Source organism: Panthera leo, chromosome F3, assembly GCF_018350215.1.
Source record: "Panthera leo isolate Ple1 chromosome F3, P.leo_Ple1_pat1.1, whole genome shotgun sequence".
In the NCBI taxonomy this organism is placed as follows: Eukaryota; Metazoa; Chordata; class Mammalia; order Carnivora; family Felidae; genus Panthera; species Panthera leo.
Window position 1 is genome coordinate 13548967 of NC_056696.1, and position 281618 is coordinate 13830584.

Sequence of the window (281618 nt, forward strand, 5' to 3'; positions counted from 1 at the left end):
AAAAACCCTAATTTAAAAAATATCATTATTATATTGAAAGGTGTTGGACTGGGTTTAATTCTTTCCATTCCCAAATATTGGCCTCAGTTCAGTTTCCATTTCACTCAAAGCAATTAAAAATGTGGCAAATCCTTGATCAATTTTCTTACCCTTAAACAGGGTCAGTTCTGAAGTTGTTGTCACATTTTAATGGGTTCAGAGTCAGTTTATGCAAGAGACAATCAAATGTTTGCTTTTAAAAGCCCTATAAAAAGTAAGAGCTTTTAACCTTTTGAATGCATTAATAAAATGCTAATGACATCATGGCCAAGACCACATTTGGAGGTTCCCCAAAACTCCAAATGACCGTTGTGAAAACAGAATTTTAATCAAATGATCTGTTATTTTAATGGCCACTTACAAAACAGAAGATTTATTGAGAAGCATAAAGTTTGTTTGAAGGCAAAGCTTTTAAGAATTACCTTCTTCTGGGTTTTTCCCCCCCAGTTCCTTGCAACATAATACTACCAAATATTTGTGAATTGTGACTCAAGTCTGCAGAATTATTTCTAGCAGAAAATAAAAAAGAGGCTGGAAAGCAAAAACATGGTGCCAATTTGTCTGCCCAGGCTCTGATTATCGGATGCAGAATTTTTTTTTTTTTCTTTCAGGGGAGAAGGATTTGGTGGGAATGTTTCTCCCTTCAGGGTGAGATATCTGATATCCATCCTGAGACCAATCATAAGGCTAAACTTTCATGCAAAACTGCACAAGGGGAAAAAATTAAGTCTTTGGGTAAAATTCTCATCTAAATTTGCAGCAGATCTCTCATTTCCGCTGGGCAATTATGGCGCTTTTTGCCATTTCTGATTGCAAGACACGTTGATTTTTTTTTTTTTAAGTTATTTCTGATAACTGGAGAACCTTAGGTCCCTAACCCCCTCCCCCAACTCTTCTTCCTCTCTTTTGAATCTCTGTTCCTCATTTCTGTCTCTCCTGTCTAGAAGTGCTATCCAGTGACCCCTGGTGCTGATTAAAGTTTCTCGGGTGACCCCTGAATGCATTTTATTACACTGGCTGGTCATAAAACCTGCCTAAACTGCTGGCTTATCCAAACTCCTGCCTCTTCTGTGGAAAGCCCCACAGTCAGCCCAACCTCAGGCAGGGAAAATCCAAACAAGCACACCAAGGAAGGGCAGAGAGAGCTTGACACAGACTTTGTCAATACCAGGGAGCCGCCCAGCAGAGGGGAAGGAACAGCTTAGAAAGAAGACAGACACTCGCAAGGCCTCTGGAGGAAATCCACTCGATACCAGTGTAGGTGGGCCACAGGGAATGGCAAAGCAAAGAGGGAAACATTAAAACCCTTTGGTGTTTTGTTCTTTTTCTAAAATGATACACAGCACTGAAAGGGCTTACAAGGTGAAAGCAAGACACAAATAGCATAGGTTAGCATAAGGCATCTCTGAAAACATCATCCTCCTAAAATGAATCCCAGGAAGACATTTATTCAACTTTTGGAAAGGAACATGAATTGGCTAGAAAGTTGTTTTTTTTTTTTTTTATTTAAAAAAATTTTTTTCAATGTTTTATTTTATTTTTGAGACAGAGAGAGACAGAGTATGAACAGGGGAGGGGCAGAGAGAGAGGGAGACACAGAATCCGAAATGGGCTCCAGGCTCTGAGCTGTCAGCACAGAGCCCGACGCGGGGCTCGAACCCACGGACCGTGAGATCATGGCCCGAGCCGAAGTCGGACGCTCAACCGACTGAGCTACCCAGGCACCCCAGCTAGAAAGCTTTTAATATGTATATACCTACTCTAGGTAAAAATAGGTATTATTATATTTACATGGTTTAGGAAGAACTAACTTACACTTAGGCTCAGTTTAGCTGGTGTGTGTGTGTGTGTGTGTGTGTGTGTGTGTGTGTGTGTGTGTTTTCTGGGCTGCCTGGAGGTGAAGGAAGACAATCTGTAATATCCACAGTCCTGCATGGTTGGCATTTCTGTGGCAGAGACAAGGCATGGCAATTACTGGTAGGAGAGGCCAGAGTTCTCTCATGCTAAACCTGAATGTGCACGTGTGTGTGTGTGTGTGAAATCCAATTTAGCATTTGGAAATAAAAAATGTTTTCAATTCCGTTCCCATTTGCAAAGTCTGAAAATAAATCGGCAAGGTTTGTTCTGATCCTCGAGCCAGAGAAGACAGTCTGGAAATGAGCTGAGAGACGTCCATCTTCAGTTTGTCGAGGAGGAAAGTGAGGTGCCTCACGGGCAACAGGATGAAGACCTGGCCCCTGGCAGTTGTCCAGCTAGCCACAGAGGAGAGCCACAGGGGAGGGCCACAGAGGAGAGCTGCAGAGGCAGGAGAAGCACACAGTTTTCCCACTGGTCAGGCCCCCATTTCAGCAACACTCAAGCTGGATTAGGGTCAGAGTCTGTTCGGAGCCCTTGGTGCTCCTAACATCCAAATGACAGACTCCCAAATTGCTGAGCAGTTTTTCCAGTACTGCAGTGGTCCACAGCTTTGGTCATTGTCATACCGGCCAAATCCTTAAGAAGGCAAAATCAGGGGCCTGAAGTGAATCATTGGTGACTATTTAATGGTATCTGGTGGTTAAAAAGCAATTGGTGACAGTTACTCCTGAAATTACTTCTTTTGCGCCTGTGTTTTTTTTTTTTTAACCCTTAGAAAACTTGCTGCATTCTTCTCCCTCTTGCTAAAATAAAATAATACAAAACAACCATGAGTTCAACTCCACTATGGATCACACGTGGCCCCTTTTACCTGTGTATTCTTTTAACGTAAGCCACTAAGCAAGTCAAGCATTCCCTCCAAAACTGTCAGTGGAAGCTGGTGACTTTGTTGATTATCTTTAACAAACTGGTGAGTTATGCTCCGTTTATTTCAGCCTTGACCTGATTTAATACATTCAGAGATTCTTCATAACGGACGATAAATCTGGTAACCAATGACAGCATTTTTTTTCATACGCAGCCTGCATTGCACAGGGAGCAGGACTTTGATGTGCTGCTGTCCCTGCTGTTGACCGTGCATCCACGGCACATGGTGATTTACAGATGTCAACACTTTACTTCTTACTATAACCATATGAAGTACATTTAGCTATTTCTGGTTTGTAGATGAGGAAACTAGGGCTTAGAGAAGTTAGGTAATGGCCCAAGTTCCCAAGCTAGTAAGTGACAGAGTCAGGAATGCCTCTCGGTTCCAATTCAGTCCTTAACCAGCATCTCTTAACTTTGCCAAGTCCCAAACATAATACCTAGAAAGAAGAGATCTCAAGTACAGCTGGCTGCTTATCCTATCGGTTGAGCATCCGACTTCGGCTCAGGTCATGATCTCGCGGTTCGTGAGTTCAAAGCCCCACATCGGGCTCTCTGCTGTCAGTGCAGAGCCCGCTTCAGAGATGGGGACAGAGGTGTCCCTCTCTCTCTGCTCCTTCCCTGCTTGTGCTCTCTTAAAATAAATAAAACATTAAAAAAAAAAAAAGACTTCCTGGGTAAACTAGCTTATTCTCCAGTTGATAAATCTATTTCTTACCCTCCTTTTCTTGGTGGAATATAAATTTCTTTTAAATTCTATATATTTTAGTTGATTACATGCAGTATGTCTTCTTAAAGCAAATGATGTGTTTTTCTTTAAACAGTGGAGAGGTTAGTAGTTTAAAAAAAGAAAGAGTTTGTTCCATGCCTTTAGACAGAGGCTTTAAGATAGGAAAGTAGGTTCTAGAAGTGCCAAGTACTAGATAGGTTTTGGGGTTGAAGCTGAAGCAGGGAAACAAAGGGTAGGTAAGTCAAAAGCAGTTGTCAGCCTTCTAATTTTTGTTATTTCTGATTAAAACTTTGCTATCATTCTTATCTTTTTTCTCTTTTTGTAACGTGTTTTCTTTGACTACTTGCAAGAATTTTCTCTTTATTGATTTTAAGAAATTTTATTCTGATGTCCTTTGGTGTCATGATCCTCATACTTTTGTTCTTGTTTCGGATTCTTTCCATTCCTGGATCTATGGATTTATAGTTTTTATCATATTTGAAATTGTTTTGACCATTATTTCAGCATTATTCAAAATATTTTTTCCATCTCTCCTCTCCTCTCCTTTGGGTACTGGGATCATGTGTATATTAGGTTGCTTAAAGTTACACCACAACTTACTAAAGGTTTGTTCTTTCCTCAGTATGCTTTTTTCCTCTCTGTTATTAATTGTGGATAGTTTCTATTTCTATGTCTTCAAATTCACTAATCTTTTCCTAGGCAATGTCTAATCTGCACTTAATCCTGCCCAATGTCTTTTTCATTTTTGACATTGTAGTTTTTATTTTCATAAGTTCAGTTTGGTTCTCTTTTATATCTCCCATGTCTCTACTTAAAATATTCAAACTTACCCTTAACTACTTGAACATACATAATGCAGTTATAATTGTTTCAGTGCCCTTGCCTCTTAATTCTATCACGTCTCATTTATGATTTGTTTTTTTTAATGTTTTCCGTATTATCAATCAAAGTAGTTGCATGCTTGATAACTTTTTTAAGGCTTATTTTTATTTTTATTTTGAGAGAGAGAAAGAGAGAGAGCGTGAGTGAGGGAGGGGCAGAGAGCAAGGGAGAGAGGGAGAATCCCAAGCAGGCTCCACATGGTCAGTGCACAGAGCCCAATGTGAGATCATGACATGAGCTGAAATCAACAGTTGGATACTTAACTGACTGAGACACCCAGGTGCCCCTGCATGCTTGATAATTTTTGATTGGATGACAGACATTGTGCATTTTACATTGGTGGCTAAGGAGGGTTTTGTTTGTTTCATTTGATTGTTTTTATTTCTATAAATACTCTTTTTTTAATGTTCATCATTTTGAGAGAGAGAGAGAGAGAGAGCACGAACAGGGGAGGAGTAGAGAGAGCAGGAGAGAGAGAATCCCAAGCAGGCTTCCTGCTGTCAGCACAGAGCCTGATGGCAGGGTTCAATCCCAGGAACCTTGAGATCATGACCTGAGCTGAAATCAAGAGTTGGATGCTTAACCAACTGAGCCACCCAGGCACCCCTATTTCTATAAATATTCTTCAGCTTTATTCTGGGACATTGTTAAATTATTTGGAAATGGTTTGATCTTTTGGATCTTGCTTTTAAGTTTTGTTTGACTAGAACATGACAACATTGATTCAGGGACTGATTTTTCCATACCTTGAGACAAAATCCTTCTGAATACTCTAATCAAAGCTCCATGCATTATGAGGCTTTCCTTTCTGACTGGTGGGATTGTTATCTCTGATCTCTTCAGGTGATTTTTCCCCAGTCTTGGGTATTCCATTAAAGGCATGTGCTCATCAGTATTTAGCTACATACTTGAGAAGAATCCTTTGCAGATGTCTAGAATTTTCTTTGTGGAGCTCTCTCTTCTCTGGCAAAATCTAGCCATATTGTACTCCCCAGTCCCCCAGCTCTGCTTCCTCAAATTCCTCCACTGCCACTATCCACCTGAATTTCCCTATCTGTGCCCTGGTTGGAAACTTTCTCTGGGCTGTAAGCTGGATACTTGTAGAGCTCCCCTTGTCTCCCATCTTTCAAGAATGATTTTCCTTTGGGGCGCCTGGGTGGCTCAGTTGTTTAAGCGGCTGACTTCAGCTCCCGTCATGATCTCGTGGTCTGTGGGTTCAAGCCCCGCATCGGGCTCTGTGCTGACAGCTCAGAGCCTGGAGCCTGCTTCGGATTCTGTCTCCCTCTCTCTCTGTCCCTCCCCCGCTTGCACTCTGTCTCTCTCTGTCTCTCAAAAATGAATAAATACTAAAAAAAATTTTTTTTAATAAAAAAAAAAGAATGATTTTCCTTCATTGCCTCATCCCTGATGTCTTGAAAAGTAATTTTTCACATATTTTCTTTGGTTACTTAGTTGTTTTATGTGGGATGATCCATTTTGATGGGAAATAGAAATCTCCATATCCATGGGCTAAAGCTACGGGTTTCTTTGGCAATGTCCTTAAAATCTTGATAAGCTTAACATTTAAATGTAGTAGGTTTCTCATCCACTCACACGGTGCTATGTGCCAATAACGATACTCTAAATTTTTTTAGGCATAGTTTTCAGATCTGCTTTAGGTCTTTGCTTTCTTATCTCTACACTTGTCTTTTTCAGCTTAACAGTAGCCAAGTGGAGGCTTTCAGGCTTGAAGGTGAGAAATCAGAATGTGATCACTTTTGCCAACAGGGAGGTTTTATGGAACATTTACCCTTACACTTTTTGCCATTACTATCTCATACTCTTTGAGGTTGATAAAAAAAAATCAGTTTTTCCAACCCTATATGATCTAAAATTTCTCTTCTCTCTGTAATTCTTTTCATTTCTACTCACAAATTGGCCCGTTTTTTTCTGAGTTCATCACTTATAATATTTTGACAAAAGCAATTAGCAATAGCCAATATTCATTTCTAATTGTTATGTTTTCTGATCTCTTCTGCTGTGCACGTGGTCTGGCCTAATGCCCAAGTTATCACAAGTGATGGTTTTACGTTTTCTTTTCTTTCTTTTTTTTCCCTTTTCTTCCTTTCTATCTTTGCCACTGAATAACATCCATTTTTCTTTCTTTCCCCTGATGTCAGTTTCCTCACTGCCTGCTTCACACTAATGCAAGGCATATATTTTAGATTTTTTTTTTTTTATTTCAGCAATCTCTCGTTTCTCAAAATATTAATCTCTGGATTAGGATAATTAATATAGCTGCCATAAGGGGAAAAATGTCAAAATCTGAACGGCTTAGCGAAATGAGTTTAATTTTCTCATACAAAGTTTAATGTGGACTGGCAGTCTTCCTCAAACTTGGAGCTACGCCATCTGGAACATGTGGCCTCCAAGTTTTCCAAGGCAAGGGAAGAGAGAGAGATGCGGGAGGCACATCATTTCTTAACGGCCTCATTTTTACTCACACTCCATTGGCCAGAACTTGTCACGTGGCCCCAACCTAACTGCAAAGGTGGCTGGGCAATGTCGGGAGGCACAAGGAAGAAACTGGGAGAAACAGAAAAAACGCAATCATTAACCAACTCTGCCATACCACGCTCATAACTTAGCACCGTATCATTCACATGTCCTCGGGTCACATCCTTCTATGTATAAATGTACATATTCATAGATACCCATACATATAGCATCTTGTCATTGTTTTATAAAAACGGAATCATTTATACTTTCTTTATCTTTCCTTGTATTCAAAAACACCTACTCAATATCTCTCCAAATGAACTTCTAGACCTCTAACTCATTCTTTTTAATGACTCCTTCCATTATATTCCATGGTGTAGTTACACCATAATTTACTGTTTGTATGCTCAGGTATATTTACTTTATTATGTGATTTTTTGTTTGCATCAACTGTGCTTCAATAGATATCCAATCATATAAAATCCATTTTTAAAAGTTGATGGTTTTTTTCCCTCTGTGGGATAGATTTCCAGGAATGGGATTTACTGGGTGAAAGTGTACATGTCTTGTTCATTTTAACATTTTGCCAGAGTGAGGTCCATAAAGGCTGAAACTATTCACATTTTTACCAGCAATATAGGAGAACCTGTGTCTCCATGAACCTGATATCAATAAATGTTTCAACACTTTTTAATTCTGTCAGTTTAGTGAGGAATAAAGAGAATTAGGGAAATAGAAATTAATGTAAGAATATCTTCATATGTTGGTAGGCCATTTGGTTGACTATTCAAATCCTTTGCTGTTAGGATTCTTATCTCATTTTTGTCAATAAGTAAGAGATTTTGGGAGCATCTGAATGGCTTAGTTTAACTCTTGATTTCGGGTCAGGTCATGATCACAGGGTCATGGGATTGAGCCCCAGGTCCGGCTCTGCGCTGAGCATGAAGCCTGCTTGGCATTCTCTCTCTTTCTGCTCTGGCCCTATCCCCCACCCACATTGTCTTTCTGAGATAAAAAAAATAATAAGTAAGAGCCTTTTAATTATCATAGTTGGTAAACTTCTGGTGATCTTCTGAATTGCAAGTATTTTTCCCAAATAAGTTCTATGAATGTTTTGGGATATATTATGTGTAAATATTTAATATTTTAATACATGATAGATGATAGATAATATTTTGTCATTCAAAAAATTTAATTTTTGTATCGTCAAGATAATTTTTATGCTGCTGAGTCTCTCCTGTCCCTGGATTATACTTGTTGTATACTAAATTTTCTTGCTCTATTTTATTATTTTTATATACGTAAAGGTTTTAATCCATATGGAATTAATATTTGTATAAAGTTCAGTTTCATTTTTTTCAGATGGGTAACTTTTTGTGCCAGCACTATTTATGAAATACTCCATTATTTTCCCTCTTTTCATATATCAAATCATGTATTTTCCGGGATCCTCTATTCTGTTCTGCTGGTTTCTTTGTTTCTTCCTATGCCTATAACCATATTAATTCAATGTCAACTGTTTTAACAGTATGTTCTGATTGTTAGGCAAGTCTCTATTCACTATTCATCTTTGTCAAAACTTGTTTGGCTATTCATTGAAATGTTTTCTTCATTGTAAACTTAGAAGTTTTTCTATCCGCTTCCCCTAAACTTCTGTAATGTTAAAATTGATATTACATCAAATTTAAGCAATAATTTTTGGCAAATTGACATTCTTATTATATTTTAATCAAAGAATATGGAAAGATTTCATTTGTGAAAATATATCTTTCAATTGATTCTATGTTTTTTTCATGTATGTTCTATTTCTTTAAAAACATATCTACACCTATTAATGGTTTCTTCTAACTGATTTACTTGCTAGTGGTTACCTCTACAATAATGTTCCATAATAACAGGGTTTGTACCCACACCTATCTTGTTCTTGATTTTATTGAAATGTCTTTAGAGTTTTGTCACTTAGGATAACCTTAGCTGCTGGTAAAGTTTTTCAAAATTGGGAAATACTGCCAAAGTGATGAAATGACTTTTTAACATCTAATAATATAAATAAATTAATATAATTTTACCTTCAGATTTCTTATTATGGATTATCTTGATAATTATTGAAATATCCCTTCATCCTTGCAATGAACTGTCCCTGTAAAAATAATTGTTTGTTCTTTTCATATAGCACAAGATTCTGTTTGCTTATATTTTGAATGGGTTTTTTTTGCATCATTATCTATAGATGAGATTGGTCTTTACTATTACTCTTTTGTATTTCTAATTATTAGATTTTAATATGAAAGCCATGTGTAGGCTTTGAAAAATAATTTGGAGGGTGGAATAGTAAAACCAACATTGGAATTATCTATTTTTAAATGGTTAGCTAAAATAGTTATTAATCCAGCTGTTCCTGATACTGTTTTAATGGTAAATCTTTAATCATTTGGTGATCTCTTCTGTGGTAATTGATTGCAGTTTTCCTGGATCATGTTCAGTAATTTTACTTTGCTAAGGAATTATTCTTTTTGACATCTCCAAATTTATTGTTAAAAGTTGTATGAAATACTCATTTATAATTCTTTTTATCTTTTATGAATATATGATATCTTTTTAAATTCCTGATCAATATTTATTTATACTTTATCTCTTAAAGTTTTAGCAGTTTTGTGAGAAAATTTTAATCATATTACTACTATTTTTCTTTTTAAAATATCTACTGGGTTTATGTCTTCTCTCATCAGTCTTTTTAATTTGCAGATTAGACCTCTATTTGAACTTGAGGGAAATCTTCTATTTTTTTTTTTTATTGCTCTCCTCTTTTTGTGCCTCCTTCTTCCAGAACTTCTATCATTCACATGTAGGGCTCCTGCTGTATCCTTCAATTTCCTGTGTGTGTGTCTGTGTGTGTGTGTGTGTGTGTGTGTGTGTGTGTGTGTGCGCGCGCGCGCCCGTTTTCCATATTTTTGAGATACGATTTTGTGCTTTGAGCTATTACCTTTACTTGATATTCCAGGCCACTAATTTGAGTCTCAGTGGTAACCAACCATTCCATCATTCTTTTACTGACTTGCCTAGTTCAGAAATTAGGGTTTTACATACAGGAAGTATTCGAGCGCTGCCTGAATCTTTACGAATTGTCATCTGTCCTTCAACACCTGTGTGAAATGTACACTGTATTATGACCTACCGTGTTCTTGTGAACCATTGGACTCTCCTCAACTGATTATTTTTCACGATGAACTCATTGTCTGGTTATTGGAATACAAGTGATTACAGCTCTTGAAGTGTAGAAGCAGCCTTCACAAACAAGAAGCTGACTGCTCTTGAGAGACTGTGAAAACCATCCTGCTTCTAGCTATCCTCCTCTCTTCCAGTCCTAGGGATAATGAGAGTTTAAACAATCTGCTTTGCTCCTCCTTGGCTCTTTTTTTTTTTTAATGAGAGAGAGAGAGAGAGATAGAGAGAGAGAGCGGGAGAATCTTAAGCAGCAGGCTTCACAATGAGCATGGAGCCTGATGCAGGACTTCATCTCACAACCCTGGGATCATGACCTTAACCGAAATCAAGAGTCAGATGCACAATCGACTGAGCCACCCAGGAGCCCCTCTCCTTGGCTCTTACAGGCCAGAAGACCATACACCTTCAAAGGAATAATACCAAACTTCTTCCAAGGATCCATGGAGGCTTAGAACTAGGTGCTTTCCAGGATCCATAGTTTCTCAGTCTTTACCTCGGGGAACTCCAGGTTCTCCCAGACACAGAAAAAAAAAAAGCCCTGTGTGAGATTTCTCCTCTGGGTGTCCCCTGGAGCTTGGGTTTATTAGCACATGAGAGTATATCCGTCAGCTTTAGGGGTCTGGAGGCTGAAAGCAGAATACACTGATGCCAAACTAAAAGGGAAAACAGAATACATTCAGGTTGCTACCTTTCTAGACACTTTCCACTCTCTTCTGTAGAAATCATTGAAATTCGGAGAACAAAGTAACAGATAGGGACTGTGAAAAATGGGGCACACCATCCAGTTATTTCCAAGTGACAAGGAAGGCCCTGTTGTGACATCTTCTCATTTTTATTTGTAAAAAAAAACAATTTTTTTAATTCTTATTTATTTTTGAAAAAGAGAGAGAGAGGGCAACCGGGGACGGGAGAGAGGCAGAGAGAGGGGGAGACACAGAATCTGAAGCAGGCTCCAGGCTCTGAGCTGTCAGCACAGAGCCCAACACAGGGCTCGAAACCATGAACCACAAGATCGTGACGTGAGCCGAAGTTGGATGCCTAACCTGACTGAGCCACCCAGGTGCCCCAACATCTTCTCATTTGTAAAAGAGAAATCATAAATCCAGAATTTTGTGTATTATCTTCCCATTTCAAAATATTGATGACTTCTGTGTGTGTGTGTGTGTGTGTGTTTTGTAAATACCTTGTGAAACAAGCCAAATATGTCTTTAGGTTGAATTTAGCCTGCGGACTCCCAGGTTAGGATTTCTGGAGCACATAGCAGATCTCTGGATGCTAGATGGCCATATCTAACTCTGCAGTTCTGCATCACGAAGGATAACTATCATGCCTTCTTTTTAGGCAAGCTTCTTGCAGGCAGAGCCATATCCTCTGCTTTGTATTCCAAGGTTCCAAGTATAGCAGAAGGTAGGCACAGAACACTTAATGTATATTTATGGAACGAAGAAGGACAGTTGTTGGTTTCACCATCAGGAACTAATGGACCATTGGTCTGGCTTTTGTGAATATAAACAGTCCTGCAGTAAAGAAGCAGCTAATGTGGCGATCGAAAATGAAAGAGGGATGAGGCCTGTGTTGTGGAAAACAAACTCCCTGAAATTGCTTTTAGTGGAGGTGAGGGGAGCATACACTTGTGAGTTGTGCAGAACACCGAATGTTTGCAAAATCTCAGCTGTCCAACTTTTCTAGAGCAAAGAGCTAGCTGAGCAGTGAAGACTGATTAAGGAGAAGGACAGGAAGTTTTGTCCCAGCCATGTGGACTTGAAGATTTTAGAGTCTAACAACCACCTAAATGCAAACTCTTGTCCAATAAGGTAGGGTCTGAGGATGAACTCAGAACTGTAGTTTTTGGTTTTTGTTTTTTTTTTTTTTCCTATTTGCCATGCTTCTCTCAAGAGACTTCTGTAGGGAAAGAAAAACAATGGAATCATTGTCAGGAATCTATTATAATGCTGCAAAATTGATTGAGATGAGGGCTCAAACATGATTTCAAAATTTGAGGGAGAAAGGCCAAAACTCCAGGGTTTGAATTGCAAACCTACTTAACCCCTGATTGGTCTCTGATGGTCTATTCACCATAGTTCTGCCTGTATTAACCTGAGCCCCAGTCCTAATTACAAGCTGCCTTTGGTGTTCCTAGACAACATCAAGATGTATGGGATTAATAGAGAGTACCAGGCACACTGAGTAACATTTGTGACAAAACACCATTTTCCCCCAAGAGCATGGAGAGAGGTCAAAATATTAATGTCTAGACTTTCGAGCCTGCTGATATTATTCTGAAAAAAAAAGTGTCATTCTGTTGAGTTAGTAGACTTGTCCTGGGCTTATCATTGAACCCATCTCATTTTACTCTCTAATTTTAAATTTCGTTGTTAATTTTCTCTCTCCGAGAGTTTGAAACATGAGTTTCAAAACAGACTTATTAACCTCAGAGAGTATTGGATCCACTTATCCATGAGAAGGAATATGGAGTGTATAATAATACTACACACTTATAATCTGCCTACTTTCAAAGAAAGGATTTGAGGCATGCTATTCAGAATAAATGAAGAGATTCAATCAGCCCTTTTTGTCTGGGAATTTGAGAATCAGAGTGTACTCAAAGAATGCCCAACATGGCAGTTTTCTCCAGGACTGTCACATTGCCCTACTTCCAAAGTCTATGACACCCAAGGAGTTCACAGCTGTGCTGTCATCACAGTTTCAGATTTGATACTGGTGATATCATAAGCACGGAAAATAATTTTTTAGAAATGTCATAGGTGAGTGTTTACGTTATGCAAATTGTCCTTAAGAACTGAGCTCCATGGAGTTTGATAGAGTCTACCAACACTGAAGGCATACACAGGAAGGGGATTTACTTTATTAAAGAATCTGCCGTGTCAAATTATGTTAGCCCCGATCTCATTTAGCTTCCTAAGAACCCCATTAACTAAGTGCATTATTATCTTTATTCTATACATGAGCAACTGGCGGTTCCAAGAGGTTAAATACCTTCCCCAACTTCGCACAGCTGGTAAGTGACAAAACGAGGAAGCCGACCTAAGTCTACCTGATTCCGAAGCATGTGCTCTTTCCATTACAATTGGAATGTTTGGAATTCAGACTGAACTCTGGTCGGGCCTGAATTAAAGACCTACCCTGTGGCACCTCTCAGGAATCGAATGAAATAGAAGCTAATGAAAAGAGCTGATTCACCTCCTAACAAAGCATAACACAGCACAGTAGCAAGGGATAGGGTCTCACTACTGGCCATAAAAATTAAGGCAGGAATGAAAACTCTCTCAGCCATCCCTATTATAGATGCCATGAGTTCTAAAAGTCCACTGCGAGCGTCCCATCCTTATGCCCTTTTAAAAAAAAAAGAAAAGAAACCACAATTATTTCTCTGAAGAACAGGAAAGGCTTATACATGAAATAAATTCACACTCAGGTATTTGGTACATTCTCCGGTGTAAATATGTCATCTTATGAGAGGAGAAGAAAAGGTGGTCGAACACATTTTGGTGTATAGAAGGCCGTGGGGGAGAAAAGAAGGATGGAAATCTGGAAATGAGAGAATGTCGTTTTATCTCCTGCTTAGGTCAAATCTTAGACTCAGTACTTGGGGGAAAAAAGGAGAAAATAAGATTCTGGTGTATTTTTCTGTGGGTAATCTAAAAACTTGCAATGGGTCTGAAATTTATAGCCATGTCCTTAATTTGAAGGAAGGCTGCCTGAAGATAATCATAATTTTTTTATTCTATTCTAGTATTCACTGATGATTTGTATCGTTTTAAAAGTCAAGCGCTAGCATCAGGTTTTTTTCTGAATTATTTGCCTTTACAACTTTTATAATCCTTTACACGAAAGGTACACTGTGAAAACCTAGGAGGTGATATCTTCCCCGCAGCCTTGTGAATTTGACCTTTGACTATCATTAGGTTTGAAGCCCAAATTATGGATTTGACCAAGACAGGTACTACACGGCAAATTATGTAAAACCACAGGGGAAAAGAACCCAGTGAGTCATTCTGTCTCACTGACTTTCCTACTCAACTGAACTTTGGGTGTAACAGAACTAAAAATAGACGGTACCACAGACCGTAAGGGTTAAAAGACAAGAGGCAAATTCTGAGCGCTGCCCGTAGTTGGCAAAACGCAAAGTTCCAGTTTGCAACAACTTTTTTCAAGGCTTCTAAAGAATTGCTCTGCGCTTCAGGAAGCACTGCGGAGCCCTGTCACCACGAGACAAGCCTATGGGGCTGGCAGCCATCTTGTGCAGTGAAAGACGAAGTGCCTGGCCCTGAGCCAAGGAAAGCCAAAGTGATCAATATTACATTCTGAAAGCACCAATGGGCCCTTTGTCCCAGGACTAACGCTTCTGGGAGATGTGCCAGAAGATTCACGTGTGCACATATGTGCACACACAGTAACATGATGATTCAGGAAATCCAGTCATATGGGAAGATCAAAAGCACAGCAGGATATTCCTGTGACTCTGGCATCGGTCAGCAATAGTTCAATGTCCACATCCAAATATGAAGGCAGCTTAAAGAGTCTACAGATGGAAGATAAACAGAAACTTGAAAAAAATGCACCAAGGCAGCTTATTTTTCTCCCGTTGTCCTTCCACCCACCACGAGCAACCCCGGTGCATTGTCAATCACTCCCTCGAGCCACTTTGAAGCATGACTGCGTCCCCGAATCCTACAGAGTGGATGCCAGCCTGGCCTGATCTCACCTCTTTAAGCCTTCTGCCCTCCAGCGCGCTCACAAGTGTTTGGAACATATATTGGGGGTGGAAGGGAATCTGATCCCAGACCCAAGTCCAGACGGCTACTAGAACATGTCATGTGTCTGGCACGAAACAGGATCACATTGCCAATTTAAAACCAACTAAATGACCTCAGTTTGCTTGGGAAAGAAAAAAGACCGTGTGGCTGATGAGCGAACAATGAAAAAATATCTGACACACACAAAGATCATTCATCTGAAAATCAAGGCCACATTTGGGGTTGAAAAATTCATATTTAATGGATGGCGTTATCAGAAGGGCCATATGAGACACCCTTGCTACTGTTGTCCTTACGAATAACTTTTAAGGACACATTGAGCCAGGGAGGAAATAGATACTCAATTAAGAACTTTTTCATCATTTAATATCTGCGTCTCTCATCGTGTTCACAATTTTTACAGTCTTTGTTATGAATAGCTTCTCATCACATTTCTGTGAGGGAGAACATCATAATTACAACCTTATGTTATGGGAGAGCAGAAAGAAGTGACTTGGCAAAGGTCATGTGGCAATGCAATGTCCTAGACAGGAAGGGAACCGAAAGATCTGGAAACCATTGTGAATTGTACATTCCAGTGTGCCTGGCAGAAAGCAACGCTCAGGTTGCCCCAGCCAAAGCTTTGAGCTTACTGAGAAACATGAGTGCTTGATGCGGATGTGATGTCACTAAGCAAAAGAAATCAGACTTTAGTAGTAATCACTTGAGCAAAATCTTATTGGAAACAATTTCCAAAATTACTGGTACCATTGTGAGCTTTAGAAAGAAGACAGGGAAAGGATGAACTGCCCTTTAATACTGGGGGCATTTGATTTGGTATTTAAATTGCTACAAAATCTACCCTTACCTAACAACCACCCTTTGCCAAATCGTTACACTAAGTTTTGTGAAGGTGGTATCTCTTTCAAGAGACTCGCCAAGGGGCTGCTTCCCTGTGTTCTAGTGTCATCCACATGGCCTTTGGATAAACTAAAGCTTCAATCCTGAAATGCCACTTAGCAGTAGGAACTAGGTGTTTAAATAGTTTTAGAAATGAAATATGAAGTTCGTAATTTCTGAACAGTGAATGAGCCTTTTCTTCAAATCTTGCTCAAACTGACAGCGTTCTTTTCCCGGCGGAGACTTAAATAAAAAAAAAAAAATTTTAAACAAGCAAAACAAAATCCCAGAAAACAACAACAAAAAGAAACACACACACACACACCCAAATTTCCCATGTAACGTAGAAGAACGTAAGATTGAAAACTGAAGTGAGAGAAACATAAGGAGCCTTATAGTCAATATCATTTGGGAAGTAGCTAGAAATCCCTGTTGTCAGGTGAGTAAATCTCCTTAGAAATAAAGTTGATTTAAAAAAAATGGCACTTTCAGGGTGCCTGGGTGGCTCAGTCTACTAAGCATCCAACTCTTGATTTCAGCTCAGATCATGATCTCTCAGTCATGAGATCGAGTCCTGTGTCTGGGTCTGCGCTGAGCGTGGAGCCTGCTTGAGTCTCTCCCTTCCTCTGCCCCTCCCCTGCTCGCTCGCTGTCTCTCTCTCTCAAACAAAACAAAACAAAACAAAACAAAACAAAACAAAACAAAAAAAACAACAACAAAGCCCCAACAAAACAAAACAACACTGCACTTTCTGTGTGAACTCAATGTGTAAAGTGGAAAAACAAAAGTTTTCTGTAATTAATATTAAAACTCTGATGTATGGAAGTAAACATTTAAATTCTAAGGTACAGGACAAAAATTTCATTGGATAAAGAAAAAGTCTGCTATAGGAAAATGTGTCTCAAATTGGACAATGAACTCATCTTCCTTGACCAGCTCTGAACAAGTGGCTTTCCCCAGGTGTTCTGTGCAGAGGAGTTAAATGTCAATATCCCATATAGTTTGTGTTTCTAATATTTTTAAAAAGCTGACTATTAAAGATTGCAAACAGTATATAGCAAACAGTATACTATCGCCAGCTACAGTTTACGGATCTTAGCATCTTGCCAGTTTGCTTTAGATGTAATTGTTTATAAAGAAGAGGACGGAGCAGATACCCTTGAACCCCACAATGGAATACCGCCCTCCACACGGCACCCTGCAATTCAATTCCTTTTTGTCCCTCCTCAGCAATGACCTGATACGGGTGTGTATTCTTATTGCTGTTTTCATGCTCTACTTGTATGCATCAAACAATATTACATAGTATCGTGTGCACATTTTTAACTTGGCCCAAATGGCATAATGTTTACATTCTTTTCTACTTTTTTTTTTTTTTACCTCTCCACAATGTTTTTAACATTTATCCAAGTTGGTGTACGTATCTAGTTTAATCATTGTGACCATTAACACTGGTCTGCTTATGTGTGGGTAGGGGTGGGGGCAGGGAGATACCATCTAATGATAGTCCCCTATTATTATTTTTCATGTGTATTGTACATTTAATTTTTCTATTTTAGTTTGTGTTTCCTGGATCATAATGATGCTGATTCTCTTCCCCTGGGTTGTTTGACTTTTTGAAATTAGTTTGCAGGCATTCTTAATAGATTCTAGATATCAATTCTTTGACAGTTATGTGTCTTGCAAATAACTTCCCTGTAGTATGCCTCTTCCTGTACATAATGTTTACATATTGATATGCCCCATCTCTATTCTTTAAGACAGCCCAATCCACCAAGAAGAAATGCAGCAATTTCACTTTGCTTTTCTGTCAACTGTATTCTTGTCAATTCCAGTTACAACTTGCGTTTGACCCTTGGCTCCCTATTCTTTCTGTGGGCCTCAAATGATTTTTTGTTTGACATTTGAACTTAGATATTTGATGTTCTATGGCCCCTAAAAATGTTGTCCAGTGCTTAAACTTTATCATCTCGGCTTTTTTCCTCATTACGGATTTTTCTGGATTTTCTATAACTTGTGTCCCATGTTCTCATGATTGTGGTAAGCTAAATCCTTTGGTCTAGCCTTGAACTTCTTAGTAAATGCTCAGTGTTTATCAAGCTGGTTCGTTTTCTTCAGACACACCACTATCCTAAATCATCTTGTCCACATATTCTTTCATTCTTTATTATCTGTTTCATTCCTTTCCATCCTTCTACCACCATCTAAGCTTCATGAGATCAAGGACTTTGTCTTTTTACAACTGTATTCTCAATATTTGTGGAATGAATGAATGAATCCAGATGTTCTTTTAAAAATTTTTTTTTAATGTTTATTTTTGAGAGAGAGAGAAGAGACAGAGCATGAGTGGAAGAGGAGCAGAGAGAGAGGGAGACACAGAATCTGAAGCAGGCTCCAGGCTCTGAGCTAACAGCACAGAGCCCGACGTGGGGCTCGAACCCATGGACCGTGAGATCATGACCTGAGCCGAAGACGGACGCTTAACTGACTGAGCTACCCAGGCACCCCTGAATCCAGAAGTTCTTTGCACTCCTTCTGAATCTTGGAAAGCTAATTCTAGCACAAGTCTTTCCAACTAAAGCTCCATACGACTCTTACACCATAAAATATACCTAGTTGATCTTAACTAATCATTTTTGTTATTATTTGATTCTCTCAACTCCTTTAATAAGTATAGCAGTTTTTAAAAACATGGCTGTAGAGTCTTTGGTATTTTTCCCATAATGAGTCTATGTCCCCTCCCCTTGATTTGGGTGAAACTGTGACACACATGACTTCTCAGAATAGGTGATAAGAGGGCATTACATTCCCACCTTGCTGGGACACTTCCTCATGGAATCCTGAACCATCAAGAGATCCTGCCACCTAGAGGCCTCCCTGCTGGGAGGAAATCCAGGCCATATGGTCATATGTAGGAGTTCCAGGTGACGTCCCCAACTGAGTCAGCCTTTGCATTATCCCCGATGAGGTGCCAGACATGTAAGAAGCCTCCGCATGATTCTGTCCCCCTGCCGTTCAAGTCACTCCCAGTCATTGGAGTGTCTCCAGCTGAGGCCACACATGCCGTGGAACAGAGACAAGCCACATCCACTGTGCTCTGCCTGAATGTCAAAAGATACCTGGATGAGAGGGATGCCAAATTAATTCTTGAGGTCAACGTTCTGGTGTTTAAAGTGGATAGACCAGATAAATAACGTCTTAAGATTTCTGACCAAGTTGATGATCATGTGGATTTACCCCAATAAAAACTCCACTGCAATAGATCCACCATCCGAAGAAGAAGTACTGCTTTTTATGCTTTTGGGCTATTTTCCTACTTCAGGAGGTATAAAAGAAAAATAAAAAATAGAAGAGCTCAGAAGATCTAGGTCTGCGTCTAAGATTTCTGATTTAAACAAATCATCCTGAAAGAACACCTCATCAAGTTGACTATGACTATGATTTGCCGACGTAACTACGCCTCCAATCCAAAAACACTCTAGAGCTTGTGTATTTTAGGTGCAAGACCTCATTATAATGATAGAAACTCATTGTTTATTGACACCGAAAATTCCCAGAAAAGTTCCGTAATATATACATGGATGAAAGGTCAGGAAAGTGAACCAATATTCGGGTTTTCCTGATACCTGTCTGGCTTTTTCTTCTAAGTCTTCTGTGGGACACCCCTTCCTAATGCCTACTCCAAGCACTATTCTCAATCTTCTGTTTTTCTCAATGCTATTCGCATGAGTGGCTTAATCTACTTCCTCTATGCTGATGACCTTCACTTTTATACACTTCCAGCTCAGAGTTCTCTTTAAGCCAGATACATAGTCCACTTCTGGGCCTGTTCTCCTAGGGATAGAATCTCCTTTCCCCCAAGGGTGACTTGCTGCATCGTTACTAGTCAGAGACCAGAGCCTGGCTCTGTGTGTGGACTTGCCTAGACCAGAGAGAAGGTGAATGGAGTCTGAGGCATATTTCAAGGCTTAATTCTGGACTTGGACTGGACATCTAGAAAGAGGTTAATTCTCCAATAAATTTTAGAGAATCGGCAGGAAAGAAAGCTATCTACAAAGCTGCTTCCTACACATGTCTATATTGATGATCCACAGGTGCCTCAACATTTCCAAAAAGTTGGATTTGTTTTTAGACTGTAAGGTGTATGAGAACTTTGTCTAATTCGCTCAGTATTATATATATATCCAGTACTTAACAGAATGCCTGAGCTTTCTGTAGGTAGATTGTCAGTATCGATGAACAGAAGAATGAACAGATCAAGAATGAAGTATTCTCAAAACAGTTTCCTTCCCAATTTTCCCTGTTTTCAGAATGGAGTCATCAGATCCTTCCATTTTCCCATGCCAAGGACCTCAGAGTATTCTCAGTCGTCCTCCTCTCCTTGTCTTCCCATACCCAAATGGTCATCAGTTCTGCCAGTTCTGTTCACTGAATATCTGCCCTTCCTTCCTATCTCCAAGACCACTACTGCCCACCTCGTCTTCTGCATGGCTATCAGAGGGTAACTCTAAACAGAAGTGCCACTCCGTCACACTCCTACCCAGCTCTGCCACTGAGCTACATGACCTTGGGCAAGTAGTTTAACCATGCTGTGCCTTAGAGTGGGATGTGGTGGGGCTTAAGTGAATTATTATGTGTAAACCATTTAGAACCGAGCCTGGGATATGGTTGAGAGTCAATAAATGTTACCTAGTATTTTTGTTCTTATAACTCGGTGTTCTTCAGTGAACCTGCACTGCCTGTAGAAAAACAAAAACAAAAGAACATAAAACAGCCCCTTTGCCAGGCATGCAAGACCTTTCCCATCTGACTCTGCCCACTGGCCCAGCCTCACTTCCCATCCTTCTCCTCAGTCGGAATTCTTTTTTTTTTCTTTTAATTTTTTTTTTAACGTTTATTTATTTTTGAGACAGAGAGAGACAGAGCATGAACGGGGGAGGGTCAGAGAGAGAGGGAGACACAGAATCTGAAACAGGCTCCAGGCTCTGAGCTGTCAGCACAGAGCCCGACACGGGGCTCGAACTCACGGACCGCGAGATCATGACCTGAGCCGAAGTCGGCCGCCCAACCGACTGAGCCACCCAGGCGCCCCCTCAGTCGGAATTCTAATCATACTAAATCGCTTTGCTTTCTCTATACATTTCATGCCATCTTTACAATGTGTCATCCCTTTGCAGGCTCCTCCTACCATTAAAGTCTCAGCTTTAACGCTGTGTCCTCTCATCAACCTTGCTAGACAACTCTAGATAAAGTCAAGCCCTTCCCAGAAAGCACCACTTCCCTTTGTGCTTACGCCACGTATAGCTATTTATTACCTTAGCGTACTATTAAATGGCAAGTAGTATTTCTCTACCTTCAGTAAATTGTATACTTCTTTTGGGTAGACATAGTTCTTTTGATCTATTTTTTCCTTTCCCCTAGTGTCAGGGTCTGGCATTTCGTAGATTTTCAATAATTATTCATTGAACAAAGAAATAAAGCTCCAGGAATGGCCTATAGTATTGATGGGGAGTAACATTTCGAACAAAGGAAAAACGTACCGTTGTTATTCATGACTCTCTGCTGAAAGAAACCCCAGTTCTGCACCCTTAGTGAGTTTGGTAGGTCCATAAGCACATCCTTTGAAGAAGAATCCCACAGTTGGTGATGTATTTTACCTTCATACATTCCTTCTCTAACACTTTCTTTCTTTACGTAGATCCAGGTTTCTGAGCTCCATCAGTTCCCTTTTTCCTAAAGAATTTCTTTTAATAAGTCTTGCAAGGCAGCTCTCCTGGCAACAGATTCCCTCAACTTTTGTTTATCTCAGAAAAATCTTTGCTTCTCTTTCACTTTTGAGGGCTAATTTCACGGGGTAAATAATTCTAGATTCGTAGATCTTTTCTTTCAACACATTAAATATCTACTTTCTCTCTACTTTCTTCTTGGTTGTGTGACTTCCGAGGAGAAGTTTGATGCAATTTCTACCCCTGCCCCTCAGTAGGTAAGGTGGATTCCCCCCACCCCCACCTTCCTCTGGTTTCTTTCAAAATCTTCTTTTTATCTATGATTTTCCACAGTTTGTATTATATGCCTTTGTGTAAATTTTTGGTTTTTATCTTCCTTGGTGTTCTCTGAACTTTCTGCATCTATGGTTGATGTCTAATTTTACAAAATGCTCGGTCATCATCGCTTCAAATGTGTCTCTGTTCCCTCTGTATGTTACGTGTTTTTTATATATAGTAATATATATATATAAAATTGGCAACTACCCCGTGGTTCTTGGATATTCTGTTGTCTTTTTCATTCTTTCTCTTTGCATTTAAGTTTTAGAAGCTTCTATAGACGTGTCTTCAATCTCACTGATTCTTTCCTTGGTTGTGTCTGGTGTATTGAAGAGCCCATCAAAGGCATTCTTCATTCCTGGTACAACGTTTTCACTTCCTGGTATTTCCTTTTGATTCTTACTTGAAATTCCCACTTCCCTGCCTCCATCACCCATCTGCTCTTGCATCCCGTCCACCTTTTCCATCGCAGCTCTTTCCATAGTGACCGTGGCTGTTTTGAATTTTCAGTCAAACAATTCCAGCATCCTTGCCATGCCTGACCCTGTGGTGCTTGCTCTGTCTCTTCAAACTGTGGTTTTTGGCTTTCAGTATGCTTCGAACATTCTTTTTTATCGAAAGTTAGACGTGATATACGGGGTAAAAGGAACTAAGGTAAACATGCTTTTTGTGCGAGGTTTTACATTTGCCTCACTAGAAGTTAGGTTGTGTTTAGTGTTTGTTGTATCTGTAAGCGTCAGAAGCTAAAATTTCCACAAGGTGTCCTTGTGTTTGTCTCCCCGGCTGACTTTGGGTTTTCCTTCTTAAATAACATCTGACGAAGGCTGTTCTTTCCATTGTATTTATTCCCCACTTATTATACATGAACTTACTGGTATGGTGGCAAGGTGTGGGGAGTGGAGAGGGTCTTGTAGTCCTGTGATTAGGTCTCGGGCTTTGAGTGAGCCCATGCCCCTGGGCTGTGACCTTCATAAGTGCTTCTCGGTCAGACCCTCCCCCCACTTAGGTAAGTCAGGAAGACAAGAATGGACTGGGTTGGGAATTTCCCTTCTCCCAGGCCATTCGCTCTCTGATAAAGACCCCACTTAGCTTGGGGGAAAATAGTTTATTTTGAGGGCAAGTCTTGTTGAGAAGTACAGAATACTCTGGGTGAATTTCAAAAGGGTCCATTTTCCTCTCCCTCCGCTGAAAACACAAGGAGAATTTTACTGGATCTTCACTGTGAGAACCCGGCAGGACTGCTGGAGGTAAAACTCTCAGAAGTGTGAGGGATCCCCTGAGATCAGGCCCCCTGGAGTTTCTAATGCTCAAACTTGCCACCGACTAAGCCTTCAACGATTGTCAATTACAGTGTAAACTCTCTTATGCTACTGCTTGTTCTCACAGAGGTCTTATGCTCCCAGGCTTCTGCTCTGGTAAACTGTGATTCTCTGTATTCACTTGTTACTTCAGTTTGGGGGACAGTGGTTTGCCCTGTGACGTTAATTTTCTGATGGATCTAAAAAGAGTTGCTTTCAGTTTGTTCAGCTTTCTCCCTGTCGTGAGGATGGGAGCCGTGGTTTCCAAGCTCCTTACATGTTGGACCAGAAACCGGAAGTCTAATTTATGATACATAAAATTACAAATACATGCTTGTTACAGTTGACTAATTGTTTGTTCCTGAGATAACAGTGAGCCCTTATTTATCCATCTGTGCCCAGATGACATTATTTCTGAGAGGTGAAAAAATAATATTCCAGTGTTATCTGTAATTTCATCTTAATTTCAGTTCCACTACATCAGACGAATACTTTTAGCAACAGTGCTTATATCATATACACTATGATGTCAGAACAGAGATTCTAAAGTCAGCAACTCTTTAACAACTTAAAAATGGTTCGTTGGGGGGCGCCTGGGTGGCTCAGTCGGTTAAGCGTCCAACTTCGGCCCAGGTCATGATCTCACGGTTCGTGAGTTCGAGCCCCACATCAGGCTCTGTGCTGACAGCTTGGAGCTTGCTTCGGATTCTTTGCCTCCCTCTCTCTCTCTGCACCTCCCCAGCTCATGCTCGCTCTCTGTCAAAAATAAACTTAAAAAAAAAATGGTTCATGGGGCACCTGGGTGGGTCAGTCAGTTAAGCGTTGACTCTTGATCTCGGCTCAGGTCATGATCTCACAGTTCATGAGTTCTAGCCCTATATTGGACTCCACACTGACAGTGCAGAGCCTGCTTGGGATTTTCTTTCCCTCTCTCTGCCCCTTCCCTGCTCACTTTCTCTCTCCCTCTCTCTCTCTCTCTCTCAAAATAAATAAACTTAAAAAAATTTAAGAAGACGGTTCTCATTCTGGTGAGTCAAATGCTATGGAATGACTTTTTCTGGTAGACAATGAAGCAGCTAAGGAATGTGTGGCTTTTGGGGGGAAAAGTATGGAATAAGTGAGTGATCCTTATAAGGCCAGCATTCTTTGCATACACACACACACCCACACACACACACACACACACACACACACACACATCTCACACCTTTCACAGGGTGACTCCAGTGCAGACTGAGACATGCAAGTCTGAAAAGCAACTGTAATTTCCAAATTACTTCTGTTTTTACCGGAAAATCTGATGCTTCGATAGAATGGAGAGTATTCCGTTTGCCCATCCTTTGCTGATGCTATGACCAAGATGTCAGTGATATACACGTTACACATAGATTCTAGAAAGTGGGGTCTCAGTGAAGCACTGGGGAATTCCGGAGTCACCAGATTCTAAACTGAAGGGACTTAGCACCTGCTCAAAAGATGAAAATAACTATTGGTAGGTTTTCAATTAGGTCAGATTTCATTGGTCCTTACCCCAGCGAGACAATAAACAACTTATTGGCTAACTCTGGATATGATCTCTTTCCACGATGTTAGCTTTCATATTAGTCTTGGTTGTCACTTACCGTGTATGACAGTAACTGGATTGAAAAGCCTGTGCCTTAATTGTGTACCTAGAATAGTATTTTGTGGTATTAACTATTTTTTTCTCTTTCCATTTTCCACCATTTCTTCTCCACATTCAAGGTTGCCCTGTTTTCATCACTTCAGGGGAGATGGCACAGAGTAGGGAAGGAACCAAAAATGGACCCAGAGGCATTTTGCCTATCGTTTTTCCAAAAGCCTACACTTTAGGAGAATTGATTGGTTATGGAGTTTTATGAGGAAGTGGAAAGAAGGAAATTCAAGGGCACAGAACAGCATGGTGCAATGGAAAATGATTTCCACCAAACTGAAAATAATCCTCTCCCCTCCCCCCACACTGCAAGCTAGGGGATGGAAAGAGAAGACAGAGACTTGTGAGCCCACAGAAAAAGTATCTACATTCTGCTGCTCAGTAGCAGCACAGGGAATGTGCTGATATCTCCCGAGAGGGAATGGCTGGAAGGCGGAAGAACAGCCCATCTCACCAAGAAAGGGGTACACCCCCCGATATGTAGGGGAGCGGTAGGAATCTGTTGGTACTTTCTGAAAAGGTCATGCAGCCATTTCAGTGGCTATCAGTGAAGCGGAAAGACTGAAAACCAGATGCCCCCCCCCACCCAATATCTTCACTCTATATAAAATTTAAGAACAAATATAACACAGGGTGGAGAAGTCCAGGTGCTTATGTTTTCTGCCTTATGGAATGGAATCCGCTTAAGACATGAATTAAATTGATTTATGATGAGGGAGAAGGAAGTAGCAACATTTCTTGCTGACCTGAATTTGTAGACACATTTACACTTTTATAAGATCCCTATGGTCTTGTTCTTTAAAATAAAGGTACACATCTAGCATGTAGTGAATAGTTTCAGAAAGTTGTTTATCTTTCTTTTATGCAAGATTTTTAAAGTGTTTACTTTTTGAGAGACAGAGACAGACAGACAGAGCGCAAGTGGGGGAGGGTCAGAGAGACATGGAGACAGAATCTGAAACAGGCTCCAGGCTCTAAGCTGTCAGCACAGAGCCCTTTGCGGGATTCAAACTCACGAACTGTGAGATGATGGCCTGAGCCGAAGTCGGATGCTTAACCGGGACCGAGCCACCCAGGCGCCTCTCTCTAACTTTCTTTTAACAGGATTCACCATTGTCAGAAAAGTAATAAATATGGAACACAGAGGAGGGCTTCAGCAAAATAGACTTTATTTCTGCAAAATCCCCTTTGGATTAAACCCAACCTAAATTAAATCAGTGTAAAGCTATAGGAAGGAGCTCAAAAGAAACAAGAAAAAAACCGAACAACCAAATTATAACCAATAAGGAACTCAGAAGGGTCAAACATGCTAATACCAAACGGTACTGTCATCTCCTAATTATGAGCAGTGCCACAACTTGGCCTTGTTCATGTCATTACTACCACGGTTCCTCCTCCTGTCCAACGTCTCTGCCCCTTCAAATGCTCTTAACCCAAACATTACAGGGGCTATGTGCATCACATAAAAAGTTATTGTAATCACTGCCATTTCAGCTCAGGACTTATTCCAAATTTCTGATCATTCTGAACTCTTTGAGCCCCCTCGCAAATTGGTTATCTTAAATCTCAAATCTCCCCTTGCCTTTGGATCTGGGATTTCTCATCTGTTGGTCACCTGACATCAAACCAACCCTCATTGTGTCTTTGTGTTGCCCCCTCCCAAAGATGTGTTGGAGTCGTGCCTCCCAGTAGCTCAGACTCTGACCTGATTTGGAGAGAGAGTCTTTAGAGAAGCGATCCAGTCAAAATGACTGGTGTTGACCATGACTTAGTGTCCCTACAAAACGGGAAAATTTGCACACAAAGACACAAGTGTACGGTGGGGAGATGGTAAGAGACACGGAGGGAAGAAGGCTAGCTACAAGCCAAGGAGGAGCCTGGAACAGAGCCCTCCTTCCCAGCCCTCGGAAGGACTCAGCCCTGCCGACACCTTCATTTCAGACTTTAGCTTTCAGACCTGTGAGATGACAAATTTCTGTTGTGTAGGCCACACAATTGTGTGGCACTTTATTGAGGCAGCACTAGCAAACTAACGCACCCGTCTTTATCCGACGTCACCTTAGGATGCTGCTTCTGATAACTTCTTTTTTTTTTTTTTTACTCCAGGCACAGAAATCAGATGCAGGATGCCTCCCACCCCACGAAACACAGCAACACAACAACATTCCTTAGGCTCCCACTATCAGGAAAAGTAAACTGAATAGCCACACCTTGGGCTTCAAAAGCATTTTGCTTTATGCCTATTTACTACTGAGAGTGACAACTAGTCTTTTTCAAAACACATGACGGGCTATTGTATTTACTAGCAACTGTGGTTGAAGATGTTGTTCGCCCGTCACCATTATCCACATGAAATCCCGCGTGAGAAACTTGGGAAATTTCGTGCTTCACAATTTGGCAGTATCTATAAAAATGAAAAACGTGATGATAGTCTATGAGCAAGCAATTCCTCGTGACCCTCACGGTGAATACAAGTTTGGAGTGTGTGAAGATCAGGGAAAAGGCCAGTGTTCGTTTTTAGGCGTGTCACGATGTGAATCTTACGGAAACGGTCCGCTCTTCCCCTTAGTGAACGATCAAGAGCAGAATGGAGCGGAGTGAGAAATATCCCTAAAACGACAAATATGTTCTGCTCGACCCTTTTGGCTCCGCGGAATTTAGAAGGTTTACAATGAAGCCTCAGCTGAACGTAGACCTCTCTCACACCAGGTAGCTGTGACCTTTCACTTTGCAGTTCCTCAAACATGAGAGGAACGATGACGCTGTGATAGGACTGAAATGTTCAGTCCCAGACCCCCATCGGGTGTGTGTTTCGAAGGAGTTCTATCGTGTAGCTAAGACAGCACTCACCCCACACATATGACCGTAATGATAGGCTTCTTATAAATTAGTAATAGAAAAACTCAGAGGCCTTATTACACACCCAGAAGAAACAAATAGTGTGCACCTGCTTCTGTAATCCTTACGTAAGTGAGGGAAGAGCCGTGATTTAGACCGTTCTGTGGTTTCTTTGGCCTCTCTTTGCCCCCAAAGAAAACAAATACACACACAGCTGTTATAGCACTTGCTTTCTGCTCCAGAAAAGGGTAAGCATGGAATAGAAATTTTGAGTGCCTGCAGACATTGCCTAATAACTAAAAAGTGACAACACAGCAGGTCTCTCCTGGTTCCCAGTAAGGAGGCAGTAATTTATTGTAAAAGCATCTCTGCACCTGCAGTGATGGCTGTTTCATGTTCATTTGTGCAGCAGAAGCTGTCCATGCATAACTGCGTGAGTCTGAAGCTGAGGAAATAACATCACTACCATAGACCTGGACATGGAAAGCACAAGGATGATCCCAAGACCAAAAGAGGAAGGCGTCCCAAGCGTCTCCGGTTCAGAGGTAGTGAGCCAAGATGAGGTCAGTGCAGCTTTTAAGAAATTAAATATAAGCCAAAGATTTGAGAATTCTAGACCGTGCCCAATTTCAGTCCTTTCAAAGGGCTGTACAACTGTGATACCGTATGGTACTTGGCTAAGATCGGTGATGTCAATGAATTTAACCTTTATTTTGACTCTTATTTCTTGTTGTTGCTTTTGGTGGTATTGGTCAAAGACTATGGATGCTATTTTAACAAATCCCATTGATTATGGAGAAATGAAATAGCCTTCGAAGATTCCTTTGGAAACCTCTTGTCTTTTTTTCCTACTATGAACTAAATAATCTTGTGGCGGTTTTTAATAAGAATCACTTGACATAAAGTGAAAGTTTAAGTCACAGTGCTATGAAGCATTTCAGAGAAATGCATTTATGCATTCATCCAATCAGCTCCAACCGATCATTGAGGGCCAACTATATGTTGTGCTAATCGTGGGGGAAATAGAGATGAATGAGAGCCATCTCTAGGGGGAAAAAGACACGTGAACTAATAAAAAGCAATTGAATGATAGATTCTGAGAAGACGGTGAACTGTGATTCAGCAGGACACAAAGATATGCATAATCAACACTACCAGGTTTTCTAAAGAAGTAAAACTTGAACCCAGCCATGAAATATGACCATGTATTCATCAGACTTTCCAGAGAAGGACATGAATGGTCCAGATGGAGGAAACTGAACGTGTGAGGGTAGAGGCTGAAACAGCTCAGTACATTCAGAAAGCTGAAGCTAGTGCCATTTAGAATAAGGGCTGATTCATTTATTAAACAAACTCCTTAAAACAGTGAAGAAGATGTGTTCAGCCCATGCCTGCCCAGATTTTAAAAGTGCAATGTAAATAAATATGTAAAATTTTAAAGCACTAATTATAAGTGCTTATAAAGAAAAAAAGTGAAGGCTAAGGTGGAGAATGGAGAGGAGATGAGGAACAGAAAAACTCTTTGAAGTCCAGGAAGTACTCTTGTGAGAGGTGACTTTGGAACTGACGAAGAATGATCAGAAGCTAATCTTAAGCCAAGTAGGTGGGATGACCATTACAGATGAGTAAATGGCTTAGGTACTGATATGTTAAATGGAGGGTGGGAGGTAAGGTCAGTCTAGTTCATGAAAGGAAGTGGATGCAATCACTTTACTAAGGTGTTTATCCTCCCGTGGGTAATAAGGAACCACTGGATAATGCCAAAAGAGGCAAATATGATCATATTTGCAAGTTAGGAAATCCACTTTCTTGGCAGAGTAGAGGGGTATTGGCCACAAAATAACCAGTGAGGAAATTGCTGCAATGGTCCAGGCAGTGGAAAAAGGATGAAGACAAGTGATATTAAGGAAAGAAAGGAAAACTGACATTACTTAGTCTCCTATAGCTATAGAATGGTTTCTTTCTATTTCCTTTATTTGCCTTTTGTGTTTTGTTTACAATACAAGAAATATATGTAATTTAAGAAATAAACAATCAAACAAAAAATAAGACAATTAAAATTACTGAAAGATTCCGGCACTTAAAGATGACTCTTCAATATTTCGTGTGCTTTCTTCTGGTCTCATTTTTATGCAAACAGAGATTGGGTTTATAAATATTTTTGCCTAATTTTCACAAGACTCCTGCATTGTGGAGAGAGGCTTGGGGAAATGGTGGAGTAGGAGGACCCGAAGCTCACTTTCTCCCACGGTGCCAACTAGATACCACTCACATCTGAGTAAATAAACCAGACTGCGGTCTAAACACTGGCAGAACAAGGGCCACAACTAAAGGTAGAGAAGAAGCCACATGGCAGAGGTTAGGAAGGGCAGACACAGTGCTCGGGAGCTGCCTACAGACAGGAGGGAGCCGCAGGTGCAGAAAGGGGAAAGCACCAGGGAGCCCACATATGGAAAGCGAATCCCCATAACATCTGGCCTTGAAAACCAGAGGGGCTGAGTTTTGTGAGCTTGTATATCCAGCGGGACTTGGAGCCTGGAGCTTTATTAAGTCAGCTGACATGGCACCAGGCAAGCCAAGAGGGTGAGTGATCACTGGCTCCCTCCCATAAAGAGACAACAGCCTGAGGAGAGGCAATGTGCAAGCCATCGTTTACACAATGGGCGGGAAAGCTGTTCATACAGATTTCAGAGCAGGTCGGGATAACCTCTCCCAGGAGCAAAGTTGCTGGCAGGTGCCACTTTCCTCCCCCAGTCCCCTTCATCTGTGGGAGGTGGCACTGCACAGACACGAGCTAGTCTGCCAACACCAACACCGAGTGCTGTGCCCCCGGCAGCCACCAGGCTGTGGGGGATCTGACCTAGGCTCAGGAAAAATTGTTCTACACCACCACCCTGCCTCCAAGCTCTTTTAATGTCGCACCCCCTCAGAGCTGGCCTGCCTGGGTATCACTAGCAACACAGCAAGCACAGCCACGACGGGCAGAGAGTCAGTGCATATGCCTGAACTGAAAGGAAAAGTGACTCAGGCACAGTGGCGGGACACAAGGAACACACATATGAGACTTTCCTGAAGTGCCAGGTTCTAGTGAGCAAGGGAAACTGCACCCCAGGGCATTACAGGACCTCTTCCTCATAAAGCCACTATTTTCAGGAGCAGAAGATGTAGCTGACTTTCCAAACACACAAAAACAGAGACCTAGACAAAATAAGGAGACAGAGAAATATGTCTCAAATGAAAAAAAGAGAACAAAGGGCGCCTGAGTGGCTCAGTCGGTTAAGCGTCCAACTTCGGCTCGGGTCGTGATCTCGCAGTTTGTGAGTTCCGAGCCCCGCGTAGGGCTCTGTGTTCACAGCTTGGAGCCCGGAGCCTGTTTCGGATTCTGTGTCTCCTTCTCTCTCTGCCCCTCCCCCACTCGTGCTCTGTCTCTCTCTGTCTCTCAAAAATGAATAAAGGTAAAAAAAAATTTAAAAAAAAGAAAAAACAGGACAAAATCATAGCAGAAGATCTAAGCAAAACAGATACAAGTAATCTGCCTGATACAGAATTTAAAGTAGTGAACATAAAGACATTTGCTGGACTTCAGGAAAAGGTGGAGGATATCAGTGAGACCTTCACAAAAAGATAAAAAATATCATTTCAGAGATGAAGCGTTCAATAAATAAAATTAAAAATACAATAGATGGCATAAAATGTAGGCTACAGGAAGCAGAGACATATTAGCAACATGAAGAATAGAGTAATGGAAAGCAACCAAGCTGAACAAGTGAGACACAAACAAATATTGCATAACGAGATAGACTTAGAGAACTCACTGGCTCCATGAAGGGTAATACATTTGTATTATAGGGATCCCAAAATAACAGAGCGAACAGGGCAGAAAATGTGTTTGAAGGAAAACTAAAAACTTTCCAAATCTGGGAAGAGAAGCAGAGATCCAGATTCAGGATGCACAGAAATCCCCAAACAAATACAATCCAATGAGGTCCACACCAAGACACATAGGAATTAAAATGGAAAAAAATAGTGATAAAGAAAGAATTTTTAAGATTGCAAGAGAAAAGGAGCCAATTACATACAAAGGAAACCTCATAAGGCTATCAGCTAATTTTTCAGTAGAAACTTTGCAGGCCAGAAGGGAGTGGCATGATGTACTCAAAGTTCTTAAAGGAAAAAATCTGCAGCCAAGGATAGTCTATCCAGCAAGACTATCATTCAGAATAGAAGGAGAGATAAAGAGTTTCCCAAACAATACTTAAAAGAATTCATGACACTAAATCAGCCTGATAATAAATCTTAAGGAGCACTCTGTGAGTGGAAAGCAAAAAGCAGAAGTAAGAGTAAGAAAAATATGGGGCACCTAGGTGTCTCAGTTGGTTAAGCATCCGACTTCAGCTCAGGTCGTGGTCTCGCGGTTTGTGGGTCTGAGCCCCACATTGGGCTCTGTGCTGACAGCTCAGAGCCTGGAGCCTTCTTCGGATTCTGTGTCTCTCCCTCTCTCTGCCCCTCCCATGCTCATGCTCTGTCTCTCTCTGTCTCTCAATAATAAATAAACATTGAAAAAAAATTTTTTAAGTTTAAAAAAAAGAGTAAGAAAAATAGGAAGCAGAAAATCAATAACAACAAAAACAAAAAAAAATTAAGTATATCTATAAAAGTCAGTCAAGAGAAGCACAAAATAAAAGGATGTAAACTATGATTCCAAATATCTGAAATGTGGAGGGGAGAGGAGTAAAAAATGAATTCAAAATTAAGTGACCATCAACTTAATATAGACTTCTATATGCAAAAGATGTTATATATAAACTGAATGGTAACCACAAATCAAAAAATTAGTAGATATGCATAAAATAAAAAGTAAGGAATCCAAATATATCACTAAACTAAATCAGCAAATCATGAAAGAGAGAAAGAGATAAAAGGATCAGAGAAAAACTATAAAAACAACCACAAAGGAAGTAACAAAATGGCAATAAATACATACCTATCAATAATTACTTTGAATGTAAATGGACTAAATCAAAAGACATAAGGTGAAAGAGTAGATAAAAAAACAAGACCCATCTATATGCTGCCTACAAGAGACTCATTTTAGACCTAAAGACACCTGCAGATTGAAAGTGAGGGGATGAAGAAACATTTATCCCACAATGGAATGTAAGAAGAAAGCTGGAATAGCAATACTTACATTGAACAAAATTAACTTTAAGACAAAGGCTTAAAAAAGAGACAAGGACAGTATATAATAATAAAGGGAACAATCCAACAAAAAGATATAAAAATTGTAAATATATATGCATACAACATGGAAGCACCCAAATACATAAAACAGTTAATAACCATATAATAACAATAACAACAACAATAATAGGAGGAGGTTAACACCCCACTTACATCAATGGACAGATCATCTAAGCAGAAAATCAACAAGGAAACAATGGCTTTGAATGACACACTGGGCCAGATTGATTTAAAAGATATATTCAGAACATTCCATCATAAAACAGCAGAAAACACATTCTTTCCAGGTGCAGATGGAACATTCTCCAGAATATATCACATATTCAGCCACAAAACAAGCCTTCACAAATTTTTAAAAATTGAAGTCATACTGTGCATCTTTTCTGACCACAATGCTAGGAAATCAGAAATCGCCCACACAAAAAAAATCTGGAAAGAGCAAAAATACATGGAAGTTAAATAATATGGTACTAAACAATGAATGGGTCAACCAAGAAATCAAAGAGGAAATCCAAAAGTACATGGAAACAAATGAAAATGAAAAAAGAATAGTCCAAAACCTTTGGGAGTTTATGGCAATACAGGCCTACCTCAAAAAGCAAGAAAAATCTCAAATAAACAGCCTAATCTTACACCTAAAGGAGCTAGAAAAAGAACAAAAAAGAAAACCTAAAACCAGTGAAAGGAAGGAAATAATAAAGATTAGAGCAGAAATAAATGATATAGAAACTAAAAACAAGAACAAAATAAACAAACTAAAACAATAGAACAGATTAATGAAACCAAGAGCTTGTTCTTTGAAAAGATCAATAAAATTGATAAACCTTCAGCCAGACTCATCAGAAGAGAGAGAGAGGGGGAAAGTACTCAAATAAAGAAAATCACCAATAGAAAGGAGAAATAACAACCAACACCACAGAAATACAAAGGACTATAAGAGAATATTATGAAAAATTATATGCCAAAAAATTGAACAATCTAGAAGAAATGGATAAATTCCCAGAAATATATAACCTACCAAAACTGAAGAAGGAAGAAATAGAAAATTGGAACAGATTGATCGCCAGTAATGAAATTAAAGCAGTAATCCAAAAAACTACCAAGAAACAAAAGTCCAAGACCAGATGACTTCATAGTCAAATTCTACCAAGCATTTAAGGAAGAGTTAATACCTATTCTGCTCAAGCTATTCCAAAAAAATAGAAGAGAAAGAAAAACTTCCATATCATTTTATGAGACAAATATCACCTTGATATCAAAACTACATAAAGATACCACAAAAAAAGAGAGAGAGAGAGAACTATAGGCCAATATCTCTGATGAACATAGATGTGAAAATCCTCAACAAAATACTAGCAAACATATTCCAAAAATACATTAAAAAATCATTCACCAGGATCCAGTGGGGTTTATTCCCAGGATATAAGAATGGCTCAGTATTTGCAAATCAATCAACATGATACATCACGTCAATAAGACAAAGGATAAAAACCATATGATTGTCTCGATAGCTGCAGAAAAAGCATTTGACAAAGTACAACATCCATTCATGATAAAAGCCCTCAACAAAGTAGGTTTAGAGAAAATATACCTTAGCATAATAAAGGCCATATATGAAAAGCCAACAGTGAACATCATACTCCATGGGAAAAAACTGAGAACTTTTCCCCTAAGGTCAAAAACAAAACAAGGATGTCCACTTTCACCACTTTTATTCAACACAGTACTGGAAGTCCTAACCCCAGTAATCAGACAACAAAAATAAATAAAAGGTATCCAAACTGGTAAGGAAGAAGTAAAACTTTCACTATTTGCAGATGACATGATACTATATATTGAAAACTCTAAAGACTCCACCAAAAAAGCTACTAGAACTGATAAATGAATTCAATAAAGTTGCAGGATACAAAATCAATGTGTAGAAATCTGTTGCATTTCTATACACTAATAAGCAACAGAAAGAGAAATTAAGAAAAACATCCCATTTATAATTGAACCAAAAATAATAAGATACCTAGGCATAAACTTGATCAAAGAGATGAAAGATTTATACTCTGAAAACTATAAAACATTGATGAAAGAAATTGAAGACAACACAAAGAAATGGAAAGACATTCCATGTTCATGGATTGGAAGAACAAGTGTTGGTAAAATGTTGATATTATCCAAAGCAATCTATGCATTTAATGCAATCCCTGTCAAAATACAACAGCATTTTTCACAGAACTAGGATAAAAAAATCCTAAAATTTATATGGAACCACAAAAGACCTCAAATAGCCAAAGCAATTTTGAAAAAGAAAAGCAAAGCTGAGGGAGCCTGGGTGGCTCTGTCGGTTGAGTGTCCAACTCTTGATTTCAGCTCAGGTCATGATCTCACGGTTTGTAGGATCGAGACCTGTGTCAGCCTCATCGCTGACAGCATGGAGCCTGTTCGAGATTCTCTCTCTCCCTCTCTCTCTGCCCTTCTCCTACTTGCACACATGCGCTCTCTCTCTCTCTCAAAATAAACAAACATTTAAAAAAGAAAAGAAAAGAAAACCTGGAGGTATCACAATTTCAGACTTCAAGTTATATTACAAAGCTCTAGTAATCTAAATAGTATGGTACTGGCACAAAATAGACACATAGGTCAATGGAAAAGAATAGAAAACCCAGAAAGAAACCCACAATTATGTGATCAATTAATCTTTGACAAAGCAGGAAAGAATGTGCAATGGGAAAAAGTCTCTTCAACAAATGGTGTTGGGAAAACTGGTGAGCTACATGCAAAAGGATATTGGACCACTCTCAACACCATACACAAAAATAAATTCAAAATGGATTAAAGACCTAAATGTGATACCTGAAACCATAAAAATCCTAGAAGAGAGCACAGCCAGTAATTTCTCTGATATCGGCCATAGCAATTTTTTTCTAGATATGTTTCCTGAGGCAAGGGAAACAAAAGTAAACTATTGGGACTACATCAAAATAAAAAGCTTCTTCACAGCAAAAGAAACAATCAACAAAACTAAAGACAACCTACTTAATGGGAGAAGATATTTGCAAATGACATCTGATAAAAGGTTAGCATCCAAAATATATAAAGAACTTACACAACTTAACACCAAATAACAAACAATCTAATTAAAAATGGACAGAAAACATGAAAAGACATTTCTGCAAAGAAGACATTTGGATGACCAACCAACGCATCAGCATCAAAAGACGCTCAACGTCCCTCATCATCAGGGAAATGGAAATCAAAACCACAATGAGATATCACCTCGCACCTTGCAGAATGGCTAAAACCAACAACACAAGAAACAAGTGTTGGCGGGCGTGTGGGAATGCAATTGGTGTAGCCAGGGTGGAAAACAGTATGGAGGTGCCTCAAAAAGTTAAAAATAGAACTACCCTATGATTCAGTAATTGCACTACTATTTACCCCCAAAATACAGCAACACTAATTCAAAGGGATATATGCACCTCGATGTTTATAGCATCATTATTTACAATAGCCAAATTATGGAAGCTGCCCAAGTATCCATCGATAGATGAATGGATAAAGAATGTGATATTATATTCAATGAATGTACTATTCAGCCATAAAAACAGCCATAAAAATTTTTATTCAACCATAAAAAACAACGAAATCTTGCCATTTGCGATGACATGAATGAAGCAAGAGAGTATATTCTCAGTGAAATAACTCAAAGGACAAACGTGAAATGATTTAGCTCATGTGTGGAATTGAAGAAACAAAACAAATGAGGAAAGCCAAAAAGAGAGAGAGAGAGAGAGAGAGAGAGAGGCAAACCAAGAAACAGAGTCTTAACTGTAGAGAACAAACTGATGGTTACCAGAGGGGAGGTGAGTGGGGGGATGGGTGAAATAGGTGACAGGCATTAAGGAGGACACTTGTGATGAGCACTGGGGTGATGTATGGAATTGTTGAATCACTATATTGTTCACCTGAAACTAATATAACACTGTATGTAAACTATCTAAACTATCGTATAGTATGTAAACTATATGTAAACTAATATTTATTAATTAAAAGTTAAACATAACAAAAAAACCCCTCCTACCTTGTGAACATCATCTCAAACTAGTGTACTCCAATGACTTCATTATTTTAATAGCTGCATAGTATTTAATAAATTTATAATGTATTTAATCATTATCCTATTACTTAGTTCTTTTCACATTTTTCCATTATAAAAAATACTTTTGTGAATATTCTTGTATATAGATTGCTGTGCTCCTGCCTGATTATGTTCTAGAAATTTATTCCTAAAAGCTGAATTTATTATATCAAAGCATACATTTTTTGATACAATTTGCCAGAACACACTTTAGAAAATTGGACTTGTATCTTTGTTCTAGCTTAACTCTAAAATAATTTTGGAAAATTGAAAAAAAAGTAACTATTGTTGCAACTACATTAAATTTACTGATTTATTCAGGACTCATCAACATTTTTAATTTATTTTTTTAATTTTTAAAAGATTTTTAATGTTTATTTTTGAGAGAGAGAGAGAGAGAGAGGGTGAGCACGAGTGCGGGAGGGGCAGAGAGAGAGAGACACAGAATCTGAAGCAGGCTCCAGGCTCTGAGCTGTCAGCACAGAGTCCCCCATGGGGCCCAAACTCAGGAACCACGAGATCATGACCTGAGCCAAAGTCAGATGCTTAACTGACTGAGCCACCCAGCGTCCCCCCCAGGACTAATCAACATTTTTAACATATTGAGTATTTTCATCTGGAGATGTGCTATGTTTCTCCTCTTCAAAGCAAGTCTCCTTTGATTTCCTTCAAGACTGGATTATAGTTGGCCTTTTGTAAGTCCTATACATGTCTTTTTCATTTTATCATTAGGCATTTGACATTTTATTACCATTATGATTAAGGTATTTTATTTAATATTGTATATTGTATCTGACTATACTTGAAATGTGGGAAAACTATGGAACTTTTAAATTTTAATTTGTAACTCACTACAGTATTGAACTCATTGGTTCTAAGGGTTTTTTTCTGTTGATTTTCTCAGGCTATTCAGGTGGACAATCATATCATTTTATAACACTTGATAAGTGTGCTTCCTCTTTCCAACATTACACAGTTCTCTTATTTAATTGTGTTAGCTGGCATTTCTTGGACAATCCTACACAACCTTTGTGATCATAGGCTCTTTTCATTATTCCTGACTTTCTGTAGAGTTACATCATCATAAGACATGATATTGTTCAATTATTTTAAGCTGTGTATCTTATCATGCTAAAAAGTTACTCTCTAATCTTATTTTTAAAGCTTTTATGAGAATAGATGTTGAATTTTATTAACTGCCTCTTCAGCATCTCTTCTGATGCTTTTCTTTTGATGAATGATAGTAATACATATCCTAATATCAAACCACTCATTTTTTCTTAGAACAAATCCTGCTTAGTCATTATAGCTTAGTCTTTTAAGAAATATTTTAGGTTGTTTGGGAAATTGGTGAGTCCTTTGGTTTTTGCACTTCTCTATAAAATTTTGGTATCAGAGTTTTGTTAGCTATCAAAAGAAAAAAAAGAAATTGGGAACATTCCCTCTTTCTCTATGTTCTAGAACAATTTAAAAAGCCCAGAATTATTTGTTCCCTGAATGTTTGGATAAATGCATCCATAAAATTACTTGGCTCCAGTATCTTTTGAAGGGACAGTTATTTAACAAATGTCTTTATTTATTCCATGAATTTTGATCCAGTAAATATTTTTACCAGTTCCAGGGGCGGTACATTTTATTTTCATTTTCCTGAAACACTTTGCTTATTTACTTTCAAGTTATAGGTTAAAAGTATAGGATGTATTCTCTTACAATGCTTTTACATTTTTTTAATCAATGATTATAAGTTCCTTCTATCGTTCTTTATTTCTTAAATAACTTATATAATTAATATTATATATATCTGGCACATAGAATATGTTCCTTGATAATAATGTTCCTATTATTACTACTTTGTTAAATAGTGTATTCATTATTTTAGTTTTTACTTTTTCTTAGGATTTGGCAAAAATAAAACATTATGAAGTTGAAGTTGTCTGTTTCTTGTTCCATGATAATTTTTCTCCTTCTTTTCACAGAGGCAATCATCATCATGAATTTGATATGACTGTCAATTCCACACCTTTAAATTTACAAGTCTACAAATTCATGAATAATATACATATACATAACATAATATACATAAAATAATACAGTATTATTTTATGCTTTAAAATTTTTTTTAACGTTTATTTATTTTTGAGGCAGAGAGAGACAGAGCATGAAGGGGGGGGGGGGGGCGGCCAGAGAGAGGGAGACACAGAATCTGAAACAGGCTCCAGGCTCTGAGCTGTCAGCACAGAGCCCGACGCGGGGCTCGAACTCACGGACCCCGAGATCATGACCTGAGCAGAAGTCGGCCGCTTAACCGACTGAGCCACCCAGGCGCCCCTATTTTATGCTTTTAAAGCACTTATTAAAGTAGTTATAATACTACCATACCGATGTATACTTCTGCATCTTTTATATTCAATTTTCAAAAACTATACTAATGGACCTATAGATTGATTGATATATTGATACATCTGGGTATGGAGAGCTCATTTGTTTTTAGCTGCTGTATGGTATTTTGTCACGTGACTAAACCAGCGTTTATTTAATCCCTTCATTTATTAATATTTCCATCCTCTTATTTTTTAGTCTTTAGGTATAATCTACTCTTTTAAACTGAAGTATAATTGACTCATAACACTGTATATAGTTTTAAGCATAAAACATAATGGTTTGATATAGGTATGTATTGTGAAATGATTAAAATAAATTTAGTTAACATCCATCACCACACTTAGTTACATTTTTTTTCTTCTGATGAGAACTTTAAAAATCCACTCTCTCTTTCAAATGTAAAATTTAATATTGTTAACTATGGTCACCATGATACCTTACCCGCCCTGGACTTACTTATCTTGTTGGTGCAATTTACTTTAAGTGTGTCTTTTGTTGGTATCATAGTGCTGGATTTGTCCTTTAAATATTGTATGACCAATTTGGACTTTTAATAATTAATTTAAATCTGTTTGTAATATTTTGAGTATTGATATACTTGATTTTGTGTTTTATATTTACCATGCTTCTCTCTATATCCCCCCCTCTTTTTTTTTGCTTTCTATTGATTTTATTGAATTTTTAAAATTCTTTATTTTCCTCTAGTGGTTTTGGAATTATACATTCCATTTATGTTCTTTTAGTGGTTAACCTCAAATCTGTAACATTAATTTAATTTAATTTAATAGTTTAAAATTTAATCATTATCTATATCTTCCTATTAAACAGTCTAAAAACCTTAGAATGATTTAACTCCACACTCTTATTTTCCATGTAATTTTTGCCTAGATTTTTGCTCAAGCTTGATTTTTAATTATAACAATTTAGTGATTATTTTTATATTTACTCATAATAAAATCACAAACATCAAAAATGAGCAAACCAACTTGAGGGAAGGCACTGGATGCATAAGTGGGAATTTTTTTTACCTTAACGAAAGATAATAATCTAAAAGAGATTAAATAAATATGTTCAGAGTATTTCAAAAAATAAAAGATGTGTTAGAAGTCATTGGGCAAGAATAGGACAGAATGGAAAAGAATCAATTAATGTAGGCAGTCATTGAAATAAAATAACTCAGATAGGTTGAACAACAAACCAGACCCTGCTCAAGAAAGAGGTCAAGAACTGGAAAATAGGGCGTGCCTGGGTGGCTCAGCCGGTTAAGCATCTGACTTTGGCTCAGGTCATGATCTCACGGTTCGTGAGTTCAAGCCCTGCATCAGGCTCTGTGCTGACGGCTTGGAGCCTGGAGTCTGCTTCAGATTCTGTGTCTCCCTCTCTCTCTGCCCCTCCCCTGCTCATGCTCTGTCTCTCTCTGTCTCAAAAATAAATAAAACATTTTAATAAAAAAATAAAAAATTAAAACTAAAAAAAAAAGAATTGGAAAATAGGTCTCAGGAAGTCAAGTTTCTCAAAACACCATACCGAGAGACAGAGACAATATAGGATAGAGAAGTTAGGAACATGAAGGATGTAATCACCAATTCTGATATATGTTGTTTAAAAAAAATTCCAGACAGAGGGCACAGAGAGAATGGGAGAGAGCCAATTATGGTAGAGATAAGAACTAAAAAATTTTCCAGAATTGAAAAAAGACATGAAAAGGAACATATCAAATCCTTAGCAGGAGCTTAAAAGAAGCTCACCCATATTCAAACAGTTGTGAAATTTTTAACAATTACAGCAAAGAGAGAGGATCAAGGCACCAGAGGAAAACTCAGTGCAAGTTATTTTTCATGAGGCTCCTTCAGGGTCTCCTTTCTGACTCAGTCATTCCTTTCATTGGTTTGGCGTTTGCCTACTCAACTTGCCATGTTTACCAGGAGTCTATATAACTTTCTAAATATTTTATAATTCTAGTTTTCATTATGCTTAGGTTCATGTATTTTTACAAATTTAAAATGTTAATTTTCTGCGGCGCCTGGATAGCTCAGTCGGTTGAGCATCCAGCCCTTGATTTTGGCTCAGGTCATGATCTCATGTTCCTGCGATTGAGCCCCATGTAGGGTTCCACACTGAAAGCACAGATCCTGCTTGGAATTCTCTCTCTGCCCCTCCCATGCTCTTGTGATGCATGCTTGTACACACTCTTTCAAATAAGCAAATAAATAAATAAGATTTTAATAAAGATTAATTTTAATTGTCATAATTTATGTTATACTTTTTTAAATGTAATTTTTAACTCTATTGTCTTATTGTCAAAAAGGATCTGTTCTAGTTCTGCTTTTCTATGAGTTTCTGTTTGGCATAAACTATAGTAATAAATGGCACCTGATTGTGATAATTACAGCCAGTCCAACTCTTGTTTGTTCACTCAATCACAGAAGCCAATGGAATATTCTTTGACTGTTTTATTAAACTGATAAGAACAGATACTACACTTGATCTTAGCCATAAGGCTGAGAAGCAATCTTTGACTGTTTTATATAATAGCATATAACATATTATAAAACTACAAGTATGTAATCTATTTTAAATTTCAGAAGATGTATAAATATACATAATATATAATAAATATGAAAATGTGAAGCTTTCTTTTTATATTTCCATGAAAGTAGCTTTCTAGTTATTTAGCGATATCCATCTACTGGAGATACCAAACAGGAACAGCAAAGAAAGAGGTGATATTCAATCAGTGGCTACCCAAAATGGGATTTTTGAGTAATCTTTACGACAATATTCTTAGAAGCCAAGCATTGTAGAGGGAGCAAAATAAACCTCTAACTTTTTCTACTCTTTAAAAATCATCAAGGGCCAGGAAAGGTTGACCTGAGCATCAAATTCCCACGGGTAGAGAGAATTCAGAAGACACATGTCCTTTCCATATAGGAAAGTGAAAAATCCCACCTTCTGGAGTAAGAGATCGTGGGAAAAAAAGAAAAGAAAAGAAAAGAAAAAAGAGATGGGAGGAAGTAAATGGTCAGAATCCGTTTCTCAGGCATTCTCCCATAGAGATTTCCCCCTCCCCCCCATCGCTCCAACTCCAAGGGCTTTTCTATTTCCTATTTGGAACTTCAGGAAGAGATGACCTCACAGAGTTTTATCCTGTATCAAGAAAAAACAAACAAACAAAAGATGGAAAGGCTTGGTTTGCTTATGAGGCCTGAGTTAGCCCTCTGAAGGAAGACTCCCTCAATTCCTTAAGTGTGTAGAAGAGACCCAGAGGTTCACGTGCCCCATGGTGTGGACGATGGGGGGTAAATGAGTTGAACCATTGCACCTGTATGGTATTGTTGTGGCAAGTGATGAGGAGACTTGTAAAAAGGATCCCAGTGCTGGAGAGCTGAACCCACGGGCTGAAAACTGAGACGGGTGTGCTGGATTGCACCAAAGTGTGGCTTAGGAAGCCATGGTGAACATTGGCCTAACCATCTAAGACCAAGAAATCATACTTTCATCAATAATACCTGCAAAAGGGAAGCCAGGAATTGGTCCCAACCAGAAACCTTGTCACAGAGGACCTAGAAATCAAAACAGGACTTATTTATGGATTGTGGATCTTATTTGTGGGTCTTAGGATCTCTCTCCTCTTTGAGATTTGAAGCCCCTCCCTGATGTGCTCAGATGCTATCCTAGAAGAAAGCCAGGGGGATGGAAAGCAAGAGGAAAGATTGAGCATCAACATCCCCAAAGAGACTGAGTTATCTTTAAGAGACTATTTGCTCCCCAGGAGTCTGAGATACCATTAAATGTTGAATTTAAGTTTTTCTTTTGGCCCTGCTGGATGAAGGGCGGGGGCAGAGGGGTGGACTAGGGAAATAGATAGATTTTATAAATTAAATAAATTACTTTTTTATTTGAAAACTATAGTTTTCAGAGGTGCCTGGGTGGCTCAGTCAGTTAAGAGTCTGACTCTTGATTTTGGCTCAGATCATCCTCTCATGGTCATGGGAGGGAGCCCTGCATTGGACTCTGTGCTGGGCATGGAATCTAGTTAAGATTCTCTCTCCTGCCCTTGACCTCTGCCCCTCCCCACTCATTCTCTTTCTCTCTCTCTGAAAGAAAGGAAGAAAGAAAGAAAGAAAGAAAGAAAGAAAGAAAGAAAGAAGAAAATAAAGAGAAAAATATAGTGTTCAGTCATCAACTTTGCCACACGAATAAGTTTTCAATTATGTGTTTATATCTTCTCTTTGATAGTGAGCACACTGTAGGCAGACCAGTTTTTTTGTTTATCTGTTTATTTTAATCCTCAGTGTTACTAGGCACTCAACACATGTTGAGTGAGTGAGTGAATGAATGCATATTCAATGCAGAAAGGCCTGAGAAACTGTTTTAAAAGTACCTGTTTTGTTGGCGAGGATTGAGATAGGCATGAAAGGTACAATGAAGACAGACATCTTGTTGAGAAGTGAAGGTCAGTTCTGGGTGAAGAGGTGAATAGACTCTGCAGATACAGCAAAATCAAGCCTTGCAAAGGTCACTGTGTTGAATTCTATCAAACCTTTAGTCTCAAATGCCATGAAAAGCAATATGAGTGAAGAAGAATGCTGGAATCTTCACTTAATGTGCTGCCTGACTCTCTATACTTTTTATTTGATTTTCAATAAAGGTCTCTTTGTTCTCATACATGAGTAATGGGTTCAAGGTTTTTATTAGTACTCTTGCTACAGCAGGGTGCAGGAGCTGAAATTGTTCTTCAACCTATGGAAGTGCAGATTCATTTTTCAATGAGACTGTTATCTTCAGAGAGAACATATTTCACCAACACAGTCCAAGGTTGTGATAACACGTCCTTCCTATGATCTAAGGACAGGAGTCTGAGTCCCGGCAACTGAGGAACATGCGTATGACAATACTCTTCCCAATGTGACACGACAAAGGAATCTTTCATTAGACACAAGAGATTGGAACCTTTCAAACAAGAGCTGAGTATAACGGTAAAAAGAAAAAATAATCTAAGTACAAATATCCTTTGATTTATAGACTATCTAAAGCATACGTTTTGTCATTCTGAATGCTACTGTACAACTTTTCTCTTTACTCCATTCCCAGGAGAAGAAAGCAAAGACAGGGTCCAAAATGCTTGATGATAATCCTGTTTGGGGATATGGACCCTTTGGTGAGATAAGCAAATGGATTGAGGACTTCTTCCTCATGATATATCTAGGTTTTTTTTTTCTTATTACTGCTATAGTATCTCATGAGGGTCAAGTGAGAGTAGAGGCCAAGGGATGGGAAATAGGTACTCTTAGGGCTAAATTTGTACTAGAACTTACATTTACAGTTTCAGACCATTGAATTGACACTCCTTTAAATCACTGATACACACGCCAACATGATACAACATTTATCAAGGGAGTTACCAGCAGGCGCCTGATCATGGTCAGAGTCATCCAGATTCTAATCGTGGCTGAGTGACCTCTCCTGCACTGGAAAATGATTTAACCTTGGCAAAAAGGATAGTAAAACCTACTTTCTGGGATTATTGTGAGGCTTAGCTGAGGTAATGGATATAAAACACCCAGCACAGTATTTGGCACATAGTAAGTATTCATCTAATGATAGCAATTATTACTATTACTGCAGGTCCAAAGTTACGACATCAAGATCAATGTGAACGATCGTATAGCTGGAGAAAATCTCATGGCCTGTATGTTCCAGATATCTGATTTCAATGCTATATACTTAGTATATCACTTAATTAAACACACAAAAATATAGTTAAGATCCTGCTAAATGTCAGAAGGCAATTTGAAAAATATTTGATGCTTGTTAGACCAAGTAATATTCAGTTTTAAGTATTGTTTTTTACATGTTTCTACTCATCCTTACAGAAATTCTCAGGCAAAGACAAATGATAGATAAATGACATCCATTGGGCCTCCAATTTCTTCCTTGAATTATAGTTTCTGTGGAAATGTAACAAGGGATGTCTTCAGCTTGGGAGGCAGAATATGAAGGGAAGCAACTTTTTAAAAAAATAAACAAACAAAATCTGTTCTTTGTGCCTGGCGTTTTTTTATCAACATGATCTCAGTAAGACTCATTCATATTGATGCATGTAACAGCAGGTAATATTCAATTATATAAACCTAACACTATTTATTGATAACACCATTGAATATTTGGGTTATTTGCAGTTTGAATCTGTTGCAAAGAGTATTGCTTGTTTTTTAATTCGTCAATTTTCCAGTTTTCTTCTGTTGTTGAATTTTAATTTCATCCCATTGTGGCTGGAGAAAAGGATTCGTATACCTGTCTTTTCAGATCCATTGAGACCTAATTTGTGGCTTACACATGGTCCAACCTGGAAAATGCACTATGCACATTTGAAAAGAAAGCAAGTGCTTTTGTGGTTGAGTAGAGTGTTCTGTAATGCCTGTTAGATTTAGCTGCTCTCTGATGTTGTTGAAGACCTCCATCTACTGAGAGTCAAGTATTAAAATCTTTTATTATTATAGAGCTATTTCTCCCTTTAATTCTGTCAGTTTCTTCCTGTATTTTGCTGGTCTGTCATCAGGTCCACAGTGTTCATAATTGTTATATATTCTTGCTGTATTGAAACTTTTATTAATATATAGTGTTTTTTATCCTTTTAACCTGTGTTGATATAAAGTCCATTTTGGCTAATATTCCTCTAGCCACTTTTGCTCTCTTTTGGTTACTATTTGCTAAAGTAACCAATTTCCATTCTCTCACTTTCAGTCTGTTTGTGTCTTTGGAGTTAAAGTGAGTCTCTTGTGGGGCGCCTGGGTGGCTCAGTTGGTTGAGCATCTGACTCGATTTCTGCTCACATCATGATCCCAGGGTCATGGGATTGAGCCCCCAATCGGGCTTCATGCTGGTCATGGAGCCTGCTCAAGATTCTCTCTCCCTGTGCCCCCTCTCTGCTGCTCACGTGCTCTCTCAAATTAAAAAAAAAAAAGAATTCTCCTGTAGACAGCATATGGTTAGATCACGCACTTTAGCTTTTTCACCAATCTCTGTCTTTTGTTTGATTGGAGAGCTTAATCCATTTACTGATAAGGAAGGACTTCTGTCATTTTGTTATTTATTTTCTTTAGACCCTACAGCATTTTGTCCCTCATTTCTTGCATTACTATCTTTTTTTTGTGTTTAGTTGATTTTTTTTTTGGTAGTAAAACATTTAAATTTATTTCTCATATCCTTTGTATATATTCTATAGCTATTTTCTTTGTGGTGACGATGGGGATCACATTGAACATCCTAAAGTTATAGCACTCTAATTTGAATTTATAGCAGATTAACTTCAGTTACACACACACCCTCCGCTCCTTTACAGCTCTGTCCCTACCTCTCTGGTTGTGGATGTCACAAAATTATATCGTTTACATTGTGAGTCCCCAAACCTAAACAAATAATTCTTTTGAATGCATTAGTCTCTTAAACTATATATAAAACATGTAGAGTTACAAACCAAAGTTACAGTGATACTAGCTTTTCGACAGTAATCTTTTAAGTTGATTTATTTAAGGGAAAGAGAAAGAGAGAGAAAGAAAGAGAGAGAGAATCCCAAGCAGTCTCTGCAGTGTTAGCATGGAGCTTGATGTGGGGCTCAAACCCATGAACTGTGAAATCACGAGCTGGAATCAGGAGTCAGATGCTTAGCCAACTGAGCCACCCAGGCATCCCTAGACAATAATTTTTTTTTTTTTTGAGACTAAGAGACATTAGTCTCTTAAACAATGTAGAACAGAAAAAGTGAAATTGCAAATAATACTAGCTTCCATTTAACTTTATATATATAATTTTTTTTTTCCTTTAAATGGCTTCAGTTTGCTGTCTAGTTTCCTTTCATTTCACCTTTCAGGATTCCTGTGAGCATTTCTGGTAAAGCAGCTCTAGTTGTAATGAGCTCCCTCAGCTTTTGCTTGTCTGGAAATGTCTTAATTTCTCCCTCACTTTTGAAGGACAGTTTTACCAGATATAGGATCCGTGGTTGGCAGGTTTTTTGTTTTTTATTTTTCCTTCAGGTGCTTTGGATATATTGACCCTCTGCCTTCTGGCCTCTAAAGCTGCTGACGAAAAAATCTGCTGATCATTGTAGTGAGGCTCCCTTGCACGTGATTAGTTGTTTCTCTTGGGCTGCTTCCAGATGATCTCTTCATCGTCGGCTTTTGCAAGTTTGATTATAACGTGTCCTGGAGTGAGTCTCTTTGAGTTCGTCTTATTTGCACAGTGTTGAGCTTCTTAGGTGTTTCTATTCGTGTCTTTCCTCAGATATGGGAAGTTTTCGGCCATTATTTCTCCAGAAAATGTTCCCTGTGCCCCCTTCTCTTCTCCTAGAACTCGTATAACATGTAAAGGGCCTGCTCGATAGCACCCCACAGGGCACTTAGGCTGTATTCACTTTGCTTCTGTACTTTTTCTTTCTGTTCACATGTGATAATTTTCACCTTCCTACCTTTAGATTTGTGGGGTTTTTTCCTCTGCTGGCTCAAATCTGCTTTTGAATTCCTCTAGTGAAGTTTTCATTTTAGGTATTGTGCTTTTCGGCTCCAGAATTTCTTTCTGGCTCCTTTTTATGTTTTCTATCTCTTTATTAGTGTTTCCAATGTGCTCATATATCTTTTTTTTTTTTTTTTTCTTTTAACTTTCTCCACATCTTCCTGTAAGTCTTTGAACATCCTTAAGGCAATGATGGTTTTAATGGTTTTTCTAGCAGATCTTCTATCAAATCTTTTTCAGGAACATTTTGTGTTCATCTATTTTTTTTACTTTGAACAGACCTTACTTTCTTGTTTCTTTGTATGCCTTGTGACTTTTTGTTGAAAGCCGGACATTCGAATCTAATTAATTGGTAATCTTGGAAATCAGATTCTTCCCCTTTCCCAAGGTTTCAGTTATTGCTTTTGTGTATTGTTTTTTTTATTGTTGCAGGCTCTCTGTTCACGGATCAGCCTGAGGTGCAAACTTAAGATCTTCTCAGGTCTTTCTTGAGCTTGCACCTTTCCTTGCGCATACATGGTCACTTTCTAATTTTCCCCACATAGGCACTTGCTTTTGAATGTCCTTGTCTTTTAAAACTGTCTATCTCCCAAATGGGGAAAAAGAAAAATGAAGGGGGAGAAAGGGCACTGGCCACTTAAAATCCCTAGAAATCACTTTAGTTTGAGGGGAGGGGGCTTGCAACAATGCGGGGAGTGGAAAAATAATTGCCACCCGCCCTCTTTGTCTGCACCTCTGTGATCAGAAGCCACAACCAGCAATTAGAGCACAAATCCCTGATATTGGAGGATAGGGTCCAATAAACTGTGTGTAGCTGCTCTGGGAACATGTGCACAGCTTCCTGCCATGGGACTGAGAAACTGACTGAAATTAACCTCAATTTACCATCCAAGCCTTACCCCTGGAAGTTTCAAGCCTTTAATAGACTCTGGAGTTTTAAATTAATTATGTTAGACAGATTCTGCCAGTGCAATTGTTGCCTAGGTGGAGAGACAGTTTCTGGTGTTTCTGACTCCTCCAGTCTCCCAGAATCCTCTCTGCTCCCCAGTATTTATTGCCCTCCATGCCTCAGTCTAGATATTTTCTTCTGGTCTATTTTTCAGCTCATTAATTCTCTTTGGAACTGTGTCAAATATCCAGTTAAACTTATTTACTGGGCTTTCAAGTTCAGTCATCTTTTTCAGTGCTAGAAATTCTATTTAGTTTTTACAATTCTAATGGTGAAATTCTCATCTTATATGTTACTTTGGTTATACATTAATAATTCATTAATGTTTTTAAAGATTTATTTTTTTTAATGTTTTTATTTATTTATTTTGAGAGAGAGAGAGAGTGCTAGCAGGGGTGAGGGGCAGAGAAAGAGGGAGAGAGAATCTTAAGCAGACCCCGTGCTCAGCACAGAGCCCAATGTGGGGCTCGATCCCACGACTGTGAGATCATGACCTGAGCTGAAATCAAGAGTCGGGCACTTAACTGACTCAACTACGCAGGGGCCCCTTAATTATTAATCTTTTAAGTCCATGCCTGCTTTCCCTAATACCTGGGCCACCTACTTCTGTTGTACGTGTCGTTTCTCTTGGTCTTGTCTCTTAATATGTCTGGTTTTGCTTCTCTGTTTTAGGATCAAATGCTGGACATTTTGTATGAAAATTACGGTGACTCTGGATGTGATATTTCTTCATAGAGGATTCAACCTATCTTAAAGGACAACAGAGAGGCAAATCAGCTCAATTCATTTTGTGACTGAACTCAATGTTGGTAAGAGTCAGCCTACGTCTGATTTGTTTTCTTTCTTAGGATATAGTTATCTAGATCTCCTAACAGAGAGCCTGAAGTGTTTCTCATGGATTCTCCTTGGTATGCCATGAACTTCAATTGTGGTCTTCTTGGCCCTTGTCAGGTTGCCAGAATCTCTGATCTGCTTTTTATTCACATTGCCTCTTAACCTTTGGCCTTGTGCAGCTTACCTGGCAACTACCTCGGGGCGGGGGGCGAGAACGATTGTGACTATTGGTCTCATTGGTCTCAGCCTCCCTCCTTTATGAAATCTCAGCAATCCCGGATTCACATGTATCTTCCTTTAAGGTCATACAATTGATAAAGCTCTGCCGGGACTCAAGTCCTTCCCTCTTGTTGTTCTATGCCAAAAGGTGGCAGAGAACCCAAGGATGAAGAGAGAATGGATCAAGTTTGGTTTACCTCAGAAAGCATTCTTTCTGGAACGTGATTACTTCCATGAGCCAACCACTGAGTCCTGGTTGCCTTAGAAGCCCTCTGATATTCAGGGTGAAGACGACATAAGTAGTTCAGATTTGTCCAGTTGCTCTCCGAGGGAACAATGTTGGTCTGCTACACACGACCATGTCATAGCCCAAAGTGGAAATGCTGAACTATTGTTGAGTATTTACTATTTGCCAGGCACTCTGATGGATCCTTACCTGCGTTGGCTCACATTTTTTCAGCAGTGAGCCAACTTGCTGAAGCTTGGACAGACTAAGTAACTTGCTCAAAATTTTTGAGAGGCAGAACCAAGGAACGTACCTCCACAGCCTCTAAAGCTCTACTCTCTCTGTCACGCTAGGCTCCAAATAGCCTGTCTGGTAGTGGCTAAAGATTAATGGTCATTTGGTCCAAAAACAACATAAAATCGGATATCCGAGATTCAGTCTACTAATTTTTAATGGAGAAACCAAGATACCTGACAAATTAGAGCGCTCAATAAACCACACCCTTCAAACTTTGAAGGAAATGATTCAGACTTCTGGCTTAAAGAGCAGAAGATACTCACAGGAAAAATTTCAGAAAGAGGAAAGGATCAAAAGGTGAGTGTTTTTGTTTTGTCTGTTTTTTATCATGTATGTTGGGAGGGACGGTTCTGGTGTTTTAAATATGAAGCTGGACACCAGGTTCCTGAAAAGCAAAGGTATGTATTGTGTAAAAGAGGTGAATAGTGACTTTAAGCGAATGGGTCCTGAGCTGCAAAGTGTTGAAATAATACATTATTTCAGACTTTAAAATTCAAAAATTCATAAATCCCGCTCTACCAATTCTTCCTTCTGTAGTGATGAAAATGAGACAAGAGTGTCAGGAAAATGTGACAGCTAGAGGTATTGGTAGCTACAGCTGGCCTTATCTACAGTCATACCTTTTGTATTAAGTTCTTCGCACACCTGCTATCTCACGGTACCCTTTCGAGGTGAGCCAGAAAAAAAAAAAATGTCGCCGAAATGTGTTGGTACTGTTTACCGTAAACTTAAAATAAGGCATGATAAAAAAAAATAGATATGATAAAAAAATAGAAAAAAAGGAAGATAATATATATTACACCTAACCTAACAAGTGTAACTGGCCAAGAGAAGACACAGCCAGTTTGTTTACGTATGGGCCACTGTTAGAGGCAGAGGGGACAATGGGAGAGGAGAAGAGAGAGCCCTGTCCGGGAGTAGGGGTTTGTGCAAGGGCTCCAAAGAAGAAAGCAGGTGGAGACTGGGCCGTGCTTGGCTCCAGATTTATGAAAGCAGCAAGCCAAAGAAGGTTATCCAAAGCGGCACACCCACTGGGTATGCTATAAATAAGCACTCAAGTCAGCTGAAGGGCCTTACGGGTTTCAAATCAGCCAAGCTTAGCCGGGCCCAAAGCGTTTTGTACCTATCCTGTAAGAGCCCACCTCACTTTTGCTTGGCCTAGAAACAGAGCTCCAGGGCCCAGAAGTTGGGGAGCCCGCAGAGGCAGCAAGCCAGCCTGGGACCTCAGCTCAGATGTCTCGTGCGGGGCCAAGAATCCAGCGAGCACGCAGGTTCTCTGGTTCTCAGGGTGTGATACAAAAAACCAGCAGGCTTTAGCTGTTCTGGCGCAGGAATGAAGGGTCAGCAATGGTTTCCCTGGCAGCGCTGTGTGCTGCTGCCTGCCTAGAACCCTTCCCGGTTTTCAGCTTCTTAGTCACATGCGTATGCCTGTCCTTAAAGGATTTTTCTAAAACAGGAAGATAGCAGGAATTTAGCCTCCTGTTTCTCAGTGGTGCCCAGAGCTACCTGACGCCCCGGCCATCTGAGCCTAAGGGAAAGAGCAGAGGAAGGAAATTCACGTTTGTCGAATAACACGACTATGGTAAGGCACTTTACTTTTGTTTTCTTAATGTTCCCAACAGCCATGTGTGGTCCCTCTGAATTCGCCTGGCGAGAAGGGCTTGAGTTCCTCAGGAGAGACAAGGTAGAGTACCTGCACATTTGTATTTCCTCCGAGGGCATTTGGCGAGGCATCCCGACGAGTTGTTATGTTTTATGTCACGTGAACACTCTATAATAACCATAGCTATGCATTCGCACGTAATGTCGCCTGTTCGTTCGCTCCAGTATGACTTAGTCTTCAGTACCAATGCAACAATCACTTGGTGACTGTTTGGTGACAGATTTGATGCCAGCTAGATAAAACAGGCCGACCTTAGCGACTGCCTGGATAAGCCAGAGTTGGTGTCAAAGAGGCAGGAATTTGGGGTCATTCCTTGGTTTCCTACTGGGGAAAGAGGAGAAGCATGGAGCGATTAGGTCAGTTTAGTTTTGGACATGTTGAGTTTAAGGTTCCGGAATGAATGAATGAATGAATGAATGTCAGCAAGAAGACAGCAATTTTTTCTTTCAGGGCTGACTATATGCTGAGCACTGTGTTAAATGGCTTGCATACATTCTCATTTAATGCTTGCAAATATATGCCGGTAGGGGCCATGATTAGCCCTATTGGAAAGATGAGTAAACTGGGGCGTAGAGAATTAAGTAACTTGCTCAATTTGCCCCAGGTGACCGTCAGTAGACGAGAAAGCTTAAGATTTAGATATTAGACTCACTGTCAAACAAGAGGCAGCTAGCACATGAAAATCTATGAGATCTTATAGTAACAACCTGTTTAATGGAAAGGACAGTGAAGACAGAAGGCAGGACTCCGGAGAATATTAATATTTAAGGAGTAAGCTAAAGCAAAGGAGTACTCTATGAAGACCAAGAAGTGCTCAGAGAAGCAGAGGGCCAGGAGAAGAAATTTCAAAACGAGAGTGTTCGATACTGTCAATTACAGCTGAGGCACTTAACAAACTGAGGTCTGAGAATATTCATTGCACTTGCCAATGTGATTACAGATTACAGATATCTTTTTAAAATTTTTTAATGTGTATTTATTTTGGAGAGAGAGAGAGAGAGTGAGCGGGGGAGGGGCAGAGAGAGAGAGAGTGCCTGCGCGCTCTAGTGCGGGAGACAGAGACCCCAAAGCAGCCTCCAGGCTCTGAGCTGTCAGCACAGAGCACGACTCAGGGCTCGAACTCCTGAACTGAGATCATGACCTGAGCCGAAGTCGGACGCTCAACCAACTGAGCCACCCAGGTGCCCCCAGATTACAGATATCTTTAGCTGAAGCTGGCCCAACGGTGCATGCAAAGTTAGTATCCAGTGGTGAAATGGCCCCCGGGGCATATATTGGGCCTCCCAGCCTGGAGTAGGATGGACACATTATCCATCTTATGGGTGTGTGTTTTTAGTCCTATTTTGGAAATGTGTTTTTAGTCCAGTTTTCTTTCATTCTTGCAAAATTTCAAAATAATAAAATAGGGCTATTGGATGGAGGTGGGTGTGGGTAGAGAGCATTCACCCAATGCGTGGGATGTTCCTAAAATGCCACCTATGGTTATAAGAACCAGAATTGGGAGGGCAAAGGAGAGTTTCTTTCAAATCTGGCAGAGAGGCTTCTTCTCAGAAACATTAAAATATGACACCCCTGTGGAATCGATCTTGCATCTCATTTTCTTCCCCTGTTTCATCGCCTATGAATATATATTAGATTGTCAACCAGGAGCAGGAGAACATTTCTACCCCCAAAGCGTATTATTTGCATGAGGGTGGCATTGTCTTGTTTATGTGTCGTGGGACCTGTGACCTGTCACATGTGATTATCACGTCAGCTTATTAACACATCAGGGAGTGCAACTCCTGATTTCCACCTCAGGGGGAGAAATGCTTAGGGTGGGGGACATTCTGCTAGCCAGATGAGGCAGTGTTCTGCCAGTTCCCCGTGCCAGGGAAACCCTGGACAGTGATCAGTACCAAACCTGCCTATGAATAGGACCACCCAAGGGCACGTGGCTAGAAACCAAACCTCCCTCCTACCATGGTCTGATCTCTCATCATGTTTCCTTGCTAGTCCCAGCTTTGCTCCCACTTGCTTATGGAGGAATCCAGAGACAGGAGTTCGTTTTCAAACAGGGCGGGGCAGAGGGAAGGGTTGCAAAGGCGCGCTCAGATGCTGGAAGGATCATGTGGAAGAGGGTTCTGTTTAGCTGCATCACCCAGCGCTTCAGAATTTTAATAAAGATTGATGGATGGATGGAAGTCAAAGTGAAAGCCAAGGAAAGATCTACACATGTTCAGAGATTGTGAGTTCGAAATGCTCTCCTTCCAAGTCTTCCCAAAAGGAAATCACAGGGGGAAAGCAAAGTAGTGATTAAGGAACTAAACAGGCCACAGCGTTCTCTGGGGCCTTCTAAATTCCCAGGCCAGGCCTGCTGCCTGCTTGCTGAGATGGGCATGTGCTCCCGGCCACAGCTTCCCTTCTTCTGACATCTTTCTGCCAGATGGTCCTTCTTGAATTCTAGAGGTGCTTGGCCCTTCTGATTCCTGCAACCTGAGCCCAGAGAACTTTGATCCACCAATTTTCCCCTCCCTCCACCCCTCCAGTGAACAAGGCCTGGCGCCTGGACAGCAAGGGGAGGCCAGGCTGCGACCTTGGGTGCTCTGGAAAGGCATTCTCCTGCCCACCTCTGTGTGCCTAAAAGAGAGCACCTGGCGGCGCTGGCTCTGAGGGTCCCAGAGAGCCTTCTCCGGCCTGGCCGGCTGGCGGCACGAACCCGTGCTTTTCACCATTTTACTTGGGCGAAACTGCGCTCTCCAGTCAGTCTTGAGTCTCCCTGTAGGGTTATCCCGATGGCTTTTAATTACGATCCAGCAAATCCAGAATCTCAGCAAATTACAAATGTATGTAAACATAATCAGGATGTGGATCCAATCCACTAGCAATTGTTAATAGAAAAAAAAAGGGGGGGGAGGAAAAAAACTAAAAAGGTCTAAACAAGTAAAAAAAAAAATCAATTCTGCAGGGTCTATGCCTCGGGGATTTGCTTTCTTGGGGATCCTGCCCGCTCCTTCTTCTAGCCCACCCTGCAGCCCCGACTCCCTGCGGTGATTTGGGGCGGAGGCTGGGGGATTCTGGGGCTTGACCCCTGCAACGGCGGCCTACGGGATGCCCTGGGAAGGAGCTGCCTTCGGGAGGGCTGAAGAGCTCCGCGAGCCTTCTCTCCCGCGGCCTCCTCCGCAGGATTCCAGAAAAAGCGCTCTGGGTCTGCGAGACGGGGACCCTGCCTCCTGCCTGGAATCCCTGTCCCAACACTGGCATCTCTCTTTCCCAAGTTCCAGTTTCTGGACCCTGCCCCCACTCCCTCACCAAGGTCCTCAAAGGCCACCCCAATCGCTGGAGCAGGGCTCCCAGACTCGGGCCTCCGGAGCCCCTGCAGGGGCCGATTCGCCAGCGCTGAGCGAGCCCCACGCAGGCGGCGGTATTCGAGCTCTCACTCCCGGAGACATTTTAGGGAAATGTTGTGCATCGAAACTTCTATATAATATAACATATATACACACATACACATATTTAGTCGGCAAATGTTAAGCAAATGTGTCTGATGTTTTTGTGGAAGCCGTTAGCATCCTCGTTGGTAGTGGTAGGACTGGTTGACATTATTACACGAATGACAAGTGGATGATGTTAAGGGAGTGCCTGATCCCTCCCGAGAACACGGGGGAGTAGAAGTGGAGACTTCCGACTCTGTTTCCAACGGCCCATCCCTGATCTCCCCCGTCGCTACCTCTCGGTCAGTAACCAGACCGCCCGACCGCATACCAGGGACAAGGCAACTTTCTCCGAAGGGCGATCTTCCTCGACTGACAGATCGCTGGGTCGGTCTCCAGGGGCAGCAGCACGTTCCGGGGGGCCGTCAGAAGCCCCACGGCCTCTTACCCAGCCCTTTGTCCCAAAGGGCAGTTCGGTCAGTGTCAGGACGGAAAGAAACGTGAAATTCAACTGTAAATGAGGGCGGAGAAGGCGGGAGAGGCCCGGGCCGGTTCCGGGTCTGAGCAGGCTAGGGGAGAGCGGGGGAGGCTGCCCCCGGCTGCGGGGACAAACCCAGCGGTGCCTCGCGCTCGGCGTGCGGGGAAGGGGGAGACGGCCCCTCGGCCTTTCCCCCTAAGCTCATCCAGCAGGACGTCTGGGGAAAACCTCTGCGCGATCGAGTCGCGTCCGTTCGAGCGAGCGGGTGGCAGTGCCACGTGAGGCGCTCGGCCTGGGCTCCCAGAGGCTGCGGTGCTGGAAATCCCCGCGGAGGGCGTCCGGCGCGGCGCCCGCACTCGGTGCGGGCCCACCCGGGTGCGCGTCCGCCTCCCACCGGCGTCCCGAGAGCCCCGCCGCGCCGCTCGCACGGGCCCAGACGCGGACAGATGTTTACTGCTTGGAGCCCCGACCGCTGAGGAGACGCAGCGACCCGCGCGGCGCACCGCGCGGCGCTGGCGGGGCTTTGGGCTCCCGGTCGGGGGTGCGCGCGGGCCGGGTTGGGGCGGAGGAGGGCGAGGGGATGGAAATAGGAGGGGGCAGTGGGTGGACTAATGATGAAAAAGTCTCCTCCATCCCGGCTCCTTAATTAAATGCATGGAAAGAACCGAGGCGAGCACATCTGGTTTCAATCTGCAGCCCTTTGATGGCATCAAATGTTCTTTTCCCAGATCAGGGCTGGGAGTTCTGGGCTAACTATGGCCGTTTGGAGCCCAGAAAGCATTTACACACACTCGGACCCCTCTTTCTCTCCAGTAGAGCCTCTGGGCTATAGGAGGAGGAAAAAAAGGGGGGGGGGGGAGTCTAGTAATCAAGGCAGTGGGAAAGTGTGTGTGTGTGTGTGTGTGTGTGTGTGTGTATTTGAAGAACATAAAATGCCACAAATAAGCACTTAATATTTTACTTACTCGTCATATAGTAACTCATTTCTAATGAGACTATTAAAGCTGTTACCAAATTCCAACAGGTCATGAAAAAAATCCCTCAGCACCTCTCTGTTCCTTGTCAAGTCAGGGCTCAGCAGACAGACGGCAGAGCATTATCCGTAGACTTGGGGGTTCCTCTATCCCTCCGCGTCCTTCCTCTTACCCCACCCCCTCGCCCCCCGCCGCCCGCCCAGGCACCCGGGCCGGACCCTGAACTAAGCAGGAGCCTCGCCCGGCCGGCCGCTCGCTCCAGGAGTGCCCCTGCCTTCCGAGCATCTGGGCAACGCGACCCTCCCGGCTTAGCGTCGTCGCCTGGGGAAGCGACCTTGGCCGCACCAAAGAGGTTACGAAATTGGCCAGGGTGGGGGGAGGCGAGAGCAATTATGCTACACTCGCAGAGTCCTTTCCTCCGGCTAAATAAATATGTAAATTTCCCACTGCCCTGGCCCCGGGATTCCTAGCGGCGAGAGACTCGAACCGATTCGGCGCCTTCTAGATCTCCCCTAACCTGCCTTTGGTTCGCGGAAGAAGCGTGGGAGAGCCTCCCACTATTATCGCGCCTGTTATTTTATTACATTATTTAAGAAGCTGTCTCTACGGAGCCAAACGTAGCTTTAATTTGCTTGCTCTCTCCTTCATTCTCTCTCAGACACTCCCCCACCCCCACTCCCAAAAACTGTTAGAACTGCAGGAAACGCTAAAAAAAAAAAAAAAAAAAAAAAAGGCAGAGAGAGAGAGAAGAAAATTTGATTGAGATAGTTGTGGATTTTTTTCCAACAAGTTTCCCCGCAGCTGTTATCAAAACATGCAAATGAGATTTTCCAACAAGATCTTAAACAAATCTGGAGGAGTTAATGCCCAGGCAAAATAATCAGTCCGTTTGAAGTGACTGTGGGTTTCAGTTTGTCTTTCCTCCCCGTGATACTATTGCAGGGGAATGATAATTAGACCTTTACTTAAAAAATCCAAAGGGGCTCTCTCGCTTTCTCTTCCCTCCCTTTTCGCTCCCTCCTCCCTCTCTGGCTCCCTCCCTCTCTCTTTCTCTCTTGCTCAGATGTTGGCAAAGGGGGTTTTCTTAATCAGACTGTTTTTTGGTCCGAGGGAAAGGAGGAAGAAGGAGATTGTGATGGAGAAAGGGGGTCTGTAAAACGTCAGGCACCGCACAAAGGCTTTGCCACGTAATTACAGGCTCCTATTAAGTCGAGATCTGCCCTCCCAGGGGTCTCCAATTTTCTTGTATTCCCTACAAAGCCTCCTCTGCATGCCAGTTTGTGCCTTTTGAAGTGCCAGAGAGCTTCTTGATCCAACTGAGAAGGAAAAAGGAGCTCAGCAAGAAGAGGGGGAGAGAGAGAAGGGAAAGGGGGGAAACCCACCACCACCCTCCTTCGGACTCTTGAAGCCCTTTTTTTTCTTCTTACGAAAAGTAAAGTGAGAATCCTGCTCTCCAATACATCTGCAAGACATCACCCTCTCCTCCTGAAACTTTAGTCACTCCTGAGAATCCACAGGAGTGCAGAGAGGGGGAACACGTTTTCTTGAAGATGTTTTAAAGCTGGAACAAGCCTTCTTCTGTTGGTGCTTGAACTCTTGCCTGGGAATAACTTTTTTAACCTTGAAAAAAAACCCCACTTTGATTCTTCTCTCCCACCCCTTCTTCTCTCTTCTTCTGTTTGCCTAACTCCCCCGCCCTGCTGGCCTCCCCTTTCCTTTCTCCCCCTTATTATTATTTTTAGTGTGTGCGTGTGGACGCTTTTGGAGAGCTGGAAGGAATTTTTTTCTCCTGACTTGAACATAGGGTGACTTTTTAATTTTATTTTTTGGTGTGGATTATCTCCTTGGACCGCGCCGGACTTGGCCTCAGGAAAGCAACCGAGGCTGTCGAAGGCTGTTGGTGCAGAACTCTGCTCCGCAGAAGGGGGTCCCCCGCCCTCTTTCCAATTTTTTTTTTTTTTGTCCTTCCCCTCCTTCTCTCTCTCTCTCTCTCTCTCTCTCTCTCTCTCTCTCTGACTCTCTCTCCACTCCCCCCTCTCTCTTCCCCACTCTGCTCCTCTCCCCCCTCGCGCCCACAGCGTTTGGTGTTGATTCGAGCGGGAAGAGGGGGGTGGGTGGGATCGGAGGGGGAGACCATGACCTCCAGCTACGGGCACGTTCTGGAGCGGCAACCGGCGCTGGGCGGCCGCTTGGACAGCCCGGGCAACCTCGACACCCTGCAGGCGAAAAAGAACTTCTCCGTCAGTCACCTGCTAGACCTGGAGGAAGCCGGGGACATGGTGGCGGCGCAGGCGGACGAGAGCGTGGGCGAGGCCGGCCGGAGCCTACTGGAGTCGCCGGGACTCACCAGCGGCAGCGACACCCCGCAGCAGGACAGTGAGTGAGGGGCGCATGCCCGCGGGAGTGTGTGTCCGGGACGGGGTGGGGGTGGGGGGCTGGGGACGCTGGGGGTCCCGGCCGGGCGCCTGCAGCCCGCCAAGGCCAGGGGAGAGAGAGGGGGCGAGGAGAGGTGGTGGCAGTGGCCGGAGGAAGGGCCGGTCACAGACGGGGAGGAAAGGAGGGCTCTGACGAGGGCGTAGCCCAGGCGGCCGCTGCAGGGAGAGGCCCCGAGGTCGGGGTCGGGGACTCTGCCCGCCGCCGACTGTCTCTGAAACCCACTGGGCCGCCCCTCAGTCCGGGGCGCGCGCGGCGACGCGGGGCAACCGGGCTGGCTGGGCAAGGGTCCCCGAGGGGTGTAAAGGCGGGGAGCCTGCCCTGTTCGGGAGGGCGGAAGGTTAAAGGCGCCGAGCCGGGTCGGGGGGGCTCCTCCCGGGTCGCGAGCGCGGGTTCGGAGGCAGGCGGGGCAGAGGAGGAGGAGGGCACGGCGCACAGCGGCGACACCCGCGCGGCCCCGGCGCGCGGGGCTCACGAGGCCGGGGCGTGCGGGAGGGGCCGCTTGGAGCGCCCAGCCCCAGCGGCCCAGCCGCTCTCTGTGCCCGGCGGTGGCCGCCCTCCACCTGCGGTTGGGTTCGAGACCCCCGGCGGAATCAAAGGCCTGTGCCTGGGGAAGACTCGGCGAAGCAGAGGGAGTGTCCTTTGGGGTGAAACCCGAGCTCCCGGCCCGCACGGTCCCGCACCCGAGAGATGCGCAGGGGAAGCTCGGGCCCCAAAGCCGAGCCTAGTGTCACATTCGAGGAGCTCTCCCTATTGGCCCTAAGACCTCGAGAAAAGTCCCCGTACAGTCTCCCTTCCCCATCCTTCCCTACTGATATACCGCGTCTCCGTGGAAATCTCGCTGGCCTCATTAACCATGCCTTAAAAGGTGACCCCCAAATGTATCCCTACGTTCTGGGGTCTGTAACAGACCTGTCACCTGGCTCATCCCAGGTGACATGGGGCTTGATATTTCCTTTTTGAGATTTCAAGGGTCTCAACTTGGCTGGAAGTTTTTAAATGAAGCTAATTCCTTTCCGTGTCATTATTTATTTGGTCTTCAAATTGGGAACCTGTAGACACAGGAGACCCGCCGGCATTCCACGGTTTAAAAAAGAAAAAAAAAAAAAAAAGCCAATATCAGACTCTCGGGAAATAGACAAAGCAAACAGGACCCAGAGACAGCTGGAAGCAAGGCCCGGGCAAAGGGCTGCAAAGAAGCAGGCGGCAGGGGAAGCCCCTTGCTCGGGCAGGCCGCCTGCCCCTCGCCCAGCTTCCTGGGTCCAGGCCTAGGATCCCCTCCGCGTTTTTCAGCCCAAATCGAACTGGGGTCGATCCACCCTACGTATTCCCAGAGGCAGAGGGCGACGGGGAGTTCAGGCTGATGGAAAGGTGGCCTGCTCTGTTACTACAGAAAGAAGGCCAGCTCTGAGGAATGAAGACCCGGTGTCCCCAAGTCCCGGGCAATGGCTGGGCACAGCGGCGGAGGCTCTCTTGAAGATATTGGAGCCTGGAAGGGGTGGAAGGGAGGGGGGTTGCTCGCGCTGCACGCGTCCGCAGCAGGAGTTAATTGCTGGCGTACACACTTGGAGCTCCAAGAGAATGCGCGGCGGAATGTGATTGTTTTTTAAACGTTTCGCTAGGGAAAATTTAAATATGCAAAGCACAGGGAGACTAGGCTACCGAATCGCCCAGCTTCTCTGATTCCGCACCTTCCGCGGTTCTCCTTTCGCCCTGGTTAATTATTAATCGCCACATTTATCGCTGTTCGGAGAACTGGAGGCTGGACCCACAACCGAAAACACGGTCGTGAAGAAACGGCTGCGTGAAAAGACCAGGATGGGGCGGGCGAGACCAACCAGTGTGGCTTTACCCCTAAAACAAGCAGAGGGATGTGAAAAGCAGGCCCAAGGCCGGTGGTCACAGCGAGTCCGGGGCCCGCGTCGGCCTCGATGGGCGCCGGATACAAGAGGGCTGGAGGGCTGCCGAGGGAACGCCACGAGAAGGGAGCTCGGGTTCCTGGTGGCCTCCTGGTGCGAATGGAACGACTCTGGACTGTGGAGGCCGCCTGGGAAACGCCTGAGGTGTAGGTGGCGCGCGGTGGTGGCTCCTGTGAGACCCAGACCTGGCGTGGCCAGAGGTCGCGCTGCGCACGTGGCGTCCGCCGTGGTGCCGAAGGACACAAAAAGCGCAGCGGCCGAAGTTGGGGACCGTGTGTCCGGAGGGAAGGGGATGCGAACTTCGGGAGCCCGCCCCCTTGATTCTTGAAGGCATCTCTGAGTTTCAAGGAGTAACGACAGGCCTGGTGGGGAGTGGGCCCCCGAGAGGAAACTGAGGCTCGGGTGCCAGCCAAAGAGAGGCTGTTTAAGGAAGGATGGTGGACAGACGGTTCTGGAAGAAGGTAGCAGAAATGCAGACCGCGCTGATGGGGACAAAGTGACCGACACTTGGGGCTAAGAAAGTAGCAGAGAAACACAACAAGGCCTGGCTTTCTGGAGATGACTGGGGCCTATTCTTCCAACAAATAGTTGTTGCTTTTAGAAGCCCTGTTTCCTCAACCTCCTCACTCATCTCTGAGATGAGAATAGGAAGGTCTGGTCAGTGGGGTGATAGTGTTCAGGAGGACCCTTGTCCTCAGTCCTCGGGTCCGCCATCAGGGGTCTCGAAGGAAGCTGTCGTGAGCTGCTCGAGTCGGGCCCCCCACTGGGCCCTGCTGGGCTTCCAGTGGGCAGTGGACAGTGAGGCTCCCAGGGCGAGTCAGAGAAGAGAGGAGTCTTCAGGCAGACGACTAAAGCTGGGCTCTGGAGCCTGAAAGGGACGGAGAATGACCCCAAGAATCAGGTGCCCCTTGCAGCCTGCTGGCAGTCTACCCCAAAGTGGCAAGCCATCATCTTCAGAGGGATGGGGCACGTGTAGAAGACCCGGGTTTACTCTCTCAGTGACATAGAAACCTGTTCTTCCTAAATATTCTTTTCAGCTCCCGTTAGTAAAACAGGTTTCATTTACAACGATATTGCAAATTCTCCAGTTATAACCTGGGCCGACCTTAGTAAGACCTCACTGATCTCTGTCACTCCTCAGCACAATTCTGTTTCCTCCTCGGTTGATATTCATTGCACTTTCTTCTCTGTAGAATGATTTCTTTTCCCTCTTACTGATTTCCCCAGCCCAGTAAATTTCTCAGACTTCTGGGTTCAAATGCCTTAAGTGTTAAAGAAATGGTTCTTTAACAGTTAGGAATCCAGTGGCTAATGGGGCAGTGTGGAGTGTGAAGGGGGTGGAACAGGGGAAGCCAGCGAGAGGAAAGAGGAACAGGTCATAAAAATAGGCAGACCTACTCCTAGGACCACGGTGCATCCCGCTGTCATTTCTTAATCTGAACTTCTGCAAACTCTTAAAAAAAAAAAAAAAAAAAGCGCCTGCCTTCCACGTTCCCAACCTCTAAATTAGTGAAACCAGATTGTCCTAATAAGACCTTTTGTTGGAAACACATGTAGTCATAAAAAGGTAGACGGAAAGTCAATTAGACACGCGTGCACACACGCACACAGTCCCAAGCCGGTGCTAAGTGTGCACCGGGCGCAGCTGGGCCCCGGGCCGCGGCGGGATGCAAATGCAGAACAGCGGCGCGGGAAATCGATTTGTCACAAAGGGAGAGGTGTAAACGCGGCGCGAAGGAGTCGCCCCGCCACACTCCCTGGGCCCAGCGCCGCCGGCTCCTCCCCGCACGAGGTACGCCCAGGGGAGCGGGAATGTTCTCTAGGGTGCTTCCTAGTTGGAATTCACATCAGAATATCAATTTCCTTGGAGTTTCAGCATTTGTAACGCCCACGGCGCCAGAAATGTTTCGGCACCACCCTGGGGCCCTGGAGCTGTTGCTGGCACTCTGAATTTGGGCCTCAGTGATCTTGATTCAAAGAGGAGCCAAGGAAATATATCATTTTAAAGGTAGCCTGGAGATTTTTTTTCTCTTTATAGGAGGCAGTGAAATCCAGAATCAAGACAGGTCACGGAGCCCCTATGGTCGCAGGTCAAGTCCAGAGGAGAGGTGGCAAATCCTGTTTATCTGACAGGCAGGAGCAGGGCGCTGGATGGCCTCCTTCTCTTAATATTTTGGAGAATTTGACAGTCTGGTGACTTTCACCCGCCCTGGGGAGAAGGGCAGCCCGGAGTGCGAAGGTCAGGGATCCGGGCCTGTACAGTCCGAGGCCGCAGACTGCCAATACTCGCCGGGTCTCCAGACCCCCCGACTGTAGAAGACAGTGAGCGAGTGTCTCCACCATTCATTTGTGACGAAGCCCTTTCCAAGACTCCCAAGCGCCTCTGCCGCATCTTAGGCATCAGGCACCCGTGCATTTTGGCATGGTGAACTTTAGGGTCCCCCGCATCCTTAGATTAGACCGGGGGTCGCAAGGGGCCCAGCAGCTCCTTCGTCTTCCCAGCGGCGTCATTTTAGATTTTACAACACGAGTGAATAAACCATCTCCAAACGAACAAGGTGTCACATACGCTCCCCTGCCTTGCGGGGGGTGGGGAACCCCATCAACTTCAGAACCACAGATACCTTCCTACTCCACTGGCTCCGATAAACTGAGATCCGGGTCTGGGACTGCGTGCCCGGCCAGCAGCCACCTCGGAGACCTTTTTTCACTTTTAAATGGCATCTGTAGATTTCAACTAGAGGTCAGTTTGATTTTTATTTTTTTAAAATGCATTTCTTTTACAATCCCTCCCCTCTACCCTGCTTACCTGCTCCCTCCTTCAGCGGGACCGCCACCCCAGCTGACCGGTAGCCGAGGGAGAACTCGGCTTCTTCGCAGGCACATCGGGGACTAGGGTAACGGGATGTCGCAGATCTCTGCGAGCTTGTGAGCTTGTGCGCGCAAGGCGATCCCCGCGTGCCTCCTGTCCGTGGCGGTTCTAAGATCATATATTTCTTTTTTAGTCTTTGAGAGATGGAGCTAGAGGAAGAGCTAGGAGGTACTTTTTTTTTTTTTTTTAAATAGGGCGAGTAGTGTTTATAGAAAAGGAGATAAGTCTTGAGTTTTGCTTCTCTTTTTTCTCCCCCCAAGGGGTAGAAGAGTTTCTTGGGGAAGAACTACATCCGGAAAAAAAAGTAAAACTTAGGGGTTCAGCATCCTCTATTCAAGCCAATTCGTAAGGTCAACCAACAGGATTCTTGGAGTATTCCTCTGAGCTAGAGATGAGACATTTACAGGAGCTACTTGGATAAGGTCTAACTTCCTGCGTCCACTTGGTGTCCAAACATTTACAGAACTACCTGTGAGTGCACACCACTGTAATCTGATTGGGTGCTCTGCGGCGGAATTCGGTTTTAATTTAACTCAGACCGAGTACCACCCCAAACGGTTTCCCTTTAACTCCCTTTTCAACAATACAGAGAGGATGTCTATGTCAACAGCATTAATGTTTATCCACAAGAATTTGGATTCTTGTAATTCCCACCAGCTCCAGGAGCAGGCTAACAGCACTCAATTAAAAACTATCTCAAACAGTAATAACAATATCAACAAACTGCCACGACCTTCTTTTCTCTAAATGCTGTTTCTTATTAAATCAGGAAATGCAGAAATGCATTGCCAAGACATCTGAGGAAGGGACAGTCATCGGTGTTCGGGGTCTGCGGGTTTGCTTTCCACCTGTAGAAGTTGTTGAGTAAGATGTCTCCACCGTAGTCTGAATATTAGTAGATTCTTGGCGTGGTCATTTTGTCTAATAAAGTGAGGCAGCCTGGAGGAAGTAGTTGTACAGAAAATTAGGAACTACCGATTTTAGCTTTAGACTTAACAAAAAATCACTACATTTCACTTGCCCTGGAACCACTTTTCTTGAAAAAATATCTAGGAAGCTGATTACAGGGACGATAGTCACTTTAAGGGTGGGGTGGGGAACAAAGACACAACCAGTGGTTGGTGAAGGAAATTTTATGAAAGAAAATAAACTTGTCAGAACAAATCAATCACACACATACATGAGTGACTTCTCAGAAGAGCCCAGGGACAATCGGAATCTTAAGGGTTCTGCGCCCCGCAGTTCTCAGATACAGGAAGAGAGTCATGACCAGAAATCAGTCCTCGGGTACTGGATGTCCCAGCCTCTTTGCTGCACCACGTAATGAGGGAGCTCTAATTCCCAAGATCTCTGAGGCTTATTTTTGCCGTTATCGATACCCCCAGACTCAGCTTCAAATGAGGAACGAATCTGAAAAATGCGTCTTAATTTGAATCCTCATGATTCGCGTTATTAGAAAGGACAAGGACAGGTCCTCCAGTTGCTGTTTCGTCTGCTTGGAGCTGTTTGCAAGCGACTGGGAATTTTCTTAACGGGCGGGCGAGGAGACACCATTCGGGAAACTTCTCTGCAGGAATGGAGATCGCACCCGGCCTGAACAGCAGGCTCTCCATTTGGGGGTGGGGGGGGGCGGTGGAGGAGGGAGTTGATAGAGCAGAGAAATTACATTTTAACTTTCGAAACAGAGCTTGACAGTGGCTTAGATTTTCTTGCTCTTCATCTGGGCCGGAACAAAGATGCAAACACCCCACCCCACCGCCGCCCTCGCCTTCCCAGTTCCCAGGGCGGCGAGGCGGCTGCCCCGGGCGCCGCGGGATGTACCCGCGAGCCTGCTTGCCTTCTCCGGCCGAAAGGAGGCGCATTCCCCCCGGGGCCGGGGCGGGACGGGCCTTGCCTTCCAAAATCCTTGGACTTTGGCAGCAGAGCGACCAGCTGGAAGACCCGTCTACGCAAGTAGCAACAGATAGGAAATATCTGTGTCACGAAGACACTCCAGGGACTGCATAAATGTATGCCATACACGCGTGTTCACAGAAACACGGAGTTAGCTGGTAGGAGTTCTGCCTTTCTTGCCTTTGACATGAGGGTGGTCAGGATTCCAGGAAGGGGGAGGAAGGGGCGGGGGGACTAGATGCCCCTGGTCAGCGGGTGCTAGGGATGGAGCCTGGGAAGGAGAGGCTTTGTCTCCGTGGAGGCGGGTGAGATGCTTCTGCACATCAACTCCAGGTGCTTAAAGAAACCGGGGCAGATGGGAGAGCGAGAGCGGGAGGGCTGGCGTGTTAGGGAGGGGCCGCTGAGCTGTGACACACACCCTCACTGTACCCCAGTCTTCACGCAGGACAGACACTGGCCACCCTAGAGTCAGGCCCTGGGGTTAGCGGAACCCTCTTTCCCTCAAGGGAAGAACAACAGCTACCCCAAGTCTTGTGTGTGTGTGTGTGTGTGTGTGTGTGTGTGTGTGTCCCCAGATCTGACCCCTGGCTTCCCCTCATCCTCCCTTTTTAGGCAAATGGTTTACAGGACATTTGAGGAAGATTCTTCACCCCCTTCTGTAAATCTTGGGTTTTTCGACTGGGCTCCCTACCACACCCTGAACTTGGAGGTCAACAAGGCAAGGCAGCAGTGGGAGCAAGGAACGAACGGGCAGAAAGAATACTTTGTCTTCTTAGCAGAGGTGGTGGTTCACACATACCTTCCAAGATAATCGGAGCTTGGGTGTTCACTAGAAGCAGAAGTGCCAGGCCGGGGCCGCAAGGGAAATTGCTTTCCCACAAACGTTTGTCTGAGAGTAAGAACATTCACCCTATTCACTTAATTACTCATCATCAGTCATGTCATTATATTTTAAAGGACCTCACGGTGCTGGAAGGTGCTGTGGTTATAAATAAGCATAAAAACAGATGGGCGCTCTCCCAGCACTCGAAATGTATATGGGGAGGCCAAATCTTTTCAAAGAGGATTCAGATATACAACTTAAAGGCCAAGGGGCCCAACTCAATCAAAGTTTGAGCCAGGACGTGCTAAGTTTAATCAGCTTGACTCTGGGGCAAACTGAAAGGCCTCTCCAGCACTTGGGATTTTTACAGACAAGCCCATTTTCTCCAATCTCTATTGTATTTATCCACACAGATTCTTGCTAGGCTGCAAAGGGCTTGGTGGAGTTGGCCTGGGCCTCGTGGGGGGTAGGGGAATCAGTGTCCAGCCTCCTGCCCTCGTCAGCCATCCTTTTCTTTTCATGCCCTGTGCCGACTGTGTCCTGTGCCGACTGTGTTCATGCCCTGTGTCCGACTGGCTGCCCAAGGTATGTGTACTGCCCAGAAGACTCCTGCCTACAGACCCTGGAAGCCCCCTAAATGCTGCTTTCTAGAATCCTCAGAAAAGGAGAGGGTCTGTTGAGGTCAATGGTTTATAACACAACCAAGCATTTTCACGTATTTTTTCTCTCTGATATTTCATTTTATACTAGCGTACTTAGAGACTTCTCGGAAATAGAGGTTTGGGGAACCGGTTACTGTTTTGTTTCTTTTTCAGGTGATTCATAAATATATGAAGTTGAATCTTCCAGTGGAAATAGGTATTGAATCTCAGCTTTTATGCCTGGGCATTGACATATTGTCATCAATCCAGACTGGGAAGTGACACTAAATAATTGTGTACATCGTGACTTTTCTTTCCATTTTCCACCAGGGCTACTGTCCCAAATACCTGTCTGGGTCACAGTAGTCCCATACCACTGGGACAGCTGCTAAACTGTTGCCTGGGCTCAGGGAATGCTTAAGTGAATGGGTGACCTCCCCATCTTTAGTGGGTCCCCCCGTTCTAATCCAGCTCAAGCACTGGGTCCCCTCTACTTCCCTTCCCACTTTATACTGTTTGCCTGGGAGATCGCCCCCAGGCTCACCATTTCAGCATAGGTCTGCATACTAATGACTCCCAGGTTACAGCTTCAGGGCCCCCCTTGGAACTGCACATCCATATACGTAGTGCCCTGTTCAACTGATTTCCACGTGAACATCACAGAACAACAACAAAACATGACAGTATGGCACTCCCTTTTCCCAGTCGATCCCCTTTTAGCTTTTCCTGTGTTTCTGTATCACAACCCAGGATGCAAACCTCAGAAATTACAGGCTCACCCTGACTCCTTCCTTTCCACCTCTGGCCAATCCATGTCGGGATCTCAGCAAGTTTACCTTCTAAAATCACCAGTGCCTTCTGGATTTCCATCCAGGTCCCAGCAGCCTGCCCATTCACTGTAGATCAGAACTGTTCCCCTACTTTTCCCTAGCGTGCTAGTTAGGCTGGGACATTTCCCACGTCCTCTAGTCTCCTTCCTGCTTCTCTCACTTCTGATGAGATGTCCTTTCTCTGCACCTCTCTTTGCAAACCCACCTGTGCTCCCTTGCAAGGTTCTGCTCCCATCTCCCCTCCTTGAGACTCTTTCCTTGATCTGCTTCCTTTTGGCCTGAGTGAACCCCTTTCCTCCATGCTTCCGGTAGAAGTGATCGGCACTTTTACAAGTATTGCTTAATTATTTTCTAAATGAGCTATGATTGTTAATTTACCCTGAGGATTTTCTTAAGATTAGAGAGTTTGGTAGGGAGGTGGGGAGGCATATTCCATAGTGTATATAGCAAAGCTGTGTAAGTAAATAGATTTCTTTCCTTTCCTTTCCTTTCCTTTCCTTTCCTTTCCTTTCCTTTTCTCTTTTCTTTCTTTCTTTCTTTCTTTCTTTCTTTCTTTCTTTCTTTCTTTCTTTCTTTCTTTGTATAGTGTGGTTCTGCTGGTTTTACACTCTCTAGCTGAGAGTAATATTTTAGAAATAAAGCATGGGGGCACCTGGGTGGCTCAGTCTGGTTAAGCACCCAACTTCAGCTCAGGTCATGATCTTATGGTTTGTTAGTTCAAGCCTTGCATGGGGCTCTGCACAGACAGTGTGGAGTCTGCTGGGATACTCTCTCTCTCCCCCTCTCTCTCTTCCCCTCCCCCACTCACTCTCTCTCACTCGTTCTCAAAAAAACCCTAAAATACACATATATATATATGCATATATATATATATATATATACACATACATATATATGCGTATATATATATATATATATATATATATACGCATATATATAGGCATAACACCAACGTGCAATTCATGCTCATTTTAGAAACTGTTCTATTGTACACTAAAAAGTTTAAATGGGAAAATAAAGTCACCCATGTTTCACCACCCTGAGGTAGACACAGTTCATAGTTTGGTGTTGAAATATTTCCTTTCTATTTTTTACACAATTTTGTATTAATGTCGTCCATTACTGATTTTTCTTAAACCAACGGGGCAGTTTTGTTTTCCGTTGAGAGAGAGCGTAGGGGAGGGGCAGTGGGAGAGGGAGAGAGAGAGAGAGAGAGAGAGAGACAGAGAATCCCTAGCAGGCTCCAAGCCCCGCATGAAGCCAGATGGAGGGCTCCATCCCATGGCCCTGAAATCATGACCTGAACCAAAATCAAGAGCCGAGGCTTAACCAACTGAGCCACCCAGGCACCCCAACAGAAGAATTTTTAATCTCATTTTCAAAGATTGTGTTTCCCCCACATTCAGAACATACACAAACATATAACCCACTTGCTCTCATCAGAAAAATTCAACCAGCACACGCACAACAAACAGCAACTCCTCAAGGATTGTGGGAACCCTGATGTCACAGCCATTTCCCAGATTCCTCAGGTGCCAGTGGATCCATTTCCATCCAGCAGTGAGGACCTTCAGAGTAAACAGTCGCTGTTTCTTTTCTGCTTGTTCTAGCGGGGAACCTTCCCTAGACATGAGAACATGTCTCCTTTTAAAATTGGAAAAGTGGCATAGTAGTTAAAGGACATTCTGGGACCACAGTTGGAGGGCTACTGCTCAAAAAATTAGTTTTTACATAGTTTGGTAAGGAAGAGCTCCACACAACTGGTGGGGAGAAAGTGTCTTAAAGGACTGCACATTTTCTATTATTGTAGATCTCTGGATCTTGATGTTTTTAAAAAAAATTTTTTTTTTGTGTTTATGTATTTTTGAGACAGCATGAGCAGGGGAGGGGCAGAGAGAGAGGGAGAGCCAGAATATGAAGCTGGCTCCAGGCTCTGAGCTGTCAGCACGGAGCCCAATACGGGGCTCGAACTCACGAGCAGTGAGATCATGACCTGAGCTGAAGTCGGAGGCTCAACCGAATGAGCCACCCAGGCGCCCCTTGGTGTTTCTTTTCTTTTTTTTTTAATTTTTTAATGTTATTTATTTTTGAGAGAGAGAAAGAGCATGAGCAAAGAAGGGGCAGAGAGAGAAGGAGACCCAGAATCCAAAGCAGGCTTCAGGCTTTGAGCTGTCAGCACAGAGCCCGTCGCGGGGCTCGAATTCACAAACCCCCTTGACGTTTCTTTGAAATGTTTTAAAACTCATACATGCTTTTGTAACATAGGAGGAGGTAGGCAACATTTATTTCTCTATATACCTTGTAGAATGATGGTCAGGTAGTTAGTGACACATTTCATCACCCAGCAGTGTGTTTGGATAGGAGAAGCACTTATAAAAATAAAAAAATAACGCATTTATCCGTATATGAAAGTCTACAGTACCACAGCCCTTACTTAAAGTGATAATTACAGAGAAAATATAAATTGTTATTATGAAGTATACTTAAACATCGTTCCCAGGCAAATTGATGTTAAAATATTTGCCTGATGCATGCAAATATTTTCTTTAAGGCAAGTATTAAAAAGTGATGTAAAATCATGTGGAACAGAATTTTTAAAATATGAATTAGATATATCTTAATAATGAATCGCCTTCTCCTGGGAAAGGGGGGACAGAGAGAATAATCATTACATTTGAGGATTAAAAAACCACACTTGTCCAATAAAAGTTTCTGCAGTTCCCTGCGTTGCCTCTTTCTGAGGGAAGAAAGGAGAACCACCCAGAGAGCTCTTTGCCTGTAACCAGATGTGCTGTTCAGCAGCCCTACTCAAGTTTGAGGGAAGACCACAGGATGAATCCTCAACACATTTAAGAAATAAAACGTAATTTAGTTCATTAATCATGAAACTGAAATCTGCAGTTTTGCTCCACATATTTCAAAGGCTGAATCCCTTCTGTCAAGAGCAACAGAAAATCCTACCATGTACACTTGACTGTTAGAAGTCTGTTCTTAGCTTCCCTCAGGGAAGAAGAGATTTTTCTGGGTGTGATCAGTTTTACTCAGAATATATGAAGCTCTATTTAAATGTATGGTCCCCCCCCCCCCCCCCCCCCCCCCCCCCCCCGCCTTTGCCCTGACATTATCCTTTCTCAGGGTGGTAAGAATATCTGTTTTCTGCCCTGTTTTGCACTTTTTGGCTTGGAGAATCAGGGCTACCTTGAGCAGCCAAGAAATTCTAGATGCGCCTGGGTAGGCCTTAAAGCACAATCATTTTAACTGAATTGCTGTATATACTCTGACTGTGGGAGGATTTAATTCTTTTCCCTGATTACTTGTGTAAGTTAATGTCTTAGTTTGTCTTAAAGAATTAATAACATTAATATGAATAAGAAAGCTTGTGGGGCACCTGGGTGGCTCAGTCGGTTGAGCATCCGACTTCGGCTCAGGTCATGATCTCGCGGTTCGTGGGTTCAAGCCCCCCCGTCGGGCTCTGTGCTGACAGCTCAGAGCCCAGAGCCTGCTTCGAATTGTGTGTCTCCCTCTCTCTCTGCCCCTCCCCTGCGCGTGCTCTGTCTCTCTCTGCCTCTCAAAAATAAATAAAAAACATTAAAAAAAAAAAGAGAGAAAGCTTGCTTCACAAACTCCAAGAACATATATATCCATGCTATTATGTTTTATAAAACCCGTCCTAAGAAGCAGGTAGGGGTAGCATAATTATTTTCCTTTTACAGGTAAGAAAACTGGCTCGGAGAATTTTAGGAAGCTACTGTTAAGTGACTTGAGGATTTCTCTCTTGATCGCATTTTATTTATTTTTTCATTCTATCTCATCATCTTTGATGTCAACCAAATTCTTGTTAATGCATTATAGTTCAGTGAAACAATGCTGAGTCACGAATAGGGAGACTAGCATGCCAACTTCGTAACACACGACCATGCGGCACAATTCTCGTTTATTTCCCCTGGCTCGCATTCTGTGTTATAAAGGGAACATGTTAACCACTGTACCTGTCTTCCTCGTGGGAATGAAACAGGCCTCAAAAGATACCGCCTTTGTGAAAATACTTGAGGAATAAAGGGCCAAATTTATCATCATACATAAGGAATCGAGTAGAGACTTTTCTAAATGATGTCATCAAGCAAAAATTTAAAGCTAAGAAGGTGTCTCAGTAGATTGATGCCCAGCCCTCCAAAAGCAAGAATCTTTCATTCAGATTTAGGGGCATTGGGAGTTTCAAAGCCTTTTACCTTGTATTTAGAGACTTCTGTGCTAAATTACGATTCTACGATTTACTTGCTGCTTGACTTTAGATGCATCTCTGGGTCACGATTTCCTCACCTAAAAACCTGGCGCGTTAATATCTATTGCACAAGTCTGTTGCTTGGAATAATGAGGTAGTGTAAACAAAGACCCCAATACCCTATTTCCCATCCCATTGAAGGCACTCAGATAAATGCTTGCTCTTTTCCTGCTCCCACTTCTGTGACGTCTCTGACAAGTGTCACTCATTCCAGGCTCGGATATGTATTCAATGTGGTTTCCCAATCGATGTCGGAGGCCACTTAATGTCGTTAAAACTAGGAATATTCCCATACTCCAAAAGTCACGTTCTTACAACATGTCCCTTACCAAGCGAGCAAATAGACAAATGTTTTTGATCTACGGTCAGGAACTGATGCCTTATGATTTTTAATGACGGGCAGAAGCCACACCATGAGTGCCCGGCAGAGCCAGGAGTCTGGCTCAGAAGTCCCGGACTGTGGTCCACTCCTTCAGGCCACCCCTTCTCCTCATCAGCATGAACCAGTAATCTAAATCTTCTTAAACTTTGAGTTGGCCCCAACCGTTTTTATTTCCACTTGCTTCATCCATCACCGCGGACTGAACGGTGACTAAAGAAGACAAATGCCTCGCCCCAGTTGAGACACTGAATTTAATGGAGAAGATACGACATATGCTTAGGACATCGGACATCAAGACTTCTCATCCCAGACCTGACACAGCCACGAGGTTTCCCGGACGCCAGCCCTGTTAAATTTTCTCGGTAGTGTAATATCTCTGACATAGCACTGTCTTACCACCCCTCTGAGATTTCTTGGGTTTATTTAATTTTTTATACATGAATAATACTCGCCACACTAACAGTGATCATATGTGAAGTTGCCATTCTTGTGCCAACTTGGATTTCCCAACCAGGCGAGTAGGATAAACATCTGTCCCCCAGTTTGATATGTGACCTGCTTTCAGATATGTTGCTTCGAAATATGGGAAACCAGGAAGGTATTCAGACTGCATTTCTCTATCATAAAGCATCCAGGGCTCTTTGTTTTTTTGCCAAACAATTAACGATGCTTGGTAATAGATGAGCTTCTTTGGTAATAGATGCACATCTCCTTGGTCCATGGGGAGAAAACGGGTCACTGGGGGTGAGGGACTTGGATGAGTTTGTCGCATGACTTGTGTGCTGGTCTAGAGAAGCAGTTTACTGTACATTTTATGCAAAAGAGAGACAAGTCAGCTTGTAAGCATGCTCAGTGGGTATTAGTCGAGATTAGGAGCACGGATCTGTCAGGAATATCCATTCTGACATATGGAAAAGTGTTTGTGTGTTTGCTAAAAATGCTGTGTGTGCTTTACAGTATTATGCAGTCTCTGTTTGGGGTGTGGATAGCTGGATTACTGTTCTCCTTTAGAGAACACGGAATCCTTCCTCATGTAGGAAAACTTTCCTTTGGTCCTTGTTTCCTGCATTTCCACCTTCTATGTGTCTCCCATATGCTATTCATTTCTAATGATTTAGAGGAAAGAGGTAAAGAGAAATAACAGATAATCGGATTCTTTCTCTAATGTGCTTACAATTGAATCCTGCATATCTTAAATGGTGATGATGCCTGGTTCCTCTTCATCAGAATGAACTGAAATGTCTTCCAATGCAGATTCCAGGATCCCAGTCTATAGCCAGTGAATCAGCATCTCCCCAAAATGTGCCTTTTGACTGCAGATGATTTTCATATGCCATAAGGTTTGACAACACGAACGCAGACCGTGTTCTCTACCAATAGCAATTGGTCGAATGACGTCTTTTTGTGTGTGCCGTCCATTGTGTCCCGTGTGGTCCGTTGTTACTAAATTCTCCCTAAGCATTAGTCTTATCTCTTCAACCAGGTATGTAAGGTTTTCAAGACAAGGGCAGACAGGAAGATGTTTTATACGTCAGAGAACAGATGGTGCTTTTCCTATTGTAAATGACTTTAATAAGCAGTTACTGAGTAAATGAATGCATGAAGCACTCACTAGATGCCTGGTACTGTTTTAAATGCTTCACATATTTAAAAAAAAAAAAAAAGAAAGAAAGCCACACCACTTAAGGTGAAACTAAGGTGATTCTTGAAGGTTGTAAAAATCCTAACTGTGGCTAATTTTAGGTGATTGCTATCTCAACTCTTTTTTTTTAATTTTTTTTAAACGTTTATTTATTTTTGAGACAGAGAGACAGAGCATGAACGGGGGAGGGTCAGAGAGAGGGAGACACAGAATCTGAAACAGGCTCCAGGCTCTGAGCCATCAGCACAGAGCCTGATGCGGGGCTTGAACTCACGAACCGCAAGATCGCGACCTGAGCCGAAGTCGGACGCTCAACCGACTGAGCCACCCAGGCGCCCCTCTCAACTCTTATTCTAGAAGAAAAACCTTGTGCCAAAGACAGGGCACGCCATCACACAGACACTAATATTTACAATTTGACTTTAGTTTTAAGTACGTTTTCAGATGAAAGTATGCCACATTTAGGAAGCTGTATTTCAGTATTGTGTGTCTCTTTTCTTTACAAAGTCCTTCCTTGCTGTCTGATGGTTGATAAAGCCCAGTTTTCTCCCAATGTTTACGCAATTTTGCTTACTCGTTCTCTACACGGTCTGAAAAAAGCCAAGTGAGGTTTTTTTTTTGTCGGTATATAGAATTTTATTAAAAACCATTCAGTGAGTAGGATGGATCGCAACATTTTCTAAACAAAACCCCGAAGCCTGAGTTGATAAGGTGCTGCATAACTTCATAAACTCCTACTACAGAGGAAAACCACTGTGGGGTGTCGCATGGTAACTGACTAGGCTATCCATCAGCATGCTGGAGGCACCCCTGAGGACCCGCCAGAAACTCGGGGGGGGGGGTGGGATTTTCAGACGGACACGGTCCTGCATTACCGAGTAGAAGCCAAGTCCAGACTCAGCCTTGGGTGCCGTTAGTTGCAGACCAGTAGTTCTCCAACATTAGCACTCACCAGAATCGCCTGGAGGGTGTTACAACACGGAGTGCTGGACTCTACTCCCAGAATGTTAATTCAGGAGCTTTTGGGTGGAGGCAGCAAGTCTTTAAATTTACCCTCTTTTTCAGACACTCGCGGTGAGAAGGTTGTATTTGAAATTTCAATGTAACTTTTCCAACCTTGCCCTGTTTAAAGACAAGTATATTCCATCCGTGGGGTATTAGACTTGGCATATACTAAAGCTGCATCTGAAATGTCTCCTTTTAAGGTACGCTGCAAGGCTTTTGAATTAAGCGGATTTTCTATTATATATTAAGCTTTTTTTTCCTAATGAAGTATGTGTAAATTCACAGATTGCTTTCCAAAACGTGTGTATATGGGGGGGAGGGGAGAATAGAAATAGCCTCTTTAAAAAAATATATTTTTTTATGTTATTTGTTTGTTTAGTTTTGAAGGAGAGACAGCATAAGTGGGGAAGGGGCAGAGAGAGAGGGAGACACAGAGTCAAAGCAGGCTCCAGGCTCTGAGCTGTCAGCACAGAGCCTGACGCGGGGCTCGAACTCACCGCCCACGAGATCATGACCTGAGCCGAAGTCCAACGCTTGACCGGCTGAGCCACCCAGGCGCCCCGATAGAAATAGCCTCTTAAATGACAGACCATTTAACTCATTTGGAAAAGCAAGGTTTGTGTGACTTTAGAAAGCTCAGAGGACGAGAAAAAGAATGGAGGGCGCTTGCAGAGACGAGAAGGGCCAAAAAGCAAAGAGAAAGGCTTTTTTGGAGCCCTCTCCGCAGCAGAGACAACTGCTGTGTAACAGGCCTCCGAGCCCATCTGGGATCCTTTGGTGACATGAACTTTGCTCTGGTGGTTTCTGACATCACTGGAGCCCCCTTGGCGGAATTACAACTTCATAACTCACAGTTAGCTGTTGTTTATTTTATATTTAATCATTTGTGGAGCACACTGGCAGCATACCCAGGGGAACTGTGTGGTTATGGTCCTGCAAATCTTGTCGTTGCATAATTAAGTACGTCAGAAGTAATTCACCAAGTGTCATAACATCCCATATTTCAGACCTTTGCAGATGCTGGCCTCGGCTGTGATTGTCCCGAAAGTTGTCCCGGCTGACTCACCTTCTCAATGAGTTTTCCTTTTGCAGGAACAGTTACCCAAGACAGCTGGGCCTCCGAGTGTGAATGCAGTTTTCTGAGTTTCTATAGAAAGACAGTCCCGAATGTGATACCGACTTTGAGAATGGAACTGTAAAATGTGGTTTTATTCCCAGTGTCCCGTAAGGATACAAAATGAATCAATCAGATAACAAAGAAGGTTTCTGGGTTAGCAAAGGGAAGGTGGATTAGTCTCCGTATTTCATCGTGTTGAGCCCTGTTGCTCAGAAATGACCCCACCTATCTAGTGCCTGGGGCGGGGGGGGGGGGGTCTTTCAATGGGAGAAGGGGAAAAAAAGGGGAAGGAAATTAAGATTCCCTAAGTCTTTTCCAAAGGAAAGAAATTAAGATTTATTGAGCACCCAACATGACCACGTAATGTGCTGGGTGATTTGTACTACTTATGTTGTTTAAATTTTCAGAATAAGGTTGAGTGGTAGATATTGTCGCCCTGATTTACAAATAGGCTTTGAGGCTCCGAGGAGGCTTAGCAACTTGCCTGAAGCCTCAAAGGTAGTCTTGACAAAACCAGAACTTGTCTTGACCCCTCTGGAACACTGTGTTCCATTGTCCTCGCCTTTACCCTCCGGTGGCTAGAAAATTGGAAGGAGCTGGTTGAGCTCAATGGCTTCTCTGCGACATTTATTGAGTGGAACACAGAACTCCGGTGACTGTAGTCCTGGACTGTGTATTGGGATTATAAGTGAAAACATGCAAATAATCCATCAGGAAATTGTATCTTTGTAAAGAAAACCCCTGTGGCACTGGATATTTCAGTGACAGTTGAGCAGCTAAACTGAGGTTAATTACGGGGCTCGGGGAACTTGAATGAAAGAGTGAGTAGGAAGATCGTACGAGAGAAGAAACCGGGTGAACCAGAGGGCTTTCCTGAAGGTGAAGAATTGATTCGGATCACGCCTCTGACCTTGGACATGCCACCACGCCCTTCTGAACTATAATCGTATGAAGCTGGAAGAATAGCAATGTATTTTTGACAAGTCTGTTGAAGATTAAATCAGGTGTATGTGGATCTGTCTTACCTTACCTCGCAGGTGGCACAAAGCTTTGGATTTGTGTCAGTTCTAATGCTGGATTGGAATACGGAGGGGAAAAAAAAAGGCAGATCCAAAATTTCTGGTTCAATTCTCTTCCTCTATGGGAATGAGTGGTGCTCCTTTGTTTGTATGTGTGTTTTTAAAGTTGAGAATAGGATTTAAAATGTTTTTTAATTTTTTTTTGAGACAGAGAGAGAGCATGAGCAGGGGAGGGGCAGAGAGAGGGAGACACAGAATCTGAAACAGGCTCCAGGCTCTGAGCTGTCAGCACAGAGCCTGACACCGGGCTTGAACTCACGAACCGCGAGATCGTGACCTGAGCCGAGCCAAAGTCGGACGCTCAACCGACTGAGCCACCCAGGTGCCCCGAGAATAGGATTTTATTTGAAAGATTCAGACAGTCTGATCTGGTTGTTTGGAGCCAGAAATTCGTTTTCCAGATGCAATGTTGCAAGCAGTGACTAGGTTCCCTGGAAGCCTCCAAAAGGCTGGTAAATGTATGATGCAGATGAACTGTAGTGATGCTGGAGGCAGCCAGGGTGTTGCTTCTGGAAGAAAGCGTCTCAGCGGTGAGGGGCAAGGGGACGCCTTGCCCTCTTTATTGGTGTAGGACCAGTGCCGGGTAAACTTTAGACCTAAATGAATTTAATCTCCGGGCAGCCTGCTGCAACACCCACCCTGACCATCAGTGTCTGTATTCGGTGCTCCTCCTGTGTGCTCTCCCGTCACCCTCCATGGCATGGGCACGTTGCATGGCCTCTTTAAGAATGCCACTAACGTCTCGGTGCCTCCGTCATCCTGCTCACCCGTCTTCTCCAGAGTCCTCAGTGAGGAAGAGAAACAACAGAGCAAGAGATGAGTGGGGATAAAATGCTGAATGGCCATCATCTGGACAAGCGCTCAATCAACCCTGGCCCCGTCTTCGGGGACGTGCTGATACGACAAAGTTGGAGGCCTAGGCTTAAGTCTGTTACGCTTGCAGAACAGATTCCCTCTCTACTCTTTCTGTCACTCACTTTGTCTTACGTTCAGCGAATGTGTATTGAGTGCCTGCTGTGTGCCAGTCACTGTTCCAGGGCCTGGTGGTTCAGGTGAAAAACACAACTTGCTTCTTCTCATCAGCCTCACGCTCTCCTAGGAAAAGAAGGCAATACACAAGCGAATAAACAACTAGATAAATAAGCCAATCATAAATAATAATAAGTCCTATAAAGGAGATGAACCAAGGTTATTTGAGGAGAGAGATATGAATGAAAAGAAGATATTAACTATGTGGAGATGAGATTAAAGAGTCTGTCAGGCAGAGCAGAAGTGAATAGCCAGTTTAAAGGCCGCCAGGCATGAATAAACTTGGTAAGTCCGAGCAACAGAATGAAGGAGAGTATAGCCAGAAGATAGCAAGTGATGGGAGGTGATAGATGAGGTCGGAGAACTGGAGTAGGGGTCAGGTGACAGGGACCTTGTAGATCACAGTGAGGAGTAGGGTTTATAGGCTAAGAATGATGGCAGTGGGAAGCCATTGGAGAGATTTAAACTGGGGAGTTTTGTAATCTGATTTACGTAGTTAAAAGAACAATTTTTTAAGTTTATTTATTTATGTACTTAGAGAGAGAGTGTGTGTGGGCATGTGAGCAGGGGAAGGGCAGAGACAGAGGGAGAGAGAGAGAGAATCCCAAGCAGGTTCTGTGCTGTCAGTGCAGAGCCCGACGCAGGGCTCGAACCCAGGCACCGGGAGATCCTGACCTGTGCTTAAATCAAGAGTTGGACGCTTAACCAACTGAGCCACTCAGGCACCCCCAAAGAACAATCTGATTGCTCTATTGAGAATGTATATTGGGGGAGAAAGGAGACGTGATGAAGAGGCCTTTGCAATGGGGGCAGCTAAGGGATTATGGTGTTTTGAATGGCCTTCTGGGTGAGGCGCTGAGCAGACTGGGTTCCCAGTGGGCACCCAGAGTGGCCTCGCTGTAGGGGCTCAGAAGGCTGATGAGCCAACTGGCCTTGTAGCTGCAAGAGGCCTTGCCTGGAGGACTCACTCAGGGTACTTGCTTTTCTTAGCCTCGTCTTTTCTGTATTTCTGTACCCGGGTTTTCTCTCAAACTCAAAAGCCTCTCCCTGGCGGGCTCCCTGGAAGCAGCTGACAAAGGAGAGGGAGTGGTTGGATGCATCGGGGTGTGATATGGGAGCAATGTTTTCTTGAGTTTGTTATTTGAAAAGTTAGAGCCTGTAATTCAGGTACTGCCTATAATTTTCCCAGAAAGGAAGGGTTCTGTTTTAAGTTCTGCAAAAGCAGCCTCTTTGTAATTTAGCAAAAACATCAGAAGGCAGCATCGCTAACAGCTACGATCCGGAGACCTGAAGGCTTGTGTCCCCGTAGGAAGGGATTTGTATTTCCTAGGTTAGAGTTCCTCTGCTTTCGTGTGTGTGCATTAATGCCGCCCGAGGTCAGAAATCCATCAGGTCTTTTCTCCAAACAATGGAATAGCAATCCTGGTTCCCTCGAGCTGCCATCGGAGCGTTTTACCTACCGGTCATTCAGCTAACAAATATTTATTGTGTTCAGCCCAGTGCGGAGCACTCCCCAGGATCCGAAAGAAGCAAATGGCCATGGGCAGTGGCCAAAAGAGCCAATTGTCTAATTGGTGAGATAAATCTAATACTGGCTCTCATGTGGCTCCCCTCTGTGCAATTTTAACACGTCCAATCCTGAAATCATCAATCCTGCAAACTGTTCTTCCTCTTTTCCCTGTTATTCAACAGTATCTCAAGCTGGGGGTGGGGATGGGGGAGGAACCAGCTCAAAAATCTCAACAGCAACCCCACCCCCTTCCTGTCTTTCATTCTACAGGCCTGTTTCTCAGGGCAGACATTTTGTGTCACAGGGGGGCTGGGTGGGATCTTTCCTCGCAGTTCCTTGCAGATGGAACTTTATGACCTAGAGGAAGAATTTCAAACCTGTAAGAAACCACCAGTTGGCAAACTATCAGGAGAAATTTTGAATAGCTCCATCCTGCTTTTAAAGACGATTTTGAGGGGCGTCTGGCTGATTCAGGCCGTTGAGCACCCGACTTCAGCTCAGATCATGATCTCGAGGTCCGTGAGTTCGAGCCCCGCGTTTGGCTCTGTGCTGACAGCTCAGAGTCTGGAGCCTGCTTCAGGTCCTGGTTCTCCCTCTCTCTCTGCCCCTCCCTCGCTCGTGCTCTGTCTGTCTGTCTCTCTCTCTGAAAAATAAACATTAAAAAAGTTTTTGTAAATAAAGAAGATTTTCAACCCCAAGTAGTTTAGGCATTCTGCAACTTGTAGCCCCGGCGAGTTGAGAAGCTCCTCGTAGCTCATCTTCCAGAATATTCTAAGTCTGCCAACACCCCTCATGCTATTTTGAGTAATTTGGCAAATGGAAAGTTATAGTCAGCATACACTTATGATTATGTATGCAATCGATTAAACAAACTGTGCAAACAAGTTCAGTGTTTGGATAGAAAGACTAGGCTTCATATACACCAAACCTCGGAACAAGACGACAGGCTTCCACGCTAGAACTCAGAGGCAATCTGAGTTCTTAATTTCTGTCTTAATTTCTTAGCACAGGGAACCGAATCCATATTTTTCCTGAGGCTGAAACGTTGGCTTCGCAAGAGGGTTTATTTGAGGTTTTATTGGGCTTCTCTCTTCTGAGCGTCCCCGAATGTCTTCATTAATGGTCTGAAAAAAAGAGCAGAGAAAATAGAGTCAGGAGAGAGCAGCTTGCCCCATATGTGACTGACGCCACCAGCCCCGACGCCTCCTGATGTCAGGGGACATGCAGGACAGTGCCAGGTGGGGAAGGCCCGTCAGAGTGGCAGGCGTGGGATGTCCTGTCAAAGGCTGATTCAAGTCTGGACTCACAGCTGACTAGGAAACGCCTCAGCAGCTCTCAAAAGGCTCACTCCCAGCCAGGGGGGTTCGGGAGACACGTTTAGAGGGAAGACGATTGGGGACTTACAGTACTTTCGCTCAGACTAGGAAGTTTAAAAAATATTTGTTTCCAGAGATGAAGGATAAAGAATGCGGAATCAGAAAAATCTAGATTTCGGTTCTGCCTTTATTTCTGCCTTGCGCGTGCCCCTCTTGGCCTCTGTCACCTGTCTATAAAACGGAACGATAATGTCTGCTGATTTTTTTATCATTGTGGCGTCTCGGGGGTGCAGTGTGGAAGAAAGGATACATGTGGTTCCAGCTCTGATCAATACTTCTGGAAGACTCTAGTACAACAAGTGGGTAACACACTGCTAGGGATTCAGAGGGTGGACTTGTCACACCTGACAGGGACACACGAGGAAAGATTTCATGGAAGATGCATCACCTGAACGGGACTTAAGCGTGCCAGAAATTCTGTTTTACAAGTCAGACGACTGCGAGCTAAGAACAACATAAACACCAAGCAAGCAGATCTCACATGGGCGCGTACCTGTTCGATCCCATAAGAACCCTTCCAAGCAGAAGGGCGAGGCCTGTGAGTTTCCTTGGCAGGAGCGGACATTGCTTCACCCTGTTAGAGTTAAAAATACAGACTCTCCGCCTCCAGGCTGTCAATCTGGCACCTTTCACCAACATTAAACTCCTTTAAAAATGATTTGAAACAACATTACATTAAAAAAATAGAATAAAAAAAGCCCGGTTAGAGTTTTGGTCAAGGGTACAAAAAAACAAGTCGCTGTTTGTGTTTCAGATATTTTTAAAAAATATGGTCTGCTGCGTGGAGAATGGCAGCTTGGAAAAAATGCCGGCTTAGAGGACCAAAACCCTAAGAGGGCACCCTGCATTTTATAACCCGGCTTTTCTTTAGAAGGAGCTAGAGCGGCCCTGGAGAGGGAGGGGGAGAAGCAGAAGGCGAAGGAAGAGAAGTGGAGAAGAGAATTTCTCATTCAAATAATCCCATGGTTTTCAGCAAGGTCAAAAGTCTGAGAGTTCTCTGGTGCCTTGGGGAGTGGGACTAAGGAAAATGTGATTTGCCAAGGTCAGCAATTTCTGACACTCATTCAAATTCTAGCCTTAGGGGGGTAGCTGGTTGATGAGAGCAGAGGAAGAGAAGCCTTGAACAGATGACTTTTAACATGGGTAGGAGACAGGCGGCTGCAGCAGCTTGCATACTCAATTCCATGGGAGGCATTTCCAGAACAAACAGAATCACCTCTTAATTGCCTGCATATGGGTTCCCCGCTTGGTGGATTCTTCTTAAAATCTGCAGTTGACATTTCTAACGCACACACGCCCGAGTTCCTTCATTTCGCTGTCAGGGAGGATGCTCTTTGAGAATGCACCGTCATCTGGAAAGTCAACCTAGGTGAAACTTTAGAAGTGTGTACCTTCCGGGTAAATGAAAGCGAGGACCCCATATAATTTCCCGGGCATAAATACGGGCTTTTGTTTGGGGGAATGGAACTAACATTCCCGGAGTACCTCGTCAATGGTTCCCCCCGGCTTCCTTCCACCGGTTAGAATCATCAAGAATCGACTGGCCCCTTCCCTACCTCCACCCCAAATCCAAGTCTTTTAAATTTTCGGACTAATGACAGCCTGTTTTGAGGGTAGCACAGAATTAAACAGAAAGCGTGATTTCAACGATATTGAGAGCTTCTTTTTTTTTTTTAAGGTCACCTTGACCATTTGGGATTGTGTCTTTGTTTTTGTCTTTACAACTCAGAATACTGAGTGAAGAACAACACCGACGCTAGACAGGCAGCGTTCAGACCCCATATGTGAAAGCTGGTTTTGAAATGATGAGAACATCTTGGCATCGAACGTTCATAGTCTGTTGAAGTCATATTTGGTGCGTGACTCGGTTGGAGGTGCTCACTGACACTGAACAAGGATTCTTGGTCTGCGAACCCCCCTCTGCAGTGTCTTATAGGAAATGTCTCTGGTGGCTCAGCAGTACCCCATGACTTTCCTGAATTCTTTCTGTTCTTCTCTGTTCTAAGCTACCAGAGTTTGGCTCCGAGGGAGAGGGAGGACCCCGAGGCCAAGACCACGGGCTCTGGGGAGCACTCATCTCTGTCACTCGTTGTTCTGTGCAGTTTCTCTGGAACCTCACCTTTCTCTGGAATGAGGATCGCATGGCCTCCCCCAGAAGGCTGTTGTCAGCATGCACTGGGATAAAGTAAGGGACACGCTTAGCGCTGCGCCAGGCATGCGACAGATCCTTACTGGATGGAAGTTGTCTTATAATAAGTACTTGGTTCCCATTGTACAACTGAGCAGACACTGTGGAGTCCTTTATCACTCAGCCATAAAAGCTGTGTGGCTATTTCCTTGAAATAGTCGCAAACATCTGGAAACAATTTAGTCCGAGGACACTTTAGGTAACTAAAGGGACTCATTCTTAAAATGAATATATAGTCTCAGGAGACTCTGGGGTCAAAGAGCAAGTGACCAACTACTTAAAAGTAAGATCCAGAAAGTTTTGTGATGAGAGAAAGGGGGGAAGAAAGAGGGTGAAGAAGAAGAGGCGGGAGAGAAATAGCTTTTGCTTGAGTCTAAGCATCAAGAATATTTTGATTGAGAAGCAACATGGTGTTTCTTATGTCATGTAGGAGTCAGAGCATCAGGCTATCCCTTCACGTGTTTGTGCAGTGACTTCTAAGTCTGCTGTCATCCCTCTCTAGAAATTGGAATTGTTACTATCATTTTTCCTATTAACCAAGAGATCTTGGGAGAGAAAATAAAACCTAGAACCCCCTACAACTTTGGACTGCGAAAGCAATAAAAAATAGCTTGAGAAAACACTAAACTGAAGGTACAGGGTGGGTCAGGAAGATGTAATGTTACATAGTGTTAGTAGATATCTCTGCAATTGGGCCATTCTTGTGGCAAAATTAAGACGTCTGATTTTTTTCTATTTTTCTTAAAAAGATTGCTTTTATTTAACCAATCCATTTGAAAAAGCAATTTGGTTTTTAAATTTGATCTTAACGGTAACGGAAAGCGAGGTATGTTGCAAGGATTCTGAATGTTAGCCCTTCAAAATTAATTTTAGGTTTATGCTCAGGGTTATCTAGTCTTTAGAAATTTATTTACCCAGTAAAGTTTTTTTTTAAAAAAATCTGAGTATCCTTATTGATTTAGCTAAGTAAGGATATTACATAAACTTCCTACCGTTTTCTGTGTATATTGTTTTAGAAAAGAAAGGACGTTATAGCACCAAAATAACAAAATGACTGTAATCTCAAAACGAATGGATTTAACTCAAGAAGAAACTCACTATACTGTTCTTATCCCCCCCTCCGCATTTTATTCTGGAGTCTTGAAAACTTTGTCTCTGTTCTGAGGATTGTTGACTGGGAATCTCTGATTGAAGCATTTTTTGCTTCCTACACTTCACTATATGGTTGCTGATTTCATTAATGACACTCATCTGATGATTTCGTGGTGACCCAAGTTCAAGCACAGTTGCTATTATTCTTTAGCTATACGTCTTTTGGTTCCTAGTTCCATGCTAATAAAATTATCACCAATATGCATGAATAACCAAATGCACAGTTAAAACCAGATGAAAGAGAATCTGAGCTAAAAGTAGACACTTGGGACATGAATTATTGATCTGAACTTGTACTAAATCCACCAGGATGTATATTTTTGCTCATCCACTGGTACCCAATCTCATATTCCCCAATGTCTTGGGGGGCAGGGAAGGGAACTTCTACTAATTTTCAGTATTTCAGGATACCTCATAATGATATATGTTTATCCTCTACAAACAGAAAAAAAAACTTTAAGATTTTTTGCCTTTATCAATGTGAGTTTAGTGTGATTCTGTGCAGCCCTGCACACAGTAGGGGCTGATCAAAGACCTGAATGAATGCAGTAATGAATGATGACATTCTTGCCTGTCACAAGCTAAATTGTACTGTAGAGAGCCAATCTTGAATTTAATTAATGCAAGTGACAGAATATAGTTTACTTGGTAGAAAGGGTTGCAAAACATGGAATCTATGGAGAGAAGGCAATCCATGGAGCTGAAAAGATCGAGAGCATTTCTATGTTGTGAAGATATGTGGTGGAAACAAGGCTGTGCTTTGAGGGGGGTTTATACACTTAATCTCTTATGTTTGCGCCCAGAAGTCTATGCTCAGAAGGACGTGGATTTTTTGTTTTTGCTTTTTGTTTGTTTGTTGGTTTAACTGCCAGTATATAGTTCCAGGGTCCTGATATTTATCAGCTTAAAAAAAAAAAAATCATTTTCATTTCTTGGGTATTTTTCTTGCTTTAGGACACCAGGGGGCGATATGGGGTGAGGTGTGGGGAGCTTGTGGGGGAGGCGGGGGGCGGGGCACTGAGACTGGATCATGTCATGTGACAGGGGGGAAGCATGTGGATGGAGATCAGGAGAGCAGACTGATCAGTGTGCATTTTAGAGACAGACAGATGAATAGATCACAAAAGGGAAAACTTTTTAAAGATTTGGTTACCTTTTGGCTGAGAAAGACGAGGTTGCCATTCATCATCTGTATGAAACACTTCTCTCATGAGATTTCAGACAATATTTCACTTGGAAAATTCAGGAGCTACCAGAAGGTCTCTAGCTCCTGCTAGCCACTTTTTTTTTTTTTTTTTTAGTGTTTCATTATGTTTAAGATTCTCTCAACTCTCTTCCCTTCCATCCATTCTCTGCAGAACACCTACAATATTCTATGCACAACACTAGAAATATCGGGACATATAAGGTCTGGTCCCTGCCCCCTAGGAGCTCAGAGGTTAAAAAAAGAAGACGTGTGAATCCTAAATCAGCAGTATGTTATGGGTTCTAGAATGGAGTCAGGATTAGGGCAGGATAAAGGAGGGATGCAAAGGATAGAGTTGTTATCCAGTGGCCAAGCAAAAACTTCATGGAAGATATGAACTTTGAGCTGGATAGTGAAAGATGAATAGATATCCATCGCTTAGAATAGATCGAGAGAGGGAGATTATTATAATAGTTAATTTTGCCACCATGAACAATTCAAGTGTGTGTGGCACATATGAGAAAAAAAAAGTTGGTCGGGTCTTAGCATTTATTCATAATCATGCTCGAAAGCACAATCAGTAGTTACCATTAGTAGACTAGTTTTTGAACTTGAAAATGGGAGCGAATACACATTTGGCAAAACTTCACTTCTCCACCACCTGTCATATGTGAGAATTTGTGTGATAAGAGTAATTATAATATAAATTGGGCTTAAATATGCAAGATTTGGGGGGGGGGAGGTCAGGATGGATAGACACGGGGTACCTGGATTATGTGCCGGAGAGGTCCTGAAAGTATGATTTCGGGAAGAGCATGAGTAAAATAAAATTTAGAAACTATTCAAACAGATGGAAATTTCAGAAAATGCAAGAGCCCAGAGGGAGAATAGTAAGGTGGCCTGACGCCGGTGATGTCATTGGTATGGGAACAAAGGACTGCTTGAATTGATCAGAGGCGGTTCATTAGAAGAGGCTTGACTGCAGGGAGAAGGTTCTGTCTCGGCAGGCCAGATGAGTCTAGTGAGGATAATGCTATAAAAAGGTGCTTGCCTGATCCAATTTGAGGATGCATCATACCGGTAATGTGGGTTTGGTGTGGCTGTGGAGAAAGTAAGGCAAGCCTTTCAAGTGAGAGATGCGTCTTGCTCACCACTGTTTTTTCGGTGCCAATCAACACCTGGAAAATTGTTGCTCAAAAGGTGTTTATCAAATGAGTAGTGAAATAAAGCGGATGGGTTGGGTGCCAGCCAGCAAGCAGAGATTGGGTTAATATGTTTATCAGCCAACCTGAGAGTGAAATATAAAGTAGTGTTTTTTAGAGACTGCTGCTGGGTATAATCAGGTAAAACAGAGAAGTGGTGAGATCCAACTTGTTTTGAGCTGCCGCTCGAATGGATTCCAACACCACTGAGAAGACATTTCCTTCCTTCCTTCCCTCCTTCCTTCCTTTTTTCCTTCCTTCCTTCCTTCCTTCCTTCCTTCCTTCCTTCCTTCCTTCCTTTTTTCCTTCCTCCCTTCCTCCCTCCCTTCTTCTTGTCCCTCCCCCCATCCTCCCTCTCTCCTTCTTTTTTCCTTTTTCATGTTTTTTTTTTTTTCAGGTACATGGAATTATGTGTTCCTCAGCTTCCTTCTTTCCTCCTTCTCTCCCTTTCTTTTTCTCTCTCCTTTCTTCTATTTCTCCCCCTTCTGCCTGTCTGTATCCCCTCCCTCACCCTCCTTTTCTCCCTTCCTCCTTCCTCTTCCCCTTCCTCCCCTCTTTTTTCCCTCCCCTGTTCTTGTGTGAGGGACAAGTGTAGTACTGAAAATAAATTAAATAAAGGAGTGTAGTCCCGAGGGCTTAATGAGAAGTGGGAAAACATTAACCCTTGTGCTCCGGGTGGCTCACAGAGTTCTGGCAGCAGGTCTCGGGGAACTATGGGACCTTCTGTTGGGGTGGGGGACACGGTGCCTTATCACAACACTTAAGCCTGCTTTATTGCAACATTTATTCAAGAAATATTTAATGTACAACTGTATGTACTTGGTACTATGTTAAGCACTCCGGGGGATATGAAGTTCCTTGTTCTTCAGGAAACTTAGGTGTTGGTTGATGGGTCTAGAATCTAGACTCTAGATTAGATATGGAAACAAATAAATATAATAACAAGTGGAAAGGGATACTATGAAAGAGGAACGGACTATATGATATGGGAGTTATCTTTATCTTGGCAGTTCAAAATTGGAATAAGAAGGATCTGTTCTGGAAATACATTTCCAGGAAAAACATTTCTATACGTTTCCGGGAAAGAATAGGTGTTTATGTTTACAATTGTCCATGATCAGGAAGTCCTTCCAATAACTACCAATAATCCTTATGAGTTAAGAACTAATTTCTTATTTTTCCATGGTTCTAACACTTTTCATTAAGTTAATTGATTTGAAAGTTTTATTTAACTCAAAAGAAAGGCCTTAAAAACCTCGATAAATGGGAGTTAGTAAATGTGTCAGAATACCCTTTCTTGATTCACTGTTGAATTGTGTATTTTTATGTAGCTGACTCTTTAGAATATAATTAAAGGATAACCCTGCATTCTTATTGAGTATAACCTTACATTATAATAAGCATTATAATCTTACATTATTATTAAGTTGCTGTATTCCATGTATTTGATGGAAAACTAACACTTTTTATTTCAGATCACTAGCATTCTCTTATTATTTATTAGTCAGATTTGTCCTGGATGTAGAATCATTTTTTCAAGATAAGAAATGAGAATCTACGATAAGTAATGAGGTTTGGAATGGGTCCAATAGAGAACCTTTGTGGAAATAAGTGAAAGAAACCCTTAAATCAATCTCTCTCTCTCTCTCTCTCTCTCTGTCACACACACACACACACCCCTACCTCTCTTACATTTTTCTGCATCTGGGGCTTTTGAAATTTTTATATCATCAAGAAGGCTTACCTTCTGCAGAAAGCCCTTGACCCTGAGGTACCTTGGGAAATTTTAGGAGCTGGCCTAATCCTATATATATTCCAGGCAAATTTTGACAGCCTTATTGCTTCTCATCATTAAGCGATCCTGGAACTTTTCCTAAATAGTCGGGCATATTAACACCGGCATCTTGATTCAGTTCCAACCCAGTCTTCAATTTATTCCACTTGGGCTAGTCACACAGCATTCTCCCCCACCCCTCCTGTGACCTGAGCCATTCCGGGAGACCCATGTGCGTGCTGTTAATATATGTAGAGTTCTCAGGAGACAGAAGCTACAGAAAAGCCAAATACCATGGTTTTGTTATTATTTCTAATCACAGGGCTCTGCCTCAGCGGAACGAAGGTGAGAAAAGATGAATTAGCATTGATAAATGACTTGCAAGCCTAGAATATGCTGTAGAAAGGTTCTAAATATTACTCTAAGGAGTGGAGACAGCATGCAAATGTGATTAAGGAGGTGGGGTCAGAGGGCAAATGCTGGAATAGGGGTGCACTTAGGGTCAGTGTGACCGAATTCTGCAATGATGTAATTTCCTGCACATACCGATCTCAGAGGCAGGCTCTCAGGAAACAGGATATTTGATATGGCAGTCCTGCCTCCCCTATGAAGGGGACCAGGAAAGAATAACAGTTGACTTTCTTGCTGGGCTGCGATCCCCCACCTCCCCATCCCCCACACCCACTGAAGTCCACAGTCACCATCGTAAATAATTTGCAAGTTTGTGTTGCCGGGTAAAACTTGCTCAGCCAGACGCTTCAAAGGAAAACTCTTAGGAATAGGAAGTTGGGTTGTATGGGTAGCATGATGGAGGACGGACAATAGGGGGAGCGGGTCCATTTATTCCTTGCGATTTCTCAGAGACTGAGCTAGAAAGCCGAGAAACTCAGATCTGGAATTGGACTACATTTCCGGCTGAGACAAGGGATCCAGGAACACGTATTCTCGCCGACATCTGATCTTAACTGAAGGCGAGATGTAGCAGCAAAGCGATGCTTCCACATCCTGTAGAACTCAGGTGAGTTTCTGCCCACCAAGTAAAACGGTTGGGAGCCATAATCGTCTTACTTACAAATATTTACTTCCTAACGTTCATGTTTTCTGCTTGTGAGAAGTGGGAATGGTATCGTGTACCACCCAGAGATCCCATGAGGCAAATCCAGTTTTTGTGTCCCAAAGCACTTTGCAGTTTTCGTTGAGGAAGGGGATGACCACGAAGGACTTATTCCACGGACCTCGATTCCTGTGTCCAGATGTCAGTACTGAGAAGTTGCCGTTTCTCACATGGGTTCGTTATAGTACAGGCCAACACCTGAAACACAGGTGGAAGGTCGGATCGATTTTTTTAATGGATTTAGGAAAAAAATAGTGACTTCAGGGAATCCGTGAATTCAAAATTGAGTTCGTAAGTGGTCGAATCAGATCTACTCTAGAATCTAGAACTCCTTCTCTGGTATTCCTGGCAGACGGAAGCCAGGCTTGCTTAATTAAAGATGTTCACAGACAGGGAGGACACCATCTCACAGAACAGCTGTTTTCTTTGTATGGTGCAAATTATTTTTATAAAGTTTATATGAAAATTGTGTGTATGTATATGCCTGTGTGCATGTACAATGCATATGCCCTGTAAGGGGCATATTTTTTTTTTTATAACGTGTATTTATTCTTGAGAGACAGAGACAGAACATGAGTGGGGGAAGGGCAGAGAGAGAGAGAGAGAGACATAGAATCCGAAGCAGGCTCCAGGCTCTGAGCCGTCAGCACAGAGCCCAACGTGGGGCTCGAACCCCCAAACCGCGGGATCGTGACCTGAGCCGAAGCCGGACGCTTAACCGACTGGGCCACCCAGGTGCCCCAAGAGGCATGTATATTTTTTTTTATGTAACTGCATTTTCTCTTTGAATAGCTGGTCACGTGGGCTAAGAAGTGTGAACATACTTATGGGGAAAATAAGAGAATGGGGATAGCACTTAAAATCTGGGAAACATGCCCACAGTATTTACCAGTGTTTTAAGAAAGCATATTTATGCTTGTAGAAACAAGCGCATCTTTTTATTGATTCAGGGACTTCTACTATTTCACAACGAAAGCAGACGGTAAATAAAACTTAACTGATTTCCTTTTTTCCTTTTCCTGGAGTCGCCAAATACTTCAGCCACTAGAGGATAATGACTAACAGCTGTGCTCCAAGTAGTTCCTATAGATAAAAATTAAAGTACGGGAACATCGAAGGATGTTTTTGTTGTTGGAGTAACAGTGCCTATAGAAATGAAGAGGTGGCTAAAGGCATCAGCTCTTCTGATGCGTCCTTCCAGCTCTTCCTGCAACAAATTTGAAAACTGGCAGAGAGCGAGAATCCAGTGCCCTGGGAGAGATGGCATGCTGTTGGGTTGGGTTCCCCCACTGGGATGTCTTTGGGGTCCTGATTTATAAGCTATCTGATGTTAGAATGGCTGAAGGCATTCACCGCACCCGATGGACTGTCAGAGCTGAGAAGGGGCTGCCGAGAGTGGTCTATCCAAGCCTCTTATTTGCAGAGCAGGGAAACTGAGGCCATTTGCACAAGACCAGCTAGCTAGTTGCAGAAGTGGGGCTGGAACTCGAGCTCCCGTTCAATGCCCACTACGTTCCACCGATGGCCTCCCATAGCTGCGTTTTGGTTGTGACCACTCAGACAGAATCAGAGGCTCTGTCAGTATTATGCACCCATGCATTCGATCACTTGCCCCCATCCGTCCCCTTCTTTTAGCAAAATCTTCATGGAAAGTATTCACATATGCTTGGTGGAGGAAGGGAGTGTCCTTGGGTGGAAAGTTCACTCTTTCATGCTGAGAATGTATACACGCGGGAGAGTCACAGCCACACTTAGGTAGAGGAGAGTGTTTTCTTTTCCCGAGTCAGGACCAGAAGCCTTTTCTCTTGCCAGTTGTGCCTGAGTTCTCTTCACTTGGACATACAAGCTCCCAGCCAATGATAGTTTCTGTTAGTTCATATCACCTCAAATTCAACAAGAAATCTGGCGGAGGTAGGAACTTGAATCTTTTCCCCACGGCTATCCTGACCCCCTCTTCTCTTGTCACTTCTTTATCTGGGTATATTCTTTTTTTTTTTTTTTTGCTCTATTCTTGGGGACCTTTGCCGGAACCTCGGTTGAACCCAGCACAGGCTTAGACTAACTTAAGATGATTTTTCTGGGACCTTCCAGATGTTCAGTGTGGAGAAATAAAATGGAGACCTGCTGTCCTCTAGATTTCAACATGAAAGGCTTTGGCCTTTCAGGTTGCTCTGTCGGTGGTGGTGCGCATATCCAAAATCCTGTACGAGAGAGAGACAGAGAAGATCAACACCTCACACCTGGCCAGTCACTCATTCGGGGTACGAGGTAGGCAGGAGCAAAGGAGAGAGTGACCCATGAAAAGTCCCAGGGCCAGGTGGCAGTAAGACAAGCTGGGCACGCTTTTCTGTGGCTATTTAGAAACTCAGTGGGTGTTAGTCCCACAATGCAGGAATGATGGTAAATGCGTCACTAGCCGCGACCAGCAGAGACACGCCTGTATCATAGAAAAAGAGGCAACCTTGAATCTCAGTATCGTATTTTAGGTCTGTGGTTGGCTGTCGCCTAGTGTGTGGTTCTCAGATGGGAATGTACCACAGTATTCCAACGGTTATGAAAAGATAACGCAAGGTGCAGCCGGCAGTGCAGAAGGATGTGGTTAAGATTTGTCAAGCCATTGGAAGTTCTTTATACGTAAAAATACTCCCCCCAATGACTCTTATGAATCCAGTTTTCCAGTGTAAAAAGGGCGAAGGACACGTTTTGTCATTTGTGCTAGAGATTAGTATCTTTATTTACATGCAAATTACTTTAAAAGCTAGGGAAACCTATAAAATTTTAAATGTCCCACACCAGGGGGCTTAAACTAAGAGTCTTTGTCAAATAAAAGGAATTCTCCGAGATCTGCTTGGAGCTACTTTCTTTGCGTCTAAGCACAGCCTCTCTTAGAGGAAGGAAACAGTAAAGTTCTCACAGAGAGAGAAAACGTTTACCACTCAGTAAAAATCCCTGGGCTTCGCCGTATGAAAGCTTTAATTTAGCTCAGCTCACTCCTCCATGAGTTAATTTAGAGCACCAATAAAGGGAGATTATTTTTGGACTGAGAATCTGCCTGGCACATTCTTTGAACCTAATAGAGCTAAATAAAGCTATCCAAACTCCTGTGATTTTTTAAAGGAGGTCACCCACAAGTGATAGCACTGTGAGAGTTTTTATCCACATAGCAGACTGAATGTGCAGGGCATGCTCTAATCTGGAGAGCTTAGGAGCTTCATCCACGAATAGACCCACTCCTTAAACACGCATTAACTGGAAAAGATGTGGAATGTGAACGTGCCTGCAATGGTGCGTGAGTGCTCACTTGCGCCCATGCTTATATACATGCACACGTGTGCGTGTGCACGCACACACTCATTACTCCAGGAAGCAGCAAAGAGGAAGGGTTTTGGTTGCAGCACTGGGCAAAGCCACTGGACTCTCAGTTGCTTTATTGTAAAATGGGAACAATTGTCTCCCATGAAGAGTTATCCTCTTGGATATAAACAAGGGTGTACATTCACGATCACCTGGCAAGTATAATGTTTTAGCTTTTATCCTTGCCTTGCCTGTAACTTTTCTATTTTTGTATCTATTTTTTCCTATTTATTTTTTTTCTCATAATCAACGTAAGGCAAGCTCATCAGAGAAAATGAGAATAGAATACGGAAAAGGCAATAAGGGGAAAATATCCCTTAGTGCATCTCTCAGAGGTGAACACTCTTATTTCCTTCCAGTCTTTTGATTTTTTGCTGAATATTGTTTTGTATAGTTAAGAATACACCATATGTGTAAGTTGTATTCATATAAATGGATACGAATATACACGCATGTATACTCACAGGTGCTCTCATAGTAAAACACCTTTATAAATATAACTATTCATATCGTGTATCCCCCCTCCTCATCGTTAGAAACATCGCCAACATCATTTAGCGAACACTCTGTAGCAAACCATATATAAGTAATTTACGTATGTTATTTTATTTCATTTTCATGAAATATTGATGTTTGTATACTGAGACAAACATAGCCAATAAATATAAAATATCGAAGAAAATGATGATATTGACCCGTAAGCCTCTGAGAGAAGCTTCAGGACTATATAAACTGATTTAACTGGCAACAAGGTGGTGGTGACACTCATAACGACCTCAGACAGTTAAAGCCAAGTAAGGATGTATACGTATGTTTCTTAATAAAGATCTCTTGCCACTTATATAAGCACTTGAGAATACATTTTATTTTTTTAAATTTTAAAGTGTGGAGAACAAAGCATCTCTTTGTTTTTCTGTTCCTAGGGGATGAAATCATTTAAAGATGGGTCGATGCCTCAGTGAAATGCAAAAAGGCTTCTTCCAAGAACACATAGGCACCATTCAGTGTTTGGGAGGATGTCTTAGCATCACAGTAGAGGCCTTTTGCTTATTAAAATCCACTGTTTTTCTGACCATTGACCCACTAAATGGAGCAGCTGAGAGGAATAACGCCATATTATTTCTTTAGCTTTGGGAAATCAATCTTGCAATTTCCATATTTATCAACAGAACACATTCAGAGAGCAGAACTGGGGCAGAGTTGCTGCTGACTTGACTTGGCCAGCGATCCTTAGGCACTGACTTCCACAACCATCGTCCGGTCTTTCTGGGGAAGGCTTGCTGGTCTACCAGCCTCTGCTGGCGAGGCGAAGGGAGGGAGCGTGCTGGAGGTGGGAGAGTCAGCCCGCACAGGGGAGGAGGGTGGGTGAGGAAGGGTGTTGCGGTGGGGGGGGAGGTCCCCGGAGAAGGGGCTCCTGGCCCTTGAGTTTCTAATCCTCCCTTCAGAGAGGCCCGCTGGCCCCCAAGGCTGTTGTTCTCCCGCGTGCGGTGTTGCTGGTCTGTAATCTTTTGTCAGAGTAATTGACGGTGAAGTCTGCACTTTTGCAGCTAATGATAAATAGGGCTTTTAAAGGTTGTAATTTCTTGTTTAACCGATGCCAGTTGCAAATACTTTGTGCCGAGGAATAATTCCTCTCTGCCAAATAAAATACAGGGGAAGTCTGTGGCGTGTTTTTCAGTGCATTGTTAGTCACAGCTTGCCTGACAGAGCACTTTCTGTGCAGGAGATAAATGTGCAGGCCGTCTGGCTGCCAATTTCAGTACAGAAAGGACTTTTCTCGTGGAGAAAGCGTTTCTGTTTCCCCGGCAGACATTAAGAAGGTTTTGTGTTCCTTTTTTTCCACTTTGCACTTTGATTCTTTCGCAAAACTCTTTCAGAGAGGTAAATGTTTGGTGCTCTGAAAGGAGGAGGATTCTTCGAGTTTTTTCAGGGTGTCTCGTTTCTTCCTCTGCTCCATTCTGGAGCTCTGGTTCGCCTCAGGCTCCTCCGGATGAATGGCAAGGAGGAGCCTCCCCTCAGCCTGGAGAAAAGCGTATTATGAGCGGTGGAATCCGGGAAGAGAGTCTCAGGGGGTCTGCCCGTCGTCACAAGGCCCGAGCGGAGAAATGACAGTGAAAGGGGCTGGAAAGTGGCAAAGAAGAGAGAAATAAGGGTTCCTGCGGCCTCAAATGGAGACAGGCTTGCTGAGGTTCGAATTGGGATTACTGCCTTTAAAAATGAAACGAAGTGACACAAAAACACAATGAGAAATACTAGTTTCCCTCAGAGTACAAATGGATGTGTTTCTGGGCTTTTCCTATATATGAAACTATTTTATTTTATTTTTTAATTATTTTTTTAAAAGCATGTCTAAGTATTTCTCTTTTTTTAATGTTTATTATTGGAGGGGGGGAGGGACAGAGAGAGAGGGAGACAGAGGATCTGTGCTGACAGCAGAGAGCCCGATGCTGGGCTTGAACTCAAGTGAACCGCGAGATCGTGACCCGAGCCGAAGTTGGACATGTAACCAACTAAGCCACCCAGGCGCCCCAATTATAGTTTAAAGGTACTAGTGGAGTTAGCAATTTAAAATACACTAATGTTGGGGCGCCTGGGTGGCCCAGTCAATTGTGCACCTCAGTCTTGATTTCAGCTCGGGTGACGTTCCCAGAGTCGTGGGATCAAGCCCTACGTCCGGCTGTGCACCGAGCGTGGAGCCTGCTTAACATTTTCTCTCTCTCTCCCTCCGCCCCCCTCCCCACTCTAAAATAAGAACAGTATATATCCTGAGATCAACTTTTGTCACATCCGATATTGTGTTTTTGGAGATTTTCCTTTTTTTATGAATCCAGTGGCTTAAAGCGAGGCTGCTCAGAGTCCGGGCAGGTTCCGCCGGTCTCACTCCGGGGGAAGGTTGGAGGGCGGACACACTTCCGGTGGGTGTAGAGCCTTCGGTGCGCTGTGTTACTGCAGGTTTCCCACCTAGGGGTGCGTGGGCTTTTCAGATATGTATCTGGACGATTTGGAACGCCCATACATTAAGAGTCATACTTCTTTGTGTCTTGAACGTGTACTTTGCGTCTTTAGTAACTTTGATACATACGTACTTCATAGCTCGGAAGAAAGATGAGCAGGAGAGTTAAAAACAGGCCCAGGTCGGGGAGATCGTGGGAGATGGTGGACAGTGAGATATTATGGTGGCAGTTTAGGAATCAGAGAAGCCTCAAGCATCCTGACCACTGAAAGTAGCCGGATGGGCTGCATTATCTGTGCTAACTTTCTGAGTCTATAAAGCACGGATTTTTGTCTCATGCCCAGCCCAAGGCAAGCTCCGTGCCGTTCCCAGGATGCTGTCTGAAAGGCACACGTGTTCCTGTTGCCCACTACCCAGCCAAAAACTCCGTTCCTGACCCCCCTGCACTGAAGAATGAAGTTGCAAGGCTCCTTGTAAGAGGCTCTCCGGCAGCTGGCTCTGCTTTCCCTCCAGCTCTCCCTTTCTCCTCTCCTCAGAGCCCCCCCATGCTCAGCTGTGGCAACGCGAGAGGGTCAAGATCCTCTCACCTCCCAGCCCTGCATTCTTTTTTTTTTTTTTTAATTTTTTTTTTTTTTTTTCAACGTTTATTTATTTTTGGGACAGAGAGAGACAGAGCATGAACGGGGGAGGGACAGAGAAAGAGGGAGACACAGAATTGGAAACAGGCTCCAGGCTCTGAGCCATCAGCCCAGAGCCCGACGCGGGGCTCGAACTCACGGACCGTGAGATCGTGACCTGGCTGAAGTCGGACGCTCAACCGACTGCGCCACCCAGGCGCCCCTCAGCCCTGCATTCTTGAGACGTCTCCTTCTCTGAACCTCTAAAATGGGGACAATGACATGCCCCGACACGGCACCCTAGTGAGGAATGAATGAGGTGAAAATCCACTATTAGGAATGAGTAATACTGCTCTTTATCACTCTGCTCCATCCGTTCCAGACTTTTCCTCCCCGTCACAATGTGTATTTTTCCCTCGGAACTCAGTGCGATTACTCCCTCCTTTTCTGTGACTCTTTTCTCAAGTATTAAGATACAGTTAATCCCTCCTTGGTGCCTCAGCTTTACCGCAGTAAAGCTTTGCCGCAGTGGTGTCTGCCTCCACTATTTTAGTTAGCTCGTTTAAAACACTTGTGTGTATATCTGTTTTTCCCACTACACTGTGAGCTCCTTGTGGGGCGGCAGGGAGGCCACTCACCTTTCAGACCCAGCAGCCAGTAGGTGTTCAGTAAACATATGTTACAATGAATAGAAAGAAAATACAAGGTAGGAAAACGTAATTTCAATTGCATGGTTTAAGGGCTCAAATAAGCCTTGGGCATGAACTCATTTTAATTTGTGGCCATCTGATCATTCCATCTCTACTAAGGCCAAATGCTTCGCTTGCCTGGTTCAAGAATTACCCGTTTGTCAGGCTCCCCTCCCCCCGCCAACCCACGAAGTTGGCGCGTGTGTGAGGTGTGTGTGAGGGAAAACCAGACCCACATTTCTGCGAACTAATGTAATGTTCATCACCAAAGGATGGAAAAGAGAACTACCCAACGTCATTGCTTAATTTCTTAGCCAGTTTCTTTGTGCCTGCGCGTGCTGACGTTGGAAGACACAAATTTTGATGGGTTTTCTCGTGTTTTCCACTGTTGTGTCACGTGAACATCCTCTGAAGGGTAAACACTCAACTTTTAAATTTTATTTTGACAGCACTTACGGCAAAGACAGTATAATATGGTTCTTCCATAAACGGCAGTCGTAGAGTATTTCAAACAACTTGGGGATTCCAGAGAGCTGAGGTTGTGGCAGCTCGGTGATTTATGGCGCCGCGAGTAATGGATGGGTACTGGATCCACGCAATTATCTCGTTCCCATTGGCCTCGTGCATAATCGGATTTATGCTCCCACGATTCGGGGAGGGTTCTGCAGCTAGATGATCAGGAGGAGAATAGAACTAGCTTGCAGGTCGTAACTTCAATTCTCAATTTCTTGCCAAATCAGATGTTTAGGAGAGTTTCTCAGAACTAAACACCTCTCACAAAAATCGTATGATTGCAAACCAATCACATCAAGAAGTTGGCCTCTTTATTTCAATTTCTGGATTGACATGATACCCAACACGCTGTCTCCAATTCTTGTCTACTTCTTAAAAGTTCTTCCACTTTTTAATAGTTTGGGAAGCACATTTCCTAACTTCCGCATTCATTCCGGACCGCGGGTTGTAGGAGAGGCAGGCAGAGGAGAGCTTCGGAAGTTGGGCTTCGTGGCCAAACTACCAGGCGTCGAGGAGCCTCAGCCGTGTGCCCTTGGGCAGGCTGCTCATCCTCTCTCAGCCTCTGCCTCTTCATCTGCAGCACGGGGATTAATAATAACATGACCTCTTCGGGGAGCGAAATATGAGAATATTCCATGTAACACGCTTAACAGTGGTTCCTGGCAAATGGTAAGTGTTCCAGTGATTGTTACCAAGAAACGTTTATTAAGTCCTTACTTGGGAAATCGTATTCATCCAACATCAGATCCTAGAAAGTATGTAAAAGAGGCACAAAATATTGTCTCTGCCTTCACGGAGTTTACAGCGTTACTGCGTTACTTATCTGCCTCGTGCTTTCAGAAAAGTCATCTCACTTGAACTTCACTTGCAGTCCTTGAAGACATTTCAGACTTTAATGTCACCTTTCCGTAAAAACACTGGAGCGTGGGAAGGATGAGGGAGCTTGCCGACAGATAAGGAGCGACAGAGGCAAGACTGGCACGCTGGAGTTCGGCCTTCTAGTGCCATTTTCAATACACCCCAGTATCTCTGCTGAGTAGCTCTTGAGACTCAAACCCATAGAAAACAAAGAAGACAATATGACGGTGTGTAACAATGTACTAAATTGTCAGACTCAAGCACTTAGTGCAGTTAGAGTTAAGAAAAGAGAGTAATTAATGTGAGCTGGAGAAGCTGAGAAAAGTAAAATAAAATGAAGATTTTCACTAAAGGTTAAAAATAATGTACCCACCTACTGACCATTTTTTTCTCCGCGTGTTAGTAGATGTTGGTTTCCCCTCTATATTAAATTTAATAAATGCTACTTTGCTTAGTTTTGCTAAACTCTATAACTTATTCGTACATTTGTTTTGTTGAAACTGCATTGTGCTCTTATACCATAAAGACGTTTGAAATATGAACGAAATAGCATATGTGAGGTGTTTTATGATCCTTGGAAGAAAGGCACCATATAAATGCAACCTCTCAACTGCACAGCTATGAACACAATTACATTGTCTCTCTCTAACGGAATTCTGTCCTCCCCAACTGCACGGAAAATAAAGTGGGGAACAGAGATTTTCCTGAGGTTCAACAACCTCTAGGCTGCGGTTAATTTTTGGCTCGAGACCACAAAAACACACTCCGAATATTCATCATACCCAAAGGTTAAGTAGGGTGCATGTGATGTAATTGATTCATTGGCCTTTGGTCACTGAGGTCATTGTACAGGACTGTATGCATGCAAACTTGTCTTCTCGGCTGTACTAGTTCTTAAAGAAACTTGAGAAGCAAGATAGACTTTGGAAAGCCAGCGATACATACATCCTCCTGTCGTTTGTTTCAAGTTCCTACATGGGATTATCTTGGAGAAACTCACCTTTGTGATAGTCTTTGTTGAAACAAAAGGGTAAAACAGATTTGCACCAACAGATGTGCACCCTGCGTATAATAGACTATCTACCAAACTTTTCTCAATCCTCAATGTTGGACCTCCTCTCCTAGTCCGGGGAATATGGTGTTTTTCTGGATGCTCTGCTTTTGGAAGAGGCATCAACTTGGAATCTAACTAACAGGCCTAGACTCTGTTGTTACTGGATCCTTTGTAACATCATTTTTCCAGCCCTGTCAAAAAACTGCTTTCTAGAGGGACCAATAAAACTTGCCTAGTAGCTTTGTCTGGACTTTGAAACACATACTGCAAATGGTTCCAAAGGCTCACATATTCCGTGGGTCCTGGTGGGATGGTGTCACTTTGTAAACTCTCAGAGTTTCACGGAAGAGTATCCTTAGGGATTCATCTTTAATGCACGCACACTCTTTTTTTTTTTTTTTCTTGCCACTTTCCCTCCGCCATGTCTGCATTATGCAGAGATTTATGGCTCCGTTGATATAGCACTTGGTCGTACCAACCAGCACAGCTTGGCAATTGACTTCGCTTGGAACATCACACACTCCGCCTTGCTTTATTTAAATTTGAAACATCTGAAATATCTATTTTAAAATACTGTGTGTGTGTGTGTGTGTGTGTGTGTGTGTGTTGTTTGCAGCTGACTCCAGCTGGCACGGATATCACATGAGCCATTGTCTTGGAGCGTCTACCTAGAAACTGATATGTCAAAGTGCGTTACCAGATATAGTTGGCATGAGACTAGGTAATGATGATAGGTCTCAGCAGTTTTAGTGGGCTCTACAGAAAGCCCAAACAAGTAAGATCTTTCACGGTGCCACGGGTTTGTCCTTTTCCCTGTGGGCAATTGGATCTGCTTCTGGTTCTCGTGTTTATAGCGCTGTTATAGTTCAACCCAGGATTCTCTGAGTTGAGTCACACATACGCTCGTACAGACACCCACACGTGCCACGTATGCGTGCACAGGTACGCAGACATTTTATGAGAAATGTGTCCTCCCGTCCTTCAGTGTAAAATTATTTTAAAATTCAAGAACTTTGCGAAAGCAGTTTTTCATCTTTGCTGTCTTCTCAATTGTTTGAATACCTGCCAGATCTGATCATTTTCTTTAAAACTTACTTAACAGAAAACAAGCATCCATACAATGTTGAAATAACCCTGACATCCGCAAAACTCGACAGCAATGTTATTTAGGACATCAAGAACATTACACATTTGACTATAGAAATCTGTAGCTGTGGAATTATATAAACTCTAGTTAATCCATTGTTAAATTAGTAGATTACAAACATGGACTAAACATATTATTATTAGATTTCTCCATTGGTCAAGTATTTGAAAAAGGAATTTGTAAGTTAAAATCAGGAAGAGATATTTGAAACAATCTAGGGCAATACCCTTTTTGACAAGGGTCAAATGGAAACCCACTTGGCAAAGTTACATTCTTAAGATTACATGGCTGGAAAAAAAAAATCACATGACTTTTTAGGGACAGAGTGAAACCCCACATTGTCTGACTTCTAATCGACTGGAGCCCCACCCCCAACCATTATGTAAAGCCTTAATGATAAAATTCTATGAAAAAACTTTTTAGAATATTGAATTGTGGAAAATGTGAGAAGGGGTATAAAACTATTGAATAAATCTGGTCTGGGGCTGTGACTAGAGATAAGCTTTGGTATTAAAAAATGGGCTCTCTCCGGTCAAGAAGTTAACTATCTCATATTATTTGGTGACCACCTAACCACAGCGGCCGGCAAAGCTAGTGTCCCTTTAGCCTTGGGAAGAGCTGGGACTCAATCTAAAACTGAAGTCCTCAGGAAAGAAAATCACAAGGATCCTTCTAACCAAGGAGCTTTATCCCCAAACTAACAGATCTGTAGTAAAGGAAGAAGTTTACTGATGCTACCAAAGGAGGTGTGATCACTATCCCTAAAAAAAACCTTGATAGAAATAATCAAATGAATAAGATGAAGGAGCCCAGCAAGGGTCTGCAAAACATGTCTGAAGAGCCAAAGAGGAGAAGACGTCCTTGTAAATAACTCCCTCGTTGGCTACATAAAAAATTGTACATGCTAAGATGTCTCCACTTTTGCCTAAACCCACTGTCATACACATACTTTCCTTTAACCAATTTATGGCAAACAGTTTGCTTATAAAATCTGATTTTCCAAAATCTCTTCTTCCACCTACCTACCGAATCAGTGTATGTCCTTTACTAGGGTCCCTTGAGTTCATAAAATCTTCCAGTTTATCCTCGAGACACTTTATTTTGAATGTGCTGACTTCCCAGTAAGTTAATCACATCATTAACTCTGTGCCATTTTAATTGGAATTGCAGAGGAATGGAAGTGTAATAAGAAGGAAGCTGGCAAACGAAAGTCCTATCGATGGCTGGGGAATGGCTGTAGTGGGATTACACACTGGCCTGCCCCCGTTTGTCCTTCCTCTTGCTTCAACATATTGCTATCAAAGTCCTTTCTTGAAAGTAATTTACAAGTCTGAAAGCCCTCTAAAACGAGGGGAAATCTGGAAAGAGACTCAAGGTTGTGGAAGGAAGAGCACCTGTGTTAGCGCCAGAGGCACATTGGAAACAGATGCCAGGGAAGAGAATGTGTTCGGTGGCGACGAAGAAGCCATTGTTCTTACCTTGGGTTAGCCTCCTTTTCTGGTATCTTTTGTTTTTTTAATCAATAAAATTGGTTATTAGGTCTTTCCTCCATCCTGGCTTCTTCCTGTTATGAGTTGAGCAGTCTGAATTCTTCTTGCCAACTTTCAGATGATGGGGAGTTGGAAGTGGTGGCCATGACATGACTCACAGTGACACATAGATTACTCATAGGTTTCCACTCCAGGCGGACAGAATCACCTATTAACAAGGAGTTCTTTAGGGCTGTTCAACAACAGGGGACATGATTCAGTGGACTAAGATTATTCCGCATGGAGTTTTGAGTGTTTTGCCCAGAACTTTTTTTTTTTAACTTCATGTGACCTTAGTGCATCAGCTTTCTTACTAGTTAAAACAGTCACACATCCTTGGAGAGGAAATCACCGTATAATTAAGGTTTAGGTGTGGTTGGCAGGGAGTCATGTCGCTGTATGGTAGAGAATAAAGTAGCCAGGCTTTGGCCCAAGCTCCTCTGCCAGTGAAAAGGAACAGAAAACACAGTGACTAGAAATGACTAACTAGAAGAAAATACAACCCAAAGCTAAACATATTTTTTGGCACATAGACATGACCGTGCCAGGGCATGTCCAAAATGGTCAATAATTCCATACGGGTCATCATTATCAAAGCCAAGCATTTACTGGGGGCTGCCAAGATGTAGGGGGCTCCATTCTATAGGCTTGGCTCACCCGCCTTCCAGGCTTGCCTTCTAATTTGGGGAGCTAATTACTGATGCAAAGTCTCGCATGGAGAAAGTTCGTGCAAGACCTGGAAAACACACGCTCTTGGAATTTACGTGTCTTATAAAGAGTGAAGTAAACCTTCATCTCAGGAAAATTTGTGTGCCGAGACTTCACTGAGACTCATCCCCGAAGGGGCTGTCAGGTTTGGTGGCTGAATGTGAACCGATCAGGCTATGCCAAATAGGCATTTTCACCAAGCACGGTTAACATATTCAGTCGTCCCAAGAAAAGTGCCTAAAATGTACCAGACACTAACGCCAGATGCTGGGACGCTACAGGTAACGAGTCAGAAATCGTTCCTCGCGGAGCTTGTATTCTAGTGAGGCAGTTAGCAGCAGTAATTACAGATGGTCAGAAGGGTTGTCGTAAAGCAGATGGTTCAGATGCCGGACAGAGAATAATGATAGGAAGGCTGCTTTGGTTGGTGATCAGAGAAGGTCCTTGTGAATTGCTGACAGGTAAACTGAGGCTTGGAGAAGGACAAGGAGCCATCGATGTAGTCAGTGGATACAGGTAAGCTTGTGGAGTTGGGCAGAATCAAGGTGAAAGAAGAATGTAAACGAAAGACGAGGAAAATGTCACCACTGTCTGCAGCACAACTAGAGTAGGGTGATGGAGTGACATGTCACAATGTGGCTGAGAGAGGGATGCTGGACTTTCATAGGACAGAGAAAACCTCTACAGACTGTCTTTGGACCTACCACTCACGCTGCTGTCTCTGCCCTCCTCCCTTGCCTATCATCGGCTCTGCTGGCTGCCACCCCTCCTGGAATATCTCTTGGTTACTGTCACTTTACTTTTCAAATACTTGTGACTTCTTTCCCCAAACCAGGGATGAAGTTCTTGAAAGGGGTTGTCGACATTTCTCAGAGCACGTATTTGCCTGGCACTTAGCACATGCTCGGTAAATATTTGTTCAAATGAATGAACTGGGTGCTAGTGAAAACCTGTGAAGGTCAAGATTGAGTGTGACCATTGTTAGTGATGTCACTTTTGGGATTAGCCTAAGGTGGTTGATATAGACAGTGTTCTCAGCAAGGCCACGGTTAGCTAAGCCGTGGTTAGGAGGTCAAGGCTGGTAGAAGAAAGAAGAGAAATAACAGTTATTCTCATTTCTGTTTGGCAAATTTAAAGATTAGAATAGCTGTCTCTTTAGGAACCTCTCAGATTTCCTCTTTCTCTAGACTGTGCTTAAAGGTGACCGGATTTTATTTATTTATTTATTTATTTATTTATTTATTTATTTATTAGACAGAGTGTGCAAGTGGGACAGGTGTGGAGGGAGAAGGAGAGAGACAATCTTAAGCAGGCTCTATGCCCAGCACAGAGCCTGACGTGGAGCTCAACTCGGGGCTCAATTCCACGACCCTGGGATCATGACCTGAGGCGAAATCAAGAGTCAGATGGTTAACTGACTGAAGGAGTCAGACCGTTAACTGAGCCACCGGGCACTTTCTGACCCTCTGCTTTTTAAAATTTCTTTTAAAATAGTCACATTGAGGGGCGCCTGGGTGGCTCAGTCGGTTGAGCGTCCGACTTCGGCTCAGGTCATGATCTCGCAGTTCGTGAGTTCGAGCCCCGCGTCGGGCTCTGGGCTGATGGCTCAGAGCCTGGAGCCTGCTTCCGATTCTGTGTCTCCCTCTCTCTCTCTGCCCCTCCCCCATTCATGCTCTGTCTCTCTGTGTCTCAAAAATAAATAAACATTAAAAAAAAATTAAAAAAAAAAAAAACAGTCACATTGATTCCAGCTTGGAGACTGACCTCTGCAGTATGCTCTGGGTATAGAGGAACAGATCAATCACCTGGGCTTTCTCCAGGCACGGGTAATTACAGTATAGTCTTCTTCCAATATAACACCTAGCCAAGGATGTTCCAGAACAGAGACAAAACGAAACAAGGCAAAACAAAAATATGACAACAATAACAACAAAGGACAAGATTCAGACATTGCCTTAAATAAGCAATTATTCGTACTTTTCTATTGGGCAAGATATGGAAAATATAAAACAATTGTAGAAACCCGCAACGTTGGAATTGAAAGAGATCTTAGTCACCTACTCCAACCTGTAACTTTGCCCGTAAGTCCGCCGAGGCTTTACATCACGGATTTGGCCAGGAATGCTGCTGGGGTAGAATGTGAGCCTCCTGATTGCCACTCCAAAGCCCTTTCCACAATTGCTCCATAGTAGCATTTAAAACAAAATAGAAGGGGCACCTGGGTGGCTCAGTTGGTTGGGCATCCGACTCTTTGATTTTGGCTCTGGTCATGACCTCACGGTTCATGAGTTCGAGCCCCAGGATGGGCTCTGTGCTGAGCACTGAGCGTGGAGCTTGCTTACGACTCTCTCTCTCTCTCTCTCTCTCTCTCTCTCTCTCTTTCTCTCTCCCTCTGCCCCTCCCTGGCTCAGGCGTGCACTCTCACTCTCTCTCTCTCTGTCTCTCTCTCTCTCTAAATAAATAAACATTTGAAAAAAAAAAAGAATTCTCATCTTTAAAAAATAAAAAAAAAAATAGAAGGAAATGTACATGCCTAATCATTACAGTTTTAAAAACATGTATTGTTTATATCTCAACACAACCCATTTGACAGATGAGAAATTTGAAATGCAACGATGTTACGGTGTGGCATATTCCTCCAAAAAACATTCAGCTTTATATCACTGTGTGGTTTTTCTTATTCTTGAAGGACAATTTTTGATTTCCTTTCATTTAAACATTATTTAAAAATACCAAGCCTCTTATGTTGACCATTTTAGTATGTTTCGGTCTTCATCTTAGTCTGATGTCGAAGACTGGGGCAACTCCTGAGACGGGCTTTTATTTTCTCTCCGGCCTCCCTCTTCTACTCTATGTGGTGTTGTTACAGAATTACCTTGACCCCGTCTTTTATTGCCATGAAACGTGAATTCTCTGTTCCCCGTGGCTTTCTCTCTTGTGGGCTTGTTGTCCTACAGTTAAAACTTGAGGTGAAAAAAAGAGAGAGAGAGAGAGAAAACCCTTGAGATGACAAAGTTAAGGAAGTACAAGTCGCACCCCTACTCTCAAGTATTTAAATGCCTCATAATTGCCTCATAATTGTCTTTTTCTCCAACTAAAAGAGTTGTTCCATGGCTACTGTCCTTCCAAGAGCTGAGTTTCCTCATTAATGGGGTACATCTCCTTCATTCCTTCTGCTTTTAGTTGTGCTTTTTTAAAGCTGTTTTTTTAAACCAGCTTTTTCTTTAGAACCATTAAAATTTATTGCCAAAAAAAAAATGAATCATCAAAAAAAAAACCAAAACCAACACACGGTGGTTACCTCCCATGAAGACACCAATTTCTACTGCTCATGTCAAGATTGATGTTGTGTCATTTACAAGATGACAACAGTCTCACTACAAAGGAAAAAATGGCACCAGAAGAAGGCAGGAGCCTATGGCTCATCTAGAGCTGTGTTTGTAATCCTGCTCGAAACATCAGCACTTCCAAGGGGACCACACACCTGGAATACTGCAAGTTTAGAAAGCTTTTAAAATCTCAGTCAGAGCTCGCTCTTTTCCCAGAACTTTGCCTTTCTTGGTTTTCTTTTCATCCCTTTGGCATTTACCAAAGTGCTCAGACATTTAGAAAAAAAAAAAAAAAAGTCACTGAATAAATATTGAGTAATATGACCCAAGTTTTGTGTTTTTAGACATGTGGCAACCAAATTAGTCAACCCAAGGCAAACAGGCTGGGAAATCATTGAATTTTCATAGCCTGGCTTTAGCCCTTGGCCTTCTTCCTTTTTCCTGTCTGTCTGTCTCTTTTTTAAAATTCATTTCTGGGATTACTTGTTCAAGGTACCGATGGCTTCCCTGTCTTTGAGTGGAGAGTCGGCCTGCTTTCTGAATGTTTCCTCAACATCTGAAGTGAAAAAGGAAAAATGTCTTGTTAGAAAGCCAGGATTGACTAACGACAGAACATGTCCCAAATGCGGCTTTTTGGACAAATGTCTGTGCATGACTTCTATGGTACAATTTTTGGTCAACCACCATGTCTCAGATCTTGATTTTTTAAGGCTTTTGCTCATTTTTCAAGCTCCCTAGGTCTCAGTCCTGCCCTCCTTCAAACGAACGAAGCCCTCTCACACATGTGAATGGTTTTCTCGCTTTCTCCACTGTTACGCTACGATAGAAAGCTTGCCGATTAAATACCAACAAACAGTGAACAGAAGGAAAAAAGAAACGACAGCAGGGGTTTGGAGCAGCCTGTCTCTGAGGGGTAACGAAGTAGCTATATAATCCACCACTTACCAAATGCCTACTATGTGCCAGACTATACGCCTACTGTGTGGTCATTACGTTTTCAAATGACCCTGGGAGGTAGGTGGTCTTCCCTTTTATTGTTTTGGAAACTGAGGCTCAGAGAAGGGAGGGGTCTTACCCAAGGTCACACAGCCAGGAAGTAGCAGGGCCTGTGGGAGAGCACGGGTCATCTTGATTCCGAAGCCAGTTCAACTTCTGCTCCCCGTCACTGTGGCCACCTGCCAGTGGCAGTTTAGTTGGGTCTGATGGAAACATTCTTATTTTTCAGTGGTTTTTTTTTTTGACATCTAAAAATGAATTGAAAATAAGTATATACGTGATTCATCCACAGAGACATTGGGAGTAGGTTACATATCTGAAGCCAGAATTTTATTTTTCATCAAAGAGAAGGTAACTTGTGCAGCAGCTGAACTCCTGCAATAATAATTCCAGTATAGGATATTTTACACCTGATTACTAATTTGTATCTATTGAGCATTGATAAGAGCTTCATTTGAGTACAAACATAAACTTCGTACTCTGAGGTTACGGTCTAAATCGGACTCAGGAGTCGTTATGTAAGAGACGAATCACCAGGTTCTACTCCCGAAACCAAGATGACCCAGTATGTTAACGAACTCGAATTTGAACAAAAAAGAAATACGTGAATAAATAAAATAGACTCAGAGCCACGTGGAAAATGCCAGCAGGGGGAAATTATGCACCTCGTCCCAAAAGAAAGCTAGGGTTCCAGTATGGGACTGCACGAGGAGGCTGGCTTTATATCGGGTCTCATTGGGGTTCCGATCAGGAATCTTTTCAGAAAAGTGTCTTAAGAGAGGTAAAGTAGATAAGATGATTGAGAATTATGTCCCTTGGAAAAAGGATTGTATTCTCCAAAGGACAGATGGCCCCAAAATTACATTTAACGTGTTTTCATGCTCGTTTCTAGGGTTTAGGACTGATACTTGACTGAAAAGAAAGAGTGGCACTTGCCAATTGACAGGAAAGAAAAAAACTCTACACATCAAGGACCGTCACGCGACGTTTAGGGTCTGGCAGCTGCACCCTGAGGTGGAAATAGCTTGCACGTTGGACACTTGCGTTGGCAGAGACCCGGGCACTCTTGACAGTTGCTGGGGTTCAGGGATGGGAGATACCAGGTCTACTCTTGAGAAGGTGTAGATGTGCTGCTAACTTTGGCTTTGGTCATTGTGACGCACTGAGCTCGGTCTACACTGCAACAGCCATCCCCGTTAAGTGACCCATGTGCCACCTATCGGGGCGCGTATTAAAAGGATGCTGTCTCAATTGCAATTGCAGCTTAGTGTAACCAAAGAAACTCAAACGAATACCACGGCTGCGTCTTGCTGCTTTTCATAGGCCTTGCAATAAAAGCTAAACAGTTTTTAGTGGCTTTTGCAATTATACTTCCCTTCAATTCTCCAAAGGTTGCCGGGCCCGAACCACACAAATCCCATTAAAGTAGTTGTTGTGCAATGGAAGTTCCTTTGAAAACATTCTTCCAGGCCCATAAAATGATCAGCGGGCTGCTCTTTAGAGCCGCTTGCCTGCCATGTTTTCAACCCAAAGGAAGAAGACACGCTTTGATGTGGTGGTTGGTTTCTGCTACTGAAGCTGGCGTTTTATCTTCTTGCATCAGATTTCTTTCCAAATTGATGTGACTCAGGCGTACGAAACACATTTTTCTTCGGATTTTATTCCTAAAATATGTTTTTGCTCTACCTTTAAATTACATTTGGCTGACCTATTTGGAATCTCCGAGGCATCTCCCACCAGATGCGGGGCAGAGAGAGGGCCGAGGTCTTTGGGAGTTAATGAAGCCTGCGTGGTGAGTGCGGCGCCCTAGTGAGTAGGGGTCACGGCGTGCCGCCTGGCCCTTCTGCTTGAGGATGGCCCTCCTCACGCCTCACGCTGTCTTCTCCACCCTCTCTCCAGGGAGGCTCCGGCAGCCATATGTGGAGTCCACGGTGAATTTCAGCCCAGAACCTAGGACGGAGCTGGTGTTCCCTTTAACTACTGGTTGAATGTACAAGGGACGTCCCGCCTAGGACTTAGGGGCTCTCTTCTCTGGAGTGTTCTAACATCCTGATCCATTGCAAACACCTTTCGCACCTCTTTCTCGCCTGTGCTTCCGCTCGTGGAAACCATTCATTTATCTCGGAGCTGCTTTTCTAGTAAGGAATGAAAATGAAGGACTAACTCCTGCACTTACAAAGGAATCGGAACCACACAGATCTTTCCCAGGTCTAGATCTGATGACGACTGACCGATCTGAAAAAGAAACGGTAAATGTTTTCTTTCCTCCACCGGTAAGGTGATCCAGAAACAAAAGAGACTGTTAACCTAACCTAACCTAACCTAACCTAAATGGTTACTATTTGCTAGCCTAACTATTTGCTATGGGCTGTTAAAAAAAATAATTGGAATTCAGAAATCATTCAGCCGTTTAAAACCAGATGAATCACCAAAGCTCTGACTTTCTGAGACTGCTTCTATGCTACAATTACTACCTGACTCTTATGTTTTTATTGTCATGCCATTTATCAAGGGACCCTATACCTTTTCTACAGGAACCTATGAGTGCCTCGAAGTGACAAAACATTTACACAGAAAGGATGAAACCATAATTTTTTTAAAAAATATTTGGTTAGGGGAGCCTGGATGGCTCAGTTGGTTGAGTGTCTGATTCTTGATTTTGGCTCAGCACATGATCCCAGGGTTGTGGGATTGAGCCCTGAGTCGGGCTCCCCCCCCGAGCGTGGAGCCTGCTTAAGATTCTCTCTCTCTCTCTCTCTCTCTCTCTCTTTGCCCCTCTCCCCCCTCTAAAACAAAGTATTTGGTAGTATACTAAAATATAGGTGGGCATTAAGAGAATGGAGAGATCAATATGGATAGAAGTTATCAGCAAAGTCTTAGAGGAGGTAACATTTGCGATGTGCCACAGGAAGCAGAGATGTTGAACTGTGTCCCAGAACGAAAGGAAGAGAAGGGCTAATATGGATGTGGAGAGAAGATGGAAGACGGGGTTTCCTACTGTGCAAAAATCCCCCTGCACATGTTTAATTGATGAAGCAGGGACTTATAGAAGTCATTGAAAAAGAAAATTCAAGAACATCTGGATCAAAGTAGCTATTCTAGATGAGACTGTTTACATTTTTAAATGTTCTGATAGGAATGACAACATGTGATACACATGCACCCCCTATCTTAGACCCTCTTTATGTAGCTCACGTGGAAAAACCTGTGTTCCCCAGAAAATTTTCCCAGAATAGGGGTTTTTATTTATATCTCTGATGCTTCATACAACATGACTATTGTCATTTGTACTTGAGACTGGAGTGGAATTAGGAGTCCTGGCTTCTAGCTCTGGCTCAGTCACAGCTGGTAGTGTAATTTGGGGTAAGTCACTTCATCCTTCAAGCCTTCGTTTACCTCATCTATACAATGAGGGGGTTGAATTAGGCAATTTCTCTGGCTTCACTTGGTGCCAATGTTTTATGACTCGTGAGTCCAAGCTTTTTATTAGAAATCGTGGCAGTAACTGTATACTTGCAATTTACTAGTCATCCATAGCATACATAAAAATACAGAATCCTTCATAAAATCCATAAACACCTTGGAATAGAAATATTGATTTTGAGACGAATCCGTCCGTGTCCTCTGTGGTTATTCTGCAGCTTGGTGACTCCTACCCACTTCAGAATTTCAAAACAGGAAATGCTTCCCGAAGTCCAATCGGACATCAATATCCTTGGGCAGCAAGGGTATCAAAATCCACTTTCGAAGCAACTGGTTTTACGAGAAAGATGATTTACCTGCAGTGATAAAAATACACCGCATTCTCTCCCCTCTACTTAACCGGAGTCCGGAATCTGGTAAAAGAGCTTATCACAGGCCCTTCAGATGCCCCACATTTGTGAACCTCTGCAATGTTTACGTTTCCTCTCGTGCTGCCGGGGAGACCGTGTTGGGTCCTGTCTTCGGTGTTCTTGGAGGAAAACAGGGAGCGCGCAGCTTGTGGATAGTGAGCAAAGACAGACGAGCCAAGGACTGCCGCTCAAGCTGTCTCTGTTGCCCACTCAGTGTCTCTTTCCATTATCCTTGCACTTTGAAGGACGTTTGCCAGATCCGGAGTCCGTGGACCCCTGTTATTTGTGTGTCTTTTCTCACCTTGCACGTGATCTGGACTGCTGTTTTCATTTGTTAAAAACAACAAGAACATTCACTGGGAAACTTTTGCTGGAATTGTTTCAGGCCATCATAGCTATTTATTCTGTGTCACAAACTATAATTCTCCACTTCCCTTACTCCCACGTCGGGGGAGCTGGTGGTTTATGGTGGACAGTCGGTGGAATTTGAGTGAACAGTGGACGATTTCAAAGAACTACCAAGAGATTATGTAGCAGGTTGTAGTACTAAGAACAAAACACAAAATACCCTTGTTCTTGATCAGAGTGTGGCAGCACAAAAAGAAAAGGCTTACAAAGCAGAAGAAAGGATTTAGAATTTGTGGTTATACCTGAGGAAGACTTCTTTGAGGGAAGAAATAGATCATGGGATCGGCTTAAGAAGGGATTTCCTTGATAGGAATAAGAATAATAGCCGAGGGTCTAATTGGTCTCAGTCCTGGGCAGGTATGGAAACTAAGGATTTTTTTCCCCCAGACTTTGGCTTCGTAGGAGCATGAAATCCAGATGGTGGCACTGTGAAAAAGGCCTAGACGACCCAGAGAGACCTGAAGTGCAAGACAGATCAAACTGTAGACAAAGAGACTTGGGAAAGAGAATGAGACCAACAGGAAAGCCTCCCAATATTTAATAGGAAGGAGAACACAGATGTGAGGCAGCCGCTGAGAGCGGTTTGACCCCAGGTGTGTGAATTCTAGTGTAGATGTAATTGCAAATGGATTTCGCTGGTAGCCGAACAGGATGCTGGGTGGGATGTTCCCGGCCTTGATAGATCCCAGAGATCACGATAATTAGATTGGCTTCATTCTCAGGATGCCACTGGTCTGACATTCTTATTGAAAATGTCACAGCAGCGTCTTCAAAGCAGGGCTCCTGGTTGGGGTACCATGAATGGAAGAAACCAGGGAGGCGGTCAACTGTGAATCACAACCCTGAAGCTGACAGAATGGGTGTCGGCACCTTCTTAGCTGGAAGAATGGGATTGGGATCATGTGGTTTCTTTCAACAGTAACAGTTTTCTAAAGACAAGAAAAGTTTCACATTTTCCTTGAAAACAAATGCAACAGGTACTTACGCTATCCGGGTGCTTTAAATATCCGGGGGAAATGCGCAGTCTCTACCCCAAGTATCTATTCTGGGAAGGCAGCACTCATGAAAACTCTGATCAAAACCACTTAGAGGCCTCAGTTGTCAGGCGCTCAGAGATCTGGGCCAGGAGCTCTTGGATTCAAGCTATGCTTTGAATGCACACCCAAATCTAGATAATGCTATAGCTCAGGTAGGCATCATTTTTCTTTGGGACATCATGATTCATGCTGGTCCCTTTCTTGAGTGGGTTGTATGTTTATGGTCAGAGAGGATCAGGATTTCCAACCTCACATGTTGGAAATAAAACTGGCCGAGAGCTAATAGTCCAGTCCCTCAGGCAGAGCGTGTGTCTTAGGCCTCAGCACCTCTGAGAACTACATGGCCTTTACCGTGGTTTGGACCTCACCTGGATGGTGGTCATGGTAGCACAACGGGTGTTCCGCTTGGATTCACACATCCGTCATTCCTGCTTGGACTGTGTCAGGTGGCAGGATAGGAGCATGCTACCCTCTTGCTTCCAAGAGCATCCTGGGCGATCAGTTTGCCAAGGTGCCTTTGGGAGAACTCAGCGGAAAACAAGGCAGGGGGGATCTCGACAGGTGAAGAATTGGGGTCCCGATTCTCCAAAGGTTCCTAAGATCTCAGGGCCCGAGAACTCCAGTTTGGGGTGAAACTGTTTCAGAGATCTTTCAGTACTCTTCCCCGTGCTTGCGTTCTCCTAGAGCACGTCCCAAGCCGATGCTGGCTTTGGTTGATGGTGTTGGAGCACCATCCTTGAACTAGGCTGAGGCCTCCCTAGCCAGCCTTAGCGAGAGCAGATGCAGTCAGAAATGACTTGAGGTTTCTGGGAGAATGCGTGGTAAAACAGGAATCATTCTAATCAGTTTGAACACATTTTTTCCCTCCGTAACTCTCCATTTGTGTTTGTGTGGGTATGTTGAGGAGAAGGAACCAGGGAATAGTTGGTTTCCTTGGTTGTGAAATTGTATGAATGAACATAATATATGGCAAATAAGGTCCAATGCAATCCACCCTTCTTCCCTCATCTCTAGAGAAGTCTAGGGATCATGGGTAGGAGTAAGATTTTCCTTTAGCCATCTTTGACAGAACAGGGTTCGAGGAACGTGCAAGAAATGTCTCCCTGTCGGTTCGGGTCTGGTCCCAGATTTAGAAGCAACAGCCAAACATCAGAACTCCCTGGGGGTCGTCGGCTTGTGACCTCAAGAGCGCCGATGCCCGAATCTGCCCCCTGAAAGTGGCATTTGGTTCCAACACTTTGATAAGAATGTGAGCGAATGCGATGATCCCTTACCATAGATATTCAGCCAGAGTGTACCTGGGGACTCCGACATGACTTTAGCTCCTTAGCATCAATTTTTCTGCCCCAGATGACCAGCTGAACTCCGAGGAAAAGAAGAAGAGAAAGCAACGGAGGAACCGGACGACCTTCAACAGCAGCCAGCTGCAGGCTCTGGAGCGCGTCTTTGAGCGGACACACTACCCAGACGCCTTTGTGCGAGAGGACCTCGCCCGCCGGGTGAACCTCACCGAGGCCAGAGTGCAGGTAACCAAAGTACCACCTCAGGGGCACACCTCTGCAGACTGCTCGAAAACACGGGTCGTTGGTTTCAAACAGGGGCTGCTGCTGAGAAAGATGATAAAGGGGTAGGGGCGCCTGGGTGGCTCAGTCGGTTAAGGGTGGCTCAGTCGGTTAAGCGTCCAACTTCGGCTCAGGTCATGATCTCGCGGTCCATGGGTTCGAGCCCCGCGTCGGGCTCTGTGCTGACAGCTCAGAGACTGGAGCCTGTTTCAGATTCTGTGTCTCCCTCTCTCTCTGACCCTCCCCCGTTCATGCTCTGTCTCTCCCTGTCTCGTAAATAAACATTAAAAAAATTAAAAAAAAAAAAAAAGGGGGCAGCACGAGGGAGAATCGGATCCGAGCTGCGTTTCTTTGGGCAGCTTAGTATTTTTAAAAATCAGATGTAAGCCCTTAGGTGGGCAGAATATGCCTCGCTACAGCTCTGACTTCTCACTCCTTGTTGCCCGCCCTTTCACATTCATGGTATGAACGTTGTACTTTGGAGCATTTGACTCGGCCCTCCCCCCGCCCCCGACCCCCCAGCTTTCAATTTGAGCTCTAGGGTGGCCACGGAGATGAATTCTCCGTTCCCCACGTCAGTTTTCCTTCCCAGACTTTGGGAACATACAAACCTTCAAGAAACGTATTACAAATATACACGCTTATGGACCCTGGTGGCAGTAGAAATGAGCCCATCAGAGACCTTGCGTTTAGGAACTGTGTTAAGAGCACGTTCCGGTAGATGATTCTGTGCTTCTGTGAAGCGATGAAGAGCAAAGGCATGTAAGACCATGTAGAGAGAGAACAGCAATTCTTTGTGACATTAATGCCATGACACATCAACGGCTATCCAGGCATCTAGAAATAACACAACCCGGGATTAGTACTAATGAAGGTAATAATGTAATAATTAACACTGCTTGAACCCTTATAGGCCGAGTAGTGTTCTAAGTCCTTTATATAAACTGTTTAATCGTCCTGCTAGTTCATTGAGGTGGATAGTATTCTTCACCTTGCAGACGTGGAAACTGAGACACAGAGAGGTTACAGTATTTTGCCGGGCCTCACGCAGCTAGGGCGTAGCTAAGCTCGGATTGGAGTGCAGATATGCAGAGTTCATGCTTTTAAGCATGGAGTCGACTTTGAATAAGTAAGAGTCTGCTGGCTAAGTGCTTTTCCAGGGGCCCTTTGCTACCTCTGCTGGAAGCAAAGATCTCATTGTCCTCTGCCTAGCCGGGGGGGTGAGCCGCCATCTTGGTAAGAGTGGAAGGGGACCAGGCCAATCTGTCTTGTCTTCTTGAGGAAGGTATTGTTTGTATATTTGTGTTCAGTTTGGGCTTGAGGGATTCCCTTCTGCAGATGACAGATCTCTCGACTGACAGGCGCTTGAGCTAGACCCTCAGGGCGTTGAGGCCGTGTCTGTGCCTTGACAGGAGGTGTACCGTGAGGGACACTGGTTGGGTTGACGGAGAGGGTCCTGGAGGTCCCTTCAGCCTGGCGAGAAACTTTGCAAGAGTTCTCCCCATAGGGATGCATCCGCCTCACCTAGAAGTGCTCCCCAGGAGAACAAAAAGAGGTCGGCCACCAAAGGGGAAGTGGCCCAGACCCCATGGCGCCACGTGGGTCAGGAGAAAGCGTGAGGCACTGGGCACTGCGTGGCAATCCCTCCCGGCTCAGGTGAGAGAGACCGGCAGGATGTGCAGGGACGGGACTCGGTTTTGCTGCCTGGATCCCACCATCCAAAGCGAAATCCTGAGGTCTGCCTTCCCACATCCTCGTCCCCTGTGCAGCTAACCACAGCTCTCCAAACAGGCTCCGTATTTCCACTTTTCAATCCCTTCCTCTCCCTTCAAAACCCCCATAGCTTCTGTGCCCCAAGCTTGGCCTACAGTGGTGTAATGAGTCATTTTAGACCAATAACCGCCCCCCCCCCCCCACCGTACCTTGAAGTACCACTTCTGCCGTGGTGATCTGAATCATAAATAAGGAAACCTGGATGGGGCAAAGCTGGAAAAAAATAATTTTTTTAATGTGAAAGAGCAGTTTGTGAGTTGGTCTTCCTCCCAGTCCAACAATGAACGAATGCTTTCTTATATGTTGAAACTATTTTCTCCTCCTCCTTTCCAACCCTACTATGTTCTCATGCCTCTCAGAGCTGCGGGCGTTTCATACACGAGCAGGACAGAATTCTCCCTGTGCAACTTTATTCCTCCTCGTGAAGTCTTACCCTCCCCCAGCCTGAACCAGTCCCTCGTGACTCTGGCCTTCTTTTATGGCATTTATCACAACGTGACACGTATTATATTGACTTGTATGTGGGCCAGCTTCCCCAACTAGACTGCGAATCCTCTTGGATGGAGGTCCTAGCTTATCATTTTTGCAAAAGTCATTTTTCTTCCTCTTTCTTTTTCCTCTCCTTTCCCCACCCGCACCCCCAAACATTTATCAGGCACCTGTTATACTCTTGGAACTGTTTTTGGGTTGCTGGGGATGAGTAAGACATTGGCCCTCTCCTTTAGGGTGTTGTAGACTCGAGGCAGAGAAGACAGATGTGCATACCACACTGTTATGATATAGTAAGATGAGTCCTACACTGAAGGAATGTACAAGAAATAGCGATAGACCAGAGGAAGGAATGAGCAAACCTGCCCGGTGAAGAAGGGTGAAAATACACGTATGTTAGGCACCCGTTCTGTGCCAACTCTCAGAAGAGCCCTGTGAGTATTATTTCCTCCATTTGGGTAGGAAACAGAGGATCAGAGACATTAGAGAACTATTCAACGACAAATTTTTAAAGGAATAGGGCCAGTACTTTTATCCAACGCTGATAGACTTTAAAGTCACATTCTTTCCGCTACCCCACTTTACAAAGGAGGGGTGATGTATTAAATCTTGAAAAACCGGGGCACCTGGCTGGTTCAGTCAGTTGAGCACCCGACTTCGGCTCAGGTCATGATCTCACGGTTTGTAAGCCTGAGCCCCGCATCAAGCTCTCTGCTGTCAGCACAGAGCCCGCTTTGGATCCTCTGTTCCCCCGCCATCCCTCGCCTGCTCCCACTTTCTCTCTCTCTTAAAAATAAATAGACATTAAAAAAATTTTAATCTTGAAAAACAAGTCTTTTGATACCTGGACAAAGAGGGGGAGACCATCGCAGGCAGAGGGAGATTTGGTGTGAATACACAGAGGTGGCAAATAACTGAAGACGTCTGGTAGTCTTGAGTCCAGGATAGGAACTGGAAATGATGGAGGGCCAGTGTGTGAGGCCCAAGTGATGCACGATGTGGCCGGGTTGGTGGACCAAGAGCTAATTCCTGAACAGCCTTTGCTCTATGGTAAGAAGTTTTGATTTTATTCTGTGAGTAATGGAGAGCGAGTCAGTGGATGCTATGAAGCAGGGCGCTAACACGATTCCATCTGCATTTAAGATGAGAAATCTAATCGCCATGCAAAGGACACATGAGAAACGAAAGAGCCGGGCACGCGCGAAGCCAGAAAGAGATGTCCAGATTCTCCTTTACCGAGTTCCCCCGGGCCCTTCCAGTGACACGACTCTGTGGGGCACCAGCCCCATGGTATTTTATAGGAATGTTGCTCCCAAAGGCTGTGCACCTGTCCCACTCCACACCAGAGAATTTCTTTCTCCCATACCTTGTCATGCATTTCTATAATTGTACCTAAAAGACTTGTTTGGCGGTTTTTGACATTTGCATGCCTGCCTTCTTTTAATAGACTATGAGCTGCTTATGAGCAGAGAGTAAATCTCATGTCTATTCCCGGCAATTAGCACAGATCCTGGAACACAGCAGGAACTCCATAAAGATTTCTTGAATGAGTAACCGAGTGAATAGAATTCCGTGGCGCTCTGGAGGAGTTGTATGATCATGAGTCAGATGTCCGTGAGCACAGACACGCAGCCACTTATTATGTGTGAAGTTCAACAGACGAATCTCATTGAACCTGTTTCCTCAGCTCCGAAGTAGAAAACAGTGCAACCTAAAGTGTGGAATGGCCACGATAACTGGAAGTAATGTACGCCATGTGCTCGCGTAATTCCGAGTCCTCGCGGCACTTGATCAATGCTGCTGTGTCATCGGGTGCAGCCCTTGGTGGCCGAGCTGCCCACACCCCTCAGACCCTGCCGGGAAACGTGCTCCAGTCCACTTCCAACCTTGGGTATCTGCATTTCTATCTTACGTGTTTCTTTCTAGAACATCAGGAGACTGCCCTGCCTGTGTTCCGCATGCTAGAAGTGCTGGAACATTCATCACCCACGACCGATGGGAGCCAGCGTACAGATCGTGGGCTCTCTCACCCCGGCTGGGCCCTGTGTCCTGCACTGGTCTTCAGGGCCCCGTGGCTGGGCCATCACGGGGGCGCTGCCTGGAAACTCACTTCTAGAAGCTGCTCTTCTTCCCTGTTACTTCCTTTTACTTCCTTTCACCTCGCTCTTATACCGACGCCCCCCACACCTTCCAGGCGAGCCACTTGCCTCGTAAATTGTTGCCACACGCCCCTTTGGTGAGATGGAGAGACTTTTCTTGAAATGTCCAAGAAGTACTTTGAAAGCAGATGGTATTGTCACATTTTGAAGAATTTTGAAACAACTTAAAAAAGCAATGTCGTTGTATCCGTGGCCGAACTCTAATGAGGTTTGTCTCTTTTCCTTGATTACAAAGCAACAGGGGTCACAACCCATATGTTAGCCGTGGATCTCACCTCTGGAGGCTCGATTAGGGAAGTACCTCAGGGTCCGGTTGTAAGAGTCTTGGCCCTCAGTGGCCCTCTAGCTTGGCCCACCGGGGAAGGACTGCGGCATATTTGTATTGCTCTGGGAAGAATCCGGTCCCTGTCCTGTGTCTCCCTCGGGGACGCATTTATAGGGTCAGTCAGCCAGGGCGTTATTCGTGTAACCTCTTCTTCTTTGTTTCCCTCTCCCTCCTCACGCCCTCCTCTCCTCCCCATGCTGTTCCAGGTGTGGTTTCAGAACCGAAGAGCCAAATTCCGCAGGAATGAGAGAGCCATGCTGGCCAATAAAAACGCTTCCCTCCTCAAATCCTACTCAGGGGACGTGACTGCCGTGGAACAACCCATTGTACCTCGTCCTGCTCCAAGACCCACCGACTATCTGTCCTGGGGGACGGCCTCTCCGTACAGGTGAATGATTGGCCCGCCCTCCCTTGCTCCGCTTCCATGCGTTTCTCAGCGCTCGGTCACGTGCAAGGCTGCTTGTGCAGCTGGCTGACATTTCTTACTGGGTTAACCTCTTCAGAGACTTTCAACTTGCTGACACCCCCAGATTTTCACGGGAGCTTGCTAGTTGCCCCAGGAGCAGGGTTTGGGGCAGAAGAGAGAGGGGCAGGCCATCAGCAACCTTCTCTTGGACTCAGGAACTCTTGCGAAGGTTTCAAAGATGGGGAAGAATCTAAAAGAAAAGATTGATAAGCTATGCCCAGAGTCCCTCTTGCAACCACGCAGGAACAAAACTTGACTCCATTTCCAAATTTAAGAGAGATTGGTTTCGCCATGCTCGAGTAGAAATTTAACTTGGAAGGCTCTAAGTGTAGGCTCAAAGGCAAATTTCACAGTAAAACTGATTTTGAATCCAAACCAGGAAAGGAAGGAAAGAGAAAGGAAGGGAGGAAGGAAGGAGAGAGGTGAGGAAGAATCCACAATCATCCCGATCACCCTCACGGCCACTGTCCTTGTCAGTAGGTGTGGACGTCTCATGATCTAAAATACCTTCCTGTTCTATTGCTAATTCTTACCTACTTACCTGAAGTTCTTTGGGGGTCGGTTTGTGGGTGCGGAGTCTTTAAAATTAAAAAAAAACAACAATGTATGATTTACGCTAAACTTTTATATTAAAAAGGTGAAAAGTTTTAAAGAAGCAACTAATAGAGTACTATTTCAATCTCTTGGAGAGGTTTTCAACCTCCTTTTATTACGCTGTTCAGGTTATTATGATACAGGTGAATGCTAGAGGGAAGTTGAGACGTGAGTGCCTGAGACATTGTCATTGATCCCAAGTGCCTTTCTTTGAACCTAAATCTGAGTACTCTTAGAAAACGGGTCAAGGCCGTGTGCGGTCTCTGGCCATTTGCAGTGGAGGAAGTATTCACAAATTCATTTATTGTCCATTTATTGGCCTTTTTATTGCTAAGGTTAATTAGCGGTTTAAGGAGAGGTCTTAAACTAATCATAGGAGATTATCTCCCAGCTAAAGCTGAACTCCTGATGTGAAATGCCACGTTTGCGAAGTGTACAAATAATTTTCAAAAGTTGATGGTTTTAATCGAAGCATGAGGCCTCCCCTAAATGTTCTTTCTGTTCCAAATCAGTTCCTTGAAAGAAATGCCATAAATGTATTTGGGATTTTTTTTTTAAATCCCCCATTGTGAAATCAGCCTGAATTACGTTGGTCTTAGAACTCAGACACCCCTATACATGGGAAATTGGAAATTTCTATCGCTCTCCGATATAGTAAGCCTTGCTGATTGCCAGAGGTTAGTCACATCTGTATGTCTTACTTAAAATGTAGACTCTTTTCCCATAGGATTTACTAAAAACACAGTTTGGAGACCATTGTAAAGGCACGTGTTCTTTAATATTTTAAATAAGGGGAGGACTGCTTTGTCTCTCTGATAAATATTCGTAGCTCATAGACTCGCTACATGGCTTGGGAAATGGATGTGATTCAAAGCTCGATGTTTCAAGGGCTCTGGTTTGGATTTGGTCACAACCAGGAAATAGTGCTCCTTTTTCTGCCTGGGTCCCCGTTAGGAACTTTTCACCTCAGCTCTGAACAGTGCAGTTGGCTGCTGTGTTATCCTTGCCAGTGAGAGTCTAAGGGGACACTGCGCGGGTGGGGATGAAATCCTTCCTGCATTACTATTGGATTAGATCACCTGCACCTCAGGGGAAGCTCAAGTTCCTTTGCCTCCATCGTATGTATTTTGTATATGGGCATCTAACTGAAATTATTAACGTGCAGTTTGTGTGTGCCTTTTTGGGAAATGGTCTATTTTTATTTTGAAAGTTTATGGAGAAATAGTAGGTACATTTCAAAAAAACAAAACAAAACCATAATTCTACCATTTTTACATGACGAATTTGTTTATTTTTGCCATTAGAGCACAGTATTTTATATAGTGTAGCCTTAGCCTACATATTTTTGTATTCTGCTGTTTTCATTTAAAATCGTATAAACTAGTGCTTTTTACTCATTTCATGGTATACTTTTATATAATTTTTCTCTTAGATACAGAATTTGTAAACAAAAAATAATTAAAAATTGCATAGACTCTGTTCATATTCTGTGTGAAGAATAAATTAATCTCCAGACAGAAGTAGAATGATGGTCTAAAGCAGTAATTTAATCAACCTCAATGTTTTTGACCCCATGTGGACTGAAGTGTTTCTATTTCGATTAATTTCTAACAGTGGCAAAGCTATTCTGTTACTCGGAGGTTTTTCTGCTATGTTCAGAACCAAGATACATTATGGTTTCACGTATTGAAGCTTGGTAGGAAATATGTCTTGTTTAGGAAACATAAAAGAGAAACACGTGACGAAAAGCGAAGGCAATGATAGACCTTTTGTGTTATAAAAAAAATTAATGGGCTATTTCTGTTGGCACTATTATGTCAAGTTAGTTATCTCACGTGTGACATTCATTAAAAGGCATTTCTTTCGGTCAATCCTTGGAACGCGCCTGTGCGCGGCTCTGTCCTTGCTTTGGTTCCAAAGAAGAAACTGAACAGTGGCCCAAGTTTAAGGCTTCAGCAAGCAGAACAAGACCCACTGCTCGTGATCCCTGTTTCAGTCCAACATATTAGGCCACATAACCATATTTTCATTCAAATTAAACCTTACGTTACGTTGGACGTAATAAAAACTAGAAGACCGGGAGACTGTGTGATCATGCCGTTTTGATTCAGGCTCGGTCTCAGATCGGTGCAGCATGCCCACAGCTGAAAGCCACCTTCTGGGGTCTGTGAGCCTCCCCTTGGATGTGGCCTGGCCTTGCAACCCAGGGACAGTGAGCAGTTTGGCCAGGGGGGACGGTTCGCTGACTTCCGCGGCTCTCCCCTGGAAGAAGAGAGGAGGAAAATAAGACTCAAAGCAATTGTTTGCATCTGGGCAGAATTATGGGATGGGAAGCAGCCAACCCTTTTTCTTTCTGGGTGTCTTTTATATCCAGAGTGGCGGCTGTACAATTTATCATCCAAGCTGGGACACTTTTGAGAGTGAAAGGGGACCGCTGTGAATAGTTACACCAGGACAACAGGAGGAACCGGGACATATGGTTCATCCTATTTATGGCACGACATGGCCTTGTCCGTTCCCTTGAGCATGTTACAGGTGATGACGTCAGGCAGGCAACTGAGTCACCAGGAGGAGGCAAGCGTTCCCTGACGACACAGACACTACTGTCCCGGCAGGTGTCTTCTTTATCTACTCACAGCCGGTTGAGGGAAGCTTGTTTTTGGCACATGGGCCCGCTGCTTAGCTCAGATCTGTTTTCCGTAGGCGAAGGAGAGCTTGCACCACACCAGAGGTATTAAGACTCACTAGTCTAGCGGTGCTCTGCCTCCTGGGGAGCAGCGATCGACCAAATCCTAGGCTTTTAACTGTTATTTTCCGTGAAGTGGTCAAGAAGCCCCTCCCGGAGACATCCTCTCCTCTGGGAGGTAGAGAATGGCCTGGATCTGCGGCGCTGGGTCTGTGGTACCCATTCCAGAGGGGGGGCTGGGCTTCACAGAAAAGTCGCGACAAGCGAAAGAGAGGCCAGCTATCCTTGTCCACGGCTCCCCTCCCCCGCCCTTCTCCTCCTCCCCCATTTGATCGTGGTCACGGTGCTGCCTGACATCCGCTGAACGCATTTGGCTCATTTCTCCCTTTCACGCTTTCAAAAATAGATCCTCGTCCCTCCCAAGATGTTGTTTACACGAGGGGCTTCATAACGGATTCTAACGGAAGACACTGAAAAGGTAACTTGTCAGTGGGGGAAGAGGGTGGCTGCTGCGGGGGCAGGGTTTCAGTGGGAATGAAGCGTGTTCGAAAAAACCGGGGCTTGCAGCTGTAGCAATGGCAGCAGTGAGGTCCTCAAGTCGGGGATACCCCCGGGAAACCAGAGCCGTGAGCATACGCGTCCCTCAAGCTAAGGGTAGTCTGATGGCCTGGAGCGGGGCTCCTTGAAGATCGCTGAGCATGTGAATCACCCGGGAGCGTGTTACAGGGCAGACTCCTTCTGTGAGTCTGGAGCGGGAGTCGGGGTCTGCATCTCTAACGTGCTTCCACGTGGTGCTGATGCTGTCGACACCGGGTGTTCGATGACTGCTAGGATACGGGGCAGGGGTCCGAAGAACTGCGTTCTCATCCTGGCTCCTGCTCTTCCCCAGGCCAGTTGGATCATCGGTCCCTCATGCAGCCTTGCATCTAAGGTTGAGCTAGCAACGTTTCCCTACTGCGTATCTGCCAGGGGCGTTTGATTTCAGGTAGTCACTGTGCATTTCAAGCAGGAGATAAGAAAGTCCTTGAGACGAGAGAAAGACGCAAGGCTCCAGGTACAAAGACGTGTCTAGAAAGAACATTTAAAAATGGCAGAAGGCTCACAGAACCTTCAGTGCAAACTCCAGGCTCGCTTGCCAATGAACTGTGGTCCAAGTGTACCTACTTTAAGAGCTAAATGCGCCCTTAAAAAAAATCAGCTCCTGAATTTTAAAAACGGAAATTAGAAATGCCTATTTAAGTCACAAAAGACGGTTTCCAAAAGGATTTATGGGGTCTCTCTTTTTAAGTAAATGTCCACAGGAAAGCTGGTATTGAGTTGTCTTAGACGGAGCAGGTCTACCTCTGTTCTTGCACGGACGAGAGGACAAGCCAGAAAGATGGTCTCCAACCTCCACACCTCGCAGACAGGGTCACACATGCCTCAAGCTCTACAGCCTTTGGAAAAAACCCTAAGCTGGGGAAACCTTAGGATCTCAGGATGACACATGGGCTTCTTGGGCTGACAGATTTGTCTTTGGGGGGAAATTTTCAACAGCTTGTCATCATTTGTCCAAAAGGGCCAAATAGAAAACAAAGTTAGAGTTGAAAATTGAGGCAGGTATTATTCTTCCCCCAGCGCTCCTCAATTGCTTTGTGATCTGTGGGACATAACACCACGGGTGATTCGAAAGCAGAGGGGCAGATGTCCATAAGTTTCCTGGCTTTAAAATCATACCGTATATAGAATTTTCCATGCTTCCTTGGTGTTTGGCAGTCACTCGAACACGTTCCTCCTCCCGACAACCTTTCAGGGTAGGTTGAAATGATCAGAAATGATTTGTCCCCAGTGCAAACAGAACTCGAACCCCGCTGGTGGTTAGCATTCTGCTGTCTGTGGCCGAGCTCCATCTGTTAGGAATCTCCAAATAAGGAGATGGAAAAATTTCAAGCTTGCTTCAATGTGTCAGGTCTGTGCAAGTCCCGGTGCAGATCTGCTGAGTCGACAGATGGGATACAAGCATTTCCTTTTCATCTCTAATTCCTCCATGCATTGTATTTGGCAATGCAGTTTCTTGGTCACAGACACAAAGAACATACATTCTTCAAACCTCAATAGAAATGATGCTTCAGCCAAATCCCATAAGCCCAGTCCCTGTACTCAGCTCATGTCTGCATCCTGTTAGAGGAGCAGGTGATTCTTAGAAGGCAGGACCAATGCGCAGGATCTCTCAGGGTTGCTAAGGAGGCTCTTGGAGTTGTCATGTGCTTTATCTATGCCAATCACTTAGTTTCTGTCTCACTTTCTAATCTCGGGAAGCTTGATCCTGTATAGGAACGAGCAGGTATTTTACCTTTGGAATGTGCCTATAAAATCTGTCGAAAATAGCTAACTATCCTCACTTGTTTCCGTCCTGTGAGAAAACGTTTCAAGGTTCCCTTTTCCTAAGACAGAGCTTTATACGTTTTGATGACATGGAAAACAGGTGGTCACAAACAATCTTTCACTTTGGCGGCCATTCAAGCCTCGCTTGCATCTGTTGTCACTTTAGGAAGCGGGTCCCTCCCCAGCTTACTTTTCATGCTGTTTTTAAAGTATGACTAAGCTGCTCTAGAGTACCCACTCACTAATTCTGTCTTCTCTGACCTGTCACAAGTCTTGCTTGCCACCGGGGTGTCAAAGGACTGTTCTCTGCTTGCCTCTATGGCTCTCTCGGTGCAAGTTGAGAAACGAGACCCATGTCAAACTACCGGAGGGAACACGGACTTGTAATTCTTTAGTATGTGCACAAAATCTCCCTATGGTCTCTACTTGCAGGATTATATATTCTAAACATTGGTTTAGAGGCCATGAAGTAAGACTGCCTCTGTTCTTTTGTCCTATTTCTTAGGGTTATGGAAGGTGCTGGAGTACGTTGAATCCATTTTTGAGAGTTAATAATTTTCCTAGACATTTATCAAGTGCAAATGTTATCATTTATTAAGCTCCTAGGGAATGGCAAAACTCGTTAATATAAGCTGCTTTTTTTGTCTTCAAGCCCCACTAACTTGAGGGCTACCTACAAGGCATCGTCAGAGTATCGCTAATACAGTGCTGTCCTTAGAATGGCACCACAGTACAGTCGGACAGGGGTACTTACTCAACTCTAGCAGCTCGGGCTGCCACTTAAGGGAAAATGTCCCAGTGCAAATCCAATTTCCAGTGTGACCAGTGCGACATACAAGTCTAATTTGCATTGATTTGGTTTTGAGATGGAAAGTGGACCAACATTCATCTCATTTGGGATGTTAATATCTGGCCCGCATTAGAGAATCTCGGTATTTCTAAGAGATGTGTTACCATATGAAGTCTTCAAACCAGACTGTCAGATGAAGTTAGTAAACTATGATGCAAGAATGGCAACAATGACTCTACAGTAGATGAAACTGAAGTCACAACTCTAGTAGACATTTCTAGAAAACAGTAGTAGCATCTTCAGTTAATGAAAATAATCCCCCAAGGTTCCAGTTCCCTTTGTCTGCTAAGGAAAATGGACCACACCTTTGACCATCAAAAAAGGAGGGAATCTCTATTAAATAGGACTTTGCTTGTCTAGAATCTCAAAGGCTGGAAAACAGACTCCTTGGAAAATTAGGTCAAGTGCTTAAAAATGCAATACTCTATGACATTCTACAATTTACCATCAGGGAAGGTTTTTCTTTATGTCGTCTCATAAAGTTTTAGCCTTCTGTTTTCAGAAGTCTTTCATTTTGACTCTCAGTGTTTAACAAATAATACAGATAACTCACCATTTCAGCTTCTCTCCTGCACATGTTAAATGGTACTTAGAACTGTCTTTAGGACTTCTCTCACAGAAACCAGGTTGATTTGGTTCACTTTATAATCTATAACTTAGGAACATTTCCCAAATTCAATTCTCTTTTCTTCACTATTTACATCTTTGATTTCACTGAAATCTTAGATTTCAGTATATCCTAGCAATTTCTTGAGTGTAAGATTTACAGGTTTGCTTAGATTTCTGGTAGGGTTTTGAATGGAAGCACGTAATTCATATAGGAATTGAATGATATGTGTATGGGTTTCGAAAACAAATGAGAACTTTGGGGATATTACTAAAAAAAACCTCGCCCCATTTTAACAGGTTATTCTGATCATTTATCTCACTCCTAAGTGAAAACTACCTTAACTGGGATCCCTTCTGCCTCATTCGGTAGACAGTGGTAGAGTGATGGTCTGTCGAGTAGGTCTAACCTGCACTGATATTTGTTCATTTTTTAACTATGAAAAGATATTTTTAATGGATCAAGAATATGCAATCATCAGCCCCTGCTTGATCAATGACACTGAGCAGGAATCAGTTTAATTATAGTAGCTATTTCTCAGTTATAAGGCACACACACACACACACACACCAGTGCTGTAAGGATTTTAAGTTAAGGATGTGCATTTCTGGAAAAACCTAGTGATCTGGGACTAATTACATTTCATTAACCTAATTTTCCTGGGTTAATTGCTAGTAACTGAAATAGGCTATTGTGAGTCTTGACTATAAGTCTTGACTATACGGTCTCCCAGATGAGTATTCATGATACGGTCTTTCTATTTGTAGAGTAGCTTTACTTTTTCTCTCTTTCTGGTCTGTCACTTGATCCCCAGAGCCACAAACTCCTGTGTGGCCGATAAAATTGCGCTGGAATGCAGGCAACAGCAAAGCACATGTCATTCCATTTATAAGTCTATCTCATTTCAGGCCTCAGTTGAAAAGGATTTTGCTAATCTTAGAAACAACTAGAAACATTTTCGTTTAATTAACATGAGCTCCCTTTTAACTGTTTAGTACACAGTAATGAATAATTTACATTCAAAGCTAAGAAAGCACTGCTTTTTCCTTTAAAAGAAATTCATGGATGCAATTAGCAAAAAAACAAAAAAAAAAAAAAACAAAAAAAAACCCAAGTGCACATTTCTGTCTAGTTGTATTTCTAGGTTTTTAATTACAGTCTCTGACAATGTGAAACAACTTCAGGTTTTTCTCCAGAATAAGGACAGAGGGAAATCGTTACCCCTGAGGTCAGGGATCCTGAAACCGGCTGGAGCCTCTGCTGGTGTATCTAGGGGATTTCAACATTTCCCAAATAACTGACCCAGAAGACATCGTGAGCTTCTCACGTACTTTTGAGAAGAAGCTATAAAATCAAGCCCAGTCGGGATAAGAAGCTCTTGATTTGGCTATACTTAGCGCCACTCACCAATCAAGAATGGGCTGCTGAACTGGTTCTCAAGTACACTATTTAATACGGTATTCATTGATTACCTAAAATGTGTTAGAATTAAAGGCCGCTACTCAGAGCGAAGAGGACAAAATGCCCTTTAGTTCCTTTTCAAGTGCCTGCTTCTCTGGCTCGCCGCTCCCCCAGGCTGGCGATGTAAGCAGGAAGAGAGATTCAATACTGTTTCCATTGGTCGGCTGACGAAACACCTGCTATTCAACATAAGCAGCTTTCTTCTCTCACCCCAGAAATAAATGATTACTCACCGTGTCCAACACAGCAGATACCTCTCCCTGCCCTGTTTCACTCTCCCCACTCTCCCCTGCCCTTCCACTTTCCCAAGTGCCTTAGACCAATGAGATCTGGGGCTGTAAGTAAGGGACCTCAGAGGTCATTCATCCGACCCACCTGCCCCCACCTGCCCCGCGCTGAGAATTGCATCCATCTGGGGCACAGACTTGCAGCTTCGTGAAACTAATGCCTGTTATTCTCCCTGCTCTCTCCTTTGTCCCTACAGCGCCATGGCCACTTACTCTGCCACATGTGCCAACAATAGCCCTGCACAGGGCATCAACATGGCCAACAGCATTGCCAACCTGAGACTGAAGGCCAAGGAATATAGTTTACAGAGGAACCAGGTGCCAACAGTCAACTGAGGAAAAAAAAAAATAATTAAGCAGGCCTAAGAAGAAATCAAAAACCATAAGACACCTATCCTGCTCTGTCATTTCTTCATCTGCTGGAAAAAAAAAAAATCAATAAAAACAAACAAACCAAAAACCTGAACTAAAATATTGGGACCATGGCAGAGAAAAGCAGGAGAGGAGCAAAATGAAAATTAGTTAACCAATGTTTCTCCTCCCTCTGGGATACCACCACCACTTGTTTCTGTGTGTGTTGATTTTGTTTTTCCTTCTATTCATGCGCTTTGCTTTAATATACTCCAAGCTTCTTCAGTTAGGTTCAGCCCACCCACCCCCATGATTGTATGGGTTAAAAAAAAAAAAAACCTACAGCAGCCAAAGAAATCGTATATATATTCAGAATCATTGTCTATAGTCTCCTCAGTGACCTGTTTGAACTTCAGTGCCTTACCCTTTCCTTCTTCCCAGTTCTCTGTATAGAAGCTCTGGAAACTTCTGGAAAGCCAAAGTCTTTCTGCAGAATCTGTGCCAGATACGATTTCCTTTCTCGTTGTCTCCATCTCTGTTGGTCACGGTACGGCTTTTCCATCAGCTACTGTTAACCACATCTGGCCACTGGCTTGTCAGATCCACTGCGATTGGCTGTGTCTGGCTAGTTCTAAGCTCTAAGCTGTAGATCTAAGCTCTACTTACTATAAGCTATAGATTTAAGCTCTAAGCTGTAGACGATAATATCACCATCACCACCGTCCCTCACCCCCATCCGAGCAGTCAGCCACATTAAGTTAAAGATATTTGTTGTTTCTGAATGATTTGCTGTCACGGGCTATTTGTTAAAAGAAATATATTTCACTTGAGAGAGGGAGAGAAATTTCTCTAGGAAAACAGAGACCGAGTTGTGAAAGGCATGGCCTACATCTCTTTAGTGCCTTAAGGGTAGTCAGATGCACACTTATATATATATACTGTATATATTTATATATTTTATATATATATATATATATATATAAAATATTCTTGCAAGCTTGAGTTTGCAAACTCAAACACCACAAAAAGCAAGTTTCACGCCGTCACCGCTGTCCTTATCTCTACAGTGATGAGATGTTTTTAGGGATCTTGTTTCCTTTCTTTCTCTACACACAATTCTCATCAAGGCCACAGAGCAACTGATAGGGCATCTGTTTGAGAACAGGTCTCATTTTCACATTTGGGCTTCAAATAAATCAGAACCTATTTGAGGCTCTGACAGTGTTCTTGAGTTTGGAGTCTGAGCTCCGGTGGAATGGGGATAGATCCTGGTACACCTCATGGGAATTACGCTCAGAGGATGGAAAGCCATGTACTTTTCCGCCTCTCCACTCGACAGGAATCTGAAAGGCCATGTTTAAATGGGATACTTAAAGGCTTGTCTAAGTGCCAAAAATGGAAAAGGCCACTGTGGGCCATTCTTTTTCTAATACAGTATTTTGAAATAAAGTTTAGTGCCTAGGGCTGCGAGCCAGGACTGACCTGTCTTTGTTTCTTTCTTTTTGTCTCCAGCTGTGCTTTGGTAACTTGTCAGGTGGACTAGACCAAACTACACCACCGTGCTGTGCCTCAGTTTACCTTTTTTGTAAAAATGGGTTTAACAATACTTACCTACCTCACAGGGGTGTTGTGAGGCTCCTTTCGTTTGCTCCTTCATTCTTTCCTGTATTTTCTCTTTGTGCAGCACTTTGTAGCCAAAAGTACACAACGTTAATGGAAAGATATGGTACCTGGAAGCCTCGTTTCCTAGCAAGGAAATGCTACCTTGCCGTAAATACTTAACAGCCTCGTATTTGGAAATGAGAAATAGGTTTATACTTCCAGACCTCTCAAAAATCACATCACTTGACCAAAGACTAATGTAAGATGCACAGAACAGACATATTCTCGACCTATTTTTATTCCTGACCAGGTCGGTTCCAGTAATCTTAGTTGTCAGTAATTAAAAAGCTTTAGATTGGCTTTGGCCAAATACGCCAACTCTGAATGACAGGCAAGGACTAAGATGCACTTTCCTCACACGTTTGCCACCCCTTCCACCTGTCACCTTGAGTGAATGGTGGTAGTTTTTTCAGCCAAACAGCCACCGATCTGAAAACATATTTTGAATGTTGCTTCTGTACTTCTTTTCACAATGAGAAGGAAGCCCATCTTATGCATTTTGCTTTCACCAACTGATCCCCTCTTCTTTTAATATAACTATTAAACAGATGTTTTATGTAGGCTGGCTGAACACCACATATTACTTGCTTCCTAAAGAGTCCCTCGGTGAAGTCTTCTGTCCCGCTAGCTGCTGTGGATTCTCAAGATTCAAAGGAACGGTGTGGTCCAACAGATTAAAACATTCTTTGTGAAATCCGAGTACAATCCGAGACATTGGCGAACTCTTGGAGTTTGGACTTTGGGGAGAAGAGCCACAAGTGTGTTTGGGTGAGAGTGCAGGGAACAGAAATCACACACGACAAGATGTTGCTGGATGGGGGAGTCTTCGAAGAGGGTGTAAAGGGATAGAAGGTCCTGTGAAACAAAGTCATTTGAAGCTTTCATCCTGACACCCGTTTTCAGCGGTGCACAGAAAACCCCAAACCCCAAACCCAAATGCTCTGTGAAACTGGGAAGTTTTACTACTAGAGCCTGGGAAGCGATGTCTGAGAATGTCCGAGATTAACGATGTCTGAGAATATCCGAGAATATCCGAGATCAGCCATAGGAGCTTTCATTGATAATGAAAGCATCTGTTATTTAAGCACCTGATCAAGAAGTATACACATGGGACAAGCACTCAGTATTGTTCATTTATTATTGATTTTTTTTAAGGTAGAAGTTGGATATCTGATTTAGAGGAGTAGCCTTTTGGCTCCCAAGCCAGGTCTCAAGAGAGGGTCTCGGGACCACAAAGTCCCAAGGCATACATACCCCTGTTCCTCGCCATCATTATACCCAGGTGCAGATAATGCGTACCAACTATCTGTGTCCCCAATCCCTCCCCAAACGAGATGCTGATTTGTAGGATACCTGGCAGGTTAAAATTAACCAGAGAAGGTGATTAAAAAAAAAAAGGGAATGACACTTAGGGTATAAAGATCTCATAAGAAATGTAATATGTAAATTATATCTTGCTTTATGATGTAAAATATACATTGTTTGCGCTAGAATAGAAATGATTCCTTTTCAATAAAAAGAAGAAGGATACTACTGTGTCGTCTTTTGTTACGTACATTTGAGTCTGCTGATTGTTTTCTCTTCGAATTTCAAAAATAGATCTGCTGGGACCTAAGATTACATGCAGGAAAGAGTGAAGGTAAGAGGGATTTGTAGGAGAGAACTTTTATTGGAGTGTGATAGTGTTTCCTCAAAAAGGGAAAGAATCTATTCCTCTAAAGCAAGGACAATGGTAGGAGGGACAGGGGGCCTTTATTGGTATAATGGGTACGTGTAAAGTGGAACTTTTATGGGAATTCACTTATTTTTTACCCCCCACTTTAGCGCTCACAATACCAGCTGACGGATGACAAAACAGACAAAATACAAAGCACAGACTTTCATTTTAGAGTACAGAAGCAACAGGGCAAAACTTCTTAGGCAGCTGCTCACTGTGTTTCGCACTGGGTGAATGGGCCTGGGAGGGAACTAGAAAACCAAATTGGGAGACATGGGTTCTGTTTTCATACAAATTAACCATGAACCAAGGTATGCAACAGTTCAAGACGGTAAGCGCCTGTGTCAAACAAACAAATAGTGTAGACGGGAGTCCAGGAGAGGGAGAAAAAACAAAACAAAACAGCGAGCTCCAGTGGCTGAGGGTTTCTCGGAGGACCTGGCTTGTTTCATCAGCGAGCGCTGAGAGGAGAGGAGATGTTGGCCTTTCAAGCCCGGGAGTAGAGATGGGATGAAGACGGGGACACAGAAAGGAGGAATCTGTGTTCAGGGACCATGGCAAGATGGGCCCAGATGGAACGGAGGGTTTGTTGTGAAGCTGAATGGAAGAAAACACTGGAGATTGAAACCGAGTCTTCATCTTGCAAAGTATTGTGTGTCAGGGCAGAGGCGTTTGGAATTTTGCTCAGGCCACAGAAACCCATTGGAAGTTATCAATCAGGAAAAAAAAAAAAAAAAAAAAAAAAGGAGATCATGCAAAACAATACAACTTTAGCAGGATCATTGTGGCCAAAGAATGAAGCTATTCCAGAGCAGAACAGGAGCGAGAAGCAGAAAAACAGCTGGGGGGCGCCTGGGTGGCTCAGTCGGTTAAGCGTCCGACTTCAGCTCAGGTCATGATCTCATGGTTCATGGGTTCGAGCCCCGCATCGGGCTCTGTGCTGACAGCTCGGAGCCTGGAGCCTGCTTCGGATTCTGTGTCTTCCTCTCTCTCTGTCCCGTCCCCCACTCACATTCTCTCTCTCTCTCTCTCTCTCTCAAAAATAAACATTAAAAAAAAAATTAAAAAAAAAAAAAAAAAGAAAAACAGCTGGGGGGGGGGGCGGGGGGTGGAGCCAAAAAGCAAAGGTTGAATAGGACACGTCTTGCAAAGAAAGAATCAATAGGATCTTGTGGCAGGAAAGAGAGGTTAGAGTCCAAGATTATACTGGTTTGACACCTGGGAACCAGGACAACGAATCCCTCGGTGGACAAAACTGACAACCCAAGAGAAACAGAAGAGACCCAGTGACAGAGGACAATAACTGCAGTTTTAAGAGTGTGACTGAACTTGAGAACCAAAATGTCAGTGTCCAGTAAGTGAAGATATGCAAGTAGGGCTTGAAGGCAAGGTCACGAATGGAGATGGAACCTTGGGATTCATCTCTAAGGAGGTGACGCCATGAGGTACCAGAGCGAATGAGTTCTTCGAGAAGAGAGAGCATCGTCACCGTGCTCAAATCATGCTTCTGATAAATGGCCTTGGGAAGTCTAGTGGACGCTTGTACAACGCGTGTTTGAATTGCGTGGGACCGCTGATACGTGGATTTTTTGATAGTCCAGTGTTGTAAATGTGTTTATTCTTCCTTATGACTTTCTTAACAACGTTTTCCTTTCTCTAGCTGGCTTTATTGTAAAGATACAGCATATAAATCGTATCCAAAATTTGTGTCAATAGGCTTTTTGTGTTACTGGTCGGGCTTCTGGTCAAGAGTAGGCTATTAGTAGTTAAGTTCTGGGGGAGTCAAAAGTTATACATGGATTTTTTATTGTACCGGGGGTTGGCGCCCCTCACCCTTAGGTTATTCAAAGGCCAACTGTAGTTTCAACCCAGGGAGGAAGCTTATACTTTGCAGAACATCTACAGTTGGAGAGAAGGCTATGGAAGACAATTTACAAGGAGCTGTTTGAGAAATAGGGGAAGATTAGCTTGTTTGTTATCCCAGAGTTGAAAAAAGAGGAATTGTCAAAGAGAAGGGAATGTTCAATATGCTCAAATGCTGTAGAGCAGACCAGCTTAACCGGGGATGTAGGAAAGGCCATTGGCTGCATGACTTTCTAGAGTACAGTTTACTACGGTGCCGGAGGAAGAAGGTGCCTTTTGACAAGTCAGGGTAAGAATAAACGTTTCAGAAAAACCAGAAACAGCGGCTTATAGGCCCCTTGCTTGAGACATGCTGGCACTGAAAATTTTTTAATAAGGATTCTTTCAGCTGCAGGTGGCAGAGACCTACCACCCGGTTCAAATTACAAGGGATTTTATTTAAAGCCCCCTAGGGCTGCTCACCGAACCCAAAGTACTGCTGGAGCCCAAGCAGCTCCTGAGATCCCAGATCCTGGAAGAAGGCCCAAGTCCCTAGATCAGGCAAGAGCCGCACAGTTTGTCCTGGCATCCATGAGCACTCTTCTGACTGTGCCCCTCTCCTGGGCAACGAGTCTGCAGGGCCAACTGGACGTGCCCACCTGGAACCTGCACTCCTTATTGCAGACCATCCTTCAGGCACTTGGGATTTAGAATTCCCTGCTCAATCGTCTGAGCCCATTTTCAGGCCCCTGTGAACCAATGTTTGTGTGGGTCAGGATGCGCAGACGAATCTGGGATATGCATAATGCAGTTGCCCCCTTTGTATGTGCAGGTCTGCTTTTGGTGCTGGGTGGGTGGATGGGAAAAGAGAAGTGGACAGGCCGCAGGCTGGCTTTCGAGAGTCAGAGCGTCCCCACACTGCCGTGTTCTGGAAAGGAACTCCAAATAGTTTGAGAATTCTACATATAGCTTGAATTTCCGGGTCACTGCGAAAGTATGTTCATTAAAATAGGAGGGTAGAACAGAATTCGCGGACTTTCATTTGTCCCCGGGGCCCAGACGCTGCTCTAGTGTCCCCAGTGGATGGGTGCCATACACCTTTTTTAAAGCTCTGTCTTTTGGGTCACTTTCTGGAGATTCCATGAAACAGAAACCCATGCCAGAAATCTTGCTGAGATGTAATTCTTGAATGTGAATCCCTTCTGGCCTCACTTTGTTTTTCCCTCTTAGAAACAGGACAGAGCTCTGCTCACCCAAGACCTCAGTTTGAAAGCCTCTTTAGTCCTCGACCCTTGAGACAGGGTGGCAGCAGAGTTTTGGACAGTTCCTGAGCCCTTTATCCTTAGCAGCATCTCCATATATGATGCTTTGTGGTGAATGGGGGTGGGGGGGAGCTTGACACATTGTTTCAGGCTAATGGGGAGAAGGGACCGAGAAAGAACACTTGCAGTCATTTCTCTGCCCTATGCTTCTAAGCCCTTATATCTTCCACCGTGTCTCAAACCTCCCGACTCTGCTTGAAAAACGAGTTTACTATTGTCTGACCCTTGGGAGTCTGGCAGATTTGGGATTGGGTAGAGATCCTCCCTGTTCCATGAAGTGCCTCTGGTCATCTGCTTCTAGATTTCAAGGCCCGTAACAGATAATGCTCCATTTACTTATCAGTTTCTATATTGTCAAGTACCTTTCAGTTGCAAGTGGCAGAAACTCAACTCTAATTAGGCTGAGATGGTTTCATTAGGGGACTTGTTAGATGGGTAGGGGTGGTCAAAGAACAAAAGGAGGGGCTATAGGAACTAGGGTAGCTCTGAGAACCTCGGGCGCTAGAACTGAGACTTGACATGGTCAGAACTCTCTGTCTGCCTCCCATCTCCGCAGGCAAGTTTTCTCCACGTAGCAGGCTACCATCGTCCATTTCACTTTGGAGAAAAGATCAGAGAAACAAGGTCCTGTTACAAAAATCCTGAGGGTGGATTCTAGGGTCCTGAATTGTTCTGTGCACAGCCATGATCCAGTCACTGTATCCTGCAGGTGGAGGCGTACTGTGCATCCGGACCAGGGTGTCTGCCTGTATCGGGCACCAACACATCTCCTCTTGTCCCCATCTCTAGTTCTAGGCACTACCGCAGCATTTGGCCCCCAGGGGACTTCAACCTCGGAAGCCATGTTTTAAAGATGGTAAAGCAGCAGAACCTGGGATCCTGAAAAGTGACTGCAGGAAACAGAGCTGCAACCTTGCTGACCAGGAACCATCTTGGCGTGTCATTTGACAGAAAAATAAAGTTCTATCATGTTTAATCATTATACAACCAGGTCTATTTGTTACCGCAACCCAGCCCAACCTAACTAATACACCTCCTTCCTCTCCTCTCTTACTCTCCTTTGTTTCCTTCCTTCCTCTCCCCCTCCCTCCCTCCCTTCCTCCCTTCCTTCCTTCAGCCCATCCCTCCTTCCTTCCTTCCTTCCTTCCTTCCGTGCTTCCTTCCCTTCTTCCCTCCTTCCTTTCATCCTTCTTTCCTTCCTTTCTCCCATACTACCTGCATTTCAAGATGCTTGTTGTAACTCATAGACATGGCTCTCAATGACCACACACTCTAATTCTCCCACCCTGGACATTTAAATATTATATATTATATTATATTATATTATATTATATTATATTATAATATATAATATATATATAATATATAATATTACATATATAAATATTATATAGTTATATAGCATCTTGTGCCTTTTGGATTACCCCTAATAAAGTAATTGGATGCAATAGTAAATGAATACATGAAATAACACTGTTAACACTGTCAATAAATTAATGCCTGACGCTCTGGACTTCCTAGAAAATGTTATTCTAGTTATAAAAAAGGAGCATTCCTGAAAGGAAGATGGCCAGGTCATCTACAAATTGAAGGCATCTGAAAACTACTTCTTAGAGTCATATTATTTATTTGCTTAGTGTCACTCAGTTAAGAAGAGGTAAATCAAGGCTGGCAAAACCAAACAGCTAGAGAAAGTCACCCATGTGTACAGGAAGACGTGAACGAAAATGTTCATTGCAGAATGGCTTGTCATAACAAAATTTTGGAAACAGATGAAATGTCCATCAACGGGAGAATAAATAAACTGTGATATGTTCATATAATGAAATACTATTCAGAAATAAGAAATGAATGAACCATGTCTACACATATCCACTTGGATCCTTCTCAGAAACATAATGCTGAGGGGGAAAAATAAGTTGCAGAAAGCTGTAAGACCGTATTTCCATGAAGCTTAAAAATGCACACTAAAATCATGCATTGTTTGTAAACACAAATGTATGTGGCAAAAATGTAAAAAGATGCGTAAGAGTGAAAAACAATTTCAGAATAATAATTTCAGAAAAGCAATTTCTGAGTAAGGAGGTAGAGAGATACACTGGGTCCTTCAAACACATCTGAAATATCTTATAAAAAATATGAGAAGCCAATATGACAAGTCTTAAAGTTCAACAAAAGCTGTGTGGTAAGTACAACATGTTCATGATGTTGATCTCTTGTGCTTTTCTGTGCATATCATGTTTCAAAATTTGTTAAATGTGGAGAGAAAAGAATGGGCATGTATATCTTACCGCCTTGGCAAGGGAAGATGGGAGACTGAGGTGGGTGTGTTTGTGTAATTCTAGACTTTGCTGTAGCCAAGTGGGGAGGAAGAATGTTATATTTTTTAGAAGAAAAAAAAAAAAAAAAAACCAAACCCTGCATATATCTTAACTCACCCAAACTTCTAGGCATTGAAGAGTCAATGGCTCCGAAAGATTTCTGCCAAAAACATCTCCCTCAGTTTACTATTGTACCTAAATTTGTGCTTTCAGAATATGAGTTTCCAGGATCCATTATCTGGTCTCTATCAGGTGACCCATACCTTGAAGTTATTATTAGCCATCATCATTCCTGCATGATCTTGAAAGAATAGGACATAGTTTTGATACGTGGAATGGGGGCAAAAGAGACGTATGTGTGTAGGGTCTGAGAATCCTGTTGCAGAATTGCAAACATTGAGGAGAACTCTACAGAGGGGAATTTGAGGGGATAACGGGATGTAATGAGGCAAACACAGACCTTGTTTCCGGTCCCTGCCTGGTTACTTATTTGCAGTGTGATCTTGGGAAGTTGCTTATCCCCAAGACAACAAGAAAAAGTTGTCTTTTTTCTTCTTTTGTACAATGATACCTACCTCATAAACTAAGACAACATACATAAAGCGTTAACATCCTACTGGAATCCCCTTGTGGATTTCCTTTCCCTTCTATGTTATTGAGGGGCAACTCAGAAACAGCGAAAAGAGTCCTGAAAAGGTCAGGAGGCCCAGGCTCTCTGTGTGGCATGAAAGCAGAAGGAATTTAAAGATGAGGGAAGTGTGGCAGCAAGAGGAGGAGGAAAAATGTAGAAAGGAAAAGAGGGAACATATTGCATAGAATGTGGGCGACCTCACTGTTCTTCCCACAAGTATACACAAGATGGTTTTCCTGTTGCCTAGCTACTCTTAAAATTGAGGTGTTTTTACAGGCAGTAACTTCTTTGACATTGACTTCTTTCTAGACATGTCTCCTGAGGCAAAAGAAACAAAATCAAAATTAAACTATTGAAACTATATCAAAATAAAAAGCTTCTGCAGAGCAAAGGAAACAATCAGCCTTCAGAATGGGAGGAGATATTTGCAAATGACATATCTGATGAAGGGTTAGTATCCAAAATCTATAAAGAATTTACACAACCCAACACCCCAAAAATGAACAATCCAATTAAAAATGGACAGAGGACATGAGCAGACATTTCTCCAAAGAAGACATCCAGACAGACACATGAAATGCGCTCAACATCACTGATCATTAGGGAAATGCAAATCAAAACTATAATGAGATATCACTTCATACCTGTCAGGATGGCTGAAATCAACAACACAAGGAATAACAGGTGTTGGCGAGGATGTGGAGAAAGGAGAACCCTCTTGCACTGTTGATGGTAATGCAAAGTGGTGCAGCCATTGTGGAAAATAGTATGGAGGTTCCTCAAAAAGTTAGAAATAAAACTACCCTATGATCCAGCAATCGCACTCAAAGAATACAAAAATACTAACTCAAAGGGATACAGGTACCCTATGTACCCTGATGTTTATAGCAATGTTGTCTACAATAGTCAAATTATGGAAACAGCCCAAGTGGTGTCCTTCAGGTGATGAATTGATGGAGAAGATGTGGTATATGTATGTGTGTGTGTAAATTTATATGGGTGTATATATACACATATACATATATATACTTGCTTATTATATATATATAATATATATAATATGTAATATATAATATATATTATAATATTATATATTCATATACACATATACATATGTACTTGCTTATTATATATAATATATGTAATATATAATATTATATATATTATATTATAATATATTATATATATTCATATACATATATACATATATATACTTGCTTATTATTTATATATATGTGTGTGTATATATATGTGTGTGTATATATATATACATATATGTATATATATATATATAACAGAGTACTACTCAGCCATGAGAAAGAATGAAATCTTGCCATTTGCAGGGACATTGATAGAGCTAGAGAGTATTATGCTAAGTGAGGTAAGTCAGTCAGAGAAAGACAAATACCATACGATTTCACTCATATGTGGAATTTAAGAAACAAAACAAATGAGCAAAGAAAGAAGGAGGCAAACCAAGAAACAGGCTCCTAACCATAGAGAACAAACTGATGGTTACCAGAGGAGGGGGGGGTGGGGGGATGGGTTAAATGGGCGATGGGGATTAAGGAGGGCACTTGCTATGCTGAGCACTGGATGTTGTATGCAAGAGTTGAATCAGTCTATTGCACACCTGAAACTATTATATTGTACACCTGAAATGTTACACTGTATGTTAACTAACTGCAATTTAAATAAAAACTTTTAAAACATTGAGTGTGTGTGTGTGTGTGTGTGTGTGTGTGTGTGTGTTTTGCCTGGGATACCAAAATGGCGCTCAGAAGTTGAGAAGCCCTCTCCCTACCCCAATGGCAATTCTACAGAACAGTGACTACAGAGTTTCAATGAATTCCTTTTTTCTCTTTAGTGACACAGAAGAGCTCAGACACAAAGCCCTAGAGCACAGAGATCATTTCTGAGGGAAGACAAGGCCCTGTAAGTGTTTTAGTTCAGTTCCGTCTCCCTAGTGTTCTTGTCTGTGCGATGTCCCTTCTCCTCAGGGATGGAGTGTCAGATGCCAGCCTGCTAGAGAACTGCCCTCAGCCTGGATGGCCCTCCCTCTTTCTCCTCACTCCCAACCTCTGCCTTCCTGGCTCCAAGCGAGTTTTCAGAGAGTCTTCTTGGAGTCAACTGTTTTTGGGTCAGTGAGGGAAAAAGCAGTCACCATGGGGGCCTGGGAATGATTGTGACATGTCCTTCTTTCAGCCTCAAAAAACTGAAGTCTGGGGCTGGCTCCCACACACCCTGCAGTCTCTCTCACTGGGTACCTAACTCAGTCCCCATCCTCCCAAGGAAAGAATACACCTCTCTCCCCCATCTCACGCCAATATGAAATAAATTGCTGGTGGTCAGATGGCATTAAATAGCCTGCGAGTATATGCTATTGACAGGAGATGCATAAAACACAAGGATGGGATTTTGAAGAGAATATAAATCAGATGAGTATTAGACCAAAGAAACCTAGTCTTTCCATATGAATGAGAGATAACATAGACGTCAAGGCAAAGCACCATTAGGGATAGGGAGCATCATTACATAATGACAAAAAGAACAATTCAACACGAAGCCGTAACAATTTGAAAGAACACTAAACATTTAATGACATAACCTTAAAATTTATAGAACATAAAATGACAGCATTACAAAAAAATTTAAAAATCCACAATCACAGTTGGAAATTCTAACATACTTTTCTCAGCCAATGATAAAGCAGATTAAAAATTAGGAAGCATACAGAAGAGCTGAACAAGACAACTAATGAGCTTGATTTTTATGAATATTGACAATATAAAATAATTTTTAAATATCAAAGAACTCAGTATACAGACCACCTTTTCATTATAAATTGGTTAAACATCCTATCATTAACTAAAGAAATATGATGGGAAAACATGATAGGCCATATCTGAAAGTCATAGACAGCAGAAGGTATTCCAGAAGCATATGTCCAGGAAGATATCACAAAGTTTTAAGGAAGGGAGATAACAGATATTCTCCCTGTGTGTGTGTAGGGAAGAAGCCCTACAGGCAGTCTATGATGATGCTGGTCTGGCTGTTGGAGACATCACAGTAATTGACCCTTGTCTTTATCCCATTCTATTGAGTTTTGGAACATACCTGGACTGAACTCATGGTGACCTATGGAGGCTGAGGGAGATTTCTGAATGTACTATGCAGAACTGTACCTAATAATAATATAGGACATTGTATAATAATCAGTTTGATAATCTCAGGCATATGTTCAGTCTAGTCTAGGCTCAGGCCTGCTTTGGCCTATATAGGACCAAGGAAGCAAAGCAGCTAGGTTTCCTGAAGGCTGGTGTGACCCTCACTTACTAAGATGTTATCATCCGTAACTGTACGGGATATTATGGTGTGGAAATGTGCCCTTCCATTTTTCCTGGAAAATGTGCTGTGTATTCTAACAGTACTAACTTCCTTAAGGATCCTTTTAAAAAGCGAATCCAGCTTGATTTATTGAAGTAATGTTTGCATTTGGTCTTTAGGTCAATCCAAGCCCCCTGCTAAAATTTATTGTCTTGTTTTATTTGTTTCCCAGAAAACTAGTGAATGGATGCTTTTCTAGAAAAAGATAAAAGTGAATATGACCACAAGAGGATAGGATGTGTTGATTATGCTCTTTTAAATGGGCAGGATTAGTAAACTGGTAGGTTAGGATATTCTAAAGTACTTGTCACTTTCCTTTTTGAAGACCTTTTAAAAATTAAGAAAACTTTTTTTAAAGATGTTTAAAGTTTATTTATTTTGAGAGACAGAGAGAGAGAGAGAGAGAGAGAGAATCTCAAGCAGGCTCTGTGCTGCCAGCACAGAGCCCAATGCAGGGCTTGAACCCACAAACCATGGGATCAGGACCAGAACTGAATCAAGAGCTGTATGTTTAACCGACTTAGCCACCCAGGTGCCCCCAAATTAAGAAACTTAGTATGGTAGGGATTCCGTACTCTTTTACTTGATGGCTTTATCCTCAGACTGGTAGCTACAAAGTTGAAGATGCCCAAGAGGATTTTTTTAGTAAGTTTCTCATTTGTCAACAACAACAACAACAACAACCAACAGAGAAAAATGAGATAGATAATGACAGAGTGCAATTGCATATGATTTTTGACTGGCTGAGAAACCATATCCAAAGGTTATCTGTCTTTATTAGCTTATCTCAGAACTTGGGACTAGGTCCATTTTTGCTTAATCGTTTAATCGGTTACTTGTACGAAGGTAAAAAAAAATGTAAGCTTGTCAAAATCTCAAATGACCCAAAACTTGAAAGAATAGCTCATGGACTTGAAGCACAGAATTCATTTCAAAATGGTCCTCATTGTTTATATATTTTAGATAACCGGTTAGTGGACTTCTAGTTCCAAAGGAACAAAATCTATGTAAAGCAATGTCTTTCACTGGTGTGGTTTCCACTACCTACCCCCTAGAAAGGCTACAATGAAAGAGATTGTCAATACCAACTGTTGGTGGGGTTGTAGGGCAACTGGAAATCTTATACATTGCTGGTGGACATGAAAAATGATATAATCATTTTGTAGAACATTGTGTTAGTTTCTTATCAAGCTGAAAATACAGTACCATGTGACCAAGAAATTCCACTCCTAGGTTTTCATCCAAGAGAAATGAAAACATTTAGCTATGTAAAAACTTATACCCAACTGTTTATAGCCATTTGATTCATTATAGCCCCAATGGAAACCACCTACATGCCCACAACAGGTGAATGAATAAACATACGTGTGGTATATATATACAATCAAATACTACTTGGCAGGGAGAAGGCCAGACTACTGATTCATGCTACAACACGAATGAATCTCAAAAACATGTTGACTGCAAGAAGATACAGATAAAAGAGTGTCTATGTTTGCTTCCATTACGTGAGACTCTAGAAAAGACAAATCCAATCTGGAGGAGTATAAATTCAGTAGGTTGCCTGGGGATGGAACTGGGAGGATTGACTGCAAACATTACAAGGGATCTTTTCTGAGGTGATTGCACTGTTCTGTCTTGACTGGGATGATAGTTACATGACTACACACGTTTGTTGAAGCTCTTCAAACCACATGCATAAACTAAGTATATTTTCTTGTATGTAAACTATGGCCTCAATAAAGTTGATTTAAAAATAGCCTGACTGTAGAACTCTAAGAAAAAGTTAGAGACACCAATAAAGTATGTAGTAGCAGAAACAGAAGCTCCTGGAACGACCCTGTGGTGAAGAGTTTGACTTGTAGGAAGTGAGATCTAGGAACCGTTGTTGATCAATGGCTTGAGCTGCAAAGTAGTGGTTAAACTCATGGTGTGTGTTGATCAACTGATGGAACATCCAGACCCAAAACAAAGTTCCCACTATCACTTCTGAGAATATTATATGTTCAGAATTGTCCTCAATGCCTCAAGAACTAGGATCTGCAAATAAGCAATGATAACCATTATTATAATCCTTATTACTTATTCTTGTATTTATACTTCTCTTGATGATTAATATATCTGTATGCGTACCTTGAAATTTCCTGAAATTTAGGCACCATCTACTATTGGAAGGCAACCATGCTGGTACCAAATACAAACTGAATCTGATTTTCAGCATGAGATAATATGCTTACATTTCACACGAATGCGAATCATCTTGCCACGTAAACTCTCGTTTTGCATTACAGAATGATGATTGTAAGGAAAACCTACGGTCTCACTTTAAAAAATTAAAACTCAAGGGGCGCCTGGGTGGCTCAGTTGGTTGAGCATCCAACTTCGGCTCAGGTCATGATCTACAGTTCATGGGTTCAAGCCCCACGTTGGGCTCTGTGCTGACAGCTTGGAGCCTGGACCCTGCTTCAGATTCTGTGTCTCCCTCTCTCTCTTCCCCTCCCCTGCTCATGCTCTGTCTCTCTCTGTCTCAAAAATAAACAAAACATTTAAAAAAAAATAAAAAAATTAAAACTCAAAAAGAAAGACATCATACCACAGAATAGGAAAGCCAGAAGGTAATCTAGGGCAAACCACAGACTGACCCCTGATGATTCTGCTCAAATTGTCTCTGCTAAGAGACAATCAGGTTGGTTCTGGGAGCCTAGGTTTGTTCTTGCCTAAAATAAGAAGAGTTCCCTCATGCTATCTCCAGATGGAGGCTTACCAGCTTGAGTGAGGTTTCTTGTTGTGAGTGACTTCTACAATTCATTTTCAGTTTGATTTGGGTATCTATATGAGGATAATTTATTTTTTTATTTAAAAAAATTTTTTAGTGTTTATTTATTTTTGACACAGAGACAGAGCGTGAACAGAAGGGCAGAGAGAGCAGGAGAGACAGAATCTGAAACAAGCTCCAGGCTCTGAGCTGTCAGCACAGAGCCCGACACGGGGCTCGAACCCACGAACTGTGAGATGATGACCTGAGCCAAAGTCAGGTGCCCCAGGATAATTTTAAATTGACTTTTTATACCACTCTGACATACTTTCCCTGCTTGAGTGGCCTAGCACTGAAACAAGCAAGGTGCCAGCTTCTGGTTAGCTAGCGGGTCCTTGGGGACCCTGTGGGGCACGCCATCTCTCCAGTTTCTTTGCGTTTCCAAGCCTTTTATGGCAAAATGAAACCCGGAAAAGAAAAATACCCACATATTGTGCTGGCCGGGCAGTCCTATCGCATAGATTTCAGAATAAAGCCGTTAGTGTTGATGAATTTTCCTAATTATGCTTCAGACCCTGACACGCCGTTTTGAGAGTGGCTCCACGTTGTGCTGGCCAGTTTGAACTCTTAAAAATTGTCCAATTGCTAAACCAAACACACTCAGGGTTTTCCAAGGAAAATAATCTATTTTCCTATTTCCTGTGCTCCATCAGGGTACAAAACATAAAATAAGCCAAAATTCCTCCACAGTGGGCTTGCAGTCTTAGGAGACCATTATTTTCTACACAGAAAGTCAAATATTTTTTCCAGCACCAATTTTCTTGCTGACCACATTGAGTATTGAGAAATCAGGGAGAGCCTTCTTGGGAAAAACTGAACCAAAGGAGGAATTTGGCTTTAGAAAACAGGAAGTGGGTTTCTATTGCTGTGTATGGCCAACAGAGAATGGGACTTCTGGACCACATTGTCAAAGGTGTGTGAATAATCTCCAAAGACAGTGGCCACTCCTTCTGATGCTTACCGAAACCAAAGCAAGTTGCATCCATTACTCTTCCTTTGAGGACAAAGCTCTAGGAGAGCGCCGAAGGACTTTCTTGCATTTTCTCTCTTTTCAAAGAAAAGGAGATCGAGTTGGGAAAGATCAGTTTAACACTTCTAAGAAGTCTTTAGTACAAACATATTTCATCCATTAGGGTAATGTTTTCCTCAGGCTTGTCCAGGAATAAATCCCAACCTTCTCCCCTTCAGATCCCAAAGACACAGCTGATTTGTTTTCAGTTGGGGCAATGAAATGTTGAAATGGGAAACACATGTCCATTTGGTCTGGAGAGGACAGGCTAGGAAGCTTCTTGTTTACGAGGCCCCCACTCAGCAATAATCTGACGGCCACAGAAAGACTGAACAAGCAACAGCAATTAACTCCTAAATAATAGTTCTTCCTGGGAAGACTGGATTTTAAGTCCATGTAGAACGCTTATTACCTAATATGAGGCTTAAAGCATTCTTTACTTAAAAACAGGAAGTGCTTTTAAAAACCTTACTTAATTGTTGCCCTTCTCTTTCTCAGAACACAAATAATTTGACCTAAGGGCTCCGCCCAGACGCTTGCGATCCTGGATCCCTGCCCGGCACAGGTAGTGTTTCATTTGGAAATTTCTTCCAGCGTATCTTTTACCTTTATCGTCTTTTCTAAATGAATCCCAAGGAAAATAGGCTGAGAAATCAAGAAAATGGCGAGAAATGTATTATCTCCTGAGAGATTTAAACTTGATCAGCAACGCAGAGACGTTGCTGAGTCCAAGGAATCTCGGGAAGCGGGACGTGTGGAGGGCAAGTGCAAAGGCAGCATCTTCACTGGGAGGGCGGCAACACGCAGGAGAGATCACAGTCTGATCAGCCTTGCTTGTGGTCGGACCACGGTCCCTGTGCTGCGAACAGAGTCGTTCCTGTAAATAAAACAAATATCAGTAAGTCTAGTCACGTGGAATGTTTGATACAAATTCTTGGAATAGCGTTTCTAGAAATAACAAGTTGGGGAGGTGAAATGAGTCCTTCAGCTGATAATACTGACATGCGATTCTATGTACTGCCGTTATCCTGTTTTGAAAAGCCAAATGTTACTTCATTTAAAGAGTACCCAATAATGTTCTCTACTGTTTGAATATCTGCTGTGGATCATAGTTCTTGCTGGTACAACCAAACTTAATATCTCTTACTTGTTAACAATCAACATTGATAAATTCATCAGCAATAGTAAATATATTTATTAAACAAGCATTTTTTAGACGTCCATGATGAGTACAGAGGATAAAGAACGTGGGAAGTATTTTAAGAATACCTTATGACTTCGGGAATCCCTAGGAATTTGGATTTCTTGTTCCCAAGTCCCTAAGATTAATAGCTGTTGGGAATGTAGAACACTGGCCTTGGATAAATTTAGGAAGAAATCTCATTCTAGAACGGAATCCTGGAGCTCTGGTGTTAAGTGCCCCAGCAAAGGATGGTGGAAATATTACACATTTGGAAACTGGAAGAGATATGTACAAGCTTTCCTACAGAGACTCGCCCTCTGGGCAATCCGGGGCAAGCCACTTGGCAATACAGATATACTAACACTTTCCTGGAAGGTTGATAAGATCAAATAAGATTAGGAATTTCATTTTGTACTTTTAGAAGTATTTTAATTTGGGGCGCCCGGGTGGCTCAGTCGGTTGAGCGTCCGACTTCGGCTCAGGTCATGATCTCACGGTTTGTGGTTCGAGCCCTGCGTCGGGCTCTGTGCTGACAGCTCAGAGCCTGGAGCTGCTTCGGATTCTGTGTCTCCCTTTGTCTCTCTCCACCCCATCCCCACTCATGCTCTGTCTCTCAAGAATGAATAAACGTTCAAAAAAAATTGAAAAAACAAAAGTATTTTAATTAAATAAAGGGTATAAATTCGGGCAGTTGTCTCGAATGATCTTTGCTAAAATTTTGCATGCACAGGTCTAAAACTGGGAAGAGCAAAAGCTTGGGCAGAAAGTCAACTCGAAATTGGTAGAAAGAGCTTTGTGGTTCCATTTTCTGCCCTAGAAAAGAGTCTTCTCCATCTGCAAAATAGGGTAAGGAAAGGGTAGGGTGAAGGGGTCCATCACGGACTGTGGGATCCTGGGATTTCTGGGGACTACCAGACTCCAGATTCAGTGGACTTTCTTTTTCAAAACTGGAAAACCTTGTACCAGACAAGTAGGAAAACACAAAAAAGGGATCTGCCAGGACAAAAAATCAAAGGTCAGATGTGGCCCAAGAATGCTACCCAAATAGATAAGGGCGTTAGGACACCTTAACCATTCAGTTTTGCACGGCTTCCAAACTTCCATCATGTAAATATCATCTTATGCTTTCTACAACATCTGCATACCATCCGTACTCTTATTTACTTAATATTTTTCTTTAATTCAATCCATTTTTTTAACTTAGCCTTGTCCCAAACAATAATAAACATGAAGTTATTGATTGATGTGCAAATTGTATTTCCCTAAAGCCTATTTGCATAACTATTACATATATCATAACACATTGGTACATAACCATTACACTAAACAAATGTCCATCTGTGCACCATCTAAAATCAGATTGTCTACCACTGAACCACACTTTGGGAAAGAGTTATAAAGACCATTTCCACTGAGTTGACTAACAAAGCCTGTTGGAAAGGCATCTTGTCTTAAGTGAGGAAAAGGAAGCATACCTGTGCCATCATGCAGGACCCCATGCTCGGAAGGACCCCAGGCTTGGCCCTATCTCCTTCCTGGGATTCTTCATTTTTGAACAAGAGGCCCCACACTCTCATTTTCCACTGGGTGCTGCAAGTTGTATAGCCAGTCCCAAAAGGATAGAGGAATGTGAAAAGGTTGGCATCAGAACATGGCTCAGTTGTGACCCTGAAATTTGCTTTTCGTCAACAACTTTGTGCAATGAATCCTTAAGTAGTTGCTAGAAAAACCACCACCCTAAAATTATGCAAGACATCCATGGAAGATAAAAAAGAAATGTTAGACATTTATTATCTTACATTAGAGCTAATAGTCAGGTAGGGGAGTTAAGATGATATTCATTAATCAATTCGATAGTCTAATTAAGAGCTAACCTCTATGTTGTGGCCAATCATCATAATAGTAGCTTGGAAAAGAAAGGCATCTCTGAGAGCAGGAGCAGTTGGAGAAGATATGAAAGAGGGAAGTTTGAGCCACTTGACATCTCACAAATCTGTTTTTAGAAAAGTCTATGCCAAGCCTTTCATGTAAAACCCTTCACAGCCTGGATCCAGCCTTTCTCTCCAGCTCCTTCTCTAACCAGTTTCCCCAAAATACAGACTTGTCTCTAAAATTTATAAAATGCAGGTCAAGGCTATCAGTGGAAGCTCATAGAACAGGCATTTAGATATTTAAAAGTTATAAAACAAGGTAACAGACTGTTAAATAACACATGCTGTACTATCCCACGTTGAGTACCCTGCCCTTACAACACTCTGGCAGGCTACCTTCTAAATTAGATTTCCTGGACTCTTGTGAGTTCCACTCTTAAGCTTGTGGGGTGGTTGCTCCCAGCCCCTGGTTACAGCCGACATTCAGCTTCAGCCACAGAGTGAGGGACCTCATACACACCACGTGGACTCTAGCTCATGCATCCAAGCTTGACCACACGCTCACCCTCTTTGGCTTCATCTCAGCCCGTGGGTGCTCTCATCAATCGCGCGGTCTGCATTTGGAAGGATGGATTGGGGGGAAAGGCCTTTGCAAGCTCTCCAGTGTGTTTGGGGGCCATTTGGACAGGGGCATTTTGACCCTGGGAAAGCAGACTGTGGTCTGCAGAGGATAAGGGTAGGGTGGTGGGGAGGGCATGGGTATGAGCTCTGAGTGAGTATGTTCTCTTTCCCAAGGACTTCTTGGTTCATGGAAGGTGTGTAGGTGGAGGCCGACTGAAGCCTGGTCCTCTAACGCACAGGACCTCGAGAAGGTATAGCCAATATACCTCAAGTTCTCCTCCCCTCCTAATTTCTCATTTTTTCTAAAAAGTGCTTTTAAGAATGTCTTTGTCTTCCTATATGCTACTCCCTGACTTTCTTTTTCACCTGGAACACCCACGCCTACTCTGCTGACGTGTCATAAAGCCCGGTTCAAATGCTACCTCATCTTTGGAGCTTCTCAGGCTCTGTTAGGCAGAGATAGCTCATTTCCGCTTTGTATTCTCTTGGCATTTTGTTTACGTCTCTATGATAGACTTTATTACCGTGCGTTATAATCACTGTCTTCCTGAATTAGATCATGAGGACTTTGTATATGTTTGGTCCCTTGTACCAAAACAGTGATTGGTGACACACAGTTCTCCCTCTTACAAATGTGTTTACTGAGCGAAGGAATGAATGGAATATACTCTTGTGGCCCCAAATGTGCCATGCTATGTAAAAGTTTATTTATCTTGGAGCATTACTGGCCTCTATGAGTCAGTGTAAGCATCTACATGGCACCAAGCTGGTGAAAACTGGAAACACTCAGGGATCCAGATGTTTGGTGTCATGTGGATAGATCCCTAGATGATTGACTGAATTTTTCAGTTCTCATCGGGATGATTGGCATTGCGTGTATATGGCCTCGTGTTACCAGTCCTTGTGCCCCCACCACAGTGGGTTCTAAAAGTGACTATTACAGACTCAAATGCTCAGCAAGCTGGTAATGGGATGCAGGGTGCCTCATCACATGCAGCTCATGTGAAAGCTGACAAGTTCAGTGCCAAAGGTGATCTCAGTTCATCAGTCCTCATTGCCATTATCAAGTAGCATTTATTAGGCACTCACATGTGCAAAGCACATTTTCAAATGAAAGACATCATGACAAACATTAGCTGATGAGATTTTCTTAAGTTGTGGAATCAACTTCCCTGCAGCCTACCCAGCCATTTTATGAGATTTCTACCAAAAGGGAGTTCCAAGCATGTACTATATTTTGATCAGTGAAATCTCACTGTCCTTTGTTTCCCCAATACTCTGTCCCTTGTCATGCCTTTTCCTTGCCTTGTGTCCCAAACTCCATTTATTGAGCGTACAATTTGTTTGTTATATTCTGCCTCTTAGCCTGGGTAGCTGAGGCATGCTGGAAACACAACGTACTGAGCATCAGAAGCCCGAGTTCCACCTTGCCTTTGTCACTTGGTGACTTGAGGAAAATCACTGAACGTCATACCTGCCTTCCAGAGTTGCTGTGAGATCGAATGAGATAATGCACGAGAAGATACTTTGAAAACTCCTCAGCAATACAAAAGTATTAGAGGTTGTACGGTTGTTTGCCTTAAGCACACCCTTTCCATTTGATTTGAGGTGTTGTTTCACTTCCAACACAATCTCAGATTCTGAGCAATTGTCCTTTAGCGTATCCAGACGGGACGGCAAAATAATGTAAAGCCAATAAGAATTTAATAAACGGTAACGATGGTGATCCTGATGGGTAGAAAACAAGGATAATCTTTCAAGGACAGATGGGAAATTTGAGACCCAACCCTTTCCAGAGGTTTCCAAGGAGATTCCAGGACTTCCGGTGCAAATTCCAAAGCTCAGTGTTCTCCTTCCACAAATCCCAGCCAGGGTGAACTGCCCTCCCCCAGCGATAGCTTTCCCTTAGGGGGTGACAATGTGAGACCTAATTTTTCATGTGCTTTTATGTGGCTTTCATGATGGAAGAGCTGCGGAGCATCAAAGAACCAGCTCAAGCCAGTGCATCCGAGTGGTGCTATCCTATGCCCTGGCCATGGGGTCGCTCCAACAGAGTGTGGGCTGACTACTGCTATCCCCTGTGATGCTGTGATAAAAGGCGGCCAGCCCACAGATAGACAAGTGTCCTTTTTCTTTGAAACAGTGACAGGGGAACAGATGCCCTAGTGGCTTTTTGTCTGAACAAATGTTATTTGGCCAGCCATTTCCCTCAGCTTCTAGAGAAAGTGGAGAACGTAGACATTTATAAAGCCCTATGTCAGGGAAAGGATATAAGCACCTATTACAGAATTGACAGGTAATATTCAGAGAAGATACTCAGATTGGAACTGGGCAAGGGAAGGCCAGGTTGCCGGAAGACGCAGCTATTTTAATTACACAACAATACCACATGGTGGCTCGAGAAAGAACTGCACTAGAGGACAAAGTGGCTAACACCAGTTTCTTTCCTGCAACGCCTTTCTCAAAGGCATTGTGAGAATTTCGGAAAAACAAGGCAGTTAAAAAGAGAACATTTGCTGAATATTTGAAATAGCTTCTTAAATATCTCAAAGAGATATTTTAAACTGTTTTATTTTACGAAGCCTCCTCTGATGGTCTCCAGGTGGATAGGAGCCTCACAGCCCCCCGAGTGGGTATGCCCAGGGTATCCAATAATTGCCCACTTTGCCTGTCTTACTGGCCTAGTAGGTGGTAAATCCTCTGCAAGGGGGGTTAATGTGCTGGAAAGAGCTCCTGTGAGACACTGGCCTGTCCCTGGGTTAGCTGGGAGACCTTAGGAAAATCACAGACTTGATAGACTCAGTTTCCCCATCAGAAAAGTGGGGATCGAAACAACTACTTCAGAGAGTCATTGCCGAGAAGTTAAATCCAAGGGTGAACAGTGCCTACCATAGAGCAGAGACTTAATCAACATCTGTTGAATGAATAGAAGATACGTCTGTAGAACATCTTCACGTATTTTTAATTTGAAATCTGCGGCTGTGGTATTTTTTCAAAAATGCAATTTAAATTTTTTTTTTTTTTTTTCTCAACGTTTTTTTTTTTTTATTTATTTTTGGGACAGAGAGAGACAGAGCATGAACGGGGGAGGGGCAGAGAGAGAGGGAGACACAGAATCGGAAACAGGCTCCAGGCTCCGAGCCATCAGCCCAGAGCCTGACGCGGGGCTCGAACCCACGGACCGCGAGATCGTGACCCGGCTGAAGTCGGCCGCTTAACCGACTGCGCCACCCAGGCGCCCCCAAAAATGCAATTTAAAGAGAGACGTAAAGATAAAATTCTCTCTTTTTAGACACTTTTTGTCTTTATTTTGCTCTTCTCTCAAAACAACTCTTCAGGAAGATACTCTTTATACCATGCTTATATAGTTTTTCTAGCCTTTTTGCTCTCTTATTACATGTCAATATGCTCATATTTTCTGACCTAAAAACAGGCTCTTGACCTGCAGCTCCATCAACCTGATCTTTTACCTTCTCCATTTTACTATCAAAATCCTCAGGTTAATTTTCTTTTTCCATTTTCTTACTGTGAGACATACTACAGACTTTTAAAACTGCTTTTATTACCACTATGCTACAGAAACTATACTCATGAATATCTCCAATGACTTTGTAATCACTAAGTTTAATGGATTTTAAACATCTTCTTCTTCTTATTATTATACTATTTTTTAACATTGGTAGCAATAAGAGTTCTATATTCTAGATCCAGTCACAGCTTATTAGTTTTATGATACCAAGTGAGTCTTGTAAATGTCTTTAGACCTAAACTTCTAATACGTATACTTTACCAACACGTGAAAATAAAGTGAGATAGGGTGTTTGAACATCCTTTGAAAATTGTGATGCATTATGCTCATATTAAGAATCATTCACAAGAAAAAATCTTGGAAAGAACAAAAATACATGGAGGTTAAATAACATGCTACAAAACAATTAATGAACAAGCCAAGAAAACAAAGAGGAGATCAAAACATCGATGGAGGTAAATGAAAATGAAAACACAATGATCCAAAATCTTTGAGATGCAGCAAAAGCTGTTCTAAGAGGAAAGTTTAGAGCAATACGGGCATACCTCAGGAAGCAAGAAGAATCTCAAAGAAACAACCTAACCTTACATCTACAGTATCGAGAGAAAGAGAAGAATCCAATAAACAAAATCAGAAATGGAAGAGGAGAAATAACAACTGACACCACGGAGAGGTGCCTGGGTGGCTCAGTCGGTTGAGCGTCCGACTTTGGCTCGGGTCATGATCTCACGGTCCATGGGTTCGAGCCCTGCATTGGGCTCTGTGCTGACAGCTTGGAGCCTGGAGCCTGTTTTGGATTCTGTGTCTCCCTGTCTCTCTGTCCCTCCCTGTTCACGCTCTGTCTCTCTCTGTCTCAAGAATAAATAAACATTAAAAACAAAATTAAGAAAAAAAACAATTGACACCACGGAAATACAAAGGATTGCAAGAATATTATGAAACGGTAGATGTCAACAAATTGGACAACCTACAAGAAATGGGTAAATTCCTAGAAATATATAACCTCCAAAACGGAATCAGGAAGAAATAGAAAATTTGAACACACTGATTACCAGCAATGAAAATGAGTCTGTAATTTAAAAAAGGAAAAACTCCCAACAAACAAAAGTCCAGGACCAGACAGCTTCACAGGTGAATTCTATCAAATATTGGAAGAAGAGTTGATACCTATTCTCCTCAAACTATTCCAAAAGTATAGAAAAGGAAGGAAAGCTTCCAAATTCAATTTTTGAAGCCAGCATCACCCTGATACAAAACCAGATAAAGACATTACCGAGAGGGAGAGAGAGAGAGAGAGAGAGAACTATAGGCCAATATCTCTGATGAATAGAGATGCAAAAATCCTCAACAAAATATTAGCAAACCGAATCCAACAATACATTTAAAAAGTCACTCATCATAATCAAGTGGGATTGATTCCAGGGATGCAAGGGTGGTTTGATATTTACAAAACAATCAACATGATACATCACGTTAATAAGAGAAGGATAAAACCCATATGATCATCTCAATAGATGTAGAAAAGGCATTTGGCAAAGTACAACAACCGTTCCTGATAAAAGCCTTCAACAAAGTAGGTTTAGGCGGAACATACTTCAACACCATAAAGGTTATTTATGAAAAACCTACGGCAAACATCATACTCTAGAGGGAAAAACTGAGAGCTCTTCCCCTTGGGTCAGGAACAAGACCAGGATGTCCACTCTCACTATTTGTATTCAACATAGTACTGGAAGTCCTAGCCACAGCGGTCAGACAACAAAAAGAAATAAAAGGCATTCAGGTTGATACAGAAGAAGTAAAACTCTTCGCAGATGGCATGGTACTGCATATAGAAAACCCTAGTGACTCCACCCAAAAACTACTAGAACTGATAGATGAATTCATCATGGTTGCGGGCTACAAAATCTATATACAGAAATTCATTGCATTTCTAGACACTAACAATGAAGCAGCAGAAAAAGGAATTAAGAAAATCATCCCATTTATAGTTGCACCAAAAATAATAAAATACCTAGGAATAAACTTAACCAAGGTAGTTAAAAACACGTACTCTGAAAACTATAAAACATTAATGAAAGAAATTGAAGACAACACAAACAAATGGGAAGGTATACCATGCTTGTGGATTGGGACAATCAATGTTGTTAAAATGTCCATACTACCCAAAGCAATCTACAGGTTTAACGCAATGCCTATCAAAATACCAACAACATTCTTCACAGAAGTAGAACAAATAATCTTAACATGTGTATGGAATCACAAAAGACCCCAAGAAGCCAAAGCAATCTTTTTTTTCTAATTTTTAAAAAAAATTTTTTTCCATTTATTGATTTTTGAGAGACAGAGAGAGACAGAGCGCAAGTCGGGGAGGGGCAGAGAGAGAGGGAGACACAGAATCCGAAGCAGGCTCCAGGCTCCGAGCCGTCAGCAAAGGGCCCAACGCGGGGCTCAGACTCACGAACCGCGAGATCGTGACCTGAGCTGAAGTCGGATGTTCAACCGACTGAGCCACCCAGGTGCCCCGAAGCCAAAGCAATCTTGAAAAAGAACAAAGCTGGAGGTGTCACAGTCCCAGATATCAAGACATACTACAAAGCTGTAGTAATCAAAATAGTATGGTACTGGTATAAAATAGACACAAAGATCAATAGAACAGACTAGAGAGCCCAGATATAAACCCATGATTATACGGTCAATTAACCTTTGGTAAAGGAGGTGAGAATATGGCAATGAGAAAAAGACAGCCTCTTCAACAAATGGTGTTGCGAAAACTGGACAGCCACGTGCAAAAGAATGAAAGCGGACCAGTTTCTCACACCATACATAAAAATAAACTCAAAATGGGTTAAAGATCTAAACGTGAGACCTGAAAACATAAAAATCCTAGAAGAGAACACAGGCAAAAATTTCTCTGACAAAAGCCATAGCAACAGTTTCCTAGATATGGCTCCTGAGGCAAGGAAAATAAAAGGAAAAATAAACTATTGGGACTGTGTCAATATACAAAGCTTCTGTACAGCCAAAGAAATAACCAACAATGTTAAAAAGCAACCTATTGAATGGAAGAGGTGTCCCTCAATAGATGAGTGCATAAAAAAAATATGTGGCGCACACACGCACGCACACGCACACACACACACACACACACACACACACTGGAATATTACTCAGCCATAAAAAGAATAAAATCTTGCCATTTGGGACAACATGGATAGATATGGAGGGTATAATACTAAGTGAAATGAGTCCATCGGAGAAAAACAAATATCATATGATCTCACTCATGTGTGGAATTTAAGAAGCAAAACAAATGAACAAGGAAAAAAGAGACAAACCAAAAGACAGACTCTTAACTGTAGAGAATAAAGTAAAGGTTACCAGAGGGGAGGGAGGTGGGGAGTGGGTGAAATAGGTGAAGGGGATTAAGATTATCCTTTTACCACAACGAGCCCCGGGTGTTGTGTGGAAATGTTTATATTGTACACCTGAAACGAATATAACACTGTATGTTAAGTGTACTGGAATTAAAATAAAAATTTTTAGAGAAGAATTACTACTCCTATTACCATTATCAGGCACACAAGATTAACTAGAAAGAGATCCTGCTCTGGAAGATCCTATTGTCTGAAGAAGGATCTATGCAAGATAATTTAGAAGCAGGCAGGTGAGTGCCCAAAGAGCCACTATAAAAGGTTTTTGGAAAACATAGGATATAGCATAAGTATGACTTTTTATGGCACACTAACCTATTTAGGAAGAAGGAAGCATTTTCTGATGTACTGAATAGAAAACTAATTGAAGAGAAATTAACAGTTTTTAGTAATGTATTATAATTTAACCCAAGAGACTGGACCCCAGGGTAAGGTCCTCTGGAATCCCGTTCTTACCCTCTTCTTCTTCTGTTTTGTAGCTCTCCTGGCTGTTTGGCAGCCAGCTGGAATGGAATCCTGAATGCCAGAGATACGCTGGCCACTGAGAAGGGAGAAGGAAGGATCTGGTGCTCTGGAAAGTTGCTTCATGCTGAGGCTTGGGGGACCCGCCTATCCTCCATGCAGCTCTGGTGGCTATAAATATACATGGGTGGGGCAGGGGTAGAATCTGGGAAATGAGTGCATAGTCCTGGCACGCTGAGAGACAAGGCATAAATAAGTACTTATACATACGTAACACACGTACACACATAAATAAATGCCTATCTGCTAGATTTGAGAGGTGGGCCATGGCTTGTGGAAAGGTTTTGGAATTTCAGAGAGAAAACAGTTCTGGATTACGATAGAAAGCATAATTATGTGTTAAAAGTATGTATTCGTGTATTGAAATTTTTCTGATGTTTACTTTTGAGAGAGAAAGAGACACAGAGCGCAAGTGGTGGGGGGAGGCGGCAGAGAGAGAGAGAGAGGGAGACACAGAATCCGAAGCAGGCTCAGAATCTGTGCTGACAGTGCAGAGCCTGACACGGGGCTTGAACCCGTGAACTGTGAGATCATGACCTGGGCCAAAGTCAGACCCTTAACAACTGAGTCGCCCGGGCGCCCCTGTATTTATGTATTTATAGCCTGTGTTTATATGTTAGCAATGCACATTAACAATAGTGTGCTAATTAGTATAGACCACTGCAGCCTTAATATTTAACAGCACTCCTAAACGTAGTTTTTGTTATCATCTGAATTTGAAAACAATTTGTTAAAAATAGTTTCTCATCCTGAGTAGTCCACTCCCTTCACTCTTGAGTTAAATCGAATTGTTCAAATTTTTGTTGTGTCTTCTCACAGTGGCCAATTTTATTTTGAAGAGCAGCTCTACTTTACGGAGGAGATACGATCAAAAGGGCACTGGATAGAGCAGGATGTCCAAGTTTCCATCCTGACTCTTGCCATGTCAGAGCTATTTTTAACGGGATTAAATTGTCCTGCCCCCAGACGTTAGCATTCTCATCTGTTGAATGAGGACTGCACAGTCTCTATGTTCCTGCCCGTTCTGTGATTCTCTGAGAATACTGTCCTTTTCCCTTTTTTCTTCTACTCTTATTGCCTCGATTCTTTCAGAAAGGGTTTTGCCAACTTTGTTTATTAACCCGTTTTTTTTTTTCTGCACCTTTATTATGCTTTTTGAGTGGTGAAACTCACGTAAGATTCCCCCACTCTGCCCATGTTAATGTCATGCTGATTATTGACGTGCAGGTTAACACTGCTTAAAGAACAGCGAGTTGGGGTCAAGTAGGACCAGGGTTTGGAGCCTGCTCCCTATATACTAGCTGCACAAATTAGGGCAAGTCAGACTTCTTGTTTACCTGAAGAATAGGATTGAGAATGTCTTCCTTTCAGATTTGTTCTGCAAATGACTTGATCTATCTACTTCTGCGAACATAACCCAACTTTGGGTTGGGCTTCTTGCCTTCAAGCAACCTTCAACCATTCAAAACATATGGTTTCCTATATGCAAGCATGCTTCTAAAAAATCTTTTTTAATGTTTATTTATTTTGAGAGAGAGAGAGAAACAGAGTGGGAGTGGGGGAGGGGCAGAGAGAGAGAGAGAGAGAGAGAGAGACAGAAGCTGAAGCAGGCTCCAGGCTCTGAGCCGACATGGGGCTCGAACCCACAAGCCATGAGATCATGACCTGAATTGAAGTCTGATGCTCAACTGACTGAACCACCCAAGCGCCTCGTCTGCAAGCATGCTTCTAGATTGTTGGGCACATTGATAGAGCTTATGTTCTAGAGACAGACAGTAAACAACATACATAACAAAGTAAATTTTATAGCATGTTAGAAAGTAATAATTGCTATGGGAAATAGAAAACAGAAAACGGAGTAAGGAGAGTCAGAAATGGCAGGGGAGGAAGCAGGTTGTGATGCCAACCAGTAAGAGTAGGTGGGATTTGGATTAAATGTGGGGGTATGAGTGTATCCTGACCAGAGTGAATGATTGCAGCCTCAAGGGGCAGCATAACCAGCATGTTTAAAGAACAACATAGAGGCAGTTCCTCTGGAGCAGAATAAGCCTGATGGAGCATGCTAGAACATCAGGCACCAGATCCTATAGAGCCTTATAAGTTATTGTAGAAATGGTGGTTTTACTTTCATGATACAGAGACATTTTGAAGAGTTTTTAACAGAGGGGTGCCCAGATTTAATTTTGTTTTTTTTGTTTTGTTTTGTTTTTAATATGAACTTTATTGTCAAATTGGTTTCCATACAACACCCAGTGCTCATCCCAACTGGTGCCCTCCTTGATGCCCATCACCCACTTTCTTTTTTTTTTAATATGAAATTTTAATTTTGTTTCTTAAAAAAGGATCAGATGCCTGGGTGGCTCAGTCGTGAAGCATCTGACTTCAGCTCGGGTCATGATCTCACGGTTCATGAGTTCGAGTCCCATTTCTGGTGAGCACAAGTCCTGCTTTGGGTAAAACATGAGCCCCGATTCTGGTGAGCCTTGCTTCTCTCTCTCTCTCTCTCTCTCTCTCTCAATCTTTCTCTGCCCTTCGCTCGCTTGTGCCCTCTCTCTTTCTCTCAAAAAGAAGGAAAGAAAGAGAGAGAGAGAAAGAAAGAAAGAAAGAAAGAGAAAGAAGGAAAGAAAGAAAGAAAGGAAGGAAGAAAAAGGATCACTCCACTCTAGGGGTGCCTGGGTGTCTCAGTCAGTTGAACAGTTGAGGGTCTGACTCTTGATTTCGTCTCTGTCATTATCCCAGAGTCATGGGATCGAGCACAGTATCCAGCTCTGTGCTGAATGTGGAGCCTGCTTAAGATTCTCTTGCCCCCTGCCCCTCTCCCCTGCTTGTTCTCTCCCTCTCTCTCTCTCTCTCTCTCTCTCTCATTCTGTCTCAAAAGCAAGGATCGCTCTAACAGCTGTGATGAGGATAAACAAGGGTTTCTCAGCCTCAGCACTGACATTCCTAGTCAGATGATTCTTTGCTGGGGGAGGGGGGGGTGTCCTGTGCATTTATGGTGTTTAACGAATCCCTTATCTCTGGGCTTAGCAATGGGGAAGCCATTAGTGACCTTACTTTTAATAGGAGGTAATAGCTTGATTAAAGTGAGTTTAAGAAATGAGAGAAATCAGAAGCACCAAGTGTAGACAGAACTGTGCTGCAGAGGAGAGCAAGGGCATAGACTAGTATTGATAGATGAAGCACTATTTTTGGTTTTGGTCTTCAGATGGAGGCAATAACAAGATATGTGTATGCTGGTTAGAACTGACCTCTACAGAGGGGGAAATTGGTGTGGGTGTGAGAAGGGAGAACCCCGAGATTCGGGTCCTCAAGCAGTTGAGAGGGGATGGAATCTGCCCAATGCAGGTGGATAGCTTGGCTTACGGAGGAGCAGGGAGAGAGTGCATGTTTTGTAACAGGCAGGAGGGCAGAGCCTGTGGCCGCATATGCCAATAGGTAAGTGGATATCATGATGTGAGTCTAAAATTTGTCTTCTGTTTGCTTCAGTTGTCCCAGGAAAGCAGGAGACAAGGTCATCAGTTGAGAGTGGGGGGGGGGGGGGAGGGCACTGGGGTGGAGGAAGGGGGTGTTGGACATCTGGGGAGAGAAAAGCTGGTGTGTTAAATTGTTAAATAGCACAATGAACGGACTAGGTGCGGATACCTCGGTTTTCTGACAGCATTAAGGCCCATGTGAGGTTTGTGGTTATGAAGTTAAGGTCAGGGCAGACAGAGTGGCTTGTGTTTTTTTTTTTTCCAGCCATGTTCAGCGGCATTGAGTGCAGGAGCAGAATAGATGGAATGATTGGGCTTCTGGGCTGTGGCTTTGACACAACGAGAAAGGCGAGCTTCTTAAGGATGTAGGTAATAGAGAGATGCGAATGATTAGCTATAAATTTATGCTGTGTAAGACAAGAGACATCAAAGGAATGAGAACCAGTGAGAAGGGGGTAGGGTTATTCATAGCGGTGAGGTTAAAGCATTCCTGAGGTTGGACTGATAGGATTGACAAGGGGAGCGGGTGGGAACATTGGGTAAGAATGAAGAAAGTTGGAGGTGCTGTGGTTATTGGTAGTGACAAAGTCCAGGCAATGCCCGTGGGAGGGTGTCACCGAGGTCAGGGAGGGCAACGTCATCGGAGAAGAGAAGTCAAGGACCTGGGAGGTCACTGCCATTTACTAGACGTGTGAGTTTAGAGAAGTGGAGGACTAGAAGAACATGCTTAATAGGCTCTCAATAAGTCAATATTAGTCTTTCTGAGCCTTTATTTTATCATCTGTAAAATGAACTTAGCAACCTCTTCCTACTGTAGGGGATAATTGTGAGGATCAAACGGGGCAGTGCATAAGAAAGTGTCTTGTAAATAATCTGCCAATGTTCGAGCACAAAGATTTTATGGCATCTGTTTTTTGTCCACGATGTAGGCTAGGAATCTGGTGAAGGGCGAAAGATTTTAGATTTGAAAGGATGACCAATAGGAGCTATTTTAGGATCTTGAAGGAGAAGGTGACCTAATCAAACACAATCAGTGGGATTATCTGATTTACACTGGGTGGAGATACCTTGGTAACTATTTACTAATTATCTCTCTTCTCTTGCTTTTCCGGTACAACGTTTACGCCATCCCCAAACGTACAGATTGGATCATCTCAGTTCCCTCACTGTAATAGCCCCATTGTTTCCATGATGATACGTGCGTTCCTCTGCCTATTGTCCCATTGCCACCAAGACCTGATGTGATTGTGTCTTTCCACCTCCATATCTCGTTCGTGGGCTGTGCAGCCTATCCCCTTCCATGATTTCAGAATATCGCCTGACCTTTCATACTGCTGCACCTTTGGGCCTGCTCTTTTCTCAGCCTATAATGCTATTCCTCCATTGGAGTCTATAGATTTGATTCCATATGCTACTTACTCAGTAAGGCCCTTTGTAAAATTTCATCTTTCTGTAGTGCTTTTATTGTGCCTTTGTAATTGAATCTATTTTTGTGTGTAATTATTGATTAAACCATTATTAATTGTTCATATTTATGTCCCACCGGACTGCAAGCTCCTTTAGGGCAGAAGCCACCTGTTATTTATCTTAGTAGAAATGAACGATGAATTCCATCTTCATGAGCATCTATTATTTCTTATGCTCAATATATATTTGATACTTGTTGACTGAATAAATGGATGGAAGGATGATTGAAGTCTCTGTATGTACAAGGCACCACACTGAGTGCTGTGTTAAATACTCTTTCAAAAAAAACCCCAATAAGTATGTGCTCAATAAAACTTGATTCGTTTCAACGTTCCTATTTCAAGGAGCCTCCCCACTGAATTGGAAACTGCTGGCAGAGTCAGAGCAAACGGAGTTTGACATGTCAACTAAGTCAAAGGAGGCAGCTGTGGGGTAATAGAAACAGAAGTAAACAAGGATCAGAACGTCTGATTTCCAGGACCAGCTCATACTCCAGCTTTATGACTTCGGCCACCTTGAAACATCTCTGAACATCAATGTCCTCATCCTTAAAATGAGGTATTTGTATTATGTGATCTCCAAAGTCCTTTCCAACGTTAACATTTCATGCTTCTAAAATGCTATGAAATCATCAGCATTAATGTCAAATCCCAAATCCAATTTTGCCAGGGAGAACCACTTGTGAATTTCTGGATGGCTGGTAACCTTGACTGGACAATGAAACTGTTCGCAAGAGAGGAAAACAAATTATAATCCTTTTTTCCATTGTCTAAGGCAAGATGATCGCCTCTGCAAATCATGCACTGTTCTGGGCTCAAAGTCCCAACAACTGTTACGCCTCCTCTCCGGTTTAGAGAGCATAAATAAATGCACATCTTCAATCTAGACGGAAATGGTGTGCCCAGCTCTGTTTTAGAAGGCATGGATAAATGCACATCTTCTTCAGTCTAGATGGAAAATATGACATACTTCAGGTTCGGCTCCAACCAATGTGCAGAGAATCACTTCTGGAATCATGAGAAAATGAAAAAAACAAAACAAAACAAAAAACCCTGCACAACTTCAACCAAATTGGAATTGATATTTGTTGCAGAGCCTGGAGACTTGCCTCTTGGCAGAAGGAGATTTTTCCCAGTTGGTTTCAAAAGCCTAATGATATAAAACAACAGCTGGCCTTGTAATTCCTAATAGACTGCATCTGCCCCTGATATTTGAGACTGACCATGACAGCAGTCCCGGTAGGGATCTCCCTGAGCCTCAGTAGATAGCCTTGTTCTTTTTAAAAATCGTATATTGTCTTGTTCACACATGCCTAAGACCGAAGGATCTGGGATAAACAGGGAAGACATACAGAGAAAACAAGAGGAAGGTTTTATTTGCTTAGGGCAAATACTAAATGTCTCACAATCCAACTCCTTAGTCCATGACTTTGCGTGTTTTTCCACTGCCACAAAAGAAGTAGCATGATATAATGGAAAAACTGTGGGCTTTAGGGGCAGGTGGCTCTGGGCTTAACTAGTAGCTTGTAAAATCTCCTCCTAAGTGATCATATATAAGTTACTTAGTCTCTCTCGGTCTCTTTATTCATCTGCAAAATAGCAACACTTATTTCTACCCCACAGAGTCGTGAAGACAGTGTTTTGCTGGGTAAAATGCCCTAACCCTTTGTATGTACCAGATTCTTAATTTGATTATAAAAGTTCTGTGATGTGATCATGGGAGTGAGGCTTGCTATTTTAAAGTTTATTTAGTTTTTTCAGTTTATTTTGTTTATTTTTAGTAATCTCTACACCCAACATGGGGCTCAAACTCAGGACCCCAAGATCGAGAGTCACATGCACCACTGACTGAGCCAGATCACAAAGGAAGAAAGCAGAAAGACAAGAGAAAAGAAAGAAAGGAAGAAAGAGAGAAAACAAAAGAACAAGGGGTTGTGAAAGAGCCAGAAAACAATAAAATGGCAAGAGTAAATCCATATTCTATCAGTAATGAATTTACATGTGAATGGACGAGATTCTCCAATCAAAAGACCTAGAGTGCCTGAATGGATTAAAAAAAAAAAAAAAAAATGACCCAACTATATGCTGCCTACAAAAGGCTCACATCAGCTTTAAGGAAACATATAGACTGAAAGTGAAGGGATGGAAAAAGATATTACAAGTAAATCAAAATCAGAAGAAAGCAAGGGTAGCTATAGTTATATCAGACCAAATAAACTTTAAGTCGAAAATTGTAGCAAGGGACAAGGAAGGTCAAATTTAGTAGAAAGAAGGAAATAACAACGGTCAGAGTGGAAATAAATGAAAAAGAACCTAAAAAGACAATAGATCAATGAAACTAAGAGGTGGTTTTTTAAAAAGATAAACAGAATTGACAAACAGCTAGACTAAGAAAAGAGAGAAGATACAAATCAATAAAATTAGAAATGAAAGAGGAGACAAATGGTATCATAAATGATACCACACAAAGTGTCATGAGAAACGACTATGAACAATTATTTATATGCCAACAGATTAGATAACTGAGAAGAAATGGATAAATTCCTGGAAATGTACAATGTACCAAGACTGAATCATGAAGAAACAGAAAACCTCAACAGACCAGTTACTTTTAAGGAGATTGAATCAGGAATGAAAAACCTCCCAGCAAAGAAAAGTCCAGAACCAGATGGCTTCATGGGGAATTCTACCAAGCATTTAAAGAAGAATTGTTATCAATCTTTCTCAAACTCCTTCAAAAAACTAGAATAGAAGGAACACTTTCAAAGTCATTTCATGAGTCCACCATTACACTGATTATAAAAACCAGACAAGGACATTTTCAAGGTGAGAAAATTGAAAGCCAATATCCTTCATGAACATAGATGCAAAGATCCTCAACAAAATATTAAGAAACTGAATTCAATAGTACATTAAAGGGGTGTCTGGGTGGCTCAGTCAGTTAAGCGTCCGACTTTGGCTCAGGTCATGATCTCACAGTTTGTGGGTTCGAGCCCCACGTCGGGCTCTGCTGATGGCTCAGAGCCTGGAGCCTGTTTCAGATTCTGTGTCTCCCCCTCTCTCTGCCCCTCCCCTGTTCATGCTCTGTCTCTGTCTCAAGAATAAATAAACATTAAAAAAAATTGTAAAAAAGATAGTACATTAAAAGGATCATACACCATGATCAAGTGGGATTTATTCCAGGGATACCAAGATGGTTCAACACTTGCAAATCAGTAAATGTGATACACCACATTAATAGAAAATGAAAGGTAATACAATTTGATATTAACACAAAACAGACACATAGATCAGTGGAACAGAAACAAATCCATGCATATATGTTCAACTAATTTTTGATAAAGGATCCAAGAATATACAAGAAGGAAAGGATAGTCTCTTCAATAAATGGTGTTGGGAAAACTGAATATCCACATGCCAAGTAACAAAACTGGACCCCTCTCTGACACCGTCCACAAAAATAAAAAAAAAAAAATTGAAGAGTTTAATGTTAAGACCTGAAACCATAAAATTCCTGGAAATAGACAAAGGAAATAATCTCCTTAACCTTCATCTTGGAAATGAGTTTTTGGATTTGACAACAAAAGCTAAGGTAACAAAAACAAAATAAACACATTAGACTACATCAAATTTAAAAATTTCTGCACAGCAAAAGAAATTATCAACGAAATGAAAAGGAAACCTATAGAATGGAAGAAAATATTTGCAAACCACGTACCCAATAAGGGGTTAATATACAAAATATATATGGAATTCATACAACTCAATAGCAAAAACACCAAATAACTCAATTTAAACACCTGTTAGGATGTCTATTATCAAAAGACAAGAGATAACAAAGATATCTTTGTTAAAGATAAAACCTAAGATAAAGATAAAACCTAAGCATCTGTCAACAGATGAATGAAGAAAATGTGCGGTGTGTGTATTAAAGACAATGAAATAATATTCAGCTTTTAAAAAAGAAATCCTGCCATTTGCAGCAGCTTGGGTGAAACTGGAGGGCATTATGCTAAGTGAAATAAGCCAGACAGATAAAGACCAAAAATACTGTTTGGTATCACTTATATGTGGAAGCTAAAAAAATAAAGTTGAACTCATAAAAGCAGAGTAGAATGGTTGTTGTTTGGGGCTGGAGTGGGAGATACAGGGAGAGCTTGGTTAAAGGGTACAAACTTAGAGTTTTAAGATGAATCAAGTCTGGGGATCTAATACTATATTACATGGTGACTAGAGTTGAAAATACTGTGTTGTTTAATTGAAATTTGCCGAGAGAGTAGAACTTGTGTTTTCACACACCCACAGACAGACCCTTCCCTCCCCCCCCCCCCCCCCGCACGTAAATATGTGAGGTAATGGATGTGTTAAGTGATTTGATGGTGGAAATCCTTTCACAATGTGTATGTATACCAAATCATCATGTTATACACTTCAAGTATCTTATAGTTTTATTTGTCAATTATACCTCAATAAAGCTGAAAAAAGGCTACATTCACATGGAACCAAACTATCTCGTAATTTTCTAACTCTAAGGATGAAAACATACACGACTTTACAACGGAAAGATCTGACTCTTACCCTCTTTATCAAGGGCTCATATTGGACATCACCAAGAGTAAGACAATTTGATTTTATGTGCCACCCGATATAACATAATATGAAACACATAGCATTCCCTATAAAGTATTCATATTGAACATGTTTGACCTGAAGCTAATTATTCCTTTAAACCAAACTTCCAGTTTACAGGAATATAGGAGATAAAAGAAGCAAGATAATTGGCATCCAGATGGAAACAATCAGTCAGGCAAATTCAGATCATAGAAGTTCTACAAGACAACTGGCCCAGTCTCTTCAAAATTCGATGTTGTTAAAAAAAAAAAAAAGAGGTAGTGAGACTGTTCTCAATTAAGAGAGACTATAAAGATATACAATCAAATATGATGGGTAAACTTCAATCAATCAGATTTTTTTTTTCATAAAAAAGCTAATTAAGATATTTTGTGGACAACTGGGGGATATTTTAATATGAACCGATGTTGTATTAGAGATTTATGGTTAATTTTATCTAAGGTAATAAAAGTATTATGAATATAAAGAAAAATTTCCTTACTTTTAAGAGATATAGAAATGTCTTAATTTTTAGGAGACTCACAACGTCTGCATCTTTGAAATGGCAGAATGTTAACACTTGTTCCATTTAGATGTCTGGTACATGGAATGCATTTTATTCTTCTTTCAACCTATTCTGGACATTAAAAATTTTCTATAACACAGTGTTTGGTGGGAAGAGAACATATTATACTAAACATTTTGTTATCTAGAAAATTGTCCTAAGGAATCAGTGATCAATAGTGATAGAATAGTCCTGACAAAGTAAGTGTATAACAATTATAAATAGAGGTAAATAGTCTGTGTATTCTCAAGGAGCAGAATTAATCCCAACAGGATTTTTGGTCAGGTTGACTTTAAAATTTATGCAGAGAACCAGAAGGCAGAGAATAGCTAATTTGTTTCTGAAAAGGGAAAGAGGGAGAAGAGACTTGTGGCTCTAAATATAAAGATTAGAAAGAGTATATGGTATAGGGATGGACTCATTGACCAATTACACAAATTAGCTCTCAAAACAGTATATGACTATGTGAAATTTTGATATAGGATAGAGGTGGCACGAGAAAGGAGAAATTATTTAACAAATGGAGCTGAAACAGCTATGATTCACATAAAAGTGAAATTATAACACTGCCTCAAACCAAACTCGAGAATCAATTTCAAATACAGCGAGAACCCAAACATTGAAAGATACTGTGAAGAAGGTCACTGGCTAGAGGGAAACATCAGGTTGAGGGATTTGTTTGTGGTGTTAGGATAGGAGAACCTCGAACTTGAGAAAAGCTTCTGGCAGAGAGAGAGATCTAGAAAAGAGGAGTATTCCTAAGAAAGCAATTGCGGTTGGGGAAGCAGCAAGGTGGCCAGCACAGAGCGGGTCCAGTAATTACTGAAGGAGTAACTGAGAGAGTGGATTAGCTTAGCTGGGATGTGCAGAAACTGGTTCACAGAGGAGTGGGCTTTTTTTTTTCCCTGACAGGTGTGAAAGGGGAGTGAACAGAAGCAGCTACTGCTAAGTTTGCTCGGCTTTCTGACTTTTCACTTCAGGCTTCAGAAGCAGGAGGAAAGGAACTGCTGTGGCTAAAATTCAAATAGAGACTGCTTAAACTCAAAAGGCATGGGAAACAGTGTGTAGATAGGAAAATATGTGCTACAACCAGACAGAGTCCCCTAAGTGATGTCATTTGCTTCCCGGCTTATTGTTGTTGACGCTTTTGTTGGTTTTTCTAACCCTGGCATGAAGACGCTTCCCCGAAGGATAAAGGGAGCGTCCCAAAGCCCAGTGATCTCAAGATTTCAAAAGTCGCATGTGTGGCAAGAGCCAGGGGCAGAAGGATGCTAATTCTAAAACTGAACTGTCTAGGTTCATATCCTGGAACTGACACATACTAAGCTAAGAGTTCCTTAGCTTCCGAAGTCCAGCCGCCACTTGTATCAAATGAGGATTCTATTCGCTCAGGTTCTTTGCTGCAAGTTTAGAACCTGACTCTGGCTAACTTGAACGCATTGGGAGAACACAGGGCCGTCTGTGGATCCAAGGGAAAGCTGCAGAACCAGGCTTAGAAAGAGCAGCGACCAGGGTACCCCACACATCCAGGTAGCAGGAAAGGATGGTTGGTTCCTCTAGCAGCCTCGGCCCCTCCATGTTTAGTAACGTCAGAGACGAATATTCAGCCTTTGTCGGTGTGCTTAAGATGAAATTCTAGAAAGGTATTTGGGTCCAAATAGCCTAATTTATTAACATAACACTGTATGTTGATTACACTCGACTAAAATAAAATAAAGTAAAATAAAATAAATAAAATAAAATCTTGCCATTTGCAACAACGTGGGTGGAACTAGAAGGTACTATGCTAAACAACGTAAGTCGGTCAGAGGAAGGCAAATGGCATATGATTTCACTCATAGGCGGAATTTAAGAAACAAAATAGATGAACATAGGGGAAGGGAAGGAAAAATAAGATAAAAACAGAGAGGGAGACAAACCATAAGAGACTCTTCAATACGGAGAATAAACTGAGGGTTGCTAGGGGGGTGTTGGGTGGGGGGATGGGCTAAATGGGTGATGGGCATTAAGGAGGGCACTTGTGGGGGTGAGCACTGGGTGTTACATGTAAGTGATGAACCACTGGGTTCTACTCCTGAAACCAGCACTACCCTGTGTGTTAACGAACTTGAATTTACATAAATAAAATAAATAAATAAATGAAAAGAAAAAAATAAATTACAATGTGGGGTGCCTGGGTGGCTCTGTCGGTTGAGCGTCTGACTCTTGACCTCAGTTCAGGCCATGATCCCAGATTCATCCCAGAGCCTGCTTAAGATTCTCTGTCTCTCTCCCTCTTCCCTTCTCCCCCACTTGCACTCAAAAATAAATAAATAAATAAATAAATAAATTAATTAATTAATTAAATTAAAAAAATAAAAATAAATAAAATAAAAAATAACCTGATTTAGATTCTTTGCTTATCTTCCAGCTAGGGGAGCACAGAGCATCTTTTGTATGGTTCCATCAAATATGAAGTTACTGTATTAAAACAAAACCGAAACCAAGTTTACATGTACTCCATGCTCTTGGCCATCCAAATATCCACATTTTCATTGCTTTTTTTTTTTTTTATTTTAAAGAGAGAGTGCTAGCAGAGGAGAGGAGCAGAGAGAGAGAGAAAGAGAGAGAGAGAGAATCTTAAGCAGACTCAATGATCAGCCTGGAGCCTGACATGGGGCTCGATCCCACCACCCTGGGATTATGACCTGAGCAGAAATCAAGAATTGGACGTTTAACCAGTTGAGCCGCCCAGGTGCCCCCCACCGTCTTTTCATTTCTATGCATTAACTTTCAATAATGTTTTGGCCAACATACCTGTAAATATTCCACAGTGAAAATGCATTATTCCTCTCTCTAAAGATGAATAACCCCAAACTACATCCACCTCCAAGCCCAGGATCTCCGAGTAATCACTCTTTTGTCAGCCTACATCATGAGTCTGCAGCCTGCAGTTCAAGCAAAATCACACAATAGAAAACAATCATGGCTTTCTCTTATAAAGCAGTGCATTTACATTAGTGCTAATCTTCTTATGTCTCGGAGATCCCCAATGAACAGATGTGGAACATGAGGTCCAGAGTGGCCTGTAATTTATCCAAAGCCACCAATGACTAAGCAATGAAGCCAACGTGTGACTCCAGGTTTGTCCAACTCCAAAGCCATCTCTCCTTTCCATGACAGAAGGGTTAGAACAACATGAGGCAAATGTCCTCCTCAGAGAATTTTAACAGGAAACAAAGCCCTATGAAAATAGCAGTCTGAGGAGAGTTTTAAGCTATGGAAAGTAGAAGACGGAAGGTTTAAGGTTGTAGATATATGAGTAGGGGATGAGAAGCCTGTTTATTTAATGGAGAGGGGGATAAATAGGACTTTCCTGTTGTTTAAACTATTTCACAGTAATGTTAACACACTTTGCAAGGGGCTTACATAACTATTTCCTCAATCATTTTTGCATTAATAGGTAGTTGTTTGGATTATTTTATTAGTAAAGGTTTTGATTGACATAAGTTAGTAGGTCACTTGGAAATCTGATTACCCAATTATTGATCTTTTTTAATCTCTATACCTATAAAATAAAAATACTATTCAATTAGAGGTAGGATGGTGTTGAAATGGACTATTTAGAGAAAAAACAAATTAGATTCTCACCTTATGTCATACAGCAAAACAAATGCTAGATGCATTGAGAAGTTAATGTGTTTTTTTTTAAGAAACTGTCAGAAGAAATAACTTAGAAGAAAATATAGGACATTTCTGGGAATGGAAAAAAAAGCTCTTGAAGCATGAAGGCAATGAAATGTCCTTGCTAGCTGGGGGCGGGAATGCCCAGGAATCGCTCCAGTTTTAGTGATTTGAAGTTCGTGGTGATGGAGTTGATCAGGATGTGGTGTCCAAAGCCCTGAATTCCCTTTACACTCTTCTAAGAGCATTCCCCACCCTCACTTCTCTATACCCAGCAAAGAAACAGTGCCAGACATTTTATCCTGCTCAGATTTATCCCCGACTTAAATCTTGGAAACTGCACACAGGCACAATAATTTTGGTCAATCAGGAAAAAGCCTTATTGTGTTTCAAAACAAGTCATGCAAGGAAAGACTTGAGGAATTTCATTTTAGCCTGAAGATGTGAAATTTAAACTTGCACTAAAGGACGCTTGGAGGAAATGTTTGGAGAAAGTCGTGGTGTTGGCTGAACTCTTTCTGAGTCACTTGTTCTGATGTCAGGTGTGTGGTAAGGGTTAGTAAGAATCTCACATTTGGCTCAATCTGGGCTCTCACAGTCTCAAGTAACAAGCTGGTCATACTCAGATTTTATTTTCCTTGAATGTTTAGATTGCATTGCACCGTTGGCTTGGTAGCTATTATTCAACTTGCACTTTTGAAACGAACGTTTATCTGTTGGTAAGCCAGAAGACCACAGAGTATATTTTTTCTTTGTTTTTCAGTTTTTGGTCAGACTATTTAGAACCACACGAATTCCAAGAGAAACAACCAAAGATCTAAGCGAATGACTCCAGTCGCTGCTACAGAATTCAAATTCTTGCGTGTCATCTCTGCCTGTAACTTTTAAATTAGTGATTGTATGGTGTAAATGATGGGAGAGCTTCTGCCAAGCGAAGCAAAACTAGGGGATAATGTCACGGCGGGGAGGGTTGCCGATCAATTGGATGAACTCTGAGAAACTAAAGGATGTGTTTTAAGTAGCAAAAGTCACAGTTGGTGGAATCTCAAGAACACTGGTGAACTGATACTCTATCAAGTGTCTGTCCCAATCAGTATGGTTTCATCTTGAAGATGAAGCTCAACTTGGCCATGTCAATTGATACAGTTAAAGTTGGGTTAAAGACCCAAATGAGGTACGTCAATCGCACTGCTCAAGGAAGAGGGTTAAGAATATTTCAAAGCTACAGATATAAATAGGCGGGAACCTCACTGAATGAATGAACAAGAGGTAAAAGGCTATCAGAAGTTCACTCTCTCAAGCTTTACCATACAGCAGACTTCCCTTTATCCCGTTGATTCCATAAGAAATTTGGGTTATGGAAACCATCGATAAATTAGATTAGACAGAAAAATAAGTCAACATCTGACACATCAGGAAAGGCATTGCTGAGTTTTAGGAAAGAAATAGGGACCTCCCAATGAGGCGCTGCATCTGAGAGGTTTAAACATCAGCACCCTCGATGCAACAGAGATGCTGGTGATTGATGGAGAAGGTATAGAAGAACGGCAGTGATTTGAAGGATTGCAAGCAGGGTTGAAGAAACAATGAGAGATTCGACTCTGCCCGGTCAAACCATAATTCAGGAGGGATGTGTGTAATGGTGCGTGAATGTTTTAAAGTTCCCAGTGCCTACGAAGGAGAACGATTTAGTGCCTTTAAAGCAATAAATTCAAGCTAATTATTAGGATAAACTTTCTGACAGTGTTATTTGTTTTATTTAAGAGATAAACTATTCCTGGAGTCGAGAAATGGAAAAGAGGGAGCCAAATACCAGCGGAGGAAAACACATAACAAGATAGGAGTGCGGTGTCTAACACGCCATTTAATGGCAGGCGTGTGACCATGAAACCGAGGTTTACTGTTAGGCTGATTTTCCCGTGAACCCCTGGGTGTCGCGTTCAGGAGGAAGTAAGCATAGCATCCTTTCTGACTGAGGCCACGAGCAGATTTTTCTCTGCCTCACATGGGAAGTTCCTCTAGTGAAGCATGAGCCAGGAATGAATGGGGTGAATGTAGAAGGCATCCTTAAAGCAAAAATGGGTTTCTTTGGAGGTCTAACGCTTTTGGTTGCTTGGGCTTTTGGGTGACATTTTGGTGGCCACTTGCCTTTGATACCTGGATCTCTGAATTTCACGGGGTTATTGGATGTCAGATTTTGCATCCACTGTTATGTTTGTAGCATCTTTGACCTCTTCTTGATTCCTCGTGGGTAAGAGTCCTAGGTTCCCAGCCTAGCCTGGTTTGGCATATCTTTCTTACCTTCTCTTAGGATCTGCCTTTAGGAGGACAGAACTTCCATTCCTTTGCTGTGTTGCCCAGGCCCAATTATTCAGGACCTTGATAAATCTCACGTGTTTTCTCGTAAGGTTCTCTGTCGCCGTGCAAATCAGGTGGAAAGTAGCCTAAGGTTTGCAACAATACCCAGAGTAAAAACTATCCACAAAAGAGGGCGCGTGCCAGAGGGCAGGGGGGTGGAGGGAGGGGCAAAATGGGGCAAGGGGAGTGGCAGAGGCAGGCTTCCACTTATGGGATGAATAAGTCATGGCAATCAAGGCCCAACAGAGGGAATCTGGTCCATGTTACTGTAATAGCACTCGCTGTATGCTGACAGACGGCAGTCACACTTGCAGTGAGCACAGCGGAATGTTCAGAGACGGCGAACCAGTGCATCATACGCGACACTCTGTGGCATTATATTCAAATAAAAGGTCTCTCGAAAGAAGAGGGCACGCGCTTTGGGGAAGGAGGGAAACAGAAGGCATGTATTCTTACAGTGGGACATGGAGAAAGAGATTAAAGATGAGTCAACAAGTGTTAAAAAGGTTGCGGAAGTCAGCACATATTTCTTATTTGCTCATGTGTGTAAGGCCCCAGGAGAGAAAATTCAGAGCATGTAAAAAAAAAAAAAATAACGAATGAAATATAAAACTAAATATTGAAGAACTTAGTGTCTCGGGGAGGGGGGATTGGAGAGGACACATGACATCTCTGATGTAAACTGGGGAGCGATGTGACCCTACGGTCTCTCAGACTAGGGTAGTTGTGACAAGGCAAAGAATGACAGGTCACGTTTTCTCTGTTTTTCCTTTTTTCTTTTTCTCAAATGTTTATTTATTTATTTTGAGAGAGAGAGAGAGAGAGGGACAGAGAAAATCCCAAGCAGGCGTAGAGCACAGAGCCTGACGTGAGGCTCAAACTCACAAACCGTGAGATCATGACCTGAGTCTAAACCAAGAGTTTGACACTTAACCAACTGAGCCAGCCAGGCGCTCCCCAACAATAAAATATTAAATAATAATAATAATAATAATAATAGCATGGTCCTTCATAGCTTTTTCACTATGTGGTACATTGTTTACTTTTTAAAAATGTTTATTTGAGAGAGAGAGAGAGAGAGAGAGCAGGGGAGGGGCAGAGAGGGAGAGGGAGAGAGTCCCAAGCATGCTCTGCACTGAAAGTGACGTGGGGCTCGAACCCAAAACCGTAAGATCATGACCTGAGCCAAAATCAAGAGTTGGACACTCAACCAGCTGAACCTCCCAGGTGCCCCTGCTATATTGTTTATTTATATAAGCTCCATGAGAGTTTAGGACTAATGTCTCATGTACAGCACTATGTCCTTAGAGCTTTCTAAAGTACCAGGACAAACATCTAGACACAGCAAAGCATAGCACTTGGCATTGAGGATACAGAAATTAACATGACAAAATGTCATAACTGCAAATGTATGTGTTATCCTTTGGTATCATCGCCTGGTCTGTAAATGATGCAACCAATGTCTCCTTCTCAGTCTTCTCTACCTGGACAGACTTGGATGTATACCTTTGGATTTATATCTTCTCTCTTTAGAAATATAACATGATGACTGTGTTTTGTTATACTTGGTCATGGAAATGTTCTGTCTCTTCAAGTTAGCTTTGTGGGGATCGGGTGACGCTGTTCTGTGTTACTTTTACGTATCAACTTCAGTGCTAAATTATGAAACTGCTTTTCCTTTTATCGCTTGATGTGTTCCAGTTCTGTCTTAACTAGACCATTAATTCTTTATTGTATATTTATCTAATTTCAGCATATTGCTCAATATACAATAAGTGCACCTGATAAACTCTTTTCAGGTTGGTTTTTCAACATTACCTTCCTATAATGATTATAGCCTCCAAACATGACTATTGGGAAAAATAGTATGTTGTCTCTTAATCTGTTGTTTTCTTTCCAGAAAACAGAAAAGAAAAAGAAAATGTGCCTTGGGGAAAACCTTCATTTGTAGCATTTACCAAAAGGGAATGAGCAACTGAATCTGAGGGACAAAACTGGGGAGGGGGGTGTTATTTGGGGGTGGTTTTTGTTTTTGTGTTTTGTGTTTGTTTGTGTGTTTTTACTTCCCAGCAGCAAACAGACTAAGAATGCTAGTAATCAAACTTTAAAAATAATCCCCTGAAATGAAAATGTACCTCAAATTAACTTTTGCTTTATATATTTCTTTGGAGTAAAGATGGCTGAAATTTAATCCCCCACCATTCCAGTACATTCTGAAGAGCATAAATCCTAACCAGATTTTAATTCATTTCTTTGAGGAAACTTTCTTCCTTATGTCTCATTTCCTGAACCCTACTCTGGGGTCCAATCTGGTGCTATCCTGAGTGCCGTTTTCAAAATTGATTTAATTGCAAATGTTGGAGAGCACTTGAACTGTGGGAACTTACTACCCACAATAATGTGCTCTTGCCCATTAAAAAGATGATATATTGAGTACAATTTACCTAATATGTTCAAGTATGTACGTAATATTACCTAATATGTTCAAAATATAATAACCATAATTAATGAATTAATCTGTAACAGTTGCCATTTCTTGAGGAAGCATTACATTCTAGGGACAGGACTAACAACCTGACATGCTGGCTCCTTTCTCCTCTTTTTTTTTTTTTTTTTTAACTTTTTAACATTTATTCATTTTTTTGAGAGACAGAGTGAGCGAGCAGGGGAGGGGCAGAGAGAGACACACACACAGAATCCAAAGCAGGCTCCAGGCTCTGAGCTGTCAGCACAGAGCCCGATGTGGGGCTTGAACCCACAAGCCGTGAGATCGTGACCCGAGCTGAAGTCAGAGGCTTAACTGACTGAGCCACCCAGGCACCCGTCTTTCTCCTCTTAAACAATTCTGTGGGGCAATTCTTAATATCCCTATTTTGTACGTAGGAAAGTGAGGCTTAGCGAGTTTGAGAAATATTCCCTAAGTGGAAGAGGGAGAATCCAAATAGGGTTCTTCGTGGCTACAATGTCTCTGGCTTTAATTCCTTTGCCATGTAGACCTTCATTGACAGTGTGGACAAGCCTTCCCAACCTGCTCTGCCTTTACTGTAGAGCAGCATGAGAAGGGGGGCTTGAACTGATTGGTGGGATCCCCTGGCTTTGGTAGACAGGTTGGCAGATGATCGCCAGGGAGGACTTCTAAGCCCTTGTCTATAGTTTGATGGGAAGAATAATAGCACAGTAGGACCTTGGATTGCGAGTAACTTCTTCTGCGAGTGTTCCGCAAGACGGGCAAACGTTTCCAGCACATTGTAACTTGACAAACGAGCGACGTCTTGCAATGTGACAGTACGCGATGTCAAATGTCCCATGATCACAACTGAGCCAATGGTTCTCCCTCTCTCTCTCTTTCGCGCTGCGGGATTGTGGGTGATCGTCTCCCATGCTCGGATGCTCGGTCTCAGGCTGTGGTCTTTGGCAAGAATCAGGGATCTTTCAGAATGTTGGAAGGTGCCCACAAGTGACAGTAGTGTACTTTTTGTCACTTCAAAGGAATGGACATTCCTCTGCTTTTCCGTATGAGAGGAAGCTTAGGAATGTTTCGCCTTATTTTAGGTCGGGCTGACTGAAGATATAAACCCTTTCCTCTGCTGCCTTATTGCTGGCAATACTTTATATGTATACATTATTATACATAATATATACGTTAAATACAGTATATGGCAAGAGTTTATTAATAACGTACTGTAGTCAACATCCATTAGTGATAGTGAAAGTTGTCCTACACAATAACCTTCCTCTTTCTTGCCTCCCTCACACCAGCCATGAAGGTTTTCAAAGGTAGGTGCAGGTTCATTTGTTTATTTTTCTTTATATTTTGTATTTTCTTTATTATTTTGTGTTATATCACAGCTTTGTAATCGCTTTTATGTGAATATTTTTTGGGTTGTGGAATAAAGCATCACAGTTCCCGTTATTTCTTATGGGGAAATTTGCTTTGGTATGCAAGTGCTTTGGATTACAAGCATGTTTCCAGAGCAAATCATGTTTGAAAATAAATATTTTACTGTATTTAGAGTCACAAAATCTGCATTCCACTTCTTAGTCTAGGAATCCCTCAAACACATCCCTTAATGAGTTGAAGGCATAACCTTCTTGCCTGTAGAATTTATAACATTAATAATTTCCTCCCAGAGATGCTTTGGTCATTACGTTATAGGAACTTGTACTGGGGGTGGGGCTACCTCAGCTTGAGTCTAAGTGGAAGTCCAAAATGATTGGCAAACTGATGGGGGGGGGGGGGGAGTTTACCAGAAACCTACTTGCATGGGTACTTTGGAATCTTCTGGCATGTCTCAGGATATGGTGAGATGGGCTCAACATATGTCCCTCTGCAGAGAAATGAGGAGCCTTCGCGAGGAAAACGTTCTCAGGAAAGAAGGATCCAGGGGTAATAAATCTGATCAAATAATAAAAACTTAATTCTGTAAAGGAGGAAAAATTCTAAATAAAGTTTGGTGTTTGTCAGTAGAAATTGTCTCCCATCCTAGTCTTCCCTGAACTTCAGACCAAAAACTAAGTGGAGCATAAAAACAGAGAGAGCTGTTTACTAAAGTCCTTATAAAATTTTGTGGCACAAGACAAAGCTGTTGGGGATTCCTCTGACAGAGGGAAACACAAGAAAAGCATCTCCCTTGCTTTGCCACAGACCATATCAGACCTTTGGAAACTTGGGGTTTTTAGGAAAGTGTGTCAAAAGCCAAACACTGCTGACACCGGAAGAAAACACTGTGTATTGCTTAATTTTCTGTGCCAGCTTGACTGGGCGAAGGTATGGCCAGATAGCTTGTGAAGCTATTTCTAGGTGTGGCTGTAAGAGTTTTCCAGAAGAGATTAGCATTTGGATTAGTGAGCTGAGTGGAGGGGATGGCCCTCCTCAGTGTGGGTGCGGTGGGCATCACCCAGTGCCTTCAGGGCCCAAGTGAAACAAGAAAGCAGAAGAAGGGTGAATTTGTTCTCTCTCTGCTTGAGCTGAGCCATCCAATTTTTCCAGTCCTCAGATACTGGCACTCCCTCCTGATTCTTGGACTCAGACACAAAGGCATTCAATGGAGGAAAAGACAGTCTTTTCAATAAATGGCACGATTGAACATCAGTCTGCAAAAACAATGAGCTTTAGCCTCACAACTTTTACAAAAATGAATTCAAGTTGGTTCATAGATCTAAACACAAGAGGCAAAACTTAAAAACTTTCAGAAGAAAACGTAGAAGAAAATCTTTGTGACCTGGGAGCAGGCAAAGAATTCTTGGACATTACACCAAAAGCACGATCCATTAAAGAAAACAAAATGGAGAAATTGGACTGCATAAAAATGTTGCCCTGCAAAAGACACGTTTAAGAGGGTGAAAAGACAAACCACAGACTGGAAGAAAATATTTGCAAATCACACATTTGACAAAGTCTTGTATCCAGAAGATGTAAAGAACTCTCAAAACCCAACAGTCAAAACACAAACAACCCCAATTTAAAAATGGGTCCATGATGTGGGCATTTCATCGAAGAGGATATACTGACATCAGATAAGCACATGAAAAAATGTTCCACAACCTTAGCCACTGGATTAACGTGAATTATAACTATGATGAGGTAACGCTACGTGGCTAGCAAAGATGCACAGCAATTGAAACGTCTGGTAGCTTCCTGCTGGTAATGCAACATGATACAGCCATTCTAGAACGCAGTTTCACAGTTACTCTAAAGTTAAACATACACTTCACATAAGACCTCACAATTTCCCTCTTAGGTATTTACTTTAGAGAAATGAAAGCCTGTGTGTACAGAAACCTGTACGTGAATGTTTATACCAGTTCTATTTGTAATCACCAAAAAGCAAGAAACAGCTAGTGGCCCTTTAACAGCTGAATGGGTCGATAAACTGAGGTCCATCCATACAATGGTATACTACGTAGCAATGAAAAGGAATGGACTATTGAGACATTAGCTGAATGAACCTCAAAGACATCGTGCTAACTGAAAGAAGCCAGTCTCAAAATGTTGCATGTTGTATGATTCCATTACTATGGTATTTATGAAAAGAAATCTATAATGGCCAACAGATCAGTGGTTGCCAGGGCTAGGGATGGGGAGAGGGAGAGCTTGGAGAGGGGCATCGCCAGGAGTTATTTGGGATGAGGGAACAGTTCTGTGTCCTGGCTTGTGGTCAGGTGGTTACACGAATCTCTACAGGTGTTAAAATTCACAGAACTGTGCGTGACAAAATTCAATTTTACTGTATATTAATAATAAGAAATTGTTAGGACCGGCACCCTCCCAGGCTCTCTCTGCCACCAAATGTTATCCTCGTTCTTACATTCTATTGCCACATTGCCATCCTTCCAAAAAGTGATCCGCACCCATTTCTTATGCCCTACTCCATAATATTTGCCATATTGTTCGCTGTCTCACTGAAACTGCTCCCCAAAGGCACTTATGAGCCTTCTTCTCCTACCCAGGAGGAATCCCCTAATAATTCCAGCCCATTCTGCCCTGCTGTGTCTTGACTCCTATAATTCTTCCTGTATCCTTCTTCTTGGCACATATTCTAACACTTAGATTATTCAAACAATGTTTCAGGTGCATATATTGGTCTGTCGTGACCAAGAAGCTTTTTCCTCAAGAAGCATGCAGATAGAGGACAAACCCAGACTTGTTGGAGCCAGACTAATCAAAACGTTATGGCGAAAAAAGAGCCAACATTATTTCTATGAGTGTGAGACTTTCAAAAGTATAGCTTAGGAAAAAATCCCAGTGCACATGAAATTCTGATTGTCTATGAAATGATTAATCACAAAATTTCACCGAAGAATATACGTACACATAACTACATGTGTCCATGCACACACACACACACACACACACACACACACACTCACACACACGCACACGCACACACACACACACACACACACCCTGAGCTGAGCTTATAATCACCACTATCCATTCAAAATGACTGGTTGTGGCCATAATGAGGTGGAGTGGTAGTTTTCTTTTTTTTAGATTAAACATGCTCATAAAATTTCATTTTCGTATCTCTTTTATACAACACCCACAGTTTGCTTTGGCCTCTCTTCTAATTTAATTATCTTGGTTATCTATATTTTTGCAATCAAATTCTGGAAGAAGCCAGGATACTTTGACATTGGTGAAATTGCAAAATACTTTCTATCCCAAACCTTCTGTCTTCAGCCAGATTTGTCTCTCTGTGGTTTTGTCTGCTGGGAATATTCATTCTACATTCATTCAGTAAACACTGATTGACAACTTAACTGCGTGCCAGGTACTGTGTTAGATGTTGGGAGTAGAGTGATTAATAAGACAGACATGACTCCTGCATTCACAGGATCCACAGGCTAGTGACTGTAAGCAGACAAATGAGTCAATATTTATAGGACAGGCATAGGAATGTGTATATTTTTGGCAAACATAGAAGAGGTGCCTGACCCAGTCAATGAAAGTCAGGGAAGATTTCCTGGACGGAATACTGTTTGGTTGAGTTTTCAGAATAAATAAAAGTTGGACAGGCTAAGAAAGATGGGAAAAAATTGGCAGAGTGAAAACAAAATTATGTCCAAAGAGTCTGAGATTCTGGTACCGTTGTAATCTGATTATCTTAGAAATGTGACCTGTTTCTCTTACGAAGCCTTCCCTTGCTTCTTTGAAACTCTGAGCGTTCTTTTTCTCTTGCGAACTCAGCGGAATATGTTGCTTGCATCTATCTTTCGGCAGTTGGATGCTACCCTCAGAAGGCAGAATAACTTCATAGGGGTGAACCAGTTAGGATCTGGGGTACGAGTCCCGGCTTTGCTCTGGGTTTGAATTCCGACTATGTTCTATTTCACTACTTATGAACCTCTCTAGAAGCTTCAGTTTCCTCTTCTATAAAATATGAGTAATACTACCTACTTCACAGAGTTGTGACATAGGTTAATGAGCTAATAAGTGCAACAGTGCATTTATTTAGAATGATGCACGAGATATTGCTATGAGTCAATACGAATGTTACCCATCACTAATATGTGTGCATGCCATAGTTTCCCAAATAAACTGTAAGTGGCGGGAAGGCAGAGCCAAGTTTTAATAAAAATGGCCAAGAGTTTTCCATATAAAATTTCACTTGATTCTTTCCATACTTCTGTGAGTTTGATATTATTTCCCCCTTCTTCAGGGGCGAAGACTGAGGCTCAGACCAGTTAACTTCATTGCCCAAGGCAATGTTAATGGGAGCATTTGTCCCCAAGTCCTCTCATCTAAAGACCCTGCCATTTGCACGACTTAATGAAATAAAAGAAGTAAGAAGTAAGAGGGTTTTTTGGTTGCAAACAACAGAAACAGGGCTTGGCTAACTTAAGCAAAAGGAAGTGATTAGAGGAGTCCTTTGTAGCTCTCATTCATTGGTGGCCTGGAGAGAAAGGTCCCAGAAGGAAAGTTGATTGTCCAGAAACACACTACCTTTCCCTTCCCCTCCCGCCCCCAACCGTCTGGTCTGGTGAGCGTGTGGCCATGGCCCCCAGTCGGGGACACTGAGCTCTGCCATCATGGTCACTAAAGCAGATTCTAAACAGGCCTTGTGTCTTCATAATGCTGTGTTTTCATGCTGAAGGCGTGGCTGTCCCCTAGTGGCTAGGGATCAGAGAAACCAGGTATCTGGCCTGTGGGGGCCTTGCTGCTCCAAACCTATCGTGCCAAATTCCCCAACACAGGGAGAAGGTTCTGCTGCTGGGCAACCTAAACAAACAAATAAATAAATAACCAAGTTCCACTGATCGTCCTATAGGGTTTCTTTTGGAAACCATGTTGACATTCTCTGTGATCCGAAGCAATAAATACACTTTAAATCTCAGAAATGGTGATGCTGGCTTTATCTGCTGTGCCTGGCGACACCTCGATCCTGAGTCAACTTGCCGGCATAAGGGCAGAAAGGAAAGAACTCGGGCTCCCAGTTTGGAGGATTTCCGTGCAGACTTCTGGGAAACTGAGATGACACAGACTCAGCCCAAAAAGGAAAAGGGGCTGGGGGTTCCAGTTACTATGAAAGAATCAAGGAAAAGTTCAAGTGTGAGGCAAAGTGAGGGGAAAAAAAGGAAACATAAACACAAGTACTAAAATCTAGGAAAGGATTCAGGTGAAGATTAAGAAAATAAGACGAGTTTTATATATTTGGGGATGGAAAGAACGCAGGGAACCAATATCTAATAATGCAGAAGATCCCAATTCATATATCACGATAGAAGCAATTGTTCCAGGAAGAACTTAGAGGGGACAAAGGAAGACACTTTGGGGTACTATGTCAAAGACAGTTATTCTAGAGAGAAATTAAGAGATCCAATTCCTCTCCCCACTCAGCCGCCAGCATTAAAAAAGCTCTTCAGGCCTCACATTTTGCCGCGAGACTACAGATTCTTACCTGGGTCACATGAACACTGGGTCCCCCTTCATAGTTCCTTTGAGGTGTGAGTGTGTGTAATGGGGTGTCCAGCCCCTTTCCAGGCCCTCGGCTTCAGGGACAGAAACCTAGAGAAGGGAGAAGCAAGAGAACAGCCAGCTAGCTGCCCGGAGCAGCGGAATTGAGTATCACACATCGGTGAGGTTTTTATCCAAATCCTCCCCGGCGAGGTGTGTCTGTAGGAGGTATAGTCAGGGCTTACTCCCCGTGGGTGTGAATTGGGGCGGATTGTGAAAACCATTTTAACTATCATTTACTGAGTATGTCATATCAGACACTAGTCTATGTGCGTTTATTGAGGCCTCCTATCCGTCTAAGTAATTTTAATGGGTAACATTACTGACCCCATTATATACAAAAGGTGACTGAGGCTTGTGAATTTAGGGAACATGCCGAAGCTCCTGCACAAAGAAAGCTGGGACTTTTACTTGGGTCTGTGGCACGCTGTCAGTTAGCTGATTTCTGCTGCGGGGAACAGAACTCTGCCACAAAGACCCTTCAATCCTGAGGCATGTGTTGTTTAACACGGCAGGGAATCTGGAAGGAGACTGTTCAGCAGCCCAGTGATGGGGTTTCCGTCTCTCTACTCTGCCATACGTGTTGGTGACATCTCATGTTCAAGAGCGTAGCTGCAGCAGTTTCAAGCATCCCATGAAGACATGAGCACATTTATTTAAAAAGAGGAGGCGGGGGGGGGGGGGATGTGCTTCATAAATCTTTTTTTTTTATTGTTATTTAAGCATAATCAGCCTACGGTGTTATATTAGTTTCGGGTGTACGATATAAAGATTCAACAACTGTACACATTTCTCAGGGCTCGTCAATTCCCTTTATCTATTTCACCCCCACCCCCACCCACCTCTCCTACTGCAACCACCAGTTTGTTCTCTATAGTCAAGAATCCTTTTTAGTTTGTCTCTTTTTTCTTTGTTCATTTGTTTTGTTTCTTAAATTCCACATATGAGTGAAATCATACAGTATTTGTCTTTTATTAACTTATTTCACTTACCATTATACTTCCTAGGTCCACCCATGTTGTTGCAAATGGCAGAATTTCATTCTTTACGGCTGAGTAAACTTCCATTGTTTATATATATACCACGTCTATACCCATTCATCTTTCCATGGACACTTGAGTTGCTTCCATAACTTGGCTCTCGTAAATAATGCTATAATAAACATAGTGGTGCATATATCTTCTCAAATTAGTGTTTTCATTTTGGAGAGGTAAACACCCAGGAGTGGAATGACTGGATCACGTGGTCATTCTATTTTTAATTTTTTGAGGAAACTCCATGCTGTTTTCCACAGCGACCCCAGTTTGCATTCCCACCAACAGTGCACGCGGGTTCATTTTTCTCCACATCCTCACCAATACCCATTCTGACAGGTATCTTACTGAGGTCTTATTTGCATTTCCCCGATGCTTAGTGATATTGAGCCCCTTTTCATGTGTCTGTTGGCTATCTGTATGTCTTCTTTGGAGTAGGTCTCTGCCCATTTTTCATTGGATTATTATTTTTTGGTGTTGAGTTGTATAAGTTCTTTATATATGTTGCATATTAACCCCTTATTGAATATATCATTTGTATATAATTTGCAAATATCTTCTCCCATTAAGTAGATTGCCATTTTGTTTTGTTTATGGTTTCCTTCACTACGCAGAAGATTTCTATTTTGGTGTAGTTGCAAGAGTTTAATTTCGCTTTTGTTTCTCTTGCCAGAGAAGACATATCTAGGAAAATTTTTCTACAGCTGGTGTCAAAGAAATTAATGCCTACATTTTCTAGAAATTTTATGGTTTCAGGTCTTACATTTAGATCTTTAATCCATTCAATCAGTTTTAGTAGCTTTTTAGTGGATTCTTTAGGGTTTTCTATATATAGTATCATGTCATCTGGAAGTAGTGAAAGTTTTATTTCTTCCTTACCAAATTTGGGTATTTTTCTTTATTTTATTCCTTTTTCTTGTTGATTTGCTGTGGCTAGGACTGTCAGTACTATGTTGAATAGAAGTGGTGAGAGTGGACATCCTTGTCTTGTTCCTGACCTTAGGAGAAAAGCTCTCAGTTTGTAACCACTGAGGACGATGTTAACTGTGCATTTTTCATGTATGGCCTTTGAGGTACATTCCCTCTAGACCTACTTTATTGAGAGTTTATCATAAATGGATGTTGTACTTTGTCATGTGCTTTTTCTGCATCTTTTGAGATGATCATGTGGTTTTTAATCCTTTCTCTTAATCTGATGTATCAAGCTGATTGATTTGCAAATATCGAACTCTTGCATCCCTAATCAATCCCATTTGATCATGGTGAATGACACGCTAATGCATTCTTGGATTTGGTTTCTTCACATTTTGTTGCGGATTTTTGCATATCTGTTCATCAGAGATATTGGCCCATAGTTTTCTTTTTTGTAGCGTCTTTATCTGGTTTTGGTATTAAGGCAATGCTGGCCTTGTAGAATAAATTTGGAAGTTTGGAAGTTTTCCTTCCTCTTCTATCATTTGAAATAGTTTGAGAAGAATAGGTATTAACTCTTCTTTAAATGTTTGATAGAATTCACCTGTGAAGCCATCTGTTCCTTGACTTTTGTTTTTTGGGAGAGTTTTGATTACTGATTCAGTTTCATTACTAGTAATTGGTCTGTTCAAATTGTCTGATTCAGTTTTGGGAAGTTATATGTTTCTAGGAATTTATCCATTTCTTGTAGGTCGTCCAATTTGTTGACATATAATTTTTCATAATATTCTCTTATAATATTGTGTATTTCTGTGATACTAGTTGGTATTTCTCCTCTTTCATTTCTGATTTTGGCTATTTAAGTCCTCTCTCTCTCTCTCTTCATGAGGCTGGCGAAAGGTTTATCAATTTTGTTGATCTTTTTAAAGAACCAGCTTCTGGTTTCACCGATCTGTTATATTATTTTTTTAGTCTCTACTTCATTTATTTCTGCTCTCATCTTTATTTAATTTCCTTACTTCGATTGGCTTTGGGTTTTGTTTGTCCTTTTTATTTAGCTCCTTTAGGTGTGAGTTTAGGTTGCTTATTTGAGATTTTTCTTGCTTCTGATGTAGGCCTCTACTGCTAGAATCTTCCCTCTTAGAACAGCTGTTGCTGCGTCCCAAAGATTTTTGGGCCATCGCGTTTTTATTTTCATTTGTCTAACATGTATTTTTTGATTTCTTCTTTGATTTCCTGGTTGACACGTTCATTGTTTACAATAGCATGCTATTTAGCTTCCACGTGTTTGTGTTCTTTCCACATTTCTTCTTGTGGTTGATTTCTAGTCTCATACCATTGTGGTTGGAAAAGATGCACGTATGTGATTTCAATCTTTTTGAATTTGTTAAGACTTGTTTTGCGGCCTAGCATGTTATCTATCCTGGAGAATGTTCCATGTGCACTTGAGAGGAATGTGCATTATGCTGTTTTTGGATGGAGTGTTCTAAATATATCTGTGAGATCTATGTGGTCCAATGTGTCATTTAAAGTGATTGTTTCCTTGTTGATTTTCTGTTGGGGTGACCTATCCGTTGATTTAAGTCAGGTGTTAAAGCCCCCTACTGTTATTGTAGAACTTCAATTTCTTGCTTTATCTCTGTTAATAGTTACTTTATGTATTCAGGTGCTCCCGTGTTAAATGCACAAATATTTATAATTGCTGTATCTTCTTGTTGGATTGTTTTCTTTACCTTTATGCAGTGTTTTTATTTGTCTCTTGTTGCAGACTTTGTGTTAAAATCTACTTTGCCCAATAGACATGCCCCGTAGAGTGTGCTGTGCCCAATGGTCACAGTTTGAGCCCATTCTAGAACCACTAATTTTTACTCCTTCCCTCCACAATTTATGTATGTGACATCATACTATACACCCTTTTATTTTGTGAATCCCTTGAGTGATCTTTATAGATATATTTTCGGTGCCATGGCTCTTTTTGCTATTGCCCTGTGCTGTTAAGGGGTCAGTCCAGGGATGCCACGGGCTTGTAGCTGGGTGACGTCAGCAGTCAGACCAGACGCCTGCCCTCAGTCCCTTTGCCAGAACTTCAGTGGCACCACACTGCAAGGCACTCTCCCTCTGCTGTTCTCTGAGAGGTTTTTGTTGGTGGGGATCCCAGCAGTCAAATCAGATGCCTGCCCCCAGGCCATGGGTTGGGGCTGCCTTAGCCCTAACTGCAGGGAACTCTCCCTATCTTGTCCCCTGGGGAGCTCTTAACAGGCGGGACTGGCAGTCAGATCAGATGCCTGCCCCCAGTTGCTGTGCTGGGACCACAGAGGCACTGATCAGCAGCACACTCTCTCCACGCTGCCAGTTGTAAGACCCAGCTGTTGGTGCTTCAGTGGAACTGGTGTGTGCGGTTATCTTCCCCTCTCCTCACGGCAGGAGTCACAGTGAGGTGGCGCCGGTCCCTGCTGGGGCTGCTGGCGGGATGAGATTTGGTGGGACTCCTGCTGAGTGGGGCTGGTTGGGGCAGATCGGAGGAGAGAGCTCAGGGGCATGAAGCATCAGCCAAGTAGGTGGAAGATGTTCTTGTGGATTTCCATAGGTGTCTGGCTATCTAGGCTGCGTGGGGGTGGGGGAGAGATAAATGACACGGACCAGCTCTTTTGTTTTTGGAGAAGTCGCCTAAAGATCCTCGCCCTGCCAGCATGTGTTCTGAGATCAGTAAACAAATCTCCTTCACCTATACTCCAGGAGCTTTTCAAACTGCTGCTTCTATGTTGTATTTCAGTGGAGTTATTTGTAATGCTGTCTCTTTAAGGGGCAGGACTCCGTTTCCTATCACCCACTGGTTCTTCCAGAGCTAAACCTACTGATTTTTAACGTAGGCAGACTTAAGCCCCCTTGGTTGCAAACACAAAACAAAAAGAACAGGCGAACAAGACTCATGAAGCTAAGTTCCACTGGTTTTCAAAGACAAATGTTATGGGGACTCATCTTCCTAGTTACAGGTCCCCCGTGCCTGGATTGCCTGGTGTGGGGTATGCTTTCCTCTCTCCTTTGTGATTGTGGTGTCCCTCCCTTTAGTGATCAGTCTCACTGGAAGTTTGGTTCCTCACTGAGTTGCTGTCCTTCCTAACCTTCTGATGCGGCCTCCCCTGTGTGGAAGGAAAGTCTGTTCTACCAGTCTTCAGGTCGTTTTCTGGCTTGGTTGCACTGATGTGTGATGTAGGTATGTCTGTGGGACAAGGTGAGCATAGGATTTTCCTACGCTGCCATCTTCCCAGAAGTCCCCCCAAAATCTTTTTATTAGTGAGAAAAGCTTTCCCCCAAGGCCCTCCCTCCCCCACCGTAGCTTAAGCCACTTGTCTATGCCTAAAACCAGTCACTTTCCAAGATTATGGAATTACTACTATTGTCCTATTTCAATCAAGATTCCCTGCCCGAAGCTGTTCTAGGAATCAACTTCCCTTAGCAAGCAAAAGAAGGGAGTGCATAGGGACAGGGGCGGCGGTGATGGCCGTGGGAAGACAAGGAAATTTGTCTACCATGGATACCACAACGAACTTATTAGTTTAGGAATGAATTTAGTTCTAATACAGTGAGGGAATGGAGAAGAGGAAAGGAAAGGAAAGCAAAGAGAGAGGAGGGCAGATAACATTTATTGAGAATATATTATATAAATCACATTAACCCCTTTCACATAGCCAATCATGTGTTCTTCAGACGGTACTTTGATTATATCCATTTTCGAGAAGCTTTATAGAGGCCTTTAAATCACAAAGCCAGAAAATGGTGCAGTGGTGATTTGAATCTAGATTGACTGATTAGAAAGCACCTGGTCTTTGGCTCTTAGAATGATTAGAAGTTATTTGTTTTAGATGCAAGTATACAGGAGACCAACATCAGTGGAAAACGGCTACCTTCTAGAAAGCTAACCTTATACCTCTCTGTGCACTTTCAAGCCTCTCAAAACCCCAAATTAAGCTAAGTCATTAGTTCATTAATTGTACGCACAGCCTGTTGAGCACACGTCTACGGTATTCAATAATCAAGTAGCAGGAAAGTCTTCTGGCACCCCCACTGGATCCCCATTTCCATATTGCAGAGGCTAAGGTGGTCATAGATCACCCTGGTGGGAAACCAGGGAGAAAAGAAAAGAAAAGAAAAAGAAAAAAAAAAAAAAAAAAAAAAACACAGGCAGGAATGGAACCAGGAACTCCAAGAGGGGCTTCTAATATTTCATTGTTATTGAAAATTACACTTCATAAAAAGTCTTGTTCATTTTAAGTTTGAAGAGTGACAGAAAAATGGCTTTTATACTTAGGTCTGCTGAATGTACGATAAATCAAAAAAGATGGAACCAGGAGAAACTTTAAAAAGAAAGCAGAAAATCAGTGTGTAGTATAAATAACACTTCATTAGGGCTGTAGGGCCTTCCAAAACAGCCTAGAAAATTCCACAGAGGAATCGTAGTATACGGTGCAGGAGAGAATAATTTACTATCATTAGGGGTTTGTAATCCCTGCAATGGAAAGGGGGAGTGCGTGCACGTAACTCTTTAATGATAGTGGATTTGCAGGCATAAATCCCTAAATGATGATGCGAATACATTTTAAAAATGCAAGTTTCTGTTGGGTAAGAAAAAGTCAGGCTGTCTGGTTTGCTCAGCTCGCTGACCTACGTCTATTACTGATTCACTGAGAACCACAGCATTGGGAGAGTGCCGCGTCCATCCCATGCCTTCCGCGGGGCCACTCTCGGGGGATAAAGGTAGCGATTCGGTCTCTCGCTCGTCAGGCGCACATCAACACAACATACACACAATTTCTAGCTCGTGGTAGTTGATGCCACATCATCCAAAACACTCTCAGCAATAACCCAAGTGTTTTCTGTCAGAGAAGCTTCTTTCTGTCCTACGTTGTAGACCTCCAGCTTAGTGTGGGTCCAGAGCACAAATGAGGAACAGAAAAAAAAAAAGAACACTTTTACACCCCACCCTCTCTTAACAGGGTTTCCTCTCATGATGCTATTCTCAAACTCCCTTCAACAAAATCGTCTCTGAAGCACAGATCTGAAACTTATTAACACGGAAATGCAAATGAAAGACAAAGAGTTTAAATGTTACTTCTCCCAAAGGCATTTTTTGTTTTTACTTTAACCTAGATCCAATCCTTAAGCTAAGCAAGATTTAGACAGATTTTCAAAGGGATGTTCTCCAGACAAGGATGCTTGGATGTTGGATGGGAGGTATGGGGTTCCCAGGGTCAGGATTAGACTGCATTGGGTGGGGAATTATTAAGGTTGAAAGAAGGGAGCTATAGAATTATAATCAAGGGGGGTGGGGGGACGGGATGGAAAGACATCACAAATGTGAAAAACATAAGATTCCAGGTCAGATACCGGGAAGAAGGGGTCCAGCCTGGGAAGCGGGAGCATGAGACTAGCGTTCCCTGGCCGGTGGTTCCAGAGGAGGCCGTGAAAACCACGCAGAACACTGGCAACTGGCTGATACTCAGGGCTCGCTGCATGGAGTGGGCTGGGTTAAATCGGGGCTTCTTCACCTGGTGGGACAGGTGGCAGAGAAAAGTAAAAGGTGGTCTGCGAGCAGCCTTCGAGAGGTCGGGAGACGCCCTGAAATCCCATTTCAAATGTTGTGCAAGACTTGAAGCTCTGATTAAATTCTCGAAATAGCATGCCACCCTAAAATGTCTAAGTGCAGCAAACCAATGCTAGGGGACTGTGGGAGGCCCCAGAGCCCATGGCTGCCGCACGGGTCTGAAGCTAGCCATGCCCTTCAGCCTGGTTCCCACCCTGTGGGTCCACCTTTCGGCACCTGCCGCGGAGCCGGTGATCCGTCTGCATCCCCTCTGTCGTCTAGTGCCCTGAAAAGGGGCCAGGAAGTCTACCTGACTAGTACTGTTGTGAAGCGGCATCTGTCTCTGGTGACGACCGGGAACGTCACCCTCCCACTGTTTCTCCCTGGGGACGCAGGTCACCCAGCGCCCCATGGCAGGCAGACCAGCTGGTCAGCTGCAGTCTCTCGTCTTTTTGATTTCTCAGGCGTCAGCCAGGTGCCACCATACGGTCCGAGCCCCCCGGGGATGCGTATCAAATGCTCCAAAATGCCCCTTTGCCTAGGATTCTCTAGTCGGGGGCAAGGCAAGAAAGCGAACCATAATACACTAACAGCTCCTCTCAAAACTCTGTTTTGATCGCAAACTCTCTGGGCACTTTAACTTCAAGTATTTCATGCTCCCAAGTGGGTACAAGGCCAAGGTATCAAAGGCATCTCCTTTGCAAAGCCTGCATGGATCATCTGACTTTGGGGTATGGGAGAAGTTGGAGTCCGTTTTCCGGGTAAAGATAAGACTGAGTTTCATTTGGATAATCTGTTACTTAGGGGTACATTAGGGGGTAAGGAGGGGGCCCATGAAGATCACCAGTGTCCCCCAGAGACTAGAACCAGCCTGTCAAATCACAAAGTGGTCTGAGGCAGTCAATCCCGCAAGAACCATGGCTCCCTTGGGGTTCTTTGAGAAATAGGAAAACATTCAGGTTAGACCTGAAAAGGAGGCTTTCCTGGACTGATCCTTCTGGTTTATGTTGGTAAACCTATTACAGGGCACATGCTGCTGGCTGTATTGGGTGCCTGGAAATGCACACCCCTGTCGATGGCATCCTGTGCGCAGGGCAGGAAGGAGAGGAGAAAGAATCAGAAGGGAAGAGAGACAGGATTCCCAGACAGTCCCTTTTCGGGAACTTTTGTTAACCAGCAGCAGTAAGCACGACGTACTGTCGTGCGGGGGGCTGGTGTGGGTTTGCTGTTATAAAACAGGGGATTTGCCCGGAAGACACTCTTTCATACATTGGCCTACAGCAGGAGTGGCTGGTGGCCAGCCTCAACATTGCTCGAGAAGCCCAGAGGGTTTTCTTCAAAGTCCCAAATTGTTTGTGTTCTTCATAAAACAGAATCAAATACAGAGATGTCTCACTTCTCCAGCCCCATGGGGAACAAGCTGTCCCACAGAAATGCATTTTTCAGATGGTATGTAGATTTGCGCTGTGATTTAATCAGGCTTGCAGAAGTGGATCCTTACAACGACCCATAGCACAAGGCACAGGAGGCCTTAGCCCCACTGTAGCCTGCGTTGCCCCAGGATACAGGTAGCGTAAATGGCGCTTGACTTCCTCCATGGCTCTACGTCGTTGTCGGTCCCCAGGTAGAGCTCAGAGGTGTTTTCAGCATATCACGGATAGGATAATTTGGGAAATCCTCCTTCTGGTCACCAGTAAGAAAGATGAGCACCGAATTAAATTCAGTAAGTGTTTTAAAGCGATGCTTAAGTGCCAAGCTCTGTGATGTACTGTGAAAGTTACTCGAGCTCGGTCAAGAACAGAGAAAGGTGCCAGGTTTAGAAAACCCCAGAAGGCAGGGGTGCCTGGGTGGCTCAGTCGGTTGGGCGGCCGACTTCGGCTCAGGTCATGATCTCGCGGTCCGTGAGTTCGAGCCCCGCGTCGGGCTCTGTGCTGACAGCTCAGAGCCTGGAGCCTGTTTTGGATTCTGTGTCTCCCTCTCTCTGACCCTCCCCCATTCATGCTCTGTCTCTCTCTATCTCAAAAATAAACAAACGTTAAAAAATAAATTAAAAAAAAAAAAAGAAAAAGAAAACCCCAGAAGGCAGTTGGAGTGTGGGCTGGGATGCTACCGGGCAGTGGCTAGAGACTGGGAGGCAGGTCTCTACGAGGAGGGCCAAGCAAGAAGGAAAGACAGAAGTGTGGGCTGGATGGGCAGACCACGAACCCAAGAGAGTGGGTCAAGACCAAGTCCTTTTCAAGACAAAGCTGGAGCTGGGCAAGGCAAGGTGAGGTCATGTGGATGGTCACCTACTGGTACCAGTTAGCAATTTCTTGCTATACAGGATTACCGGGTCCAGCCTCCGTGTCCCTAGGGTTTTAAGAAGTACTAATAGACTGAGAGACATGGCCCTGATCTCAAAATTTTACCATCCTCAGTTTACCTAGAATTCCCTGCCTCCTATGACTTTGTCATCAAGTTTCATCAGCTTTTGCAAAAACAGAATTACCCTCTTGGAAGTGTTTGGCGGTCTCCTGCTATTTTTAAGTTGCAATGCTCTCATTAGGAAATGTAAATCCCACTCTATTAAATACTTAAAAGCGAAGCTTTTTTTGCCCTTTTGAGAGCGACAAGCAGACTTGCCGAGGGAAGAAAAGGCATATCAGACCTCAAAACCGGAATATTCCTAAGGCTGACGTCTAACCAGAAGGAATAGATCACACATCTTCCGAACACCAGAGGAGGTGCCCTTCCTTGTCCTGGGCCTATTTCTCTCCCACATGACGGAAACCCATTCTTGCCATCTCCAGACTCGTCTCCCCTGCGTTTCCCTCCTCCTCTGCCTGTCCCCCCCTCTGGCGGGCTTTGTTCTTGAACTCACTGGACTCAGTCAGCCCCAGGGCGAGCCAAAGGAGTTTCCACATCTGTTCAGGATGCCCAGCTCCTTCCAGCAGTGACCTTGTACTGAAAGTGGGGCTCTGCGAGCCTGAGGCTCTTGTTTCCGAACCTAAGACTGTGCTGGCACCTTACCCATCGCGCACATCCTTATGGCCACTCCAGAAAGCTTGACAGCTGTCCCGATTCAAACCAGAGCTTCTGTTCTGGGCTCCCTTCCGAGAAACTGGTCTCCCAGGCCTTCTCTTCCACTCTTGCCTTTTCTTCCTCTAGACAACAGGGCTCCTTGCTGCACCCGGGTCAGGGGCTGGTGCCTGGGCACCCAAGCACCCTGACTACTGCCTGTGAGTCAGTTTGGACTATAGTATCTACTGCCTGTTGCCAGGATGCCCAGCTGCCAGCTCCTATTTTCCCAGAGAGTGCCACGCTGTCATGTTGGGTCCCTGGTGCCAACCACCTATCCCTGAATCTCCACTGATGACCCCAGTAATGCTTACCTTCCCTGTCTCAGTCATGATGAACCACCTCTCTCAGCCACTAGCATAGCACCGGCTGTCTACTGCCAGCCCTGGAACCTTCTCCTTACAAATCCTGATGGGAAACAACCTTTACGGGTTATTAAAATCCTCTCGTAAGTGTCCTTTTTTTTAAAATTTTTTTTTAACGTTTATTTATTTTTGAGACACAGAGAGACAGAGCATGAACGGGGGAGGGTCAGAGAGAGAGGGAGACACAGAATCTGAAACAGGCTCCAGGCTCTGAGCCGTCAGCCCAGAGCCCAACGCGGGGCTTGAACTCACGGCCGCGAGATAGCGACCTGAGCCGAAGTCGGACGCTTAACCGACTGAGCCACCCAGGCACCCCTCGTAAGTGTCCTTTTAAGAAGTACAAAGACTTTCCGGAAGACATAAGATAGTGTTACTTTAGCATTAATATCAGATTGCTTTTCAGGAGAAAAATTCAGGCAGCATTGAAGAGTAGTGAGAAACTTGGGTCTATCTGAGTTTGTGTTGGGAGTGAAGGAAATCTGAAAGGGAGAAACATCACAAGTACAGAAGATGACCTTTTCTCAAGTCTGCCAACAGTGGCATGAGGCATTTAAATTTATGCCAAATAAATGGATGAAACCATAAAAAATATTTTTTTCTCATCAGGTAACTTAGCTCTGGAAATTCGAAAGGGAGACTTTCAAATAAGCATGATGAATCTCTCCAAATTTTGCCACTCTGAGGCACTTTCTAAATAAGTGTTTCCGAAGTAATGGGATAGTCAGGTGATGCCTTGAATGTAAGGTTTTGATATACGTTTCGGAACCTAACGTTGTAAACCACTTTAGGAAAAAAAGATAATTTCATGAAATTTTGCATCTTGAGAACTCCGGTATCGAATAAATCAATTTCACTGTTGTGATGCAGAAGTTTTCCAGTTCATTTTAGTTTTTTCCCTTTTACCCATTTCTGAAGTCATTGTTCTTGTATTTAAATCCTGTTATGGCACCTAGTTCTTTGATTTGAACATGGTAGGTGCTGAATAGTGTTTGTTAAATTGAATTGGAGTCAACATGACCACATATGGGCCCATTTTACCTATAATTCTAGGGCAAGATGGACTTTCTGTTTTTCTACTGTGTGATGAAAGCAAGTTGGCAGGGAGCTAGCAACTTTTCATTCCCTGGAATCACTTTTATTATTTATTTACTATTTGTAGTACAAACATGTTTCCAGGAACTTTAGCAACCAGCCTGTACTTTTCTGCTTAAATTCAATCCCTCTTCTATCTATCAGGGAGAGTTTGGCAAAATTCAGAAACTAGTAAGAAAAAAAAAAGATCACTGCAACTATTCTTGGGATAGAAGAGAAAAGAAAGGAGAAATATTTATTGAATCCCTTCATGCTTAACAGACCTGTAACTGTTTCCAGAGCCAGCTCAAACTAATTCTGTATCTTGCGCTATTTTATTTCAGGCTTAATGAACTTGAGGACCACAGAAAGGGGACCTGGTTTGGCAAAAACATGTCAAACTATTCTTTTCTCTTCTTTCTTATCCCTTCTTTTTCTTAAATGGTTTGGGTCTTGGCAAAACCAGAAAGTGTTTTTCTCCAGTGCTTTTTATTTTTTGTCTTTAATTTTTAACTAAATGTGCATTTCAAAGGAAATGTAAGCCAGCTGTTTCTTATTCTTTTGCACTCAACAAAATGGTACTTTGTAAAAACCATTCGATGTCCAAGAAGCCTTGAGCCCCTTAAAAAAAAAAAAAAAAAAAAAAAAAAAAAGTAAGCCTTTCTTTTCTTTAAACCAAGAATGCAAAACTTCACCAAAAGGGAAGAGTTGGAGCCAAGAGAGATTGGGGTTTGGTTTAATTTAAACTTACAATTTATAAGTGAGAGAATGATTGCAACTTTGGCAGGATATAGGTGTTTCCAGGTAACTGAAATTTACCTCTTTTATTTGTGAGCTCTGACCACACCGGATGGCGGCACTTCGATATTCTCTTCCATGGGGACCTCTTGAAGGAAAAGTAGTATCTGAGTGTGTGCGGATTTGGGAGGGGGTGATGGGCGGGAGGTTATAGCAGGAGGGAGAGTGATCCTACATAGTTAGCTGCATTGGGGAATAAAAAGTAGACGACCCCTGATTGAGACTTCATTATTTAAGAAAATGACCACTTTCACAGAAGTGAGGATGAAATTTACTTTTAAGTTGTTAACAGGTAGTTTATTAAATGAATGCAACTCTCAATAAAAGCACAAAGAGAGATGCTTTACTTATGAGAGACGCTTTACTTATGAGAGAGGGAATTTCCAAGTTTTGGAAAGATCCATTTGCAACAAAGAAATTTGTATTTTAATTACCGACTTGTATGCAGTCACTAAAATAGATTGCTCAAGTTCCTCCACTTGGCAACATTTTGTTTTCTTAACTGGAGGCTATTGAGTCCTTGGAAGTAACAAAATGTCTTTCTCTAAAGATATTTTATACTTCAGACTTTCCCTGAAGGAGAACAAGTTCCCTCATTTTCCTCCTGTTCTGAATTTAATTTTATTGATGGTTAAAAGGAGATGTAGAAAAAAATCTTCCTACAGATTTTGCTATGAAAAAAATTGTACACATGATAAAGTGGAAATTTTAGCAAGAATCCATGTTAATGTTGCTGCAAATGTTGGCCAAGACACGTGATTCCTACAGGCATAAGACAAGGGCATTCAAAAATGATACCACTTTCTATTTCTAAGACTTCTTTGCATTTGCTGTCTCAGATACTCTTTTGGTGTCGACTGATACTTGGTTTTTACATGTAAAACACTGATTCTGCATGAGATTCGGTCTGACAGACAGGTACAGAGAAGACAGAGCAATGCCAGGGCCTCTAACTCATCAGAGCTGCTGTGGGAAGTAAGAAAACGTCCCTGTTCAAGTGACACTGAGCTGGAGGCACGGTTCGCAAAGTGGACAGTGTCCACGGGCAAAGAAAAAGATTTCTGGGGTGGCTTAGTCGGTGAAGCGTCCGACTTCGGCTTGGGTCGTGATCTCAGGGCTCGTGGGTTCAAGCCCTGCACTGGGCTCTGTGCTGGCAGGTCAGGGCCTGGAGCCTGCTTCGGATTCTGCCTCTCCCTCTCTCTCTGCCCCTCCCCTGCTCGCGCTCTGTCTGTCTCTCAAAAATGAATAAACGTTGAAAAAAGAAAAGAAAAGAGAAAGATTTCTTTCCTGTGGTGTCTACAGCCCGCACTTGGGCTCTCAGCCTGGAGAGGGCAGCGTGGCTGGGCTTCAGGCCCCCCTAACCCCGCCTGCGGAATGAACAGGACCGCTCCGATCTGAGTTCAGAGATTGTCTGGGGAGATGGAAGGAGTCCGGAGAAAACCCCACAACTGATGAAGAGCTTTAAGACGCCTGCTGCGGGGCTTTAAGATTTTCTAAACTCTGTCTTAATCTCTCCTGCAAAAACTTCAGGAAAGTCTCTGTGGTTCAATAGTGCTGTTGGGCCTGAGGATTCATTTTCCCCTGGGGAATATTGAGTAGTGTTGAAATCTGCAACAAAATGGATTTTAAGTGTCAACTTAGGACAGAAGACATCTGAATCACAAAGTTAACTAAGCCCTTTTCCTGCTCCCTGTCCAGTGGAGGGAAATGGACAGACTGAACAGGTAATTTCGGTCAACCTGATAAAACTCAGATAGTCCATATGCAGACGGTATGCTCTCTTGGGGTAGAAATCAGGTCTAAGCTGTGTCCTGAATAATACCTTTCCAGGTATGGGGTCAGGATCTACGTGCAGAACTGAGTGGGTGAAAATATTGCAGCTCTGAGTCCACGTGCTAATCTACTTTTCTCACCTTTAAAATTTTTGCTTGGAATGTATGAATTATAATTTATTCACCTTCCCTCAGGCCCAAAGGAAATACAATATTTTGGTTAAAAAAAAACAATGATGGGGCCACTCTGAGGCATTTTTGAAAACCACGTGTGGTTTTACTTCCGGTTTCTTTATTGCTTAGGAAGCAAATACTTGCACGAAATTTAAATTCAATAGCGTGTACAGGTTTCCTTCAGATTGGCGATAGAAAGCCCTGTGGAAGCTTTGGCATTACGAGGAGCATGGATTCGTTTGGGCATTTTGTTTCCATGGTAACGGGCGTGCGCCAGAGGGCAAAGAGGTAAGAGAGCCATGACAACACGGACTTGTCCTCGGGGTCTGGTGCGCGAGGTCCCAGAATGGCTCAGTGACAAGTCTAGCGAAGACAGATTCTGTCAGTAAAGGGACCGGGGCTGGGGGCCACATGAGAGGAGAGCAGATTGATGATAGCCAGCTTGAGTAAAAAGCAGAGGATCTGGAAGACACAGATCCTCAGGCTACCTGGCCAGGGTGGGAAGGATGGAGAAGCTAGAAGGGCCTGCACACGAAGTCTTTCTAAAATGTCATCCTTATCACAGTGCCCATCGGTCTTTAAGGCTTTCCTTTTCTCCTTGGGGGTCAGGAGGTTTAACCACGAGGAGTTTCGAATTAAAATTCTGGTACCCTCGTTTTCATGGCCCCTCCTGTCATTAGTAGTACCACGAAGTACTGTTTTGTGCCTGGGACAACAATTTGAAAAGGCGAGTCTGCGTGGACACCGGGAGTGGGTGTGCCTGGCTGGAGAAACAATGTCGAGAGGAAAGCAGGAGGAGGGCAGAAGAAACCTGGACCCCCTCCGCAAAGTTGTGCAAGACCAGCCTTCCCCCACAAGACTGACACCACCCTCGGGAACTAACACTCGGGGGATCCAGATCTGTACGCATCTAATTTTCCCTGCTTGCTTGGAAAGAAGGAAGAAAGTGCGTATCTACGTAACATCTGCTGAGAATTAGGTGTTCGCGCAAATGTTTTCTTACGTGTTTCTCCTGAGAGCCACATGGCATCCTCAGTATCGTTTCCACGGAAACACTGGGAGTTCAGCCAGGACGTATGATATGACTACAAGTCTCACTCTCTTTTCTCTGTCCTAAGGTGTTTCGGTGCTGAAATTAAGCTTGTTCCCCTCTGCCTTCCCCTTGTTTTCTCTTTTGATTATTCCGCTACCGGCATTTGGGATATCCTAAGGGTCAGATTTTCTCAGAACGATCCCCTGAGTTAGATACTATTGTCCCAATTTCTAGGTGAGGCAACTGAGGCACAAAGAGATTAAGTAATGGCCCCAAGGTTTTAGAGCCAGGTAACGGTGGACCCAGGGTGCGTTCCAGGCTTGCTGACTCCAGAGCCCATACTCTGAACCACTGGGGGATTTCCTCCTCCGTGCTGGTGCCTCTCGGGAGTCACCTAAGCATTCGCGGTGACCTCTGTGGCATCCTGGGGACCCAACAGCCGATGTGTTGTGGGTATCAGCGCAGACTCGAGGCAAGCATCCAGTGGCTCTCGCACCGAGAGGATCAGCTCCCGGGTGGGCACATGGTCCCGGCACAGTCCTGTCAGCAGGGCTAAATGAGGGATGGGAAAACTGAGGGACATTGTCTGGTGTTGAGTTCCTGTGATAGTGTCCACCCCTGTCTTGTCCAAGACTGAATCAGTCTTGATTTAGAGTTTAATGGGAACCAGAGTGATTGGAAACATTTTGCATGGAAAAGAGGACTGGTTCAGACTTCTATTTTTTTTTTTCTTTCCTAATGACGCAACTATCAAGGAGAAAGGTCAGGGACTGAATGTTGCTATCTCCTCTCCACCCCCGGGGGAGAAAGCAGTCTAGTAGCAGGACGCAGGGTGTCCTAGTGGAGGCTCTCATTACTCTACCCCTCGTTCGGGCGTAAATCATCCTCCAGTTGCAGACCAGGCATAAATCGTTCTGGAACCATGGTGCTCACTACATGGTATTGTGTTATTGAGACATAAATCCTATGTCAGCCTGATGAAATGTCTGTAGCCATCGAGTTAAACAAGTCAAGGCAGCTACTTAACGATTTCCAAACTCCCGATTATTAAAGTTCAGACAAGAGGTTCCAGTGGAAAACCATGTTAAAGCGGACTTTAAACAGCCATTCTCACATTTGTTTGGGAAGCAGTAGCCATAAAGGCTCCCCTGCTCTGAACTTCATCTCAGAAGGGCCTGGGATACACAACACACTACACCAAGGACAAGTAGCTCAGCATTGGGGGTGGGGCGGGGGCTCCATTGACCTTTGCAACTTTTCATCCCGTGAAGCCCAGGCTGGATGCCACTCTCAGACCTCTTTCTTCCAACCTGTCTCTGGGCATCTTGTACGACGTGGACAGTGAAAAGGACTCATTTTGCCCAATAGATGTGATCGCAGTGAGCGAATTACAGTCCCGATATACGTACATGAAGAATACGTAGCACCTTCTATCTGGATAGTTCCTTCGAGTTTCTGAGAATGTCCTCATGTGTTTGATACACAGCCTCCTCTGCTCTCTCCCTGCCAACTTCGTGGACAAATTGGAATGATCAAAATAGGATTTCCCTAGCGTGTTGCCTCCACACTGCAAATTTATCTGCATTTCCTTTTCCATCCCTGGTGTCAGACGACGAGAAACGTTCTGCCTTCTACCCAAAATAATCCACTCCGTCTATACACCCTTCTCCTTCCTGAGGGACTTTGCTCTATTGGGAACTCTCCTGCCTTGTTCTATTTATAGCTACAGCTCTTGTTTTTTTACTGGCCCCTTCTCATTAAGAATTAAAGATCTCAAGTCCTCCCCACATTTAACTAAACAAATACACTTCTGCAATCTCCATCCTGCACCCAATGCGTTATCTGTGTCCCCTCGCTGTTAAAACTTTTCCAAAGAGTCTTTCTCACTCATCAACTTCTGCTTTTTGCCTCCCACTCGGTGCTCAAACCACCTCAGTCTGGCATCTGCCCCTAAAAACTCCTCCAGAACTGATCCTGCCAGTCACTGTGTAGGTTAGAGGATCTTGCCTGCAAGTAGCCGAAACCGGGTTAAACTTTAAAGGGGGTTTGGGGCTCACATACTCGGAAAACCAGGAATAGAATATGGATAAGACAGCACTCAACCAAGTGAGGTCAGGTCTACACTACCACGTGAGTCAGCTGAGTACACAATGGTGGCCATAGATCCAGGCTTTCCATCGACACACAGTTATATTCTGAAAAGGAAAAGCTCTCCCTTCTCGTGGTCTTCTTTTGGGAGACCAGAAACTCTTCCTAGAAACCCCTAGAAAGCTTCTTCAGCATGTTCTTTTTTCTTTTTTTGATGTTTATTTATTTTTGAGAGAGCGCGAACAGGGGAGGGGCGGAGAGAGACAACAGAACCCGAAACAGGCTCCAGGCTCTGATCTGTCAGCACAGAGCCCGACGTGGGGCTCGAACTCATGAACCGTGAGATCATGACTTGAGGCAAAGTCCGACACCCAACTGACTGAGGCACCCAGGCGCCCCCCAGGCGTGATTCTTAATGTGAATTACGTATCAGTGTCCATTCCCGCAACAAGCCTGGAGACGCGGGAACGCGAGGCAAGTACCTCACTTAACAAGCAGCAAAATTGCTCTTAGGTCAGTGGTTCGCAGCCAGGGGCAATCTTGCCCCCAAAGGGACATTTGGCAATGTCTGGAGTCAGCTTTGATTGCTGTGGTGGTGACTGGTGTAGAGGTCAGAGATGCTGTTAAGCATCCTGCCGTGCACAGGACAGCCCCGCCACAAAGGATTATCTGGCCCCAATGTCAATAGTATCAACACCCTTCTTTCTTATCCCCACATCTCACCAGTCACAGCCCCTGTCAGTGCCAACTCCCAAAAGCCTCACATTTGCTCATCTCTCTGTCCTCTCACTGCCTCACCATCCTCGTTCGGGTCCCCGTCACTTTTTGGTTTTTGTGTAATTTTTGTCTTGTTTGCTGGCATTATTTTTCTCACGCAGGCCGTATCAGTTAGGGTTTGGCTACAGGTAAGAGGAAAATCAGAATAAACAAGATAGAAATGTATTGCCCTCTCAAGCACAAGATGTCTGGACTTTTTTGTTGTTGTTTATTTATTTTTGAGAGCCAGAGAGAAACAGAGCACGAGCGGGGGAGAGGCAGAGAGAGAGGGAGAGACAGAATCGGAAGCAGGCTCCAGGCTCGGAGCTGTCAGCACAGACCTCCATGTGACCTCCGAACCCACAAACTGTGAGATCGTGACCTGAGCCGAAGTCGGATGCTTAACTGACTGGGCCACCCAGGTGTCCCTAAGATGTCTGGACTTTGATGGGGCAAGAGTCAGAACTGGGGTTCTTTGGCAGGGACCCAGGTTCCTCCCATCTTGCTATTTCCCTGGTTTTTAGCATGCAACTTTAAAAAAAAAAAAAAAGTTTATTTATTTATTTTGAGAGAGTGAGAGCATGCGAGTGAATGGGAGAGGGGTAGAGAGAGAGAGGGAGAGGGAGAATCCCAAGCAGCTCTGTGCTGTCAGCAGCCTGATGCAGGACTCGATCCCATGACCCTGGGATCATGACCTGAGCCAAACTCAAGAATCAGGAGCTCAACAGCATGTGACTTTTTTCCGTGCCGTCCAAAACGTCTGCTTGAGCTTGGGCAATCACAACTGTATTTCAGCCTGCAGCGTGGGGGAAAGGACAAAGAAGGGATCCCACCTTCCAGAAGTGCAATCTGTTCACTCAGCTTGCAGCTTATTGGACACTATTTAGTCATATTGCCACACTTAGCTATGAGAAGTGGGTATGCGTGGAGTTTATTTCAAGTGGCCATAGATTTAGCTACAAATTGGGATTTCTATTATTAACAAAGACGTGGGAAACGATATTGTGGGATGCCCGATAGTCTGTCCCAGAGCCAGAGTCTTCTTCCCAAGGGGGGAAGAATGAATGTGATTTGTTGCTTAAACCTGGAATGTCTGACTCCATGTGATGTTCAGGATAAATGTTAAATGTTGGCATTTCAGCCCTCTCTCCCTCCCTTTTTTTTTTTTTTTTGGACCAGTCTAACACATATAAAGTAATAGGCCGTTATTTTAGCCTCTATTTCTCTGATTACTCATGATTATGAGTAGCTCATTCACGTGCTTATTAGCCTTTAGGGGTTCCTCTTCTGTCAAATATGTTTCATATCTTTGGTGTTTTTGTCTTCTTCCAGTTAATTATCAAGAGTTTCTAATAAATCCCAAATAACTTCATGCTGGTTTTTGACGTTAGAAATACGATGTCATTCATCTATTGACTTTGTCTAGGGGTCTTTCACTGAATGGAAAACCTTGATTTTGATATAAATAAATAAATAATAAATAAATATCAAATCTATATAATGTATGTGTGTATTGTATAAAATTATTTTGCCTCACATGCTGTTAAAATTTGGCTTAAGAAGTACTATCCCAGAATACTCAGCCACATTTTTTTCATTAACCGCAAAGATTTAATATTCATGTTGAAAATTAAAAAAAAAAAATTTTTTTTCATGTTTTTATTTTTGAGACAGAGAAAGACAGAGCATGAGCGGGGGAAGGGCAGAGAGACAGGGAGAGACAGAATCGGAAGGAGGCTCCAGGCTCTGAGCTGTCAGCACAGAACCCGATGAGGGGCTCGAACTCATGGCCCGTGAGATCATGACCTGAGCCAAAGTCAGACGCTTAACCGACTGAGCCACCCAGGTGTCCCGAGAATTTTTTGACACAACTCCCGTTTTCGATAGGATGAATATGACCATACCAGAATGAAAGAAAATCTACAGGCAATCAACGCTGTGTCAACATTTAAATGTAACAAAACGTTCCAAAGACTCATGACTAGAAAAAGCTTATTTAATATGTCTCGTCTTATAAAAATATTTGTTGGATTTGGACTTAGTTCTTCATGTTTTATATGTTAATGGTACTCATGCTTTGGCGGTTTCATTGCTTTATCCGCCAATAATACATCTCTACAATAACTCATGCCACCCTCTGTCATGACTACAATATAGAATCCAATAGGCGAGGGGCATGAGACTTCTAAATCCAACTAATCCAAACTCCTTGGATTTTGAATTCTTAAATTACTTCCACTGTCATCATTTGCTTTATCACCACTGCTACCTTCAAAAGAGGTGCACCTTTTCCTGACAAAAAGTCCAGGGAGATTTTACACTCTGCAGATATGAGTTAAAAATTAATACGACAATTTATAATCTTAACTGATCTAATAATGCTAAACTGTAAACTGAAAAGCAGGCCTGAGTTCAAATTAAACTGAGTCAAATTCAAATTCAAATGGGGAATAAAAACAGTCAGTTATAAGAAAATATGCTTATACTTTCTGAGATTTTTGTACACGTTTCGTTTACAGGTGATGTAAAATATCACAGGTTATGACACAATCCCACAGAGCTTGCAGGCCTGGCTTCGTGGGTGTGTGACCCGTCCATTTGCACAACGCCCAGTACTTGGAAGGGCCCCTTGGTGGCTTTAATGCTCGGCTGCTACCATCTTGGGGGTCTTAATCATTTTTTAACAAGGGAGGCCACATTTCCATTTTGCCCTGGGCCCTGAAAATTATGCAACCAGTTCTAGCCAGCCCGATAACTCGAGACACATGCAACTCACTTCCTGAGTGTAATCCCACTCACATTGGCTTATACCCTGCTCCAGTGACACTCCTCTGCTGACCAGCTGCTGGGAGGTCACAGAGTTGTCAAACTGCTGCACATGTTTCTAAGTGCTCAGTCTCTCTGGACCAGTCTCAGCACAGATTGGTAACAACGGGCGGTAGATTGGCCAACAAGACAAGACGCACTTCAGGTAGTCTTTTCCTAGACATTTAATCGGTGACCAACAAAATGAAGAATAAGCGAATCCATTTGGATGTTGGGAGCAGGAGGGCTTGAAATGACTGGGTGGGGTGGCTTTTGTTTGTGTGTGTTCCTGCCGTGTGCCACAGCTTAGCCACGTGCGATGATACATTTTGAACAAGCATCCAGCCAAGAAGAAGGCGTGTCATGACCTCAATTTAAGATGAGATGAGGCACAGGAAAAGTCAGAAGTAGCCCACAGAGGGCCACCTGGGTGGCTCAGCCAGTTGGGCGTCTGAATCTTGATCTGGGCTCAGGTCATGATGTCAGAGCTGTGAGATCAAGCCCAGAGTTGGGCTCGGTGCTGAAAGCATAGAGTTTGCTTGGGATGCTCTCCCCCTCTCTTTCTGCCCCTGCCCCCATGCTCGCTCTCTCACGGCTCTCTCTCTCTCTAAAAATAAGGAAAGAAAAGAAAAGAAAAGAAAAGAAAAGAAAAGAAAAGAAAAGGGAAAAGGAAAAGGAAAAGGAAAAGGAAAAGGAAAAGGAAAAGGAAAAGAAATGGCACACAGACTTGTGATGACTTGAACCAGTCTCACAATTTGCGAGCAGGAGTCAGCTTGTTCTGTTCCTGAACTTTCTACCCCTAAAACAGCAGATCCCTGGTCAAATGGAAAGCAGGCCTTGCTTAGGCTCCACAGCTTTAATGAAGACTTGAAATTTGAATACATTGCCCTGACTTGGAGGAAAGGGTCACTGTCTCTGAACAAGAACAAACCTGAATTATTTTATTCCTGCCTCCTCCTTTGAACCACATAAAAGCAATTAAAGGAGAATAATGCCCTCCATCTTCTTATGGCAAAGAAAAAGCCAGAACCCTAAGCTACAATTCTCAACCCAAAATGCTGTGTAATGTGGACCAAAAATGAGGGAAGATATTGAGAATTAAGACAGATCTTCTCCATCTTTGTTCTCAGGAAGAGATTCTTCTGAAGAGTGGTTCTCAAATTTTAGTTTGCATCAGAACCGAGTAGGGATTTTCTCCAGGGACAGAAAACTGCGTCGGCCCCCAGGGTGTCTCACTCAGTTGGTGACCCTTGTGAATCTGTACTTCTAACAGGTTCGCAGGGAAGGCTGATGTTATTAGTTGGGGACCAGAATTTGGGAACTTGAAAACCCTCTATAATTTTTTAATTAGGGCAAGGAACTCTAGGGGTTGGTACTGGCCCTCGGAAAGTCAAGGATCGTCCCTTTAGTTGCTCCCTGAGATGCCACAAAATAACACAAGGAGGGTAGCTACTCTCCTCCCACCTCTTGACTGAGAGAGGCACCAGAGGTGAAAACGAGGTGAAAAGGGGAGGAGAAATAGAAACCATGAGAGTGTAATGCAGATAACAGTACAAAGGGCATCACTGGGCGCTACATAATCTATTTGCTCTGAAGCTGAACTGAGATGGTTGCTTAAGGAAACGGGAGTAACATGGACCCCACAATACACACTGTGTTCCTTGTTCACACTGCCCTCCCTCCCACTCTTTTCCAGCAAATTGAGGACTCACTAAAAATGGCATCTGTGCAGAAAGAAACTTGCATGGGATCCAGGCGCATATAAAGCAATGATTTTATTTTATTTATTTTTTAAATTTTTTTAACGTTTATTTATTTTTGAGACAGAGAGAGACAGAGCATGAATGGGGGAGGGGCAGAGAGAGAAGGAGACACAGAATCAGAAGCAGGCTCCAGGCTCTGAGCTACGGACCGCGAGATCGTGACCTGAGCCGAAGTCGGACGCTCAACCGACTGAGCCACCCAGGCGCCCCTATTTTATTTTTTTTAAAAGAAAGGAAAGTAAGCAAGAAGCATGTGAAGTACGCACATCATGAAATTATAATTACTCTCACATACATCGTGATCCTTTGAAAGTTTAAAAATTAAAAAAAGATACCAATAGGTGAAACAAGAGTTCAAAGAAGGATAATCTACCCAAAGGAGTGAAGAGTAGATTGGCAGAGCTCTGGAAAGACATAAAAGAGAAAAATAATATCACTTCAAATATTTGCATCATTTGGGGCTGTGAAAATTTGTTTCAAAACTCGGGGCGGACTTGAGGAGATTTCAGTAAATACCATGGGGGGGAAAAAGTGAAGACTGGAAACCATTTATAGAGAAGAAAACCTGACAAAAAAATGAATGAATGAAAAGTTGCAGACCTATAACAAATTTTTAGGAATCAATTTGTCCCCAGAAAGCAGAAGCTGAGACCAGCTTTGTATGCAGGTAGTTATTTGAGGAAATAGTTGCAGGCAACAGGAGAAGACAGGGGAAGAATAAAGGAGGGAGGGAAGACAAGCCAGTGTGGGTTTTCTGAAGTCAGGCACTACTGTGGAACACTCAGAACCACTGAAGGGGATGTGCACTCAGGATAGAAGGAACGGCATTAATGCACCATCGCCTGCCCTCCCCCATCAAGGTCATCTCCACTGAATGTTAACCCCACACACTTCCAGGATTACACACATAATAGGTGTGGAGAGAGTCCCCACAGGAATCCCGAATCTCTACCTCAGAGAAGCCCTCGGCACAAAAGGATGGATTTGGGTGCTGTCAGATGCAAGATTCTGCCAGGTCTCATCTTACCAAGTTGGTTACTGTAGAAAAGGCTGGAAAAGACCAATGGTTGGAAAAGATGTAGGAGGGGGGAGCAAGATGTGTCGGACTTGGAGGTCAAACCGTGTCTTAGGAACAAGAGACAAGGGCAGGAACTTGGAAACACGTCTTAGTGAAGTAACTGAACTTGAAGAAAAATGAAAGAACGTCAGATCATCCAGGCAAGAAGCAAAACAGACATTAAAATCACTCATAAAAGGGGAAGAAATGGCACTGGTGTCAGACCTGACGTTGTAGCGGTCAATACCAGAAGACAGAGGAACGAGGTCTATAAAACCCGCAGGTAGGCAAAAATGAAAACAAAGACTTTCATTGCTAGACAAAGATCGTCCAGGTACAAATGCAAGAGACACATGCTTTCATGCTTACAGGAACTCAGAGCACCTCAGCAAAGGACAGGTCATGATGATACAAGGACTGGTAGAAATTAGAGACTTGATTTAAACACGGAGCATAGAATTAAATAACTATGACATTGAAGTCGAATAATAAGATTCAAAGGGCTTACATTTTGACATTGTAAAAATAACATAATTCGCACACACCTCGGGTGAATTATTTTCCTCACATGCCACAGTAGAGAATCATTACAGACTGTCTGGCATTAAATAGCACATTTTTCCAGTGTAGAATTCCAACTGACTAATGCTTCTCAGAACACTGTGCCTCTCAGTATAGGGGGTATGTTGAAGCATTAATAATAACTCTTGTGGAAAAACGATTACCTGAAGTTCATCGTTCTTTCAGCTTTACCATGATTTCTTTATCTTCTGTTATATTCATATAAAAGTAAATCCAATACCAGAGTCTACGGTGCACAAGAAAGAAGACTAAGCTTGTGCATTTGCGAGACGATGACCTTGCTAGTTTGGCACAGTTAAACTCTCTGGGCAGAGCCGGTCGTTAACCCCCCTCCCACACACTATCTCTTCCAGTAAGGATCCTACTTCCTTCCTGACTCGTGCTGTCTGTGATGGAGAGGGATTTGGAAAGGATTTGTTCTTCACTAAATGGTTTATGTTTGCTTTGAACCAATTGTTCTGGCTATTTGGGGAAAACTATCCGCAGTAGTTTGGAGGGAAAAGAAAGAACACAAATAGCCATTTATAAAGAAGACAGCCCACGTTTGGATTTTTGATCCTGTGTTTACATTTTTCTCAGAATTTGTGGCAACAAATGTGGATCAGACACTCTCTGATGGGAGAACAAGAGTTTGAAACATTGGGAAATTTGGCATCTTTTGTGGTTCCATACAAATTTTAGGGTTGTTTGTTCTAGCTCCGTGAAAAATGCTATTGGTATTTTGATAGGGATTGCACTGAATGTGTGCATTGCTTTGGAGAGTATAGACATTTTAATAATGTTTGTTTTTCCAATCCATGAGCGTGGAATGTCTTTCCATTCCTTTGTGTCGTCTGCAATTTCTTTCATCAGTGTTTTAAAGGTTTCAGAGTACAGGTCTTTTTTCCTCTTTGGTTAGATGTATTCCTAGGCACCTTACTATTTTTGGTGCAATTGTAAATGGAATTGTACTCTTAATTTCTCTTTCTGCTGCTTCGTTATTAGTGTCTAGCAATGCAATAGATTTCTGCACGTTGAGTTTGAAACATGAGGGACAGAAGAAGAAAAAAGGAAAAAGTAACCCTGAATATGGGGTTGTAAAGGCCAAATAAAAGGGAGTGAGTACTCAGCACAGCCCAAAGCTCCCTACGGGAGAGACAACAAGCAAGGAGCAAGATACTCAGCTAGCCACTGTGGTCCCGCACATGTCCTTGCTTCCGTAGGCACACGTGCTGTGGTTCAGAAGTTTGGGAAACGGTTCTCTCAGACCCCTCAGCAGCCTTTGCTGGCCCTGGTGCTACCAGAGCTTCCTAACAACTTCGACTCGATGAGGACTGCCCTGGAAATACTGGTTTTGAGTGTAGACTATTGAGTAAAAAACATTTTGAAGACAAAAATGATTTCCATTAATGCGCAAATATATACTTGTATAAATTCTTGGATACATCTTCCTTTATGTATCCATAACTTTGTCTATAACTTGAGTTCCCTTCTACAAACTATCTGAGATAAGAACAGAGAAATCATGAATTGAGCATTCATCTGGGGCTGAAATAACATCCAGAGAGACACAGACATAAATAAATAATTGGCATAAAATATTAACTGTAAACCATCAACCAAACTTCTCTGGGCACATCCTTTTGTTTAATTCAGACTTTTAGAACCATGGAATGTTTCATATACCTCCCAAATAAATAAGTAGTTAGATGGACCGAGGTGTGGGGGTAATGTAATACAAACAGTAACTAATGAGCCTAAATATATAAAAATGAATAACTGAATAACCAAACCACAGGGAAGACAACAACTAGCCTAAGTAACTTTGGAAGACAGTATTTGACTATGTACAGTATTATGTACTGTAAGAGTAAATCCCCCCACCCGACCAAATGTAACACATGTCGTACTCTAGTTAATAAACTTGTTTCGCACAGGAGTACGGGTTACGAGTTCTGAAACCACGTTTGGTGTTTTCTAGGACTGAGCAAATAGAAAAATATACTGCAGAAAATGAAAGCCAGATTTATCCCTGTCAGAAAAAGAGAGACGTCTAGATAATGAAGCCTGTGGTGTTGAATTCGAATCAGAGGTATCAGTACGATCTCATGGCCTTTCGCAGGTGATGGATGATTGACAGATAGATGGAGACAGGTGACAGACATGTGCATGTGTACGTATGGGCATACATGTATTTCCTAGTTTTCTCTGCTCTTTCTAGAAGCAATGGCAGTAGAATCTGAGCGTACCTAGCACCGGGTTTTGGTTTCTAAATACTACCATCCAATAAAAGGAACCAGGGTTCATTGGAGAAATGGTTAATTCCAGGGCTGGGCCAAGGAAAATACAGAAATAGCCTGGAATATTCTGTGGTGCCAGGAATTAAGGAAAGGCTCAAAAGTGATGGAGGTACATTGAAAAGACATAGGAGCTGACTTGAAAGAACTCCCAAGGCTAAATAGAGACAATTTAAAGGGAAAGAAAGAAGGACAGAGGGAGGGAGGGAAGCAGGGAGAGAGAGGAGAGAAGAGAAGGGAAGGGAACGGAAGGGAGGGAAGGAGAGAAAAAGAGGGAAAGAAAAAGCAAGCAAGGAGGTTACAGAAAATTACCATTTGTCAAGTACCACCATTATTTCTGTTGCAGGCAAAAACGATCCTGAATATTAAAGTCAGTAGACAGAAGTATGACACAAGATACTTGCATTTTCTCAAAAAATCTCCCACAAGAGACTTGTTAATTTCAAAGAGAAAAGTAGTGACTTAGTATAGAAACTTGGAAGTCACCACCTTCATCAAAGTTAGCATCAGCAGCAATGAGACATTTCTGCATAATCTACCTCTTATTATGATGCACCGAGAAGGGGGCAAAATCCCTCCCGTGGAATCCTTGCCAAAAATGAGCATCCTGAATTAATCACAGGAAAGCATCAGACAAACCAAATGGAAGAGCTCATTGAAAGTTTCAAGGTCATGAAATCCAAAGAAAGGCTGAGGAACAGTCCCAGACTGGATGAGGCTGAGGCAACGTGACTGGTAAATAGTTCCTGGACCAAAAGAAAAAAAAAAAAAAAAAAAGACAATAGTGGGACAACCAGTGAAATCTGAATAAGGTCTATCTGTAGGTTCATTAGTAGTATTGTATCAGGATTGTTGTTTTGTTTCGTTTCCTTTGTTTTTGTTTTGATCATTGTACCGTGGGGAAAACTGTGGGAAGGATAGACAAAAGTTCTTGCGCTGGTTTGCAGTTTTTCATGAATCTAACATTATTTCAAAAGGACAAGTTAAAAAATAATTCTAATTAAAAGAAAAATCAATTCAAGCTGAAGTCTCAGAATACAGAGAAATGGACAGGGAGATTTCAGTTTCAGCTGGAAAAGAATTGAAACTCCACCAATATCTAAACCTCCAACAATCCTTCATTCATCAGTGCTATATCCATATGCAGGAATATAAACTTGAGGCAAGCCACCCTCAGATGGAATAGCTTTTCCTGCGCCTTCTTTTCTTTATGTAGCTTTATATCCTTCAGAGCTCAGCCATTTTTTTTTGGCATATGCGATGTTGCCTTTAACTCTGTGACAGTGTCCTCATTGGCTGCCATTTGAGCTTGTTACCTTGTTCGTTGATGCCTACAATTACAGCTTCATTCCTTTGACTTAAGACTATTTATTCTTATTAAATCAAAAGCAAACCTCCTTGGATATAATTTAAACACACACACACACACACACACACACACACACACACACATTGTGCCCTAATGGTAATTTATATCTCATTGCAAAGGAATTTATTAAACAATCATCATCATCATTTTTTTTTTAAAAATTTTCATGTTTTTAAATTTATTTTTGAGACAGAGAGAGACAGAGCGTGAGCAGGGGAGGGGCAGAGAGAGAGCAAGACACAGAATCTGAAGCTGGGTCCAGGCTCTGAGCTGTCAGCATAGAGCCCGACGCGGGGCTTGAACTCACAAACCACGAGATCATGACCTGAACCAAAGTCGGACGCTTAACCGACTGAGCCACCCAGGCTCCCCATCATTTTTTTTTTAGAAAGGGGAGGGCAAGAAGACCCCTAGGGGCTTATGTGCTTGCTGGGGAGGGTAGATAATGAAGAAGGAGAAAGAAGAATCAGGGCCCTTCAGGGAGAATATTTTCTTCTACAATAGTAGCTCTCAAACTGAATCTCAACAGAGTTTTGGGAAAAAGTCTTCAGCTCCTAAAATAGTGGCTCTGTTCTCACATTTTCTCACTGAAAAAAAAAGAGTGAATAGAATGTCTTCTTTTTTAACTTTGCCTTGAGCTTTTGCTCTCTTGGAAAAACAGAAAGTGCTTGTAAACAACCAGGGGTGCTTAACATAATCCCTTGCTTTTCTGTGCAGTGTAATGTGGCTATGACTTCACCTTGCTTATACAGAACAGCGACGTGTTTTCTGCTAGTAAAAACTGTTCGTGTATATTTGGTGCAATGAGACAGATCAGTGTTCCCTGATACTTTCTTTACAGGGAGCATCATGACCTCTAGGTATTTTCTGGAACCAGTTTGAGGATAACCACCCTACTTAAGAATCTAACCGATAGTGGGGTGTGAGTTGGCATCACATTCCCCTCTTCCACCAGCAAAGAGGTGTTGCTAAGCCCTTACCCGAGAATATTGCAAAACACGAAGCCAGGGACACCTTGGGGACTCACTGCGCTGATGCAAACTTGCACCCAGGATTTTTCCATCAGCAGTAAGCTTGTGTCTTCTTACTAGATGAGGCTGCACCAAAGCTTCATGCGAACGCTGTCCTTCCTCATCCTACTTTATGTTTATCTGATATAGAGACCAGCCTTTGCCTGCTGCCATTTTTCATTTGGGAAGTTATTTATTTATGGCAATGTCTTTAAGTCTGAGTTTGTTGCTATGGGCTGGGTGTTTAGTAAAGATCTTTTGTTCTTGTTGCCTTTGCTGAATTAGAGGCCTATTACACTGTATAGACCTTCTGAGTAATCACAGCTGCTATAAAAACATAAAAATTTTCAAAAGCAAAAATTAGAAATTGTTAAGTTTCATGGGTGTTGAGCTTGACACATTCCTGGTAGGCTACTAAAGTATGAGGCCAGACTCGTGGATGGCCCAATTGTGAGACATCCGCATGCAGGAAAGAATAGAGAGGCCTGAGGCTTCGTTACCTCAGGGCTGGAAGGTAAGCGCACGGTCATAGAAGAGGGGGACACATTCCCGATTGGGTCCTGATAGCTCCCTTGTGCCCTAGAAAACAGCTCATGGCTCGTACGACCCGAGTTATACAAGGCTGCCTGACCTCAGGCCATAGAAAGGCAAGGTGGTGTGGGATGGTGATAGATACACTGTACCCCAGGAAGCCCACATTCTGGTCCCATGTCTGGTACAATCTGCCTTAAGACCTCTGACAGATCCCACAATCTCTCCGGGCCTCACTTTCTTTACTTGAACAATAAGGAATTTGAGCTAGGTGACTGCAAGTGTCCCCTCCGGCCCTAAAATTCTGGAATACTACTTTGTGATTTTTTGACCAGATGCCTTTCATGTCTTATGTAAACCTAATTTCGTGAGGATTAAAAATAGAATTATTGCCAATTAATTAAGTTGTAGTGAAATGTTTAGAGAGAAGATAAAACGAATTTCTTCTCCTGGGAAATTCTCACCCACTGTTTGAAATATATGCCACAGAAGGAAAATAGAAATTGGCCATAGAACATTGAGTCTTTTCTTAGAGATCATTTATAGGTTTTTTACGAGAAATACAGTGTGGATGAAGATAATTTTGGGGTGCTGCTTCTGTGTCGTAATCAGGTCCAACCTCCAGGTGGCGACCAACGTCACCCTCCTGTAGATCGCTTTCCTCGGATTTAAAATCGATTCCCAAGCCCCCACTACACATTATCTATTTATCTGTGCACAGGCATTGACGTCAAAAGACCTTGGTCAAATGCACACAATTTACTTTCCCACATGAATGGAATAAAGGTACATTGAATTGCATTTTTTTTTAAATTTAAAATGATATGTCGCGTCCATTAACAAAGCAATGAATAATGACTGTATTTACCTCTACGATGAAATGCTACTCGGCAATACAAAGGAACAAGCTACTGCAACAACATGAATGGATCTTTTACACACGCAAAGAAGACAGACTCAGAAGAATATATACTGTATCACTCAATGTATAGGCAACTCCAAAAAGACAAGAGTAATCGTGTAGAAAGAAATCAGCATAGTGGTTGCCTGAGGTGAGGTGGGGCAAGAAGGAATTCTCTGGGGTGATAGAAATGTTCTATATCTTGTTAGGGGTGTTGACTACACGGAAGTATGCATTTATACAAACCCAATGAGTTATACATGTAAGATCTGTGAATTCCACTCTGTAAATTAGAACTCATTAAAGTTGTTCATGATTTTTGAAAATGCTATCTCAATAGTCTCAGATAGTCTACCAGTAAGAGTACAACTTGGAACCAATATTTGGAGTATTTTCATGTAAGTATAAAAAACCTTGACATACTCATACTTCTGACTCAGTAATTCCAATTTTAAAAGTTCATCCTAAACCAGGAGTTTATAGGGGGCAAGTGTTTTTCCATAATTGTAGTCACAACAATAATATGCTTTCCCAACATTTTATTATGAGAAATGGCAAACATATGGAAAATCTGAAAAAAAAAAGTTTACAGTGAATACATTCAGACCCATCACTTTGATCCACCATTAACATTTTACTTTTTTGATTCGTCACGTATCTATTCCACTATCCTTTGAATTTACAAATCAATTTGTGGAAATTTGACATTTTTTTTTACAATACTGAGTCCTAGGATACAGGACTAGAAGAAAATGTATCAAAACACTAACAGATTTTTTTTCCTCCCTGTGAAATGGGATTCTAGAAGTTTATAAATCTTATTATGAGTGACCAAAATATATTTCTAAGTGTGTCCATGGAATTAGAGTTAAATTTACCCAGAAGCAGATCACGTAATGATTTCTGTGTTATAATGTAAAGAGATAAGGAAGCTACCTTCTGCTTTCACACACCGTCTCTAAACTGCCCTGGTTCCTCAAAAGTTCCATCAGCAGGTAGTCATTCTTGTGAGTTAATGCACTGAATCTAGAGGTTAAAACAGCCTACTTCTAGGAGAATGAACACATCAAACCGCTAGTATTGTCTACACATCCATACATTCAAATGAGCAGCTACTAGGCAGAATTTCCTGAGTTGCGCAGGCAAGCTTTGAACTGGGCAGACACAGGAAAGAAGGCTAAGACTTGTGCTGGTGATTCCAAGTGGCTATTAGGCACTAGGACTAAACCTGGCATTTGGAGGCAGGGAAACAGGGCATCCAAGTGCATACACGTGTCGGGGACATTGCAGTGTGGAGTCGTCCCTGTATTCTGGAAGGGCCAGCTGCAAAACACCTAGACTTTGTAGCAAAGAGTTTGTGGCTAGTCAGATCAAGCTTTGATTTCCTCTGTAATTATTAAAATTTCTGGGCTCCCCCTACCTTGCTAGATTATGGTTTGTGTGAGCTATTTGGAGGCACCCCGAGGCTGCAGTCCATCTGGCTGTATATTGTGTCATTTTGATTTTCTGTTGAAGGCCTGTGGGGACTTGGAATGGGCGTCCTCAGGGGGTTCAGAGGGACTTTTTGCCAATCCAATCAACCATATCTCTGGCTTAGTTATCTTGTTTTCAGAACCACAGGCACTGTTGTTCCAAAATTAATATTTTTGAATATTCCACACATCCCTGAGGGAGAGCACAGGGCCTCCCCACCTTTGTTTCCCCTGCAAAACAAGTCAAGATGAAGTCTTTGCTGATGAAACTCTTGGCTTCCTCTTGCTCAGCTGTGCTTCATCGCTGTGGCTTTCCCTCTTGGAAATCCCAAAATAGTCACGGAGGCTGGCCTCCGAGGCTAGAGTTGACCTGGCCTGTCTGGCTCTCTTCCAAAAGGAATTTTTATGAAAATATTACTTTGTTTTTTTCTCACCAGAGCCTTTTCTTTTGTTATCCAAGCCCATGCAAAGCCGTGTTCTTCCCCTCTTTACCATTCTTTCCCACTCCCCAATTCTTCCTTTTCTTACCCTGTCAAGGACGCGAGCTTCCTTCTCTGGCCTGCCATTTCTGAGAGGAACTCATGGAAGTGATGGAAGTAGAGAAGCACGGTGCCTTGATCGTGAACATGTGAAGGCATTTGGGGTCATGAAACCCTGAAAAGAACTGTCCTTCTATCCAGTGATGCATTCCCTCCTCGCTTCAGTGGGAACTTGGCTACACTTTACTTTTCACACATACACAAAATTACTGCTGTTGACAAAGGCTGAAGAGGAACGAGGAGTTCCCACTGTTGGTACCTTAATAGTTCTGGCAAGTGAGACCTCAGTCCCACATCCCCATAAGAATGCTGGGACTATGCTAACCAAGAGTAAGAGTCGGTTACTTCCTGAAATCGTCTGGGTGTTTTTGTGTTTTGTTTTTGTTTGTTTTTTTTTTTTGTTTTATTTTTTGTTTTGGCTGAATCCCTTATTAGACGGTGAGCTCCCTGAGAACCAGCACTGTGCCTCATTTACCTCTATGGTTGCAGTTCTTAACCCAAAGCTTGACACGTGGGAAGAGCTCAACCAATGTTGAATGAATAAGTAAATTCGATCTGTAGTCCAAAGACCAAACACATGGCCCTTCTTCATGACTTACAAGTTAAGTATTACAGGGAGAGTCACTTAGCCTTCCCAAACTTGTTTTTTTATGCGGAAAGAAAAAATGGAAATAGTATTACTAAATGCCTTCAGGTTATTTGAAGGCTAAATGAAATAGCTGTGTGTGGAAATGACTGTTAACCATAAAGAGAGAAAGGGAGCTGGCTAACTGTTCTCTTTCTTCCTGTTTGACTGTCACCCAAAGAAGGTTAAGACTCAAGAAAAACAGGGTGTCTTAGTGTTGACCCCCCGTGTACTGTTGTGTGAACTTAGGTGTATCATCTCTTTGAGCCTCTATTTCCTTCTCTGTGAACTGAGGACATTGCGTTAGATAGACACAGGGCCTAATACATTGCCCTGCCCATGAGAAGCTCCTAGAAGGTGGTCACAGTGGGGAGTCAAATTAATGTGACAGATAAGAACTTTAGAATCAGGCAGACTTGAGGTCAAAGCTGTGCTCTGTGACTGGCATAGCTGGGTAATCTTGGGCAAGTTACTTATATTTTTAACCTCAGTTTCTTTAGCTACGAAATAGGCATAACATTAATACCAATTGCATGGGATTGTTATGACGATTGTATGAAATAATGGACGGGAGGTGCTGAACATGTGATAGGCAAGTGAGTTGCCCACTTCTCTTTCTTTCTCCTCACATCAACGGGCTGCCCTCTTTCCAGCCTTGACTTTTCCCAGCACAGTGCTCGAACCCCAAACACATAGGACAATAGAAAAAGGCTGAGCCCCACTTCTCCCCGCCAAGAGATATTCACAGGCTAGGCTCAGGCATTCAGAAGCGCCTTCCTTACTATCCCTAGGTCCTTATCTGTATTTCACCCGATGCCAGCCATACTGCTCCCCTTTGAACCAAATCCCAACGTCTGAAATTATTAAGGGCTCTACAGTCTGACACACTATAATTGCCTTGCAGAGTCCAATTTCCTTGCAGCTATAAAACTCAATAATCCCTTCCAGATCCTTGTCAGACCTTCCCAGGGCAGTGGCCAGGGTGCATAGGCAGGTGGCCAGGGTTTGATTTCTGCAGATGGGTCCAGAAGCTGCCATGGGAGCCAGGTCTGTTCTCTCTGCCCGAGAATCTCACTCTGCTGCCTGAGGAGCCTGTGCTCCCTGATTTTAGCTTTTAGTTACCCATTGCTATGTGCCTCGAGTGCACTTAAATGCAGCAATTGCCCAAATTGTCTGACCTCACTTATTTCCAGCAGGTTGACCTAGGCGCTAATGACTTGAATCATACCATGTTCACTCATATTCTGACATTCTGGATAACTCTTAATTCTGCCATTCACCGCTTAAGGAAAAAACCACTGGGATTTTTACCTAACTGGTTTCTAGAATGCAAAATTACAGAAATCCACAAGGAGAGAAGAGCCGAAATTCTGATTATGATGGCTTATATGATTATATGTTAGTTCAAGGAAGGGCTGTGGATGTCAATGAATCATAGTGATAAGAATTGCAACAATATCCAGGGCGCCTGGGTGGCTCAGGCAGTTAAGTGGCCGACTCTAGATTTTGGCTCAGGTCCTGATCTCATGGTTTGTGAGTTTGTGCCCCACGTCCTGCTCTGTGCTAACAGTGTGGAGCCTGCTTGGGATTCTCTCTTCCTCTCTCTCTCTCTCCTCTCCCCCACTCACACCCACGCGTGTGCTCTCTCTCTCTCTCAAAATAAATAAATAAACTTAAAAAAAAAAAGGAGGGCCAAGGACAATTTTGTGGGCTAATGAACTTTTAATAAAAGCTTTCATTTTTAGCATAAATTCTGACCTTTTACAGCCACGCCAGCCAATCATGTCACACTGTAGACCTCTTTGTCATCAATAACTACAATTCTCTCTGGTATCAATCTCAAACACCCCGTGCTTTGGCCCACATTAAATTCTCACTCTTTCACTGTGGCACCCAAGTCAAGCACCCTTTAATGTCACTGCCCCTTTAATTTATTGATCCTATGAATTTCCCCCTATTGTCACTCCTCTGCACTTTGCTTACACAGCTTAAATTCTCCAATCAGTTGGTATAATGGGGCCTTTCCACTCACTGTCCAGTCCCATGCCCCCCATCTGACTTCATTGTACTCGCTTGATAAAACTACTGCCTCGGTTATAACAACCCTCTGCCTCCTTTTCACCAGCATCTATGCGGCTGCAGAAAGACTGGTCATCTTTAAAGTCACTGCCACCACCAACTCAGGTGGATCCTTAATGCTGCCCGGGGGCCTATTTTATTCCCCTACCCTGTTCTTTCTCCTGGTCTCCCAGATAATTGTCCTCCACTCTGCTCTTTCTCCTCTCCTCCCCTTCACTAGAACCAGTTCATAAGGGTCTCAAATGACCTCCAAGTTGCTAAAACCAAGGATCACGCCTCAATTCTCATCTTATTTGATTTAGCAGCTGTGTTGGACGTGCTTCCTTCACTTGGGGTCCCAAGTAGTGCCACCTTCACGGCTATTCCTTCCCCGTGTCTTTTACTGGTTCATCTTCAACTCCCCGTCCTCCGAATGTTGGAGAGCCCAGCCATCGGTAGTTGGCCGAACTTTGTCCCCAAGTGAGCTCAACCTTTTTCCAGGCTTCAAATGCCATTTATATAATGATAACACCCAAATTATTACCCCCCCAACTGTCATCCCTGGCCCTACCTGTCATCATGGTTTGTTTATGTGGTCTCAATAACCTCAGAGCCCCTCTTCCTGCCTCTGCCCTTGTGTCTCCTTAGGCTAAATTCACCCAGTAGTCAGAAAGATCAAAAGTAAGTCAGATGATGTCACTGCTGTGTTCAAAACTTTCCAGCGTTTTCCCGTATCATCCAAAGTAAAGTCCAAAGTCCGTGCAATGGCCTCTATATCCACTCTTCCTGCCCACCACACTGCACACCCCACACCCACATTGAATCTCTGATCTTACCTACCACTTTTCATGGGTGGAGACTTTTGTCTGTTTTGTTCATTGCCATGTCCCCAGTGTCTTGACTATAAGACATATTCGATACTTGTTTAGTATGTTAATCAATGAATCAGTCCTCATTCTTAGCAGGCTGGGTAAAATGGAGGTTTGGGAATCTCTGGGGACACAGTGATGGGTTGCAAGATAGGCGGTGAGTTTTCTTCCTCTTTCCATCTGCACCCTCCCACTTACTTTCAAACACACAGCTAGTCAAGAAATCTGAACGTTGTATAGATCTGTGGCAGCTTTCTTCCCATTTATTCTGGATAAGCCTCACTGATGTGTTATTGTGAGCCTGTCCTATGTTGTCTTTCTTCCTACAGAAGAGGAGAGAGCAGATCTTGGGAGGTAGAAATACAAATGCACTGTGGTGTGGCTTCTGGGACACAAAGGTGCCATCAAAACCATGATTATTTATTACTGTAATATGGATCCAAGAACTGTAGTAGCTTACACTTGGACTCCTGGTAAAAAATGGAAAGGGATATGTAGGGACCCAACCACATTGCTCCCCTTAAGAAGAAGAAGCTCAACTAAGGCCAAGTCCACCTTGGAAATCAAGGTCATGTGCCCTGGGTTGGGTTTGCCAAAAGTGAATTGCACCACACGATACCTATGTGTAGTCCAACCAGGTAACATCACACTTCTCTGCCAATAAGCTGTGCATTTTAGCTAGTAAACCTTCAGCTCACACAGTTACCTAGTAAGTGAAAACTACAATTCCTCCCAAGATCATCCGCCTCCCTTTTGGAAGTCAAACACACTTCGGTTCTTTTCTGCCCACGTGGCAGGCTGAGGTGGGTCCGTTTCCTAGCTTGAAGGAAAGGAGAGATGCCAGCCCTTCAGTGTCTATAAAGACACTGTCTACAAAGAGCAATGTTGGGGCACAGGTGGAGGGATCCACCTGAACCCTTCCACCCGTCTCTCTGTACTCTGTTTCTCATTTGCCCATATGTAGAAAAGCAGATAAAGAGATGTCTTTCTTCCTCTTTGTCAATGCCTACATTTTGATTGTGAATTACAGAAAAGCAAGGCTTTATTCATAAGCCCAAGATTTGTAAGCGTTTCAGCAGCAGGGATTTCAAGAAATGCGGAGCAAGAACAGTCTCTTGTCCGGTGTTGTCCTTGGCTTGCTCTGCTTCAAATCTACTCCTACTCTTCTTTTTTTCTGCTCGGTCTCTTGCTTCTGGTCTCAGCTGCTATTGGATGGTGGTATCACGACAGATTAATAATAACATTTGCTAATGTTTATTAAGCACCACGTGACATGCATGATACTTAATACCGCATCATCTAACTCAATCATTACACGAGGTGAACGCTATTTTTATACCCACTTGGCCAAAGGGAAATGGAGATTTTGAGGAATCGGGTAATGTGGCCAAGGTCAGGCACCTAATAAATGGGTGCCACTACCAAGGCTGTCCCTGCCCCTGTCCCTCCCACTGCTGGTCAACAAAAAAAGAAAAGAAAAGAAAAGAGGAGAGGTGGGTTCCAGGGCAGGAAGAGCGGCGCTGGGAAAACAGATTTGTTTGGAATGATTAAAAAGTCACAGGACAGATTTTGAAATCTCTTACAGGTGTCGTTTGTGGCACCAACACCCTACACAGAATGGAACTACCTGTCGATCCAAATCGTACCCAGGCTGGCAGGCTGCAGGAATGAACACGTGGCCCATCAAGAAATACAATTGTGTTCACTTCAGCATCAAGAAAAGGGAAAGCCAAAATGGTATTCCTGAAAACTGACTCTCCCTCAAGCTACGAGATACTCCGCCTGATACTGACCCCCTACCCCCAAGCCCAGAACCCTGATGACTTTTTGCTCCCTCAGATTCTTTTCGGAAAGGACGTTGAACCATCCATCACTCTACCTGCATTATTTCCTGGCTCTCATGACAAACATGTTGTCTGAGGGTGCTGAACTGTGACAGGTTGTAGTGTGTATATGGTAAGGACTGAATGGTAAATACCAAGAAAGAAGGAATAAGTCTCTGCGGCAGATAGCTGTAAGATATAAGGGAAATTGGGGTGAAGAGTACCTACAGAGCCCCTGGAGTAAGAAAGGAGAAGAAGAAACATGAATGATAGAAGGAAAGACCTCTACCTTTTCCTGTCCTTTCCCCCATGAGATCATCATGACGGTAACAAAGTCATCAGATTTCGATTGTGGCGAGCAAAGGCACGCTGGAAACTACCTGATCAAACTGTGAGGGAGAGGCGGAATTACCTTTCCAAAGACTTTCTCCTGCACTCAGGTGTGAACCCTTTGAAGCAGGAATTGCCGATTAGTTGATTCCCGGCACCGTGAGCTTAGTTTCCTCATCTGTGAGATGGGATTAAAAATATCTCAGAAGATGGTGGTGGAGGGTTCTTACAACTTGATGCGACCTCATAAGGCGGTAATGCATGAAGACATAATGTATGTGCATGTGGTCAGATAATTTATGAATTAGGTTTGCCGGTACGTGGCACATGGTCAGATGCAGCACAGTTATGGGTGGCAATGATGGTGACCATGATGTGGCTAAAGGAAAGACACGGAAAACTCTTTTACATCAAATTCTCTTAAATCACGTGGTATGGAGAAGTGAGGAGCACTGTAGGGGGAATCGGGAGCCTGCTTCCCCATCAACCCTTCTAATGAACCAAGTTTCCTTAGCCAATGACTTACACTCTCTAGATGTCCATTCTCTAGCATGAAAGTGAAACTGTGGGTTCAAAATACCCAAGGTCGCGTTTAGCTCTAAATTTCTCTAATACTTCCTTTGCAATAAATGCCCAGTTTCCCCCTTAAACCTGGCCCTCTTTGACCACTAATTATTATGTGCATTCTGGAGTAGCAGATTTATACCAGATTTTCTTTGTGACATGAAACTATTTGTAAATTTCGGGTTAAGAGAGAACGTAACAAGAGAATATAACCTCATGCTAATTTCCTAGTGTGGCCTGAACTGATAAACACTATTCTGGCTACAACACCCAAATGACATTCAGCTTTCTACTGAGCACAAGCATTTGGGGAGAACAGCTGAACATAACCCTATGCATGCATTCACCAGTATGGTGGTGCTGTTTCTTGGTGTTGTTTCGGCTGGCCTCTGAAAGATACCACTGTCCTCCACACGCAAAAAGAATCTGTCACCAACGGTTTCAAAACCTGATGGGTGTAAAGAGAATTGCCACAAAGAAAAAAAGTGGCTGAGCAAGCATTTACGCCTGAAAACAGTGATCTGTGTAGTCATGGAAATGCCAAAGAGGGACCTGTTTCCAAATACCCATATTTCTATCTAACTTACTTTCTTCCTGATAGAGCTTTCATCGGTTAGGTAAACAGCTGATCTTTACTTTCTACCGTGTGCAAGGCTGTCTTTTGGGAACTGTGAGGGGGACAGATGGATCAGATACACTCTTCTCAAAGAGCCAGCAGCTGATTAGGGACCATGGGTTAACACGCGGCTGACAAAAAGGCCCAGTTTGCACAGAGAGCATCAAACGAAGCACTGTGCATGTCCAGAGATCCCTGAGCCTGGGTGGCTCTGTTGGTTGAGCATCCGACTCTTGATTTCAGCTGAGGTCGTGGCCCCAGGTTTGTGGGGATTTGTGAGAAGTTCAAAGTGTTTTACCTTGACCCGCCATTGTAATTCTACCGTTCGCACTTCACCAGACTTGTTTCATTAACTATTTATTTATCTATTCATCCCTCCAGCAAAACACCTTTTTAAAAAATGCCATCAAGCTAGGTAAACGGGGCCTAGTTCTAGTCGTTCTACAGTTACTAGTTCTAGTCTAGTTATCCTGTAGCCATGACCGTGCTACCCCTGCCTATACCACATCGCTAGTTCAGTATTGCTTACAGTTTCATTTTCTTCCGTGGTAGAATTTACACACAGTGAAATGCATAAATTTTTTTAAACATTTTTTTATTTTTTGGGAGAGAGAGAGACAGGGAGAGAGACAGAGACAGAATGTGAACAGGGGAGGGTCAGAGAGATGGGGAGTCACAGAATCTGAAGCAGGCTCCAGGCTCCGAGCTGTCAGCACAGAGCCGGACGTGGGGCTCGAACTCACTAACTGTGATATGACCTGAGCCGAAGTCGGACGCTTAACCGAGCCACCCAGGCGCCCCAATCTTTGCGTAAATCTTAAGCGAACACTTGCTGGGTTTTGAGAAATATATATACATACAATACGTGTAAACTTAAATCCCTTTCAAGAAATTAAATACTATTATTACCCTACAAAATTCCATCCTACCCCTTCCTAGTCAATCTTTGCTCTCCTCCTTCTACAAAAGCAACCATTTATTCTAGTTATTACATTATCGATCACTTCTATTAAATTTTACTTCACAAAGTAAAATTGTAAATAGAGTCTATGTAAATAGAGTCATACAGCATTTGTCTGGCCTTTTGAGCTTATAATATGTTGATGACATTATCCACATTGCGTACTTTGCTCCTTTCTATTGTTGAAAAGTAGTCCATTGGGTGAATACACTCCAGTGTGCTTTTCCATTTTTTCATTGATAGACCAGCAGGCTGCTCCCAGTGTTTAGCTATTATTCAGAAAGCTGCTATAAAGTTTTCTATGCAAGGGTTTTTCGGAAATACATTTTCATCGCTTTTATGCAAACGCCTTAGGATCCAATTGCTAGATTCAAGCTACCGTGTAATTTAGTTCTTGCAGGAAGCTCATGAAAGATCAATTGTTTCTATGTATAATGAGGGATCGCAGAAGAGTTAGGTTACTTTCTCAAGATTATTCACCTTGTGGGAGGTAAATACTGACACCCAACCCCAGGCCTCTCTGAGCCTAAAGACCTTGTACTTTCCATGACATCGGTGGGGCAGGAGAGACGTTTGTCTTCGGTGTATTTTATTTCTCGTGGACTCTAGCCAAAAATGTGCTCGAACTTTTCTTGCCTCATTCTACTTCATCAAACCTTACTTCTGACTTCCCTTCCTTTAAAGTCTGTCTTGCTGCCGTGTGACAATGAGGGAACCAGACAAAACTAACTCACATTACCCGTCCATATTCCATAACACAATTAAAATTTGCAGTTTAGGGGCACCTGAGTGGCTCAGTCGGTGGAGCATCTGACCCCTTATTTTGGCTCAGGTCACAATCTTACAGTTCACGGGATAGAGCCCTGCGTCACGTTCTGCTCTGATAGTGTGGGGCCTGCTTGGGATTCTCTCTTTCTGTCTCTCTCCCTCTGTCTCTCCCTCTCTTTCTCTCTCCCTCTCTCTAAAAAAATTAAAAAACATTAAAAAATTTTGCCTTTTATGCTTTTAATGTTAACCTGTCTTCAGTTGCATTGTGGAAAACACGGGTAATAACAGTACTTACCTCTTAGGACTGTTTATTTAAGAAATACTAGTTAAATAAATATTATATGACAGGTACTAGGGATAGAATAATGATCACAATAGGGGGAGGTACTGTTTTCATGGAGATTTGAACTCAGACAGGAAGGGACTGTAATGAAAACATTGCATTAATTAATCTACTGTTACAAACTGATAAGTGCTCTGGAAGCAAGGAATGTAGTCTTATGAAAGGATGAGTTTGCAGGGGGCCTGGGTGACTCAGTCAGTTAAGCATCCGATTCTTGATTTCGGCTCAGGTCATGATCTCATGGTTCTTGAGATCGAGCTCTGCATCTGGCTCTGCAATGAACACATGGAGCCTGCTTGAGATCTCTCTCTCCCTCCCCCACTGGGGCTCTCTTTCTCTCAAAATAAATGAATTTTAAAAGCTTAAAAAAAAAAAAAAAGAAAGGATACGTTTTTTAGGGCGGGTTCCCAAAGGAGTGGTCTGCATTTCAACATCCAAGGGGGACTAGGAATTCAGCTCTATTTCTAGAAGCTCCAGGTATCTGTAGAGCTCCAACCCAAGCAAGAAGCCAGGTACAATCATAAAACAGGATCTCCTGTCTTTGCTTCCGGAGGATCTGGCTTCTCATTAATCTTCACCCCTTCTTCTGGGTGTTTGCCCTAATTTCCCAGGATTCTTTATGTCAGGCCTTCTTGAACACCCTTCTTTCTCTGGATGTATCCCTTCCCCCTAACTTGAATCTCACTCCCTTGGGATGTGAACTGCCAACATCTGAATAACTACTCACAGTGTCGTCCCTCTGGCATTCCCAAGCCTTCACTCAGCCTCAAAATAAAATTGATGAAGGCAGTCATTTCAAGCACTGTTAACGGCTAGCTCCAGGTGGTACCCTGCATGAGGAGCCATTATGCACAGTTGCTCAAGAAGGTGCTGGGTGCTTCAAGGACAGATGACCCCTCTTCCACTGGGCAACCCTGTCAGGTGGAACTGCTGCAAGATAAATTGACCACGTGGCCTGAGTCCTCTTGTAAAAGCGAATTCTTCAGACAAGACCAAGTAGGGAGAGGCCTTTATGAATTTGCAGCTTTGGGGGAAAGACACAGTCTAGATCCAAATGGGAAATCAAGGACAAAGACTAAAATGTGTTGGAAAACTGGATTTCTTGTAAAGCACAAAGGGCAAAGCGCTGCAAATTGAATGCAAAATTGTCTTGCTTGCAAGAGAAAAATTTTGAATCAGTTTCATAGGGGTATAAGTTACGTATAGAGAATTCATCCGTGGTAAGTGTACATTTCAATAGGCTTTGGCAAATATACACAGTCAAGTGATCACACCATAAGCAAGATATGGAACAGTTGTGTCAACCCAAAAAAGTCACTCGGGCACCTCTGTAGCATGGGTTGTCTTTGATTGAATCGTATTTCCAGATTCTACTGAGGAAAAAGAGACAGACTTGCTGATGGGCTGGGTGTGGAGTGCCCAGGGTGACTCCAAGCTTTTGTCCTGAGAAATTGGGTGGATAGAGGTGTCCCTCTATAAGGGGCAGATGGAGGTGACAGGAGGCAGAGCAGTTTTGTGGGGGAAAATCAATAGTTTTGAACATTAAGGAGAAGCTGATTTATGCAAGACAAAATGTAATAGGTGGGTAAGCATCTAAAAGACTGGCCACAATAGAAAGTCAAAGAGATTCTTACTGATGTGACAATGGAGTCCAGTTTTACATCTATGGCCCTGACAGTCATTGAAGGAATGACGCTATCCAGTGTCAGTTGTATTTGGGAGAACTTGCGTAAGCACCAACGGCAGATGACAACTGAGATACAAATTGCCATTTGAAGAAGAGTGTGCCAGAGACATGAGATGTCCAGGCTTCTTGAACCCTCTCATTTTCCAATTCTGGGACTTATTTTTTAGGGCATTATATTCTAAAATCAAACCAAATTTAAAAGACAGAAAAAGACTTATTTGCACCAAATGCCCACTGCAACTTTCTTTATGATGACAACATAGAGGTAATAACTTAAAAGTCTAGAAAAGAGAGTGTACACGTTAAGGAAGGTGCATTTTGATAGACTATAATAAAAATAGCTACTGTTGAATATTTACTATGTACTTGCCACTGTTCTAGAGTTTAGTATACATCATCTCATTTTATCCTCATAATTGCTCTATGGCGTAGTACTGTATTACCCCATTTCACTGATGAGAAAAGTAAAGGGTGCATTCCTAGCTAACTTACGTCGCGTAGACAGTTGGTGGTGAAGATAAGACTTGAATACAAGCAAGAGAACTCCAAAGCCTAGGGTCTTAGCCATAAGTAAAATCTCCACTACTGTGCAAATGTTGAGGGGGATTATGATGCATATGGAGTGAAGGTATAGAAAGTAACAGTATTATGTTAAAAAGGAAAGAAAATACAAAGATTGTTTCTATGCTAGTTATAGCTCTGTGAAATTATGTACACACACGGGGAAAGACCAGAAGAAAATACAGAAATAAGCCCTCATATGAGACTACTGGAATTCTCGGTTCGTTAGGAACAACTAGAATTGGGAGTTTATTCATGGTTTTGCCAGATAAATTTTCTTTGAGAGGCAAGGGCAAAATCCAGGTGGAAGAAGGTTAATGAGCAAATGAAACTGAAAGGGAATATAGAAGGGAATGGGAAGTGTGAGTGAAGACTGATCTCTCAGAGGATGGTGGCAGGTGTTTGAAGAGAGCCAGTGCAGGGGTTGTGAAATGAGGGGAAGAGACTAGAGGCGAAGAGGGAGGAAAAGGAAGAGAGAGACCTAACGGGACAGGAGGAGGGGGCAGAGGGGAAGGAAAGGGAGCAGAAGGGAGGCCTCATGGTGAGAAAACAAAGGAGTACAGAGCCTTGCACATTGAGTTGTTCAAAATATTTATTAAATTGGAAGTTAAAGCTATTAGTTGGAGAGCTAGATAACCAAGGCATGCACATTACCTTCAGGAGCTCATTTCATTGCTCTGTGTGTGTGTGTGTGTGTGTGTGTGTAATAAAAATAGCATTTTGGTTTTTTTTTTTTTACTTTCCTGGGTGTATTTATGTACATATATGTGTGTGTGTATACATAAATATATATATGCAGAAAGCACAGTAAATAAGAAGAAAATAAAATAATCCGTAATCCTACCTAAACAAAACTATGGTTAGAATTTTATTGTATTGTATTGTATTGTATTTTATATTATTTTATTTTTTTAAGGTTTATTCATTTCTCAGAGACAGAGCGTGAGCGGGGGAGGGGCAGAGAGAGAGAGGGAGACACAGAATCTGAAACAGGCTCCAGCCTCCGAGCTGTCAGCACAGAGCCCGATGCGGGGCCTGAACTCATGGACCGCGAGATCATGACCCCAGCCAATGTTGGACGCCCAACTGACTGAGCCACCCAGGTGCCCCTATGGTTAGAATTTTAGTAGGTGGTCTTCTTGATTATTCCTATTCGTACATGCACACATGTGTATATTCATATTTCTTTCTACAAAGGCATCAACACTTGTAATCTCCTTTTTATCACTCAACAATATGCCATGAACATTTTCCATGTTAATAAATAAAGGTATTTATTTCTTCCTCTTGAATCATTCTACAACATTCTGTTATATATAAATTGGTATACCTTATTTAACCAATCCTCTATTGATGGCCACCGGGTTATTATGAATTTTTAGTTGTTATAAAAAACAAAAACAAACACCATTGTGTTGAGTATCCTTGTATATAGATCCTGTACAAAAGTCCATTTGTTTCCTTAAGAATTGCAAGGTCAAAGAGTTTGCACGTTGTTAAAGGTTCTTTTAACACACATTACTCAGGTGAATTCCAGAAGGTTTGTAAACAACATCTCTTCCCAACCAACACAGTTAAGAATGCCTGCATTCCCCACACCTTGCCATGTTGGGGTATCAGGCTTCTCTCTAATTTTTCCCAAAGCCTCTGTCCAGATGTGCACTCAGCATTTCCCCTTTCTCATTACACATTGCCTCATGAGTACTTAGGAAGTATCTAGAAACTTCTGGAGGCTATTCCTAGTACTAGGAAATAAAACTTGACCTGACTTTAGGGTTTTTCCAGAAAACAAAAGAAGTTGAAAAGCATCGAGGCAACATTTTATATGTTTGGTACCCTGATAACTAGTTCCCTGTGATGGGAAAATAAAGTAACTAAACCTAGGAAGAGTCTTAACAAATATGCAAAAATAGATCTTACGCAATGTAGGGAGCCATGGATTTTCCCCCAGAGTCAAAATTATGTCCAAGTTTTTTCTTCTTTACTTTTTTTTTTAAAGAATAAATATAAAGGCATCATCTCTCAACCCTTGAAAACAAGCATGGGAATCACAAGAAAACATTTCATTCTTTTGAACTGTGATTAAGCAAACACTTAAGTACTAATACAATTTCAGACAAATAAACTTCAGAATTCTAGCAATTTATTATAGTTCTAATTTGCAATGAGGGATACCAGTAATACTCTTACTGATATCTTAGTAGAAATTTAAAATGTGTATTTATAACACTTAGTCATTTCCCTTTGAAAATAAAATCTTTTCAGCCTGCATGTAAAGTGGCCAGATGCCCAATTAGGAATCCTGAAACTCAGCTGGATTGAGTTAATAAGTACCCACGGCAAGTATAAACCAGATTATTAGATTAACCAAAATACCCCATTCCTCAACAATGAAAAAAAAAAAAATACTTGCAAGCTCATAAAATGAGCTGTCAAAGTGGCTTGGTAAATTTCTAAATAAGATTATGATATTTACAAGTTCTTGCTAACCTATACCCTGATTAGAAATCAAACTGTGTCTAAATGGATCTCCCTTATTTTTTGCTGTTTCCCCTCAACCCTCACTCCTCATTCCCCGGAAATATTTTATTTTTGGACTGAAAGAAAGGTTATAGATTTTTGGAGTTTGTGTGGGTTTTTTGTTTATTTCTTGAAGGATAGAAAAAGATGAGCTATTTTTTGGATATATATATTGACTCATGTGTATATATGTATCTATGCACTTTCCCTGTTAACAATTTTTTAACGTTTATTTATTTTTCAGAGAGAGAGAGAGAGACAGTGACAGAGACAGAGTGCGAGCAGGGGAGAGAGGGAGACCCAGAATCTGAAGCAGGCTCCAGGCTCTGAGCTGTCAGTGCAGAGCCCGAGGCGGGGCTCAAACTCATGGATTGTGAGATCATGACCCGAGCTGAAGTTGGAGGCTTAAGCAAGTGAGCCACCCAGGTGCCCCTACACTTTCCCTATTTTAAAGGCTTTATATTAGTGAATCAAAATGGATGAAATTTTAGTAACCCTAATTAGTCATTTGGCCACTCTTCTCACAGCTGAACACAGTTTTTTCCTGACAAGGAAGCAGAGAAGAAATATAAACATATATATGCTTTTAATTTCTACTAAGAGGATGGATAAAGTGTAACTGAGGTACCTTTGGGAAAAGAGGCACACTCTCATGATATTTAGTAAATTACTGGCATTCTGGAGTTTAGTCATGTTTGAAGTTAAATTAATAAGTTCATGTTTGCATAAATCTTTATGTTTGTTTTCAAGGAGTCAAGAGAGAAGTGCGCTAATTAATTAAGCTCCTATAGGAAATAAAAGTCACATAAAGATAATGTTTAATACTTAGTTCAAATTGTTAGCATGAAAATTAACATAGATTATGACTAGATTATTAGGTTATCTAGATTACTAAATTATTGCCTAGATGATTACTAATATGACTTCTATATATCTTATCTCACTACTTAGATTGCAACAAATTTTGGACGATAGAGGCAGGGTCGATAGAGGTAGGGTCATGTCTTTCTTTTGCAGCTCCCTCCTTTTTCAGCTTTGAATAATAAGCATGAAACCCATAGTCTGTAAATGCCACTGTTTCAATACGTAAGTGATTTAGGGAATTAATGTGTAAATTAAAGCTGTGTGCGTTATGTTAAATGGGTCACTGACAGAAATGAAAAGAAAACACAGAATTCCTTTTCCGTCCATCCAGAGGAATGGAAAGGGGGAAAGCTAAGTATTTCTTATCATTCGCTAATGCCCTGTAATAGAAATGACTCATCAGTCATATTTGTCTTCTCAACAATAAAGTGCTCCAAAAAGAATATGTGTTCTCGTCATTTCTGCCCTATTCCATGAACAATAGGTGGGATTTTTTTTTTTTTTTTAAACAACAGCAACAACAACAGAAACAGATGGTGGTTGCTTAGCTGCTGGGCTGGTTCTAAGGCCAATTATAAAACAACAATGCCACCTGTTGGATAGAAAAAGCAAGCTTGGTACCATTTCTGTCTGTTCACTGGACAAGTGTTTATTGATGTCTCCTGTAGGCAATGCAACATGTTGGGCTGCAGTACGCAAGGAAAGAAAAAAAGGAAAAACAGTCCCCGCTTGCAAGAATCATCCTATTTAGTCAAACAAATGAAATATTGTTTCTACTCATGGCAAAATGTAGGGGTCTGTTTTAAAACATGACATTCCGCACCGCCCCCCCCCCCATCCCCCGCCACCACCCAAGTCCTCCCAAGGATTTTTGTCTATCTTGGCATCACTCTATTGCATCTTCTTACCCGGTGTGTTCACTCTCCTTTATTTATAGGACTGCCGACAAAAATAGCAATCTTTAACACATGTTACTTAATTAAGAGGAGACCTTACTTTTAATAAATCAGATAATTGTTTAAGAAGTCTGAAAAGATGGTTCCACCTGGAAGGCTTCTGCAGCTTTGCACTTTCCTCTCCACGTCATATTGCTATGCAGTCAGAAATCTCTAGAATGTCAAGGAAGAAAGTGTGATACTCTGAATAGTGAGATGACATGTGGAGCTCAGTCCCCAACCTGGAAAATCAAAACAATGCCTTTGTTTGGGACCGTCTTAGAGTGTCTTCAGAGTTGGAAGCCTAACACCACTGTTCAAGATGGCGCCCTGCCACTCACCAGTGCGTCAGTCTAAGGAGGGAACCACTTGATGCTGTCGCTTTTCCCTTGCTAGCAAGCACTTAACAAAATGAACTTTGGCTGGGCTTCAGGCAGCAGAGAACATCTGGAATTCCTTGCTCCCATTGCCACATGTATTGCAAACCCAAGAGGGCATGACGGATGGGAAGGGAAGGTTGTATTATCCAAGAACAGAAGGGGTCTAAAGGAAACAGGCATCTCCATTTTCTTTTTTTTTAATCTTTGTGAAATATATTTCCCCCTAGGACCTCTTTGGATTGATTTTCTGGCTACAAAGACCAACCTAGTCAGGTAAAGAAAAAGATAGGTGGGCACTCAGAACAGCAGATGTCACTTGTATGTCTGTACAAAAATAACTACAATATAAGGTAATGCACAATGTCATCTGAACGTGAGTATGAGTGATTGGGGGTATTTATAGGTAATAAAAATTTCAATTAAGATAAACAGGGAAGATTTACCCAGGAAAGCTCCAACTGTAAGGGTAAAAACAAAGCAAATATGGGATCCAATCAGAAAGAGAGCCAGACCATGGGAATCATTAGGACTGTTTGACCTTTTTCCACTTATTCTTCCAGGTACTTGGTACAACTGCATTTTCCTGCCTCGTGGAAGTTAGTAGGGCTGTATGACTTACTCCAGTGAGGTGTGAGGGAAAACAGTGGGTATTATTTCTGGGCTTTAAAAGGCAGTACAGAATTTTCCATGTACCCTTTTGCTGCCTCAACAACTGTGGATCCAAGGGTTGAAGTGAAGCTTCTTTCAATCTGGTCTCTTGTAACCAATACCATCAGCGTCCGCCTGCTGATTCACATTAGGCATATACTTTTGTGGTGTTAAATCAAGATTTTGAGGTCTGTTTGTTACAGCCGCATAACCTGCTCCATCTTGACTGATACATGGGGTTTCCATGGAATATATAAAATAATTAACTAATAAAAGTAGAAGAAGGAAAATCTTAAGGGAACTAAAATTAGGGTGGAACTAGAGGGAAAGCATTTAGTCATAAAGAAACATTTCATGTGTAGCATACAATGTAAGCAAATACCTAAAGATATATGGCAAACATACGGAGATATAGTAAACATATATACACAAATAGGTACAGATATGTGTATTTCTAAATCTTAGCCTTCCTCCCACTGAAAAACACATTGTTTCCCTATTTCTCCAACCCTGAAAGCGGCAGGAGAAACAGCACAGGCGTGTGTATGTTTCAGGGAGCACCTTCCTCTGTCTATTCTTTTTATTCCCTAGGCTGGAAATTACAACATCAGCTGGATTCCCTGCTTCTGCCTTTGTCCACCCAGAGTTTATACAGTAGCAGAGCAATTTTATTAAAACATAAATCAGACTGTGTCACTTGCTGCACGACCCCCTCCACTAGCTTGCTGTGCACTCAGAAGAGCCAGTCCTTCTCCGAGCTCCTAAGGTCCTGTGTGTTTACTACCTCTGACTTCAACTTCCTCCCTGTCCTTACCTCCCAGCCTAGCTGTTCCTGGACTATATCAAGCACACTTCCTACTTAAGGGCATTTGTAGTTACTAGACCTTGTGCCAAAGTGCTCTCCCTTAGATATCTACACGGTTCACTCCTTCCTTTCCTTCTAGATTCTGCTCAGGAAGACCATTCCTGACCACTTTTCACACTTGAATGACTACCTATCAAAGTTACTAGGCTTTATTTTTTCTCTGTGGTATCTAAGACCCTCTGATATACTCTGTATTTCCTGTGTCTTTGTTAGTAATCTGGTTCCCTAATGGAAAAGAATAAGTTCCATGAAGGCAGCTCCTGTGTTTATTTTGTTCTCCGTGGAATTTCGTCACCCACATGTGTACCTGGCGTGTGGCCATTATTCAATAATGATTATTTTCTCAGTGCTGAACTTCGTCACCCACATGTGTACCTGGCGTGTGGCCATTATTCAATAATGATTATTTTCTCAGTGCCCCGCGGTGTGGCTTCTACTCCACCTTTGCAGTCTCTGAATTTGCCATTCGGTGAGCTGTCTGGGGTCAGGCACAGGATCAGAGCCCGAAGGCACTGTAGCCCCAGGAAGAAATTCACAGGGCTTAGCGCTGAGGTTCCCAAGTGTAGTCCATGACAAAGTTTGCAGTTGCCGATGAAGCAAAGAGACAAATAAGGGCAGATTTTGAGAGTTTTTACACAAGGCTGATTTTTTTAAAGTTTTTTTTAATGTGTATTTATTTTAATGTTTTGTTTATTTTTGAGACAGAGAGAGACAGAGCATGAACGGGGGAGGGTCAGAGAGAGAGGGAGACACAGAATCCGAAGCAGGCTCCAGGCTCCGAGCTGTCAGCACAGAGCCCGACGCGGGGTTCGAACCCACTGACCGTGAGATCATGACCTGAGCCGAAGTCGGACGCCCCACCGACTGAGCCACCCAGGCGCCCCAATGTGTATTTATTTTAAGAGAGAGAGGGAGAGCATGCAAGCGGAGGAGGGGCAGAGAGAAGCAGAAAGAGAGTGCAAGTGGGGAAGGGACACGGAGAGACAGAATCCCACGCAGGCTCCGCACTGTCAGCACAGAGTCCGATTTGGGACTTGATCTCACAAACCATGAGTTCATGACCTGAACCAAAATCAAGAGTCAGACGCTTAACTGACCAAGGCACGCAGGCGCCCCTAATTTTTTAAACGTAAGGTTGTGTCCCTACACTTTGGCACTAATGTGTCCTTTCGTGTATGACATGATGATGGAACGCCATGACGGATTCTTGTTTTGCAGTTTGTTTGCGTTTTCCTTTTCATTGCCTTTACTTGGCAAGGTTGAAGAGTTTAGGGTCCCCGGTAATTTTCAGTTTTCAAATATTCCAGAATTATCTATCCTAAAAGATGAGAAACTGAAGCCAACAGAGATGCCATGACTCCTCCAGGTTCAAAGATCTGGGTTTAGCAGAACCAGCTCTAAGACTCATGCTCCCTCATTTCCAGGTGGTTCGGCTTTCTCTACACAAGACTCCTGCCCCCTGAGAAGCCCTCTGAGAATGAGTACTTCTCCAACGTAGAGTGCCCTTTATCCCCTGACACTTGCTTGTCGTTGTTGTTTTATTTATTTTTTAAATGTTTATTTGAGAGAGAGAGAGAGAGAGAGAGAGAGCGTGCGTGTGTGCATGAGTGGGGGAAGGGCAGAGAGAGGGAGACACAGAATCCAAAGCAGGCTCCAGGCTCTGAGCTGTCAGCACAGAGCCAGATTCAGGGCTCGAACTCACAAACTATGAGATCATGACCTGAGCCGAAGCTGGACCCTTAACTGACTGAGCCACCGAGGCAACTTGCTCTTTTAATCATTAAGTACTTTGGGGTTCTAGTAAAAACTCAAGACTCTTCTTTCTCATTTTTCTGTCTTTATTCCCCTCTAGGGAAAAAAAAAAGTACCTTTTTTTTTTTTCATTTCGTGCCCTGCCCCCAAAGATGAAGACCACTGTCATGAGTCAGATTAAGAGAATAGGTACTTTTCATTGGCAACTGGACAACTGGCAACTAGAGATTGTATTTTCTCCCCTAGAAATTTAAGTAATTTATTCAAATACTTCTTTGTTCCTTAAAAGAACAATGTAGAAGAGCGTAGAATAAAAGTCCCAACACTATTCTTCCCCCAGAGAAAACCACAGTTAACAATTTTGCATATATATATATATATATATATATATATAAAGATCTAGAATATGTTAGGTATATATTACACTCTTCCTTAAAGACTGTTTGAGCTACATATATGTATATATGTAGTGTTCTAGCATGTGAAAACCTCATAAATTTGTGAAAGAATACACACACACACACACACACACACACACACACGAGAGAACATATACCACTATGCTAACTGGTTCTGAGGGGCAGAAGAATGATGTGTCACTTTTGTACTAATAAAAATGGTGCTAAAAATATGACTTCAACAGAGAGCAAGCTAAGGTTGCATGAAATAGTTAGTGAACTCAAAGAGTTTAAGAAAGTCAGTTCTAGGGGTGTGTGGGTGGCTCAGTTGGTTAAGAGTCTGACTTGATTTTGGCTTAGGTCATGATCTCACAGTTCGTATGATCGAGCTCCCCATTGGGTTCTATGCTCACAGCAAGGAGCCTGCTTGGGATTCTCTCTCTCCTTCTCCCTCTTTCTCTGCCCCTCCGCTGCTTGTGTGCATGCTCTCTCTCTCTCCTTCAAAATAAATATTTTTTTAAAAAGTAGTCCTAATAAGATAAAGTGTCTGTGTTAGAAGCAAACTGAATGGTTAGCACAGGATAGGAGGTAAGTAGAAGGTTGTTCTGTGTGTAGAACATTCCTGGGTGGTATATTGTCTGATCACCCCTTTGCTGCCCTGGTTGTCGTTTTGTACATTTCTCAAGTATTGCGTGTGTGTGTGTGTGTGTGTGTGCGTGCGCACAATGTGTGCATCTTGCAAATATCCAACTAAACTCTAAACTTCATTGTAGGCCAGAACCTTGTCTCCGTGTGCTCATTATTGCCCTAAACAGAGGGCCTGCGCAATACCCAGCACCAGGTAAACACTGAACGTCTGCCACGTGGACTTCTGCGTTTGTTTATGCTCTTCCTTAAAGACTGTTAGAGCTAAAGATGGCTCGAACTGTTAAGAAATTCTTTCCCCGTCTCTGGTACTATAGTGGCTCACGAGCTTCTTTCGATTATGTTTCTTGTTGTCTTGGAATCTGGCCAATAAACAGAGAATGCTAAGTGCACACCACATCACAATCAGCAAGGACTGGTCATCACGGCTGACACGGAGAATGGAATGTGCTCCCTTTGTAGAGATCGTGGCCCTGGAGAGAAGGTTCAAATTTTCATGAGCCAAACAACCGATCACAGCACCTTCCTGCCACCCAGGATGTCCTGACTTCTATATGGGAACCATCTGGGCCACCATCATGTGGTGTACATCATGATCACCATCAGTAAACTCGGAACATCATTGAATTCCAAGATCAAAAGAAACCTTAAAGGTATCCTCATCCAACATCCATCTTCTTTATGGTTAAGTGATTGATGATTGTCAGTAATTTACATAATACATTTACTGTTGGGAAGTTTTCTTTTTGCCCATATGAGGATTTGAAATCTCCCTTCCTAAAACTTCTACCCATTGTTCTGCTCATTCAGTCATATTTAAAAATTGACCTCTTTGTATGTCAGATTCTGTGTCACGTGGTGAGGCTAATAAGACGGTAAGGCCACAGGTGCTTTCAACAGCCTCGTGGTTGGGTTGGAAGCTAATTACATAAGTATATAATAAACAGGCTGTATTTGTGTGAAATAATTCCTAGTTTTGTTTAAAAGCAGGGTGGAGGAGCACTTAACCCGATCTGGCTGGCAGGGTAAAGGAATGGAAGCTTCCCGATGTATGTGATATGTCACTTCTCTCTCTAGCTTGTTAGCCAGGGAACTATTTAACCAGCTATGGGTCAGCCCAATTATATCATCTAGACAAGACTTCCACATCTTTTCTGCGAACATAATACTCTTTGTTGGGGCACAGTGACTGAATCCCCTTCGTTCTTTTCCCCACTCCACTCCCACCCCTATGTAGAAACAATGGCATTTGAGAAATTGACCCCAACTCCAACCATCATATCATATCCCTTGCCAGGATCCCTAATCTAAGCCTATCAGTGCATGGCATTCCACTGATGACAAGTACTCGTTTTTTGTTTTTTTTTTTTTAATTTTATTTTTTTATTTTTTAGAGAAAGGGAGTGTGTAAGCAGGGGAGAGGGACAAAGAGAGAAAGAGGATCCCAGCAGGATCCACCCACACTCAGCACGGAGTCCCATGTGTGGCTCGATCCCACAACCCTGGGATCATGACCTAAGCTGAAATCAAGAGTTGGCCGCTCAACCGTCTGAGCCACCCAGGCGCCCCAAGGACAATTACTGTTTAAGGAGTGGGAACATTATGAAGGGAAAAAATATGTTCTGGGCTTGGGAGTGGCATACTTTCTCTCATGTTTTCTTTCCAGAAATGAATGAGGCAACATGTAGCCTATTTTCTACCAGTGAGCAACTTACATCCATGATGAAGCCAACACTGTTATCAGAAGAGAGACAAAAGGAACTTGGATCCTTGATCACATCGCTGAACTGGATGAACCAGTCCTGACACACACTTCCAAGCACGTAAGCCAATAAACGTACTTACTCGTGAAGCTAGTTTCATCTAGGTTTTCTGTTACTCACTTCTAGAAGCATCTTAAGTGTTTAACTCACCTAAAGCTTTATTAAAGCAAAACGATAGAATGTCTATGTTTTTCCCCCCAAACAAACAGTCTCATAATATTAAGAAGGGAAAGAAAGTTTCTTCGGTATTCTTGTTTTTGTGAATCAATTATGGTTCCTTGGGCCCAAAGGCATATTTTCCAGCAGAAATGTTCTTGATTCACTTACAGAATGGATAACAGTTGGAAGCAATTCAGCTCCACAAGTATTGATTACATGTCTACTCTTTGCCCTGCATTATGCTGGGCACTAAGGTATATGCAAAGTGCTTCTGAATAAGATATGGCTCCTTTCTTCAAGGAGTTTAAAACCCTTTGGAAATCAAATGTAATATAAAGAGCTTGAGCTTTGGTGTCACATACCGAGTTTCAAATCTTGCCCTGCCTATTATATGTCTGGCACTCTACGTAGGCTGTCTCCTTCAATCTTCACATCAACTGTTAAGGTCATTATTTATGAATGAGGAAATTAAGTTCAAAGAGGTAACTAACTTTCCCGAAGTGACTTGTCAGACATGATGGCGCTGGGAAATGAATATAGGACTGAGTCCAAAACCAAAGGTATGACCAATGTTTAGGTGGGAGTTGAATGTGCCATTAATAGGCAAACACCCCCAGCCAGCCAATTTATGTCTATTGTAGTTCTGTCTTAAAGATATGCTACACTCCCAAGTAGTTCTTCTGTCTTGAAGTCAAAGGTGGTGCTCGGTTGGTCTTTTAGGGGAAAAAACTCTCAAGTGAGACAAAAGCTCCATCTGATGGCAATTAGTGCAAGAGCATTGAACGCTTTTTTTTTTAAATATATTTATCCATTTAATGAAGATTTATTATACCTAATATATGACAGGCATTGTGCTAAACACAATGAAGAATACAAAGATTCATGAGGTTCAGTTTCTGCTCAGAAGGAGCTATGGCCTTTTAAGTAACAATAACTGCCATGCATCAAACGTCTACTAACTGCTGGGCGTTGTTTCATAATCATCTGTAATCTTTAAATGGCAGGGCAGTATTTTTGTGCCCATTTTATGGATGCAGGAACCGAGGCTTGGAAAAGGCTATACCCAAGTCACACAAGCAAAGTCAAGACTTGAAAGCAAGTCTGACCCCAATGCTTGTGTTCTTTTTGTGGCGAGCCACCTAAACTTGATTGACAGAAGCAGTGCCCAATAGGTGCTCCTTTTTTATTCTCTGCTCCTACCACAGTGCTGTCCGCTTAGGCACTCAGTGACTCCACCCTTTTCGTTTTTGGTTCTGTAGCCGAACTCTATCCTCTTGTCCTGATGGTTACCAAGTGATTGGTTTTGAGAAATCTGAGATCCGTTCCCAGTTCTGTTGGCCACAATAGGCCTTCTTGTCCCTCGTGTAAACTGGCTATACGATTTAGATGCAACAAATACATTTCGAACACCTACTAGGTATGCCGGTCCTTCCACATATGTTGTTTCATGACTCCCGTTTTTGCAAATAATGAATTTGGGGCTGTCATAAATTGCTCAAGGTCACTCACATTGTTAAACGTAGGTCTAAGATTCAAATGCCAGGTCTCTCGACGATCCAGCATAGCTTGAAATATATATCCAAGTTTTCAATATACTTTCCAGGATATGTCCAAGTCTAATACAATCTCTGCTACACCAGATGTGAATGCTGTTGGGTTTTGTATGGTGAGAACTACTTTCATTTAAAGCATTTACTCTCTTTCTTCCTCTCGGAATATTTTACGTCTATGCAACCTCTGCTTTTTTCCTTGGTGTCTCATAATTACTGGTCCTGGCTCCACGCTCTCTCCCATAACTATTCCCAGAGGCCAGCTCTCACCATGTTACAGCCTGTCTCCTACTTAAGTTTTCATGAGAAATGCCTCCTTTGTGGCATTTACCAAAGAGGGGGAAAGTCTCCCAAGCTCCTCTAAATAGCATAAAGTACTGCTTTTCTCATAGTCTTGAAAAAGTTTCTTTTTCTTTTCTTTTTTTAACTCTATGGCTTGTCCCACGAGTAGGACCTAGACAGCTTGCCACATGAAATCTCTTTGAGTAGACTTTCTTCAAAACTTTGGTCTGCCTAAAACAGTGATTTACTCTCCTTAGCCCCAGGTAATCTCTTGGGAATGCTTTGTTATTTTCAGAAAGAAGAAAATAGCAAATTAAACATGTGAGATTTATTTTTAAAATTAATGTTTATGGTAAAACTCAGCAGAGGTAAGGACCTCATTGGGGTAAGGCCACAGTAGTTCTTGTGTCTCTTACCTTGTGAAATTCTCAGTAACACATTAGATTTTTCTGTATTTCCTTCATAAACCCATCTTGTTTGACACTTCAGTGTGGTGACCCTTGGACTGAATGGAAAGAGTCTAAATGAGAAAAGAGCTAGGGTCATTCACCGCTACATTCAGAAACTGTTAAGTGTTTTTGGAGTTCTCTCAAGAGAAAGTTGGCATGAAGTGAGATTCAGAGTACCCTTTACTTGTAAAAAGGGCAAGTGGGAAAAAATGTCCTTGTCTTTTGAGAAAATAAGCAAAATCATGCTTTCAGCAAAATCGTGAAAGCAGACGCAGCATCAGCAAAGTAGTGAAAAGCAATAACTGAGAAGTCTATAGACCAGAGTGCAAATCCCATCCCAACTACTTATTAACTGCAAGTGGTTTAACGTCCCTGGGGTTGACAATAGTTACGACTTCATAGGATCGTTGTGAGGTTTCAATGAGATAATGAAAGTAAAGCACTTAGTAAAGCATAACTTCCCTGATGATCCTACATCTGGTAAATATCCCAGCTGTTATGATAATGATTATGATTATTTTTTCTAGACGTATCTCTTCAGTGAAGTCCAAGGGCTGTGCAACAGGATGCTTCCACTTGGGCATCTGGTCATCACCTCAAGCGTATAATCCTGTACAGCAGAGATGGATTTTTCTGAGATCAAGGAGAGCGGACAGATGGGACCAATGACATTGACCTTGGAGATAGTTTTAAATTGCTCATTGACATTCTCAATGCGTGCTTGTTGAGGCAATTAGCCTTCAGTCTGTATAAGTATAGGTGATTAGATTTCCTAATAAGGACTGCTTAAGAAAGATTAAATCACTCAAAGTCTCAGCCTATGTCTTCCGAAATCACGGAATATAAATCAAATGATTTGAGGGGGAGAAAGTTGGGCAAGAAGGAATCTGAAAGCTATTAGGTGGCATTGAGAATGGCTTGGAGAAGAAAGGGACAAATTGAACATTCAGCTGATTATCCAGATTGTGCAACATAGGCCTGACAACCCAGGAACCTTTAACATTTAGTTCTTTAGCAGAATTTAAATTCCTGTCTCACTCTCCTTAAGGGACATCCTAACTCTGGAGCTGCTCCTGAAATTGCCAGTGACCTCTGTTGCAAAGAGACTGTTTCATTGAGAAACTTACCTTAGGCAATCTTTACCAGAAATGATACCAAAAGCACATGCTAAAACGGGATTTTGGATTGTATGACCTCCTGCCTGGCTGACAATAAGGACCACATCACTAGAGAACTGCCCTTATAGCAAAAGAGTTTATATATTAATTAATTAATTAATTAATTCTTGTATTTACTGGCACTAAACCAGGACAAAAAAAAAAAAATTGGGATTATCCTTTATAATCCAGGAGCTTACATAGTATTTTAGAATATAAGAAGCATAGACAATCCTAAATTAATCTGTTGGCCCCAGACTGCATTTAGCTTGGTTATTATCAGATTTTGAAGATTTATGAACCACAAATAATACCCTCCCACCCCTCAAACTGTGTGATCTTGCTCTAAATTTTGAAAGGCAGAGTTTCTGGTCAAATAAGCAGGAAATGAATTTCACCAAGTCAAGGAATTCAGCTGACCACCAGGCAAGCCGGCCATTTTCCCAGATAGCTGCCTCTCCAGAGATTATGGAGGCCCAGGGGAAGAGCCAGAAGGAAGCCTGTGTCTAGCTCCACGTGCTTCCTCTCTCCAGGCACCAACATTTCTTCCGCAGTATATGAATTAGTTTTGACACAATATTTCTGAATAACAAATGACCCCCAAATTCACGGGTTTAATGAAACAATCAGTTATTTTTAAAATCTGTGGGTTGGCTGAGCTGAGGTGAGGCAGGGCTCAGCTGGGTAGATCCCTGGGTGACTGTGTTTCTCTGGGCCAGTTGGGGTGGCTCAGCTCCACATGTCTCTCATTGTCCTGGGATTGAAAGTTGGCCAAGGCATGTTTCTCTCATAGAAGGAGCAGAGGCAACAGGGAGTGAAAGGAAGCATGTGAGGCTTCTTAAGACCTGGGCATGGAACTGGCCTGGTCAATCCCACCTACATTGTCAAGGCAAGTCACACGGCTGAGCCCAAAGTCTGAGACGCATGGAAATGCACCCCCACAATGAGACTGTGGTAAGGGTATGGATGCCACCAATCTGGGTCATCCCCAACCCTTAAAAAAAGGGCTTTCCCCTGAAGAATTTGAAGTTTCCTTATTAAAAGGATTTTTCTTCCTTCACTTTTCATCATCATTTAGGGTATTAAATCTCCTTCACCCCTCCCTTAGCCAGAGTGCAGAATTCTTGTTTTCTTGAACAAATGGAATTAACATTCATGATACTGCCTTTCACTCCCTATAAATAAAAATAAAGGATATAAGATACACAATCTCACCCTCTCTTCCTCCTGCCCCTCCCTGCTCACACATACACACACACACACACACACACACACACACACACACACACACACACACAAACTATAGAGAGTATCCAAAATAAGGAAAAGCTAATTATTGGGTAGGGTTAATCTGAATGTCTTCATGGAGAAGTTGAATATTGAGTACAACCTTGAAGGAAATTACTAAGCTCCTTAAAGCTTTAATTACTCCAAAAAATTTTTTAAAAGTCTAAAAATCCAATCGCAACATTCTATCTATTATCCATATGGTGAAAAGAGAGCTGCATGGACTGGTTAGTTTTTTGCTCTTTTACTTGTTATTCACCACAACCCTTCCTTCAGCCATGTCAAGAATGCACACCATTTGGGCCGCCTGGGTGGCTCAGTGGGTTGGGCGTCCGACCTCGGCTCAGGTCATGAACTCGCAGTTCGTGAGTTCGAGCCCGGTGTCAGGCTCTGTGCTGACAGCTCAGAGCCTGGAGCTTGCTTCAGATTCTGTGTCTCGCTCTCTCTCTGCCCTCCCCTGCTCATGCTCTGTCTCTCTCTGTCTCAAAAATAAATAAAACATTAAAAAAAAATTTAAGAATGCACACCATTAGTGAAAGTTGGGTGAGTGACAGCAGGGATAGCTGAGACCTAACCCATCCCCACAGGTAGACAGAGCTTAACACCCATCTTTGGTGGATAAGGAGTAGTATGGCGCGTGCATGTGCTCTCTGTCTCTGTCTCTCCCCGCGTGTGTACCCAAGAACGTGTACATATAATCAAAAGTAAATGTATGCTGTGTTTATTGATTCATTAATGCCCATCAGTGATCGGTAAATTGCACGATATCTGCCCAATTGCTGCTATCGTCATTAGGAGCCATTGGTCCATTAAAGAGTATATGTGGGGGTGTCTGGGTGGCTCAGTTGGTTGAGCATGTGACTTCAGCTCAGGTCATGATCTCACAGTTTGTGGGTTCAAGCCCCACGTCGGGCTCTGGTGCTGACAGCTCAGGGCCTGGAGCCTGCTTCAGATTCTGTGTCTCTTTCTCTCTCTCTGCCCCTCCCCTGCTCATGCCCTGTCTCTCAAAAATAAATAAACGTTAAAAAAATTTTTTTTAAGTATATGTGCTTGAGCCGCTAAGGTGATATATAGATTCCCCCCCGCCACCCCGCTGTCTGAAAGTGGAGTGTTCCTATGAAATCTTTTATAAGCCAAAATGGAGTAAAATGAAGAAACAATTACCATTAATTTACATGGAAAACTTTTTGGGCATGCCCAGACCCCAAAAATAACCTCTCTTAGGCTTTTCTGATACCTTAGGGCACATCTTGCTAATGGATACAAAAATAAACTCGATAAAGCACACATGCTCACAAGACACAGTTCAAAGCTGGATGCTGAGATGCCCAGGGAAGTTCCAGGGAAGGAAACTGGCGGCCTCACCGTGGCTCTCAGGGTGTGCGCTGCCCTTCCTAACAGTTCTGCAAAACAAACCCAAAACGCTATTTTCACTTTTCACCTTTTGTGTGTGTGTGTGTGTGTGTGTGTGTGTGTGTGTGTGTGTGAGAAAGCAAACATCTTCCGATTTCTTTTGGTTCATGAAAACAGGCACAAGCGTAAGGCCTTCTGTCAAAGCAAAGTGGCACACTGCCATCTTTTGCAAAGGGGGAGGGGATACCTGTATTGGACAGTTGCATTAACCTTCTGTTTCGAAAACCAAGTTTAGGGGCGCCTGGGTGGCGCAGTCGGTTAAGCGTCCGACTTCAGCCAGGTCACGATCTCGCGGTCCGTGAGTTCGAGCCCCGCGTCAGGCTCTGGGCTGATGGCTCGGAGCCTGGAGCCTGTTTCCGATTCTGTGTCTCCCTCTCTCTCTGCCCCTCCCCCGTTCATGCTCTGTCTCTCTCTGTCCCAAAAATAAATAAAAAATGTTGAAAAAAAAAAAAAAAAAAAGAAAACCAAGTTTAAGGTAAAAGAGGAGAAGCCACTTTTGGGGTGAGGTACCCTATTCAGAGTTTCTGTGCCACCCTGACTACCCTCCACCGTAGCTTTTTTTCCATCCTGCTTTCTGGTCTTTCACTTGTCTATACCCACCATCTGACCATAAGCTCCAGGAGGGCAAGGAAGGAGCTTCATTGTTTATCGCTCGGCCCCGGGGCCTGCCGTATGTTAGACGCTCGGTAAATGAGTATTTGTTCAGAGAAATAAACAGCATTCCAATACGTTACACAGCACAATACGAGGGAGGCATTTTGTAACTTGTCAGTGTTGTGCAACTATCTTATAATTATTATAATCTCCGTTAAAATGACCTAATGAGAAAAATTACAATAAGCAAACTTCAGATTACGAATGTACCAGCCCAGGCAATCTGCCCACTTTGCCCGTCACCTAATATGGAGGTTTTATGTATACATCTCAGCATGAACATGTATAGCATATACTTAACAATGTGGGCTACAGGGCATATAAACATACTTCATGGTGGGGGGCAGGCCTATCCCCACCGCCTACATACACACAGAGACAGCCACATTCATAACCCATTCGTGGACTTCACCTTGAAATGGTTTCATTATGAAAGCCCCTCAAGGTTGTGAAATATGACTTAGATTCAAGTGCAAAATAAAACGCGAGTCTTACCAGAGGAAAAATACAGTTTTTCTCTGTGTTAAAAAGAGAGAGAGAGAGAGAGAGAGAAGATTTTTTTCCCCCTTGAACGATAGGACCATAATGATTCAATTTCTCTTGCACCAATCAGCATCAGCTTGTGAGATCCAGACCTGGCACATGGAAATTTCAGCCTTAAGTCAAATATTATTTCAAAGTTAATGACAAAATCTATTTTTGCAGTGGTCTTGTTTAAAATATTTCCCCTTAATACTCTTGAAATGCTGTAATTGAAAGCAGTTATTTGAGATGCCAGTGCATACTTCTTTAATTATGTCCTGTGCCATCTGTTTCCAATGAAAGGGCAGTATCTGTTTGCAGTTACCAATCTTATGAAAAACAGGCTTGTCCCGAAATAGATTGGAACTAAAACCAGAAAGCATTTCTTTCAGAGGCATCCTTTCAAGCCAATTAACTTTAATCATTATAGAAATGTTTATTTCCCATCTTAGTCTCTCCTCACATGTAAATTCCTTCAGGGGAAAAGATCTCTTCTTGTGACTGTTTGAATAGTTCCAATTTGGATTAATCAGAACCTGCTGGCCTGTATATGTTCCAATTGTGAATGCTGGCAGCTTTCTTGATGAAGGAGGCACTCAGTCCCCGAGGAGAACAAATCTAGAAATGCAGCAGGCACACACCTACTGGTCAGGGCAAGTTCTCTTAACCGCCCCCCCACCCCCCACTGGGGCCCCAGGCTTGGCCCCGTGCTGCCTTCTAGGGTGGGGAACGATGAAGTGGTCCTATGGGCTGGAGACCAGACTCCTAAGCTGGAAGTGTGAAACCCTTCTCCCCAAATGAGCCCAATGTTCTCTTAGACCCCACATTTACATGTCACCCTCAGAGAAGCTGTAACGAGGCTTGGTGACCTTGCAAAACGTCATATCTGTGGTGGTGGCTTATAAATGGCATCATGCTACCTGGGGCCCAGGTATTTCTGAATTACCTCTGTTCTTCAGGGAAAGTTTCTATACACAAGTTAGAAAAAAAGGTTTGTGGCAAATTTATTATTATTATTATTATTATTAAGTAGCTTCATTCCTCCAAAATGTAAGTTCCTCAAGGAACTTACAGATTTGGGACTGATTTGTACATTTACATATACCCATACCTAGAACACTGCCTGGTAGAAATAAAACTTCAGTGAATATTTGTTCAATTGATTTACTCTTCTGGACCATGGGGAAGCATTAGCAGAAAACATACAAAGTCTCTGCTCTCATGGAATCTTGGAGATAAAAACAAAATGGTCATAAGACATGACACATAGACCCATGCATCTTGAGGACTGAACAACAAGATCATCTCTGTGCTTAGTATCTGATGCAAGGTGTCTGATGCAGAGTCGGTGTTTAATAAATATTCGATTACTTTAGCTCAACAGACATATGTGACTTGGTTAACCACCTAAGAAAACTGCCATTTATTGAGCCTTTAATAAGGTCCATTCACTGTGATGAATGTTTTAGACACATGAGCTCCTCTAATCCTCAAAACAAACAAGCACTCTCTGAAATAGGTATTAAATATCCCCAGTGTTCAGATGTGGAACTGAAGCTTATACATGGCAGATAACTTACCGGGGTCAGTCAGTTAGTAGTAAATGCCAACATGAGATTAGGAATCTGTCTTAATTGAAAGTCAACATTCATACATGTTCTCTATTGTCTCTTACACACCACTCAAAGTGTCCTTCAGGAAGGCCTGACTCTAATACATCAAAGCTCAGGGACTTCACGGCCATGTATTTAAAATCTGAAACCACATTATCATAATTTGGGGGGACGATGGTACCCATTCCCACTTCTCCCTTGGAGTTCCTGGAGTTGTACATTGACTGGGTCTCCTCATAATGACAGTCTGCTACTTTGGTTTCCAGAAGCTAGAGTATGTGTAGCTTTTGGATCTCATGAACTTTGGCCAAGAAGCAGAGACTCTCCTTGTTTCCCAAGAATCATGAGGATGAGTAATATAATTTCCACCTTTGGAGTTAAAATGCTATCCCGACTATCCCACGCTCTCTTTCTCTGATGACTTACACGGATCTGTAACAAAATCCTTTAAACTTTCATAACTTAGTCCCATCCCCCACTTTCCAGAAATCAGTCAGGAATTCCCATGAGAATGTCAAGTGAGAGGCAGTACAGGGTGACACAACCCAGGGCGATATGGGGGCAAATGCTGGAAATCCAGGAAGGAGAACTAATTATGCAGTAGCTGAGCATCTTAACACATTCACACTGAGGGCCTTTTGACATTATGCGGTCAAGGAGAAGCTGGTCTCCATGTCCCTGAGGCTGGCATTCAGGGGCTATGACTCATATGCTGGGTTGGGAGCAGACTAATGAGTTATGAACAAACTCCAAGCACGAATTCTGCATCAAATGTCTATGTTCTATTTGTCAACTCTCCATTTATCACATAATAATATCAATCACCACTTCTTAGTCTTCATGTACAATGTATGAAGTTCTACCCGCTCAGCAATGAGATGTATCTCTACCCGGAGAACATTCCATATATTCATTAAACACCCACAAAGGCAAATATGGGATGAAGATAAGAGCTCCCTTAAAGAAAAGAGGAATGTCAGGGTGGGGCCAAAGTCAATGCGTTCAAATGAAAAACACTAATTAAAAAAACACCAATAAAAATACCAATCACTTATTTAGTTTCTTACTGTGGGCCAAGTACAGAGCTAGGAGCTTCATAGTGACCTTAGAAGGACGCTTTGAAACAAGTGTCCTTATCCCTATTTTAAAGATGAAAAAATTGAGGCTCCAAGAGATTAACACTTGTAGTTTTTCAGAGCTAGCAAATGGTAGAAGCAGAATTCAAACCCAGCTCTTCCTGACTCCAAAATCTCTGCCCCTTCCATACACATGCAGTTGTCTTAAGGATTATATTGGTAGAGAATGTGGTGCAGGAAACTCCCTTGGTGAAGGAAGCAGGTTGAGAAAATAGAGAAGTGAAAAGCTCAATAAAGGAACCTGGAATTATTCCTGAGCCAGACATTAGATCTAAGTTCAATTTTCTGCTACTTCAGTAATGAACTTTATAACTTGGGTATAAAGTTTCACCTCTCTGTGCTTCAGTTGTACCATCTCTTCTATCCAATAAAGAAGATGAATTTAATTCTGCTAAAGATTCCAGCGGGAGGTTTTAGTGTCTAAATCCCACCCTGCCCCTACCTCAGGGCTCTCTGTTGAAGGAGATGGTGGAGCAAGGCCAGATAGCCAAATATGGAATGACATACCAGCATTTCAGGTGGAGGGTTTGTCGGCCATCTTGGGCTTTGAGGCAGGACTGGGCTCTTCTCTCCCTACTCCCATCTAGCATAATTAGCATAGCATACTCTAAATTTACTGAAATAACTAGCCTTGTGGATAAGAACAGTTAGCCTGCTCAGCCACCCAACTTCAAAGGAACATAGGGTCAAAAATGTGGGTGAACTTCCCCTTCCAAATAAACGAAGGCAGAAGCAGGGGATGGAGAAGAAGCAGAAGAGCATTGCAATTTCTCTCCTCCACAAATGACTTCTAAGACCATTGCTGGTATTTATTATGCATCCATGGATTGATGAGACTGCTGTCCATAAACGACAAGGGCTAACATTTCATGACAACCCTTCAAACGGATACATGAAGTGAAATTGCAGATTGCCTATAAAGTAATGACATTGAGATTAAAATCAGGTATTTAATTCAAGCGGTAGAAATCAGAACAATGGTGAAGGGAAAATAATCATAAATCTAGATTTTTTTACTTAACTAAACTATTATTTAAGAGGGAAAGGGAAAACACAGCTTACTATGCAATTTTGCACTGAAAATATTATCAAAGGATGTGCTTCATGACATTTTCACTTAAAGAATCAGGTAACTCTCCTAAGCCCTAAGCTATAGCTCTTTCCTTCTGCATTTTTCTGTACCTCTACTACCAGGCAGAATCTATAGAGCTAAGGGGATGTGCCCACCTTCTAGACCCTGGTCTCAATACCCAGAACCTCTGAATTTCCTGCCCAAACAGCCCTGAGCCTACTTACAGATCCTGTATAGGTCTCTTTCCCTAGTTTGTCGTTACAAGAGTGGGAGCTGCCACCAGTGGTCACATCCCTGTGACCCAAGAGATGACCAAAAGGGAACTGTTTGCAAGGGTGTGGATGGAGCGTGGATGGATGGTGGGGAGATCTTTAAACACGTACGTAAGGTCTTTAATTGTGTTGGATGGAGCCACATTGAGAGCAGAATGGGTGCAAGCTGTAGGACACTGCTCTCCCGAGCCATGATTTTCTGGCTTGGAAGTCCAAGAAATCTGAATTTGAACCTAGACTTTGAGGTTGTTATAAAGGCATATTTGTCAAGAAGGATTTTAGAATACCATTTACTTATAATTGATGGGCTTTATTTACAACTATTACATATTTAAACACAGGATCTGTGGACTTTTATTCATATTTTTGTTCAAAGCCCTGTAAATATTAGGGGAAGTCTAGAAGAAAGAGGAGCTTATGAGGCAGGAGTAGAATATAAAAAACAGCAGGAGGTATGAAATTAATAAACCAAGTCCATAAATTAATTAATCAGCAACTATAAAAAAACCCAAAACACTAATGACTAATTTTTTCATAAGTTTATTTATTTATTTTGAGAGAGTGAGAGGTGGGGAGGGGCAGAGGGAAAGAGAGAATCCCAAGCAGGATGCATGCTGTCAGCACAGAGCCCAACTCAGGGCTCAATACCATGAACCAAGAGATCATGACCTGAGCCAAAATCAAGAGTCAGCCTCTTGACTGACTGAGCCACCCAGGCACCCCCTAATGATTAACTTTTGTAGGTTCAATGAGTGCTACATCCTATTATTCAAGAGAAGAACACAAGTAATGAATAACTTTATATGCCATTAAAATATTTAAAGCTGATTATGCACAGTAAAACAATAGAAAGTTTAGGGTAGGCACTAAAGGATTAGAAATATTTAGTTTCTGAACTGAGAGAAGAAAATAAAAGGGAAATATATTGAACTTTAATGATCCTACAAAAAAAAGGGGGGGGGGAATGAAGAAAAGAAACAGTAGTAAATAGAAAAACACAAAATGAGACCGAAGGAATAAATCCACATTTTAATAATTAAAATAAGTGTAAATGCAATGAGAGTAACTATTAAAAGATAGGGATGAGAAGTTTTGGATAAAATAAAGAATAAAATCCAGCTATCTGCTACTTATAAGACATATAACTAAAATAAAATGATTCAGGCTGAAATGCAGTTATGAAAAGAAGATACACCATACAACTCTAAGGGGAAAAAAGCTTATTTTATAATGTTCATACCAGACAAGATAGAATTTAGAGAAAGTTAATATAAATAAAGTGTAATACAACACAACAATATAAAGAGAAATAACCAAGGAGAATTATGATCAAAAATGTATATGCACCTGAAAGCCATAGTTTCTAATATATAAAGAGAAATCTGAAATAAATATGTCCTCCATCAGACCAAACCAAGAATTAACCATAATATACAAGATTTGAATCAACCATTACCAAGCTTGATCTAATATCCATATTTCTATTTTTATATCCATAGAAATTTTCTCCCTTTAATTAGAAAATATACACTGTTTTTAAGAACATAAAATGTATAGGGGCACTTGGGTGGCTGACTTTTGATTTCAGCTCTGGTCATGATCTCACAGTCATGAGACAGATCACCCCCCATTGAACTCCATGCTGGGCATAGAGCCTGCTTGGGTTTCTCTCTCTCTCTCTCTCTCTCTCTCTCTCTCTCTCTCTCTTTCTCTCTCTCTCTCTCTCCACTCTGTCCCTCTCCCCCCACGTGCACTCTCTCTCTCTCCCCCCCCAAAAAAATAATATGTATAAAAAATTAACCACACAATAGCATAGAATTAAACGAAAAATTAATAACAAAAAGAGAAAGTATCCCCTCTATATGAAATTTTTAAAAAACTTAAAAATACTCATGGTATAAAACAAAATAGAAATATATTTACAACTAACTAATGTTGAAAATACTAAATTTTGTAATTTTTTAGGATAATTTAAAAAAATTGTTAGGATAATTGTAATTTGTTTGCTAATGTGCTGCTTATATAGAAGTAAAAGAAAAATTAACTCTAGAGAAGAAAAGAAATTAATAAAACTTGAATACAACAAAGCAATCGAGGGTATCAGATAGCAGGGTAGATAGACGGAATTAATTTTGTAAGAACGGGATCATACTCTTTATGCTATTTTAAATAATACCAAACATTTAATTTTACTTTAAGAAGAAAAAGAAGCAAATAAATTACTAAACATGAGGTATAATTTCTTCTGTGTCACTTATTGATTTTAAAAATCTAATTTTAATAGGAATATATGAAGAAAATTAAATTGGTGCCACTTTTTCTAGAAGCTACATTCCCGGTATCAGACCCATTTTCCTCTCTCCCACCAACAATGAAGCAATTAGTATCACTACACTTCCTTTAATACCCCACCTTCCTGATTTTGTTACTTATGTTATTTTTATGTAAGGGTTACAACATTTATATTGTGTTTTGCAACCATAAATGCCTACAATTTTTTTTTTCTTCGTATTTTTAAATGGATTCAACAGCCACCAGCATTTGGTTTAACTTGACCAGTTTTCCAATCTGGTGTTTCTTAATTTCTTTAAAAATCACTTAATTGGCTGGGTTTTCTTTTTATTATTATTGAATGTTTTAGTCAAGAAATCTTCACTGAGCTCTATAGTCCTTACCTTTTTCATATATGAGGTGTTGGTCGTTTCTCTTATTTCTTGGATTGGCTGGGTTAAATATTCTAGGGTCTGACATTTGTTCCTATAGAGGCTTGTAGACCTGCCTCACGATATTCTGGAATTTTTTTCCTCCTTTGGTGTCTCACTTTTCCTGCCTATTTATCTAAAGCAATTCTTTTCTAAAAAGCTTTTTTTTTTTTTAAGTTCAGTAATTTAACCAGGATTCTAGATAGCACTAATTTTCTATCATTTTTTAATATGCAAAGTGCCCTCTCAAGCTGTAAATTCAATTCATTCTTTTATTTCAGGAAAATTTTTGTTATTATCTCAGGGATACTTCCTTCAATGCTAGATTATATTTGTCTCTCTCAACTATCGTCTTCCCCTAATGGCTCAAATCTTTTGTCAACATCTGCCACATGCCATTATCTCCGCTTTCAATCATGCCTATTCACTTCCTTGTCCTGTCTAATTCATTTATGAATTTTGCAATGCTGTTATTAGTTCATAATCTGTTTAATTCAGTCTACAATTTCTTTTTTGTCTCATTCTTTTTGCCTCATCCCATCCTTGGGCTCGTATTTTTACAAAGTTATTTTCCGTCGTGAAGCATCGATAGCATTATACCATGTTAAGATGGTACAAAGAGCAGGGGCACAGATAATATATGTAAATACCATTATACGTAATGGTATATAATAGATAGTATTTTATATACCCAGACACAACTATTAAATTCAGATACCACAATGCTTTGTCTAAATTATTCGTAAGATTCGTAAGCTTAGGCTTAGGAACAGACATTAAAATTTGTATATTGTATATTATATAAATATAAACATATGTGATATAAACTGTTTCTAAAGGGAAATTGTGAAATCCAATACAATTTCTATTCATTTCTTTCCATTCTTTCAGTTTATATCAATTCAGCCCAGGTAGAATCAGCTGGATCTAACTGAACACAACTGCTTGCTCTAATCTTGGTCCACCTTCATACTACTGTGAGAAAGTAAAACTCCCGCCCCACATAATGGCTCTCTGTTGCCAGTGTTTGCTGTGAGCACCCTCCAACTTCTTCACTTACTCACTTGACCAGGTTTTTCTATCTCTCATCTCATGGGCCTTTGATCTTTTGGCTTTGTAGCCCAGCTCCTATTACTTGCTTTAGATCCCTCTTTGTTTTGACAACCGATTGGAGCCAGTTTCTGTGTCCTGACCATTTCAGTCTATCCCACTAATCTCTTCTTGCGATCCACTCCATTCTTACGATTACTTTGCAACTCAAAATAAGAGACACTTCAGCTACAGACTAGTTCTAAAAACATCCTCCAGACTACGGAACTGTGCCTTGACCTCCCTATCAGTGTATAATGCACTACGTTGCAGAGAGATATGAAATGGTAGGGAAAGACCCCCTTCTACTGTGGACTGAAAAGACAATGATGCCTCAACCCATTCGTCACTGTACTCCCTCACCTTCACTGTTTACACCCATAGCTTCCCCTGGCTGGATAAAGCCAGAAAGACTAACCCGACCTGGAATTCCTTTCATGTGTGCTGATGCAATTCCTAAAACACGCATTGGGAGAGGCAGGCACAGAACTGAGGGCCAGCATCAGCCCAAAGTGGCTCAAAATAAATTACTCTCCAAATAGTTCAAAGAGATAAAGAAGGCAGACAGACTATGTGGCTGGTAAAAATTTGGTGTCAAAGGCAGATGATGGATTTCGACCGCAGTTCGCTGTATTTTTATGCTTTGAGTGATGGCATAAGTGTCTTCCTGTTATTCTTGGCAAGGCAAAAAACTCAAATTTTGCCTGTGGTATTTTTTTCTTTCTTTTATTATTTTTTTAACTGTGGTAATGCGGTATTTTCCAAAACTGAGAAAAAGTAAGTTATCTTCTCTATTGCGCTGGCCAAAGAGTTATTCTTATGCTGTGTATTCTAAGACTTCTATGAATTAAATTAACCTTAAATTATGGTAATGCTCTCACTACTCTCTCTGGGATATGACTTCCCAATCTAGTGATTCTTCTTATTAACTATTTCTTTCTGATTCTGGTTTTCTTTTCTTCATTTCCAAAATTTCTACTCATACTTCTCTGAACTACATTCTTCTATATTGTGCTGTAATCCTAACATGGGTTATGACCTTCATGTTAAGAAAGGCACTTAAGCATTTCGTATAGTTAATGTACTGAGAGTAGGGATAGGTATGTGTAAGGGAGAAGATGTTAAAGAATCTGAGTGAGGACTTCCCAACCCCCAAGAAGTGATATCTGTTTAAGGTAATCATTAGATGGTACCTTGAAAGGAAAATGAAGTATCATAGACAGCTTGATGTATGAGTGAATTAGGATAGTTCCAACTTTATTATGATGGAGAGAGCAGGCCACTAAGTAGGCTTGGCATTTATTAGATCTTTATTGGATTTTTAGGCTATTAAATAAGGTCTTTCTACTCGTTCTGTTGAACCTTGAACATTTTCTACCCCTGCATGAGCTCTAGTAGTTGCTTAGCTCAAAGTGCCTCAGTAGTCATTCTTCCCTGGTCGTCTTACTTTGTCCAGCCTCATAGACTCTTGCCCTGAGCATGTGTAGCTTATGATTTGGCCAAAGTTTCAATATAGATTTCTGGAAGTGACAAAGAAAGAAATCCATGTTACCATTTCTATTCACCATTCTACTGGAGATCCCAACCAATTGACTAAGACAAGAAAAATAAATAAATGACATGCATATTGGAAAGGAAGATATAAGACCATCTTATGGTCCCTATAAGACCATCTTATAAGAGTTCAGAAATCAACCCATAGTTTTCACCCAATTGATTTTTTTTTTGAGAGAGAGAGAGCAAGCGAGCATGGAAGAGGGGCAGAGGGGGAGAGAGAAAGAGAGAGAGAGAATCTCAAGAAGGCTCCATGCTCTGTGTGGTGCCCATCACCAGGTTCAATCCCACAACTCTGGAATCATGACCTGAGCCGAAATCAAGTGTCAGATGCTCAACTACTGAACCCAGGCTCCCTGATTTTTTTTTTAAACTAAGAATCCAGAGGAATTCAGTGGAAGAAAGTCTTTTCAATAAATGGTGTTGGACCAACTACTACTTATATGAAAATAAATGAGCCTCAACCTATACCTCAATTATTTTGAGATGGATCATAGACCTAAATATAAAAGTCAAGCATATATAGTTTCTAGGAAAAAAAAAAAAAACAAAAGGAAAATATCTTCCTGATGTTGGTGCAGGCAAAAATTTCCTAAACATGACCTAATAAACACTAATCATAAAACAAAAAATGTTAAATCAACTTCAGCAAAATTAAACATTTTGAAAGATTCTGTTAAGACAACCTGAAAACAAGCCACAGACTGGGAGAAAATATATTATGTGTATATATATTCTATTTTTTATATATTATTATTAATTTATATATACATACATTTTTAAAAGGACAGGATACTTGAACAAGCATTGTACAAGGAGATATACCAGTGGCCAATTTGCATATGAAAAAGTTTAAAATACTCTATCATCAGTCATCAGGGAAAAAAATGCAAATTAAAATCACAATGAAATACTGGAGCACCTGGGTGGTTCAGTCAGTTAAGCCTGGGACTTCGGCCCAGGTCATGATCTCACTGCTTGTGGGCTCAAGCCCCACCTCGGGCTCTCTGGTGACAGCTTGGAGCCTGGAGCCTGCTTCAGATTCTCTTCCTTTCTGCCTCTCCCCTGCTTGTCCTCTGTCTGTCTCTCTCTCAAATATAACATAAAAAAACATTTAAAAAAATCACAACGAGATACCAGTTGTTACTCATTAGAATGTTTAAAATAGAAAGACTGATAACACCAATTGTGGTGTTCATTCCAATGAATATGTGGAATGATCAAATTTCTAATACACTGGTGGCAGGAATATTATAGGGTAAAACCACACTGAAAACATTCTGGCAGTCTTTCATAAAGTCAAACATATACTTATCTATATTCCAGCAATTCCACTTTTTGGTACTTAACCGACAGAAATGGAAGCCTATATTTTAAAAAGCGAATGTTCAAAGCAAGTTTATTCATAATAGCTTAAAAACTGAAAATGCCCCAAATGTCCACTAACAAATGAATGAACAAAATGTCGCGCATCCATAGAGTGTAATACCACCCATAACATGGCTAAGCCTCAGAAACATTATGCAGAGTTAAAAAAGCCAGACACAAAGGAATTGATATTATTTAATTTTATGTAATGGTATTTGATTTATATTAAACTGTTCTAAAACAGTTAGAACAAATCTATGGTTCTCAGGGGTGGGGTAATGATTAACTGGTATTAACTGTAAGGAGGCAGGAAAGATATCTCTGGCCTGATTAAAATGTTCCATATCTTGGAAGAAATATGGGCTACAAGGGTGTATGCATTTGAGCAAACTCTTCAGCCCTTAAATTCTGTACATTTTACTTGATATAGATTATACTTTCATTTTAAGATTTATAATGAAAAAAAAAACTCATACTATAATTTTGTTCTTTGATCCCATCTCTTCCTAAATGCCTACCCCCCCTTTTTTTTTCCACTCTTGATGAGTACTTGGGTATAAAATTAAACTTCATTTACTTACAAAACTAGTGACTATCTTTATTTAACTACAAGGACATATTGAGTACCAGTGCCAGGCATTGTTATGTGTTCTGGAAATACAACAATGAATTTTTTCCCAACGACCAGCCTAGAGTCATCTCCGAAGAAGGCAATCTCACAGGGGCTTGAAAACCAGGGCCAGAGGAGAGAGAGGTGTTTGCCAGCCAGAGGGACTCTTAAGGGAACTCATTAAGGGAACTCTTAGTAGTTAATCTTAGTAGTGAAGATTAGAGTTTTGATTATGAGGTAAAATTAGACAAAATAATTACTGAACTAAATTTCATGAATAAAAAAATCACATTTGAGAGTGACCACAAAACTCATGGGAACTGCTCTAGATTTCCGCCCAGAGGTGGGAAGCGGCAAACCCCAGAAAGACAATTTTATCTAGTGGTGTGGGTAAAAAATAAGGACTCTTCTTGTGCTGCTGTCAGCATGGATGGTGGCAGTTGACTTGCTTGTTTGAACTCTATCAAGATCCACTCTTTGAACATAATAATTATTTTCTGTTCATTCCTTATAGCCGCAATATTCAGTAAAACTCTCGGTAATACTGAGAGTATTCTAGAGCTGAGCTGTCCAATTTGGTAGCCACTAGCCACATGTGGCTATTGAGCACTTGAAAAATGGGGGTGGAGCAACTAAGGGACCGGATTTTTATTTTATATATAGCCACATGTGGCTAATGGCTACAACATTAGGCAAGTTATCCTCAAAAATACACATGCACTGATTGATGTAACTACAGCCCCCAATAGACCCTAAAGGCATTGAAGTTCTCTGTAAAATGTTGCCTTGACTCTAGAAAGTGGATTAGTACTTTTTTTTTTCCTTTTTCCGTGCAAAAATACTTGACTTTATTGGATAGTACCCATTTTTAACCTCTGGATCTCAGTTTCAAGGGAAGCTCATACCTTTTCTTTCCCCATTCCCTGTGAAGCCACTGGGCCTCATTGCCGAGGAGTCAAACATTTTTATAACACTCATTTGTTTCTTCAGCAATTTTTGTGTGTGCCTAAAATACTGGGTAAGCCATGGGTGATCAAAATGGGTATAGGCCCCACCTTCATGGCATTTACGTCCTGCCTCTGAGGACTTTTTGCCCTGAGATCCCCAGGCAAAACCAGATCAAGCAATTCTATTCTGAACCTCAAGGAGACACTTGTATTCTTCTCCTTCTACTTCTTTATTCCTGCCCCTTTCTTTTTCTTGGTATCCATATACTAGAGCTAGTCTTCATGGATTTTATTTTTCTTCACAGTGGTATAGTCTTTTTTAATGTTTATTTATGTATTTACTTAGAGTGAGAGACAGAGAGAGAGAGAGAGAGAGAGGGAGAGAGAGAGAATCCCAAGCAGGCTCCATGCTGTCAGCACGGAGTCCAATGTGGGGCTCGATCCCACAAACCCTGAGATCATGACCTGAGCCGAAATCAAGAGTCAGATGCTTACCCAACTGGGCCACCCAGGTGCCCCCACAGTGGTATAACCTAAAGCAACATTTCTGCAGGCTTTTTGTTGAGCGATCAATTCATAAGACCATTAATTTTATATCAATTTAAAATTCAGTCATCAGAATTTTCAATAATCAGAAATCCTAGTATTAAAAGTTTTTGTTATGATGATTACTTTATTTTAGGGGTATTATTTGCAAATTTTGTCAGCCCATGTATTTACTTCTTGATCGGTAAAGACAACCTGATGTGTAGGTCAGTCGATTCTTCCTGAACAAAGTGTAACACAGCAGATATGACGTGGGGTCCCAGGATTAGAATATTTGGTTTCAAAACCCAATTCTACCTCTTAGTGAGTGTGTGACCATAAATAAGTTAGCATACACTCCATCAGCACGAAGTATCGTTTTATCACATGCTTCTTTTCTTCCTTTTTTAGTTTACTAAATTAGAAAAAAATCAACTCACAGCTTGTTAGGAATCAGAGCATTTGTTGACTCTCTCAGATAGTTCCAGATATTCCTAATCAACCCTGAACCCCGGATGCTGACATCTCTCACTGAAATCGGTGCTGTGTCAATGGCCAACTCTGCCAGCTTCATTTGAAATAGGCAAGAAAAAAGGTTTCAACCTTAATTTCCAAATAATTTCCTCATTTTTTGTTTCCATTTGGCAGTGGAAGCATTTCTTAGTTCTCTTATGTGTGTTATTTTGTTTTGTTCTGCTTAGTCTTGCTTTTCTCAGTTCTTAACAAATCATTGATTTCTTTCTCCAGAGAGAAAAGGAAATCCCCAAATGTGGAACAACTGAGACCTCTGTGAGTGACTACAGGGTCAGCTTAGCGTTCTTTTGAAAATCATAATATCGAGGCACCTGGGTGACTCAGTCAGTTAAGTGACCAACTCTTGATTTCAGTTCAGGTCATGATCCCAGGATCAGGGGATCAAGCCCCACACTGGGCTCCACGCTAAGCATGGAGACTACTTAAGATTCTTTTTCTCCCTCTCTCTCTGCCCCTCCTCTGCTTATGCTTTCTCTTAAAATAAGATAAAATAAAATAAAATAAAATAAAATAAAATAAAATAAAATAAAATAATTTTAAAAATCCTAATATCGTAGGGCACCTGGGTGGCTCAGTAGGTTAAGCATCCAACTTTAGGTCAGGTCCTGATCTCCTGGTTTGTGAGTTCAAGCTCCACGTCTAGCTCTGTGCTGACTGCTCAGAGCCTGGAGCCTGCTTCAGATTCTGTCTCTCTTTCTCTCTCTGCCCCTCCCCCACTCATGCTCTGTCTTTCTCTCTCAAAAATAAAATAAACATTAAAAAAAAATTTTTTTAATCCTAATATCTCATCCTCAATAATGCAAATGGTGATACTACTGTCCCCACACTAACAGGTTCTGGCCATATAAATGCTGTATGTTGCTAAAATATATCACCAAAGCAAGTATTTGGCAATTATAAAATTTACATCGTGGAATTTCCAGTGTCAGTAAGAAAGCTTTAATATCATTCCTCATTTCAGAACTTTGAAGTTGAGAACTTTAACTTGGAAGCCAAGGAACATCCGCGTGTAAGTTCTTCTCATCTCCCTGCACAGAGCGCTGAGAAGACACATGCTAGCAGGTCACTGTGGTTGAACCACACCCCCTTCCACACTCCACCACACTACCTCCGTCACGGCTTCCATCAAGATCATGGAACATTCTGCTGATCATTAGCCATTTGGGGGTGGGGGTGGGGGTGGAATATAATCATTAAGCTATGGAGAAACAGCATTCTCTAGCAAGTTTCAGTGAAGTTATTGTAGTGAGTCTAATTGGTCATTTTGTGATTTTCATGAACAATTAAAGCATTAGTGTTCTGCCTACATGGTTCAGGATTTAGAAATGGAGATTCTAAAGAAAAAAAGACTTATAACAGACTCCTTGATGAGCCACTCCACCTCTGAGATTTTTCTGCATTCATACAGCAAGTCACATTTGTGTAATTACTTAATTTTTCTCTTTCCCACTAGACTGGGAGCCCAGAAAGAACAGAGACCATTTTGTTTGATGTTGTGTAGACAGTGACTGGCACAGCACCTTGCAATAGGTCTCAATTCACATACCTTTAACATATAAATGAACAAGTGAGTAAACCAGTCCAGACTGGAATCAAAAGTTAAGATAAAAATTTAGTATGAACACATCTTTCATGTGTTATAATTTTTGATGAGTTGTCGAAAGACTGGTGTGCAATGATATTTTATTATTATCTTTCTATTTTATTGTTTGCCTTTTCCAAAATCCAACATATGAATCTTACTGTAACTAATTTAAGTTGTGCATTGCTTCAGAAGCCAAAGGTGAGACACATATGTCAACCACATAAAGATAGGCAGAAAAATATGGGACCTCTACCTTAAGCTAATAGTTCATAAAGAGAGATTCTTTCTTGTATCAGAATTCCAGCTAACAAATACAGAAGGAAAGATAGAATTGGAAATCACCATTTTGCAGATATAAGAGTGCTGATTCATAGGGGCACGTGTACCCCAATGTTTATAGCAGCACTATGAACAATAGCCAAATTATGGAAAGAGCCCAAATGTCCATCCACTGATGAATGGATGAAGAAGATATGGTTTTTATACACAATGGAACACTACTTGGCAATGAAAAATAATGAAATCTTAACATTTACAGCAACATGGATGGGACTGGAGATTATTATGCTAAGTGAAATATGTCAGTCAGAGAAAGACAGACATCATGTTTTCACTCATATGTGAAAGTTGAGAAACTTAACAGAAGACCATGGTGGGGGAGGGAAGGGGAAAAATAGTTTCAAACAGGCAGGGAGGCAAACCACAAGAGACTCTTAAATACAGAGAACAAACTGAGGGTTGATGGGGGTGGGGAGCAGGGAGGTGGGTGACGGGCATCGAGGACGGCACTGGTTGGGATGAGCACTGGGTGTTGCAAGTGATGAATCATGGGAATCTACTCCGGAAGCCAAGAGCACACTGTATACACTGTATGTTAGCCAACTTGACAATAAACTATATATATAATTCATATCAATAAATTATATCGATAATAAATTGTTTATATAAATAAATTTATATTAATAAATTTATTTATATAAACATATTAAAAATAAAATTAAAAACACTTTATATGAATGGAAAAAAAAGAAATCGCCATTTTGCAAGCCTTAATGAAATAGCAGATGTAACCAATAATCATCAGTGGATACTAAAATCATTAGTTGAAAGGCTGAAAGGGAACATTATAATGGATGGCTCAGGCTGACAATACCAGAATCCATCAATCTTAATATCACAAAAAGAAAAATAGCCAGGCATGTCGTGGCTACTGGTACGATACATAAAACATTCACAATACATCTGCCAGGTATTCTTGCCAAAAATCAAATCTGAATCTTATCAAGCCTCTAGATCAAATTTCCAGCTTACAGGAACTGCAGGGGACAGAGGAACACGTTAGTGACACCACAGAATGCAATAAACAAATCCAGACCTTAGGAAATCCTATGCAATAAACAGACCAATTTCCTCCACAAATATACGACAAGAGGGAGAGAAGCCTATGGTTTGAAAGGGATTTAAAACATGTATCAATCGAATGCAAGTGTAAACACTTTTGGGTTCTGATTTGAACAAACTGCAAACAATAAATTTTAAACAATTATCAGGCAATCAAGAAAGTCTGAGTGTTGACTAAATACTTTATCATATTGAGCAATTATTTGTTAGTTTATTTAATGGTATTGGTGGGAATCTTTTACAGATACCTATTGAAGTGTTCGCGGAGAAAGGATATGATAGATGGGATTTGTTTCAAATTAATCTAGCTGGAGAAGATAAGAAATGTATAGTTAAAACATGTTTGGTCATGTTTGATACTTATTGAGGTTGGGTGATAGGTATTATAATGTTCTTGCTGCTTTCACATATGTTTTAATATTTCCATAATAAACAGTGTAAAAAAAGGGAATAACAAGCAGAAATGAATTTTTAAAACAATGCAGGATTGTGGTTCAGACTGCAGCTCTCTACTACTTATCAGCTGAGTAACCACAGTAATAAGTACTACAAAAAAAAAATCTTATTCCTCAGTTTCTTCATTCATTCAGTGGGCATAGTAATGGTCCTTGCTTAACAAAAGTTGCCAAGATTCAATGAATTAATACATGTAAAGCATTTAGAACTGTGACAGATACACAGTTTATATTGATACATGTTAACTATTTAAAGAAGTCATTTGGGGCGCCTGGGTGGCGCCCAGTCAGTTAAGCATCAGACTCTTGGTTTCGGCTCAGGTCATGATCTCACGGTTCATGGATTGGAACCCGGCATCAGGCTCTGCACTCATGGTGCAGAGCCTGCTTGAGATTCTCTCCCTCTTTCTCTGCCCCTCCCACCTTCTCCCTCTCTCTCTTTTTCAAAATAAATAAATAAACTTTAAAAGAAATAAAAAATAAAGAGAGGTCATTCTAACCAGGAATTAATTTTGAAGCTCAACTGGAAAACTTTCCAACTCTAATCATTTGGTCATAGCTTCCTAAAGTCTTGAAATGAGTATGATTTTGAGACCAAATGTGAGCACAAAAAAAGAAAATTCGGCTTAGGTCTGCAAAGGTGGGAAAGTTAGGTGTGTGTGGAGATACTTACCAACTCTTTTCTGTGGTGTCCAAGAACCAAAGATCGGACAAGTTTCATAAAACTACAGCATTGTGAAACTAGCTTTCCCTTTCTTTTATCGAGGAGAAAACTAGGGCCCAGAGAAGTCAAGTAACGTGTTAAAAATCACACAGCTGGCATTTCTACAGCCCATAGAATTCAGATCTCAAGATCCCAGTAAGACAAGTTATGTGTTTCTTACATCCCAACATCACATCTGTAAGGAAAGTGCATTCACCCATGAATCTAATTATGACTAGAGTCACAAGCTATCTTATTCTGGGATTTCCCAAAATCTTGAGAAAGAGAGAACGGAATCAGTGTGGTGGGGCTGAGGAGGGGTGGAGCAGACACCGGAACACCACTCCCTGGTTAGTAGGAAACTGAATCATTCCCCACCACTCATCTCTTTGTTTTGCAGAGTCAAGTTTCCAAAGGATTTTATAGGTCAAACCCTACACATTAGTGCCTATCACCATTTAGATCTCTGGTTTCCTTTATGGCCAGTGAGACCCCTCTGCATGGTCACTCCAAGAACTCAATAATGACCGGGGCAGGGATCATTTTTGAGGTCTGTTTGGAGGCATCTGAAAATATCATTCATTTGCCTTGAAATAAAGGAAACATTTGTTCTATTTGAGAGTGTCCTAACTGTTCACGAGGAACATCCAAAGTAAGCATATTCTTTCCCAAAAACAGTTTTCAAGAAGGGTGTATGTTTCTTGCATTGCCAAGAACAAAGCTTTAATCTGTGAGGCACTTGAGAGTGAAAGTGTATTTCAAAGACATTTTAAACTTATCTGTTAACAGGTCATTTCTTCTTGGGACATTTCAGTGGCTTAAATTGATGAAATGTTCACAAGGAAATTAAAAATTGAAGTCAATTCAAAATATTGTCTTTAAAACGTACTGTTAAGCAAAACGGCCCTTCACAAAGGTCAATCAACCCTTTTCATGTATCCTCACCATGTAAATTTTTGATGGGAAAGAAAACTATGAACCAGTTACTGCTCTTAGAGGCCATTTGCACACAGGGAAGCACTTCATAAAATAAGCAGTAATTTTCACAAAGTAGTTTGATGTCTTAAAAACAGTTCTCTGTAGCAAATATGCTTGCAAAAGGACCACTGTTCTAGTAATGACTGAACTTACCTGTAGCCCCCTGGACATCATGTCTTTCCCTGTGCCTTTTCACATGCCTTTTTGGCTATTCTTTGCTAAAACTTAATAAGCAGTAATTTCTTAAATTACTTGCAATGTGGAATCTGAAACCATATCAACAAACTTTTCATACTCTATTACATTAAAATCCATTTATCTTCTTGTACCCTGAGAACATCTTTCACTCATGTCTGATTTTGTGACATCATACATTGGTAATTTGAAACATATTGGCTTACCAAATCACATTTATTAATATCACCACCAATTTCATCAGAAAAACCTTTATGTATCGGGAAGCTGTCAAACTCAAGGTGGCAGACAAAATTTTCCAAGATTCTCATTTTCTTTCTAAACCTTTAATTTTATCATTGGCAACAGATACTTGTTTTCCCTGAAGTGACAAACTCACTTCACTTCTTTTTGAGAAAATGTCCGCCAAATACCTGAGTATGAATAATCACAGTGTTAAAAAAAGAAACGACACACCCAAAATGGACTCACTTGTGCTAAGCTGATGTCACCAAACCAAAACTTCATGCCTAACTTAATTGCTGTTTTAGTCCCCGCCCAGGAATACAATTTTAACTAGACAGTCTGGGATTCCCTGCAGCAACAGTTGAATAATCCATTTTTTTTTTTTATTTTTATTTATTTTTGGGACAGAGAGAGACAGAGCATGAACGGGGGAGGGGCAGAGAGAGAGGGAGACACAGAATCGGAAACAGGCTCCAGGCTCTGAGCCATCAGCCCAGAGCCTGACGCGGGGCTCGAACTCACGGACCGCGAGATCGTGACCTGGCTGAAGTCGGACGCTTAACCGACTGCGCCACCCAGGCGCCCCTGAATAATCCATTTAATAGACCCTTTTGTCTCCCCCAAAAACATGTCCTGGCCCAAAAATCCTTTTTTTAATTCATGACCTCCTTGTCCCACCCCTTCTCTGCCTTTAATTTTTTTTCCTTTTCTGTAGCTCTTTGGGGCTCCTTTCTGTTTACTAGATGGGATGTTGCCTGATTCATAAATCCTTTCATAAAGCCAATTTGATCTTTAAATTTCCACAGTTGAATTTTGTTGTTTAACAGTAGTGTGTCCTTCCTTCCTTCAAGTAAAAAAAAAAGGTTTCATGAATAAAGGCGGAGAGCTCAGCTCACGACTCAAATAATCACATGTGTGCTTATCCTTAAACATAGTAAGCCGCCATATTTCATTATCTAGAGAGAAGTGCTTTGTGCGTCTTCCCATTTTGTTACACAGACTATTAAAAGGACACACACTAGCTTTGTTTTATTTTTCTTTTACTGTGAGTGTATGGTGGTGAAAAATACAGTGCTTGTTGGAACAGCGTGGGGTCCCTGTATTGATTATGTTAAAGGACTAGCAGTCTTATCTACCAATGCTTTTGACCATAAATACATTATTATGAAGATCATTTTGACCTCATGGACCCCCTGATAGGGTCTCAGAGGCCAACAAATCATCCGCTGATGACACTGAAAACTGCTGCTGTATAGCATATAGATTCTGACAGACTATAATCTGAAGTAAAAAAAAAGGAATAAAGACTAGAGGAGAGGCGAGGAAGACAAGGCTCTTAAAAAGAGCTTAATTCCTACTTGGGTTCTATCAAAAGTAACCTTTAATGGAAGATAGAAGAGAGTATCTTCAGGGCAGGCTACAAACTGATCCTATAGTTAAGCGGTAAATGAAGAAAGGAAATGTAAATAGATAAAAATCTAATACAAAATGAGAAATTACATTAAATACAATAAAAGCATTTTGCATCTGAAATGTGAAAAATACATTTGGAATTTCTACCATGGGAAGAAATTGGATGTGACAATTCTTAGTCAATCGAGGAATGACTTTAAGTTTTTGTAGAGTATTCAAGAACGATCATTCCTTTTTTGTAGAATTGCACATTAGCATTTCAAAGAACTGTAAAATCTGTGCCTTCAATTTACTGGCATTGGATAGCAACTTTATTATTAACCTCATAATTGGGGGGAAATTTCCACCAAAGTAATGTAACAGATAAAGCCAAGTTAGGTGCAAATATAGCTAGTTTGATACAATAGGTGTGTGGGCCAACCGGATAGCACAGTTTTGCACATTGATGTATCAAATATTCATCAAGAAAACTTGGTTTTGAAAAGAATTCTCAGATGAACCTTTGTCAGGCAGGTAATCACTTCCTATTTCTTTAAACGTTTACTGGTTGTCTTTTCTAAGCATAAAACTAAAGCCTTTTCCTTATAGAACACGTAGAAAGTGTTTTACATTTTTTCTGGGGGCAAAGGGCGAAAAGGGCGTGAGGAAAGACAATAGAAAAATCATCCTTAATGCCACGTTACCATTTTGTAACTTATGCGATTTTTTTAAGAGGAAAATACATATTCACTATAAAAAAATTTGTGAAAATTTAAAATTTACTAATAAAAGTTGGCATAAAGAAATAGGAATCATTAAAAAAAAAAAATGGAAACCACTGTTAACACTTCCCTCTCTCTTTCCCTCCCTCTCATTAAACCAGTTAAGCAGTTAAGCAGTCTGAACTCAGTAGAAATAAAAGCACAAAAGTGTTTTATATTTTTTCCTCATTATTGCCTTTAATGAGGCTAGGTTGCAGCTTTATTTCCTATCTCATGCTGATATATAGGAGACGACACAAAGCTTTACCATTTTAATCTCACAGCCGGTATGGACTTCAGAGCCTCCTGCCCCCCGAGCTCCAGCCCTTGGGCCTGGACTTTACTGGAGAGAGTCATGCCTCCTTCACCATTTATCACTCCTTCCCAACTACAGTTATTGCTAACATTCATTCACTGTGTTTTTGTACTTTTTGCTTGTTCTTTGTCCATGTGAAAAGGTTAACGTTATCTAAGTATTATTTTATGTTTTAAAAAATTTTGTGATGGGGGCGCCTGGGTGGCTCAGTCAGTCGACTTTGGCTCAGGTCATGATCTCACAGTTCATGAGTTCAAGTCCCGTGTGGGCTCTGTGCTAACAGCTTGGAGCCTAGAGCCTGCTTCAGATTCTGTATCTCCCTCTTTCTCTGCTCCTCGCCCACTTGCTCTCTGTCTCTTTAAAAAATAAATAAACATTAAAAAAACGCTTTTTTTAATTCTTTGAGCATAATTTTAATGCCTGCATATTAAACTGTCATATGGTTATTTGATACCTTTCCATTACTGTTGTATTCAATTTGTTTTTATAAATATGACTTCCATACATCAGATTCTTTTTTTTTTAATTTTTTTTAACTTTTTTTTTAATGTTTATTTATTTTTGAGACAGAGAGAGACAGAGCATGAACAGGGGAGGGGCAGAGAGAGAGGGAGACACAGAATCCGAAGCAGGCTCCAGGCTCTGAGCTGTCAGCACAGAGCCCGACGTGGGGCTCGAACTCATGGACCATGAGATCATGACCTGAGCCGAAGTTGGACGCTTAACCGACCAAGCCACCCAGGCGCCCCCATACATCAGATTCTTTTTAAACACGCATGCTTCATGTGTGTTGAAACCCCATAGCGTCCTTCTGTAAACCACCCCTACCCTACAGAATTCCAATGTGGCTGCAAAGGTTTTAGTTGAGTGTTGTGTAAAAAAGAATTTGGCTGGTGTTTGTCCCTGTCTGTCCTGGGAAGCAGCCTCCAAACACTTGGAATTTCCTTAGTGATAGGAGTGTCTTGTTATTCATAATGGATCCCTGAGTTTACGCTACCAAGGTGACTCACGGTGGGCCTCTAGATGGTTTCTGGCCGTGCCAGAACTGTCACCAGAAGGGAAGAGGGGCTGGAGATCTAGTTCAATCACATGATCAATGTTTCAATTAATCATGCCTATGTAATGAAATCCCAATAAAATTCTGGACACAGAAACTCAACTGAGCTTCCTTGTTGGTGATACACATCAATGTAGGGAGATATTCGTATAAGATTCAATGCAGCAGAGACATCGAGAGTGATATGCAGTGCAACTGTCACCAGTGAGACCCCAAGACCTGGCCTCTACTGCCCACCTGCTTGTACTCATTAACCTTTGTCTCACATTTTCCCCCTAAGCTCTCCTTTCGAGCTTTCCCCTTAACTCAAACAAATAAAACCTGAGGGGCACCTGGGTGGCTCAGTCGGTTAAGCATCCAACTTTGGCTCAGGTCATGATCTCGGGGTTCGTGAGTTCAAGCCCCGCGTCGGGCTCTGTGCTGACAGCTCGGAGCTTGGAGCCTGCTTCGGATTCTGTGTCTCCTTCTCTCTCTGGCCGTTCCCCTCTTGAGCTCTGTCTGTCTGTCTCTCTCTCTCTCTCTCTCAAAAATAAAGAAACGTTAAAAAAATTTAAAAAACACACACAAATAAAACCTGAAAACCAACCCCCAGTCGATGGCGACTGCCCTGACAAGACCTCTTGCAGGCACAGACCACCCAGACAGGTTGAGCTAACCTGACTCACACTTGCCTAGATGGACCATGGAATGACCTCTGGCATGACCTACAATTACCTTTACCTCATTATAATACTAAAATCTCTGCCCAAGGAGGAGCCTCAGCCTCATTTACATCACATACAATGTACGTCTAAGCATGTTTCGTTAAGGCACATACGTGACCTTATGCCCACTTCTACATAGGATGACAAGGCTTCCTTATCTAAATATTCATCCTAACCCGAAACAAAAGAAACCCATTCACCCTCTCTTGGAGAGTCACAACTTTGGAAGCCATTCCCTGTGATCTCCTTACTGACTGCAAATACAAGTTTACTTATGGATACTAGGAGTATGAGTCAATTTTCCTAGAATGTTAGCTGAAGGGGAGAAGGTAGAAACAGAGGTTTAAGGAAGGGGATTTGAATGGAGGGCCATGCATGCTTATATGCTGACCGGAAGGAAACAATTGAGAAAGAATACAAAAGGGAGAGGATGCTTGATGAATCAAATTGCATTGGGATAGAGTCCAGGTAGTTAAATTGGTTAAGCAAAGGAAGTAGGACAACACTTCTCTGAGACAGCTAATGCTTCTCTGTAAGTGTTCATCAGATTGCGTTTATTCACTGCCATTAAGTAGGTTGCTTAATCCAGTCCAGGAGAATATAACTCAATGCCTGGCTATAAGAACTGCTCCAGTGAGTTATTGTAAAGACAACTTCAGCTGCCTCTATTTTGACCTCATCTTTTCTAATTTCTTCTTTCCAGCTTGTCCCTTGACTCAGGCAGAAGACCCCGAGGGCAAAGCATTCCGATGGGAAACAAAACCACCCCCTGCCCCGAGCCAGCAAGATGCCACCAATGACTGACTTCAAGGCAGTGACTGATTTGACTTTCGTTGCCTACCTGCAGGCACTCACTCACCTTTGCCCCGCATTTTCTTATATAAACCTGGAAGAATTTTCAGCACGTTGGAGAGTCTTTGAGCCTGTAGCCGGCTATCTTCCTGGTGTTGGCCTCATTGAAATAAATTCTTTTTTCACCAGCCCTTGTTTCTCTGCCTTTGGATTTTGTCAGGGGTGAGCAGGCAAGCCTGGTCTGTTGGCAACCCGAGGAGTCAGGAGCTCTTGCACCCCAGAGCCCCCACTACAATTTTAGTTGCTACCGACAGCCCACTCAGTCAGATGAGGTGACGTGTGCATTGTCCTAAGCCTGGAATCTGTCAACATGTCCAGGACAGTTCTGGTTGTCTCTCCCCACCAAACTAATTCCAAGCTGCTTCGGGCCACCAGGACCTTCTGGTTTCCTTTGTTGAGTTCTACTGAGCATGGGGAGCAGTAAAGCAAATTATCCAGCCGAGACCTATTTGCCCTGTGAAGCTGCATTCTAATAATTTTCCTAGGGAATGTCACTTCTTTGTGTGCTATCTGGGATAGGAAGGATTAGTAACTCATTCTCTTGGTACATGGAATCATGTTTTAAAGACCCACTGGAAATAGTTTTGGAAAACACTGTGATAAGTGTAAATGAATCAGAAACATAAGGATTGGCTTTCCCTGGAAACATAAATGGGCTGAAAAATGAAGGGAGGGAAAAACATCCACCAGAGGTCCTTAAGAAAGCATTGGAATGTGTTGCCAAAAAATGACAACCTGTTTTTCCAACACTCAAATGCCATTTGAATTCTCTGCCTGCCTTTCCTTCTCAGGCACCTGATGAAAAGTGTTTGATAGTCAGCTGCTTTCCTCTACCCTGAAGTATGACTTTATTCATTCAATTAACTAGGTCCAGTCTTTCTTCCCATTACACAAACCACAGGGACACCTAGAATAAGGCAGAGGGAGGCAGGCGATACTCTGGAAGTACTGAACCTCTGATGAGCCTTTGCTCACCAGCTTCTCAAAGGGCCAGGGCAAGATGATGTTACCACCCAAAGTTAACAGGAGGAAGCTTCCATCCGTGATAAAGCCTGCTTTTCTTGAGGTAAGAGGGTGCAAGGTGTGCCCTTTGCCTGCCGGTTCACTGGTACCATTCATCCTGTTGAGAATAAGATCCTTCCTTTCCTAGATGCCATAATCACGGGAAAAAGAACAGTTGCTTTCTGAGCTTGAGGAACGAAGTGTTATCAGTTGGCTTTGGTGACATAACAAACTGCACAAAACATGGTAGCTTAAAAGACCAAAGATTTATTATTTTTCAATATTGATGGTTTCTCAATCCTTTGGGTTGCCTGTGAGATTCTCCAGGTCTGGGATGGCTCAGCTGAGGCTTGATGGTCTAGGATGGTTTCACTTATATCTCCGGGTTGTGGGTAATATCTATCGTCTAGTCTATTAGGTGTATGGGGCATCCTGTGATTTTTTTTTTTTATATGGGGAACAGTTTTTGACCCACATATTTTTTCTTTAATGTTTATGTCATTAGATTCATGCTGTGCACAGTTTCGTATTCTGATTTTATTTACTAAAAAATTACATTGTTAGAGTTTCCTCCATCTTGAAAAATTCTCCAAAACAAAATTTTAATAGCGGCACAGTATTCTTTGGTTTTAGGTATGCCTCATAATTGAGTTAACCATATTTCTTTTGTTGAGACTTACATTATTCCTATGTTTCACTGTATAAATAACACTGCAACGAAAGCCTCTGTAAACAAGATTTTGAACGTGTCTCTATCTCTCTTAGATCTTTTGAAGTGGGATTGTTGTGATATCACAAAGTAGGAACTCTTCCAAGGGTCTGGATTTATGTCTCCTAATTTTGTGATAGGAGGTCCAACCATGTCCCCACAGCATTGAATGACAACATCCCATGCTGCTGGGGACACACATTTTGATAAGCAAAAAAAGATGGGGAGAGCTATGTAGTCATTTTCATCATTTTGATTATTGGTTGAACACTTAGAATATATTTACTGGCCTTTTCTTTTTCAGTAAATTGTATCTTCATGACCTTTGAATTTTTTTTTAAAGTTTATTTATTTTTGAGACAGAGAGAGAGAGACAGAGAGACAGAGAGACAAAGCGTGTAGGGGAGGGGCAGAGAAAGAGGGAGAGAGAGAATCCCAAGCAGGTTCTGGGCTGTCAGCAAAGAGCCTGATGTGGGGCTCAATCCCACGAACTGTGAGATCGTGACCTGAGCTGAAATCAAGAGTCAGACTTGTAAACGACTGAGCCACCCAGGTGCCCCTCCATTATTTTTAGACTCAGATCTTTTTCTACTCAGGTCAGAAATTTGCTCATATTTTCTGCTGTGATTTTTTAAAAGCATTCATCTCTTTTTTTTTTTTTTTAACGTTTTATTTTATTTTTGGGACAGAGAGAGACAGAGCATGAACGGGGGAGGGGCAGAGAGAGAGGGAGACACAGAATCGGAAGTAGGCTCCAGGCTCTGAGCCATCAGCCCAGAGCCTGACGCAGGGCTCCAACTCATGGACCGCGAGATCGTGACCTGAGCTGAAGTCGGCCATTCAACCGACTGAGCCACCCAGGCGCCCCAGAATTCATCTCTTTAATCCAACTTAAATTTCTGTTGCTGTCCCCTGAATAACCAGTTTTGCCTATACTCTCTGTTGTCTAATCCATACCTTCTCCAGAGCCTTGTAATGCATCTTATGTCATTAAAAAAAATTATCATATCCAATTGTCCACTCAGCATCTCTACTTGAACATCTGCATAATGAACGTATAAAACAGGCCTCCTTTTCTTCTGTACCGTCCTTGCTCCCATCCCTCCCAGGCTTCCCTGTTTTACATAATGGCGCATACATTCTTCTATTTGCTCATGACTTCTCTCTTCCTCTCACACCACTACATCTAATCCACTCAGCTAATGCAGAAGCCCTACATTGAAAACAGTCAGAATCCAACCACTCTTCCTACCGACACTGCTTCCACTCTGCTCCAGCCCCATCACCTCTTGCCTAAGTTATTACAGCCATCTCTTACCTGGTCTGTGTAATTCTGCATTAGGCTAACTTCAAGAGTGTTCTCCAAACAGCATCAGAAAGGTATGTTACATCTGTCCTTCCTCTGCCCAAAGCTCCCAATGGCTTGCCCTTCCCAATGGCATACAATGGTGAGGTCCTTACCCTAACCTGTGGCATCCCCCTCTCACCTCTCCTAATGCTTGACCTGTCTCTCACCTCTGTCCAACTATAGTGGTCTCCTCGCTGGTCTTTGAGCAGTGCAAGCATGTTCTGGCCTTAGAGCATTTATACTTGTTCTCTCCTCTACCAGAAGTGCCCCTTGGCCAGGTAGATGCATGGCTCTCACTGTCACTCCCTGTAGGCCTTTGGGTAAATATCATTTTCTCACCGAAGCATTTGCTATCCACACTCTTTAAAACTGCAAACTACACTCACTCCTCTTATGCCCCAAATTTCTGCCTCTGCTTTTACCTTGTTTTACTTTGTAACACTTAGAACTAGATGGCATACTTACCATTTGTATTCATTTACTTGTTTATTGTCCATTTCCCCACACTAGAAGGAGACCATGAGAGCAATAAAGTTTCTTTGTTTCGCTGGTAAATCTTCAGTCTCTATGTTTTTGTATTCATAATCCCATCAAAGCGTTCTTTGAGGGTTTCATTCCTTAATGCTCAGGCGGGAAAAAACAACTCCAGGTGTTTAAGTAGATCATAGTTTTCAGAGTCATTTTTTGTTTGTTTTTATTGAATGTAGATGAGTTTCTATGTTTTCTATCTACTTTTGAAATTTGGTAGTATAAAAGGTGAGAAAAATTATTATGTAATGTTCTGTGCCCTGCATTTTACCAAAAGTCTTTTAAAAATAAACACTTGGTGTTAGAATATTACAGATTTTTCATATTTAAAGACTTCCACGGGAGAATCTTGTCCTTTTGCAACACTTCTCAAATTTCGCTGTATAACAGGATATAACAAATTGTGTGTTATAATTGTTTATGGACTTTCCTCTTTTTTTCCCATTTCCCGGCACAAGAATTTCATTCTAAATTCAATAATCTGTTCTAAGAATTACCATGTCTAAATGAAAATGTTGTATAACTAGTTGCCCCACCCTCCTCCCAAATTTCCACATCTCTAGAAGGAGAACTTACAAAACTAGGGCCTATGATTTGGGTAATTTTCTTCAGTGCAAAGGTGGGAAGGGGAGTTCTTGTTTTGTTTTGTTTTACCAAAACTTGGCATAATTATTTGCTGTAGTCTTGAAGAAGTTTTTTTATTAATTAAAAGCCAAGTTTAAAATGATTCAATAAGGGGCACCTGGGTGGCTCAGTCGGTTAAGTGTCTGACTTCGGCTCAGGTCATGATCTCAGCTTGTGAGTTCAAGCCCCATGTCGGGCTCTGTGTTGACAGCTCAGAGCCTGAAGCCTGCTTCGGATTCTGTGTCTGTCTCTCTCTGCCTCTCCCCTGCTTTCTCTCTCTCTCTCTCTCTCAAAAATAAACAAGCATTTAATTTTTTTTTTAATTTTAAAAAAGTAAATAAAATTGCTAAATGAAATAAGACACACAGTAGAACTGAGCTCTAATGCACATGCCATGGCTGGTGCCAACCTGCTGCTTTCCAGTTGGGTTTTCCATTAGGTATGGTTTTCCACTAGCCATATTTTTAGCCTTCACATATTAACCATTCCTATAATTAAATGCTAGGTAATAAAAGAATCAGAACAGTCTCTGCTCATCTTAACCATGCCCTTTCTATTTTGAAACACGACAAAAAAAAAAAAAAAAAGAAAGAAAGAAAGAAAGGAAGGAAAATAAAGAGCAAAGGTGGGGGGTGGAACATGGGAGGAGAAAACAACAAAGTTTCTTTGGGACACTTTAGTTTATAAACATAGGAAAGGTGAGCTTTTGAAAGTTTTCATTAATAAGAAACCAATTTCCCCCTCCCATACACAACTGCCTTCCTGCTCCTTCAAAAAAAATTTTTTTAACCTTTATTCATTTTCGAGAGACAGACCAAGTGCGAGTGGGGGAGGGGCAGAAAGAGAGAGGGAGACACAGAATCCAAAGCAGGATCCGGTCTCTGAGCTGTCAGCACAGGGCCCGATGTGGGGCTCGAACCCACAAACTATGAGGTCATGACGTGAGCCAAAGTCAGATGCTTAACCGACTGAGCCACCCAGGTGCCCCAAGCCTTCCTGCTCCTTCAAATGTCCACCAGTCAACCCAAAAAGTAGCGTTTCTCCAGCTCCTCAGTTGTAGTTTGAGACTCACCATGAAGTAGTATCAAAATGTATTTGATCAAAAATCTGTGAATAATTTTCTAACAAATCTGTGTTACCATAGATGCGTAATATAAAATCACAACTGTGAAAACTGTTACTTTGGAAAAAGAAGCCACGAATCTAAGACTGACTGGTTGCTTAAAACTTCTCCCAGTAATAATGCTTGGTACTTACTCATTTATCTATTTAAACAGATCATCAGTAATGACACCAAATATGCAAGCGAGATTTATGAAAGAATAATTTTAAACTAAGGAACTTTTCTCCACCTTTTATCCACAAATTGAGAAAACACTTTCGTTGTTCAGTTGGTGACTTTATCAGCAAAAGCGTTCCTAAAATTAAATCTCACTTAGTTGTGTATTTCTATCGGTTAGAACTTTGTTTGCGTGTGACAAAAACTTAAAATAGAAGTTTGGAAGTTTGTTTGTTTATGAATATGGCCCAGAGGTGGACAGTGCAAGGCTATCAAGTCAGTCCCGTGATCACCGAGGCTCTCGGCATGGGGCTTTCATCTCATTGTCCAGTCTGCAATTACCATGCAGACAATAGGAAAGAGGAAAAAGAAAACAAAGAAAATCTCTCCATTTACTGATGCCTCCAAGAATTTGCATGTGGACCATGATAAGGGCGGTGGGGAAATGTAGTCCTTATTCCAAGCAGCCATGTATCCAGCTTAAATTTGGGGATTCTGTTATTATAGAAGAAGAAAATGCCACACCATTTGATATGTTAAAGGAAAGAAAAGTATATAAATGAAACTGTTAAAGAAAATAAGGTATACAAAAAAACTGAGGGAGAATGGCCAGCCAGAAATTCTTCTACCTTGGGAAGTGTGCAATTACATGTTTCTAGTAGGAACCTCTGCATATCTCCAAAGCACTGTTCAAAGAAAGAAATTTTACTGCCCTCCTCATTTCTCCATGTTTCCCACCCTGTCCAACCCATGTTAGGGGTTGGAGGAGGAATTCAACGAGAAAGAGAAGAAACTTACCTTACCCCTTCATGGAGGTGGCCAGACCAACACCAGCCCTAGCCTGGGGAGGAGAAAGCTGTGATTTTGATTGAAATAAGTTCTTACACAAAATTGGACATTTTTTAAAGTTTATTTATTTATTTTGAAAGAGGAGAGGGGCAGAGAGAGAGAGAGGGAGAGAGAGAATCCCAACCAGGCTTTGTGCTATCAGCACAGAGCCTGATGTGGGCCTTAAACCCCCAAACTGTGAGATCATGACCTGAGCCAAAATCAAGAGTCAGACATTTAACTGACTGAGCCACTGAGAAGCCCCCAAATTGGACAGTTTTAATTACTAAGTTGTGACAGTAAAAGTGATTATGCGAGAGATCAGAAATGTCACAGATGCACCTGGGGATTTTATCCAGGATCAGGGAAAGAGCTTTTCTTCTGAATAAAGTTTAAAAGAACAATGAGAAATAAAAGCAAAGATCATTTGTGATTATATCCTGTGAGCATTGCTTGTACAAAGCAGTGGTTGCAAGAACTCCCTCGCAGGATTTTTCATGAAGAATGTAAGAAAGTTGCAGAGAACAAGGCTTAGAGAGGCACTAAATAAATGTTGGTTTCCTTCCCTTGATTCTTATTATTCCTTCCACAACTATGCATTGAATTCATACTACTTGCCAATTATGGTTTTCAGAATAAAAACATAGGAGGGGGAAAACATCAGAGCAAACAGAAGTGGATTTGAAAAAAAAGAATCTCTATCTCACATCTCTGGTCTAAAAAGAATTCAATCACTTCTTGTCTAAAGAGAATTCGATGTATCTGCCTCATTACCACCTGGGAGAAGCTGTTGGAATTTTAGACGCAATTCCCAGGAGGGACTCCAGCATTTGAAGCTTGGAATTTTAACTTCATTTTAGTAACAGTCATCCTATAACATATCTGTTGAGTTGTGAGCTCATATAGTTATTTTTCGGTTAAAAGGTAATGCCAACCCAAATGCGTCCACACACAGATATGAAAGAAAGAGTCTGAAACCATTTCCTAGGGGTATTGGGCTAGAGAGAGGCCTCTTTCCATTTTCTCACCTAAAGGTATAAATTGCAGTTTTCTCCATTAACATGGTGAATTTCACTTGCCTGTTCAGCTTTCCCAGTTACAATGGCCAGTGCCTACAAGTTTTATCTTTAGTGACATCTAGTGGTTACATATTATAATGCGAACATCTCAGCTTTGATCCTTTACGGGGCTGAAATCACGGGCCAAGAGGAGTTAGGCTTGGGATTTGTTTTTCACCTTTAACCTCCTTGTCAAGTAGTCGGGTGGGAAAAATGTCTTTGTATCATGGAAATTCAGATTCTCCCACTTCCGACTGGCAAAATAGAATGTTTGTGCCCCCACATCATTGATAGAATGTCAAATATCTCTGGAAGAGAGGTACTATGTTCTTTCAAGTGGTAATTATAAAGCAACTTCCTTTCCTACTTTAGGAAACTATGAAGGTGTTACAAATTAACACTATGGAGAAAAGTAGAAAAGCAATGCCAAAAGTTTCCATTCCCTTTCCCTGGTTGGAGCAGAGACATGCTATGGAGATTTTTAGAGAGGAAGAAATCCAATGATTCACATTTTTCTGTCTGGTTTGAACTTGTAATTATTTAAAAGCAAAACGAAAACCAGAATTTGGCATTCCAGATTTGAAAGCTATTTCAAAATCATTTTATAACAGATCCAATTGTGGTTCGACTGAAATTTATTTTACTCTTGTCTTTTGTTTTCTCTCAACCCATAGATCACAAAAAATTGGGCAGAGTTAAATGAATTCCCAGAGAACAGAGGAATCTAATCCATTATGACTTTCTTCTTTCTTCCTAACTTGTACATAGAAAAAAAGCACAAAAATAATATAGCATACACTCATGTGTCCCCATTTTCTTTAATAAAATAAAGAAAATATTATGGGAAAAGTTGGTCTTATTTTTTTCCTTCATTCCAATCCCATTCCCCATCACTATCATGCATATGGTATTTATCCTCCCAGCCAATGTTTTGTAGAAACAATTTTCTCTCTATATATGCACCCATCAAAAATATTATTCAGTGTGTGTTTTAATTATATAAATATTATTGTACTGTAGGTATCATTCTATACTTTGTTTTTTATAGCTATTCATGTATGGATATATAATCTTAGTCCTTTATTTGAACTGCTGAATTCCATTGTATAAAGAGATCACAATTTATCTGTCCATTCTCTTTACTATAAGAAATTTTTTTCCCAACAGTATTTTTTTTCCTATTGGAAACAATACTGTGCAGGTACTTTTGTAATGGTGGAGTAAGGACTTCTAAAACTCTGTTCATCCATAAAAGAGATGAGGACACTGGCAAAATTGTCAAAATCAACTTCTTTTCAGAATTTGGGGAACCAGTCAAAGGTTTGCAATCATCTAAGGACTATTTACTAAAAAAAAAAAAAAAAAAAAAAAAAAAAAAGATGAAAATCCACAACATTAAAACCACAGTAGCTGTGACAACTAGGAGCCCAGACGCTGCTAGAAAGGGCAGTATAGCTTCCCCCTAATTCCTCCAAATAACCACCCCTGTTTGATTTGTTTGTTGTCCCCTTGAAAAATACCATTCACAGGGCTTGCCTTTACCTGACTCAGGCTCCTTCAGTACATCTCTATATTTATAGCAGTAAATGCATATATTAAGGAAGAAAAAAAGGGGACACCTAGGCGGCTTGGTTGAATGTTCGACTCTTGATTTCGACTCAGGTCGTGATCCCAGGATCTTGAGATCGAGCCCTGCATCAGGCTCCACACTGAGCATGGAACCTGCTTAAGATTCTGTCTGTCTGTCTGTCTGTCTCTCTCTCTAAAATTAAAAAAAAAAAAAAAAATAGGGGTGCCTGGGTAGCTCAGTCAAGCATCTAACTCTTGACTTCGGCTCAGGTCACGATCTCATGACTCAGGAGTTTGAGCCCTCTGTTGGGCTTTGTGCTGTGTGGAGCGTGTTTGGGATTCTCTGTCTCCCTCTCTCTCAAAAATAAATAAATAAACATTTTTTTAAAAAATAAAATAAAAAATAAATAAATTTAAAAATAAAGAATGCAAAAGGATCTCAAATCAACAACAAACTTTCTACTTTAAAAACTAGAGAAAAAAAAAAAGCAAACTTAATCCAAAGCTAACAGAAGTAAGGAAACAAAGATTAGGGTGAACATAAATGAAATAGAGATGGTGGGGAGGGAAGGAAATTAATTGAAACCCAAACTTGGCTATTTGAAAAGACAGCAAAATCATAAACCATTGGCTATATTGCCCAAGAAAAAAGGGAAAAACTGAAACGGCTAAAATCAATGGTAAGAAGTCATTACTATCAACCTTCTAGAAATCAAAAGGATTATAAGGGAACACTCTGAACAAATGCATGACAACAAACTAAATAACATAGATGTAATGGACAGATCTCCAGAGAGACACAAACTATCAAAACTTCTCAAGAAGTAGAAAAAAATTAGATTGGATGTAATTATAACAAGAGATTAAATTATTAATCAAAAACTTTCCTGCAAAGAAAAATCTCAAGAACAGACGGCTTTCCTGGTGAACTCTACCAAGTGTTTAAAGACAGATCAACATCAATTCTTTATAAACTCTTCTTAAAAAACAAAAACAAAAACAAAAAACAAGAAGATTGAACACTGTCCAATTCATTCTGTGAGCCCAGCATTACTCTGAAAGCAACGCCAGACAAAGGTATCTCAAGAAAATAAAACTACAGATCACTAACTCTTATAAATATAGATGTAAAAATCCTCAACAAAAAAGTAGCAAACTGAACCTGGTGACGTATAAAAAGGATTATATCCCATGATCAAGTGGAATTTATTTTATAAATGCAATGGTGATTTGTCATCCAAAAATTAATTAATGCACAACACCATGTTAATATGATAAAGGACAAAAACCTTATGAGCACCTCAATAGATGCAGAAAAACATTTGACAAAACTTAATATCCTTTCTTGATAAAAAATACTTAACAAACTAAGGTTAGAAGGGGGGCTTCCTCAACCTAATAAAAAGAATCTATGAAAACCCACAGCTGACACCATACTTAGTGGTGAAAAATTGAATTCCCTCACTACTTCTATCTATATCTACAAGTCAACACTGTACTGGAGGTTTTAGCCAGGGTAATTAGACAAAAAAAAGGAAGAGGCATCCAGATTGGAAAGAAAAAGTAAAACTCTTTTCACTTGCAGATAAAAAAAAAATCTTGTATATAAAAATCACTTGTATTCTTACACATTAGCAGTGAACAATCCAAAAATGACATTAAGAAAAATCAATTTCCTTCAGAATCACATTAAAAAGTATAAACAGGCGCAAATTTAACTAGAGAAATGCAAGGCTTGTAGACTGAAAACCACAAAACAATGTGAGATAAATAAATGGAAAGACACATGTTCATGTATCAGAACTTAATATCATTAAGATGGCAACATTCCTCAAATTGATCTACAGATTTGATGCAATCTTTACCAAAATGCCCACTGTATTCATTGTAGGAACTGACAAGTTGATCCTAAAATGCGTATAGAAATGGAAGCGACCCAGAATGGCCAGTACAATCTTGAAAAAGGAGATCAAGTTTGGATGACTCACACTTAGTGATTTTAAAGCTTACTGAAAAGCTACTGAAAAGTAAGTGATTTTAAAAGTAAAAGTGATTTTGAAGTAAAGTAAAAAAAAAAAATTAAAGTGATTTTAAAGCTTACTGAAAAGCTACTGAAAAGTCGCTTACTGAAAAGCTTACTGAAAAGTAATCAAGACAGTACTGACATAGGATAGGCATATAGACAGATCAATGGGATAGAGCCAAGTCCAGAAATAAATAAACCCTTACCATTTAGTCAGTTTGTTTCCAATAAGAATGCCAAGACAATTCAATAGAGAAAAAAATAGTCTTTTTAAGAAATGGTAGAGATTGGGGCACCTGGGTAGCTCAGTCAGTTAAGTATCCTACTTCGGCTCAGTGGGTTTGAGCCCCGCATCAGGCTCTGTGCTGACAGCTCAGAGCCTGGAACCTGCTTTGGATTCTGTCTCCTTCTGCTCCTCCCCCACTCATGCTCTGTCTCTCTCTGTCTCTCAATAAATAAATGTTTTTAAAAAATTTAAAAAAAGAAATGGTAGAGATAAGTAGGTATTGCACGTGCAAAGAATAAACTCCTATTTTTACATCATATACTAAAACTAACTCAAAATGCATCAAACACCTAAATGTAAGACCTAAAACTGTAAAACTCTTGGAAGAAAATATAGGTTTAAATCTTAGAGTGTAGTTGGTTTAAGCAATTTTTTCTTAGATCTGACATCAAAAACACAATCAACAAAAGAAAAAATGCAGATAAATTGGAATTTATTAAAATTAGAAACTGTGCTACAATGGACCCTTCAAGAATTCACAGAATGGGGGAAAATATTTGCAAATCATATATCTGGTAAGTGTCTCGTACCCAGAGTATCTGGAAAATCACTTACAACGCAACAATAAGAAGACAAATATAACTCAATTTAAAAATAGGCAAAGGTCTTACATAGACTCATCTCCAAGGAAGATACACAAATAGCTAATTAGTAGATAAAAACATGCACAAAGGAGATACAAATCAAAATTACAGTGAGATATACCACTTCACACCCACAGGGATGGCTATAATAATAAAAAAAGATGATATTAAGTGTTGACAAGCATATGGGGAAATTGGAACCCTCAGACATTGCGGATGAGATTCTGAAATGGTGAAGCCATTTTGGAAAGCAGCTTGGTAGTTCTTCAGAAATTAAAAATAAAGCTACCATATGAACCAGCAACTTTCCTTCTCCAGTATATACCCAAGAGAAATAAAAACATAGGTTCACACAAAACTCTGTACATGAATGTTCATAACAGTATTATTCATAATAGCCAAAAAGTAAAAAAACTACCCAAATCTACATTAACTGGCAAACGGATAAACAAATGTGGCCTATCTATACC

General features: G+C 42.1%; 1 protein-coding gene, 1 long non-coding RNA gene and 1 pseudogene across 6 annotated transcripts; 2 read left to right on the plus strand and 1 right to left on the minus strand.

The window, feature by feature from the left end:
- Positions 1-41731: 41731 nt before the first annotated feature.
- LOC122212529 lies at positions 41732-41912 on the minus strand (annotated as a pseudogene).
- Positions 41913-58087: 16175 nt separating this feature from the next.
- Positions 58088-137011, plus strand: PRRX1 (paired related homeobox 1). 5 transcript variants are annotated; one of them, XM_042925653.1, is made up of 5 exons: positions 58088-59339; positions 114788-114963; positions 119952-120133; positions 123898-123969; positions 136744-136781. In XM_042925653.1, exons 1-4 carry the CDS (start codon positions 59099-59101, stop codon positions 123950-123952), a joined length of 654 nt encoding a protein of 217 aa, XP_042781587.1. In that variant the 5' UTR covers positions 58088-59098; the 3' UTR covers positions 123953-123969; positions 136744-136781. The 5 variants fall into 5 exon arrangements, with proteins under 5 accessions (XP_042781587.1, XP_042781586.1, XP_042781585.1 ...); XM_042925652.1 differs by lacking the exon at positions 136744-136781 and adding an exon at positions 130924-132603; XM_042925651.1 differs by lacking the exon at positions 136744-136781 and adding an exon at positions 129258-129343.
- Positions 137012-236466: 99455 nt separating this feature from the next.
- LOC122211882 lies at positions 236467-241047 on the plus strand. The gene is made up of 3 exons (XR_006198880.1): positions 236467-236681; positions 237695-237851; positions 240759-241047. It is a non-coding gene; the product is annotated as an uncharacterized LOC122211882 (long non-coding RNA).
- The last annotated feature ends 40571 nt before the right edge of the window (positions 241048-281618 follow it).

Coding starts and splice junctions, on each gene's coding strand:
- PRRX1 (XM_042925648.1), top strand. CDS start 59,099: ATGACCTCCAGCTACGGGCACGTTCTGGAGCGGCAACCGGCGCTGGGC. Junction 59,340..114,787: donor CGACACCCCGCAGCAGGACA/GTGAGTGAGGGG, acceptor TTTCTGCCCCAG/ATGACCAGCTGAACTCCGAG. Junction 120,134..129,257: donor GGGACGGCCTCTCCGTACAG/GTGAATGATTGG, acceptor TTGTCCCTACAG/CGCCATGGCCACTTACTCTG.